The sequence below is a fragment of the Sturnira hondurensis genome, unplaced genomic scaffold (genome assembly GCF_014824575.4).
Source record: "Sturnira hondurensis isolate 20B ecotype Veracruz unplaced genomic scaffold, ASM1482457v3 Scaffold0015596, whole genome shotgun sequence".
Taxonomy (NCBI): Eukaryota; Metazoa; Chordata; class Mammalia; order Chiroptera; family Phyllostomidae; genus Sturnira; species Sturnira hondurensis.
This window is the reverse complement of record NW_028088227.1, coordinates 25,169,177-25,446,932: the sequence shown is the minus strand read 5'-3', so window position 1 is coordinate 25,446,932 and position 277,756 is coordinate 25,169,177. Positions and strand designations below refer to the sequence as shown.

The 277,756-nt window shown below is 54.9% G+C and overlaps 6 protein-coding genes, 6 long non-coding RNA genes and 1 pseudogene across 19 annotated transcripts; 5 read left to right on the top strand and 8 right to left on the bottom strand.

The window, feature by feature from the left end:
- Nucleotides 1-31,598: 31,598 nt before the first annotated feature.
- On the bottom strand, nucleotides 31,599-31,685 carry LOC119000381 (uncharacterized; annotated as a pseudogene).
- Nucleotides 31,686-39,175: 7,490 nt separating this feature from the next.
- On the top strand, nucleotides 39,176-39,823 carry EPCIP (exosomal polycystin 1 interacting protein). Its single transcript, XM_037064844.1, is given in 5 exon segments — nucleotides 39,176-39,269; nucleotides 39,272-39,356; nucleotides 39,358-39,488; nucleotides 39,491-39,599; nucleotides 39,601-39,823. Coding segments are annotated over 5 exon segments (642 nt in total).
- A 10,240-nt stretch (nucleotides 39,824-50,063) lies between these two features.
- On the top strand, nucleotides 50,064-79,724 carry PAXBP1 (PAX3 and PAX7 binding protein 1). The gene is made up of 18 exons (XM_037065276.1): nucleotides 50,064-50,554; nucleotides 51,829-51,957; nucleotides 55,766-55,942; nucleotides 57,307-57,528; nucleotides 58,045-58,148; nucleotides 60,521-60,738; nucleotides 61,224-61,413; nucleotides 64,874-64,997; nucleotides 68,479-68,578; nucleotides 68,663-68,778; nucleotides 70,734-70,933; nucleotides 71,535-71,679; nucleotides 72,260-72,381; nucleotides 73,147-73,223; nucleotides 73,812-73,878; nucleotides 74,434-74,580; nucleotides 76,633-76,787; nucleotides 78,596-79,724. The coding sequence occupies exons 1-18, from the start codon at nucleotides 50,203-50,205 to the stop codon at nucleotides 78,711-78,713; spliced, it is 2,763 nt and encodes a 920-aa protein (XP_036921171.1). The 5' UTR covers nucleotides 50,064-50,202; the 3' UTR covers nucleotides 78,714-79,724.
- Nucleotides 79,725-83,255: 3,531 nt separating this feature from the next.
- On the top strand, nucleotides 83,256-160,862 carry SYNJ1 (synaptojanin 1). Its single transcript, XM_037065275.1, has 31 exons — nucleotides 83,256-84,134; nucleotides 84,882-85,023; nucleotides 103,468-103,554; nucleotides 104,999-105,266; nucleotides 108,411-108,636; nucleotides 109,545-109,628; nucleotides 114,516-114,577; nucleotides 115,495-115,591; nucleotides 116,650-116,819; nucleotides 117,582-117,663; nucleotides 120,182-120,334; nucleotides 122,553-122,718; nucleotides 127,210-127,401; nucleotides 129,118-129,202; nucleotides 133,632-133,772; nucleotides 134,042-134,234; nucleotides 134,496-134,654; nucleotides 135,730-135,886; nucleotides 137,303-137,420; nucleotides 137,519-137,734; nucleotides 140,585-140,663; nucleotides 143,270-143,432; nucleotides 145,124-145,333; nucleotides 146,254-146,397; nucleotides 146,958-146,996; nucleotides 148,398-148,445; nucleotides 149,574-149,612; nucleotides 149,735-149,805; nucleotides 151,678-151,786; nucleotides 151,909-152,123; nucleotides 157,977-160,862. Exons 2-31 carry the CDS (start codon nucleotides 84,900-84,902, stop codon nucleotides 158,760-158,762), a joined length of 4,683 nt encoding a protein of 1,560 aa, XP_036921170.1. The 5' UTR covers nucleotides 83,256-84,134; nucleotides 84,882-84,899; the 3' UTR covers nucleotides 158,763-160,862.
- A 1,790-nt stretch (nucleotides 160,863-162,652) lies between these two features.
- On the bottom strand, nucleotides 162,653-163,034 carry LOC119000280 (uncharacterized). The gene is made up of 2 exons (XR_005069279.1): nucleotides 162,991-163,034; nucleotides 162,653-162,787 (listed from the first exon to the last, which is right to left on the bottom strand). It is a non-coding gene; the product is annotated as an uncharacterized LOC119000280 (long non-coding RNA).
- On the top strand, nucleotides 162,997-169,481 carry CFAP298 (cilia and flagella associated protein 298). The gene is made up of 7 exons (XM_037065274.1): nucleotides 162,997-163,350; nucleotides 165,223-165,390; nucleotides 166,780-166,847; nucleotides 167,268-167,426; nucleotides 168,114-168,245; nucleotides 168,897-168,992; nucleotides 169,214-169,481. The coding sequence occupies exons 1-7, from the start codon at nucleotides 163,212-163,214 to the stop codon at nucleotides 169,322-169,324; spliced, it is 873 nt and encodes a 290-aa protein (XP_036921169.1). The 5' UTR covers nucleotides 162,997-163,211; the 3' UTR covers nucleotides 169,325-169,481.
- A 15,122-nt stretch (nucleotides 169,482-184,603) lies between these two features.
- Nucleotides 184,604-231,985, bottom strand: EVA1C (eva-1 homolog C). 7 transcript variants are annotated; one of them, XM_037065268.1, is made up of 9 exons: nucleotides 231,406-231,981; nucleotides 209,404-209,600; nucleotides 206,885-207,008; nucleotides 201,486-201,635; nucleotides 193,616-193,759; nucleotides 190,920-191,000; nucleotides 190,390-190,493; nucleotides 189,693-189,784; nucleotides 185,188-185,575 (listed from the first exon to the last, which is right to left on the bottom strand). In XM_037065268.1, exons 1-9 carry the CDS (start codon nucleotides 231,605-231,607, stop codon nucleotides 185,284-185,286), a joined length of 1,386 nt encoding a protein of 461 aa, XP_036921163.1. In that variant the 5' UTR covers nucleotides 231,608-231,981; the 3' UTR covers nucleotides 185,188-185,283. The 7 variants fall into 7 exon arrangements, with proteins under 7 accessions (XP_036921164.1, XP_036921166.1, XP_036921163.1 ...); XM_037065267.1 differs by having other exon boundaries at nucleotides 201,486-201,638; nucleotides 206,885-207,005; nucleotides 231,406-231,976; XM_037065266.1 differs by having other exon boundaries at nucleotides 201,486-201,638; nucleotides 231,406-231,975.
- Nucleotides 231,986-243,102: 11,117 nt separating this feature from the next.
- Nucleotides 243,103-276,528, top strand: URB1 (URB1 ribosome biogenesis factor). The gene is made up of 25 exons (XM_037065264.1): nucleotides 243,103-243,419; nucleotides 245,620-245,759; nucleotides 246,499-246,650; nucleotides 247,432-247,564; nucleotides 251,425-251,521; nucleotides 252,932-253,017; nucleotides 254,825-254,950; nucleotides 255,903-256,027; nucleotides 258,534-258,729; nucleotides 259,718-259,855; nucleotides 261,990-262,163; nucleotides 262,750-262,879; nucleotides 263,445-263,561; nucleotides 264,509-264,621; nucleotides 266,495-266,614; nucleotides 267,825-267,941; nucleotides 268,350-268,488; nucleotides 269,051-269,221; nucleotides 270,033-270,226; nucleotides 270,815-271,033; nucleotides 271,546-271,725; nucleotides 272,954-273,809; nucleotides 274,689-274,890; nucleotides 275,399-275,585; nucleotides 276,463-276,528. Exons 1-25 carry the CDS (start codon nucleotides 243,269-243,271, stop codon nucleotides 276,523-276,525), a joined length of 4,326 nt encoding a protein of 1,441 aa, XP_036921159.1. The 5' UTR covers nucleotides 243,103-243,268; the 3' UTR covers nucleotides 276,526-276,528.
- Nucleotides 260,141-261,996, bottom strand: LOC119000273 (uncharacterized). The gene is made up of 2 exons (XR_005069273.1): nucleotides 261,864-261,996; nucleotides 260,141-261,754 (listed from the first exon to the last, which is right to left on the bottom strand). It is a non-coding gene; the product is annotated as an uncharacterized LOC119000273 (long non-coding RNA).
- On the bottom strand, nucleotides 262,981-264,924 carry LOC119000275 (uncharacterized). Its single transcript, XR_005069275.1, has 2 exons — nucleotides 263,825-264,924; nucleotides 262,981-263,636 (listed from the first exon to the last, which is right to left on the bottom strand). It is a non-coding gene; the product is annotated as an uncharacterized LOC119000275 (long non-coding RNA).
- On the bottom strand, nucleotides 265,036-266,395 carry LOC119000276 (uncharacterized). Of its 2 annotated transcripts, none has more exons than XR_005069277.1 (3): nucleotides 266,305-266,395; nucleotides 265,839-265,995; nucleotides 265,036-265,074 (listed from the first exon to the last, which is right to left on the bottom strand). It is a non-coding gene; the product is annotated as an uncharacterized LOC119000276 (long non-coding RNA). The 2 variants fall into 2 exon arrangements; XR_005069276.1 differs by having other exon boundaries at nucleotides 265,839-266,045; nucleotides 266,305-266,387.
- On the bottom strand, nucleotides 266,523-267,945 carry LOC119000274 (uncharacterized). Its single transcript, XR_005069274.1, has 3 exons — nucleotides 267,857-267,945; nucleotides 267,474-267,637; nucleotides 266,523-266,855 (listed from the first exon to the last, which is right to left on the bottom strand). It is a non-coding gene; the product is annotated as an uncharacterized LOC119000274 (long non-coding RNA).
- LOC119000277 (uncharacterized) lies at nucleotides 275,459-276,528 on the bottom strand. Its single transcript, XR_005069278.1, has 3 exons — nucleotides 276,386-276,528; nucleotides 276,067-276,126; nucleotides 275,459-275,541 (listed from the first exon to the last, which is right to left on the bottom strand). It is a non-coding gene; the product is annotated as an uncharacterized LOC119000277 (long non-coding RNA).
- Nucleotides 276,529-277,756: the final 1,228 nt, after the last annotated feature.

Below are 277,756 nucleotides of genomic sequence, written 5' to 3'. Positions count from 1 at the left end.
TCGTTAGGTGTGGGACGCCCGGGGGACGCCCTGTCTCCCCTGGTTTGGACTGTTCCCCGGTCACTTTCATTCAGAGCGCACATCAGTTAGCTGCCTGATGCGGCCACGAGACTGAGGGAGGAAAGGGAGAGAAGCCGGGCGGGAGGGGCACCCCGCGTCCATCCCCACGGATGGTGCCATGCGACAGCCGTGCCGTGAGATCGCGCACTGATTCCTCAAGGCCTGCGTTCCCAGATGCTTGGGCAAACTTTCCATTTCGAACCGTCTCCTCTGTCGCAGGCAGAAATTCTGTGTCATGGGCCACGACACAGGCTCAGGCCTGGCAGGGCCTTTGGAGGTTCTGGGGGCGGGGGCCAGGGGATGGACGAGGAAAGGGGGCGTGAGGCAGTGTCAGCCACCGAGCTGCAGCAGCTTGAAAAGTGCGGGAAAGAAGAGGGATTTGCATCCCTGCTACAGTGAACGATTCAAAGCGTGGCTAGATTCCTGCGTTATTCCTTTTATTCCAAATATTCGCCTCGGCTGGAGCAGGTGCTGCTAAGGATTCAGCAGTGAGCCCGCCGGGCAGAAACCTACCCTTCTGAGGAGTTTGCGTTGCAGGGATTGAAGACCATTAAATTCCTGACTCTCTTTCCATCCAGAGGCTGTTACGGCAACAATTCTCAGCAACCACCTAATTAGAACGAATCAAAGAGGCTCAACAAAGTCTCCACTACCGTAACTTGGTGAGTGCAGGAATTACAAGTATGAGTCAACTCTCTGATCACAGAGAGAAAGGGAAACAGCGGGTGTGTAATTTGTTTGGAGGAGAGAAAGGAAACCTCGTGAAGAAAACACTGTTCCAACCTGACGTCCAGATTCAGCAGCCGCGTCTCCTAGAACAGAGAGCAAGATGCAGACATCTGAGAAAGCAAACCAAGCGCTTTTCCGGGCTCCGCGTGCGAGGTGCGGGGAGCGGGGGTGGCCACCCCGAGCCCTGGGCTGGCCCGGGGCCTGGCCGCTGGCACAGCAAACGCGATGGCGGCCTGCAGGGCTCAGTCCACAGCCCCGGCCACCCAAAGCGTGAAACTGCACAAAAGGAAGGACCCGGGCACACACATCCAGGACGCCAACCTGCAGGGGACACCCCGCATTGAAGTGGCCCCTCCCTGGGGCTCAGGAGGGGCGGGGAGAGGAGGCCCCAGACCACGTGGAAGACCCACCCATCTGGATGCACAACCGCTGCGTGCGCCCTTCCGCGCCATAGCGAGCAATGCCTCCAAACGCTCGGAAAGCTGTTTTCATCGACGCGGGGAGCCTGCCACTGTTTTGGGTACGTCATCTTACTCCGCGATGACGTCACGGCCACGCAGGCCGCTTTTGTCTTTTTAACCAAATCTTATTTCCTGCACCAGGAGAGCTAGTTTGATTCTTTTAAAGCCAAAAGTAATCCTATTTCATAAAGAAATGACATTGCGGATTTTGAGGCCCGCGCGTTCCGGACGTGGGGAGAGGCCTGCAGTTCTCGGTGGAAGCAGAACCGCCACGGTGTAGCCGCCAGAAGTGGCCACGTCCCCAACGGAGCGAACTTGGCACCGCTTTCCAGAGGACAGCGCAAAGATGATGTTCCGATTTTGAGAAGTGGTTCCGTGTTTTCTTTTCCTACCTTTCAGCTTTTGTGGAATTGGCCCGTGTTGGTTTTATGGTCGTAATGAGTTTTTACTAGAAACAGAGTGACTGCTGCGGCTGGCGTGAGAGGCAGGCGCTGGGCCCGTCCTCTCGGATAAAACGACAAAGGCAGGTGACAACGCCAAACTAAGCCGTGGAGGGATAACCCACTCAGTCATGGAACACGTAAAATACAAGGTTTAGAATTTTCCTCTTCCCTCACGGGTGTGCATATTCAAATCGCTCAAGAGGCTTCTGCAAGCGATAGGAGATTGGTGGCTCCCTAGACACCACATGCTATTTGAGCAAGAAAAGGAAAGCGAAGGCTGTGCAGCCGCCTGTCCCTCACTCTGATGAGAACCCGGGGGCACACGGGACAAGCCGGAGCCCCCGGCGGGAAGCCGTGCTGCGCGGGGTGGGTGAACCTGCAATCCAGCCCCCGCCCGTGGGCGCCTTCCCTGCAGTCAGCTGGGGGGAGTCGTACCGCGGAATAAATTCCCAGGGGACGTCTGACTGCACAGAAAAATGTCTGTCCTTGGGCGCAGTAATTCCGCTTTTAAGTGTTTAAGAGTTACCGTAGTTTGCCATGTATAATGCGCACTTTCTGTGCCCAAATTTTGAGGGAAAAATAAGGATGTTCATCATACGTGAATAGTACTAATTCCTTCTCTATAGAAATGCTTTTAATTCTTTTATTTATGCTTCTATGTTAAAAGTGAAACTCTGGAAAGCAACAATGCTAACCGTATGCAAAATAATACCCTGGAACATGATCATTGGTTTTGTTTCTAAGTATACACAGATAATTGAATTAAAAACTTAAAACAAAAGATTTTTTTCCTGAAAGTTCGGGCCAAACATGTGGGTATGCAGCATACACAAGAGCGCATTATACTCGGCAAAATACAGTAGCTAGAGAAGTACACTAAAAGGTTTGTGCAAAGATGCTCGCGTCAGCATTCTTTATGATAGGAAATGAACAGTCGTGCCCGGAACCACCACCGAAAGGGCTTAGAGGAGCAGGGAGCGTACCCAGTGCGCTCTTAGGCTGCCTTTAAAAAGCAGCATGCAGACCGGGAGTCAGTGATCCGAGAAACGTCTCCAGGGTGCACTGTGGCACAGAGGCACGCCCTGTGTGAAATGGCGCGGACGGTTAATGAAAAGCGCCCTTTTTATTAGCAGGGTGGGGCTGGCCCCCAGTCTGTCTGCAGTGGGTGCCTGCAGGTGGACAGCTCAGGGAAACTTGCTCTGCTTTCCTCACTCTGTCCTGCCTGCTGGGACCTTCTGCCGGAGCAGGTGCGGATGCTGCCCCGGGACTGGAAGCAGGCGGCTGGGAGGCCTCCAGGGCGGCGCTGCAGAGCCACTGGGAAGTCCTGGAACACCCCAGCACCAGCGAGGATCCGGGGAGGCCCGTGGGCACATCGGGGGAGCAGAAAGGCCTAGATGATGTGGAAGCAAAGCGGGGGCCAGACCGGTTTCTGGCAAGAGAAACGCCTGTGACAAAGCCGAATTTCTGGGTGGTTGGACCAAACCCTCCCCGAGGCTGCCCAGGACCCTGTGGTCCATGACCATTCGTGGAATGTCTACGGCCCAGTCCGCAGACCTCAGGGGCCGTGCTCGCTTCCTGGCTCAGTGGGGTGTTTTTGGTTAGCCTGAGGCCGGGGCCAGGAGCACAGAGACCACGCTGACTTTCACGAGAAATACCAGCGTTTGGAGACGGGGAAGAAGTTGGCCCTTGGGTCGTGTCAATTCATCAAGGTCCACGGGGTGGCTGGAACTATCGTGATGGGAGGCTGTCTTCGGGACACATAGGACACATATAGGACATGGTGGGTTTTCCTTCCCTGAAAAGGGGGAAATAAGGTGTCTGCAACCAGAATCTATCAATGAAGATCCAGTATCCCTGGAACTATGATATTTCGTTGTGAAATCCTCATCAACCAGAGTGGTGAGTAGTTAACTACTAGAAAGTATGGTAGCTCTCCTGGTCCAATACTTTCCAAGTGAGAAGCATTGGGGGCTAGTCACCAGTTTGATTAAATAATCTTTATAGAGTAGGCAGAGCTACAGATAGAAATTAAAAGTACTAACTTTTTAAAGAATGTCCAACATTTCAGTATTTTCCATTATCTAAATGCAAAAAAAATATTATAAAATAGAGCCAAAGCGCTCATTAAAAGGAAAATATGTTCAAAATTATTACACCAAGGAGTTTGTATTTAAAGGTCTGAGAAAGCGACACCCTCGTTTCTCAGGGGGTTTTCTCTTTGATTATTTTCAAACTTAGCAGTCAAAAAAAAGGTGAAAAGTGAAACCGTGAAGCAAAACCAAACTGCAACAAAGAATCCGCGGACCTTCGGGGCTGTTGGAACGTTAGAACGTGCGTCTCCGCGGAAACAGCATCACCCGGTTCAGACCCGGGCAGCGCAGGGCCGGAGTGACGCCGCGGACTTCCTCTCCTGCGCCGCGCAACGCAACGCCCAGATGCAGCCCAGCGCGGTCAGCAGGGCTTCTCCCACCGGGGATTCTTAACACGTGAGAAATGTAGCTGCCCATTTAGTTGATTTGAATTAACAGCCATGTTCACATAGGACATTATCAAGAGCAATTTATTCTAGGACCGTCCGCTGCTTGCAACTTTCTCATTCAGCAGAATCTATACATCGCTAAAAGCGAGAAGGGGGTTTTTTGGTGACAAAAAAAAAAAAAGAAAAAAGGTATTTGATTGTGTAATCCGCAAAGTGTTTAATTTGTATTAAAGCTAGATCCAGAGGCTCTGAGACCTCGGGGGCTCTCGAGGTGGATTTTTTGTTCTGGTTCACACACCTTGAGACAAAGGCTCCTAGTCAAGATGGGGGGAAAAAGGCGTTTTTGTGTGTGCGAGATGCCGGGCAGATTTACTCCGGAGGCGGCCTGAAGCGGGCTTCAGAAAACGGAGAGGGTCTCTCCTGGAAGAAAGGCCCTAAGTAAACTCGATGCCATTCAAAAGATTTGCTCGACACTTCACAAGTGCTGAGGGAAGAAAGGGAAATCTGTTGTCAGGTTTGGGGTGTTTACCGGCCCCCCTCGAGACACTTGACCTAATGCTGTCGCCCCCTAATCCGCTGATCTGCATGCGGTGGCCTCCAGCCGCAGCCGCAGCCGCCGGCGGGCTCGCCTGCACCACTCGTCCCAGCCCCCTGATCCCCGGGACATTGTGCGCCGCTCACCTACGCCCCTCCCCCCCGCCCGCCCCCTCCCGCGGCTCGGCCGAGATTGAATTCTGCTCACAAATTGTGAACTAAGTTGTTTGGGCTGGATTTGCCCGGAGAATTGTGCCTCTAATGGAACAGTCTGTTCATTATACAGCGGCTGGGCCGAGGCTGGGCGCTCCCAGACCCCGGCGCGGGCAGGTTGGCGGCGCAGCCTGACAGTTGACAAAGGAATGAATAGCTCTCCGCTGTCAAACCGGGCTTACAAACAGCTTGGCACGCACACAGTGACCGCGCTGCCCGCGGATTTAGGGTCCCCGCCCGCTAATGCCCCAGATTTGTAAGTACAAATCGCTTAGTCTTCAAACTGTTTGCGAAAGGAATAAAATGACCAAAAATTAGTTTGTTTTAGCCCTCTCCCCCAACCCTGCCCCGCGCCAGCCTCCCGCCAGCGAAACATTAATAAAAAAGAAAAGGACAAAATAGTGTGCCGTGGTCTCACGGGATATGGCTGGGATTTCCGGGGAGGCCTCGAAGTCGGCAAGAGCATTGTTGGGGAGACGTTCCGTCCTGCTGGGGCGCCCCGCTTCCTTCAGAAAGCAGCTGAAAATCTAACGGCATTAATTTAGGATGGGTGACTTTAAAAGATGGGGGCGTCGAAACTTTGATTTCTCTTCATGTGACTATCTGTTGCTTAAGGCTCAGTACAACCCCTCCCCTCCCTTAATCTGCGTCCGTCTTTTAAAATGGGTCAGGTAGATTTCTGAACATTTTCATTGGCAGTTATGAACAAATTAGATAAAATCTGTTTCAATTTTCTATGATTGTTCCCACTGTTTCGTGAATAAATTAATGTAAAGTCATTGAGCCAGAAAGCTTTATAGGAAATAAGATGAATATTTTCACTACGTGATTTAGCATTAGTTTGGCAATAATTTTTAGTGTGGATTGGGTTAAAGAACTCTTTGGCTTATTATGACCACAGCAGAATAGTAAACAAAAGTTATATCCTATATTACTATCACTTTATAGGAGAAACAAAAAAAAGTAGTCACGGACTAAAATGTTTTCAAACTCAAGCTTGATCTAACATCTTTGCATTAAGGGCTCTTTCCTTCTCGGTCAGGTGATCGGGGCTGCCAAGGTCCCTGTAGTGCGAGGCGTCACCGTTGCATTTCTGTGAGTTCATTGTCCTGTTTCCATGTACGTGAAAGGCAGTCTGTGAGCGTGAGACTTTTGGAAACTCTGTAAGCAGAGGTACGGTTTGATTCACACTCGTCAAACCCCTTCCCCTGTCAGGGTGTGACCTTCCACGAACAGGTCGCAGGTTTAAGGGTTTCAAACAGGAAGTACAGTGTTAACTCAAGGTCGGTGGCAGTCGGCTGCTGGAAACCTGAGGGAAGCAAAAGGGTTGGGCACTGGAGAGGATGGTGGAAAAGGGTTAGACGCTGGGGGGGGGGGGCAGCCCGCCCCCCAGATGTGGCTGAGTCATCTGCACGAAGTTGTACAAACCCACAGACTACAGTGTCCTCATAGGCTGTAGTTGGTGGGGAGACAGGGGCGGGAGGGACAGTTAAGGACAAGGCAGCAACCACAAGCTCCCCCCATGGCTGAGCGCAGAAGGGGGCCCTGCGGCCGCTGCCCGTCCACTGCCCACCGCTCCCAGCACTTGCAGACGTTTTCCCGAGGCACCCATCCCTTTTCTGTCAGACCTAAGACTTTTCCCTATGTAGCCGTGACATTTTAGGGCATTTGAAAGGCAGAGGCCGTGAATTCGGTAGAAATTTGGACTAAGAACGTGTCCATTTGAGCAAAATGTTACTTTAGAGAGAACTATGTTCAGAGAAATAGCATTTCCTGTGAACGCCAGCGCGCACTGACCACTTGGCAATGGCGAGGGATCAGAAAATGCAGGAAGGTCGGTCCTCGGTCAGCTGCTCCGGGAAGGCTTCTCCTCACCATCCGCCAAGATGTAAAAGACCCCGGGGGAGCATGGTCCAGAGCTGACCCAGGATCCACGCAAAGATGGAAGAAAATGCATACATATTTAGGGATGCTCCTGATGAGAAACAAACGCTGCTGGCAGGAGTGCTGAACCGCGGGTGCTGGGCCGGAAGACACAGCCTTGCAGCGCTTAACGAAGCGGCCTCGGCCGCAGGGAGGGGCGCACGCTGGGGTGGGTGTCTGCGGAGGAAGTGCCGTCGCCCTCTGCGTGCACCTGCCCGGGCGGTGCAGTGGGCCCTCGAACAGCCCTCCTGCCCTGACTACAAAATGGGCAGTGATTGATGTGTAGCACAGTGCGGGGTCGCCTGGTCCAGCCATCAAAATATACATTCTGCATCTAATGTAGCCATATCCGTGTGTAATGTATCTACATTCGGTGTGAGGATGTGAGCGCCCCCAACCGGCTGAAGTAGGAAAGCACTGCACTAGAGTCTTAGGAGGCATCCGGAAGGGCCAATAGGAAGCAGAGGGCCATGGCCGCAGCTTAATAAACAAACCTGATTGGCCAGCCTCACTCTGCCGGATGTTGCCAGGTGACACCTAATTAATCAACTGTCATATCTGGATGTCTCCCTCCCTCATTTCACAAATGAGGAAACTGAGGTTCAAATCTCCGTAAGATTAAAACTCAGGCCTCCCTCCCCCCTCCCGGCAGCTGAATAATGTTCTTCGTCTTCATCTCAGTCATTCGCTGCAAATGCAATGACCCAAATTTTCTTCTTGACACATAATTCCAATGCCATGTGTGTAATATGGGGGGTCTGGGCGAGTTCAGTGACCTTTCTGAAGCGGTGGCGACTTTTGGCTTTTAGTTATGTTTTTGGATGCATGGGAGCTGTTTTTAGATGTTAATTACAGTGTCTACGTTTTCCCCACTTACATGCTGACATGGCCGTTGATCTTTTGTAACTTGTGAAGTCCAGTAAACAAACAAAACCAAACCGATCTACTTTTCACATAAAACAGTATTGATTTGAACAAACCATGCATAACCCGTGGCCCAAGGGAAAAATGAACAGGAAGGCCCATGAGAAATGGGTATGTGAGAAATGTACTTGCTTTGCCTTACACAGCTTTTGGGGGTCCCCCAAACCCCAGAACCTCGAGCAGGTGTTTGTTCCCTCGTTTGCAGCTCCTGTGTGGGGCGGATGCTCGACCAGCTTCACAAGGTGTCAGCTCAGCAGGAAGGGTCGCGGGCAACATGCAGACACCACGCAGGCCCAGATTAGGCTGTGAGTGGCTTGTTGCATGGGCCACATGTTGTCTGGATTCAACATGCTCCAGAAATTCTAGTTAGATCAGATGGACAGAGGTTGTCTTTTAGGGAAAGGGATGACGAAATCAAAAGGTAAAGCTCCCAACAGGAATTTCATAAGCTCGTCCAGTACTGGCCCTCGCATGGAAGATGGGGCCAGGGGCCTAGATCCTGTGTCAGAGGAAAAGAGTGCAAGGGCTCAAAGCCAAAATCAAAACTAAAACACAAACAAAATCCCAAGTCAGCTGTGCAGTCTGAGGGCTTGGCTTTGAACTTCAGTTCAGCTTCATATAAGCTATGCGTCCTTGGTTAATTAAGCCGGTCTGCCTGGATGTGCGTTGGCTTCTCATCTGTGAGGTGGGGGAGGTAATGATTTCTCCCTCATGGGGTTGAAAATAAGGATGAAATAAATGAGCACACACAGAAAGTGCTTCTCTGGCAGAGTCTGTGGTCAACAACTGTTGGCTGTTATTGTCGGGTGTTCCCGACATCCTCTAGTGCCTGCTCCTCCCAAAGCGGTCCTCGAGCCAGCCGTCCCCACCGGTGCACTGCAGGGCATGGGTGTCTCAGCCTGGTCCCGGGCTTGCTGAGTCAGAGCTGAGTTTGGTGAGTCATCACACATTAAAGTTGGAGGTGCGCTGGCCTGGGACAACCTGGGTCTGCATGCCAACCTCCTCCCCGAGGCTTTGGCTGGATGGTGTGTAAGCACCGGGCATGCTAGAGGCTTGGCCAGAGTATGACCCAGAACGGGGGGCATCAGACTGGTTATTTAATGAGTTTTATGATACAGTAAATCTTCCAGACCTCATGGCACTTGGGCCATTAAAGAAATAACTGTTTTTAAGGTAGCCCAAAACAAGGCAACCCAAGCGAATAACGGGATTAGCGAGCTGAGACGGGAATCCGGGTTGTGGCGCGTGCGTCCTCCTCCATCAGCCACGACTGCTGTCCTCGAGGCGGTTTGTGGCACTTTGTTTTCCCGAATTAAACACCAAAGGGATGTCATAACAGCAGCATGCGGTCCCCTTGCTGGCAGTGGTCTCACCGTGAGGCTCTCTTGAAACCAAAACAACGACTCCTGAGAGTGGCCAGGACATGAGGTGTGAGGTGGGGATGCCACCGGTTGGGGGTGGGATCAACTGTGTGTCTCTCCCTGCCCCCCCACCCCACCCCATCCCACCCCTGCCCCAGCAGTGGCAGTGGCGGTCACCAGACCACAGACACCTGTGCCAGTCCTGGTGCCCTGGGGGTGCTGTGCTCTCAGAGATCTGCTCTTTGTCCTCTCTTGCTTTTTAAAAGCTTTTGTTCATTTATTTTATTCATTAGATTCTACATATAAGTGAAGTTATATGGTATTTGTCTTTCTCTGACTGGCTTATTTCACTTAGCATAATGCTCTCCAGGTCCCTCCATGCTGTCACAGAAGGTAAGAGCTCCTTCTTTATTATGGCCGAGTAGTGTTCCGTTGTGTGAATGGACCACAGGTTTTTGATCCACTCATCTACCGTTGGGCACTTGGGCTGCTTCCAAATCTAGATTATTTTAAACAAGGATGCAATGAACATAAGGGTGCATATATTCTTTCAAATCAGTGTTTTGGGTTTCTTTGAATACATTCTCAGAAGTGGAATTGCTGGGTCACCAGGCAGTTTTATTTTTTATCTTTTGAGGTAACTCCACACTGCTTCCCACAGGGGCTGCACCAGTCTGCATTCCCACCAGCAGTGCACGAGGGCCCCCTTTCCCCACATCCTCGCCAGCACTTGCTGTTTGTTGATTTATTGATGATGGGCATCCTGACAGGGGGGAGGCGATACCTCATTGTGGTTTTAGTTGGTATCTCTCTGATGATTAGTGACACTGAGCAACTCTTCATGTGTCTTTGTCCCCTCTCTTAAGAAGAACGTGAGGGAGATGGGTTTTAGAATTGAGATGGGAATAGTTACATGGGGTTAAGTGGCTTGCTGAAAAGATTTTCTCTAACAACCAGGGGACAGGGAGGATTCTTTGGGACGCACCAGCCAGCCCAAGTGCCAGAGGACCCGCAGAACCTTCCGGTTTGTAGAAGTGGTGGAGATGCCACTGAAGGCAGAGACCAGCCCAGGGCGGGACTTCCAGAGAAAAGCCATTAGGCAGGGTTAGGGGCAGTGTGGGCCGCTACTCAGCCTTTATGTGGCCGGCCTTTCTTCCAAGGAGGGCGAGCGCTCCCCGAGGCATCATTAGCTGAGAGAAGGCTTCACCAAGCCCCCGGGATTGTGGTGGGCCACTGCATTGCAGGCGGACAGCCCGCCACCATCCTCTCTTCCAACTGCCACTGTCTCTCCTACTGTCCCCCCACATTGACCCCATAATGGAAGGGTTTCACCAACACTGCGTGGAGGTTACATGAAATTGCCATGGGCCACTGCTTATCCTCTGGTCTGTGTGTGCCCTTTGTCACCTCTGTTTCCATAGCTGCCCCCACCCCTAGGGGGCAGCCCTGAGGCTGGGGCCTCTTCGGTTCTGCTCAGAGACAAAGACAATCAAAGAGGTAGGGGATCTTGAATTGTAGTCTGAAAAAAGCATTTTCTCTCTCTCTCTCTCAGTGCCCCACTCTCTCCTTTTGTTGATATTATTGAAAAGTCAAATACAATTATTTTATAGTTTTTTTTCCAGAAAATTCTGGGGAGGGTAAAATAAAAAGTGAAAGCCTCTTTAGCTGCCCCCTCTGACCACTGCTATGCCCTGTCCCAGGGGATGTGCTGTTGCTGGGGTGTCGGGTACCCCAAAGGGGTCTCACACGCTGCCCCACTGGTTCCCCAGTGCACACTGGAATCACTTCCACAGTGCTGAGAGTGAGGCAAAATGCTCCTGTAACTTCCCCCTGGTGAGGGCATCTCACAAAAACATAGTGTTTACCCTGGAAGTTAGGAGACTCTGGCTTCGTCCTGACTTCCTCACGTTTAACTCCGATGGGTGCATGCAGTGTCCTGGGGTTGCTACTTTACCCTTCATTCCGCACACGACCCTGCTAAAACTCACCAGCTTCCTGCTGGGGGCAACAGCCTTCGATGCCTAGGGTCCCGGGACCACGAAATCCAGGGGGGTGCCACGGTTAGTGACCTCAGAACCCCAAGTTATTTTCCTGAACCAAATTAAAGTCTAAAGCTTCCAGTGTGCAGAAGTTGCATTAACAACTGTCAAGGCCATTATCTGCTGAAGAAACAGCTTACAAAGTGACGGGGAGACTTCATAAGCAACAGAACTCGTCGCCAGCCTGGGTAAGAAAACGAGGAGGTCACCGTGGATGTGAAAGAGGCATCGTGGTCCCACTGGGAAGGCGTCTCGCAGGGGAAAGTGGCCCCTCCGTGGCAAGTTTCGAACCTAAGACGAACCTACATCCCCAGGGAGGCAGGGGCCAGACCTGGTGACCCGGCAGCCCCTGCCCACAGGCTGGAGTATGGGACCAGTGCCATCACTCGGCAGAAATCGTGGACCCACCAAACCAATTTAAACGGCCTTAATGAACTCATCGCCCTGGTGTTGGGGCCGCTGTGGGACCTGCCGTAGCTGTGGGGAGCAAACAACCGGCCTGCTGGGGGAAGTGCAACTGCAAACACACCTGTAATGAGTTGTTGTTTTTTTTGTATCAATTTAAAACCCAAACACTGATGCAATTTGGGCCTCTTTAGAGTGGGGCCTCATCAGCCACGCTCCCCAGTAATTAGCGCCGCAGTAAGATGTTGCTAATAGCTACACATCTTGTAAACATGTTGAGCGGGCCGTGCCCCTGAAGGCCGGCCCGGGTAAGTGATATCTCAGCTGCGGCTGGCAGAGCCCTGTCCCCACTGGGGACCCACCCTGAGGTGTGCAGCCTCTGCCTAGAATCAAAACAGCTCCCTTTGCTGTCCCCACGCAGGCGACTGCCTTTTGGTTGTGACAATAATGACAATAGAAGGAAATAACAGTAAGGAGGAGGAGGAAGAGGAACAGGCCAAGATGCTGGCGTTCCCACTCCCTTGGGACGGTCCCTGACAGGGCCAGGCCACAGAGTGGGGCAGACACGGCTGGCCTGGCAGAGACTCGAAGTCTGCGCCGTCCCCATGTCTGCCGAGCTGCCTGGCTGGCAGCCCCCAAACTGCAGCAGCAGGTGATTCAAAACAGGTTTGTGCAACTGCCTGTGTTCAGGGTGAGCTCCCGGTTTGCCCCGACCCTCCGGGTCAGCCCCAGGCAGACCAGGACGGCCAGCCACTCCACCTGGAGTCCCAGAATGCACAGCTGAGAGACCTGAGGACCATCTGGTCCTACTCTCTCGTCTTCTCACCTTACATACAGGGAAACTGAGGCCCAGAGGGGTCCATGAGTTGGCACAGCACGGGGCTCAGGCCTTCTTCCTGAATGGCGAGCACAGCTACTGTTCCACCATGTGGAGAAATCACCAAATCACTGACGCAGCCATGGGGCAGGACCCAAGACTGGCCCAGAGTGTGGTGACGTGGGTTCTAATCCTGGCTCTCCCATTAACCCGACCCTGTGAGGAAAGACTGATGCGCCCCTGGACCAGGGAAAGACTGAGACATAGGAATCGAAGGCGGGCTCCTGGGACATCGAGGCCAATGCTCTTCCTGGTGGGAGGCGGGCTGCTGGGGTGCACCAGCCTTTTCCTGCGCAGCACGACTCTGGGCCACCGGCAGTGGGAAAGGGCTTTCTCTGTCCTTTCTGTTTCTGGGCCCCTGGTGGTGAGGGCGGTCACAGCACCATTGGAGAATGCCCAGAGGGCCGATGGTCGAGGGCCAGGACGGGCCTGCTGCCCAGGAGGACACAGAGCAGCCGCCCACAGGCGCCAACCTGAGCGCTCTTGTCTTTGTTTTCTTTATGAAAAAGTCAGCACCCGAGAGACTGGGAACGTTTTCTAAAAGTCACCAGTTCCCTGTCCCCACCACCACCAGAATGTGAGCTCCTCGGGGACGCCGCGCTGGTCGCCTCTATGACCCAGGGCGTATGCACCTGGCATGCAGGGGACTTCAGTTCACATGTGTTGAAAAAATGAATGGAAGAAACTCAAAATGTAACATAGGCATGCTAAGTGCTTTTAGTATATGCATATTTTTTGTCCCCTGTTTCAAAGTTGACCACAGACCTGACGGAGGAGGTGGAGGCAGAAATTAGGGAAGCAAGGATGTATCTGCCAGAAAATTTTTAACCAAAGACATTGGATGGACTCTCGAATAGGTGTACGTATTTTCAACTTTTCTAAATTGGACACTTTTAGCTGTACTAAAGGAGCTTGTCTTCGAAGGAACTGTTGTGGCTCCTGCAATGAACGATCCTTTTAGAAAGAGGCTAATGACTCTAAGTCAATGCTCCTAAGAAATGTTGAGGTTTACACCGATGCACCTTCTGTGAAGGGCTTTTTAGGGTTGAGCTGGGTCTTATTCCCCTGGAAGTACACACGGAACGGGGTTATAATCTATCATTATTTTGCCTCTTACACGTTGACCAAGTGTCTCATGTCAAAATAATACTAAATAATCAGGATTCTGCAAGCTGATTTTAAAAATAAATCTTTAGGGCTTTCCGAGATGATCGGCATTTTAAAACTGAACTTTTGTACAAACACAGGTGAGCGCCTCTGGTTTTTCCGCAGAGACGTAATCTGCAGGCTCTTCGGATGCAGGGGCAGGGCGCACGTGGCGTTAGGGGCTGGGGATTTACGGGCGGGCTTGGCGCCCTTTGCCACCTTCCAGGGTCCCTGGCTAGTGAGCACTTGAAAATGGTGACATGTGTTTGACAAATGCATATTTGACCGCAGGGAGTAAGTAAGAATAACTGACAGAGCTTCCGGAATGTTGCGGAAAGTGCCCCAGCCTGGAGAACACAATTCGGAGGGAAAGCAAACTGCAGCTGGAGCTCGCCCGGGACAGCGACACAGGCGAACTCAGGCCCGACAGCGGGAGACCGGCAAGGGAGCCGTCCTTGGCATTTGGGGTGTATGTGTAAATTTAAGGGCCCGAGAAATAGCTTCCTGTCGGGTTTGACTGCCACTCCACGTTACCCTAGCCAGACAGTGATGGACCATCTTCTTTCTCCTGGGCACGAGAGGTCCAGCACCACAGAAGATCCATCGACTCTGACTGTCTCCAGGCAAACAGTGCGTGAAATGCCCGAACCTCAGGGAAGCATGTCTGAGTCTGGGTAGCAGGTGCCTGAAGCCCTGTGAACTCTGCTGCTTTGGGCTTGGCTTTTCTGTCTCCCTAGAATAGGGCTGACCCCTTTATTCCCACGGCTCCAAAGAGCCGACATAACTGCTGGGACATGGCACACGTTTAACGGGCGAACAGCGTTCCTGCCAGCAGGGAACCAGGAGAGACCAAAAGCTGTGTCTTGATGAAGGACCAGGCAAGGCAGCACTGGGGCTCGCCCTGCAGAAATGCTCGCTGTCCCAGCCCCCCCGCCGCCCCCCCCCGGGCTGGTGGCAGGCCCACCTCGCAGAGGTGGCCGTCGCACCGAAAGTGATGGTCCCCTCCCGCTGCGTTGCTGACCAGAAACCTGTCAGTGTGTGTGCAGCCGGCTCTGTAACCCAGCCTCTGTTCCGTTCCCTTGCTCTTCGATGAATTCGTATGGATTTTGGAGGTATCAAATAATATCTTCTGCAAGTAATTCATTCCCCATGTTTATATCTTTCTGGTTTCTCTTGTCTAATTGCACTGCCTAGCACTTCCATAATAATATTAAATAACAGTTCCCATAGTGGTCAGTATTGTCTTGTTTTGGGTAATGGAAAAAATGCTTTAACCATTTACCATTAAGCATTGTCACTGTCTTTCAATTAATATACATATATTATTTGTATGTGAACTTATTGTGTCCAGGGTCTATTCCTAATTAAAACTTTTAAAATAAAAAAAAAGGCTATTAAATTTTGATAAAAAGCTCTTTTGGCTGCCAAAACTATAATTATTAGGTTTTTATCCTAATGACCTAAATGATACCAGATATCAGATTTCATAACATCAAGCTGTCCTTGCATTCCTGTGATTTTTGCATTTTAATAAATTCCTGAATTCAATGCGCCAGCATTTTCTGTCAGAAGTATACCTAAGGGTGTGCAATGTGAAGAAATACTCAGAATTATCTCCCTCCATCCTAGTGTTCCTATTCCCTTTCACACTCTGGGAAGGGAGATACGGTTAATATTACCTCTAGAATTTATTTGCTAAACTAAGTAATAGTAATAATCGTAGTGCACTTGTATAGCACATATTCTGACAGACGGTGACCTAACAGCTTTGCATATAGTAACGCTTTCAAGCCTCAGAACAGCCCTGTGAGAAAAGTACTGTCATCGTCACATCATCCTCATCATCTCCGAGGAGATGAAGGTCACACGGGTAGTGAGTGACAGCATCCAGGCCATTGGGCATGGGAATTCATGCCTCAATTCCCCAAGTCACTCATTTAGTCAACCTGCCACATGGATGTACTTAATGCCTCCTATTTTGAAAGCACTAAGCAAAAATGCTCTCTTAAAACAGCAAATTAAAGGAAAAGAAAGACACAGGAACATTTCGGTGGACACCAATGCCTGGGTCACGGGTTTGCAAAGCCGAGCCTTGGCCGCCTGCCCACCAGGCTCTGCCCCCGCCTCTCAGCAGTCCTGTCAGGGACCCAGTCGTCGGGCCGAGGGACCCTTACGTTCACCCCAAGCCCTCGCTCAGTCTGATGGCGGCCCAGGGGGTCCCACGTGGATGCTCCCAAAAGGGCACGCCCTTCGTGCGAGAGAAATCAACACCCATGTCAGTTCCATGACGGAGCTGCCAACAATGCCGCCAAACACAGCAGATCAGGGAAAGTAGAAAACTAGCCAGACTGAGCCGTCGGCAAGACCCGGTGAGCTCAGCCTGCAGCAGGGTAAACTCCCCTGCCCATCCATCCACCCATCAGCTCTGAGAGAGGACTTCGTGCCAGCCACAGGCGGGGCGAGAGCGGACCAGGCCACCAGGGAGGTGGCCTTCGCGCCGTAGGCCTTTGCCCCCGGTTGCCCCTGCGGCCTCCTGTTACCTGTCTTTAATTAACCTCCTGATGTCCCTTTGTCTGGGTGGCCATGTCCGTGGTGATGGTGATGAATGGAAGGCACCCCGTGGACATGTTTCGGAAGGAGCCCTGGGAATGGGGCTGACGGGCGGGAGAGGGTGGACAGAATGTCCCCTCTCTAATCCGGCACTTAACCCTGGGCTGCGACAATGGCAGTGCCTCCGGCCCCCCCGCCCGAGCCCCCTGGGGAGCCCGGCCCTCTGCTGTCCGCCTGGGAGGCACCCCTTCCCATGCGTGCACAAGGCTCGCTTCACAAGTGTCCCTGATATGAGACGGCCAGGACATGGGACTTTCAACTGCCACCAGCCCCTGCCACTGGCACCCGCCCCAGCCTTTGTCGCCCTGTGGACCCATAATTCCAAGGAAAGGCTTGTTTTGTTTTGTTTTGTTTTTCCCCCAGGCATTTTAATATTTAGAGTGTTCCCAGGAAGTACAGCCTGTGGGACTACTTTATACAGATTATTTTTCCTAAAACATTATGATTCCACTAAAGAGCGAAAAGGTGCCACACAGCTCCTAGCAACAGGGAGTTCTAAACCCAGCGATGCTAAAATAAAAGAAACGCCCGCCACGACTTGACCTGCGCCCCTTTCCAGTCCAGCCCTAAACTGCTGCGACGGCAAAGTTCTCTGTGCTGATCACGGCAAAGGCAGGACTTTTGGACTTTGCCGGCCTACGTGTTTGTAATATCACTATATTGCTCACAATTATTTTCATGGCTGTGTATTTATTTCACCACAGAGTTCATCTTTCCCCCACTGCTGGACCCTCAGCCGGTGGGCTCTGGCTGCCCCCCCCCCCCAGGTCTGCCCGGCGTTGGTGTGCCTTCACCACTGCGAGTGCTTGTCTCTCCACCGCGGGAGGGACTGCGATGACCCCTGCCTTCTGGAGCCGTGAAAAGCCAAAGGATGTGACCTATGGGTGTTGAAGCTGTCTTTGAACTACGGCACCCACGCAAGGGGCCGTTCCTCTTAGCTCATTTTCAAATGTCCCAAACTACAAATAACGGTTGTTTCAAACACGTTCCAACACAGTGCTCGACTCCTTTTGAATCCATTGCCGGAGCGACGTTCCCAGAAGTCTGATTCCTGGGTCATAACCACAAGCAGCTCTATGAGGTGGCACCGATTTACCACCTGATTTTCAGAGGTCGAACCAGTTTACGTTCTGACTGGCAGTCGACACAGCCTTGTGCTGAAGCCTCACTGCCCAGTGAGGTTTCGTTTTAAGCTATGTTGCCAATTTACCACCGTTTGGGTTGTGGGGCCACTGATGAAGTGTGAGTGTTTCCACGTGCTCACTTACGGAAAATGAATCCCCTTGTGCGTGACTGCTTACCCAGTTGTCGCTAGGTGAGCTCTCAGACAGTGTGAAGACCATTTTTAAAAGGATGCAAATTTGCCCAGGGAGGGAGAAAGGGACCGTATCATGCAGAGAGACCACTCTGAGCTGTGGGACATCACTTACGTCCCAGAGTGTTTGCAGGGCTCCGCAGTCCACAAGCTCTCAGACCCACGAATTCAGGTTTCTTCCCCCTCCCTGAAATGCATCTGCCCACAAGGGCTCCGCCCGGTCCAGAGCCTGGCCCGCGGTCCTTCTCCGAAGTGTCACTGTGGCCTCGTGGAGGAGACAAGTGACAGACTCAGGGCCCTGCATTCTGCCTGCGAGGCATTGAGGCCTGGGACTGTGCTTCGGCAGATGCATTAGTTTACTAGGCGTCATTCCGTGTTCCCGAGCATGTCCTAAAACGTGGTTGCTACTCTGAAGGGTATCAGTGTGCCTGAAGAGTCGAGAACAGGAAACCGTCCTGGAACATGGGGCGTACTTGGGAGTCTGGAGGTGCTGCCCCACCTGGGCCGGGGACACCAGCAAATGGGGCAAGCCGGGAAGTCCCGGGAGAGACACCACGCACTGTCCTGCCTCGGGTCAATGGCGGCAGCAGGCAGACGGGCAGAGCTGGTCCCCCTGGGGCAGCTGGGGGCGGCCGCTGTGCTCGCCGGCACCCGTCTGTGAGGACTGTCAGTCCTGGTGGTAGGAGACCGATGTGCACAGGCGGAGGGATGACCACGACGAGGCACTGATGACGGTGTTGTAAGTACAACGTTCGGGTATTCGTATGGCAGCACGATGCCTGAGTGTGGTGTTGTAACTGCAATGTTTGAGCACTGGTATTTGCATACGGCATTGTAATTGTAACATGTGACTGCTGGTGCCATAACATCGGTGTCTGAGGACAATTGTAATCCCAACGTTAGGGCTGCACCCCAGCTTTGCGACTTCACCTAATGTACCTGGGCCTCAGTATCTTCATTTGTGTTCACAGGGTGACATAAGACGCGTGTGTTGGGGGGACAATTTGTGGAGTGCCATACCACTTACGAAGCACATTCCTGGTTCCCATCCTGAGGGGCTCGTCTCACAGACAGAAGCCCTGAGGTTTGGAGAAGTCATCAGGTGTCCCGGAGGTCACAGGAGCCAGGCTGAGCCCCTGGGAGCCCAGAGGTCTATGCACTGTGGCGCTTCGTTCTGCATCTACCGGGCGAGGAGCCTTGCGCCAGCCCTTTACGGGGGTTGCCTCGGGCAGCGCTCCAGCCTCTCCCAGGAGGTCATGTTCTGTAGCCCTGCTCTGTGAAGTGACACCGAGGTGCAGGAGCCGTGACCACCCCGAAGCTGATGGCAGCGTGGGTCGAGCTCAGGTCTGAATCCAGCGCCAGGGCTCTTCCCATGACACAGCCAGCTTCCCAGGGGGCTGGAAGGAGGCGGGATGGTGGAGATGACCAGGTAACAGGGGCCTGCGGGACCCCCCGAGGGGGTCTCGGTAGCTCTCTGCAGGGACACCGGGTGGGCAGGGGGGCAGAGAGGCCAACGGCGTCCAGCTGGGGCTGGTTCCAGCCACAGTGTGGTTGTGAGTGGGTGCCCGCAGCTGTGCCGCACACCTACGAAAATCAGCTGAAACCCTGCTCCGCGCACTTCTCTTGGACAGGCGAGGAAGGTGAGTCGCGACCTAAAATTTTTTGCCATTTGAACTAGTTAGTGAAAATAGATCATCATCCGCTGCATTTCCTAAAGCTGGAAACCCACACAACACTCGCTACTAGCTAGCTGGTAAAAAGGTTTAATGCCAGTTTTAGTCTGTTTGTTTACATTCTGACTACAGTGCACTTTGGGACACTCTCACAAGGCAAAGTAACAATTAACCAAGAAAAAAGTTTTCAGGTGAAAATTAAAATGCTCTCACCATGTTTAATTAGAGAAAATTTATGCTTCAGGTTTAGGATTTTGCTTTTAAAAAACGAATAAAGACTTTTGTGCTCTCATATAATTCCACACAAATTTGTATTTCTTCCTCTCTTGGGTGATGTAATCACATTATAATCGTATTAATTATCTGAATTAAATATAACATGCTTTGCTATTGACTTTCGTTTCATTCTTTAGCACCCAGTGTAATTTTGGAGTGGCTTGGGTTATGATCATTTCAAATGACTCTAGGCAAATATTTAATATTTTAAAAACTCAGTTTTTTCATAAGTTACCTCTTTAAAAAATATATTACAATTAAACCACTAGTCCTCCTATATCAAATAGATGTGGTTAAAATGTAATTTTTAGTTACAAAAGGAAATAGAAATTATTTCAAGTTAATTTGAAATATATTGATGTTTTCTATTTTCATTCTTTGGGGTTTTTCAAATTATGCTGTTTCTCCATGTCTTTCATTACTTAAGTCTTATGCAAAAACAAACAAATAAATAAAAACATGTCTGTTACAAGCAGAGATGACTCTGAAATGACTAAAGCAACAATTTATTTCATTAATTGCTCGTTACTGGAGAAAGTTACGAAACGCATTTGAACGCTAATCTGTGGGCGATTAGCCAGCCCCTGCTGACTGTGGAGGGCGCAACCAAAAAAGGGAGTTTGTCTGGGGAGAGACACTTTCCTGCATTTGCCGCCACCTGCTGGTGAGGGTGTGCAGGGACGGCGGGGTGTTTGGGGGGGGTGGGGTGCACAGGGGTGGGGGTGCACAGGGCCAACAGAGGGTGGGCCAGGGCCCCTGGCACTGTAGACGGGTTGTTGTGAGCTCGGTGGGTACCCCAGCAAGTTCAATGGACGCGCACAGAAATACTGTGAATAATTTAAACAATTGATGTTGGGTTTCAGAAAATTTCCCTCATATTTCAACAGCCAGCAAATCTCATGAAAAGTAAGAACAATAAAAATATCCTGTAAGGAAGCGTGGTTTTTGTCTGGGCACATTTTTAAATTTTGTGGTGTTCATCGGTTGATCTCAGTTCACGGAGGGGGAGGGTGGCTGGTGACCGAGGTTGGAAGGAAGCCGTGGAAGTGAGTAATCACTGGTGAGCTTTTGCTGCCTGTGACCATATGGGCAGCATCGGAGCAGTATCCCAGGTCAGCGCCAGAGTCAGGACTAGAAGGGCTGAAAGACCTCGTGCGACGGGCCTGCGAGGGTCAGCACCTGACGACAGCTGTGCGTTCTCGGGGAGGCTCGTCTGCCTCTCCCGAGCACCTGTGACCTCCTCTTTTCTCATCCTTTGCACCCCTCCTTTTCGGCAATGCACAGAGAAAAATATTGCCACCAAAATGTTAAGGTGATTACCTCTAGGGATGAATTTGGTGACATTACAATGTTTTCCCTTATATTTATATTTTTATAATAAACACAGATTACCTCAATGGGAAAGGAAAATGATAATATGAGAAGGGATATTATGGGTTTAATTCAGAAAACTAACTGCCATGTAAAACACTTTAATTAGAAAACGCACTTTGAATTCCAAAACTTTGAATGTCGCAACACCTTGCTAGGCAGGTGGCTGGTTGTGCCATTTCTGATGCCCTCACCTGGCCAAACGGCAGCCCGAGAGTGCTTCTGAGTGCTAGCACAGTTCTTCTGAACATGGAGTTATCCCCCTAAAAATCTATTGGTGAAAAGCAGTAATACTAAAAGAAATGGTCTGGAAAGAAACATGTTAAAATAGGAGGCGGATGACAGAGCAAAGCAAGCACCTTGCCAGGTGACGTGGCCCCCAGCTGAGTCTCGTGGAGACGGAAAGCCACCCTGCCTGGCCCTCGGCCCCAGTCCCCGCGATGGAGGCAGAGTCCGAATATGGACCCTCGTAAGAAGAACAGAGCGCCGCTCTCCATCCTGAGCCAGGCCTGGCGCTACCTGCTCTCTCTCCACCATCCTCGCCTTTCCCGGGCGCAGACTGCGTCGCAGGCAGAGGCAGGCGGCATCGGCTTCTCCCACTGCAAACCGGAGCCAGTCGGGCCTCCCAGGTGGCTTCAGAAGTCGGGAAGCTCCGGGAAGGCTCCGCCCCTCCCGGGACGCGGGTCTGGCTTTCGGGGAAATGCGCCACCTAGTGCGGGATGCGGCAGCCCTTGGCCAAGGCTGTCCCTGCGCACGGAAGCCACAGCGCCACCTCCCTTTCAGGCCGGGTCACAATGAAACTTCCCCGGGAGAAGTCTCGTCTTCTGTCCTCACTGTCGCACTTCGGAGACTTGAAGAAAACGTAACTGAGCACGGCTTTCCTGCGGAAATGTCCCGGAACCCGAGCTAGAGAGGAACGGAGGGAGCCCGGTGTAGCTCGTGATCCGTTTGCCGCTGCCCTCATCGCCGGGGCGCTTCGTTCTGCTGTGATGCTTCGGTCAGAAGCCTCACCATCGCCAGCCCCGGGGCTCAGCTTCCTTAGGCCTCGCATCCGCCAGCCTTCCTGGTGGGGCTCTGGTTGGTGGGGCGGCCGCGGGCGGCGCTCGGCTTGGAAATGGGCTGCCAGGAAGGCCCTGTCCAAACAGAGGCGCACTGAGGACTCGCCCTCCAGAGAGAAGGGTTCCCCTGTGTGACGGTCACATTGTGACACAGCCAGCTATGCCCACAGGTGTGGCAGAGCTCACCCTGGAAAGCTGGGGATGAAAACAGAAGAGGCAATTGGGATAAAAAAAAATCCCTTGTGGAGCAAAACAATAAAAACAAATTTTTAACATGCTAATACTAATGTTAACATGTATGTGTCAAAGTCTCACATTAAAACAGATTGGGCTAAAAACTTAGCCACACTATTGACAAAACATAAATCCGAAACACGTGGATAAGGAAATACTCAAAGGAAAACGATGGATTAAAGACACACCGGAAAAATATATAAACCAAAAAAATCTAGAATAGCCATATTACTCACAGGCAAAACAACAGTAAAGAGGGTGAGTAACATTCTGGTATAAAATGCAACTCACTAAGAAAACAGAGCAATCCTAAACTTGAAGGTGTCACTCGAAAGCACATCAAAATACAAAAAGCAATCACTGAAAAACAGGACACACTAAAATCTCGATAAAAACGAGCTGGGACCTGACTGTGGAGACCTCCAAGGAGGGTGGGTGGGGCACTGGGACAGTACGGTGCCGGCTCGGGAGTCCGACCGAGGACCCAACACGACAGAGGGTGACCAGGGAAGATGCCCATGTGTCCACCCTCGTCCGGTTCGTGAAAAGCCGACACCGACCGAGCTGAATGGAAGAAAGCTCCCCCCGGCCTCCCACCGAGTGTGGAGACTGGTTCCAGACTGACGGTGGGTTCAGTGTGCCAGTACTAACCTTCTGTGTTGTAATTGGAACACCGATCATTTCACATGAAGGAGCCCAGGAAAACAATAGAGCTTTTGGAATAAAATGGAGGAGAATAGTTCCACAATACTGACGTAGGTAAAGATTTAGTTAAGTTGACACATAAACTGTGAAGATAGTAAGGGAAAAAATAAGTAAGCTGGCACCCCTGCTAATTAAGAAGTTTTGTTCATCATGAGACACAATTTAGAATGACGAGATAAGCCGCCCAGTGGGAGAATATTTGAAATACATCCATCAGTGAAGGACTCGTCGCTAGATTATATAAAGATCTCTGCCGCGGTCCGGCCGCAGCAGGGTCCAGGGGTCCCTAAGGTGAAGATAGGCATAGGCGCTACACAGGCAACTACACAGCTCAAAGGCAGGTGAAGCACTGTTCTGTCTATTGCAAGTACAAGCAGGTTTTTATATTTTCATTTCTGGTAGTGATTAACATTACAGGTGCATAGCATGATCAGTTAAGCAGAAAAAATCAACACAAAGGTAACCAGGAAAAGTACAAAAGTTCCCATAGTGTCAGTTATATTAAACAAAAGTTATTTTGACCAGGAGAACCATTAATCAGACAATTTGAAATAGCTCTATGTACAGAGTTTGAATGTCTTATTATTTATTAAAGTTCTCAGAGTTTGTCACGGACAACAGGTACGCTAGACCGAGCAGAGGTTAGGAAATTCATTATAAGCCTTTGTAATGTCTAACTTAGCTATCTATCTTTCTGTCTAAAATATTTCTCTGTGTACTATTAACTCTGTCTCCCTGGTAACTGTTTTCTACATGCTTAACAGCTAACTAGCTTCTCCTGTTTCTTTGCCTGTCTAATTCTAACAGATATATATCCCTATTCTAGGTAAAGGAGGGGCTGTTATTCCAACAACTTTAGACATTCAGGGGCTGTTTCATCAGAGGGGATCTGCCTCGGGACTTACTTAAGGGGGCTGCCTTGGGTGTTCCAGGCCCCCTACTGGCTGATATCATCATATCCTACAGCTGCTTAATCCGGTCAGGGAAGGAGGGGTTATTTCCCCTGAATTCACTGGACATCATGGGCCCTTTCTCCTTTGGGGCCTCAGAGGAGGTGTTATTCTGGGGAAAGGCCAAGGTGATGTTGTTCTCAGCCTGACCTAGTTGCTGTTCAGCTCTGAGAATGGTCAGCATTTCTAGGAGATTCCAAATTATCAGAAAGGTAGAGGTTAGAACAACAAGAGACAGCAAGATTAAGATCAACACCACATGCGCTTCTGTGAAGCCGCCCTCCCCACGCTCGGACTTCGTCAGACAGCATGGTGGGCGGAGCTGGACCTGGCAGGTCTCCTTCAAAGTGATGTTTTAAAAAGCCAGACAACCCAACAGAAAAATAGGCAAAATTATCGGCAATTTGGTTGTTTCACAGAGAAGGTCTCCATCAAATAGTTACCAAGAGAACGTCAGCTCAGACCCCAGCTCTGTGCCGTCACATACCCACCGGAATGACTGAAATGAATGAGACACTCCCGAGTGCGACAAGGATGGGCAGAAACCCCAAACTTCACAACCTCCCGGTGGGAGGGTAAAACCGTGTCAGGAAACGGTCCATCGAGATCCACTAAAGCTGAAGCAGGCGGGTCCCCTGTCCCCAGGAGCTGCACTCCCCGGCGTGTGCTCTACAGAAGTGTGCACGCGTGTTCACCAAGGACATGCGTAACAATGTTCCTGGCCTCACACTTTGTAATGACCCCAAACTAAATACAGCCCGGGCCAGGTGCTCAGTGGGTTGCAGCACTGTCCCGTACACCAAAGCGTTGTGGGTTTGACTCCCTAGTCGGGGCACCCGTCCAGGTTGCGGGTCCGACCCCCAGTGGGGGCGTGCAAGGGAGAAAACTGGTCTCTGTCTGTCTCTCTCTCTTTCTCAAAAAAAATACATATGTGTGTATATATATCCCCTAGTGAAGATTAATTAAGAACAACTGGATAGAACCCAAATGCCCACCAAGAGCAGCATGGATAAATAAAAGGTGAAATAATATACAGCAGTTAGTGAGAATGTGTCATCTATAACTATTTAAATGAATGGGTCTTACCACTAGCTGGACCATAAGAAGCAGAAAGAATTTTTTAAAAAGTTTCCCTACCTGTAAAGTCCCCAAACTGGCAGAACTGACCAGGGTGTTAACTGCCAGAATGGTGACGGTCAGAGGGAGGGCACAGACCGGAGGGGACTCTGTGGCCGGGGGTCAGCTCTGGCCCTGGCTGAAGGCCAGTCACGAAAGCACGCTCATCCTGGGAACTCACGGAGCTCGCACACAGTCAAGGCGTGAGGACTCTGTTGCCAGGACGTCTTCCTTCCACGAAACTTTGCTTAATCAGGCTAACAAAAGATGTGCAAGACCATTACATAACATTTTCTCAATGTCTGTTGAAAGACATTAAGGAATATTCAAGTAACAGAGGTACATTCCTTATTCACAGACAGAAAAAGTTGCTATTGCAAGACACAAATGCTCTCCAAATTTTTCTACAGAGTTATTGCAAACCTGATTTTTAAAAAAGTCCTCACGGGGTTTCTGGGAGATGGAAACGCTGAACCTAAAGTCTTTGGAGAAGAACTCGGATCTGGAGTAACTGGAACGAGGAACGAGTGGGAGTACACTTACCGAGGTTCGGACCAGTGCAGGCGCGCTGGTCCCAGCCCAGGGCGGGCTCACTGCCAGGGGAGTCTGATAGAAAGCAGAAATGATCTCACACGTACACAAAAATTGTACACGCATATATCAGTACATAGAACGTAGTTACATAGAATGGATACCTAAAGTATATCATGCTTAAAATTAAGTACAGACTAAAAACTCAGATGTGAACCATCAAACTTGAAGTTGTTCTGAAGAAAATATTTTAAAACGTCTTTATAACTTCAGATGGGGGCAGGGTTCTGGCCCCGGCTGCAGGGCTCACCAGCTGCAGGAACACAGACAAGTCACTCCCTGCTCTGCAGTTCCCACTTCTGAAAAGCAGGGGCAGGAGCAGCGTCTGCCCCGGGGCCGCTGAGAGGACCGCAGGGGCCGTGGTGGGCTTGCAGTGTTCGCAAGGCCGCCTAACACTTACTAAGCCTTATTAGCTTGTTCTTGTTATCAATACAAGTTGCACAAGGAAACGGCATTCCCGACTTGTCGGGTCCATGCCTAACACCATTCAGAAATTTGAACAGTGAAGAAAAAAACCAGGATATTCAATACTGAAGGGTAACAGAAGAAGAAAAACAACGAGGACAAATTAAAAGTTCACGATCCCGCTAGCTGTGCGGCCTGCGTGGGGAGCGCGCCCCCTGGTGGCCGCCGCTCTGACCAGCCCAGACCGGCAGGGCGGCCGCTCGGAGGCCGGGTTGGACGTGTGGAACCACTAACCAGGCTCGGTGGAGAGAAAAGGCCTTGGCGCAGGCAGCGGGAGGGTCGAAGCGGCCCGTCGAGGTACTGAAACCACGGACGGTGCAGAGCTACGCAAGGCGGAGCCGCTTGCGCAGGAGAACGGGGAGGAAGACAGCGCCCCAGACGGACCTTCGGAACCCCAACCAAGGGGTCCAGGAGGGGCCGGCGAAGCCGCAGCATGAGCTCTCCCCTCCGACGCGCATGCCTGAGCACCAGGCCCTCCCCTCCTCCCCGTACTCTTAGAGGGCTCGCTGCTTTCTTTCCACTAGAAAACAAAAACCCAGAACCTGTTACCGTGCCCTTTGCAGGAGTTCCCTTCCTTTCCCAGTAAGTCTGAGTCGGGACCCTTCTGCCTTGCAGCACGGCCGTCTAGTGGGCTAGTGGGCAGGCTGATCTCGGGGCTGACCGCGGCGGGTGGGTAAGCAGAGACGTAGGGGGCGGTGTGTCCGGCAATGCTCCGAGGGGGAGACTTCCTAGAGAGCCGGGGAGGACCCACAGCAGAGCGGGTCACTGCGCGCATGACCCGCGTGCAAGGCCAGTGCGGCTGCAGGTGCCCAGGAAGTTCCTGACCTGCGAGGTTTGTCGGCTAAGGAGGTTTGTTTGCGGGTGCGAGCAGCCGGTAAGGACCCTGGCTCCTCCTGGGAAGCAGCAAGGCCCTCTCACGGGAAGGGGGACGCGGTGGGGGGAGAGAGCGCTCCAGAGCAGGGGAGAGGCGGCAGAGGCGGCCAGCAGGGGTGGTGGGTCATGGCTGGGGTCGTGGCCGGGGTCGTGGCCGGGGTCGTGGCCGGCGTCCTCATGAGCCGAGCATTGTGGACGATCGGCGTTTTGCATTTTCTTCACAAGGGCCCGCGCCTTAGGGTGGGAGCTGAGCAGGCAGACGGTGGGCTCACGTCCAGGACGGACAGAGGGAGCAGAGGTGTTTCTGCGAGCGCAGCAGGCGGGAAACCTCGGCCGCTGGAGGTGGGGCGGACCCCGTTGCTGCCCACACGCTGCTCCGGGGCACAGAGCTACCAGGGAAGCCGGGGCTGTGTGGGTCCTGCAGCGACCAGAGAGGGACACGGTGTTGCTCTTGTCTCGGAAGGAGCTGGCAAGAAAAGGGGGCACCGGGGTGGTCCCCGAGTCGCCCAGGTTGAAGAGCTGGTGTCAGAGGCCCTGGTACGGATTTGGAGGCAGTGGGTCCTAGCAGAGTTCAGAGGATACTACGCAGGGAAAGGCTGCTGCGAGCGGTGGGGGTGGGGCCCTCCTTGTAAGAGTTTAGGAAGCCCGCCTGTCAATTACCGACCAAAGCGGCCGAGAAGTTGAGAGACAAGGCAAGCGCGCCCCCCTGTGGCCGTGCGTCAACATTACTTGTGCAGGCCGCATTGGAGAGGTAAGTGGAGATTTTTCAGTTACTAAAACACTGGAACTACTTGAATGCGCTATCAGGAGCCTCGGTGGCTCTTGTGATTAAAAAGAAGAGAGAAAACAAAGCTATCAAGGGAAGCTGGAACTCGAGCCCTCAGTGAACAAACGCCTGCCCACGCCCCTGGAGCGGAACCAAACCGGAGGCCGAGGTGTGGTTCTGCGAGTCCGCCCAGCTCCTTTTTTCCTAAGCCAATGAGACTACGGGAGCCAGTTCACGCAGCGCAAACGGAAGTTTGACATGCCACACGCGGAGACTTGGCTGTTTGTGTGACCTTCAAGCTTCCAGAAGGAATGTGCTGCCACACCCCCTGCCATTGTCCCAGGGCCCCGGGCAGCTGGACATCTGGTGAGGCACTGACGTCATTAACCAAAATGGGGCAAAGAGTCGTAATTACAGGAGCTACCATTATCATATGCCCCCTCTGTGCACGGGTGACCTTCTCTTGGTTAAATTTGTTGTTAACCAGCTGGGCAGGGGATGCTGTGTGGGCTTCAGCAGTGTCCTCGGGGCCCCAAGCTCCGTCCCAGTCCTGCTCTGCTCCTTAGTGATGGGGAGGCTCCTCCGGCCTGTGTCTGAGCTTGAGCAGGAAGAAGCAAGCTCCCCCTCCCCTTGTCTCGGCCTGGACGAGTCACTGACTCGTCATTGAGGGTTCTTGTGGGTTACAGACCAGGAGTCCACTCCAGCTGGTCTAACAGCAAGGGGTTTTTAGGAGGTGCAGAGGGTTCATGGGTCATCGGGAGGGCCAGGCAGACTCTTGTGGGTCTCAGAAAGTCACCAGAGACTTGGGCCTTCAAGGGAGCTGCCACCTCTTCCACAATCAGGAAGTTGCTGCATAAGAGGCCGCTTCCCCCAACAGTAAGCTGGGGTGCCACTGCCGCCGGCATTAGCTCTGTACCCTGGCACAGCCGATACCACCAGGGAGCAAGCCCGTGAGAAAGCCATTGCCACCGAGGGCGCTCCCAGACTGGGCCCACTCGGCAGAGACCCAGGCTCTCTCTGCAGGGTTGCTGTCAGCGAGGACGCCGGGCTCTCCTCTGCTCCCCACCGCGCGCAGCTCCCAAACAAAGCTCCTGGTCCTCTCTGCAGGTGACCCAGGTCTGAACCGCAGGGACGTGGCCAGTGAGACATAAATCCTGCCCAGAGCCCCTGCTGTGGGGGCAGCTGAGGACTCTGCAAGGCGGGAGCTCCAGCTCCCCGAGCTCGTTGCAGAGGCAGGTGAGAGCAAAAGGCGTTGGAGCGGACGTGGAGCGAGCCACGCTGCGGAGGAGCCGCCCACGCTGCAAAGTCGGGAGAGCGGCTTGGCTCCGCCCTCGGGCCTGCTGCGCACACAGGTCGTCTCCCCCACCCTCCCTTCCTTCCCGTGGGGTGTCCTCGCTCTCTCCACTGCACAACAAGGAAACTGCCGCTCAGAAAGTCTGACTACGGTTCCGGAAGGAGGCTGTGCGAATCGCGAGTTCAGCCACGTCCTGCCCCACGGTTCTCGTCTGTCTGGTAGGACTTCTGTCTGCTTTTGCTGAAGCCAGGCAACACCAGCGGGGTCTCCTGGACGCCAGTCCCCTCGCCCCCGACTGTGACTCGCTGGCTTCCAAAGAGCAGCGCAGGCCTGTCCCCTCGCCCGACTTCCTCTGCTCCAGCAGTTGTCTCAGTTCACACGTGGCAAACACAAAGCCTGTGGGCCGAGTCCGGCCCTCCGCCACGTTTCAACTGTCCGGCCGGGCACCTTGTTTTTACCCGAGGCTCTCGCTTAACTGTTAAGAAGTGGTTACATTTATACAGTCCTAACCTTACATCTGGCCCTTTGAAGGCAACCACCAGGCTTATTTGCTCCCCCACCCCCGGTTAAAATGAGTTTGACATCCCTGTCTTAATTGCTTTGAGGTGCTTGACCCCTTGAACAACCTGAGAAGCCAGGTGACTGGAGCATGCGGGCCATGCTCCGTGGGCCGTGTCACTGGGCAGTGTCACCCAGCTCGGCACTGCCTTCCCCTGGAGGCGCTGGCTCCAGTCCCGGCCAGCCTCTGAGGCCCAAATCAAACTGCCTCTCCACAAAGGCCCGTCTCCCCATCCCGGTGGCCCTACCTTCCGGGCAACTCCCACACACTCACCCCCTTCAGAGCCCCCCCCGCCCCCGCAAAACCGCCCCTTCGGAGCTGTGACAGCCTGAAGACCACGCAGCGGCAGTGACCCGCTGTCCCTGAGAGCTCCTGGCACAGTGTGGGGGGCGGTGGGGGGGTGGTCTCACTGGAGAAGAGTAGATAAGTGAGTGATTTCCCGGACAGGTGCTCTCCTCTCTCAAATACTGGAAACCCCTCAAAGCAGTCACCCCCATGTCCTGCTGCTTGTAGTCAGCGAGACCTCCCCCGTCATTTCGTGGCCCTCGTTCCTTCATGTATACACAACATACATTTTCCCTATGTACTTGCTTTGTGACTTTTAACACTGAAAAAAGTGAATTAAATAAAAGAGGGAGAGACCAGGACCACAGCTCTGGAGTGACGGTGAGCTCGTTTTCTCTCAGGTACGACCTCAGCAGGACGATGTTCACACTCGTCCAGGCATCTGCAGTCAGCGACGGTCACCAGGCCAGAGTGAGCGGAAGGGACCCCGAAAGCAGAGGTGTGCAGGAGCCCCCACCCCCACCCGTGACCCACGCTCCCACCCAAACCGCTCAGTTTGGGGCTCCAGGCGGCCGCAGGCCTCCGGGGTCCCAGCAGAAACTCAGCACCTTAGCACCCCAGCAGCGCGGCCAGGCGGCCTTCCCCACGGTCCGCCGCCCCCAGGCTTCGGGGCCTCCCAGTGACTCCCGACTGAGCGCCTCCGCCTTCTGTGCCCAAACCAAGGATGAAAGGACCGGTCCGGTCGCCTGCCCCCTTCGGCTTTAGGCTCCAGCCGTGCTGCCCAGTTGCACCCCCACCCCCAGGAGCTGTAGTAACAGCTCCATAAATCACACGCGTGTCGTCTCTCTCCCGAGCTGTGATCACGGACAAGACTAGGAACTCTTGGGACGGCCGCTGACCCCGTTTCTTCGCTCCGTGTTTATCCACCGTTGTTACTGTCCTGCTTATTTATACACAACGCATTAGAAAACGGGTGGGTAAGAAGGAAGGAAGCTTGGGATCAACCATTAACATTTGAATTGGTTAACTTTTTAAACAATGAGCCCTTTTATTGAAAAGTGAAAATAACCACGATAAATACTTTAGTGATAGCAGGAGAATGTTTTAGTAAAAGTCAATAGTCCTCACACGGTCCCGCGAGTACTTCCTTGCTTAGTGACCACGGTTTTGAACAGAAAGCGGCAGTGAGTGTGTCGGTGTGAACCGAGGGGAGGACGTGTTCCACACGGAGTGTGCGTGATGATGTTTACGTGATGTTTACATGTGCGTGACGATGTTTTAAACTCGTCTTTAAAAACTGCCCCTAATCCCAGGCCTCATTCGTTTACATTTCTTTTAATGAAAAGAGTGATTTGGGGGAAGTTTTTGACTTTTATTTCTACACCAAATAATGCAATAAGTTTGAAAAAATTAATTTATTTAACAGAAATTAGGCATTTTCTGAAAAAAAGTTTCAATAATTTATGGAAGAGCGCTTTTCAACAGCTGGCTTGGATTTCCCAGGTTTCTTTCCCACATCAATATTTTCACTGCTTAAAGCTGGTTAACCGTTAGTTTTTAAAACTCAGGGCCAGTGGAGAGAGCAGACGGATGGTGCCTGTGTGGTCAAGGGGCGGCTGAGCCGGGCGGGGGTGTGAGCCCCGATGCCAGGACCCTCCCAGCACACACCAAAGGGAAGCGAGGCCCACACGGCCGGCCCGTGAAAGGTGCCCACGCTGCAGGCTCCCGGGGCCGCCCAGTGGCTGACACTGAGGTTAGCCTTTGTCCCACTGTCCCACATTCCGTGCGTCGGTTAGCAAAGTGGCAGTCAGCTCTGCTGTGCTTTATTTTTTCTCTCTCTCTTTTCCTTTTTCTTTTTTCTTCCCATGTGTCCAAGACATGAACCGGGCACAGGCACAGACCAAAAGCCAAACTGGGATAAACAAGGAGCTACGTTGTCCCTGGCTGACATGCTGTCCTTCTTTTTAAACCTCGTTTATAAGCGTTCCTTCTTTCAAAATTGTTTCTGAAATGTTTGCGTGTGATGTTAGAAGGCGTCCAGTTCCTGTTGTCGCCTGTTCACACAGCATGAGCTTCCTGTACTCGCTTCGGTACCAGGCGCAGCGTCCAGCCCTGGCAGGCGAGGCCGAGACATCACTGGAGTGAGAACGTGGCCCTGGCGTGGGAAAGGGCGCCGTTATTGTCGACGTGACTCCCCACCACAGTATGTTTGACTGTCCAGGCTCAAAACTTGGCTGCTTCCTGCTGGCTCTGTGACCTTGAGCAGGCCACTTGACCTCTCTGTGTCTCCACTGGCTGATACGGAAGCGAGGTCACAACCCCTGCCTTTAGGGTTCTTTCACAGACCACGTGGTGGGAAACGCGGACGGGGCAGGCGCAGAAGCGGCGTGCGTTAGGTGTTATCTTTAATTAACAACAGGCAAGCCTTGTGTTGCTGCGCCCTGGCCACTGAGCTTCACAGACACTGTGTGTGTTTTCACGCATCGAAGGCAAGACCCCCCCCCTCACCAGTGGGAAGATTGGGACTTGGATCCTCATTGCTGGGGGTCACCTCTCGGTGGGGGGAGGGGTGCAGGTCTTGCCTTCAGTTCGTGAAAACACAGCGTCTGTGGCGCCCAGTGAAGGGGGCAGAACAAAACCAGGTGTGCCTGGGCCCCTGACCCCAGTTGGTTGTGGGCACACCGGGTGCCTGCCCCCCTCTCTTAGCTGAAAGGCCACTGGCCCTCTGCGATGCGCGTTTTCTGTGTGTAGCCAGTGTGGCCTTGGGAGCGCGGGGCGGAGGGCAGTGCGTGCTGAGGCAGTGGCTCCTGTGCACCACCCAGTGTCTGGCCCATCCTGGGAACCGAGTGGTGTATTGGGCGGGTCAGGTCCAGGTGCGCATGAGACACTCGGGCAGGGCTGTTGGGTGAGATGCTGGATCTGCGAGCGCAGAGCTCAGGGTCAATAGCGGAACCTGGGGTTAGCACGCAGTCCCCAGGGGACTGGGTGGAACCTGGAGAAGAGAGCCAGGCCCCGGGCGGGGACCCTGGGACAGGGAAAGGAAGAACAGGAGAAGCTCCGAGAAACCGGGCAGAGCAGCAGTCGCTGCAGCAGGAAAGCCAGGGGCGCCCGGCACCTCCAAAGGGCAGGGGGCCTTCGCTGGGGAAGGAGGAGTGGGCAGCGAGACAGATGCCGGGAGAGGCCAAGGGGAGCCAGACCAGGAAATTGCCCCCCTCCCCATTGGCACAGTGTGGGTGGGAGTCGCTGGGGACCCAAGCTGGTGTTTCTGGGGAGCTGGTGGGCTGAGTAGCTTGAAGCCGAACGCAGACAGGCCCTGGGCTCGCTGCGTGGCACAGACTCGCTTAGAGAAGCTCGTTTCTGGTTTTTCTTACGGCTCACGTGGCCCCGTGGAAAACGGCTTGCAGCAGGCAGGAACTGGGGTCCAGCCCTGGCTGGTGTGGCTCAGTGGGTTGAGGTGTGGTCCCTTAACCCAGGGGCTGTGGGCTCGATCCTCGGTCCCGGGGCGTCTGGGGTGGAGGGCAACCGATGGATGTTTCTCTCTCTCCCCTTTCCTCTCTCCCTGAAAGCAATGACAGAATGTCCTCGGGTGAGAGTAAAAAAGTCTTTTTAAAGGGCTGTTGTCTGTGCCCCCAGTCTGTCAGAGCTCTGGGAAAGAGGTGGGGCTTGAAGACCCTGTAAGACATGAAGGTAGTTTCCCAGAAAATGAGAAGTAGAAAACACCCCTAGACACAGGGTGGGGGGACACCACACACAGAGAAGACCACACACACAACACACAATGCTCACGGAAGACAGCACCCCTCACCCCAGGACTCACCCCCACACCATCCCCTGTGCCTCTCCTTTGCAGCTCCCATACCTTTCGCACTCCTGTCTCTGAACGCCGGTTCAGAGGTCAGGGGTCATCAAGGTCACCGGCCAAGACAGCCAGATTCCTCTCTGTGGCCATGAGGCCTAAAGGACTCACGTAAAGTTGGAGTGGGACAGCGTCTCACGGTGCTCACTCAGCCCAAGCTGTGGTGCCCGCTTCCCCACGGAAGCCACGCTGTGACTGCAGAGTCACGGGCTGGAAGGCTTCGTGCTTCAGGGAGTTTCAGACTCTGAGACAGACCGGGCACTAGCCCCGAGCTCCATGCACCCCGCACCCTGCTCCTGTCTGTTACAGACATCTCACAGAGGGCAGTGCCTCCGACCCGGCCACGACCACGGACCCGCTGGGTGCACTGTCGTGGCCTAAAGCCCGTGGCCTCCTCAGACTCTGCCTGACGCCTTCTCTCTGTTGCAGGATCCCAGCCAGCATCTCACACCCCCTGCGTCGTAAGGTGCCTCGTCCCAGGAGGCCCTGAACATTCCGTCAAGGAAACAACAAGGTTCCAATTACCTTTGGTTGCAACATGTGTAACTAAAATCCGTAAAGAAAAATTTAATCCTTACTTTTCTAAAGTCTAATCATTGGGAGAGTTGAATGCAGATGAAAGGAAAAACCATAAGGCTCACATCTTCAGAAAATAGTTCAAGGTCCTTTTGGGGCTGTAACAGTGGACCACTGTAAGTAATAACGTGAATCCCTTTTGTTGTTCTGGAAGCAAGTAATCGGGATAGTAAAGGCCTGCCAGCCTTCCTGTCTGTTTTGCTCGAGTCTCATCTCCCAGCAGAGGGACTTCTCTGACTCATTCACTGGCATGCTCACACTCGGAACGCTGGCCCGGCGGTGAGCGCGGCTCCGGGGGGAGGCTGGTCCTGCAGGACCGTGTTCCTTGGTGCTGGGTGTGGGCGGGTTGCAGGGGGCTGCCCCCCCTCGCCCCCGCCCCCAGAGAGCGATCTGGGCAGCGGCTTGTGATGCTCACGCATGCCTGTGTGATCGACACGCACTAGCTCCGCTCACACGTCCCTCAGGGGGACCGGGGCAGGGACTGGGGCTCTCACTGGGGGCTCTCGGTCCGTCCCCATTCCAAGTGACTGTGTTTCACGTGTGCCCCGCGACGGTCGCAGGGACGTCCCGAGTGAGCGACAGACCTAGACTAGGCTCACTGGTAGCATCCCAGGAGGCTGACGTGCCCCCGGGACTTTTGCCGGATGTCACCCAGGGGCTCCTGTGGAGACTCCCCGGCAAGGCACGGGATGCTGAGTGCAGACCCCCGTGCTCTCTCCCCCACACGGAACCTCACAGCGCTTCCTCTGTCATGGGTGGGCCGTGCACTGGGAGTCTTGCTGAAGAGGACGGTGAATTTTGCTTGCTCATTTGACAGCACGATGAACTCCACAGTTCTAGGAGGGGAAATACGAGAGGAGGTAAAGGGCCGCTGATGTGCATCTTGGCTTTGCTAAGGTGGGGATTCATTTGGACAATGGAAATATTTACGGGGTGCTTCCATGGGAAAGGCGTGTGCTAGGGACTGGGGAAACTGTGGCCCCGTCGGAAACCTGACTCATGTGGCACCCCACCAGCATGGGGGCCAGCGCCCGGTTAGCAAGTTAGGGGGTGGAGTCAACCCCCAGCTGAGGTTGGTGCCTTCAAAATTCAGTATGTCTGCTGTTGTGTGGGTTCCCAGTCCACACGCGTGGGAGCACTTCAGTCCATTCCTATTATTGACCTCAAAGCGGCAAAGCAATCCAATGGAGACTTTAAAGGGTAAAGGGACCGGGAAGCACACACTGGTAGTTACAGAGCAGCCCCGAGGATGTGCGCATGCAGAATACAGTCAGTCGTATCGTGACGACAACGTCTGCCGCCGGTGGGTGCCAGACTTAGCGTCTGTAGGTTCTGCAGGTGCTGAAGCTCCTCAAGGCCCACGGCACCCGCCCCTCCAGCCTCCACCCAGTGCCTCCATGGGCATCGCGCTCGGGGTGCAGGGCAGCCGCCGCCTCCTCCGGGGCCAGGGCGGGACGGGGGGTGGGGGGGTGATGCACAGCCGTGGGCAGGTGGCTGTGCCTTCCGGGCCCTTCCCACACCCTCCCTGTTCCCTTTAATCCTCGCTGTCCCTCTAACGGGGGACAGGGTAGAGGGAGGGCTTACGGTGCAAATAGCCTTGGGGGAGAATGTTTCTTTCTATCTGTACGAAGGTTTAACCAAATGATATTAGAGCCCCTGATGCGAGTGGGTTTTTAGCCCCAGGCATCTAAAACAGGGGACGAGAAGGTGACCACAGAATTAAAAGAAAGCACAGCAAGGGGCCCTGTGGACAGCACGAAGCTGTCCCGACCTCGGGATCTCGCCCATGACTAGCCTCCTTAGCGGCGGGTTCTGCTGCCAGTGTCGCGAACCCGGCAGGAGGCCCGTGGCTCTGAGCGCATGTCCCTCCCCTCCCGCAGGCGGGCAGGCCTAGCGGAGGCCCTCGGGAGAGGAGCCCCGCGAGGTGTGCTGGGGGGCTAGGCATGGGGCTACGGCCGCGTTCCAGGGTGGCCCATGTGGGGTCCCCTGCTCCCTCCACCACTGGCCCCTCCCGGGGCTCAGGCAGGTGTCCAGCTGCAGGTCCTCAGCCCCAGCCCCGAAATCCTGCTGTTGGGTCTCCTGCGCCCCTCGGGGCTTCCTGACTTGGAAACAGATGCATCTGGAGAGCTTGCAGTTACACCGTCCGCCAACAGAGGGAGCGAGGGCTCACCGTCCTCCCAGGCTGCTCCCCTCGGTGACCTTCCTCAAGGGCAGACGTGAGAGATGGCCCTGCTGGCGCACCAGCCGCACCTCGTTTGACCCTTTTCAGGGGTCCCCGGGGGCGCGCTCACATCGGAGGGAGCGCGCGAGGCCAGCCGGGGCGGGGGGCGGGGGGGGGGTGCTGGAAACTCTCAAATGTCCGGTTCCGTTTTTCACCTCAAACTTTAACATTCTACAGTTTGTGTATTGTTTGCAGTGCAAATAATATATGTGTATGGTACATATAGTAATGCCATTATCAATAAAAGGTTACATCTATCAGGGAGGGTTTTTACATTTTTATTTACTGATTTTTTAGAGAGAAAGAAATGTTGATTTGTTGTTCCACTTATTGATGGATCCATCGGTTAATTATTTTTTAAACTTTATTTATTGATCTTTAGAGAGGGAAAAGTAGGGAGAAAATGAGGGAAAGAAACATCAGTGTGTGGCTGTCTCTCAGGTGCCCCCCACTGGGGATCTGGCCCACAACCCAGGCTTGTGCCCTGACTGGGAATCGAACTGGTGACCCTTTGGTTCACAAGCCAGCACTCAGTCCACTGAGCCACATCAGCCAGGGCCTTTCTTGATTTTTTAAAATATGTGAACCAAGTGTTGTTTGTTAGTTTTACTCAAGAGAGCCTGAATTAGATTCCTGTAACAAGCAGTTAAAAGACATTACTATGCTGATATTTGATCAACTATGGTTTTTTCCCCATTCATTCAGTAAATATTTGTGGAGTCCTCACTGTGTACTGGAAACTGAGGACATCAGGCCAGTTAGAGCTCCCTCCAGGGATCACACCCCAGGGGAAGAGACGCTCAGAGCCGTAGCCACAGCGCCGAGTGACGGTCACTGTGATGCCAGTTTGTACCAGAGGCTAAGTCTGCACCTAACACCCCCTGAGAGTGGAAGGTGTGCGATAAACTTCGTGGGGGAGGCAGTAGCTGAGCGGGGTAATGTTTCCTGAGTGGGAAAAAGAAATGGACACTTACCTGTGTAGTTAGCCGAGGGTGGCCAGAGTTTGGAAAATCCGAACGTGGATGGAGGTTGGCGGGCTGTGGCTCTGGGGGGGGAGGGGTTGAGGGCCCTGTGCACCGGCGCCCACTGACCCGCCTGGACATGCTGTTTCCTCAGCAGGCCAGCTTTTGTGTGCTCTGTCATTGAGACCTGCCTCCTCTGTCCCCTCCCTACACCAGGCAGGGACACAGCAAAGGGCAGGGGTGAAAGTGGGGTGTCCGCGGTCTGTGCTCAGCAAAACCACTGGCAGAAATCCATGGTGACACTGAAGGAGAGGAATGTCCACCACTGTCCACAGTGGTCACCAGAGCTGTCTGCCCTATGTTGAACCCTCCATGAGGCTTCCTGTCTCTGGCCTCCAGCTCTGGCCTTGGGCTTCCCAATGTCCAGGATGCAGTGTGACCCTAATAGTCAGGGACCTTGACTATTGGGAATTTGCTCACAAATTCCTTTAGGGGCTTCCAGCTCCACTCCCACAGGAAATCAATGTCCTTGCCCCCTTCCCACCCCCTTGCTTCATCCATGTGTGTCCCCGAATGGTGTTAGCACCTGCAAGAATGGGGCTCTGGGGCGGTAGTCCGGGTCTCGTCGCCTCCTTCCCTTCAAGGCAAATGGCGCTGACAGCAGCACCCAGCTCTGGATGACAGGGTTACTGGGACGCGCAGTCCTGGAAACCTGCAGAGGAATCGGGGACAGCTGATCACCTGACATCGTCTTGTAATTAATCCACTGTCCACCGTGCCTCACTAAGTGGGACAGTCCCACTGCGTCGCGAAACCGTTTAACACTTTGCAGCCTCTGGTTCGGGGAGGATCTTGGTCCACACATTTCTCTCAAAGCCTCTCTCTTATCATGAAGTGAACAATGAATAAATCCTTTGAGAAAATCTTGTGCCAACTTCAAAATGTGCACAAAACACAAGGGAGCTCCTTATCTCCTCTTCCAAACGGACTCGACCGCTCCGCTGTGCTCCCGCACTGTCCCTTCTTCCAGACGGACTCGATCGCCCCGCTGTGCTCCTGTAACTGTACGCACGTTCGGTAGGGCCTCTCTCAGTTCGTCTTCCTCGTTTGCACATGGGCCTTGGGGGGGCCGGGTTCAGGCGGTGTTTACCTTTGCTCCTTCTGCTCGTCCTTGGCCCATGGCCTGTGCTGAGCCCCGCTGCCTGCCGCCTCTGCCTCCCTCCGCTGCGACCGCCCTCCCCGGGCTCTGGGAGCGGAACCAGGTCCCTCAGAGCACCCACCCAGTAGGCTCCTTGTCGCACTCTGGGCTGCATGCCTGGGGCCAGCAAGGGGCCAGCCAGCCAGTAAACGCCCAGCAAGCGTTTGTTGAGTGACTAAACGATGGTATGATTGCTGTGAGCACCGGCATCGCGCCTTCTGTTCCAATTTTCTTGGCTGAGCTTATTTCCAACCCTCTGCATTGGAGCCTCTCTGTCTACTGGACGGCATTCTTTGCTCGGCCCCTCCGTTTCTCGTTGCCTTGCCACCTCCCGGGTTCACCTTGTACCATCAGCGTTGCCTGTCTGCCTGGCCCTTTTCCTCCTGTCACCGTCCTCATGGACCTGCGTTTAGCTCCCCAGACTCCACTCCCAGCTCTGCCCCCACCCTCCCTGCAGGGCCCAGTCGCTAGCTCTGGACTGTCTGGTCAGAGGTTTCAGCCCGAGTCCCCCGAGTGCCTTCCCACGTGCAGTGCCTCTCGAACAGCAGTGACAAAGCTGCACACTGCCTTCCAGGTGCGTCCCCGTGAGCTGGCGGATGTGAGAACGCTGGCCCTGCTGGGATAGGAATGGCTCCAGCTTCCAGGCACAGCCTCCTGCTGCTGCTCAGCACCCTGGGCATCCTCGCACTTGGCCTCTGGGCACGGGGCCAGTGGAATGGCACGCCAAGGAGAACAGCATTCGGAAATGCAGCTGCCCCGCAGACATCTGGGACTGTGACTACAGCCTGGCCAGCCTGCGGTGCAGCTGCCCTGCCCTCAGTCGAGGTGCCGGCCAGCGACAGTGGCCATCTGACTGACTGGCTCACCGAGTCCCCCGCCCTGGGCCTCCAGCTGAACTTCATGCTGGTCCGGGACCTGAGGCTGTCTCTGTGCAGCGCGAACGTCTCCCCACAGACTACCCGGCCATCTGTGGTCTGACGAGGCTTCGAGTCAGCACGGAGGCTGAGCACCACTCCTCCGAAGTGAGCCCCGGGGAAGCCCACCGCACACGGGTGCACATCCGCAGCGGTCTTGGGCACGGCCCTTTTCAGCAGGCCGTCATCCCTGGAGTCGTACAGCATCCAGAGTGTGGCCAGCATTGCTGACAACATCCCCTACTTTTCTGACTCTAAACCTCCCCCATTCCGAGCAACAACAGCTACGTGTCACATTCATTTACTGACCTGGTCACCCTGGCCGACCACCGGGAGCTTTGGCCCACGGGGGGTGATTTGAAGACCGGGCCTGGGAATAAGGTCATGGGCGCCCCTGCCCATAGTGTCCCCTCCCTGAAGCCCCTCCCAGCAGAGCCACACAGGCAAGCGACCAGCCCGCCCCGCCCCGCTCCCTGCCCGACTGTGGCAGCTGTTCTGGAAAACAAAACTAAAGGAAACCAAAACCCACTCGGCTCCGTCCAGACAGTCATCCCGAGGGCCAGCTAGAGGCCCCGTCCTTGCTGCCCCCGCAGGCTGCGGAGTCCAGAGGCGGAAACGGCGCGAGCGGCGCCCACCAGGGGTGCAGCGGAGCTTGGCCTTGGGGGACGGCCCCCAGGAAAGGTGTCTCCCTTCAGAACGCAGCCTTCATTGCGTCCTGCTGCATTTTGTGACAGGCCTGGGATGTTCTCCTAAGCAGAGGATGACAGGTTCCCGAGGTCTCGGGACTGTGAGCTCCACAAAACTGTGAGGTTCTCTCCGTCTCGTGTTTTCCAAACACCTCGCTAAGAGCAGGTGTCCTGAGAAAAGGGAGTTTTGTGAGCACATTTGAGAGGGGCTCTGGATAAGGTGGGAACTTAGGACCAAATGAAGGCACTAGAGTTCAAGGGGGGAATGGAGTGAACACTGGGGGTACAAGACCGATCGCACATGCCTCCAGATTTTCCTGGGCCCTGGGAGCCTTCTCCTCATCTAGCCCCCCTCTTTCGTTTCCTTCTGTCTCTTTGCCTCCTCCTGCCATCGGCCCCATGGCCACTCTCTCCCTGTGGTCACTCCCCGCCTCCCTCTCCCCCTGCCCCGGAACCGGAACTTAGGTGAGTGCTGCCGGAGCCACGTTTCACCACCCCGGGGCCGAGACATCCTGGGCATCATCACCCCTTGGCTGAAGTGTTTGTCTGAGCGACAGATAATGAAAGGATCTGGGGGACGCAGTCCACTTGGAAGTTCACACGTGGGAAGGTAAGACACGTCCTATGACACGGTCAGCACAAAGTGGTTTGGGTTTGTGGGTACAAGGGACCGAGGCAACATTTAAAGACTATTTTATCTTTTATTTTAGAGAGAGGGGAAGGGAGGGAGAAAGAGAGGGTGAGAAATATCGACGTGAGAGAGGAACATCGACCTGCTGCCTCTTGCACGCACCCTGAACCAGGGACCAAACCTGCGACCCAGGCATGTGCCCTGAGCAGGGGTCGAACCAGCGACCTTTGGTTCATGGGGTGATGCCCATCCCACTGAGCCACACCGGCCTGGGGCCGAGGCAGTATTTTTAAAATGAAACTGACTCATCACTGTACAAAGAAATGCTTTCCCCCCAGAGGCCTGACTTACCATTACAATGTAAAGAACCCATGGCAACTACGGTAGAAAGGTCTAAACTCAGAGTGCAAGGAAATCAAACAGCGCTGCATTCAGGCAGCATAATGAGAAGAAATCGTTTCATGAGGAAATAGGAGGGTGTCTTGGGGTCGATGCCTTTCGCTCACGTCCCTCACGGTGCAACTGGAAGATGCTGAAATGTCTACGTCCGCTTCGTCGGCAGGGGGCTGGCCGTCCGGGCTAATTAGCACGAGTCCATAATGTCAGTGTTTAAATTAGGCCACAGCAAAGACCGGAGTGTGAATTTTGATAGAAAAACATGACGACCTCATTACTGGCATGACACCGAGGGGGAGGATTCAAGTCACAGAAAAAGACACGGAGGGACACAGCAAAGGGAGGCAAGAAGGACATAACTTGAAAGATTAATGACAAATCTACTTACTGTCATTTGTTATGAAAGTGGGAGACATTGGGTTTGAATGGATTTTTACTAAGGAAGTATAAAATTAAATGATGTTAGAAATTCTGAACATCTGAATGTGCGTCTCTTCCATTTGGTGGCTTTCATAGTTTCAAAGTCCTTTCACGTGGGATTTAAGCGATTCTCGTGAGAAATAATTGGGGGTCAGTGGGGTGTAGATCAATTAAAAAGGGGAGTCAGTGTGGTTAGAAACCAAGCCTGGGGTCTCGGGCTCTCTGGGCTAGAGGTGTGGTTCAGGTTGCCGTGACCGAGGGTGAATCGGGAGTGAGAAAACCCACAGTGCACGCATGGGGCGGTGGCGTTTGGTGCCCGGCTGTGGGCCTGGGGGACACCAGGGAGCTTGGGGGCGGCAGCAGTCTGAAAGGGCCACAGAGCGCAGCTCCCGCTGGTGTCTCCATGAGAGAATACAACGAGGACAGACGGGTCCTTAGAGAGAATTGGGGGTTCTGGGTTTTTACGTGGAATCTCACAATTTGTCAACGTGGGCCTCCTATTCGGCCTTTTTGTTGGTTTCTTGCTGTCAGTGACACTGTGTAGGTCGAACCGTGAAGCCTGGGGCTAGCTGTTTGTCATCTCTGTGAGTGGTGCGTTGGTAAAGTTTAACCAGCAGCTCGCCAAAGAAAAAAGGCACACGCGTTTATATAGATTTTACTGATATAAAAGATGTCTAGCATACCCCTTACAAATAATAAAATGTATAATAGTGTTCATTGTACACTGCACATACACAGTTAATTCTCCACAGAGCCTCAGCTGATTTTGGCCAAACTCTGTACCCGGAGCCAGCCTGGGGTGAGACTGAGGAGCTCGCGCCCTCCTGGCAGGAACGCTCGCTGCCCTTTTCATTTCCCTGAGGAGTCAGAGGAAACCAAACAGCAGAGGCGCATGTGGGAACGCCGCCTGTTAGTCAGTGATGTGGGCCACTTTGTTGCTGAGTCAAATACCAGTTTTCCTTGTCCTGCTCTTCCCAAGCCCCTGGCCCTTTCCCCAGCCTTGCACGCTTCAGGTTCCAAAACCGAATGAAACCGTAGAGAAATGATGGCAATGGTTGTGTCTTCGGTTCACCCACGATGCATCATACCTGGATGCATTTAGGCTAATTCCTGATCCACGAAAACACATGCATTCCACACTGTAGCTGCCCAAGGCTGTTCTCGCAGGGGCCCCAGCCCGGGACGCGGTGACCCAGCCCCAACACGGGTGACTGCTCAGGAGTCCGTCAGACTGGCTCTGCCCAGGCACCCGGCCGGCCGGCCTGCTGGGAGGGTTTCCCTGCGCTCACTCATGCTCCTGCTGCCAGGCCGGCCCACGGGGGAGCCCACTTCCAGGTGTGGCCAGCGCATCGTGAACTGTGTGTGAGCTGGACTGGAATGTTTTCTCCCCTAACCCATTGGTCCTAGGGAATTCTTCGGGGGCTGTAGGTGTGGCTCAAGGGGCAGGTAGAGGAAGGTGTGACAAAGCACAGAGAGCCGGTGCTCTGGGACATGCAGTGCCCGGTCCCGTCTGTTCTGCTCCCCCTCACTTGTGGAGGGCTGTTGCCCGCCCAGCTCTGTGTCTTAGTAGATCGGATAACTCAGTCCATTTGGGGTGGCTGAGGTCACGCAGGCACTTGGGGTCTGTCCCACAGTTAGGCATTCAGTCTCTTTCAGGCCTTGGTGTGAGCCAATTTCTTGAAAGGAAACGACTTATTTGCCACTTGGTTGAATTCAATCTTCTACTTCATTGAATTCCCCTTCAGATTGCCACCTGATGCCTGTGGTCACAGGCCCGAGATCATTCTTCTGAGAGTCTTTAAAGCTCCGGAATGCCTGTGGCTGACACCGAACACCCAACAGTGAGGAGAGAGCCCCAGGTGAAACAATGGGGCGCTTGGACACACAGGGACCATTTAGAAGAGGTCCTGAAAGGGCTGACAAGGTCAGAAGGAGGGGTGACGAGAGCCTGGGTGTTTGGGGGCAGCGGTGTTCTGGTAAATAACCAGCTCTCTGGGGGAAAGAAAAGATCTGATGGAAGGTGTTTGCCCATTTCTATGGTGTCAATACCCCTACCATGGCCAACTGCAAGTTACAATGTGGCATCACTGAACTTGAAGTTGAGAAGAGCGGGTCATGAGCTGCAGGAGGCCTGAGTGAGCCAGTTTCCACATACCAGGAAGGGGACAGTGTTTCAGGCTGGGTCATAGTCACAGACCAGGAACGGAGAAGTGTCCTCTGGGTTTGCAAGGGATAAGTCATGGTGACCTCGGTAAGACGAGGGTCCACAGAGTGGCTGGGACAGAAGCGAGGTTTCAGGAGAGGCTTTAGGGAGGAGTGGGGTGAATGCTGTGGCGGAAAGAGCTGACGGAGCAGGAGACAGGAGGGACAAGAGAGGGAGGGGGACACTGGGCACTTGTGGACGGACTCCTTGTTGGTGGGAAGGCTGCTGTTTTCATTTCAGGAGGGAGGCAAGGAGACGTGCAGCTGCAGACAGGCTGGTAGATGAGGTTCCTCTGACAGTTAGTTACGGAGTTATTGGCTGGGTAGAGCAGGAACGGTTTGGAGAAGAGGTGAGCGTGGAGAGCAGGACCAATAAAATGGCGCTGGTCTGACCAAGACAGCATAAAGTGTACAAAACAGAGTGGAGTTATTCCTGTCAACCAGGACAGCTGCCAGTCGGCCGTGACACTTTGGTTCAAGAGGGAAACTACCTAAGTCAGAGCAGACACGTCTGACAAGGGGACACACCCCAGATATCTGCGTGTGTCCCAGGAGTACGTGGTCAGAATAGCTGTGTCTGCAGAGCGGGACCCCCCCACAGACAGGCTCCTGGGGAGAGTCCCCACTGGGCATCAGGGGCACCAAGACATTTATCGGAAAGACCCGGAAGGGTGGTGTCCACCCTTTCCAGGTACAACTGAGGCAGCTCCACACCCCAGAGGGCTGCCCCACGCCGCGCTGACCTCCCTTGGCCTCGGCCACCGAGGCTCTGCCTGCTGGACGGAGGACTTCACCTGCCCTGCTGCCCCCTGGCTCCGGAGACCCTTCCTCACAAGACGCCGACGACTCCCTGCCCTCCGTGCTGTCTCCGGGACCTGCAGACCGAGACTCTGGGGCTCGGGGTCACTGTCCCCCACGGATTGCTCTGAGTGTGTGTGTGTGTGTGTGTGTGTGTGAGATATTCCCTTAGATGGTGAGAGTGTGAGTAGGATAGTAAGTGTGCCGATGCTCCGCTCTGAGTGGACCTGCGCGCAGTCGCAGCCGAGTGAACAGCGTGGTGACCGTGTGTGACTCCTGTCTGTCCCTCGGTGCTGGGCTGCTCCGAAGGCCGCTCACCGAACAGTTGCCCAGTCAACTTACAGGGAAGACTGTGTCACGGACATACCCTCATGACAGTGATATAATAATCTCATGTACAGGAAAGAAAACTTACCAAGGAAACATTAAAAATACGGGGTAGATAAACTTGTTGAAGTTCCTAAAGGAGACATCTGGAGCTGTTTCTTGTAATCACCCTGCAGGAAAATGTTTCGCCTCGATCCCAGAAATCTTTACACATTTACTAATGATGAAGATACTTAATGGCCACTGGCAGATGGGAAAACATCAATCAAATTGTAACGTCTATCATTTTCATGTCCACACCTGTGGTTCCTGAGACAGAGCATCCAACTGATTTCTTCGTAATAGTGACTGCAGTCTTTGTTTGCTCACTGATTTGGTCTCCAGCACCTGACCGCAGACTTGGGAGAAAGGCCCCCTGCCCCGTTCACCATTGCGTCTGCTGCTCAGAACACCCCGGAAGCCCAATAAACCTTGTCGAGCGAGTAGGTTACAGACCTGCCTATTCTAAGGAGCAGGCGCATTCCAATACTACTGAGTAAGCTCAATATTCCCACGCCAGGAAATAAGACATTGTTCACCTTTATTACTGCACTCTAAGTTCAGATGAAGAGTAAATAAAAATCCCCTTTCTTTTTGTTGAAGAAACTGTCATTTCAGAAAACGAAGGAATGACCACTCAGGGGAAACTGGCAGCGCACTCGTGAACGCCAACTGGTTCTGCACTGGGGCTACCATGGCAACAGACGAACTCACTTTGGAGAAACGGAATCTCTTAAATCTGGATTCCATTACTAGCAACGGTTTTATAGAAAAGATCACCTTCCTGCGTTAGATACAGTGGCTCCATTTCAGTGGAGTTTGAAAGTACTTAGAAAGTTTCTGACATGTATGATGAGACCGTCCGCATGCTCTGGATGAAGGTGTTCTCCCTCATTACTTGAATGACGACCCGCTCGCAAAAAAGACCTTTCCTCACCCCTACCCACTGCTGAAACGCCGGCGAGCGTATCTGCATGGCTATATTTAAAAAGTAAGAGAAATAAAGAAAAGCTCCTCTCTCAACAAAAGCTGTAGCTGAAGAGTTATTACATAATAAACTTAAAAACAATCATGTAATTCATACAGATAAAATGAACATTACAGTAAATTGAACTAACTCTTGGTTATTCTGCGAGAGTCTTTGGTCCTAGTGTTCTCTGGGTCTCACACACACAAACCCGAAGCCCTTTGAGCAAAAAAAGCAGCAACAACACGATGAAGAAACGGACCCCGTGGGACCTGGGGCGCCCCACACAGGTGAGGGAGGGCACAGCAGCCCCGCCCTGACTCGTGAGCAAGAACAGGGGAGGCAGGAGGGGCCCAAGCCCGTTTACTCTCTGTCCTCTTCTGCTCTGTTCTCTCTTGCTAGGACGTGCGCCAGGTTTCTCAGCTCTGGATGGAGCAGCCATGGTCATTCACGGCTTTCCTTCTGCTTTTGTGTCCATCGCAGTTCCGGCCACCAGTGGGGACTCTATTGACTCTACTTCCAGGGGAACCTCCTGGGAGACTGTGATCGGCCCACCTCGGGTCAGGAGCCCTTGCTCTGCTGAATCTGTGCGGGTGGAGAGGCTCCCAGCCTCCTCCTCACTCCATTAAGGCAGCAGTTCCCCGAGGCGGAGGGGATCTGTTAACCATGTGAAAACGAATCTACCCAGGGATTTATAACAAATGTTCTGTGATCCTGTTTGGGGAATAAGGGGATGTGAGCTGCAGGAAAATGTTAACTTGTATCAACATAGGATAAAAGTCACTAATTGAACAAACATCCCGTCCAGCACCCTCCAGTCAACAAACAGCCATTGCCTCCTGCAGGTCAGGCCCTACTGGAAATGCAGGGAAAACGGCACTGAACGAAGTGTGAAGTCTCTGCCTCACCAAGTGCGTATTTTATCTTGAGTTAATCGGAACCACCTTCAGCAAGGCAAGGTTTAACATTTTTAACTAAATTTATTGTTTTTTCCTCTCAGAATGGCATTGCATTATAGTTTTAGAAAGAAAATTCCTAGATCAGGGATTCCTAGACCATCAGATTCTACCTGCCAAATACAAATTTGGATAAAGTAAAAAATTGGGGAAGACTCAATAGCTCATTCTCTACTTCCTAGTTTGCTAGGTAAGGGTGTAAACGCACGCACACACACACACACGACCATCATTATTTTGTGCAAGGAGAGAGATTTCAGCATCTTCACACGGGAAGAAAAGGACAATCTCAGAGCACAGGACTACTTCCTCCCCTAGTGAGGACATCTGGCTGCTCTCCCTGGACACACTGTTCTGCCCTGTCACTTGGCAGCTGGCTGGGGAGAAGTCCCCATGGGCTCACAGACCTGCATCAGGTAACCGCCATTCCAGACTGTGGAGCCTAGCACCAAATCAGCAAACAGACAAAACTGACTTGCCTATTTTGTGTGAATTTATGGGTCAATTATTCCATGTAAAGTCCCAGTTTGGTGAAAAAAACTAATCAGAATTACTGCTTCGAAAGGTGACTGTTAAAAACTAACTGAACTTATTGACCCCAACAAAATGGGCGATGCGCAGTTCTGTGCGGGCGGTACTTGTCTTCCCAGGGCACCAGAGACACTCCAGGACCAGGTGGTGGTGACATGCTGTATTCAGTGACCTGGTCAGTCCGTTTAGCACTCACAGAACAGAGGATTTTATAAAGTAACTACGTTCTGCTAATACACTGCTGACAGGCAGTTAAAGCAGCCACTCAGTTTCAGGGGTTCAATTCCCACAAGGTCTGTAACCTCCAGAAGGACCTCTGACCTGCCTGGGCTGCAAGGTAACTTTTAAGTGTTTAACTTTACCCTTTAATTATTGAACAGGTAGACAGTCAAAGTTACAAGTATCTGTGGGGTTGTCTTTTCACATCGTGGCTCACTTTAAAACGCAAGCGTGCTCCCCTCTAGCCATATTCCCGAGCGGACGATCTTTTTAAAGTTTTAGGACAGGATGTCAACATAGGTAACACTCTGGGCTGTACCACTGTCGCCTCTGCGGCCATCATGCCACTGCTCCCCGTCTCTTGGCTCAGGTGTCTGGAGGCTGACCGGGCACAACTGGAATCTTTTGTGATGGGAACTGGAGCTCAATTTCCCTGACGAGACGTCACTGGAATCAGAACTGAAATCGATGAACAGCCGGAACACGAGAACTTAGAGAAATCAGAATGGAATGGAAGCCGGTTGCTATTAACTTTTCCTATGAACTGGAAGAGAATGTTGGAGGGTGCTCGTAGCCTCGAGCAGTGATTTTCCACCTTTTTCATCTCATGGCACACATAAACTAATTACTAAAATTCTTCGGCACACCAAAATATACGTGTCTCTGTGTGTATTTTTTTTCCATTCTGACCGAAAACAGTATCATTTTGATTCACTCACACCAGGCAGCTATTCTTATGTTTGGCTGTTGTCTTTTTATTTGACAGTCTAAGGGAAGAACGGCCAGCGCCCTTGACTAAAGAGTCAGATACTGCACTTTTAAAAAGTTCTTGCCGTGGCTGGTGTGGCTCAGTGGATTGAGCACTGACCTGTGAACCAACCAACAGGTCACGGGTTCGATTCCCAGTCAGGGCACATGCCTGGGTTTCAGGCCAGGTTCCTGGATGGAGGCCAGTGAGAGGCAACCAACTCATGTTTCTTTCTCTCCCTCTTTTCCCCTCTCCCTTTCCATCTCTCTAAAAATAAATATAAATGAAATCTTAAAAAATTAACAATTCTTGTGGCACACCTACTGAAAATCGCTGGCCCACATCATCTTGCCAATTTCCAAAAGTGAGTCCCGGTGGGCAGATTTCAAATCCAACCAAAGAAAACCAGTGAAAAGAGGCAGATACGTATGGTGTAGAAATTCTCAGTGGGCTTCAGATGGTCTGCTTCAGCTTGGAGCTTAAATCTGAAGTGAAATTCTGACAGGCGGCATAGGCAAATAGGCACTCTCACATTTGCTGGCAGCGGCACAAACTGGCACAGCTTCTATAAAGAGCAATTGACACCCACTTGGATCTAGCAATTCCAACTCTAGTTCACCCTACAGATGGGACCTTTTTTTTTTTGAAGCTTTTATTCCAGTGTCAATTTATGATACCAAGATTGGAAACAAACTATCAGTCGTTATGGGGCAGGTTACATAAATTACAGTGCATTCCCTCAGTGCATCACTCTGTAGCTGGTAAGAGAGACGACGCTTTTTTTTTAGACTAAATGTGCACTGTGTGTACACCGTGTGAAAAAGGCAACTCATAAAAATAGACACACCTGCTTCTAGGTCCGTGGAGTATCTGTGGGGGGTAAAACTGTTAACGTTGCAATGAACCGGACAGCTTCTAGAGCCCGGTGGGCTTTTTTCAGTATACGGCTGCCCCCTGCGAAGGAAAAGCCCTAAGTTTGGGAACAGAACAGGGAAGCCTGGGAGGTCAACCTCAAGGGCTAGGCCCAGCTCCGGCCTCACCAGTTAGGACTGTCACCTCTGTGAGTCCACGCAAGTCCCAAAGGTGACATAACCACCCCTTCAATTCAAGTTGATTTCCCCTCCGTTTGTTTCTGAAAGTGGCCGGTTCAAGAACTGCTGGCAAACCTAACGTTCTTTTGACCAGCAACACAATTTGCTTTCCTTGTAATGGGAAAACGGGAGCTACGCTACCGGACCACGGAGCATCTATCACAAGTGAAATTCAATGGTTGGGAACGTGCTCTGCCGGTCGCCATAGTTAATGATGACGTATTCGTTACTGACGACCATCATTTCCCAGCCGCAGCGCAGGTCCCCAGCACATCCCCAACCACGTGCCCGCGCCGAGCCGGGTTCCTCCCGGGGCTCCTCCCCGGGCCCGCCCCCTCCTCCGGCGGCCCCAGAGCTCGACCGGCGATCTCCTGGCGCAACTGCTCCGCAGAGGCGCGGAGGACGCACTGCAGCACCGTAGGCGGAGCTCACTCTGGCCTGCGGTCTCTATGATCCTCTTTATGACCCGTCGAGTAGCTCCAGCCCCGGAGTTCTGCGCCGAGAGTCCTCCGAGCCGACAGGGGACAGTGCGAGACGTTCTCGCGAGAGGCGCGGAGTTCGTTCGCGCGGTGCGAGCGCGAGCGCATGCGCGCCGGGTGGTGCGCGGTAGCGCGAGGGAAGACAGCTCCGGGCCGGGGCTGGGGAGTGCGCGCGTGCGCCGTCGCGAGCTCGGCAGTGCCGGGGCCGCCGTGGGGGAGCGAGGGCGAGACCGCCGTGCGGGCCGCGGGGATGTTCCGAAAGGCCCGGCGAGTGAACGTGCGCAAGCGGAACGACTCGGAGGAGGAGGAGCGAGAGCGCGATGAAGAGCAGGAGCCGCCACCGTTGCTGCCGCCTCCCGGCACTGGCGAAGAGCCGGGCCCCGGCGGCGGCGGCGGAGGCGACCGGGCCCCCGGGGGGGAGGGGCTGCTGGGCCCGGGGCTGCCGCCGCCGTCTGCGCTGACCCCCGGCCCCGGGCCCGAGGCCGGGGGCTGCTTCCCGGGCGGCGCTGAGCCGGGCAACGGGCTGAAGCCGCGCAAGAAGCCGCGCGAGAACAAAGAGGCGCCCCGGGCCAGCCTGCTGAGCTTCCAGGACGAGGAGGAAGGTAACTGCCGCGCGGGGTCCCGCACCCGGCGTCGCCGCCCACCCCACCCCTGCCCCGGGGCCCCGCACCCGGGACGGAGCCCCTTCCCGCCGGCCCTCTGCACATCCTCCCCGCCTCCGGGCCTTGTGCTGCGGCCGGGGACGCGTTCCCGCGCCGCCGCCAACCTGCTCTCTACGCCTCCTCCTCCCCAGTCGCCCGTGCATTTTCCACTCCGAGGGCCCAAGCTCGATCAGCGGAGCTTTTCCGGGGGGAACCCGGGGCCCCTGGCCTGCCTCTCCCCTGGCGGCATGTTTCAGGGACCACTTGAGTGCGGCCCCTTGGCTGGTCGGGGCTCGAACCCCGAGCGCTGTGCGGTCACCACGCCTCTGGGGTGCTCCGTCCCGGCACCCTTGACTCGGAGGCTGGGGCTGCAGCAGCCGGAGTTCTGGGTCTGGGAACAGAAGCCCGGAGTAGACGCTCTGCTTCCAAGTGACCTTGGACTAGACCCTTGGAATCGCCGAGCCTTGGTTTTTCCAAGGCTGCAGTGCGTTTAGACGTCCGATCATAAATGAGACTTAAATATTAATACTTTTTGTTTATATAGCCCTTTAAGTCAATGTTATAAGAAGTTAAGATTTTTGGAAATTTCCCTTGCATCTTGATGTGAGGTGCTTCCGTGTTTTCCAGTGAGGCAGGCCGTTCCTCTTCGGCCTTTGTGTTTTCTTACTTTAAGAGGAGGACGGATTGTTGTTTTTGCAAGCACTGTCTGGTGGTGTTTGTGTTTGACTTTAAATTTTTCAAATCGGAGGTGAGAGACACATCATCAGAACTTTGGAAAAGTGTTTTGTTCTCGGCTTAGTCTCGAAAGAACCTAATGTCGTTTGGCCATGGACTTGGTGTTACTCAGACTTGACAGCCCTGTCAAGCAGCACCTTTTGATTTGGGGCATTTTGTTTCAGATACTGTAATGGTTTGGGGATTAAGTGCTTTCTTGGTGATTACTTTTTTTCCCTCCTGAAATGGGTGGTCTGAGGTAGACAGTAGGACTTTGGAAGATCTTCTGCACTTTGCTGTTTTATGCCTTTTTAAAAGTCTCAATTTTGCATTACTCTGGATTAGTTTATGAAATTGACTTCAGTTGTTGAGGGCCTATGACATTTGAAATAACTTCAAATTATATAATCACTTGGGGTGGATGAGTACATATTTGAAAGAATGTGAAAATCACACAAAAGCTAGAAGGGAAGAATGTCTGGAAGTGGTTGCTACAGCCTTCATTTAATTTCTCTTTTAAGAAAATGAAGAAGTTTTCAAAGTGAAGAAATCAAGTTATAGCAAAAAAATAGTGAAATTACTTAAGAAAGAATATAAAGAAGATCTTGAAAAATCGAAAATTAAGACAGAAGTCAACTCATCAGCCGACAGTAAGTACCAAACTAAGACTATTCTTTTGACATGTCAAACAAGGTTCTTTCATGTTCTAATCGGGTGGATTTGCTGTATGTGTCAGGCACTTATCCAGTGTCCGCCATCGTGGTCAAGGGTCCAAACTGAGTGGCCATACGGCTCTGCTATTTCTAACAATTGCAACGTAAGCACGTTTTTAAACGGACAAAATCCTGGCCCCTGGGATGTTTCCACGCAGTTACTGACCCTCCCCCACGACTGCCCTTGAGCAGACGAAGGCTCCCACTTAGTCCTGAGACACATGGTTATTCTTCTTGGAGGGATACCGTGCGCATTTCTGAGTTTATATTTTGTAGAGACGGGTTTTCTATTTCTTGATGGTATTTCTGCAGTGGGTTTAATTCTTAGAGAACTTTTAGGACTGCCCTGAGTGTCCTGTGGCCCCCACCCCGTGCCCCCCCACAGCCCTCCACACATGAAGACTCCTCAGTGTGAGGCCCCGCCTGCCCTGCACACGTGTCTCGTGTTCTCTCTCAGCCGCCGTTCAGCCTTTAGGCAGTTGTTTGTCTGTAGGAAAGTGGATCTGTTGTGGGGGGGGGGGGGCGGGTATCAAAGATCGAAGTGACCAAGGCCCTTTTGCAAAAGAGCGAGTGCCCCTAACCGGCCAACACGGATGATTCATGGAGGGAGCTGTGTCTTAGGATGGAAAGGCGTGCTGTTGACAGATTGTGTCGGGTGTTGAGTGTCCAGTGTGGGGTTGCTGTGTTCGCCGCTTTGCCAGGATGGGGACGTGACAAATGCCTTCGGAGCCTCCTCCTGGCAGGAGCCTGCAGCACGGGCCGGCGCCAGCAGAGAGGGGCGGCTGGGGCCCGTGAGGCTCCAGGGTCAGCTGTGACCGAAGATTGGTGGGTCCAGACATCTTTTCCTGTCTCTCTGGGGAACTGGGGATGAGTTACAAACGTTTGCTGTGGGTGCAGGAGGAGAAATGGAAAGCAAGGAGACTCTTGGAGGAACATTCTAGCAGGAGGGTTGGCGGCTTGATGTCGGGTTTGGAAGAAGCGGTCAGATTTTGTGCTTCTGTGCCAGGGTGACTGAGAGGGTGATTGCGTATTTCACGCAGAAAGGGGGAAAGCAGGTGGGAGGAGGAGTGTTTTAGGGAACCACTTGTCTTGGAGTCGAGGAAACTGCTTCCTTTTCCCCAAATCTCTTGAGAATCCACTGTGATGAAGTAACACAAGAAAGGTCAGGAGCAGTGAGACCGGAGAGGAGCTGCTGTGTGTGACATCCTCTGTCTCCCCACCGTCACGTAAGGCTCGCCCGGTGACTCAGGTCACGGCCTCCCCAAGGGTGGGCGCCGTCGAGGACTGTCCTCGCGTCCACAGCAGGGCTCTTCCCTTAGTCACCTCGCCCTCCTGCCCCCTCCTGCCCCCTCCTGCCCCGCCCTCCTTCAGTCGGCAGAGGTGCCTTGTCTTCAAAACAGAGGTGGTAGCAACTTGGAGGCCTCTTCTTGTGATATTTTTAAAATAATGAGGTCACTTTCTTAAGATTTTATTTATTTGTCTTTGGACAGAGGGGAAGGGGAGAGAGAAAGAGGAGGAAACATCAGTGGGAGAGAGGAAGTCAGTTGCCTCTCCTTTGTAGCCTAGGGGAGTGAACCTGCAACCTAGGCTTGTGCCCTGACCCGGAATTGAACCGGCAAACTTTCACTCTGTGTGATGACGACGCTCAACCAGCCGAGCCACACCCGTCAGAACATGAGTTCACTGTCCAGCCAAGTTTCAGTGCAACAGCCAGTGAACAGCTGGAGATGAAGGTTTAGGTTCGGTGCTTATGGAGATAATGAGAGGGTTTGCGAAAGTGATGCAAAAGCCTGGGAAAGAGAAGGCAAGGCAGTTTCACGATGGTGATGGTCAGTGGTAGGGATTAATACCAGAAAGCTCACGAGAAGGAAGGGCTGAGGAAGGACTGCCGGCAGGGTCACGGTGGTGGTTTTCTGGGAGGGGGCATCTGGCAGGGGACAGTCCACCAGCCACCGTCGGTGCCCTCTGGAGGGAAGGGCTGCTGGGCTGCGTTTCTCCACAGTCCTGTGCAAAGCAGTGTGGCTGCAGCCGGTCTCTTGCTGGGAAACTGGGTCAGAAAGTGGGGACAGGGGCCGTTCCGTTCCCCAGGGCTGGGGTGCAGGGGTTGGTGAGGAAGCGAAGTGGAGGCAGCAGGGCCCTCTGCTTCTCTGGGGAGTCCGGCAGAGGGCGCAGCGGAAAGTAGCAGCTGAGACGGGGTCAGAATGCTATGCCTGTTTGCAGACTGAGGAAGACGGAGAGCCCGATGGAGTTCAAGGCAGCAGCAGCGTGTGTGAGCAAGTCTCCTGAAGTGGCACTGGTGGGGGGCGGGGGGTGCAGGGGAGGGGGAGTGCGGGAGAGTACCTGGCCCCTCCACAGATTCCGCTGTCACAGTGTTGGGCCAGTGCTTGCTCGGCCACACATGTACCTGTGACCGTAACGAAACTGAGTTCCGTAACTTCTGCAGGAAGCACTCTCCGTGCCTGCCTGGTCTGGGTGGCCGTTCTTAGTTCTGTCTTGTCTGTTGAAAGCCATGATGTAGTGTGGGTTGAGAGCTGAAGGAAATGGGAAAATTTTTATTCCTAACTGCATACCAGTACATCTAGTAAAGTGAGTTTTAAATCTCGTAACCTCAGAATGCACTTCAGAATGAAGCTGTGGCTGGTGAGGTAGGGTGGTAACTGGAGAAAAATTGAAGAGCCTGAAACAGAATGATCTAACAGATCGAAACTTGGAAACTTGGAGCACTGGCTAGGGTGGTTCAGTGGACTGAGTGCTGTGGCCTGCGGACCAACAGATCGCTGGTTCGATTCCCAGTCAGGGCACACACCTGGGCTGTGGGCGGCCCCCAGTGGAGGCGTGTGGAAGGCATGCAGCTGATGTTTCTCTCGCACAATCATTTTTCTGTCCCTCTCTTTCTCCCTCCTTTCCCCCTCTTTAAAAATAAAATATTTAAAAACAAAAAACTTGAAAACAGTGTCCAGGAGAGGAATGACAGTAAATTAAGGCATATTTACATGAAGGGACATTACAAAGTTACTAAAATAACAATTTGACAAGTTAAGAGTCTGACTCTTCTCCATGAGGTCAGGGGGTAGGGGAGGGAATATTGTCCCCAGGACTCTTATTTAGGGGAGAGAAGAATACAAATCATTTGAAGCAGTTTTGGGGAAGGGAACGTGCTAGAGAAACAACAGAGGGTATCTTTCATATTTAGAATAAACATTTGTTTTACTCTTTCTTTATATCCTGGAGCCTGTTGTGTGCATGGCCAGGTTCAAGTGCTTCGAGATGGAAAACGTTTTGATCTTCTTGATTTTTCCTGGGACAGAGGGTGTGGTAGGACGGTTCGGTTACAAGTGAGCCACTTGGCGTGGAGCGAACCACGATGGGCCCTCGGAACCCAGCGGCAGGAGAGCAGCCTTGAAAGTGGCCTTGGGGGTGGTGGGTGCATCAGCAGTGAGAAGGGCAGCCCTCTCTCCTCCTCTCCTCTCCACGCAGTGGCGTGCGGCCACTCCCCAGCTCCCTTCCTGGGCCCACGTGGCTGGTCCCTGTCCCCGTTCTGGAGTCCCAGATTACGTTGTCCCCTGTATTCTTTTTACCTCCCAGGCGTGTCCCTTGTTGTGATACTTTGTATACGTTTGTGGTTTCAGATTTTTGTTAATAAATTAGTTCAAGCTTGAATGAATCAAGTCCATAATCAGATTAAAAACCTCTCCTTAACTTAGGGATTTTGCTTTAAAATCACTTTAATTTTTCAAAAATGCAGATGAGCCACCTTTGGACAAAGCAGGACATGCTAAGGACACCGGTCTGGAGGACGGGGTTGTGCTTGGCGAGCGCGGCGAAGACGAGATGGACGTGGAAAGCGAGAAGGAGGAGGGGAAGCCCAAGGCGGGCGGGGCCTTCGCGGATGCTCTGTCGTCTTTGAACGTCCTCCGTCCAGGTGCGGGCTCCCTCCGGCAGTGGGTGTCCGTGGAGACCGCTGAGAAGCTCGGAGTCAGCCCAGCCGTGTCCCGAGGACGTCCTTGTTGGGAGCCAGGGCGCTTCCTTTTGCGAGGAGGGAAGGGAGTCAGAAACTTGCAGCTTTACACATCCTTGTCAGACCTTGTCACAGTCCATGTGCCATCTGGGCAGGTGTGGGGCTTCCAGGGGACGGCAGAGGGCGCTGCCGCGGTCAGTCTGTTCTTTCTGTCGTCAGACGGCGATTTCTCTTGAAGCTGATTCTAAAAGCAGAACCAACTGCTGTTTTCTGTCCACCCTGTCTTCATTTTTTGTTTCTCCATGAAATGGTTTGCAGATCCCTTCACTGGTTAATGAGCGTTTGAATAATTAATCACTTCAGCCAAATTTAAGTTATGAAAAGGGATCATTTACCTCCTAACATCTGTAAAATTTAAAAATGCTTACTCTGGCCTGCTAGCATTGAGAAAATTACATACACGGACTAGTACCATTAGTCCTTACGCTGTTTGTCAGGGATCTCAGGTGCTCTTGACCCTGTAACTCTGTATCGAGGTATTTATCGCAGGGAAACGATGTTTTCGTCACAGCATTATTAGCGCTGAGCGAAACGTGGAAACAGCGTCTAGCCCGAGAGGAATGGCTTAGTAAGTTAAGATGCATTTACATGCAAGGATGTCACATAGCTGTTAAAATATGGTTTGACGAGTAGCAAGGCACTCTTTTTTACTGTAGGTAAATGTCAACTAACTGTAGTGGGTGATGCTTTATGTGTCAAGAAGTTGTTAAGTCATTAAAATTATACTTATGCAAAACAACGTGAAGAAAAGCTTATGTTTGAACAAGAAAAGCTAGGTACAGGTTTGTGTAGTCAACATGCGTACAGGTGAACTGAAGACGCTTTGCGAGAGAAATGTACTGCACATCTGATAATGTCTTTGGGGTCATGAGGCACGGGCACCTTTTTAATTTTTATGGTTTTCCAGTTTAGTAATATGATTTGATTACTTTCTTTTTACTTGAAGGTGAAGAAAATGCAATTAAAACTTCTCTTACTGGATCCCCACGCACACACGTACGCACACACTCTCTCAGGTCGCCATTAGGGGTCCATTTCAGTTTTCATTTTGGCTGTCAGTCCCCCTTACACTGAGTTGGAGAGAACACGGTGGGTTGCAGGCCCAGTCTGGGAAGGGTGCCGGCCGCCGGCACCAGAGCGTCATCATACAACAGGGTGTCTCCGTGAGATCGTTTCACCCGCGTATTTTCAGGAAAGTGGAGCGTGCGTCCCTGACCCGTCCCTGACCCGTCCCTGACCCGTCTCTGACCCTTGCCCTTGGTCTCCAGGGGAAATCCCAGACGCGGCTTTCATACACGCCGCCAGGAAGAAGCGCCAGATGGCCCGGGAACTGGGAGACTTCACTCCGCACGAAAGCGAGCCCGGTAAAGGCCGCCTCGTTCGAGAAGACGAGAACGATGCCAGTGATGACGAAGATGATGACGAGAAACGCCGGATAGTGTTTTCTGTGAAAGAAAAATCACAAAGACAAAAAATCGCTGAGGAAATAGGTAACTTGATTGAATGGGATAATAAGCCCATTCGTCACAGTGCTATTAAAACCCACAGATACAAAATTGATTTGACATTTTCTGAAAACTGTTTCACGTTAGAGGATGGTTCTTGTTGGGTACGAGCGTCTTGCTGGAGCTTTTTGAAAACTTGAGCCTGAGTCACACTAACACTTCCGCACGGGGGCCCGTGGGGGCCCGAGCACCTGGCATGCAGAAATTTGTGTCGCCAGCCGGCACTCTTAGGGGGCACTAGGTTGTGTTCAGCTCACAGAGATGAGGAAACCCAGCTAAGGTTTTAGTGGTTACGTTGGTGCTGCCTTTCGCTCCAGGGCACACTGTATCCTGAAGACGAGTGAAGTCAGGGGCGTGGAATGAGAGGCTGGGGCTTGTGGGGGGTCACGGTAAGGTCGAGTCAGCACTGGCAGTTCTGCCTAGTTTTTGTGACAGCAGGGGCATCTCCTCCTTCCTGCCTTCCCGGTGGTCCTCACTTGTCCTGGCTGCTCGTGGCTGCAGGTATTGAGGGGAGTGACGACGACGCTTTAGTGGCCGGAGAGCAGGACGAAGAGCTCAGCCGGTGGGAGCAGGAGCAGATCAGAAAAGGGATCAACATCCCACAGGTGAGAACTGCAGAGGTTACGGGGTGCAGTTAAAAATGTAAATATGAAACTTCTCCTGCCTGTTTTGTTAAAGCAGAAGTTAAAATATATTGAATAGTGAATTGAATCTTTGTCGTTGGCTCAAGTCCCATAATTAAGAAAGTTACCCTTATTGGATAAAGTTGTGTATCCAATAAGCTTTTATTTTTAAATATATGTTATTGATTATGCTATTATAGTTGCCCCACTTTTTTTCTCCCTTTTATTCCCCTCCACCCCGCACCCCTCTCCCACCAGCATTTCCCTACCTTAGTTCTCCCTGGACATTCCCCCAGGTCCATGGGTCGTACAGATAAGATCTTTAGCTTCTCCATTTTCCATACTATTCTTAACCTCCCCCTGTCGATTTTGTACTGACCGCTTATGCTTCTTATTCCCTGTACCTTCTCCCTCCCTTCCCCACTGATAACCCTCCGTTTGATCTCCATTTCTGTGAATCTGTTCCTGTTCCAGTTGTTTGCTTAATTTTTGTTTTTGGTTTTTTTATTTTAGGTTCAGTTGTTGATAGTTGTGAGTTTGTTGTCATTTTACTGTTCATATTTTTTATCTTTTTCTTATATAAGTCCCTTTAACATTTCATATAATAAGGGCTTGGTGATGATGAACTCCTTGAACTTGACCTTTTCTGGGAATCACTTTATCTGCCCTTCCATTCTAAATGAAAGCTTTGGTGGATAGAGTAATTTTGGATGTAGGTCCTTACCTTTCATGGCTTAGAATAGTTCTTTCCAGCCCCTTCTTGCTTGCAAGGTTTCTTTTGAGAAATCAGGTGATAGTCTTGTGGGAACTCCTTTGTAGGTAACTGTCTCCTTTCCTCTTGCTGCTTTTAAGATTCTCTCCCTATCTTTAATCTTGGCTAATGTAATTATGATGTGCCTTGGTGTGTGCTTCCTTGGGTCCAACTTTTGGCGGACAGGTTTTTACAGTCCAAGGTTTTGAGTCTTTATCTCCCCACACTGGAACCCTGGGCTGTGCAGTCTGTCTTGCTCCCCAGTCGTTCTTCCCAGTTTATCCGCACGCAAATGTGGGACCACCTGGTCCACCAGCTGCTGCCTCGCCCTGGTCCTCTCTGCCCCGGCTACCCGTCTCCTGCCGTCCTACCGTCTGGGTGAATGTTTCTTCTTTAACTCCTTGGTTGTTGGACTTCCACACAGTTCGATTTTCTGACACTTCTGGTTACTTTTTGTTTTTAAATTTGTTTCCTTCTTTTGGTTGTGCGAGGAGGTAAAGGGTATCTACCTACGCCTCTGTCTTGGCCAGAAGTCCTCCAATAAACTTTAAGAAGAAACTATTACATTTTGTCCCTTATAGTCAAATGATGGGAGAATTCCAAGTCTCTTAGATCAGTGCATCTCAGAGTGGTTCCTTAACTAGCAGCACCGAACATCATCTGAGGGCTTGTGTGACATGCGGACTCCCACTCCCCTGGACCTGGACAGTGAGAGGTTGGGGTGGCGTCCACCTGGCTCAGGAGCCCTCATGGCGGTTCTGAAGCCCCAGAAACACTGTATCAGTAAAGTGTTTTTTCCCTGGTATGGCTTATGTTCTCTAACTTTAGAAGTTACTTTGTAGCAGATGAGTTTCTCTTCCTGTTGGTGAAAAATACCTTTCTAAATAGCTACAGCATTTCTTTTATGGAAGGGCGCAGTGACCGGAAACGGTGCATGCAATGTAACCCTCATGTTACCAGTGGTGCAATGTAACCCTCATGTTACCACTGGTGTACAGTGGGGGAACCTGGGGGTAGGTGTGAGGGGTCTGCGATGCCCGTCCCCCATCCTGGCTTCTCTGTTTGTCCTGTGGGCATGGCTAGCAATTTGTCTTCTTCCACTGATGAAGTGGTGGCCTGGGGTTATTTTTAATGTCCCTTCCAACTCTTCTCTCTCTTTTTTTTTTCAAAGATTTTATTTGTTGTTGGAGAGGGGAGGGGAGGGAGGGAGAGAGGGAGAGAAACAACAATGTGTGTTTGACTCTTGCATGCCCCCTACTGGGAACCTGGCCTGCAACCCAGGCATGAGCTCTGATTGGGAATTGAACCAGCGACCCTTTTGGTTGTCGGTACTCAGTCTGCTGAACCATACCAGCTAGGGCCCATCTCAACTTCCTTTTCTGAAAATTATTGGAAATGAATCCTATAATCCCAGAAGAGGACAAGAACATTTTATCTAGCACTACTTTTACTTAATTTTGAGGAATTCTAACTATTTTTAATTGCATATTGTTTAGAAAATGGTTTGATTTTTGCCATTAGGTTTTTCTAACCTTAAAGGCGCATGTTGTTTTTGGCGTGGTTTCAGCTACCAGCTTTCACACGTATCCCGTTTCTTCTCTAGGTTCAAGCAAGTCAGCCCACCGAAGTGAATATGTATTACCAGAACACCTACCCGACCATGCCTTACGGCTCCTCCTACGGCATTCCTTATAGCTACACAGCCTATGGATCAGCTGATGGCAAATCTCAAAAAACAGATAGTACAGCCCCTTTCAAAACTCCCAGTAATGAGATGACTCCCGTTACTATTGATCTGGTAAAGAAACAGCTTAAAGACAGGTAGGGCAGACCAGCTTCCTAAAGACCCATCCTCCCGCTCTGTGCTCCTCAGGCGTCGTGTGGTCCGGGGCGGGCGCGGTGTGGCGGCCAAGGAGACGCCTGCCCGCCCTGGAGCCCAGCAGAGGGCGGCTCCCGTCTCTGCTCCGGCCCCCGTTGGATGACCTCTGTGGAACCCTCACCCCTGACCTTGTTGACGGCAGCTCTGAGCTGGGGCTTCTCGGACTCCAACACAGTGCAGTCCGGCCACAGGGGGCACAGCAGTGCGTCCTGGGCAGCCCCCACCTGGCTTCACGGGGAGTCTGTAAACTGCTGCCATTTTTTTTTATTTGATTTTGAGAGAGAGCAAAGCAGTACAGATGAAAAGATGCCACTCGGAGTATGTGTGTTCTAATAGTGGAACTAAGTGCACTGTGATGTTGCGAGAGTCCTCCACGCACGGACCCTGGGGAGTAAGAGTGTTCCATCTGCCGTTCTGTGTCCCTCAGGTTGGACGCCATGAAAGAGGCGCACAAAGCCAACCAGCAGCAGCGTGAGAAGCACCTGCAAAGCCGCGTGGACTCCACCCGGGCGATTGAAAGACTGGAAGGGTCCTCGGGGGGTACTGGTGAACGGTATAAGTTTTTGCAAGAAATGCGAGGGTATGTCCAAGACTTGCTTGAGTGTTTCAGTGAAAAGGTAAGAATGCAAAGATACTACTCTCTTTGATAAGGCAAAGCTAGGGAGGTCTAGGTGGCGTTTTGTGGGTTGTTTCTGTAGCCCCCAGAGAGCGCCCACTGAGCCCGGCCTGAGAAGTGGCGAGCAGTCGCCCTTCCTCCCCTTCACTTCCAGGGTGGCGTTGCGTCTGGGCAGACGTGCTGCCTCCGCGGAAGACGGGGAGAGCTGACCCAGCCCGTTTACACGTGGCCTGGCCCGTCCCACCTGAACAGGGGCAGGCGTGGGGCTGCCCTGGGTCAGTAGGCTGGGGGTTTCCTCGGATGGAAGCTTGCTTTTTATGGTTTGTGTCAAAAGGTACTTTTGAACCATGTGTACAAGTAATTCCGAGTGTGCATAAAGATGCACAGTTCTGCTCGTTTTTAGTTTCTTCCCGAGATGAAGTTGGTCCCCAGGGCCGCCAGTAGCTTTTGCCTGAGTAAGCCTGCGCTGCTTCCATCCGAAAACCGTGCACTGGCCATCATTTCTTTTAAGGTCTCATTTCTTCCACGTTCTTTTTTCAGTGTGATAGTTAGGTTTTTAGTGTGGAGTTTAGCGTTTTTAGTATGATATGTGCTATTAAATTAGCTGCACAGAGAAACCCCTTTTTCTCAAATGACCTCTGAATTGGTTTTTCTTCTTTAAGATAAGTATTACTGTTTGATGAATTGGTTTATAAGCATTCGCGGATTTTGCACCCTTAGGTTTAAGAAAGTTGTGGTGGTGGTGCTTTGTGCATCCTGTCTCTAAACTTGCAGGTGATGCAGGGTCAGAAGTCGCGTCTTCGCTCACTCTTGGCTCTGTGGGTTGGTGCAGAGTGTGCTGGCACACGAGTGTTCACACGTGTGTTGTAACTTGTTACTGTCCCTGCTGATCACTTCAGTGCCCTAAAGCCACAGGCTGGCAGAGAGCCCTGCGGACTGTGTCTTCCTTGCGGGCTTTCCTGGTTCCGGCCGGCTGTGGTCAGGCCCGGGCAGGGGCAACACTCAGCGGGCCCTCTGCAGGGTTTACCGTGATCTTGTCTCTTCCACCTGGTTTCTGGGGGAGCAGCTGCAGCTGCGCTGTGACGTGTCCCTTGTGGCAGACCCATGGCTGAGGGTCCACAGCACCGGGTGGGAGGGAGACACAGGCGGTGGAGGGTAGTGTGGCTGGCGGTTGTGTCTCTCCTGCCTGTACTGCCCTTGGATCTCAGCGGGCAAGGCGGGGGCTAGCCTTTTGTGATTAGAGAAAGGACCTTTGTCTTAAACCACACTTGTAGGTGGCGTTTGTCCCTGGGAGCTGTCCCTAGGCATTTGGCCTTTGCTTCGGAAGGCACGTCAGTACACTTGTCACGTGCTCCTGGTTGAAAACTGAGCTCTTCAGAAATGGCGACGGCCACAGGGTCCACTAGGTTTGCAGATGTTGCATTACAGAGGTGACGAGGGTGTCCAGGTCATGCAGCTTCTAACGTACTCGTTTCACAATCGGCTGTATCAGCGGTCAGCAGCGCACTCAGTCTCCGTGCGGCTGCTCTGGCCCCGGCGGGGTCTGCCTGGCCGCACTGCTGGTGTTTCGGTGGCTCGGGTCACTGGTTTGGGAGGAGGTCTCAAACCTCAGATAACACGCAGAGGTTGCGTTTTAATTAGAAGAGGTGGGTAAATCCGAGTTTCAGATGGGCATTTTACTGCATTTTGTCTTTGTCACAAACACTCAATTTTAAGAGAGGCTTGCTCAGTGAGTAATGTCATAAATTGTCATCCGGGAAATAGGAATAATTGGGTAGATTTGAATATTCATTCTAGTTCTATAAAAATGCTGTTTCAGGGTAAGACCATAAAAAGATAAACATTTCTTAGATTTTCATCCTTTACAGAAGTTTTCAGTAGTTTTGAACTTAGAGTTTTAACTCTTTGCAGGTCATCATGCGTCTCCACTGTTTTGTTCCCTGCAGTCGCCTCTGTCTTGTGTCCTCTCCTCGAGTTTGGCCGTAATGAGAGTCAGTAATCACAGCTTTGAGTCTGGAGAGGGTAAAGAAATTATTCGTGATGCATCCTCTTGAGATAAGTCAGTATTGTTGAGAAACACAAGTGAGAGCTGAAAGTGTGTTTAGGGCTTTTAACCTCAGTAGAATGTTCTCTGGGCTTTTGTTAGGCATTCTGGTCACCTACGCAGGCAAATCACATCACAGACGGTGTGACCAAATGGAGAGAGTGAATTCTGCGGGTGCGGCCCAGCGAGAGCAGCAGTGCTGTCTCCAGGGCCGGTGGCGCTGCTTGTCTTCAGCCCTGCGTGGTGCAGAACACAGGGCGCGGCGGGAGGACTGCGTAACACACAGACTGTCGTGAACTTCAGAGACAGTCATGGGCTCAGCTGTCGGGGATGATCAGTGCAGGTTTGGGGACGCGCTGCCCGTGGGGCGGCACTTTGGGAGTGAAGTGACCTCAGTGCGTGGACCTCCTGTGAACATCCGCAGTGGGTCCCTCAGGTGCTGCGGCTGCTTTTGTTACAGACTCCGTGGCACCTCGCCTGCCCGCCCTGTTTGCGCTCACAGTCTGTTCATTCGGGAAGGTGCTGCAGCGCTCGCTGCGGTGCTCTGCCTAGCGGGCTTCTGGCCTTCTGGCTTCCTCGGTGTGTGGGGTGGTTGCTGGTGTGCGTGAAGTTCCCTAGCATTTGGTTATAGCATAAGGTTAGAAACAGCGTTTCCTGCTTTTTTTCTCTCAAGTTGGGCCTTGTTCTGTGAGCTTTGGTTTTCAGGTGAGCCACGGGGACGCTGAGTCACGGGCAGCAAGCAACCTGGAAAACTTGCTGGCTTCGTAAAGTGGTCATTGGCGTGAAGAATGTGATTTTCTCAGGAAATAGGGAAACATTTCAACATCTGATGAGAAGAGCTTTGTGAGGTTGCTGCCAGATGAGTTAGTGAGAGCAAGACACTTTATCTGCCTCATCTGTGAACGAGTGCAGTCTGCAGTTAAAACATGGGATGAAGCTGCAGAGCCCCAAGGGGGCACGCTGGCGACAGAGCCGGGGGCGCCTGGGGCCAGGCAGTCAGCAGCCCCGAGCTCGCCTGCTCGCAGAGCCAGCGCTTCTGCTGGGTGCCGTGGCGCCGGTGGTTCGCTGTGAGCTGGGAAGACTGCGAGGCGGACTGGAAGGGGCTGGCACGTGCTTCCCCTAAAAGAAAAGCAGTCAGACTCTTGCCGTTCCTTTACTGGTACAGACGTGTGAAGTTTCCTAACTGAGCTTTTGCTCCAGTACCTGGGTGCCGGGCATTACAGCTCCATGTGTGGGTTAGAAGAAGTGATGTTTCCTAAACATCCAAAAAGCGAATTGCTGTTCGTGTCCCTTTGGGAATGCACGGTTATCCTGTCCTTAGAGGGTACTTTTTCAGAGATCTGGAAATAGTATGGAACCCTCAAATGAGTGCGCAGCCGAGGAGTTGGGTGTTACGGAGTGTGTTATATTTTCACAGGTGCCACTGATTAATGAACTTGAATCAGCAATTCATCAGCTGTACAAACAGCGAGCTTCCCGCCTTGTCCAAAGACGACAAGATGATATTAAAGATGAATCTTCGGAGTTTTCAAGCCATTCAAGTCAGTCCATCTTGAAGGTTTTTATTATTCATTAAACAACCTTGTTTACTTAGTGCAGCCAGACTGAACATTAGAGCTCTCGGAGCATCTTGTTTTTTTAAATAGAGGGATTCCCCTGCTTTTGTACTAAGTGGATCTGAAAATGGCAGCCCGGGTTGTGTTTGAGAAGGCAGAGCTCCGACGGGCCAGAAACCTGGGTCCCCATGCTGTCGGTCCTCCTCCTGGCCCGTGTTTTTATCTCCAGCATTAGAAAAGACTGCAGTGTTTACCGTAAAACCACTGTCTGTTTGGCTCTGACTGGTTTCTGTCCCCTTGCCCGTCCCGCTGGCGACGCCAACGCCACACTGGGTGGCCGCGGGGAGATTCCAAGTTTAGGGACCAGGGAGGTTCCAGGGGGCAGAGCGGTTTTCTGCTACACGACAGATGAGCTTTGAGCTTTGCCTTTTAGATAAAAGCAAAAATTGCTTGCATTTTGCAGTTTGTCTTACAAACAATACTAGGTTTTCTAGTAAGTCAGCTGATGCCTGCATTTCCTGAAACGTTAGTGTAAAAATTTAGAAATCAAATTTATATTCCTTTCACTACGATGTGTGTTACGGAAAACCACAGTTAACTGGACCCCTCTTAGTGAATAGTTTAGCTGAGCTCATTTAACCAAGTGTCCTCGGGTCTCCATTCTGTTCCTCCGTTGCCTGCCGTGCTGCAGGCACTGTAACGGCGACTCCTGGCACGGCCTTTGCTGCCTGTGCCGGCAGTGCTCAAGCGCACGTGTGAGGCCGAGCTACCGCGGTGGCCATTTCCACTGCAGGTTCCTGGTCCTTTCCCCAGAGAGTCTTCCCAGGTCTCGGGTGGCGTCACGTCACCTGCACACCCACCGAACAGCCACCTCAGGTCGTCCGAGTGCCAGGCCAGGGCCTTGGTGTTAGGCTTCCCGAAAACAGTGCTTTGTCACGTAGGGTCCTGGAGAACGTGCCCTTGCCTGGTGGGGCAGGGCGGCACAGCGAGTCGGACTTGGGAGCCCTGCGGCAGCTAGGGCCTCGGTGCTGACCCTGAGTTTAGACGGAGGGTTGCTGCACTGGGCACCTGACAAGTGAGTGCGTCCCTCCAGGCTTGCGTCTGGCCCAGAAGCAGGTTTCTGGGGCAGGCTGCAGGTGACTGTCACACCGATGAAGGGACATAGTTTCCTTTTCAGTCCGAGGGGCCACTTGAGCTGTGCCTTTCATCAGATGCCTCCTCCTCCTTGTAGTCCATTTTTTTTTTTAAGATTTTATTTATTTAGAGAGGAAGGGAAGGAGAGAAATATCAATGTATGGTTGCCTCTCATGAGTCCCCTGCTGGGAACTGGCCTGCAACCCAGGCATGTGCCCTGACTGGGAATCGAACCGCGATCCTCTGGTTCGCAGGCCCGCACTCAATCCACTGAGCTACACCAGCCAGGGCTATAGTCCATTCTTTATAATTTGGAGCTATTTACATACCTGGAATTGGAAGTAAGAGTTGAATGGTGCGATATTCATTAATTAGGTTGAGAGTTGGAAAAGAAATCGAAAAGTAACGAGAGAGTGAGAAATACTGCCCTCGAGGAAGTATTCATTTACTGCCCAGGACTTCAGGGAAATTACATGGGGCGCTGAAGTGCCGACTCCATTTCTGATGTTTTTATAAAGAAACGAGGAAGGCAGGAATTCATCTCTTAAGACTTGTAAGCCCTAATCACAGCTCCTACACAGAGTTCTCACAGAGGAAGGGGCCGTTCCCCGTCCGATCTCCCTCAGTATTGATTTTTAAAAATTCGTAAGCGTGCCAGCACCTTAAATATTTATTGTAGTGATGCATATTCTTTAAAACATTTCTTTAGTGAAGGATGCCTCTTAAAGACACAGGGATTGTTTCTGTAGTTTGGGGCTTTTTAACGAATTCATCATGGCGCGCCGTGAATGCGCATTTGAGGTAACGTGGGGCATCTTACGTACGAATCTTTCCTTGTGATTCGTGAACACTGGAGCGTCCTTCCTAGTTTCCGAGCTGTTTTGGTTCACGGGTGAGTCAGTCAGCACGGAAGTCAGCTTTGAAAACGGCAGGGCCTGGGGCCGTCGGATGTCCGCGTGCAGAGGGCTGCTGCCGGCTTTCTCTGTTGCTGCCTGGCCGCGTGTCCGGGGGAAATGCGTGGGGAAGCCCTTCTTCGGCCTTGCCTGCGGCTTCCCCTGCTGCCCCTCGGCGGTTCACTTCCCGCCACTGCCCATGCGCAGCAGACCCTCACGTAATCAGCCTGCGGTGAGGTGGGTCTCCTCGGGCCTCGTTCCGCCTGCAGTCCCAGAGCCAGCGGGCAGAGTTGGTGAGGCCCCAGTCAGTGTATGGCAGAGTCGCCTTCCTGGTGTGGCACTGCCACAGGGAAGTGAGGGAGGCTTGCGGACGGGAGGACAGACGTTCCCTCGCAGCTCCTACCACTGTAGGCAAGAGGTGAGCGGACTCTTTCCTGGAGAAAGAGGGGCTTCCGAGAGAAGGCCAGGGGCACAAACAGCCTTGGGGCCCCCAGCAAAGAGCTGACTGTCGACCCAGCGATGTGAGGGACAGGGCTCGGGGAGGCAGCCCCCTGCTTTGTCCACAGCCCCCCATCCCCATCTGCAGGCCGGCCAGGCCTTTGTACAGGAGGGAGGTGACCGTGGCCTGAGAGTGCAGCCCAGGCTGTAGAGCCGCCAGGACGGACGGCCCAGGGACAGTGCAGGAGGCAGCTCAGACCAGTGGAGGGCGCTGTTGGGAAGGGATGTCCTCAGAACAGGAATCCCCTTTTGGAAACTGAAAATAGGGCTACCAAATGTAAATTTAAATAGGCAGGTTGGAAGCTAAGGCCTAAAAATTGCCCTAGGAAGTTAAAAAAAAGATGCAAAATAGGTAAAAAAGAAATGGGGAATTGCACTTTCAAAGAGCGGCGTCTGAGACAGCGTGAGTTGGTGCTGTTCAGATGCAGCGTTCAGTCTGCACGCAGAGTCTGCCCTTGTTCCCGAGCCAGGAATGGGGAGTGGTCGCTGCAGAGCAGTCAGAGGCAGAGGGTGATGCGTCCAGTGCCTGCCACGAGGCCCTTTGCTCACCCCGTCTGGGTTTCTTTCCTGTCATTTCGTACCATTCAACATGTGGTGCTTCAGTGCCTTCTGAAGAGTAACGGTCGTGCTCCCTCTGCCCAGGGAGTGTGGCTTTTTAACTCTCTTGACCGTCACGGTGGCGTCGGCTTCTCTCCTCAGATGTAAAAAGAGGGGTGCTGTCCGGTTGCATCTCCAGGGGGCTCTCACTGGCTTTTCCTCTCCTCCGGGGGGCCCACCTGGTGACGCCGAGACTCGCTCTGAACTAGGTGGTGGGGCGGCCAGCAGCGGCCGGGCCCTGCGCTGGGGGTAGGGTAGCAAGGAGTCTATGGTGTGGCTTGATCTGTGCAGACTCTTTCCTGGAGATGGGGGCGGCTTTTAACTGGGCCGGTGTTGTCTTGCAGATAAAGCTCTGATGGCACCAAACCTCGACTCCTTCGGGCGAGACCGGGCCCTGTGTCAGGAGCACGCAAAGCGCCGGATCGCAGAGCGGGAGGCCAGGAGGTGGGTCTGGGTGGGGCCGCTGCTGGTGGGGCCAGGTGGCGGCGGTGCAGGGCCCAGATTGGGAGCTCGGTGTCTGTCCTCTAGGACTCGCCGGCGACAGGCCAGAGAGCAGACTGGTAAGATGGCAGATCACCTTGAAGGCCTTTCCAGTGACGACGAAGAAACGTCCACAGACATCACCAACTTCAATCTGGAAAAGGGTGAGGCGTGCATTTGGAAACAAGGTTGTTGTCATGTGGCCTCTGCTGGGGCAGTGGGGTTTTTACTGGAAACGTGGTGTGTGGCTTGTGGCCCCCGTGTGGGGACCAGTACCCATTGCCTCATCCTGGAGACCTGTGCTGGCTTTCACTCCAAACACCACAACAAGCTCTCTCAAAGAGCGTGAACCCCTTGCCACAGGGGGTTAGAACTTGTATCCTAGCAGACACTGCTCTGCGGAGTCATGGAGTCGTAAGTGACTGAAGTCTGTCAGGTCCCAGGGGCCGCTGTCTGGCCTGGAAAGGCAGCTGGTGGGGACCGTGACCCAGGGAGACTCCTGATTCGGGGCCCTGAGTAACGTCAGCCAGGAAGAGTAGGCAGTATGCTCTGTGCGTTTCCAGAAGAATCCCCAAATGGAAGCCTTCATTTTGTACCTTGGCTACAATTATTTAGAGTTATGTTGGCTGCAATCCTTTTGGAACTCAGTTGGAGGAACTTACTTTTCTTCCCCTTGTTTATAGTGAGCAATGCTAGACATACAGAACACTTGGCAGAGTAACGTGGTGATCCCCCGCGTGCCGGTCACGCAGACTTGGCTCGTAGCACCGTCTGGCAGAGGCAGCCGGAACTCTCCGCACGTGGATGTGTGTGTTTGCTGACCCTGTGAAGGAGCTTCAGCACGCCATGGGACTCACCTCTGGAGATTTCCGTGTGTCTTCTAGAAACAAGGATCTCTTTCGGCCTAATCACAACACCATTGTTGCATCCAAGAAAATTAATCAAAAAAATTTTTAAATTTTCTTTAAAAGTTAAAAAACACTTTTTCAATTCACTGATTTTAGAAAGAGAGATGAAGGAAGAAACATCAGGTGGTTGTTCCACTTATCGATGTCTTCAGGGGTTGCCGCTGGTGTGTGCCCTGACTGGGGGCGGGGCCCGCAACCTTGGTGCGTTGCAACGCTCTGACCGCCTGGGCCTTGTGGCCAGGGCCCAACTGAAATTCCTTACGTCACGTCTGCATTCAGTGATGTCAGCGGCAGCCGCCCAAGAATACTTCGATGCCCATTGTGTGGGTAGTTCTGTGTTTCCCAAACCACAAGGTCCTGCCCTGTGTTTGATTCTTACACCTTTTTATAGAGAATTAACGCGTGTTTAGAAGCATGTTACACACACACCCCTGTTACTTAGTATTTGTTTAAGATGCTGACTTTTCGGTGAGACCAGGCCACTTGTGCAGGACGGCCTCTGTTTCAGATTTGTCTGTTTCCTCACGCTGTCAGCTTGTTCTTCCTTGGGACTGGAATTTAGGTCTGGAACCTTGATTAGATTGAGGTTGACTCTTTTTTGGCAAGAATACTGTATACAAGGTGCTGTTAATTCCTGCATGGTAACATGACACGTCAGCCCCACTGTTAGCAACGTGAAGGTTGATTTTGAGATGTTGCCCCCAACTAGGTCTCTCCATTGTAAAGATCATCCCTCCCCAAGTCACCCAGGGCACCACGTCCCCTCCCGCTCCCCTCGAACGCTGCTTGCTGATTCCTGTGGCAGCCGCTGCAGTCAGCAGGGGACTAGGAGAGGAGAGACATTGGTCGCGGTTGTGATGCGGTTGTGATGCGCGTGTGCTGCTGACCCAGTGATCGGCGGGGGGAGGAGCCGGTGGGGGAGCTGGCACTTGGCGCCATTCCAGCGGACAGGCCGCGGCAGCTGAAATTTGAACCGAGCTGTTGGGGACGGTGTTCGTGAACTAAGCCGTGCAACAGCAAGCCGTGCCTGCGGGGGCCATTCAGAAGAAAGTGCTGCTGCTCTTGGTCAGAACCTGCACTTACCTGTTCATCCTCTTTTAAACTGTGGTTAACGGTTGTTACTTTGTTAGCGAGCCTGTCTCTTTGGTGCTCCAGCCGCAGAGGACGCACTGGGACACTGAGCTCTGGGTCTCTGGGCTTTGTTGTTCTAGAGCGCATCTCCAAAGAGTCCAGCCGCGTTTTTGAGGACGTCCTGGAGAGCTTCTGTTCGATCGACTGTATTAAGTCACAGTTCGAAGCCTGGCGTTCAAAGTACTACACGTCCTACAAGGATGCTTACATCGGCCTGTGTTTGCCGAAGCTGTTCAACCCCCTCATAAGGCTGCAGCTTCTCACCTGGACTCCTCTCGAGGTGGGTGGCTTCTGTCGCTGCGAGAAAGCCGTGTGGCGCGCTGCCTGGGTGGTTGTATTCTCCAAGGTAGGGTGGTGAGCCTCAGCGAGGTGTGTCTCAGGAGTACAGGGCGCAGGATTGTGGTGGACACTGATGGGGGCTGGCTGCAGTCTGGAGTCTGTGTTCTCCGAGAGTTCGGGAGCCAGCCGTCGCTCTTCGATTTATGTGCAGTGCCCTTCTCAGTCACCAAAATTATTTATGGTGACACTGGACTGTGACCCTGAATGAGCAGGAAGAACTTGGTCCTTAGGTCCTAGAACCTAGAGTCGCATGAAATAAGGGCCTGCATTACCAGTACCAAGGTGGGGGCAGCGGGAAGCAAGACTCTCCCTGCCCCACCCTCCTGGTGTTGGCCCCCGCACTCCTCTCCCCTCCCTTCTTTCAAGGGTCACAGTCCTGTTCTGCCTTTGCTGCGTGGTCTGGAAACGGGTCCTCCTGGGTTCCGGCCACTTCTGTCTTGTTTGTGGCCAGAGTCGGGCCCAGGTCCGCTCTCGTAATAGCGGCGGCGGCGGCGGTAGCTGCTGTCTGCATGTGTTGGGGTGGCCTCTGGCGTCTGTTGCAGGCCGAGTGCCGGGACTTCGAGAGCATGCTGTGGTTCGAGTCGCTGCTCTTCTACGGCTGCGAGGAGCGGGAGCAGGAGCGGGGCGACGTGGACGCCGCGCTGCTGCCCACAGTCGTGGAGAAGGTGCTCCTCCCCAAGCTGGCAGGTGGGTTCCAAGCTACGCACCCGGGCACCGGGGGCCGTGGCCACCGTGTGTTTTCCCACAGCAGGTGCATCGAGAGGGGTGCCGTTGCCACCCGGCCCAGAGGCAGCTCATGGACGGATATGTGTCTCTCTGCCCAGGCCTCACGGAGCGCTCTGGGGGGGCCCGGGGTTGCTGTCGGTGCTGATGCACAGGTGGACGTGGGCCCCCATGCGCTTTTCTGGGGAGGAGTTTCTCGTTACTGTCATCGGTTTCTCACAAGATTAGGAGTCGTGGGTACAGGAACCGACTTAAAGTAGTAAAAACAGGTTTTGAGGTTCAGGTAGAAATTCTTGGTGTGGGACAGTATTTGTTAGGGTACTGAAAGTTTTTTCCCCGTTTTTATTTTTATTGATCAGCAGAAAAGAGAGGAGTCTGTCTTCTCTCCACATTTGCCTAATCTTCAGCATTCCCACAGTTAGTTGGACGAAGGCTCATAGTGTGAAGGGCGGGGGGAACCAGCATTTGTAAGTTGAAGACTGCTCGGCCTCAGATGTAGCCGGTTTTAACTGTGTCTCCGCACGGTCTGCCTTCTTCCTGACAGTGATGGCGGAAAACGTGTGGGACCCTTTTTCTACAACACAGACTTCACGAATGGTCGGGATCACATTAAAACTAGTCGATGGATACCCTTCAGCAGTGAACGCAGAAAACAGAAACACACAGGTAACCCAGTTAGTGCCTGGGAACGGTCTTCGTCTCCCTGGCCTTTTGGAAGTGAGCAGGAGCGGAGGAGATGCACGGTTGTGTCCTCAGTCAACGGGAAAATCTGATTGGCCTGCTTGGGCCACCTGGGTCCTGGATAAAGCCAGAAATGCACACAGTGTGAGGTGGCAGTTTTCCGTTTCACAGTGTGTGCGCCTCCCAGTTTCACTCCCTGTAACGCTCGGCCGGCCTGGCCAAGTGGCTGTGTAAGAGTTGTATGTTTTAGGAAAAAGGAAAATATAAAACTATTAGAATGGGTAACTGTTGATGACTTAAGTGCTAAAACATTTAAATAGCATATAAAACCACCATTTCTTTTTATCACTAGTTTCCAAGTTTCAAATTGCCGTCATCCCTCATTGGACATTCTTAAGAGCTGTTCAGATGTAGAAAAGTGCTCTTTACCATCACTACGTTTTCGGTGGCGTAATTTTGAGCAGAACCAGCTTGTGTCTGATCACAAACCTTTACAGAGTAGATGGCGGGGAGAGAGGTTTCTCAGTGGCTTCACGGCTTGGCAGTTGTTGGGAACCAGGGGGCAGTGGGCATCAGAGACCTCGGGCTTTCAACGAGGAAAGTGAGAAACTTGATGAGCGCGCTTACTCCAAACCAAGCACTTAGTTCTGTGATTCGGGATACGGCCTTTTGTTACTTGTGTTTTTTGTTTTTATTTTTTTTCATCTGCCCCAGCTCTTAGTAGAGTGTGTGGTCTGTTTTTGTCTTCAGTTGTACCTGAAGGCGCTCTTGCTGAGAATGAGGAGAACTTTAGACGATGATGTGTTCATGCCCTTGTACCCCAAAAAGTGAGTAAACCCCAAGAACGGCTCCGATGGTAGCCTTCTCCATCACTTTCCTGAGGAGGCTATCTTTCTGGAAAAACTGATGGTCACTTGAACCATGAACTTCACCTCCGTAGTACGGACTGAAAGCCCGAACGGACTAGCGTGATGGGAGAGGGCCTCCTCGGGCAGAGTCAAGTGAATAATGCTCTTGGTTCTTCCTTGGTGGCTCAGAGTCAATTTCCACTTTTTAAACTTCCTATCTTCTGGATTATAGTTGTTTAAAAAAAATTATTAAAGACTTTATTCATTTATCTCTAGAGGGGAAGGGAAGGAGAGAGGGAGAGAAGTATCAATGTATGGTTGCCTCTCGTGAGTCCCCTGCTGGGAACTGGCCTGCAACCCAGGCATGTGCCCTGACTGGGAATCGAACTGTGATCATGTGGTTCACAGGCTGGTGCTCAATCCACTGAGCTACACCAGCCAGGGCTTAAAATTTTTTTTAATTAGTTAATTCTTTTGCTACCCATTTTACTTGTAGAAACATTCTCTTCTAGGAAGCATATGGTACTTCTATGTAAAATATTTGAACATGGTGTGTTTCTCTTCTAGTGTCTTAGAAAATAAAAACTCCGGGCCTTACTTGTTTTTCCAACGGCAGTTTTGGTCTTCGGTCAAGGTACGTGTGTGGGGGCTATCTAAAGGACTTCAGATTGGCTGACATGATATATAATATTTCAAAAAGCATTTTTGTATTTAATTCCATAGGCTTAGATATATGTATAGAGAGTCTCCATTCTGCAAAATCATTTTTCCCCAGAGTTTATTCAGGTTTGATGTTTCCGCAGGGGAAAGGAACTCTGAGTTCCACAGTCAGGTCCAGGGGGTCAGCATGGCGCCTTGCTGCCAGGTCGTCCGAACAGCAGCGTGCCCAGCACGCTTCGGGGTCTGGGGGATTAAGCCCTGGGCAAGATTGGGGCGGAGGCTCTGCCGCCTTTGTGACCCTGCTGAGTTGGCAGACAGGGAGCCAATGGCCTCGGGGTAGGGAGAAATTCAAGGCCGTGGGGAGCAGTTGGCAAGGGGCACAGAGACCCTGACCAGTGAGCCACCGAAGGTCCCCTTTGTCCCTGAGGAAGTGACACTGGGGAGACAGGGGAAGCAGGGCCGCTGGGATTAGGCAGGATGAGCCGGGAGCCCCTGGGTCAAGGCCGCTCACCGTTTGCTTCTCTCCCAGCTGCTGGGGAATTTCCTTCAGTGGAGCGGCATCTTCTCGAACAAGACCCTTCAGGAGCTGGCCATAGACGGCTTGTTAAACAGATACATCCTCATGGCCTTTCAGAACTCGGAATGCGGAGACGACAGCATCAAGAAAGCCCAAAGTGTGAGTTAAATGGTACACACTAGAGGTTTTCAAGGCACGTAAGTTAGAGTGGGGTGTTTTGTTTGTGTGCAGGGAATTTCGAGGTTTCACAGAAACGCCTTTGCTTACTGGGCTTAGTGTGAGGTTGGCCGTCACCGTGACCACCGGGTGGGTCCAACCCTCGCGGCTCTTTTATCTTTTCATTTTTAGAGAGGGGGGTAAGGGTGGGAGAAAGAGAGGGAGAGAAACATCAGTGTGTGGTTGCCTCTCATGTGCCCCCCGCTGGGGACCTGGCCTGTAACCCAGGCATGTGCCCTGACTGGGAATTGAACCAACGACCCTTTGGTTCGTAGGCTGGCACTCAGTCCGCTGAGCCACACCAGCCAGGGCACCCACAGCCTTCTTTACATAAAGGTCTGTCCTGTTGTGTGTGTGCATTTCCATCCATATGTCAGTCTACCTGTGTCAGCATTTTTATAGCTATTCGTAAGAGTTTTAATTTAAGAATAATTTTAAACAAGTGAGTAAGTGCTTTTTTTTCAGTGTCACTAAAGAAATAGTTTTTTTCTCATTTAAGAAATGATAAGAAATTTTTCTTCTTTTATTGATTCCAGACAGAGAGAGAAGGGAGGGAGAAGAGAGGGAGAGAAACAGTTGTGCTGCCTCCTGCACATGCCCCGACCCGGGGTCGAACCCCAAACCCAGGAATGCGCCCCGACAGGGAATTGAATCCATGACCTTTCAGTTTGTGGGAAAACGCCCAACCCATTGAGCTATGCCGGCTGAGAAATGATTTTTTTTAATACTGTTTTTTTCTACTTCATGTATGAGTTCCATAATTCAGTCTTTTTAAAAAATACTTTTTGAAACAATCACAAAATTAAAACAAATTTGCAAGCACAGTGCAGTTTTTCCAGAGGGTGTTAGGGTCTCTCTGACAGGGCACCCTCCAGCCCTCCGACAGGAAGGCCCATGTTTACAGGACGCAGACAGCTCCGGCGGTGTCTGTCCCGTAAACACACGGGTACCCCTCTCCCTTACTCCGACCCAGCTGGCGGCCCCTGGAGGTGGCTGAGCTCCGTCATGACTGTTGGTAACGACGCCGATAGCCGTGTCGGTTGGCAGCAGGCTCCCGGGTCATCTCTCGCACCTAATTGTCTTGTCTCCTCCGTCTCTTTGCTCTGGAAGAGTCAGGTCCTCAGTCTTTTCTTGACCTTCATAACCTTGATATTTTTAAAGAGGATAGACCTGTTATTTTGTAGAGTGTCCCTCAGTTTAGGTGTGTCTGATAGTGTCAGTAGATTCAGATTCTGCATCTTTGGTAGATTTCCTCAGTGGCAGTCCCTTCACACTGACTTCTGAGACCTTGTAACATGTCCTATCATTTCCGGGGAGCACTGTCTTGCTTTCCGGCACGCCACGCCCGGACCCCGGGACCCCTGCTCAGCCCCGGTCCTGGACTCGGTCACTGCTCCAAGCCCCTGGGTGTTCTGCATGCTAGACGAATGCCCTTTTGTGGGCTGCCCTCCCCGTGGGGGGCCGGCCTCCCTGCTCGGGGGTCTGTCCTGCCACTGGGCCCTGCCACCTGCTTAGGCTCTTGTCTTTGCTGCCCCTCTAAGGTGAAGCTCTTCCCCGAGCTCTGGGCCCACCCTGCTGCATGGCCAGCACAGTGCCCGGGCCTGCGCACCCAGCCTGGGTGGCGTGGCCTGTGGTGGTTCAACTGCACGTGTTCTCAAGTCCAGCGCTGCCGACACAGGAGAACAGATTCATTTAGGGCTTTCAGGAAGGCTAAAGCAATTGGTTATCAGTATTATTTCCCTAATACATTCATAGATTGGACAAATTATTTGTCTTTTGCTTTGAGTACCTCTCGAGTGTGTTCAAGTAAAAAATCAGGTGTATGACGGAAAACTGTGTAGTTAGTGTGGGTTGAAAAGAACATCCCTTCAAAATGATTAGCGTGAAGCACAGTAGTGAGTCCTCTGGTTGAACAGGATCCCCACGGTCTAGAGGCAGCGAGTAGGCACTGCCGCCGCCTGCGGCTCAGCCCTTCCTTCCGCACCTTCCCCGCAGGTCATCAATTGTTTCCCCAAGCAGTGGTTCGCGAACCTGAGAGGAGAGAGGACCATTTCTCAGTTAGAAAACTTCTGTCGGTACCTTGTACACTTAGCAGATACGATTTATAGAAACAGCATCGGGTGCTCTGACGTGGAAAAAAGAAATGCAAGGTAATTATTGTGATTACTTAATGTGATTAAGTAATTTGTGGTTACTTAATGAGATGGTGACCTGGTCCTTAGTCGTTAGAGTTGGTAGTAGTATGGAAATGTTAAGTAGACATGTTTGTATTTTAGTTGAAACCCTACATTGACTTAGTAGTGGTAAACATACCAAAAATACACATTATTTTCTTTTTGTGGTTTAACCTAATCTTTTTCCATAGGATATTTTTGAAGGCATTAAGAAAAGACTGCTGATAAGGACCAGGCCTGAGGGGAATGAATGAGTCACAATTTTCCGTCTCCTCATTTGAGGAGTTGGGGGCATTTCAGGCTCTGAGAACGCCCTGGGCCTTGGTCTTGGGAGACTTGTGCGGATATAAGCCCTGGAAAAGCCTGTCAGTGGGACCCAGGTGCCCTGAGTGTCCCCCCACTCCCTGGCGTGTGCTCTGCGTGGAGGGCTCTATCTCCACATCAGAAACCACAAGTCCTTCTTTGGGGATTTGGGGAGCAGCTTGTATGTACTTTTTATCAAAGGCTGCAAGGAAGAATGAATTGCAGTTTCTTTTTATGGACATTGTTTTGGGTGTTATGTTCATTTGGGATAAATCTCTAGCATATAAAAGTAAATAATAAACTAGTACAATTTGAAAGAATTTTCTTTTTGAACACTGCATTTCATATAGCCTTCCTAATATAGTTTCATTTTCATTTAAATCACATTAATCTTACCCCTCTTCAGTGTAAAGGGACCTTCTTTTTCAAAGAGGAAATTTGTTATCTTTTATGATAAAAAATTAAAAACAAAGTAGGCAGTAAAAACTTGAGTGGTAAAATTCTGTGGCAGGTAACTGCTTTATTTTTTCACTTACTGTCACTAACATTTCTTCTCAAAGTGCTGTATTTTCCTAGATGAGTTTTGCTTGCTTTTCAGTACTGTCTTTGTTGGGAATTAAATGTGCACAGGTGGCATTTACTTGGGCACTGGCTGCATTCGAAGCCGGGAGAAGAGGCCCCCCCCGCTCCCCCCCGGGGGGGCTGCGGCCGTGTGGGTTGTAGCCTTTCCCTGAGAGGTGCTCCCCTCAGTCTCCTGGGGAAGGGACAGGCAGTTGGGTTGGGTGGCACTGTGCGCTGTTTGTCCCCGGCGGCTCCCAGTGCTGTTCTGGGCCAGCAGCACCTGCACCTCCTGGGAGCTTGGCTGAAGACGCAGGCGCTCAAGCCCTCCCCTCCCTCCCGAACTGGAATGCTGGGCTGGCCGTGACCCGTGTCAGAGCAGGGCCCTCTGTTCTGGCCTTCGCCACAATGGGAGGGTGTCTCAATGAGAGGAGAATGGTTCCGCCGGAAGTGGAGGAAAAGGTCAGGCTCCGCCGAGAGCCCTGAAGAGCCTTAGTGACGCTGGGCCTCTTGGGTGCCTGGAGGAGTTTGAATGCTGGACACAGCAGTCTCAGAGCGCCACCAGGACTCTGGTTTGGGGGCGATGGGAGAGCCCTGGAGTGGTTCGGAAGATCGCTTTCTTCCCTTTTCTGGGTCTTCATGAAAATAGCCTGTGGCAAGGACATTGTGAGCATTTTCGTTTTTGCCCAAAGTGTGTCCTCTGTCTCTGGGCTAGTCAGGTACACAAACTTGTTTTATGTGGAGATTTTATATATATATATCTAAGTACAGTGTAGCTCTCCTCTGTTTTCCTTCTTTAAAAATGTATGCTTGGAAAGATTGATTGCAAAACCTCAAAAATGGTCATAAAGTTAATAGCAAATTTTTCCTTTAGGGCTTTTGTACAAATTAATGAGATTCTGCTGCATTTCTTTCTCTTCTAGGGAAAACATAAAGCAGGTAGTGAAACTCCTGGCAAGTGTCCGAGCCCTGGACCACGCTATGGCTGTTGCCAGTGACCACAATGTGAAAGAATTTAAGTCTTTGATTGAAGGAAAATAGGTCTATGAGACTGAGAAGCCTGCTTGCTTTAATACCATTCCTAATGTGTAAATTTTGTATATATGTAAAGTTTCTTAAACTGTAAAATGGTGGTTGTTTTAATACAAAGAACATTACTATTCAACTCTGTGTCCTTAACTGCGATTTCTCCAGAACGAAGGGTTCAGAGTGTTTCTAGGAAGGTCGATGAGTGTTTTCCTTACTGCCTGTCCACCGCTGGCTGCAGAAGCATTTTCTCTGCCTGTTGCACTCAGCGTCCCGCTGGTTCTCTGCGCTGTCCCAGCGGCGGCGTCATGTATGCCTCTCTCTCTGCCGCCACGGAGGTCCTCTCACACTGGAAATCTGGTGTTTTTCTACGGAGCAAGTCTTTGAACAGCAGAGGATTACTCCATAGCAAATGTCTTAGGAACATCGCTCCGCTGTTGAACAAAGGGCTGGGCAATGACCCGGCGTCCCCCCTCCCAGTTAGCAGTCGCTGTCGCCTGCTGCCTCAACCCTGCGAGCACGTGGGCCACATCACTGTGCGCACGGCGCGCCTCCTCCCTGGGTCGGCATCCCAGCCCACTGTGGGTCTCCTGTGGAGTCCACTGCTGCGCACAGCACAGGTTTTTAAAAGCACGTGGAAGTTTCCGTTTTTGGAAATAATAGACCCATAGTTCAGCTGCAGGGTTTTGGGCTGACTGTCCCGTCTCGTTAATGATTTCCCTCCCTGGCCAGCTTACAAGTGCATGCATTTGAAGTTGGTGGTCTGTGCACTTGAACTCCCACACGCGTGCGTCACATATGCAATAAAGGATACGCCTTGCTGGTCCACCACACCCCCCGGCAATTCCATATCCAAGGTCTTTTACCATGTTTATGCCTCGCCGTAAGTATTCGGAGAACTTGTTTTAAAGTTTACGCCTTCTGATCTGTGATTTTCAAGAGAGGAACTTTTTGGAAATTAGGACTATTGTTTGATAATTATATGTAATGAAGCTTTAGCAAAGCATTAAATTAATTTTCAATTCGGTCCTTTGTTGTATTTGCTGGCGAGTAATCTTAGCGACAGCATCTCAGACGAGTCCAACGCAGTGAGCATCAGCGTGTGCGGGCCCAGTCCGCACAGCCAGTGTGTGGGGCCGCGCCGGGCACTCCGACCGCGCTCTTGGCCTCTCGTCTGGTAGGGGCACGGCTTGCACCCACGTGTTCATCTGGGTGGGCGCTCTGTCCCATGTCAGCGGCAGACTGAATTAAAACGAGGACACTTTCACCTTTAGTGGAATAAAACAGAAACATGCATATAGATGACAGGCACACCATTTCTGCCTTAACTTTGTGTTTCTAAACGGAGAGACTGGCCACTTTCCTCTCTGTGTGTTAAGGATTCTTGCAGGAAACTTGGGGATTTCTTATCCTGTGAAATGCACCAGGATCTCTCAGTGTCAGGCCTGGGTTTGCACATGACACCAGGACCTTGCTGGGAAGTGATTTTGGTGTAGAACAAGTGCTTCTCACGTCCCAGCCAGAAAGTTCCTGTTTCTGAAGTAGCCGGAGCATGTCCTTTCTTGGGAAGGGAATTGTCAAAAGATAAGTTCAGAGGGTGCCATTTGAACAAACCTGAAGTTCTGTCTTCAGTTTCTTTCTCGTGGAGCTTCTGATTTACCTTCAAAATAGGTGACGGAGGTTTTTGGAAAGGGAAGCTCCTGATCCAGCGTGAGGCACAGTCAGACTGGCCGCTGCCGCTGTGTGAGGTGGCAGCGCCCACCCACGTCCCTGACGAAGCCACGGCCTCCAGCAGCTGTGCCCGAGGGTTTGGCTCAGCCAGTGTGCCTGGCTGGGGTGTCCGCCAGCGAAGGTCCTGGGGACCAGCCCCAGCCAAAGCCAGGCAGGAGTGGAGGGGTAAATAGCCCAGTGTGTTTGTGCGGCCCTGGGTGGCAGTCTGAGATGCTGTTAGGTGTACAAAAGGTTTATGGGGTAAAGTCCTATTGAGGAAAAGGAGAGGGAGGGGGCTGGGCTGGCCTGAGGTGTGGGGTAAGTAAGGAGTGACCTGTGTGAGGTAGAGGGAAGGAATCCAAGATGGTCTCAGACGTGGGTGCAGATCTGAGAGTTGCATCTGGGCTGACGGAGCCCTCTGCCCAAAGGCCTGCTTCTGAGGGGTCCCGGGTCTCTGGAGCACCCCTCCTTCGGCATGCCCACCAGCCAGCCACTGCTGGAGCGCAGCTCCCAGGGCGCAGGGCCGGGTGCCACCGAGGGCTCTCACAGGACACCTGAGTGGCACGACTGCATGTGACCACACCACTTCCTGGTGTCAGGACAGGAACCCACAGGTCATCTCCCAGCAGCTAAAGTCAACGTGAGCAGCGTCCTGTGGGGACAGCCTCTTCACCCAGAGCTGGTCCGGACCGCATGAACTTGAGGCAGCCCCTTCCTCATGACAGTGGACCAGTCTGTGGCACTCCCTAACTTTTAGAGCCAGGCTTATTGAAGCGTAGCTTACAAACAGTAATGTTTAAGTTATGTGTAAGTTCAATGAGTTTTGACAAAGACCTAATTTTGTTTTAAAATCCAATTTTCCTTGAAATCATGAAACTCTCCTAAAAATAGTCAAATGTCAGAGAGCTGCAAAATACAGCATGAAAGTGGAAGTTGCTTATGGCAGTGGTTCTTCATGGTTATGAGGACTCTTCCTGTGTAACCCGGGGTGACCCAGGGTGACCCCGGGGGTCCAGGGACTGTTGCCATCCATTGGTGGGGACAAAGACCATCGTGGCCTTGATGTAGGTCATGAAAAGTAGGAAAGTCAGAATTTCTACATGGAATGAGAACAGTGAGGAATGTCTGAATCGAGAGGCCTCAAGCACCAAAAGGCCACCAATTTTGGAGGTCACCCTCCAGGACTAGAACTACCTGTGGGGATCGGGTGCACAGCTCCCAAGGATGGCCTCAGCTGCCCCGCAAAAGCAGGCAGACTAGAAATGACCCTGTGGGTTGCCACTGCGGGGCACCAGGTGGCATGCTCAGACCCCTGGGCCCAGTGGTTTGTCCTGGCCTTCCCCCCACACTCGCCCCAACTCCAGCACGGGCTTGGAGGTCACTTGTCCAGCCCAGGGAAGATGGCTAGTGCCACGTCTCTCGGGACACATGCTGTGGTCCAGTTACAAAGATCTGTAGGAAAATACACCTCTCATCTGGTACTTGAAGAGTAAAGCACGTGGTAAACCATAAAAGTTTGACCAACCCTGTAGAAGCCTTTGTAAGCTACCTTATGAGACACTGACTGCAAACGTCTAGGAGGCACCTGCTACCTGGGGACCCAGCACCGGCCTGAGGAGGGAACATCCCTTTCTGTGTACTCGCTAACGGGCCCCTGCCCCATCAGAACCCGATCTAACAGTTAGTTCCAGCCTGTGCAGCCTGAAAAAAGCTGTCCATGCTAATGGGATCAGACTTAGTCTCCAATTCACCAGACATGTTCTAGCATCTCACAATATTTAAGGAACACAGGCTGTGAGGAAAAGGCAGACATGGCAAACACCTCAAAACCCAGCCCTGTGACGCAGCACACTTTATGTCATGGGTTGGGACAGTCACTCATTTCTAAATTAGTAAATCCTTGCTGTAGTTTACTGGGGACATACTGAGAGTGGGCTACTTCTGACCTGCAGAAACGGCAATTTCATGTTTCAACCTGATAGAATTTGCCTATAGGAGAGAGGGAGAATTTGGTTAAAAGCCAACATGTGTAGCTCAGGGTGTTTGCTCTGAAGTCCTTGGGGCTCCTGCAGCTGTCATCTGCAACATCCACCTGGGGCTGTGTCAAGAGCCGAAAGAGCCGGCCTGTCTCTGGAAGCCCTCGGAGCTCACGCAGAAGCCTGTGTGCTCCTTGGCCTGCCCTGAAACCCTGTCCGGCTATTTTCAAGTGCAACGAACAAGCGAGTATAAATAGAAATGGTAACTACCAAAAAAAGGAACAGTATTTAAGTCAATAAAAGTGGCCCTTTCAAACCGTAAAGCTTGTGCTTATTTCATGAGAAAATGATCAATTTTGAAAGGATTTGGAAAAGCTGTGGCCTTCTGACAACTCTAGAAATGGGTCCTGCTTACCCTCCACCCATTTCCGTTTAATTGGAAGAAATAAGAAAATTCCATTCTCACCCACACCCATGTAGTTTTCTCTGTCCAATGCAAACTCCAATGGAAATAAACGGATTCTTCTAGAAAGAAAAATAAGCAGTCATGGACCAGAGGATTATCTTAATACGAGTTTAATACCGAGGCTGCTGTCAGTAACCACTACCAAGAGCAAACATTTTTTCTTGGGAGATACGGCTGAGTAAGAGAAACGCCCTGCAGTTCTCAGAACGGAACCCGCGAGTCTGCACACACCCTGGAAGAGAGGTGGCCTCTATTCGGATGGATGACGGCCTCTTTGGAATCCATCAGGGTGGGTCCAACTTCTCTAAACTGGACGAGGAACGGTTAATAAAGCCACATGACAGGGCCTGCAGGGGGAAATGATTTTGTGCACGACGCCAAATTCTGCTTCTGCTGTTACCATAAAAGCACTAAGGGGAAGAAGAAAAATAGGAAATGATTTCTCAGAGCGCTGGGTGCTTGAGGTTTTCCATTTCTGTTGAGTCGGCATTTGGCTTCATTTCCATGCTTAGGGCTACTAACAGTGAGAAGTCCGTGGGACCGCGCTACCGCAGGGAGATGCTGAGAAATGAGGACAAGATGAAGGGGCCCGGGTGCCTTAAGTCACTGGATTCCACAGCTGGCACAGGCTGTGGCCCTTACGTGAAACGACAGCCGCCTGGTCCTCGGACAGGTCCGGGGTTGGTGACTTCCTAGTCACTGCGTCCAAGTGAGCACACTTTTCTAGAGCGCCCCTGAGAGCGCCAGGACACCCCGGAAGAAGAGGCGACCACAGGGCTGTTCCAACGCAGGCACGAATTTTTCTTCCGGCCGCAGGCCCGGATGCTCAGGAGGACACCATGGACAGCTCTCCAGGCCCCGCCCTGCCCCTCGCCCGACTGGCCGCCGGGGGCGCCAGGGTCCTGACACCCCGCCCCATCTCACGGATCCTCGTCCGCCCGCCAAGCTCTTCCCCAGAGTCCTCCCTTAGCTCTGAGGGGCCCAGGCGCGCGGCCAGGGAGGACTCCCCTCCGTCTCCGGCACCTGCAGCGGCGGGACCTGCAGCTGCGGTCTGGAGACAGACCGCCCGCTGCGCTCCGAGCGGCCGGCACTCCACGGGTTTCAGTCCCGCAGGGCCCTCCGAGGGGGCGAAGGCGTCTCCTCCAACGCCCCGCCCCTTCCCGCGAGGGGCGGGCCTTCCGCCCCGGGCCGCGGTGCAATGCGGAAGAGATGGGCCTGCCGGAGCGGAAGTGACGCTCCCGACGGCGGCGGCTGCGGGAGGCGGAGGAGGAGCCCGAGGTAAAGGTGAGAGAGCCGGCGGGGGGCGGGCGCGGCCGCGGCCAGACCTACCGGCAGTCGAGCGAGCGGGCGGCCGCTTCCAGAGGTAGTGTCTGCGGCCTCAGCCGGGCGGAGCGGGGAGGGCGCCGCGGGCCGCCTGGAGCGCGGGCGGGCGGGCTGAAGAAGACGGTGGGGTGCGCCGCACCGCCGGGCGGCGGCTGTGGTGACAGCGGCTGTCAGCCGCCCGCGGGACTGGACCCTGGCGGTCCCAGCGTCGCGGACGCCCTGGGTTGCTCGGCGCCTCCGTCCGTCCCCTGGGGGAGCCGCTTTCCCAGGGGCCCCGGCCAGGCCCGGGTCCCGGGTCGTGACGCGGGTCAGGGCGGCGGGGGTCCTCTCCCTCCTCCCCACCCCGGCCTTTGCCCCCCGAAGGCCGCCTTCGGGTTCCCGAACGGGTTCCCTCTCCGCGCAGCGGCGACCCCGGGGAGGGGAGCGGGTGCACGCCTCCCTGCGAGATGCGCTCGGAGGTTCCGTGTGTAAGCACGCCGCGCCCGGGACGTGGAGCGGTCGATAAACCCCGTCTCGCTCGCCCGGGAGCCGGCAGCTCTGCCTCCCGCTCTCGGGGGAAACGAGGGGGCGACTGGCCTCCGGGAACGAACGGCTCGGCCCGCGAGCGCGGCTCCCCGCCCGCTCCCAGCCGCCGGGAGGCCCCGGACGCCGCGCGGCGCGGCAGCGGCGGGGTTCCCGGGGCCGCATCTGCTCTGCTCGCCCCCGCAGGGCCGCCCCCGCGCCAGGATGGCGTTCAGCAAGGGCTTCCGCGTCTACCACAAGCTGGACCCCCCGCCCTTCAGCGTCCTGGTGGAGACCCGGCACAAGGAGGAATGCCTGCTGTTCGAGTCCGGGGCCGTGGCCGTGCTCTGTGAGTCCCCGCCCCGCCCGGGGTCGCGCGCTTCTTTTCCTTCGATCAGCCCCGTTTTGTTTTCGACTTGCATCTTCTTTTCCTCTCGCTGTTGCAGGCTTTTGCCGGGGGTGGGGGTGCGGGGGGGGGCGGAGTTTGCTTTAATTAGTGGATCGTGCTGTTGCTTCTAAAAAAGTATTCTTTCAAAGAAATACTGCTGCCGTGTATATCACGTCCCATAGACGCATCAAATGGCCTGCTTCCCGTTTCTTCCCGTCGCGAACAGAATTTCGTGTAGGTCAGTCGTGGTAACGAGCTGTAAGACTGTTTAATCCTTTCGGAGCGTCGAGCGTCGTCTGGTGCGGACCTTGTGTTTTCCTTCAGAGGATTGTGAACCGTTGTTAAAATTTCAGGTGGAACGTGTGATTGGTTTCATAGCATTTAAAACTTATTTTCATAGTCTGTTTTAAAGAAAAGCACACTGCACCACAGACACACACACACACACACAAATAGTAGGTTAGTAATGGTTTGGGTTACTTTGTGGGGAAATACATGAAATTAAAAATAAAATGATGACTTGCAAGATTAAATTTTTTGTAATTGTAAGATGTCAGAGAAGTCCGATTTGGGGTTATTCGAAATGTGATTGTGTTTTTTAAAAGTGTTCTAGTGCTAACTGCTTTCTTTACTCTCTCCGTGTTTGCTGCTCTGGGCACACGGAGCAGCGGGGCTACGCGTGTTCTAGGAAACGAGTGTTCATAACGTGGGTGACACTCAGTGTGGACTTCCTCGCGCACATCGCTTTCTATACTTAAATAAACCAAAGTATGACATGCTATCAGTAATTTGCATAGCATATTTCTTCCAAATGACAAGTATAATTCTTAACTGATGAATTCTTAAAATATGCAGGGAAAATGTTTGATTTAGCATGTGAAATATTTTTCAGCTGCTTGTGTTTTTGCTGACATTACCCGATTTTCTTGTCTAAATTTTAAATGTTTCTGTAATTGTGGTTATTGGTAATGACAGGAAATCAGATTTTCAGCTACAAAGTATGCATTATGTATAGTTCTTAGGGTTTTGCTATACTTTACTCCGAGGTCAGGAAACCTAAGGGTAATAATACTTCCAAACCTCTAACAGACTTCTTTTATGCCAGAAAACATTTTTTTAAAAAATCCCTAAGCCATCCATTTTGGCATTAACATATATTTTAAGGAAAAAGAATATAAAACATACTTTCTTAACTATTCATTTATTTTACTTATTTCGTTAGATTTACACTATGTAATTAATTCTTTTTGGAGAAAAAAAGTTTGAGATTGCATCTCTCTAACGCTAGCATAAAAAGACGTGTAATCTCTCTGGAGTGCCGTCAGCTTTCCTGTTATAAACTTTACAGCAGCACTTAGAATATTAATGTTTAAGAGCTAAGAGACCTTTTTAAAGGTTGTTAGAGTCATAAAATTAATTGGCTGTTCCGTCTGGAATCGTGCCACGCCGGGCGCTGTACTGCGGAGTGTTCGTGTTCACAGCCTTGGTGAGTTTGAAGTGCCCGCCGTGTCCACGCGCCGTGCCTGGGTGGCGCCGAGCTGTCCTCCTGGTCTCCGGCAGTCCCAGCAGGAGGGACTCCTGTGTGGCTACCAGAAGGGACTCCTGACATGTTTTTGGTACTAAACGGAAGTATCACCCCAGTTCCCAGTAAGATTAAGTGCAAATCTCAGCTCTTCGTCAGGTAATTGGGCCTTGCCCTGTTGGCGCTAAGGGAGCTCTGCTGTTTCCTCACTGCTTCCTCGTTGCACCGTGCTTTTCCCGCCTTCACCATGCCGTTCCCTGTGACGCCCTCTTTCTGCAGGACGGCTAGAATGCTTCCTCAGGAGAACCTGCCCCACGCCCCACCCCCCGCCCACTCTTGGATCTTCCTGCCTTTCCTTTCTGTGGGACTTTGTCTGTCCCTGGCCCAACACTCTACATACTGGTCTTGTTGGTCTCCACATGCTTGTGTGCGGGTGTTTTTCTCGAAAGTCATTGGTGAAAGTGACCCTACCAGGCCTCGGGCTCTAGCTGCCCTGCTTTAACAAGTCAAAGTTTAAAAAATTAGACGTCTTGGACAGTGCCTATTGTTGAGGATTGGCAGTCACTGAATTATTTTGGCTTATGCCAGAAGTGCCATAAGATACCCAACATGAAGTCTTATCTTTTGTATTATTAGCACATATCAAAAAATGGGGTATAAGGGAAAAATACAATGAAGATAATCTCCGATCATGGATCCTCTTAGGACTGAGTGCCCATTCACACAGCCTCAGGACCATGTCTTTGGGTGGATGGGATCCTGTGCTTAAATCAGTCACGATGCTGTGACTTTATCATTATAATCACTGGGAAGGTTTTGTTTGTTTGTTTGTTTGTTTTTTACAAATACTGGGGCTGGGCTTCAGCCCCTGAGAGATTCCGATATAGTGAGGTTGGGATGATAATCTCTGAGCAAAGTATATAGGCCTTCCTATGGTAGGTAATGGGGCAATGTTAGCTCGCAGACGTTATTGGAAATAACCATGCTTCCAGAGTTACAATGCTGTTAGTGTTGTTATGGGGCCAGTAGTAAGTTTTCATGAACGCACAGCCTGATCCAGGTTTCGGCCCTCCCGCAGCCCTTGCCTGCAGCCCTTGTGTGGTGCTGCCATGCCCTGGGCCTGCGGGCAGGTGTCCATCTGGACACAGGCTCCTGCAGAAGAGGCCCTGCCGGGTCCTCTTCCATCCCTCCTGCCACTGCAGTGTTTCACTCACACTTGCGGGAGAAGTGGTTACGGAATAAGTGCACGGGGAAAGACTAACCTACACTAGACAACAGAGTTGACAACAATGCCCTGGCCTCTATCTGATTGGTTGCCTTTCGCAGGTACCCCGCTGAGGAACCTGGGTCGCAACCTGAGCATGCGCCCTGCGCAGGATTTGAACTTACGACTTGTTGGTTCACACGACAGTGCTCAGTCCACTGAGCCAACCAGCCAGGGCTGCACTGCCCTGTATTTGAAAGTAGATACCTTTTCTATAAAATTTATTTTCTATCTTTTTAAGAATTACTATTTGAGCTGCTGATAAAAAGGACATATATATTGTTTGGATTTATTTGTGAAAATACTAATGGAAATGGCTATAGCCACATCATGAAGGTCTTCCAATTAAAAGTGATGAGTGCTATTTATGTTTTGTATAAAAACTATTAACAATTCTAAAATTACTTTTAAGTAGAAAATAATTTTATTATTGATTTCTGTTACTGCATTTAGTTATTTAAAAACCCCTCTATTTTTATACTGTGCCCTTTTTTGGTGTTACTCCTTTAAAAAAATGATGAGTCCGTGTGGACCACAGACTCGATGCCTCCGCAGCAGGGTCAGCACGGCAGCAGCAGGTCGTCTGCACTGGATCTGCGCCTGGGTCAGCAACAGGTCGGCGAGTTTCGCGTGGCCTAGAGAAGACACTCACCAGGTTTCTGGGGGCTCCGCTGTTTTATCCACATACAGTTGTAGACAGGAAAAGGCCCGGTCACCAGTCAGACACAGGCATGCACTGAATTCACACGCAGTCTCACTTTTCAACCCATTTCCTGCCTTTTAATGATTAAATAATGAATAATTAAAGAGAAAGTCAGAACGCAGGAAATGGAAGATGATTTGGTTACTTATTTAAAGGACAAGGACGAAGGGCATGTAAGTTCCTCTTAAAACTGGAGCTTTTGCTCCCGAGGTGTCACGTGACAGGGATCACTTGCCTTTCTCTGGCAGGCGGTGAGATCATTTTCAGGCTTTCCAAGGACCGTGAGTTGAGTCAAATCCACACCCAAATTGTGCCCTTTAAGGCCACATCCCTTAACTCTAGCCCTGGGTTTTCTCTGGGTTGTTCATCTGAGTTTTTCTGCCCGGTTTTTCTTTTATTCTGGAAATATGAGCTGTGAAACTATAGGACAAGATTCTGGAGATCTTTGTCACAGAATCGTAAGTATCATCCTGCCTTTTCTGTGACACGACATACAGTAAAGGAGAAATAATAGTGAAATACTAGTGCCGTTTGCTGGCAGCCTTCCCTGCCAGTCACAGCCTTAAGCCAGGTTCCTAAGCTTCCCGGCCGCACAGGGTCTCCGGGGTCCACCGAGGTTTCTCACAGCGGCCTAGGCTGCAGCCCTGTGTATTACATAGGTCCAAACAGGAGACATTTCTGTCCTAGTACTTTAGTAGCTGTTGGAGAGATATGATGCAAAGGCAGTAAGTTGGACATAATCCGTTTCCTTTGCAAATAACCACAGTTATTTACTAATAGAATATGTGTGCCTGTTGAGGACAGCTTTTCAGCCTTGGAATCCTGTTGAACAGTGCCACCCTCATTTCCTGTTCCACGTCAATTTATCCCAGCAGCCACTGCAAACCCAGCCTCAGAAAAACCTTATGGCCCTGGCTGGCATAGCTCAGTGGATTGAGCACAGGCCTGCAAACCAGAGGATCGTGGTTTGATTCCCAGTCAGGGCACATGCCTGGGTTGGAGGCCAGTTCCCTGCAGGGGACTCACGAGAGGCAACCATACATTGATGTTTCTCTCCCTCTCTCCTTCCCCTCTAAAGGTAAATAAATAAATGAAATCTAAAAAAAAGAAAAAAAAAAGAAAGACCTTATGCCCACCAAGGGCTGCACTGCACTCTGATGTGGAGACTTGGAACACATCCGGCCCCTAGTTTGGACTGTGTCCAACACGTGTTGAGTGTCTCATGGTTCCTCCCATTTAAACACCCCACAGCTCTCCTGGGACTTTGTTGGCGTGTCCTGGAGCATCTCGGCGCACGGTGCAGGGGACGTGGCTCTAGCCCTGCTTTACTCCGTTTGATGCTGTGGTCACACGCGTGGCAGCTGAGGCTTGGAGAGATGAAGCAGCGGTTCCAACGGCAGTCTTACTGTTTGATTATCTCCGCTGTAATTGCTGTTTGTGCTGTTGTGAGGGTGGTGGTGGTGGTTTGGGGTGTGGGGCGTTGATGAACAGAAGGGGTGGCAGCGGGAGACCGAAGGTAAGAGTGGAGTCAACAGCACGTCCTGACGAGAGAGCTCCTAAACTTGCTGTGTTTTTGCCACGGCTCGGAAGGTGGTGGAGGGAGCCGCGGTTTGACTGGGGCCAAGTTAAAGGTCAGTTTCTAGAATTTGGGCCCACAGGTGTTGTGAGCGGTGGTAACAAGCAGTGTGCATAGTTGTTCCTTTTCATTTAATTGCCAAGTGCTGCCCATCCTGCCCATCGCCTTTAGATGAGTTGCAGTGTCCTATCACTTTTTAACCAGAATTTTCAAGTTGACAGATGTGACTTTATATAGTTGGCTTTTTCTGCACAGAAAAGATGAAATTTAGACTTGTATATCACTTTATGTGAGTGTCGCAAAAATTCATTTTGTTTTGTAAATAAAATTTGGAATGTTCATAATGAATAGAGATATCTTAAATGTCCACTTAAATGCCAACGCCCAGAAAGCAAACCCCCCCACCCCCCCAGTCGGAGGGACAGGACTGGCCTGAGAGAGCAGGCCAACCGGTGGTTCCCGGTGCTCTTGGTTTGACCACGGAACTTGGCTAGGAGGAAGTAAAGGTGAAGGCGAGATTTCTCCCACTGAACAGTGAAACTCCACTATGAGACTTTTTGTTACATGATTGAAGATCTGTCAGATCAGATGTTCTAAATTGTCCTATAAAATATTTTTTTTAAAAAATACAGCCCAGGACCATAACTGGATGTTTGCTTTTGACCATGACTGGTGTAACTGAATTTACCTTCCCACCTTAGAAGACAACAAACAAAATAGAGGAAAGTTTTCAGACGTGAAGCAATAGGCAGCCCGGGGATGAACCCAAGCGAAGCCTGGCAGTCTCCCAGAGTTGGGGACACAGAAGGGACCTTGGGGGAGCTCAGGCAGCTGGAACTCTCAAGGCACTGGAGAGGAGATAGCGGTGCAGAGAGCTGCAGAGATGTGTGGCGGGTTTTCCTGGAGACGTCGGCCAGGTGCTGACCAGCCCACGGTGTGTGGAAGCTGCCAGAGGCCGGGAGCGGACCACCAAAGGAGCCCGCAGCAAAATCCCCGGAGCTCACGAAGAGCAGGAAATACTTTGTGTCCTAACCACGCAGGATGATCGGTCTTGCAGCATTGGGGAACTGGGTTGACTGCTCAGAAGGGCACACGGGCTTCAGGGATGAGGCAGCGCAGCCCTCAACCAGGCGCTGCCCTCGTCCTGCCTGGCGTTGTAGAGCAAGACCCAGTGGCTCAAACTGTCTCCAGATAACTTCATCCAGCGCGAATGTAAGAATGTAAGAAAACTGAAGATACATGCGCACACGAGGTCTGTCGAGAAGTGTCCAGCCATGTAATACGAGAAACAGAACCATTAACTAAAGAAGATACAAGATACAAGAAACAGTGTACATGGGACAGTGACGCCTCAGCCCCTCCAAAGTAGGCCCCTGGGACCTCACACAGTCACCATCGGGTACCCTGTCATATTTTCCTGAATCTTATCGACAGTCTGAAACCTCTTCCCTTTCGAAGGTGATTTCAGTTTTCAGAAAAGCTGGAAGTCTCTGGGCATGAAATCTGGGCTGGAGGGGCCGGGCCACCTGGGTGATTTGATGTTTCGCCAGAAACCTCTGCATGGGACACAATGCACGAGCAGGCATGTTGTTAGGAAGAAGCTGCCAATCACCAGTTGCCCATAGCTACAGCCTTCTGAATCATCCAGGTAGTTCCCATGGATGAATGTCCGAGCTTAATGTAAAATTGGATGCAGATTCATTGCTTTACTTGCTCAGTCATTTTGAATGCAATGGCCACGGTTCACATGCTCACTCAGGGGCATCTACCACCCCCACTGACTAGTACTCCTTGGCTGCCAGGTTGCATTGATGTCATGCAAACTGTTTTCCTTATATTAGCAGTGGCTGGACTCTTGCTGGACAGACCTCATGTGTATCCAGTATTCAGCTCTGTAACATTCACAGTGTCTGGCATTCAGTTAGACATTACCATGCATGCCCTGGTTCAGTAGCTCAGTTGGTGAGGGCAGGGCTCCCCAACCGCCAGGCCATGGTTCGTGGGAGGGGCGGGTGAGCTTGCATTACCATCTGAGTTCCACCTGCTGTCTCCACCGCCCCCACCATGCCCCCTGTCCGTGGAAAAACTGTCTTCTAGGAAACTAGTCCCTGGTGCAAAAAAGGTGGGGGACCACCGGTAAGTACCGCCCTGATACACCAGGGTTGTGGGTTCCATCCTTAGGGCACATGCAGAAACCAATGTGAATGCCTAACCAGGTGGAATAGCAAATCAGTGATATTCTCTCTCTCTCTGAAATCAGTAAGTGAAAAGGTAGGCGACCATGCACGGCACGCAAAGAAGCAGGAAAATGCCACCACCAGCTGGGGGGAGGGGCTGCTTTTCCATCCAACCAGGAGCTCTCCCCCTTTGTCACAGAGGCGTGGAGAGAGCCCGTTTCTTCAGCCAGGTACCTGTCACGCCTGGCAGAGCATGCCTAGCGAGTGTGGACGCTCGTTTTGTTGAGGATTGCTGTCTTGCGTCATCAAGGCTGACAACAAAATTCAACTCATACTCGAGTTGTCTCAGTCAGACTCCACGTGCTCATGACCTTTAAAATGGGTTTTAACTGACTACAGTTTAAAGTCTTTTTATCAGCACCGTGTAATTTCTATTGCCCCTTCCCTTGCTCCTCTTTTCTTTCTATTTTAAATCACAAGATAACATGAGTTAAATACTGAGACAGGATTTGTCATAGCTTCAGTGAGGAACAGTGTATCTGAGTCTTTCCTCTTCTCTGCACTGAATGGATTCAGAGTTACGGGTCCTTTTGGGATGAAGGGGAAAGCCTCACAAGCTGCAGTTCGAGAAGACTGTGTGCTGATGGGGCCTCGAGGAGCCACGGGCAGGCTGTGGGCAGAGCTCCTGCTAACGTGCGTCCTTGCCCTGTCGGTGCTGACAGTCGCAGGAGCGCCGTGCAGCAGTGTCTCGTGTGCTCTGACGCCTGGACCGCAGTCAGGACGGTTGTCCCACCCGCCCAGAGTTACTGTGCACACAGAGAAGCAGGAAAAGACACCCTGACTGAGGAGGAAATTCACTCTGTAGAAACAGATGCTAAAGTTGGTACAGAGACATGACCACAGCTAGTATGAGTGTGCTCCATGTGTTCAAGTAGAGGGAAGAATAAGCGTGTTAGGGAGAGGCATGAAAAAACTGGAAAGACCCAAATTAAACTTGTACAGATGATAAGAACAATATCTGTAGTGCAAAAAAACACTGGTGGGGTCAGTAGAATAGATGCTGCAGAACACAGGATTGGTGACTTCGGAGACATACGGTAGAAACACAAAAACTCTGAAGCAAACAGTATCTGTGGATTGGGGACAAGTTCACGTGGCCCCATGTATACGAGTCATTTGGATACTCGAAGGAGGTGGTGGCGCAGGAAAATATTAGAAGAAGTAACAGCTGTCAATCTTCCAAATTCGATGAAGACTATGAACCCACAGATCCAAGAAGCCGAATGAGCCCAAGCAGAGGAAACATGAAGTGAACTACAAATACCCAAATACATAATCAAGTTGCTTCAAACCAGTGATACAGAAAAAACCTTAAAAACAGCCCAAGAAGTAAAAGATGTATGTAGAGAAGAAAGAACATGCAAATGAGGTAGACTTTTCTTCAGAAATGGTCCAAGCCAGGGGACATGCGGCAACACCCTGAAGTTCTGAAAGGAAGGAAAAAGAACTATCCATTTGGATTCTCTACTAGCCTCAGATGGAGACACTGTAAAGACTTTCTCAGTTATTCAAAAGCTGAAAAAATACGAGCCAGTTGTAATGGTTTCCAGTTTAAATAGTATTGCTTCTCTTGGTTTCTAGTGCCAACACTTGTTGGAGAGCGTGGCCTCTTCCTGGTCAGTCGGACATGTTAATTACTCCTTCAGTTCCGGTGGAAAGAATTTATGTGCGGTTTAAATTCCTGGCTGATTTTGAGATAAGTCAGAGAAAAGAAGCGATAGAAAACAAAATTGTTCTTACTACGTTATTGGCTTAAACATTAAGTATTTTTATATATTTTATGCTTATCAAAATGGCCTCTTCAATTTTTTATCATCTTCATAATACAACTTTTAATATATAAAGTATGTTTGCTTATATAAATTAGCTCTTAGCAGGAAATATTTATTATGGGTTGTGTTTTATTCTTTTCACTAGTAGACCACAGGATTGCTGCAGTCTGTTGGATACCTCGCTAAAGTACATTCAGACACAGCCTGCTAATATGCTGTGGAGCACACATGAGTGCAGGCAGGACGCATCTCCCAGTCACGTAAATGCTTGGATGGTTGTGCGTTAGTGCCCGTTAGCGGTCTGTCCTTGGTCAGCACCAGTCGTGTCCTTGGCCTATCGTTTAACAATTTCCCCGTTTTCTTGGAGAACAGGGTAGAAAGTCTAGTTATCAGATTGGTGGTGGCTCTTGCAGAGGTGTGTAGGACTGATTTAGAGCTGGGTAGAATAGCTATTTATTTTGGATGGCACAGTCCTGCTGTTTTTCAAACTGAGGTATGGGGTGAGAACCCACCAAATGTACAATTTGATGACCTGTTACAGTGAACATACCCACGCTCCCACTGCCAGGTTGAGACATAGAGCGTTACCGTGAGCCGTCCTGCAGATTTTCTCTGGTCCTCCGTGGCTGTCTCCACTGCGACCCACCAAGGTAATCACTGTTCTGACTGCTTTCTTCACAGATGAGTCCTATCCGGTTTTGAACTTGACTGAGGGGGAGTCATTCAGTCTGTGCCCTGCTGTGTCCTGCTGCTTCCACTCGGTGTCTGTGTGGAGGCTGTCCGTGGTGTGGCAGGTGGCAGTAGCTCACCCAGTGTCCGTGCTGCGTAGTGTTCCTTCGCAGGGCTATGCCAGGGTCTGCTCTGCTGACATTGGCTTTCTTTCCCGTGTTTCCTACTATGAGCGACACTGGCAGGAACATACTTGGACGCAAACGCCAGTGCGCATGTGTGCACATTTCTGTTGGGTGTATTTATAAGTCTGTTGCCTGGAACTTTCTTACCTTCGTTTTTCCTTTGGCTTACTTCCTGTTAATTCTTCAGGTTTTAGCTCACAAGTCACTTCTGCAGAAAAAATTTTAAAGGATTTTATTTATTTATTTTTAGACTGAGGGGAAGGGAGAAAGAGAGGGAAACGCCAGTGTGTGGTTGCCTCTCGTGCGCCCCCTACTGGGGACCTGGTCTACAACCCAGGCGTGTGCCCTGATTGGGAATCAAACCAGTGGCTTTTCAGTTCACAGGTTGGCACTCAGTCCATTGAGCGTACCGGCCAGGGCAAGACATTTTAATTTAGGTTGTTGCCGTCTATGGGCTGCTGTCACAGTCCTACCGCAAGCCCTCATTTTGCATTAGTGTGAGTGTAGCCTGTCTCCCTAACAAGGTATTGGGGCACTAACTTCTCATTGCTGTGTCCAGGTACATAGCAGGCATTCAGCAAATAAACACTTGTTACATGAATGAGTGAAGGGTTATTTTTGTTTTGACTTGTCACCAGGATTGAAATGTGTAGTTTAAGTGGGACATTACTTTGGATAGCTTAATTTCCTTCAGCTGGAATTTTAATTACTTAATTATACAAAGAAAACCTTTTCCTTGTTAAATAATTCTCCCCTTTGTTAATGATGAAATGGAAAGCGGCTTTCCTGCCGGCTAGTTCTGCAGTCTTGGGTGAGTCACTCACGCTCCAGCCTTTCCTTCTGAGTAGCTTGCACTGCTGGGTGGCTGGGCCCCTCCGCCCTAGGCTCTGGGCGTGCCCGAGGGCTGCTGGCAGGCAAACCCGCTGAGCACCAACTACGCATGTGTAACCACAGGCAAATTGTGAGTCCAGGACGCTGGAGCTCGGCTGTGAGTTGTTTCCGTATTCTCATTAACTTTCTCTTCTGCTTCAGCTGAAGAAAGACAGCCTGTTCCCCATCTGGAGGGTCTGAGTCACAGCAGACTTTGGACATTGGTTAGCAGGCTCTTCGCTGCGTAGCTTATCATTTAGTTTGAATTGCAATTCGTCAGAAGTTTGAGAAGTTTACATTTGAATTTCATAGTCAAAATACCATTTAAGTTAAAAACAAATGGCTTTTAAGTTATCTGATGGTCTTAGGTAGACAGTTAATTTTGTTCCCTCCTGTTCAAGTGGGGTGCGTGATGCAGGTGTGGCCACCACGTGCCAGTTACTGTGTGTTTCGGGAGCTTCCATGTTGGAGACAGAACTCATGACCATCAGGAAGCAGTGTGACTCTGTTCTCACCTGGATTTCTGTAGTCCGGTCCTAGGCCTCCCTACTCACCTTACGTTCTCACGTGAGAAGGACGGTGTAACGCAGCAGTGCTGAGTCACGCCGATTGTGTCATGTGACGGAGAGCTAGAGCAGTAGCCACTGCAGCGAACGTGGCGTCTGCCGCTCCAGTAGGTGACGGTATAGGATGTTCAACCTCAATCAAGAGCAACCGATGTGCTTATCCTCTTGAGTGTTTTCTGTTGTCTGTGAATAGATCATCTCTGTAGCCTCTATTTTCATTACTACCCTGTAGCCAAAATAGGAAGCAGAGGCTAGGCCTGCCTTCAATCATGAATTAGTTTAATTAAAATAAGTTGAGCCCTGGCTGGCGTAGCTCAGTGGATTGAGCGCGGGCCTGCGAACCAGACAATCGCAGTTCGATTCTCGGTCAGGGCACATGCCTGGGTTGCAGGCCGGTTCCTTGCAGGCTAACTACCAGCAGGGGATGCACAAAAGAAAACCATACATTGATGTTTCTCTCCCTCTCTCCTTCCCCTCTAAAGATAAATAAATAAATAGAATCTTAAAAAATAAAATAAAATAACTTGGAGCCCTGGCTGGTGTAGCTCAGTCAATTGAACACAGGCCTGCGAACCAGAAGATTGAGGTTCGATTCCCTGTCAGGGCGCATGCCTGGGTAGCAGGCCAGTTTCCAGCAGGGGATGCACCAAAACCAACCATACGTTGATATTTCTTTCCTTCTCTCCTTTCCTTCCCTTCTAAAGATACATAAATAAAAATTTTAAAAAATAACTTGGAAAGCATGCGCCATGCTAGACTGATGAATGAGTTAAGTTACCAGAAGTAAACTGTAGGATATCCCTACCTCATGGCTTTAGGTAGGTATAAATATTTCTTAATCTCTCCTGTGATGAGCAGAGGAGCTTATTTTTTTCCAAGGATAGTTTCAGCTTAGTAGATATTAAAGCTAAGTAATTGAGGATGAGTGTAAGGAAAAGGTTTACGACAGAGTACAGCAATATTGCCCCTTTCTGGGTCTCCGCTCTGGAGCTGCTGAGTCTCCCCATCCCCAGTCTATTCTGTCTGCAGGATTCCATGGCCGTATGATAATCCGGAGCAGGGCAGGCCATGGGGCTCTGCCATCCTGAGGCTCCGCCCCCCATGCTGCTCGCTTCCTGTTGTGGACCCACAAATGCTCATTGCGCTTTAGTTTGAAGTTTCACTCTGCGACCCTGCTCATATTTGTGCGGAGTAGGCAGAGGGCCTTCAGACGGCCTGCTCTGATGATGCAAGGACATGGTTAAAAACACAGCTGTACGTGTAGGTTTGGTATGTGAGACAGTTCTGTGTTCTCAGGAACTGCGTGTTCCAGTGGAGACTAAGGGAAGATTAAGGCCTGAGTGAAAGATGGTGTTGACATGGGAAGAAGACTTTTCCCCTGAAAGTAAGCTGTGGGGGGACTCAGGTCTGTTGGTCCCTGAGGTGTCCCTTCAGAATAGGGTTGTGCCTTCTTGGCAGACGCGTCTAATGGGAGCAAAGGTCCAGACCTCCTCGCCTTCACTGAGTGGCTGGTGGTCTTGATCCGCTCAGAGTTACTCCTGAGACCGAGTCTCCTTGTGCGTTCCTACCTACTTGTCCTTAGCAATCAGTGAGGAGTAAAAGGAAGGTTGCTTTTTCCTGGTGTCGTGTTTAACAACAGCAGTGTGAACAGGCGGAAAGAAGTGCAGCCATCCTTACAAAAAGCACTCTGTTCCCATCACTGGAAGCCAGCAGACGCCTTGAGAGGCGGCACTGGCAGGACTGTGGCCTGGGCGTCCTGGCTGTCACCACATATCGGGCCCCTGTTTCTGCTCCTCCTTTCACTGCGTCCCCCTGAGCTCGCCGCACACCCTGCCACAGGGTTAGAACTCACAGGGCTTGTTCACTGCACCACCACCCGCCTCCCCGAGAGCATCACCACGAGGGTCCCTGAGTCCCAGCAACAAGTGCATTCAGAGACTGCCCATGCTGAGGCCGAATGCCCCTCTTTGTGTTTTGTTTTAAAACAAACAATGTTTTTGCTGCACCTCTCAGTTTGGTTCTGTGTCAGATGAGTGCTGAGCAGCTGCACTGGGGCGCATTTCTGTGTGAGCCTGGTGCTGAGATGCGAAGGAAGGAGACGTAGTCACTAGGGCTGTGAGTACAGCAGGCCTGCGGTGCAACCGGAGAGGGCAGAGAGAGGGCCTTCCAGCCGGAGTGCCCGGGGACTGCAGGGAGGAAGTGGCATCTGCGTTGGGCATTGAAGGACTGGTAGGTTTGGAAAGGCAGCTGACGGGTGTTCCGGAGGTAGAGAACATGGCACGAAGGAGCCACGGGAAGGAGTGTGGGGTGGCCTGAGTGGACTCCCCACAAACGCTGCGTTTTCTCCGAAGGCAGTTAGTGAACTCGGTGACCTCTCTACTCCTGGTCCCTCACACCAGGTGCGAATAGCAGTCACCTGGCTCCCGAGGTTGCTGGGAACATTGAGTCCTGTATGGAAAAGACCTAACCCCGTGTCCGTTGCTGTCATCATCACCCCAGAAAGAATGTGCGGGTCCTTCCTCATTGATCACAGTAAAAATGACACACTGTTTTGAGCGGGAAGTCTCTGGCAGGGAAAATGGCATCTCACGTGTGCGTGGTTTGCCCCTCCCCCTTTCCATGAGCATGCAGAGTCTAAGAGCATGCACTTTATGTTGTGTGCTTTCCGTACGTGCCCTCCTGCTCCCGAGTCTCAGAGGTGACTCAGAGATGTAGATAGCCAGGCAGCGTGGCACTGGTTGGCCTGTTTATGTCTGGGGACAGTCTGAAAAACAGGTCCTTGGGTCCGAGAGGCGTGACCTAGTCACACCTTTGGAGCGCGATTAATGCAAAGGTAATTACTATGCATTATTAGAAGAAAGAACATATTTTGTTGTATGGTAATGTAAGTTACAGAGTAACTTTTTTGTTTTCTAAGGAAAGGTGGCAATTTAATATTAAAGATATTTGTATTTTTAGCTCTTGTACTAGCTGCTAGCATTTGAACCCAGCTGTCAATCGTTGCTGGAACTGACACAGCTAGTGGTATCAGCAGTGCTGCGTGAGTGACGGCGTCCGCTCACGCCCTGCATGCGCTCTGTCAGACTTGAGGATGGCCCTTGCTCTGGGAGGCTTGTTTTCTGTCGTCAGAGCTGTAATGTGTCTCCTAACATTTTAGGGGTGGACAACCCTTTATAAAAAAAATTTATGTTGTGATGTTTTATGTTCTTGTGGCTTGTCATTGAACTTAGGAGTGACAGTTCTATGAACGTACGGAATAATAATAATAAAAGAACTCTAGGAATGCAAAATGAAGTATACATCCCCATAGCCAATGGCCCAGTGAAAAGTTCCCCACGCCCTAATCTCACACAGTGTGGCTTCAGGAAGGTAAAGGCCTGCTCTTGGGGCCAAATGGTCCAGGGAATTGAGGAGGTATCAGCTAACAGAGCCGCTAAGTGGGTCATTCAGTCTCGGCCTGGGCTACCAACTAGCAGAGCACAGCGCATTGGGATGCAGGAGTGAGGTGGCTGGGCAGGAGGTATAAGGGTCGATGGTCTGAGAAGGTGAAACAGTCAGGGGAAGAGACGACCTGCAGACTGAGCAGAGCTTGGGGGCAAAGAAAACGCTCTCCGCAGCAGAGGACCGAGGAGTGGAGGCAGAGCAGTAGGCTGAGAAGAGGCACTCCTGTGGGAGGTCAAGGTGGGCAGGAAGTGGGCAGACCGCAAGGGAGTTCTCTGTGCTGTGTCCTGTGGACCGCAGCCAAGCACACTCCTCTGCCTATGCAGATGAGTGAGGATGGGAAGGAGCGAGGAGGGGCCCAGTCAGCAGGAAGGCGTTTGGGGTGGAACGGGCAATGGGGGCAGTGGAGAAGGAACGAACTGGGATGGGGAAGGGCAGAGTGAGCAACAGGACCGTACCTTTGTGGGTTCGTAGACTCTAGAGGGTATCATTTGTAATTATCTGTTGAGATACTGGCTGTGGTGTATTTTCTTTGGTTCTTTGTCAAATTTTTAGTGAGTGTATTTGCTAAGAACTAGGAAGATTTTTTGTTTAGAGTTTCAGAATTTGTGTTTTTTAAAAATGTATTTTATTGATTATGCTATTGCAGTTGTCCCATTCCCCCCCTTCATTCTCCTCCACCCTGCACACCCCTCCGACCCACATTCCCCCCTTAGTTCATGTCTATGTGTCTTGAGTTTTTTAGTGTTTACATTTCCCATACTATTCTCACCTTCCCCGTTTTCTACCTACCATCTGTGCTACTTATTCTCTGTACCCTTTCCCCCCTCTCTCCTCCTCCCACTGCCCCGTTGCTAACCCTCCATGTGATCTCCATTTCTGTGGTTCTGTTCCTGTTCTAGTTGTTTGCTTAGTTGGTTTTTGTTTTTGTTTTAGATGTGGTTGTTAATAATTGTGAGTTTGCTGTCATTGTACTATACGTGTTTTTTATCTTCTATTTCTTAGATGAGTCCCTTTAACATTTTATATAATAAGGGCTTGGTGATGATGAACTCCTTGAACTTGACCTTATCTGGGAAGCACTTTATCTGCCCTTCCATTCTAAATGAAAGTTTTGCTGGATAGAGCAATCTTGGATGTAGGTCCTTGCCTTTCATGACTTGGAATACTTCTTTCTAGCCCCTTCTTGCCTGTAAGGTCTCTTTTGAGAAATCAGCTGACAGTCTGATGGGAAGTCCTTTGTAAGTAATTGTCTCCTTATCTCTTGCTGCTTCTAGGATTCTCTCCTTTATTTTAATCCTTTGTAATGTAATTATGATGTGCCTTGGTGTGTTCCTCCTAGGGTCCAACTTCTTTGGGACTCTCTGAGCTTCCTGGACTTCCTGGACTTCCTGGAAGTCTATTTCCTTTGCCAGATTGGGGAAGTTGTCCTTTATTATTTGTTCAAATAACTTTTTCACTTGTTGCTCTTCCCCTCCCCCTCTGGTACCCCTATAATTCGGATGTTGGAACATTTAAAGATGTCCTGGAGGTTCCTAAGCCTCTTCTCATTTTTTTTTAAATTCTTGTTTCTTCATTCTTTTCTGTTTGGTTGTTTCTTCCTTCTGGTCCACTCTATTGATTTGAGTCCCAGTTTCTTTCCCATCACTATAGGTTCCCTGTGCATTTTCCTTCATTTCAGTTAGCGTAGCCTTCATTTTTTCATCTACTTTGCAACCAAATTCAACCAATTCTGTGAGCATCATGATCACCAGTGCTTTGAACTGTGCATCTGATAGGTTGGCTGTCTCTTGGTCACTTAGTTGTATTATTTCTGGAGCTTTGATTCTTCTGTTTTGGCCATTTTCTTGTCTTGGTGTGCCTGTTACATACTGAAGGGTGGAGCTATAGATGTTCACCAGGGTGGGACCACTCGGTGGTTGGGTTGTGACGCTGTATGTGGGGGCGGGGTCCGAGAGGGAACAATGGCGCCTGCTCTGCTCTCTCGGATTTCAGTCCCTTCTGTTGCTTCCCACAAGCAAACTGGGCCCTTCTGGGCTGGTTCCCCTGGTGGGTGGGTTTGTGTACATTCTAGGGCCCTGTGAGTCTCTCCAACGAACTCTTCTGTGAGGCTGGGAGTCTCTCCCTGCACATCAGTCCCCCACAGGTGTTTTCAATGGGTGTTTGGAGGCTTCATTTCCCAGTGCTGGGACCCTGGCTTACGCAGTCTATCTTGCTCCCCAGTTATATGCGTGTGAATGTGGGACCGCCGCTTGGTCAGCCAGCTGCCTTGCACACAGTGCTTCGCTTCACACTCACCCCCTCACTAGGTCTACCCATTGCCACCCCACACCCAGGGTCTTCTAACCACTGCCTGGGCGCCCAGGGTCTGCCCGCTTCTGTCTCGCACGCCCGGGGTGCCTTGTGCGCCTGGTGTCACCGCTTCTTATGCCACGACCCCTGTCTGCTTGGCCACCTGACTCCGCCCTGCCTGCTGGTCAGAATGAATGTGTTTATTTCAGCTGCTTGGCTGCCTGACTTCCATACAGTTCAATTTTCTGTCAATTCCGGTTGTTATTTTGTTTCTAAATTTTTGTTGTCCTCATTTTGGTTGTGCAAGGCGACACAATGTGTCTACCTATGCTTCTATCTTGGTCGGAAGTCTGTGTTTTTTATTTCTTAATAAAACCACCTCAACAGGGTACCCTAGGGAAATTACTCTGTGGGTTATATTTATTAGAAAGATAAACATTAATATTACTGCGGAAGAAATAAGTCAAGATTTCCTGTTTCTGCGGTAAACCTGTGTAGTCACTAGCTTTTACTCTTTAAGCATCTGGTCAGTCTTCTGTGTGTCAGGCCCTAGCCTAAGTGTTGGGAACGCAAGGGCAACTGGGATGGGGGTTCTGCCTTCCAGGGGCAGGCTGGCTGATGGGAAAGACAGGTGACAAGACATAGAAACATTTCGCTAATGTGAAGAGGGAGCTCTGTGAAAGAACTGCACTGGGGAAGTAAAGGGAGCCTTCTAGAAAGTAACCTTCTGTCTGTGCTTTTATCAAGTGAATAGAATTGTGTCAAGGGGCAAAGGTGGGGCAGAGCCTCACAGGCTGAAGGCTAGGTTTCTGTGCAGGGTGCAGAGACTTAAAAGCGAGTGTTTGGGCAACAGTGAGTTTGTGTGACTGCAGTCCAGGATACAAGGGGTTGCAGGGGGCTGGGTGGGGTGATGAAAAACAAAACAGAAAGAGTATGCTGAGGCCAGATTCTGAGATTCCTTGTTAAGGCCTTGATGCCAGCCTATGAGAGAGATCATAGCAGAGTGGGCCTGGCAGTGAGAACAGTCCAACAGATCAGTGGGAGAGAATGCAACTTCAAAAACAACCCTCCAAAACATGAATAAAATTAAAGGTAGTAGCGCTTCATACCAGCTGGATTTGTAGACAGTGGTGGAGCATTGGTTAGCTCTTTGGGAAGAACAATTAAGTGACTAGTTTGAGAAAGCATGCATTACATGTGTTAATAACATCAGATTTAGATTTAGGAATTTTTGGTTAAAACTCTGGCTTATAGCTTAATAGAATTTGATTTTTCAGGTCATATTTCTTACCCTAAAACTTTTTGTAGCTGCTGCAGAAAAAGAGGCGATCAAGGGCACCTACTCCAAAGTGCTGGATGCGTACGGACTCCTGGGTGTCCTGCGGTTGAATCTTGGTGAGTTTATTATGCGACGTTATTTACGTGTTTGTATTTCCGTATCGTAATTCTAAGGATTTGAAAGAGACTATACATAATGCCGCACTCCATGTCTGAGCTGGAAGTGTGGTGGCATGTTTAAGCCCCGAGTAAGCTAATCTTGGGACGATGTCCCTAGACCAAAAAGGTGTGCCTCACGCTCCCGCTCTTGCGGTCATGAGCTCCTGAGGCTGTGGCCCGCGGGAGCTCTGAGCTCAGCGCAGCCCCGGCAGGGCGGCACGGGCACCCGCCTGTCCTTCGCCCCTTTGCCTCAGTGCCTTTGGGAAACAACGTCTGGAGAAGCACGTGATTTTCCTGGTTTGTAGTGGGAAGGACGTCTGGTTTGCATTTGGAAGGGAGCAGTTTGAGTCTGTCTCTGCCACTTAGTGTCACCATGGGCAGCAGAGGGACCTCTGGATTACCAGTTGGATTGCTGGAGTGTGGCCCAAGGACCGGCGCCGCCCCGTGAACGGCTCTGTTACTGGCCTGTGATGAGGGGGAGCCCACACTGCCCAGCCAGCTGGCACGTGGCTTCCTTCGCCGATAAAGTCGGGCTGTGGGGAAGGTCAGCGAAACTGAACAGTGACTGTGGTGAGGTGGTGGTTTCCGTTCTGGAAGAGGCACCTTATCTCGTCGTGAGCCCTGACAGCCTGGGGACCCTCCCCTGCGGAGCACAGGTCCATGAAGTGGGATTTGCCACTTGCCGAGAATCTGCCACGTGCTGAGGTGCTGGCCTAATGTGGTCGTAGGCGGTCCTCCTGGCCCAGGGACACTTGCCCGTGCTCCATGGCACAGGAGTGTCTCTCTTGGGGGTTGTGTAACCACATGGTGTTGTGGGGCCATGCCTCGGGGCCACACCTGACTCCAGCAAAGCCTGCATTCACACACGCCGCTGCCGTCTTCCACCTCGTGCTGATTTCATGGGATCTTGTAGAAAATGTCTGTGACAGTTTTCGTAGGCGAAGTTGCTTTATAAATTGTTACCAGGGACTCTTTGCCCTTATATCAGCAGCAGCTCACATTTTATAGTATTTTTCAACCTGACCGGTGGCCGAGAACCCCCACATTCTCGACCTTATCTGAACTTCCAGCCGATCATAGCGGTGAGGCAGGGGAGGGAGCACAGGTCTTTACTGGGTAACTTCGTATGCCCTTGGGTTATGTAGGGGGAACAGGTTCAGAAATATGAGATCGTTCTGTTAATGTTTAAATGCTTCGTTACTCTAAGTGCATTTAAACAGGGGTTTCTTCTACTTTTGCCAAAATCTAGTTGCGAACATAAACACGACGTGGTAAGTGTAAAATAACCAGGACGTCAGATTTAAAATGCCAGAGACGAGAGAAGACAGCTGGAGGAAACTCTGAGTAGCTTGAGAAACACTGGAACGTTTCGTCCACGTAACTAAATCTTTGGCTTTTGCAGGTGATACCATGTTGCACTATCTGGTCCTGGTCACTGGGTGTATGTCTGTTGGAAAAATTCAAGAGTCTGAAGTTTTCCGAGTTACTTCCACTGAATTTTTATCACTACGAATTGACTCTTCAGATGAGGATCGCATTTCAGAAGTGCGGAAAGTTTTGAATTCAGGCAACTTTTACTTCGCGTGGTCTGCGTCTGGAGTCAGTTTGGACCTGAGTCTCTGTGCGCACCGCAGCATGCAGGAGCGCGCCACCGACAACAGGTTTTTCTGGTGAGTCCCAGCGGCGCACTTCCCTTGGCGTCGCGGCGCGGCGGACTGGGACACGGTGCGTCCGGCAGTTATTTCCAGAGAGAGCAGGGCGTGGCGGTTGAGCACGCCGACGCTCTTCCCTGCCCGGGCCTCAGCGGAGCAGAGCAGGCGTCCGCCGGTCACTTTATGGAGTCGTCGTGTGACATGAAACCCATTTGCTCTGCTTGACCTCAGCTGACCTTCTGTTTCAGAAATATACTTAAAATCTTTATTTTAAAATTAGCAGTGGGTTAGTTGTAACAGAATTGCTACTCACATGTCCTCCTCTTAGCCGTGAGATCTGTCTCTGACAGCATTGCCTTTCTAAGCCAACTTCCCCTGATTATTTTTAATGTCAGTTCTAAGCAGATGATCTTGGTTCAGCAGCCTGTGCTGGAACAGTGTGCTGGGCTGCAGATTCGCACTGTCCGAAAGGAGGCTTAGGCCCTGGCTGGTGCAGCTCAGTGGGTTGAGCACGGGCCTGTGAAGTAAGGGGTCGCTGGTTTGGTCCCCAGTCAGGGCACATGCCTGGGTTGCGGGCCGGGTCCCCAGTGGGGGACACATGAGAGGCAGCCGCAATGGATGTTTCTCTCCCTCTCTTTCTCTTCCCCTTCCCCCTCTCTAAAAATAAATAAATAAATATTAAAAAAGAAAGAAATTAGACTTAGGTGGTAGCACTGCACTGTAGCCCCTGATTACACACAGCAGGCTGGGTATCAGCACCCATGCACACAGCAGACAGGCCACACCCGGCCCATGCCCTGTAGTTAGACCGGCCTCACCGGAGCAGGCCCACTCTGCGGTGCAGTGTTCCTCTCCCCCACAGGCGGCACCAGTGCCGTCGTCTTCCTCCCAGCAGCATGCACGAGGCCTTCTCCTTCTGGCTCTGTGCATTGTCCGGCCAACATCCAGGACTCTGCTCTGGGCCTCCTCAGCAGTTCTGACCAGAGGGCTTCCTTCCTGCACGGGCCGTTCCCTGCATTCCCACCGCTGCCTGGCGGGTCCTCGGTAACACACTCGGGTTGGACCCTTTTGCCCTGGGTGTCAGAGGCTCAAAGTCAGCCACCACCCCGGGAGAGAAGCTAGCTTCAGAGCAGCAGCCGGGTCCCCTTGTCGCCCACGTGGAAGTGTCTTGGCGCAGAGCAGTGCCACAGGGGGTGAAGGAGGGCAGGGTGGAGGCAGAGACTCGGAGCCCACCCAGCCAAGGCAGAGGTGGTGGGGGGGTCAGAGGAGGGGAAGAGTCCTGGTGCTCTGGCCAGCCCTGCGTTTCTCCCGCCAACTGGACGTTGAAGCCCCGAAGGAGGTGGAGAAAGGGGTTGCAGCTGGGCTGGGGCGGCTGTCCTTCCTCCCCCGCTCACCCTCCCCCGGCCTCCTCAGAGGGATACGGAAGACTTTTTTACCCTCACCCAAGGTCATGCTCACTGATGTTAGAGGGGAAGGGGGAAAAACACCGATACGAGAGACATCTATGGGTCGCCTCTTTGTACACACCCCAACCAGGGACCGAACCTGCAACCTAATCATGTTCCGTGACCGGGGACGAACCCAAGACGTTTTGCTAATGTGGAATGATGCCCAACCCACTGGGCCACACAGGCCAGAGCTGAGACAGAAAACTTCCTTCCATGACTACAAGTCCACGCAGGTGCGGGTGCATTGATCAGCAATCAAGCACATTTGTTAGGCTTAATCAGTAGGAATAATTCACTTACCTTTTCACTCAGTGAAGGGTAACTTAGAGCACAGAGTGAAGGGACTCACCCCCCAGAGACCGGGCGAACAAAGGGAAGCATAAACACCAAGGTGAGTTTGCTCATCTTACACTTCGTACAGTGTTGCTGAGGGTTGGCATTCTCGAGCTTCACTTTGCGTAGAAAGACAAAAGCCTTAGGAATTCATGTTTGTCACACAGACCCTCGCAGCTCAATAGCAGTTATTTTCCAGGATGCAGCCAGGGCAGTTTTGTAGCCAGAGATCGACACCTCCCTGTCATAAAAGCCAGGTCGTGTCACTCTGCTGGGGAGCGTAAGCTGCTGCTTTCTCAGTTGTTTCCAAGTTTAAACAGAGTTAAACCAGCAACACGTTCACTGCAGAGAGAACCGAAAACTGACGGTGGAGGGAGAGACTGCCTGAGGGAATGCGGAGGGCCCCACACTCTGCCCCAGTGGGCACAGCAGGTCTCTTCTTCCCCTGCTGTGAAGTGGTCCTCCTTGGGCTGTCTGGGTACATGGAGTCACACTCACCCTGAGCTTTGCCTTGGCCAGTGTAGGTGACAGTAAAGCAGGAACTTTGCATCACATTCTAAAAATAGGTAATGGTCATCAGAGGTGCAGTTTATTCTAGTGGATTCCACACTAATTCACACCCAGGGCGCGCTTACAAGGTGGCGAGGAGGGCGGTGTGGCAGGTGCACCGGAGCCGCACTCGGCCAGCGCCTGCATTGTCGCCCTGCAGCACGAGCCCCGGGGAGGGAGAGCTGGGCCCTGGGGCCCGAGCGGAACTGCTAGGTGTTCTTGACCATGATGACCCTGAGCTTCAGGGGGGTGGGTAAGATCCCAGGTCTGGACACATACAGGAGGTGACCAATTGCTGTTTCTCTCTCTCTCTCTCTCTAAAAGCAATGGGGAAAAGATAGTGTGCTTAGGTGGGGATAAAAAAGCAACAACAATAGCAAAAAACCAGTAGTCTCTAGCCTGCCTGGCTGTTTAAATTTAAATGAATTAAAATAGAGCCTTATTTTTTTTAAAAAATAGAGCCTTATGAAAGTCAGGCCTTGGAAGTAGAGCTTTGTAAGGTAGGATGGGGATATATGTATGAAACCCTTTTTGGAAAAGCCAGGTTGTAAACACACTGTCTAAAAAGGCGAGAGCGATGGCGCATGGATACTGACAACACGAAAATGTGCTGCTTCTCTATGGCCCGCGGGTCCCGTGCACAGGGGTCTCGGCTCACAGCCTGACCTCCTGATGCCTCCCCCAGCGCAGACCGACGAATCGACTTCATGCCGGTACCTTTCAATGTGACAGCATGAACCTAGTGTTCTCACAGCGCGCAGCACCGTTTCAAAGCTTGCGCGACGCTGTCTGAGACTCAGTGAGCTAATGCAGCTCCTTCTTTTGCTGTTAGGAATCAGTCTTTGCACTTGCACCTCAAGCACTACGGTGTGAGCTGCGCAGACTGGCTGCTGCGCCTCATGTGTGGGGGAGTGGAGATCCGGACCATCTATGCCGCCCACAAGCAGGCCAAGGCCTGCCTCATCTCCAGGCTGAGCTGCGAGCGGGCCGGGACCAGGTTCAATGTCCGCGGGACCAATGATGATGGTCACGTTGCCAACTTTGTGGAGACAGAGCAGGTGCGTAGTGTTTTATTTTGCTGAATTCAAGCATGGGATGCGAGGTGCAGAAAGTGATGGAGTAATAGGCTTTGAATTGATTCTGAGGTCATTTTTGACAGGCGTATGGTCATTTTCTGTTTTTTCCCAGCTACATGTTGGCGTTCAGAAGGGCCACGATAAAACAAACTAATTAGGTCTGGCTCTTCCAATAAGAAGGGGGATTTTCACTCATCACCGTGGCATGGGAGTGCCTATGTTTCAGTATGGAGTTAAAAATTCTCATTTATAGAGTAGACAACTTAGGAAAAGTTGTTTTCTGTGAAGTCAATCCTAACTCTTACGTGTAGCTATATGTACCACCTAAAAATAAAAGTTGTGATAGTTTTGGCTGTGAAACTATATAACTGTAAATGTAATCTGTGCCTCCAGCCCAACTCCAATTTTCAAATTAATTCTAAAAATATAAAAAAAACTTAATAAAAATTATGTGGAAATTGGAAGGTATGTGTATAAAATTTTGAAATTTAAAAGGAACTCTTTTTTAAACATTGTGATTCTTACGTTATTTTTTAAATGTTTTCCTGGTTAATACAGGGTGAGGCAAAAGTAGGTTCGTAGTTGTGAGATGCAAGAGTTTGTTCTTGTATTATTATTTACTATTTATTATATTACTTTCCACATAGGTTTCCACGTAAACCTAAGTTTGCCACACCTTGTACGTATAGGAGAGTTGTCACTGACTGAAAGAATCACACTCAGTCAGTAGCCTGTCTTGGGTATTTTGTTAGGATGATGTGTGTGCGAGGGCTGGGTCCTAAGACGTCACGGAGCACACCGTGTGTTGGTGGGTCCGCCCTCCGGCGCAGACGAGCAGCGCGGCTGTGGGAGCCCTTCTCCCCACACTGTGTGTGTCCTTCTCCCCACAGGTTGTGTACCTGGATGACTCCGTCTCTTCCTTCATACAAATCCGGGGCTCCGTCCCCTTGTTCTGGGAGCAGCCAGGGCTGCAGGTAGGTGCCTGATACTGTCTTTGTTTCCTCCTGAAAATTTCCATTTGTTCTACGTTTTCAGGATTGTTCTTAGTTCGCCAGATAGTTCTATTGCTCAGCACAATAGTATTAGCTAGATTCATAAATGAGTAGCTAAGTACAGAATTCCTAGGATTTATCTTGGATATTTTTTCCTGCAACTTTCTTGTTCTTTTAAATACCTATAGAAATTCGGCTGCTGTGTTTAGTATTAAAGTTTTGGTGTTTGCATAGTACATTGCTTTTCAGAGTGCTTCCATATTCGCTATCTCTGTATCTAACCGCTTTGTTTCTGTAGGCGGAAAAGCATAGTGGTTACAACAAAGCTTTTGAAATCAGACTTCTCAGTTTGGATTCTCACTCTGCTACTGCTGCTGTGTGGTCTCGGCAAGCGATTTAACTTTTCGGGTTCTGAGCCTTCTCCCTGCAAAGGGAGTAGTCGTGGTGGTGGTGCCTGCTTCTTGGGGCTGCTGCGGGCATGTGGTGGGAAGTCCAAAGCCTGGCGCACGGGCTCAGCGTGGCGTGCAAGTTCGCCAGTGTGGCGTGCAAGTTCGCTGCCGCGGCTGTCAGTGATGGATCTGCTGACGTCTCACTTCGTAGTTTGTAGGGATCTGTCATCCTGAGTATGTTCTCTGGCTTGCTCTCTGGGTTTTTAAAGCTTTCCGTTGTTGATGTAAATGTCGAAGTACAAGATTTTTTTTATATCCTCACCTGAAGATATTTTTTCATTGCTTTTAGAGAGAGAGGAAGGGGGAGAGAGAGAGGGAAACATCAATGTGAGAGAGAAACATTGGTTGCCTTCTAATATGTACCCCAACTGGGTATCAGACCCACAACCTGTGTATGTGCCCAGACCAGGAATCGAACCCGTGACCTTTCAGTCTGTGGGATGCCATTCCAACTCACTGAGCCACAGTGACCAGTGCATAAGATTTTTAATGTAACATCATAATATTGGATTGTCCATAATAGTGCAATTTTGCATTTTATTTTTATTAAAAAAAAACTTTGGTCCCTAAAGTGTAAGTCACACTCATTTTCGGCATCTAATATATACTCTTTGGTAACTTCTGTGCCTCAGTCTGTAGTGTTCATAAAATGTGTGGGCAGAGGCCTTGCTGGGTCTCTCTTCCTCTCTTCCATTCCAGGGTGGGTGTCATGTGGACAATGTAGTTTACCCCAGACAGGCTGAGGGGAGCCAGCATGTCACTTTCAGTAGCTGTGTGTCTCCCCGGTCTCTCTGGGGAAGACTCCCATCCCCATGCTTTTGGGACCAGAGGAGGGTGTTCAGGATGTGGGCCTTAAGCATTCCTGGAGCCCTGCTATAATGCCAGGCTCACACTGTTGCCGTGGCGGCAGGCTGGTGTGCGGAAGGCTGGCAACCCGCTCGTACTGCTTTCTGGGCCATGCACCACGCAGGTCAGAATTGCAGTGGCTGGTGTTTCAGCAGTGTTGGGTCCTGGGTGGTTACACGGAGGGACCCTCTGTGGGTGGGGCTTCCCTCTCTCTTCCTTCTATGTTCTGGCCGGCCACACAGAGTCTGGCTGCCTCCTGTCATATGACTAGGGGCTGAATACCACAGATTTTTTCACCATGCCTGTTTTGATAGAGAGTAATTGAGACATGGAGACAGTGCAGCAGTTCCGCTTAGTGGTCCCTGAGCCGGCCTGTGGCCGTGGATCGGGGTCAGGGGTCCCCCATTAGTCAGCCCAGCAGTTTTGAAAGTCAGCCCTTCTTTGAGCAGGAGCAGGTTAGTTTCCTGAGGACCTTTCCTCATTTCCCCACTACTCTGAAAGAGTAGGTAAAACAGGGGTGAAATACATAATCGGTTTTAAAACCTGAAAGGCAGAGATACTCCTCTTTAAAAATGAAAATACCCAAGTTCAAAAATTAATTTTCTCCCAGAAGACAGACAGGGACTTCTGACCGAGAGCAGCTGTAAACGGTGATTCAGTGTCCTGTGTGTTCTCAGGACTGGAGCTGGACTTTTCAGGGGGTTCTTCAGGTCAGGGTCGCCCCATCAGCAGCCCTGTGTAGGAGCCCCTGGGGCGCCCTCTTGCCTCCCCTCTCCCCTGTCATTGAGTCCTCTGCGGTTTTTAATGAAAAGGTGATAAAGGGATCCTCTTACATGATTTTTTTAAGAGAGGGAGAGAAACATGATATGCAAGAGAAAGAGCAGTTGGTTGCCTCGCGCACGCCCCCTACTGGGAACCTGGCCCACAGCCCAGGCACGTGTGTGCCCTGACTGGGAATTGAACCAGTAACTTTTGGTCCACAGCCGGTCCTCCATCCACGGAGCCACACCAGCCAGGGCTCATCTTACATGATTTTAAAATGCTGATTTATGGCCTCAACGTTCCATCAGCTGAGACAGAATCTCTTAGAATTGGGCCAGGAGTCTGCATTTCGACCACGTTCTCTTCCAGTCAAATTGAGAACTTCTGTTGTACAGGCTCCTGCTCCAGTGGCCTGGAAGCAGCTGGTCCTGAGCAGGTGAAGGCCCCCTGGGACGCCTGGCCCAGCCTCCCCGGGCTGCCCCGTTCTTCCTCCCTGCTGAGCGCCCAGTGAAGGCCATGCTAGTGTCTGCTTGCCCTGAAGACTCCCCCAGGTTTTCTCCCAGCTCCGCAGTTCTTTTCCGTTTCCTTTTCTCCCCACTTTCGATACACTGTGCCCGACTGGTCTGGGCAGCCGTTGTGTCCTCACGTGGCTTCCCCCGCCAGTCCCACCCCACGCCCCACTCTCCTCCAGCAGGAGCCCTCTGCTCCCCAAGTTCAGGTCTGCTGTCCCTCGGAATCCCCTCGGGGGCCCCTTCTGGTTGTGCTGAGTGGGCTCCAGTCCCCCCCGCGCTGAGCTCATCATTAAATGTGGGGTCCCTCCAGCGCGTACTCTTCTGCACGAGGTGTGTGGCCTTGTGCCGAGAGAAGCTCCAAGACTGGCAGTGCTCCCGGTAAAGGCTGGCAGCCCGACTGGGTGGTCCGGCCTTTTGCGGAGCAGGCAAATGCCCACTCGCGCCAGTGTGAGGCGCGTGAGGCTCCTCGAGGGAGTAGCAGCGCCCTAGTTTCGCTCGCTCTGAAGCTGCGTAGTGTTCACGATGTGTAGTGTTGCTCTGAGGCATCGTGGTGTTACACTCCGGCTTGTGTTCATCGTCAGAGACGGTCAGTCATGCGCTCTATGCCTAGTGTGGTGTCGCACACTGAGTTTTCCGTCAAACTTCAGAGATACGTGAGCGTGAAACCGTGATGGTGGAAAAGGACGTTTCACAGCGCCCAGTTCAGTCGTGTCCTAACAATGTCGTTGGTGTACCTTTGTTCTAGTTGGGTAAATTTGTGGTTACGTAAAGCCTACGGCTTTCTGGAGTGCTGCTTTTATCACAGTGGACAAAACAGTTTTTATTGCAAAATTGGTTTCTTTAACACTGAGTAATGAAATACCGTCTAGCTCAACCACTATATGGTTGTAAGAGTGATGAAACTCATCGTGTGTGGGATGGGCAGAGTGGTGGGAATGCCCACAGTTGTTACCCGAAGAACCAGGAGTCCGTATTTTGTACCCTGACAGGTGGGAGGGCTGTGCAAGATAATATTAATAAACAAAATGCTCAATCTTGCACTTTCATCCAATTATAGGCAATTGCCTGAGATCACCCCAAAGAAAAAGTATTGACTTCTGCTGAATTGTGCTGAATGCTCCATGTCCCAGGGCACACCCCTCTCCAAGTCTGAGGTCTTATACGGACTCTTAGGCAGTGTACCGCGACACCGTGGATGTGACCACGACACTGACTGTGGATGTGACAGGAGTCGGTTGGTTTCTACTGAAAAGCACTGAAGAGAAGCCACTGCTTATCAGGGCGGAGTCAGTGGATTGTCCTGCTTAGGGCACAGAGGAGGTGCGGAATGGGTGGCAGTACCATCACCCGAGGTCGGACTTGGGTGAGCGGGTGGGGCCCATTTCTGGGGTTATTTGCGCAGCTGCACAATGGCTTTGGCTGCTCTCCTTCCGTGCCCCCTCCAAAGTCACTTTGCTCGCAGGTTAGCAAGAGTAAATGCCGGGGCCCCAGAGTCTTGGAGGGAAATGTTGCAAAATGAAGTTCAGGGAAATAATCCGATCTTGCTTCTCTGTTTCTTTTTGGCATCCGCTACAGCCTTCTCAGTTCTGCCTCGGCTCTGCCACTCTAACTGTAAACAGCAACAAAGCGCAGTGGTTCGGTATCTCCATCTGGTTTCACTGTCCTGACCCAAATTTCTGATTCTGCAGAATACACTGTTATTCTAGTTTGTGTGACTGTGAGACTGACTTTGGAAAGTCTCTTTTCCCTGGAATGGCATGTTTAATTTGTCGGGTCTTTGGGTCAGGGAGGAGAGAGCAGAGTGTCGGGCGTCACAGAGAGAAAACAGGCAGACAGTACACTTGCAGACGGCTCTGAAGGGGAGGGTTTAAGGAGGCTGTTTCGGAATTAGCGATGTGGACCCACGGGGACAAGTGATCTCACTTGGCTGCGTTTGGTTTTTATCTCCCAAAGGGCAGTAATGTCTGTTGACTTACACAGGGTGCAGTTTGAGTGTAAAACAGGTAATGTATATGAAAGCACTCTTAAAAATATCTTCACAAATAAAGTTTTCTTTTAGTTTACAAGTATTTCATAATGATCTAACTTCTAGCTCTTTTTTTAATGAGGTTGTATTTTAAAAAGTAAAATCGAGGAGACACTTCTAGAACTTGTTTGTTAAGAGAATGTTGTGAACAACAATTATCTGACTTACTACTGCACATTCAGCTCAGCAAGTGGGCTATTGCCGATTGTAAACAATGATTTCTCTTCACCTCCCTGTGAGCTTTCGGTGTGACCAAACACTCTTCTTGTCCTAGGTGGGGTCTCATCGTGTCCGTATGTCAAGGGGATTTGAAGCCAATGCACCTGCTTTTGACAGGTGAGGCTCTCGTTTTTACCTGGTGCCCCAAGTGTTGACATTGCCAAGCAGTGAGTCTAGACATGATGGTATTTGCTGATTCATTTCGCCTTTCGGCTCCAAGTGGCATTTCCAAGACCTAGTCTAAGTGGGACACAGGGACTCCTACCTAGTGCCACGACTTCCACTGGCGGCAGCCCTGGGCGTGTGGGCCTCAGTCTCAGCCTCACGCCCCTCCCGGAGGGCGTCCAGCTGAGCAGCTGAGTGCTGGAAACCGACTGGTCCAACAGGGGATGTGCCCTAAGGGTGAAATGCAGGGTCCGGCGGAAGTAAGGCCTGCTTGAGTGTGGTTGGTAGGGTAATAACATGGCGTGGTAATCAGTAGTTTTAATTTGCACATTGCACCTAAAATGTCACACGGTGTGCTTGAGTGTGATGCTGTTCCATTACAGAATGGCATGCTGATGATTTTGTCGTGAAAGAGGGACATTATTGGTGCCAGACCCTGGAAACATTTGCTTTCAAATAGTACAAAAAAACAAAGTGAATATTTCCTTATTGATATTTCTTTCCTATGCTGGGTGACATTGCAGCTGTGCTGGGTTAAATGCTCACAGGGGTGTGATGGACACACGTGCAAGCCCTTGGCCGCAGCCCTGGCTGCCCGCCCACCAGGGCTGGCGCTCTGTGCCCCCGGAGAGGAGAGGATGTTGGCAGACCCCCACAGCCCCGGCACGGGGGGCTCAGCGCTGGTGGGCAGAGAGGCACTTGCAGCCACTGAACTTGCATCGGTTTGGAGTTGGAGACCACGCAGAATGGGTTGTCCTCAGTTTGAGGTTCTGTCATGTAGGTTCTGATCAGTCATGGATTCCTGCTTATTGGAAAAAAAGGTTAGCTTATCACTTGATGTTTGCTTATTTTCTTTCTTTCTTTAATAGGCATTTTAGAACACTTAAGAATTTATATGGCAAACAAATAATAATAAATTTGCTTGGATCTAAGGAAGGTGAACATATGCTAAGTAAGGCCTTCCAGGTAAGAATGGTGTTTAAAAAATAATATGCTAGAATGATCAAATTCTTCCAGGGGGTGAATTACTTCCTAGAAAAGGGTTGGAAACAGTGTAGGGTAATTGCTGCACTGAGAGCTTTCGAGGTGATCGGCACTAGCATCTTCCAAAATGAGCTTATTTGTGTTGTGGAGACCCAGAAGATGCCCCCCCCCAAAAAAAAACACTTCTCTGTCACCGGTGGGAAGACTGCAGGCCGCTTCCTCCTTCAGTGTATCTTGCCCGCTGCCCGGGAGCCAGTGCCTGACCCCAACCCGTGAGAGGGCGAGAGGGCGCTGGGCCGCGGGCAGGAGCGCCCCTTGTCAAGATGAGAGACACATTTGAGAGTTCCACGGAGAAATACCCCAAACAGAGGCCTGACTTCTGAAGAAAAATATTCTCCATAAACAATTACTGGATCAGTAATCAGTATAAATTATAATGTTGCATAGAATTATAAGTGTGGACAAAATGGTGAGAAAACGTTTTCTTAAATTCAGTCTAATGAACTTAAGAATTATTTGGCTATTTTGTTGTAACCTTGTGAAATAAATATTTGTAATGCATACATTATACTTTAGAGAATGACTTTTTATGGTAAACTTCTAAGACATTTATATATTGAACTAAGATATAAAAAATGAATTTTATAACTTATAGGCTTTGTCTTAAAAGTAAGTTACTTTAATTTGAGACTCTGTGACAGATACAAACCATTATTAAATTTGGATTGTAACACATGAAATGCTAGTGGTGGTGAGCACTTTCATCTTCTAAGCCAGGTGAGAATGTTACTGGAGTTCCCTGGCCGTCCACACCAAACCTCTCGGGGAGAGGACGGCGGTTTTAGGGACAGTGTGCCCTTAGCCGTCATAGGCGAGGACGTTTCCTCTCACCGCTAGTGTTGACAAGAGCGCTGTGAGGTCACTGAGGGCCCCGGGCCTGGGCTGAGGCCCGAGTCTAGAATGCCGGGGTCCGTTTCAGCCGATGACGGTGGAGCCGTGTTTGGTCGGCATCGTGATGAGCGTTTGCCTTCTGACTCCAGGGGCACCTGAAAGCATCCGAACACGCCGCTGATGTCCAGATGGTGAATTTCGACTACCACCAAATGGTGAAAGGAGGAAAAGCAGAGAAGTTGCATAGTGTTCTTAAACCTCAAGTCCAGAAGTTTCTAGATTATGGATTTTTTTATTTTGATGGAAGTGAAGTTCAAAGGTTTGACTGCTCTGTTTCTCATTTCTTTAAATTGGAACTTTGCTACTATTTTAAAGCTATTCTTAACATGGAACTCTAAAATTTCCTTTTTTAAAGTCCAAAGTATCTTTACTTAGTATACTCAATCTGAGGCTTTTTTCCTTTCTGTGGAATTCAACAAGTCATAGTCATAGCTTACATTGCTGAGTGTACGTCGTGGGCCGAGCAGGGTCCTTAGTTCCTCCATGTGTCAGCGACAGCACTTGTGGGGCCAGGCTCTGCTCTCCCCTTGCCTCGCCCCAGGACAGGCAGGCGCTGCTGTGAGGCCGGCCCCAGGCCAGCGACTGGGACGTGCTGGGGCTGGGTTCTTCCCTGCCGTGGCCCAGGGGCCTGTCCCAGCTCCCCTGTGACACGGAGGTTCTCCTGTTTCCAGACCTCCAAGGACCACCGAATGTAAATGGAAGTGAGAGGCATTGCTTACTGTCCGCTTTCATATAACTTAAACCTTCAGTCTTTGCATATGAAGTAGAGGAGAAAAGTATTGAAAAGTTGAAATTAAGAATATAGGTTGAGGTAAACTTTAGCGCACAGAGCTCAAGTTTTTCGTTTTTCCGTGTACAATGTCTAGTATCAAGGCTGTAGAAACTTCCTGGGACAGGCAGTAGAGATAGCAGGTTTTCAGGGCTTTAAAATTTATTCCTTAAGTACTTGGTATCTTTTATGTGCAGAGAACTGCATTTCTGTTGTGCCAGCCGCCTGACCGGGCGCGTCTGTCTGTTGCAGGGAACAGAGCGGCACCGTGCGCACCAACTGCTTGGACTGCCTGGACAGGACCAACAGCGCGCAGGCCTTCCTGGGCCTGGAGGTAACGCGGACCCGGGCCTTCCGTGGTGCTTGGGACTGTGCAGAGCGAGGGCAGGTTTCCTTAAAGGCATTCTTCTCCTCCAGTCTTTTTTTTTTTTTTTTGGCCCAAATCCTTGCCATTTAAACATCTCCTCTATCTGTTCTGAATTCTCTCCTATGTAGCTGTCTGTTTTCCTCTATTATTTCTTAACTTTCCCTTGAAAAGAACCCTTGCTCTTTGCACTATTCCAATAATCGCCTCTTTTGCTTGTCTTTTAGAAGAAGTGTGTGGAGGAGGTGGCCAAAAAGTTCACTTGGTTTCCCTCATAAGCTGGCTCTAGTAGTGCTTAATTGTCTTTAACTTCATTTGAAACCATTTTGTTAGGTTGTATTGTGACAGCCGTCACATTAATGTGCACTTAAAAATGCTTATCCAAATTGGTGAATCTTTGTGTAGTCATTTAATATTGAAGATGGAAGAAAATATGCAACATTTTCAGCATTTTATGCTTTCTTATTTCAAGAAAGGTGAAAATGCAACTGAAACACACACACAAAATGTGTGCAGTGTGTGGAGAAGGTGCTGTGACTGATCAAACGTGTCAGAAGTGGTTTGCAAGGTTGGAGGTTTCAGCTGGATGATGCTCCCAGGCCGGCAGACAGACCAGCTGGGGTTCACAGCGGTCAAGTCGAGGCAGTAACTGAGGGTGATCCACGCTGTGCCCTGCAGGAGACAGCTGACGTACTCAAAGTATCCGAATCAATGCAGCTGTTGGTGACAGTGAAAGACGTGTCTTTTATTTTCCGGAGAAACTAAAGGGGCATTTTGGCCAACCCAGCAGCATGTCCTTCTCTCCTCTGGTTGGTGATGGTCTTATGTCTGACCAGAGTATTGCAGAGTCAGGTCTGTAGCTGGGGGTGTGCTGTCTCCGAAATGAAGCTGCAGTGTGCAGATTCTCTGCTGCAGAAACGTCTTATCGAGTAACTAAGTATATTTTACTGTTTTGCCTGGACTGAAATCTGCCCTAGATCTTTTACTATCATTTGTTTAGAACACGTTCCCCAGGTGCTGAGAGTGAGCTGACCGAGGTGTTTGAAAGTCCTCACTGAGAGTCTAACAGACAGGCTTAGCTTTCCGAGTTGGCTTAGCCAGCCATCCACTGCTGGGAGCTGGGTATGCGAACACTGCCTGTGTAGACACTGGTTAAATGGTCACCGCATTTACTGGTTAGAGTAGGCAAAACCACACTGGCAACGGCAACGAGTTTCACCCGACTTCTCGGAGACAGAGGTGCGTTTGTGGTGAAGGGGTCCTAGGGCCTGTTTGTTTTACTCTCGGTGCCGGCAGACGGCCGCTCTGGTGCCAGGCCCGCGCAGGGTTTGCATATGACCTCAGTCTCTGATCCCACAGGAATGGTGGGTTATCCCCGTATGGACAGGTACGGCCAGAGAACGCCCTAGTAGGAAGGAGTTCAGTGAAATTCAAGGCACGTGGTGTGACTGGATTCCCAATAGGAGAATAGGTTGGAAAAGAAAGGGTTGTGCATTTCTTCAGCTCTGCCCAGTTTCAAGGCTAAAATTCATTCTGAGTCAAGAGCAGTAACTTTTCTAAACACTTTTCTCGTTACCTGGATGTTATTGTGGGGCCCGGCCAGCCGTGCCCCACGTAGTTGTCTTTTACGCAGGTCACCAGTGGTGGTTTTTATTTGATGACAATTCAAGAGCAGCTCTGTTTTCCCTATACCCTCTTGACCTCATCACCCAAGCTGAGAGAGCCGCATACAAAAGCTACAGAAACTTAGCTATTCTACACATACACAAATATATTTACATAAATATATTATTTAAATATTTAAATTAATATACACAAATATATTTAAATTAAATATTTTTCTTCTCTGCTGCATGCTGTTGAGTAATAGTTCTTTCAGGTCAATAAGGTAATGGAGTATGGTTTATAGATATATAGATATTTATTTTTTAAAGAGAGGGAGAGAAACATCACTCTGTGGTTGTCTCTCACATGCCCCCACTGGGGACCTGGCCCACGACCCAGGCATGTGCCCTGACTGGGAACTGAACTGGTGACCCTTTTCATTCACAGGCCAGCGCTCAATCCACTGAGCCACACAAGCCAGGACTATAGGGGTATTTTAATAAGATTAATCTTATTGTGTAACCAAAAGATGTTCTCGTTATAACATGAGAATATCAAGTTGCTTGTAAGTCTCACTGATGCGGTCTTTACTTTAAATATAGAAATGGTGGGGAACAACACAGTTAGCCTGGTAAACTGTTCTATCAGAATCCAGTCCCACATAGTCCTGTAAGTACAGATTTTTGGTTTACTTCCGGTAGTCCTCAAAAGTCACGTCACACACGGACAACAGTGCAGTGCTTGGAGGGTGGGCAGGGTGGAGGAGAAAGAGGGTATGGGGGGTTCTAATGGTGATGGGGAAAAACACAACAAAAATAAAAAAGACTCACATCACAGTGAAGGTGTTCATGTAGTTGTAAGAGTTTCTCTTTCATTGTTTTAGATGCTGACTAAACAGTTGGAAGCTCTTGGCTTAGCCGAGAAGCCTCAGTTGGTGACCCGCTTTCAAGAAGTGTTCCGGTCCATGTGGTCCGTGAACGGAGACTCGATCAGTAAGATCTATGCCGGCACGGGAGCTCTGGAAGGGAAGGCCAAGGTGGGTTCCGATCCATCAGACGGAAACATCCTGCCTGTCTGCCTGGGGGAGCTTGGGAGAGGGTCTCTTTTTTTAATTCTAGGACCTGTCTCCCCATGCTTTGATTCCTCTGTAACTCTCCCCCTGCCGCGGTGTGCTGAGTGAATGGAAGGCAGGTGCTCCTGGGGGGGGGGGGCGGTGGGGGGCCATGTGGTCAGTCACTGTGAGAGTCCAGGAGGCCTGGGGTCTGCACTGCTTCCACTTTTTCATGGCTTTCCCTTGTATCTTTGTTTTACTTTTTATATTATGTATTTGATTATAAATGTGGTTTTTTAAAACCACAGTCTTTCTGACAAAGGGCCCTGTTCTGTTTGGCTGGGTCCCAGCACTTAACCCGGTGCCCACTGTGGAACTGCCAGGTGGCAGGTGCTGGGTGGGCGGCACATCAGCAGGCAGTTCCTGCGACACCCGCTGTGAGCCCAGCAGGGTCAGGGCTTCGTGGGTCTGTGTTTGTTCTTTTCCCAACCTCCCCTTGAGAAGGAGACCCTCAGCATGTCAGACGTGGACCCGGTTGAAGTTCTCTGCCTCGTTAGTGCCTTTTCCCTGGTGCTGCTGTCTGGGGACTGTCTTCCACACCAGTATTCGGCCCCTTACTGAGGGGCTTTGGAAGCGTGCTCCGGGTATTTTTTATTCTTTTATACGCAGCATTGACTTTTTGAGGCTCCTAGCCTCGGCTGCCTCGACAGTTCCCAGATGACTTCAGGATGGAAAGGAGGCGTGTGCCGCTTTCACGGCCCTCACTCAGCCTCCTCGGTGGGGTGGGTGAGACTCCTCGGAGCCCACGCGTCGCCTGAAGGCCCCGTCCCCCCGGGGCCGCCGCCTCTGCTGGGTCTCGCTCAGGCCATGCTGCGTCCAGCACTGTTGGCCTTACTTGCCAGAGTTCCTTTTGTTTGATTCGATACAGAAATAACGTGTATTAACATCTACAGCGTTTTCTCTTAAGTGATCCCTGTTTTTAAAAACCTGAGTCATTAAATTTTCACTTATTTCTTTTACATAAAGAACATTATTTTTGCTATTATAACCTGATTCTCTACAACTGTTGCTTAAGATCTTATGTTTCTTACCTTTTTGTTTCTGCAGCGACTAAGACAGTAGAGAGGTTACCTAAGTTGTGAGTCTTTTACCTCTAACCTGATAGCTTTGGACTTTTACATGTGAACATGCTGGTCTGTGCTGAGCTGAAACCTAACATCTGAACTGTTCTTTCTTTCCTTTTCTCTGGGTTCCTTTTGACTAATTGCCCGATAATGTGGACGGTGAGTGTCTTTTCAAGTAATGTCCTCTGTTTATGGGATCATGTGGAAGAGAATAACATTTTAAGCCTCAAAACTGTTATCTCTTTATAAGAAATAAAAATTATGTACTAAAAACTATTTTCCTAAAAGGTAAAAGTTGGGTTTTTTATAAAACAACTATCAAAGTCTGTAAGAGCAAAATAAATCCTTATGGTAACTAATGTGCCTGAGTGAAGTATGTGTTCATTAAAAGTTAAGTAAACTCTACTATTCTAAGAATTAGCATAAGCTTATCATTTTTATTATTTATATGTACATAAGCAATAAAATATGCAGACTAAAATATACAGAATATAGTTAAGTGTAAACGATATTTATGTAATATTACATAACATTACCTATTATGTATCTATTATATGTAATATGTATTTATGAACTGTAATTATGAATTTCATTTTAGACTAGACCTTCATTCTTACGTCCAGTTATAACCGTGACCAGTGAAGTTATTGGGAACAACTTCGGTTCCATTTTCTATCATTAAAGCCCTTTGCAGCTCCTCTCAGAGTGTGGGAGTGCCGCCTGGCCTCCTCAGTCTCTCCTGCTTCCCTCCCCCTCCCCCGAATCTGGACGTCAGGGGTAGGGGTGACCTCCTTGTTTCACGTGTAGTCAGTTTACTTTCCACAGAGCCCAAGCTCTGCACGGCGTGGGTGGACGGGGTGGCACTGAGCTTCCTCCTCGTCCGCACGGAGCTGTCGTGCAGATGAGGAGAGGCGCAGTGGCACCTGGGCCCATTTTGCTGAGATGATTTGACGTGCAGAATAGAGTGATTAGTGTCCTTTATGACAGCGAGGTGATGTAAAGCTTAAAGTTTCAAAATGCCTCCCGAGGAAAAAGAACAGAACTTAGAATGAAAGTCGGTGCTCCTTTCTCCCCAACAGGCCGGAAAGTTAAAAGATGGTGCTCGTTCTGTTACTAGAACGATTCAAAATAACTTCTTTGACAGCTCCAAGCAAGAGGCCATTGATGTTTTGCTCCTGGGAAATACTCTAAATAGTGATTTAGCTGACAAAGCTCGAGCACTTTTAACTACTGGAAGTTTGCGTGGTATGCGTACTTTTATTTTACTTTATGCTATTTGTATATTTCTTCTAAAAGCCCAAGAAGTAAATGTAAACTTATTAACATAAATAACTTTTAGGTTCAGTTGATTAAAATAGATTTGGAAGGATACTGAATTCTACCGATATGATTTTTAAAAATTGCATTCTCCAGAGGAAGTTTGTCTCTTACAGAGTGTTGGTATCATCTGCGGTGCTAGCAGCTGTGAGCTGAGGGCTGAGTGGGGGCGAGTGTGGCTAACCTCAGGTGAGGCGGGGTTTCGCAGGCGTGGAGCTCGCAGAGCTCGCAGAGCACGCAGGCGCTTGATCACGTGGCAAACATGCGTCACTGCACAGGCCAGTGCCTGTCTCGGTGGTTTTGCTCATCATCACCCCAGACGTTTCTACAACTTGTTCTTACCTTTTCATTGCTGTTGCGTGAACAAATATTGTCGTTCTAATAATTTAAAATATTACTTCCTATTGGATACTACTATACCCAATTTTAACATTGGACGTAACTATCTGAGTTTCAGGGTAGCTTTTGTCTTCTGTGTCTTTTATTAAAATCAAAAGAATTTGCGCTCATATCAGTGAACATGTATTAAGTAGAATAGTGGGAAAACTCAACATTCATCTTAAAACTTAATAAATTAGACTTCCTTTCTTCATACTTTTTCTATTTCAACCTCTCAGCACTCTAAACATTTTTATTTCTTCAGTTATCTCCAAGCCACACCTTTGAGTTTTTTCTGTCCGAGTAGGAGAAATCGCTCCTCTTCAAGCCCTGTGCTCTCAGACGGCTCCTTGGGCAGATGGGTGCACAGGGGTCTCTCCAAACATCTCGCCGGTTGCGGGCAGCAGTCCGGCCAGCCCCCGGGGGTTGGAAGCTCTGGGAACAAAACCTGCCCCCTGGCGGGCACTGTCCACTGCGGGCTCCGGCCTCCCAGCCCTGACCTGCCTTTGTCACCTCCTTGCACCTGTCCCTCCCCTGACAGAGAGGCATTACTCAGGGCCATTCAAAGTAAGCCACTGCAGGAAAGAAGAGGAAAAGCAAGGACCTAAAACGTTCCCAAACTTGACCATCCGTTTCGTAGTTTCCTGCACCTTTTCCTACACATGAAGTACAGCCGGTTCTGCTGTGACCCTCACTCTAGGGGTGGGAGTTGTTCCGGCAGGGATGGTGCCTCAGGGGACACTCTGGGCACAGTGCCACTTCCGAGTTAGCTCCTACACAGTTCTTCGGGCAGTGACACCAGTGGACACAGACAGCTGCCCTGTAGAACAGAGGTGAGTGGGAGTGCACAGCATGTGTGCACACTTGTGCACACACCTCAGATGTGCCGCTGCTCCCCCCGCCCAATGCTGCAGGTGCACCCGGGGAGCATTCACACTCCTCCTCACTGGCTACCACGCGCGGAGCTGGGCTGGCCTTGCGAGTGAGCTCCTGTCTTTTTTTGGTGTGTCACTGCTGAAGTGGCCGTTCTGCCCCAACCCACGTTTCCCGTGAGCCCTGAGACTGTGTGACGGACATGGCAGCGCCTTCCCAGTATGGCCGTGTTTTTGGCACGTGGTTTGTGGTAACGGCATTGGTGGCGCTCGCCTATCCGTGAGTCCCAGGAGGAGTTATTCCAAAAGGCACGCATCAGGGCAGTGCCATCCATGTGTCCAGTGTCCTCCGGCCTCTTAGGTTCTGTGCATCGTCTCTTCCACACGCATGTGCACATGTGCACACACTCACACCATGCATGGGAGCAGCCTGGGAAGCAGACCTGGGACCTGCTGACATTGCCGAGTCCCCACAGGGTTTTTGAGGATACAGAGGCTTGTGTCAGCTGTTGTCATTTATGTTTAATTTTTGGTGTCATGTCGCCATCAGATGGACTTGAAAGAAATGAAGCCACCTTAGAATGCTGTCGTAAGCCTGGATTCTAACCGCCACTTGCTGTTTTACTAACGACTCTTTGTTTTCTTCTTCATGCATCCGTAGTTTCTGAGCAGACTTTACAGTCAGGTACAGTATGGAAAATCAGTCTGTGTAAAAGCAACGTTTTCTCTATTTCTCTAAGGTTGATATTGTAAACAAACAAAACCATGTAAATGTCAACTTCCTCTTTATTTTTCCCTTAGACCCTAGCAGCACGAATGGATACCTTGTTTCAACCTGAGGGAAAAAAGTTTAGGTTTGAGAAAGCTACTTAGACGGAAATATGCAAAGGTCTTTGTCATCCTGTAGCAAATGTTTAGTTCCAATTAAAGAGCTCTCCAGCTGTAATTTCACTTTGATAATTTACTGGACAGACCTGTGTTTGGCCGGCATGCGTGTGGAGGAGCTCAGGCGTGACCGTTGCGGGGTGACGGCAGAGCATACCTGTGAGCCTGTGCCCCAGCAGCGGCTCTCACACACGGCCTTGGCGCCTCGCCGTCCCACCACGTGGGCGAGACACGCTCTGTGACCGTGCTGACATCTGTTAGGAGGTGTCAGGGCTGCTGACGAAGTTGGGAGAGTTAAGCGTGTAAGACGGAAAGGGGGTTCTTGCCTTTCCTGTTCCCAGGGATGTTGTGCCTTTATTTTCTGGACAAAGTTTGTGATCTCCAAACGTGAGTCTGTGGCGAAAGGAACAAAAGTTGAACTCTTGCCAGAAACCGAGTGGAAAAAACATCTTTGTTTCCCTTCATTTCAGATGTGATTTGCTTAGTTGTTGCTCTGCTGTTTTGAGAAACTGGCTAGTTTTAGGAGGGGGGCAAGGAACACAGCACTTCCTCTGCCTGTGAGTCACGCGGCGAGACCCGTGCTCTGAAAGGCAGCATGGTGTTGGGCACGCCTCCGTCGAGCAGAGGCTGGCCTCCCTCTGCGTGTCACCGTGCCGGGCAGCTGAGGAGACAGGACGTTTAAACTCTGTTCCATGCACCCACTGACTTTGTCAGTGCACTCCATTCGGTACTTGTCTTGCTGAGTAGTTTAAGCTGTTGGATCATTCTGAAACTTGTGTTTGCATTGAGAAAGGACTGCAGAAGCCGGTTTCATAGTCGTGACCATGATAGTGACTTCAGTGACAAAGACCAGTGGTGATGTAGGGACAGCCAGCTCCCAGTTGGCCGTGCGAGTGGCCAGAGCAGAGCGCCTGCCCTAATGGCCCCGCGCCCCCGTGTGGGGGTCCCGCGGACGGTGAGGGGTGAGGAGTCTGCCTGTCGGCCCTGGTGTCACAGATAGACAACAGGGGGAAAGAACACTGTGTGATGAGAGTAAGTGTCCCTTGGACGTTCCTTCCCTTCGACCAGGTGCCTGCCAGTTACGTGCACAGTCTCTGTTTTAGTGAAGGCTCTCTTAAGGTTCTATGCACCATAAGTGCTGAGACTCGATGAACTTGACCCGATGAAGCGGGGTTTAGAAGGCAGAAGAACCAGTGGCGGTCAGACAACGTGCAGGAAAAGAGACAGAGGACTTAGAGTGGGTGGCAGCCTCTCTCAGCTAACAGTTATTTACCGGGCACTTGCTGCGTCGGGCACTCCTGGTCACCAAGGTAGCACGGTGACCAAAGACCAGTGCTCCTGCCCTCCCCGAGCCATCAGTCTTGTGAAGGCAGACAGGTAGCCCGGGAGAAACAAGTAAAAGACACAAGTCGGTAAATGGTGATAAAATATGTGGGGAAGATGAAAGCAAGGAGGAGGTCTGCGAGGTCGGGGACAGAGTGCAGGTTTAATGAGCTGGTCAGGGAACGTGTCCCTGGAGAGGACGCCCTGCAGGCAGCGAGGGGGGAGCACTGCAGCCCCGGCACAGCCAGTGCAAAGCCCCGGGGGAGCAGGCCTGGCGTCCTTTTGAAAGGACTGGGAGTCCCGTGGCTGGGCGGGGAGTGGGAAGCAGGGGAGTACAGAAAGGCAAGCCAGCACATCTAGGGTGTTCCAGACCCCACAGTTACGGAATTTGCTTCTCCTCCGAGTGAGGCGCGCAGCGAGTACCGGTGGCTTTGTTCTGCAGCATCTCAGTAACATCCATAACTCGTGTTTCCATCAGGGGGCTGTAGTTCATCCAACCACCCGTCCTTAGCAAGAATCTTAAACGTGAATGTTCTCAAATGCTTTTGTTTGGGGAGAAGTAAAATTTATATTTTTATCAGCCTTTGAGTGAAAGTTACACGAAAGTTGATTGCTTTATTTCTAAAACTGCAGTGTCCCTAATTTTGTACCTTATAAAACAATGTAGCATTTCACTGAAACAGAACTGTTTGTTCTGCATGAAAAGCTATAATTTCATAATAGCTTTTCTTACTTTAGTTATTGTATGTATGTGGTTGGTATTTTTTAAATTGTGTTTAGTTAATTGCATTGTGTTGGGCTCTGTGTCCAAGGCTGACCCCCTTCCCAGCCTCTGCAGTGGCTTGCAATTGTTTGTGCTCACTGTGATCATTGTGCCTTCCAGACTTCGTTTCTCAGTTGCAAAAATCAATTTTAACAATTGTAATGCAGTTAAAATTCTATTGTGTTTTGTTTTTATCAGCCTCCTCTAAAGTACTGAAGAGCATGTGCGAGAATTTCTACAAGTATTCCAAGCCCAGGAAAATCCGAGTGTGTGTGGGAACCTGGAACGTGAACGGGGGGAAGCAGTTCCGCAGCATTGCGTTTAGGAACCAGACGCTCACCGACTGGCTCCTAGATGCGCCCAAGTTGGCTGGCATCCAGGAGTTTCAAGGTTGGCTTTTCTTTTATAAGATTTTATTTATTTTTATTTTCAGAGAGGGGAAGGGAGGGAGAAAGAGAAATACCAGTGTGTGGTTGCCTCTCACATGGCCCCCACTGCGAACCTGGCCCGCAACCCAGGCACGTGCCCTAACTGGGACTCGAACCAGCGATCCTTTGGTTTGCAGTCCTCGCTCAGTGCACTGAGCTACACCACCCAGGGCTCAAGGTTGGCTTTTTACAGTATGGATTTAATTAGTAAATCCTGATGGGCTTATTATGATCTAGAAACATGTGGCAATTCGCAACACACGCTACTTTATCAAAAAAGCTTGGGTTTTCCATTGGAAGGCCAACATTTTTGTAGATCAAATCTATTGAAAGCTTACATCCTTTTTATTCTTATATTTTTATTTTCTACTTCATAAAAAAAAGAATGATAAAATAAAATACATTTTCCTTTGGTAATTTGATTTCTCAGGAAATAGGATCCCCACATAAATAAGTACCTTAATTTAAAGGAAACCACACATTTTTATCTTTTTTAGTCATCTTTCATCGTCACATCTTAAACCCTGGGGTTTTCCCCACATTTTTATTAAAATGCCCCTTTTCACGTTTGACCGTGAACCTAACTTGCAATAGCAGTAATAATTGTAATAGAAATGAAATGACAGCTAACACTACAATTCTTAGTACTTCACACCTGTTCACTTAACCCTCGAGCGGTAGCACCGTCGGTGTGGTCTGGCTTCACAGGTGAGGGAGGCGACCTTGCCATGGGCACACGGCTGGTGGCGGCATCGCCCTGGAGCCCTGGCAGCCTGGGTCCCGAGTCCTTGGGCTTCCTTGGGCGGCACCGCGTCTTGGGCGGGACCTCGGCCGGTGCCTTCCCCTCCACAGCCTCCCTTTCCTGTCTGTAAATAAAAGGCAAAAGTAATCTCACTCTGCAGTATTTGTGTGATAATTAAATGCAATGACGGACGTATGAGCCTTGCACATAATAGCAGTCAATAAATATTTGTATTTTTTGTTTCTCAGTATTAGTTCATAGTATTTGTGGGCTCTTCCCAGCCACTATTGGTGCTCATTTCCAAACTAGTACTTGGGCTGCCCAAGTGCCCCGGCTGTTTGTGTGAGGCGGCCCCTGTTCTTCAGTTCGGGTCGACGCCGAGAGAGCTGCTGGCCAGACCCGAGGGCGGCGTCCCCGCCACGGCGTGTCTCCTGGTTTCCTGGGCTGCGTTCGCCCGGGAAACGGTGAACAGAGTCAAACCTGTGGTTCCTGAATACAACTGGGAAACCCCTCCCAGCGACTCTCTCTCTTTGTGGCTGGTTTCCGAACCCCTTCCTCATCTGAGTCGTTTCTGAACGTCCACACTCCCTCCCAGCGCAGATCTGCGTCAGTCCTGGTGGGGTGGCTCGTCTCTGGCCGCCTGTGGTGCAGATTCTTTAGCAAGAACCTTTCAAAATGGTTTCTGAAAGGACTTAAGGGTCTTCCAGAACAGCAGTCTTCAGCAATTTCAGGACGCCTGAATAGAAAGCCAGTTTAAAGTAATTTTGTCCCACTTGTGGGTTTTTGCCTTCAGCTTCAGCTCGGTCAGACTTAAAACACGGAAAACGGATTTCTGTGAGAGCTGATGCTGGTCTCAGCTGTGCTGCGTGGGCTGCAGGCAGGGTGCCACTCGACCGCAGCTGCATTTTAACGTCTGTCTTGGGTGCCTGATTGCAGATAAAAGAAGTAAGCCGACCGACATATTTGCGATTGGTTTCGAAGAAATGGTCGAGCTGAATGCCGGGAACATCGTGAACGCAAGGTAAGCCAGCGAGGTGGTGCACAGAGGTCCTCCGGGGATGGGGCAGGCCACAGGTAGTGCTCACGGGGACGGACGGGGGTGGTGCCCAGGAAGGTCCTCTGGGCTGTGGAGTAGCAGTTCCCAAACTCTGGTATCAGGGTCTTTTCTACTCCCTTAAAACTATGGAAAATCTTAAAGAACGTTGGTTTATATGGCTTATCTCTCTTGATATTTATCACTTTAGATATTAAAAGTGAAAAATTTAAAACACTTACTTCATTATGAAATAATAATAAACCCACTATGTGTTAACATAAAGAACACATTTTTTTCCTAAACAAAAATGTCCTGACCCTGGCTGGACAGTTGATTGAGCTCAGGCCTGCGAACCAAATAACCGCGGTTCGATTCCCAGTCAGGGCGCATGCCTGGGTTGCAGGCCAGTTCCCAGCAGGGACGCATGAGAGGCAACCATATATTGATATTTCTCTCCCTCTCTCCTTCCCTTCCCCTCTAAAGATAAATAAATAAAATCTTTTTAAAAAATGTCCAGAGAAGGAGGGCATTGTTCGTAGTTTTCTGGGTCTCTGACATCTAGCCAGAGAGCTGGCTTCTTACCCTTGCTTTCATTGGGAGGTGTAACACGCTGCTTTGGCTGCAGCGTGTGCAGAGAATGTGAACGTATGTAGGTGGAAGTGGAACTACTGTAATAGGCTTTCGGGCAGTTTCTTCCCTGAGACCACAGCAGAACTCAACTCGTGGGGGCGCTTCTTAAGCCCCGTTGCAGTATGGACTCTCAGCCCACAGCAGGGAGCTGTTCGCGCAAACACCGCTTTGCCTTGCTCCACTGACACACACTGTCCGTCTGGAAGCCGTCAGTACCGGAGCTGTGCCGGTCATCCCAGCGGTGACACGTCTCATTACACGACACCACAGCGGCAACTGGTTGCTGTCATCACTGGTCTTATCAGCAAATTCTAAGTATTTGGAAGCTGTTACGATCATAGCATATGCTAGCTTTCCAAAATTCTCACTTTTGCTTGAAAACTGAAATTTTTTTACCATTGGAAGTAAATACTATCATGTGTTTCCCTTGAAAAGGTAGGATTGGTCAAAAAAGTGTTTGCTGAGTAACCTAAGTCTGAATATTAATTCTGTCTGTGATTTGTTCTTACAAGTAAATAATTGTTTTCTGTGGAAAAAGTGGCAATTCATCTCAACTCAAACTGTCGAGTGCTTTAACAGGAAACAGGTGCCACATTTGAGGGCGCAGCAGAGGGCTTTGTGGGCCCCCGTTCATCACACAGTGTTAGAGGTGACTCAGGGTTGGACTCTGGCAAAGTCGCCATTTGCTGCTCCGTCGAGGCTGTCCCTGAGTGAGGTGGCGTGTTTCGGGGGTGGGTGTGTGGCCGGGAGCACTGTGGTGAGCCCCAGCACAGTCTGGTGCCTCCTCCTTGTCACTTTAATGCTGGGACATGGCTTCAGTCCACGTGGCGAGACGGGCCGACGCTGTCTTAGCAGGGCCGTGGAGATGGCTTTGGGCTCCTGGGCGGCGCCCCCCCTCCCCCGGTGCGCCCAGAGCGTGCTCGAAGAGGTGCGGGTGGGAAGCCCTGTGTCCAACACCAGTGGCTGGCGTGGGGCCTACAGCCTCCGCACTTCGCATTGACCATGCGTGCCTTCTTTCAAAGTCGAGCAGCTGCTCTCCTTTTATGGCATTTTTAAAGATTTTCAGAATAAAATCATGAGCTGAAATAGTATGGTATCAATCTCGCAAATGCCATTTTCTCTCTTCACCAAAGTGAACAGCAGCAGCTCATACCAGAAAGTAGAAAAGAAGTCCAACTTCATTTTGCTGTTTGAAAAAATACATGGACCACACAGTGAATGCTCGAGTGTGCTCTGGAGGTCCCCCCACTTTGGTGCCCAGCCGGAGCACTGGCTCTTCCTCCTCGTGGGAAGGACCAGGTACCCCCTAAGTGTGCGCAGAAGTCCGATCGCGATGAAGGAAAACAAAGACTGGTGTCTTAGGGCATCCTTTTAGGTCCCTGCTACCAGATGCCTTAATTGTTTTCTAAATACAGTTTAACCAAATTGTTCTTTAGTAAGTTGATTTTTCATTCATTTGACCCAGGGGTCTCCAACCCCCAGGCCACAGATCGGTACCGGTCCATGGCCTGCTGGAACTAGGCCAGGGAAAAATTGTCCTCCATGAAAGTGATCCCTGGTACCAAAAAGGCCGGGGAGCACTGATTTAACCAATATCTGTTGAGCGCCTACTTGAGGTGCTAAAGGTACATCAGTAAATAAAACCCACAAAAACCCCTCCCTCCGTGGACCTTCGGTTCTTGTGGGAAGAGACAGACAGGAACTGCAGTAAGTGAACTCCATGGCACATCAGGGGACAGGAAGTGCCATTCGGGGCAAGCAGACCTGTGGAGGGGAAGGTCAGGCCTGTGGAGGAGGGGGTGCAGTTCTGGGTGGGTTGAGGGGAGGGCTTCTTGACAGGAGGGCTTGAGGAGGGAGCGGATGAAGGTGATGGAGGCCACCATTCTCGGGGACTGTGGTGGGTCTCTAGGAGCCTCTGTCTCCTGGATTTGTGTTTGGGGATTGGGTACAGCCTAGCATTGGGTGGATTTGACAGGTGGAAGTGAGGCCATCAATGGGGTTCACCAATTCTGTGACCTGGAACAAGGAGGAAAACCGTTTTCCTTTCCTCCCCGTTAATGGGAGGTTCTTGGGCACAAACTCACCGCTCCGAGAGTTTATAAAGACTGAAGCATTTGCCCTGCCTTCTTGTGTGAGCTGTGTTTCCGGGTGACTGTAAAGTTAAGAGTTCTTCATAGAAGAATTCCAACTTACTATAAATGCCTGTGAAGTGCTGGAATTACAAAGTCAACATTTTGCAGCCCCTGATGAAATAATAATCTAGGCAGTGGTCATCAGCAGATGCTAAAACCTTAGGAGGGAGAAGGATTAAAGGGGGAACTTTCTGTTATAGGGATTTGGATCGTTACCCCCCCGAACAGCCCATCAGGGATGACGTCACAGAGATTGTGTACCTCCTGCAGTGAGGCAGAGGTGACTGTCCCACCCATGAGGTGGTTTTGCCAAAACAGTAGAAGTGCATGCTTGCGGAGCTCCAACACTGACCAGTTTAAACCTGATGTGCAGAGGGACGGGTCAGGGTCCCTGAGGACATGTCAGCCAGCCCCAGACTTAAGTATTTTACGGACCGGTGACACAGCATCTTAAAATTCCATAGGCGTGAGGAGGTTTGAAAGACAGAGATGAAGACAGAGTCAGGAAACATGATAACCAAGTGCAATGTGTGGGCTTTGTTTGGACCCTGTTCTGAAGAAACCAACCGTAAGAAGACATGTTTTGGAAAACGGGGAAATTAAATGTGAGCTGATTGTCTGCTCACGTGAAGGCACTGTTGTGAGTGATGTGCGTGTGGGACTGTGTGAAGACGAACACGCCCTCCTACGTTAGAGATGTGTCCTGAAGTCCGCACGGGGGGTGGCCTGTGTCTCAGATCTGCTTAAAAATATTCCGGTGTGCCCCTACCCCGAAGAAAAGACGGTGGCGGGACAGAGGGGAAAAGACTGGCAAATGCCGATCGTTGTTGAAGCCAGGAAGTAGGTGTGAATGGTGGTTTACTTTATGGTGGTCTCTTCTGCGTATATTTAAATTTCTCTATAAAAAGTTTTTTAAAGTATTATAATCCAGAAAAATAGGGAAAGGGCAGAAATGTGTCTGGGAGCATGTACTTCTGTTACCCTAATGAACACCAAAGGAAAAAGGAGGGTGTACAGCATGCCATTACTCACATGGTGAACTCGGGTTTAAAAATGAGTCAGCTTGAAGTTCTTTGTGCAGAACTAGTAGGCGGGTTTCTGAAAAGGGTGTTCCTCGGGCCAGACTTTGGGTTTTCCTTTTTAAAGGAAACAAGAAACCAACTTGCACAAAGATTTCCCTGTTGGTGTAGATTTCACGACTGTCGGCAGGCTTATTGAATTTGAGTGTGTAACTGTACAGGTGACACGTGTCCCACAAAATGGGCTCTCTTGTCCCTGTCTTTCCCATGCGTCCTGGCAGCACGACGAATCAGAAGCTCTGGGCGGTGGAGCTGCAGAAGACCATCTCCCGGGACAACAAGTACGTGCTGCTGGCCTCGGAGCAGCNCGATTTTTTTTTTTAATTTTTTAATTTAATTATTTTTCAAGTACAGTTTTCTGTCTATTACTCCCATCCCGTCCCACCCCCCATCCTCCCCCTGGGCTTTCCTTTTTAAAGGAAACAAGAAACCAACCTGCACAAAGATTTCCCTGTTGGTGTAGATTTCACGACTGTCGGCAGGCTTATTGAATTTGAGTGTGTAACTGTACAGGTGACACATGTCCCACAAAATGGGCTCTCTTGTCCCTGTCTTTCCCATGCGTCCTGGCAGCACGACGAATCAGAAGCTCTGGGCGGTGGAGCTGCAGAAGACCATCTCCCGGGACAACAAGTACGTGCTGCTGGCCTCGGAGCAGCTGGTGGGTGTCTGCCTGTTCGTGTTCATCCGGCCACAGCACGCGCCTTTCATCAGGTCAGCATCTGTGCGCCGCGGCCACCCCCTGCCCCTACCCACCGGCAAGGCCCAGAGGGTTTGCTGCTCCGGAGACGCGCTTATCTGTGGGTCTTGTTTTTCAGGGTATTTTGATTCAAGAGTCGCTAATGGACATTGTGAAAATTGCAGTTTCACAGCTTGCCCACCAGTGGCCACATTGTGCATAGTTCTAGAATCCCGTAACATACAGTCCTGATGTCTTGCACACAGGGAGGAGCCTACTGAAATCTCAGGTCTTTGTGTTCCAGGGACGTGGCGGTCGACACCGTGAAGACGGGCATGGGAGGCGCGACCGGAAACAAGGGCGCGGTGGCCATCCGCATGCTGCTGCACACGACCAGCCTGTGCTTCGTCTGCAGCCACTTTGCCGCGGGGCAGTCCCAGGTCAGGGAGAGGAACGAGGACTTTGCAGAGATAGTCCGGAAACTGAGCTTTCCCATGGTGAGTCCCTGCTGAGCGGTCTCTGGGCTGAAGCTTTGAGACGCCGTAGTGTCCCCCAGACTCGCTGTGACTGCTTGCAGCTCCGGGGTAGTTGTTCCTAGAAACGTCCCCAGCACTCACCTGAATGGATACTGCGTGCGTTTTTACTACAGGGCTGAATAAACCGCTGGGGGAGGGAAGCACATCTGGGGCCAGGAAGAAGTTGTAAACCTTCGTAAAGTGGACCGATTGGGACTTAAAATCCCACGTCCTTCCTTCTAGGGCAGGATGCTGTTCTCCCACGATTACGTGTTTTGGTGTGGGGACTTCAACTACCGGATCGACCTCCCAAACGAGGAGGTCAAGGAGCTGATTCGGCAGCAGGACTGGGACTCCCTCACAGCGGGGGACCAGCTGACCAACCAGAAAAACGCTGGGCAGGTAGGGGCTCGCTGAGGGGTGCTTGCATTGGGAACGGCGGGGTGGTGCTGGCTATGCAACCTGCTTTTTTAAAATCAGTGTTGCTTTCACCCTGGCTGGTGTGGCTCAATGGCTTGAGCACCAGCCTGTGAACCAATGGGCCGCTAGTTCGATCCCCAGTCGGGGCACATGCCTGGGTTGCAGGCCAGGTCCCCTGTAGGGGGCACGTGACAGGCAACCACACACTGATGTTTCTCTCTCGCTCTTTTTCTCTCCCTTCCCATCTCTCTATAAAAAAATAAATAAAATCTTTTTTAAAAAAATCACAGTGTTACTTTTTTTCAATCTTTTGAGAGTCTCTTCGTGCTCAATAAATATATATCTATAATTTAACAGGTATAGAATTACTGTGCCTTTAAAAAAAGGGAAAGGAAATGAAAACCCACATTAATTCCCAGGAGGAAAAATATATTATGTCCTCATAAGATTAACGTTCAAGTAGAAGAAGAAACTTTTTCTCCAGTAGTAGTGACTTTAGTCTCTTTGTCTTCATGTCTACTGATTTTTTACCTGAAGACCCTGTGTAATATGCTTTATTTTTTCTTCTCTCATTTCTCACACCATCTGCCTTTTTGAAACTTAATTTTTAAAATGTGTGGCCACAGAATTTTGGAAGAATCCATGTAAGTTCGTTCAGAGTGGAGGTGATTGTGGCTGCTCAGCACAGTGCTTCGGGGCCCCGGCCTCACACTCCAGCCGGAGGCACCACGGCCTCTGCGGCCCCGGGGCCTCGTGTGAGGCATCAGCCACAGTGCTTTCCAGGGCACCCGGGTCTGCCTCCCAGTGCCATGGCCGGGTGGTCTTGTGCTTTGTTGGTTCGAAGGTCCAACGAGTGGCTCGGGGAGGGCCCTGTGTCCGGTTACTGTCCTTGGGCTCTGCCCACTGGGCCTGGAGTGTCCATCAGATGCACACGCGCTCCATGGGAGCGCCTCCCGCGCGTCGTGAACATTGCAGGATGGCGGCCTGGATGGAGACAGAGCTTTTTGCTTTTCGGGTGACGTGTGCAAATCGTAACCTCTGTGTCTGTTTATTGTAGATTTTTAGAGGATTTTTAGAAGGAAAAGTAACCTTTGCTCCGACATACAAATACGACCTCTTCTCTGAAGACTATGACACCAGCGAGAAGTGCCGCACGCCTGCGTGGACAGACCGGGTCCTGTGGCGGAGGAGGAAGTGGCCTTTCGACAGATCAGGTGCGGGGGCTTCCTCGTTTCAGCGGGTCAGTGCACACTCGGGGGCAGTGGGGGGCTGGGGGCGCCAAGTGGGGAGGACTTCCTGTTGATTTGAGTTTGCAATTCTCATTCGGTTGTGCTCATTGTGTTTAAGTGAGTTTATCGGGGTGACAGTGGCTAATAAGATCAGATGGAATAGATCACACCGGCCGGTGGCTCGGTTGGCTGGAGTGTCGTCCCACGCACCAGAAGGTGGCGAGCTCCATCCCGGGTCGGGCGCGTGCAGGAGGCAGCCGATCCATGTTTCTCTCTCACATCAATGTTTCTCTCTTGCTCTCTGCCTTCCTCCCTCTCTGGGATCACTAACAAGCAAAACAGAGACAGACTCGTAGGTAGAGAGCAGGCTGACAGCTTGTGTGGGTTGAGGGGTGGAGGGATGGACACGGACAACAGTGCTGATTGTGGAGGGGAGAGGCGTGGGTGGAGGTGGGAGAGGCCATATGGGGAATAAGTGGTAATGCAAAAGTACAAGAAAATAAACTATTAAAAATAAAAATAAAAATTTAAGAAATATTGAAATCAATAAAAAACATATCTCAGGTTAGGATTTTTTTAAAAGACCATATAAGTTTCAAGTGTACAATTCTATGACACATCACCTGTTATTGCATTGTGTGCCCACCACCCAAAGTCAAGTCTTCCTTCACCATATATGTACCCCCCTTTACTAATTTTTAACAAAGGTTATCTAAGATAGAATAAATAAATTTAAATATAAAACAGATTTTTTAAAATATTCTCCAACTTGCTTTTTTTAAAAGATTTTATTGGTTTAATTTTAGACAGAGGTGAAGGGAGGAAGAAAGAGAGAAAAACATCAGTGTGTGATTGCCTCTTGAGCGCCCCCTACTGGGGACCTGCCCTGCAACTCAGGCTTGTGCCCTGACTGGGAATCGAACCAACAACCTTTTGGTTCGCAGGCCGGCCTCAATCCACTGAACCACACCAGCCAGGGCCAACTTGCTCTTAATTATTTAACTTTTCAACGTAAAACAGTCTATTTTCTTTCAATGATATTATTTCACATAAAGAGAAACAAGAAAACATTTCATGAAATTTTCAACTGAATACTAGTGAAGGGTTTAACATGAATCAAGTGGTGTGCACATGTTAGGAGCTGCTGCTTCTCCGTTGAATTACTTACCAAGTACGAATTGGTCACAGGCCCTTAAGTATTTTCAGAAGTAAAGCCTCCTTCATTTTTGTTAAGTAAAGCATAAAACAATAACTTCCCTGAGAAAGCCTGCCGTGAAGGCAGGCAGCCCTCCTGCCTGTTGGCATGCGCACGTGGCAGCCTGGCCTCCTGCAGCCGACGCAGAGCGAGGGGGGGGGCCGTGCTCCCGCGGCTCCTCACGTGCTCTCTTACCGCCACTGCAGCTGAAGATTTGGATCTTCTCAACGCAAGTTTTCAGGACGGAAGCAAAATCCTGTACACGTGGACCCCTGGCACCCTGCTGCACTACGGGAGAGCCGAGCTGAAGACTTCCGACCACAGGTTTCGAGTCTCAGTGTTCCTGCCGGTGCTTGACACGTGTTTCCCCGCGCGTGTTTGCTGACGTGCGCTAACGTGCCTCGCTTCCTTTACACCCAAAGGCCCGTGGTCGCGCTGCTCGACGTAGACATATTTGAGGTCGACGCCGAGGAGAGGCAGAGCGTTTACAAAGACGTGGTCGCCGCCCAGGGCCCTCCAGACGGCACCGTGCTGGTCTCAGTGAGCAGCTGTGCGCCCGAGCTCGGCTTTTTCGATGACGCTCTGATTGATGAGCTTCTGCAGCAGTTTACAAATTTTGGTGAAGTGATTCTCATAAGGTAAGTAAATATTTGTTACTCAAGAGCAGCTCATGGTTCACGAATCATATTTTCTATACTAGAAATTACCTTATGTAGTGTTTCAGTAGTCTATGAAGATTTTTATTTCCAAACTGTGGGAAAATCATACTACAGAAATGTTATTCAAAGAGCTCATAGGTTTGAACTGAATTCTCTGCCGAGAAAATGTGCAGGTGGGGAGCAAAACTTTACATGGACAACTGAGACCAGAACACACACGTTCAGATGTGCTCTCTCAAGAGGGCTGTGCAGCATAACGCGTGAGCCGTGACAAATTGCAGGTGTACTGACTATGATATTTTTAAAGGAAAGTAAGGGCCAAGTGGAGTGGTTTCCCTTTCCTCAGTTCAAGAAAGGCTACGTTTTGAGTGATTTTAACTCATAAGCCAACTAACCTCACTGGCCAACGAACACGGGGAGCCATCCACTTGAGCCTTGGTCTCCTCTGCCACCTTGGCCACCTGCCTTCTGCGGAGCCGGGTGCCTTTCCCGTTGTTTGGAAAAGGGTCCTCATCCAAGAGGACAGCAGTTCTGAGAGATGGAGGCACGAGTGTGAGCTCCGCAGGGAGGGGGCGCCACCAGGCCCCTCTCTGGTCTGCGCGTCTGCTGGTCTGGGTTTGCCCCGAAGCCGTTTGGTTCGGTGCTGGAAGAGCGGAGGCGGGGTGGGAAGCTCGGTTCCTGGCTGACCTGTTAGGGAAGATGGGCGTGTGTGTGGCGAGGCCCTGCCTGGACCTGCGCACTCCGCTCCCGGGGCAGGGGGGCTGTCGCAGAGTGAGGGGCCGGCCTGAGAAAGCCGGAGCCTTTCAGAGTGTGAATGAGCGAATGCAAAGGACATTGTATTTCGGCTTCCCTCAAATCTTGTGACAAGATCTTACCCTAAAGCCTTACAATGAAACAAAAAAATCTCTAAAAATCTTCAGGCTTTAGGAAGTACACAGAGACACCTCCCAGTTGACAGATGACAGTGGCTTTGCCAAGTAGAGAAATGCCAGCCACCAGGGGCATCACGCGCCTGTGTGCGTGGGCAGCAAAGTACAGAGAAGTGTCCTTGTGAGCCAATGTAACATGTTGCACTGAGCTAGAAGAACACAGGGTGTACAGGGGGAGGGGAGGCTGGTGCAGGAAAAGGACTCATCTGTCCCCGAAGACCGTGGCGCTGACTTGGAGCCAGAAGCTTTCCCTTCAGTGCTTGTCATCCTTAGAGAAAGTATTGGTGACCAGACAAGGCATCACCCCAACGTAAAACAGTGGGGTGCCCCCCACCAGGGATGTGCTGGGTGCCCCTCCTGCAGACGGCCGAGTTGGTGGAGGAGCAAAGGCGGACAGCGAAAGTGCACAAGGAGAGGGCTCGGGGCACTGTAGCACTCACCGGACCATCACCTCTTGGTGTGGGACAGGACAGCCACCAAGGGGTGGCCGAAGTGGACACTCCCTGCTGGTAAGGGAGAAGCTCCCTGGAGATGTCGGGGCGTGAAGTTAGATGCATGGAGACGCTTATCTTAATGCCGGAAGGCAGGGGACTCTGGAAGCGTCTGCCCTAATGAGTGGAAAGGGGAAGCAAGTACAACTTCTGAAAGGACCTCTGGAGAGCCATGGGTAGTGACCCCAGAACTGATGACGGATGAGTCTTCGGCCCTGCCCTGTGAAGGATGAGTCTTCGGCCCTGCCCTGTGACCGCAGAGGATGCAGAGTCCTGGGCAGCGATGGGGGGGGGGCGGGGGGCTGTGCAGCCTCGCGCTCAGAGAGAGACCCCTCCGCCATCCACAGGCGGGGCCGGAACAGGCCTCCTCTGGAGTGTGGGGGTGGGGATGATGTCTGTCTGCCTTGGAAAGCACAGCGTCCGTCCTGCAGCTTCCAGGATCGGTCCCAGGCCTCGGCTTACACTGGATGAAGCGTTTGTGCACGCTTTTGTTCTCAGCCTTTCCTCTTCATGTCCGCAGCTCGTACTTTGGAAGCCTTGGTTAACAGTCAGTGTGTGTTCGTACACCCATACTTGTGTGTGTGTTCTCTTTGAAAAATCTGCAGGTTTCTGCCCTTGATCTACACAGTTGGGAGTATTTTGGCTGATGAAATGGTTTCTGTAGACAAGACTGATAATGTCGTTTTCGTCTTTCATGTGGTGACATCATTGCACATCAGTGACTGTCGTCCTCAGAGTTTATCCTGATGTCCTTGTTATTTTCTATGCCTGGGATTTCTTCTTCCAAAACTGCAGACTCAGAATCATAGCAAAGGCCACTGCAGTCCCAAGACAGGGAATGGCTGTCTGTGAACCAGGACCCGGACCCGGACCCAGGGCCTCCCGGGGCGGGGGGGTTGAGGGGGAGGCAGGGAAGGTCTGGATTGGTGGGCTCAAAGGAGCCCCCATCTTCTTTCTTGGTCAGAGGAAGTGGCTCCAGGGGCGTGGCTGCGACGGCAGAGCTGCGACGGCAGAGCTGCACGGCGCTGGGCAGCGGGTTCGGGAGACTTGGGTCCCAGTCCTGTAACTCATTTGCCTTGTAAGGTCACTTCGAACAAGCCATTTAAGCTCTGGCCTTTTTTTGTCCCCTTGTCAGTGACATGTAGGGCTGGACGTGCAGGGATTATAAACGGAAACCCACCCGCAGGCCCCTGTCTGCTGGGTTAGCATGGTGCTTCCTGGAAGGACATGGAGTCGGAAGCTTCGGGAAGGGCGCCCTCTCTAGGCCACCCCCTGCTCTGCTGCTCTCGAGTTGTTTTCTTCTGGCCTCCATGGGCCCTTGTTAATCAAAATCACTGGACTCATCTGGGCTGAGGGAGTCTAAGGTGTGAACTATGTTCCGTGACTGTTTGTTGTTCTCTCTCTGGAAGGTTTGTAGAAGATAAAATGTGGGTCACGTTTTTGGAGGGAAGCTCCGCCTTGAATGTTCTAAGCCTGAATGGTAAAGAGGTGAGTAGCTTTTATTGACTCTAAATTCTCCTCTAATTAAGTGTCTGAGGGTTATGTTTTCGTAACCACGCAGCCAGACCGTCTGTATGTACTTCCCGTTCCAGAGGACGGGAGGCTTGTGGAGAACTGTAGTGTTCATCATTTAGGTTTCCGACCAACTCAGGGTCCTTTTGGTCCCTTCCTAAAGGTATCAACAACCATTGATACAGGTTAAGAAGAAAGCGTGTTTACCACCTAATTTGATTTTATTCATTTTTATGTAAAAAGTTTACATCCACAACTGGGATAGATCTGGCCCATCTATATAGTAGATGAGTTGTATCAAATGGAGAAATGCTTTGTGGTCCAAGATACTGTAATGGCTGCATCTGGTGTCCAGTGGGTGCAGGACTCCCCTGGGGGCCGCTTTGTAAGGCATTTGTGTGTCCAATCACTGTGTGGTGCACCTGGGACCACCATAACAGAATATTGAGTGACAGCTATCATTGAGATGAGAAATTAAAATGGATAATTCCCATAGGTAATAAAGCCATGCCATTGAAGCACTTCAGAAATCACTGGTTAGTAGAGCTGTTCCTGACCTGTGATTTGAAATGTCATTGGTGGGGGACATTTGTGTCAGTGGGACTGTGTACTTCTGTGAAGTGCTCTGTCTCAGTTTCTTCTGCATGCTTTTGGACAGATCCTAACGTCCGAGCACACGGCCACTCGACAGGGCGGGCGAGCACCCGGCCCGATTCCTCCAGTGGTGCCAGCCCTGCGAGGCTCGCCTCGCTTCCTCTCAGCCGCGTTGCTTCCACTTCTTGGAGGGAGAATTCCCACACACTGTTTGCTTTTGAAATAGGCTTTGTAGTGTCTCGTTTGTTTTTCACGAATGTAATCATAATATACTCATGCAACAATGATTTGAGAAATACAGGAAAGTGTAAGGAAGGAAATAATAAGGACCACTTGTGAACTTACCATTTCAAATGATTTTTCTCAGCCTTCATCTATACACTATATATTTCTATTAGAAAAAGTAGTATTCCATATACACATATTAACACAAATGAAACACTTGCACACATATACACACGCCCATACATGCATGGGCTCATGTTGTGCACGCCGTTTCTCATGGTCTCTTTTACTTGAGACTATCATGGACATCTTTCTAGGTGAACAAATATGCCATCATTAATGGCTGCTTTAGTTATGTGGGTAAATATATAAATTTATTTAACCCAACTCCTACTAATAAATTGTTTCCAACTTTTTGTTTAGATTTTATTTATTGGCTTTAGACAGAAGAGAAGGGAGGGAGAAAGAGAGGGAGAGACACATCAGTGTGTGGTTGCCTCCTGCACACCCCCTACTGGGAACTGGCCTGCAACCCGGACATGTGCCCTGACTGGGAATCCAACCGGCAACCCTTTGGTTCACAGGCCAGCACTCAGTCCACTGAGCCACGCCAGCTGGAGCACAATGTCTCCAACTTTTAATTACGAAAGCCAGCATGCTAGGGAAGGCACGTGTGCACTGGAAGCTGGATCCCTGTCCCGTTGTTCCTCGGGTGGCATCCTCGGTGCAGACGTGCCGTGTCAGGGGCTCAGTAAGTGGGGGGCCCCGTCGTTGGATTGAGTTGGATTCTTCAGAAAGCATGTGTCTGGTTTTACATTATGCCTCGGGCCACCTACGACCAACACCCTACTCGGTCCCGTTGGACTTGGATACAGTCTGAAAACCCAGAGGCAGCGCGTCACTTCTGTGTAGGGGGTGCGAGTGCCGGCTTCTCTCTTTAATTTCTGGCACCGCCCCTCTCTGATGAGCTGCTGGTGTCTTCAGTCATTTTCCCACTGGGGCTCATCCTTGGAAGCCCGTTTGGCGTGAAAGGTGCTCCTCCTTTTCCGTGTGTGCTGCAGAGACGCGTCCCAGCGTGCCGTGTGACTGTCATGTCATCACTGTCATGTGGAAGTGACCAGTTTGTCAGCCTCACTCCAGCTTTTGTCTCCTGCAAGGCCCTTCCTGACCCCCGCTGAGGGCTCAGAGCCGCTCCTAGGGCAGCGTTTCTGGCCAGCTTTGATTCCCTTTCTCGGTTTCTGGTTTATCTTTCCCTGGTAATTTAATTTCCCCTCGTTTTATGCTATTTTACTGTATTTTCTCCATTACCATGTGTCCCCGGTGCCCGCTCCCACCTCCACCCACCACCCTCTCCCCTCAGTCACCACAATTGGTGCTGCGCCCACAGTTCTTTTTCCCCCTTTTTCTTGATCCCTCCGCCCCTCCCCCTCCCAAAGCCTCCAACCCCTCCCCCGCCAAGCTGTCAGTCTGCTAATTTTCCTTGTTTTGTTTTTCCTTTTGTTTTCAGTGCTGTCCCTCACCCTCAAGTCTGTGTCCTCATCACACTCCTGAAAAGTGTCTGCATTGGGCCCCTCAGAGGGTTTTTGGAGTCTGTGACATTGTGTTTGTGGGGGGCACACGGAGCGCGCGCTGCCCTTTCGAAGCAGTTGTGTTGGGTGGAGTCTGGCTGCACAAAGCCCCCGTGACCAAGGTGGTCAGTTTACTCCAGATAGTTAATTTTCACACTGATGCGTCTTCATCCTCTATCTCTTGTATTCAACTAGTTACTGGGCCGGACTGTAAGCATCACTTTAAAAAGTCCCGACTGGATCAAAACTCTGGAAGAAGAAATGAGTTTGGAGAAAACCAGCGTCCCGCTGCCATCGTCCACCAGCTCCACCCTGCTGGGCGAGGACGCGGAGGTCGCGGCCGACTTCGACATGGAAGGTGTGCCGCCAGACTTGCGTGCTCGTGTCCTCCCCCCCCCGTCTCCAGGGTCACCCTGGTCTCTGCCTGTCACACGCGTAGCAGCGTTCGATTTGGGTTTGCGTTGTACCTAGACTTCAGATGTATTAGCCACTCTGCCGTCCGAAGGTTAAGACCCTTACCAGTGTTAGTTTATGTCGGTAGGTGAGGAGAGAACAGGGCGCAACTGTCCTTTGAATTAAATAGCGTGAAAGGAGGCGGCTGGTGACATTCACAAGAACCACTCGGCAGAGCAAGGGAGCCAGATGGCCGTAGATTGAGGTGCGGATGGAGGTGCAGAAGCCGGGCGAGTCTGTCGACAACTTTAAAGAAGTTTGTCCCAGACGCGGGCGGCACAGAACCCATCTGTCCCACCCTCGGGAGTGGGAATGCCAGCCGCAAGGTCGAACCGCAGCTGGGGGCAGGCTGCGGCAGGGGTGCCACCTGAAGACTGGTCTCTCCTCCAGGAGTGGTGCGAGCCAGGGCATCTGCAGGAACGGGCCAGCCACGGTCTCTGAGGGGTCGAGAGGTTCGAGAGACCGCTCGGGGCGGGGGTGGCCCGGTGCTCTTGGAGCCCTGCTGCAGCTGGGAACCGCAGGTGGCATGGGACCACCGTCAGTGAGTCATGTGGTTTCTCTAGCATCGCCTCCCCGCAGCCCTCAAGCAGTTGGGAGAGCTGAGATGGTGGCCTTGACACAGAGTGATGCAGGGTGATGGGAGAGGAGCGCAGCACAGGCGTGGGGAGGGGGCAGGACCAGGACTCTGAGGATAGGTGCGGAGAGGCAGACTGGACCGGAGCATCGTTCAGGAGTCACAGGCCTGGGTCCCAGTGAAGTCACAAGGAGAGAGAGCCAGGGAGACTGGAGCTGGGAGGTGGCAGCCGGCTGGAAGGGAGGGTGGGCGCTTGTCATCTCAGAGGGAGTGTGGGCCGGGGCAGGGTTGGAGATCCAGGTGCTCCGGCTATTGGAGAGTGGCACCTGTGGCTCTGGTGTCGCCCAGAAAGACACCACTCACTGTCTTGCTCTCTGGCTTGTCCTCGGTGAGTGGGCTCAGTTTGGGGCAAGGATGGAGGTTGGAGCATACAGCATCAGGGTGACATGGTGGGTGTTAAGTGAATTCCTGATGGCATAGCCCCAAAGCAATAGGCCTTATGTCCGTGAAGGTTCGTGTTCTGGAATTCAAATTAGGTTCCAAGAGGACAGGCACCCTGGCCCCACCTTCCAGCCTTGAGGTCCAAGGTCCAGAGAGGTGAGGAGACCTCAGGGAGAGTCAGCGCTCAGAGCAGAGACGCCGTGGTGGGCGGGGTGGGGCCCAGGGTGGGGAGCCAGGAGGGTTTGGGAGGGTGTGTGGGTGCAGTGCCCCAGAGTGACAGGAGGCAGCCAGCTGCCCAGCGGAGTGCAGAGCGCCCTGTGTCCCCTGGGTGGGCTGTCACCGAGGCCTCCTGCTGCCCTGGGTGAGAGAGGGTCTTCAATCACGTTTCCTCGGCAGTGGGGGCTCTACCCCGAGGTCTCTGCACAGGCGTCTGTCTGTGCCGCCTGCTCAGCCTGGGTGTGTTCTCAGAGCCATAGCAGGACCGTCTGTGTTTCGTGTGTCAGCCCTTCAACCCGGATTGGTGGGAAACCCTCTGAGAAAGGGATGAAGGTGGTAACCCATGTCACCTTGCATCTCCTCAGGCGACGTCGATGACTACAGCACCGAAGTTGAGGAGCTTCTGCCCCAGCACCTCCAGCCAGCCTCGGGGCCTGGCTTCGGCACATCCCCCAGCTCTTCGCCACGCACCAGCCCCTGCCAGTCGCCCACAATAGCAGAGGGCCCTGTCCCCTCGCTTCCCATACGACCGAGTCGGGCAGCGTCCAGGGCTCCCGGGCAGCCGCCTTCCCAGGGTGCGTATGGTATTGGAGGTGTGTGTGCCTTCCCTCTGTGTGATGTCCAGCGGTCAGGCCTCTGTGCTTTTGGAGGCCCGTGAAGGGCCGCCTCGGGCCAACTTTCGTTCCCACGTGCCAGAGTGGGCTGCAGGCTTGTGCGTGTGGAACAGGGAGCTACGCAGCGGGTGAGCCCTCCTCGGAAACGAACTCACCCCACTTCCCTGCCTCGGCCTTCCCTTCGCCCATTCCTGTGTGGTCAGGCGCGTCCCTTCCAGTCACCGCTGATTCCCTACTGCCACAGTAGGGAGCCGCGCCATTTGGGCTCAGCTTTAATCCATGTGTTACCGCTGTTATCGTAGGAAGCAAGGAGAGACCAGCAAATTTTTAAATTGGAATTCTAAGTCATTACTCCCCACATTGGAAGAATTGTCATCAGAAGCTGTTTCGGTCACATGAATAAGTCACTGTTCCATGCTAACCAACATCTTCAGAAATACCTTCCATTTCATAAATGTCTCAGGCTCACCCATACCACTCTTAGAGGGTGCCTGCATGGCGAGAATTTGAGATAAGCAGAGGTACAGAGATAAGTAGATTCCTCTCTCTATTTTCTCTTTGTGGGTCTGCAAACTGCATACAAAGAACATGAACGATACCTTGTGCCCTCTTCACAGGGCCCCTCAGTGAGTCGCCTTCAGCCCCTGGAGCCTAGGGGGCCAGTCCACACTCAGCCAGCACTGTTGCCTGCAGGGACCAAAGGGCCACGTATTGGCAGGACTGTCTGTGTCACTGACACTAAAAATGCGTGTCACTCTGCTGCAGTACAGATTGAGAAAGCCAGCAGAACAGAGGCTTGATCATACATGTGCAGAAAGCACCGTCCCTCTGCGGGCTCACCCACGGGGGGCCGCTCTTCTCACCCCCAAGGGCTTTTCCAGGTTCCCCGGTCGAGGCTCAGCCAGCCGCACAGTCACAGCAGAAGGACGCTCCGCAGGTCTTGGAGCCCAAGCGGCCGCCTCCGCCCCGCCCCACGGCGCCTCCTGCACGGCCCGCGCCCCCCCAGAGACCGCCTCCACCGTCAGGTAGGTCGTGGGCTGTTCTGCCCACCTCCCCTCCCAAGAGCCCCCCTCCACACGGCAACGAGTGCTTTGCATGCTCCGCATCTCCAGCTTCTAGATTTTACTGTCTTTCTATCATTGCTACTTCCTCAGCTTTTCTCTGCAGAACACGGTGGGCGCAGCCGCAGGTAAGGAGTGTTTTCCACTAGCTTTCTGTGCTCTTTTCCCTGCTCTGCCTCCTGACACGCGTGCTCGACGTGTTGTGTTGCTGCTGCTGACTTGGTGTCGCCGTCCTGACTTCTGTTGAATGTCTACTGAGGCCTAGAGAACATACTGTACTTACTGTGAAACACGTTTGTTTAAATGGCCTTTAAATAAGTGTGTGTTGTTACTTCATTATTAGAAGCATGCAGCTCTCACTTCACTGGTAGATTCGATGGTGGCTTTCTTGTAGTAACACCGGGAAGGAGACTCCTCCAGAGTCCCTGCCTGGTAGCCGACATCCGTGATGGCTGCTGGGTGACTCTGTGGCATTTCTCTCTTGTCGCTTCCTCTCTGCTGCAAATGTTCTTGTGGACTCGCAGGCTCCAGGAGTCCCGCACCTGCTAGGAAAGAACTTGGAGGTAACCGTTTACATTTGTTACGACACGCGCATCCTTGTTCCGTGATGTTGTGCAGTTTGGTCCCTATAACTGAAAGGCATGTTACGTTTATTTTACATAAGTCACAGTGAATGGCATGTATGTTTCTAATAGCTCCAACCTTCCTCAGTAAAAGCCTGGAGTTTGCTTTTACTGGCGAGCGGAACAAGCAAAGACCCTCGGTTCCCTGGCAGTCTTGGTTGGGTCGCATGTCCAGACCTGACCTGCTTTTCGTACCAGATGGAGTCAGCTTGGCTGCAAAGACTTAATCCTCCAAAGCATATTGATTTGGAAGGGGCTCCGGCGACTGTCCCAAGTACTTGCTGTGTGGTGCTCGGTCCAGGAGCGCGGCACATCGGAGGCGGATTGGCAGGCTTTCCTGGGGTGCTGCTCACAGTGGCAGTAACGGTCGGTCCAAATGGCATCTGGTCGCAGAGCCTCATTTTCCTAAATATGAGAGCAATTTTGTGGCTTTAATTCGGAAATGTTTTCATTAACAATGAATCGCTTGTTGAAAGTGTGGTGCATTGGATTCCTGTGAAATCCCAGGAAGTTCCGTGCAGGTGCAGATTCGGTAGCTCCATGGTCTCTGCAAACAGCCCCTGCAAACACCGCTCGATGGAGCTCTGTCCCTGGCCTTACGGGAGATGTCGCTTTTTTCTGTTTCAGACCCTACTTTTGTTTCTGTGTTCTTGGTAATTCTCTTTCTCTTGTCCTTTAAGTAGGAAAACAACTAGTAGAAAATAAAATTTTTAATGAATTCGTGAAAAGGTATATCACATTAGTAACTCTGTGACTTACTTAGAAATCTGATTTAATCTTTAAAAATTGCCTGTCTTCGTAATTCTTTTCTAGGTAGTATCTGAAGTGTGTTTGTTTTTTTTACCCTGTGAACCAATAACTCCTTTAAGGCAATAAGCTTTGAGAAACTCATTATAGTGCCTTTTGAGATTTTTAAAAAAGAATGCAGCAAAACTAACTTCTGAGAGACTAATACAGTCTCATAGAAATTTAAAATGAAACCCAAACTATGATTACTTTCCTCTTGGCTGTCAAGTGTCAGAGCTCTTACTAGAGATGTAACTCTGGACATCAGGAGTGCCCAGCCCCCAAAGGCGAGGCTGTCATCAGACTGGTCCCCTGTTCTCGCTCTCCTCTCCGTGGTGGAAGGGCAGGGCCACCTCTTCCTGCCCCTCCCTTTGGGAGGGGGGTGGACTAGGTGGCTAAAGTCACATTGGCTTGTACTGATACATTTGAAGAAACAAAGCAGACTAAGAACCTTTTGGCAAAAGTGAGTTTAATGTGGAAATGGTTGCGGTGCCTGCCTGGCACTCCGTGCTGCAGGCCCCGAACACTGTGCAGCTTCTGTTCTTTCTCCAAAAGGTGCTGGAGCCCCTCCCAGCCCCAGGGCGGCTAGGCGGGAGATGGAAGGTAGCAGCCTGTGCGCCGTCGCCCTGGTGTGCAGAGGTCCAGCCGTGCACTGCCCTCCCCTCCCGCATGCACCCGTAACCTTGTCTTCTCTCCCCTCGAGTTTGCGTCGTGGGTGTCCATTCACGTTCTCTGCAAGTCTTACGTCATTTTATGCTGTTTTGTACATAGTTAATGTATATTAGCATCTGAAATGACTGTACAATTGTTACTTTAAGAAAAATAGCTTCAAAACTCTCTTCCGAATAAGTCAAATATTTAGAAATGTACCGTACTAACTCTGAAGCTTTACTAATTACAAATAAGCCCTATTAACTCAGATCGTAGAATTATCAGTGAATGATCTCAGAGACCGTAAACATCTCCGTACGTGGTAACGCTGAACTGAGTTTGCTTCAAGGACCGTTAAGACCGGAAGCCACGCGCTGAGATGGTAGTCGTTACAGGCTCGTGTATTCCACGTGGCACTTGCACTTGAGTTGCCTTCCAAGAAGAGCAAATCTGAGAAGCTGCATTTGCCAGTCCCCTATTCCTTCCTTTCGTCCTTCGCCCCCTTTCTAAGGCGTGTGGCCCGCACGACGCTGTCTTCCTTCAGGCAGGTGTTTAGCGATCAGCCACGCCAGCCTTCTCCTGCGGCCTGGGACTTTGTGACAAGAGTCCCAAAGAGCTCATCCCAGGGTCCCTTCCTCCCCTGAGGTGGGCAAAGCTGAGCCTCAGAGCCGTGTGGTCAGGGTCCTCTGCTTGACCTGGAAAGCGCCACACGCGGGTTCGGGGCAGCTGGTCCGCTGAGCTCTGAGGGGCAGGCGGGCCCCGTCTGTGGGCGTCCCCATGAGCTGGCGATTTGTTCTCAGGGCTCACAGGGGAAGCTCTTATTGGGAAAGTCAGCTTTAGAACGACCTGTGGGGGACATGTTGGGCTGGGGGCCAGCTTGTCTCCACCAGTATCCCTCTCAGTGTCCAGAGTCTCCTCTCTCTGGGGTGTCTCACTCAGGACTGAGACTCCCCTTGACCACCACCCAAAGCAAAGTCCCTTGCTACCGTCCTGGGCTCCATTTGTGCTGCTAAAGAGACATTGTACAATGTTGCTGTATCGTTCACTTGTGACCAGTTATTTTTCCTTCCTGCTTCAAAGCTCCCAAAAGCCCGGGAATGACACGGAGAGATAACATAGGTAAAAACATTTGCATGGAGCTTCTCACCTTGGCTCTGGCCCGTAACTAGCTAGACACTTGGGACGGGATCACGGCCTCTTATTTGCATACCCTGAGTGCCTGCTTCGGGTCTCTCTTCCAGGACACAGCCAGCCTTCGCCTCCCGCAGGACTTGCAGGCCCCGCGCCTGCTGGACTCGGCGCCACCAGACCGGTAGGCAGCCCCGGCCTGGGAGCAGCAGGCCTGGGGTCGAGGGCCCAGCTCACTGCCAGTCAGATTGTTACCCGGAGAAAGCAAGGGGCTGTCAGGGCCTCTACGTCTGTGAGGGGAGAAGGACTTGGGCAGCTTTTTATCCTATTTTTTCAGTAGCTAATGAGGACACGCAGCCCTCCTTCAATAAGAAGAATTTTTAAATGAGACTTCCGGAGGAAGGTGTACGAGAGAGCGGTTCCTGAACCTGGTCTCACAGTGTCGGAGGGTGGAGTGCAGAGGGGCGCAGGGGTGTCCCTGCGTGTTCGTCCTGTGCTCTCTCACACGCACTGAGCAGTGTTCCCCAGGTGGAAGTGGCCCCAGGGGTGTGAGTCCTTTAGAAAAAACACAGGGGCCGCCTGGGATCCAGTCCTTAGTGACTCCGGCCAGTCTGGTGGCCCTGCGACCGCCAGAGGCCTCAGCTGAAGGGCAGGAGCCAGGCCCTGTTACCATCGTAGAAATGAGCAAACTGCGTCTCCCAGAACTACTTCCAAAGTCTAGCGAGTCGTTCTCATAAAATTTCCAAGGTAGAAATGCTTGCTCTCTCTCTTGGAGCTCCATTTAACGACGCCCAAAGGGCCTTTGCTGTGCGCAGCATCACACTAGTGTCTGTGGGGCGTTCCTGAGGCTCTCTGCTCCCCACTCCAGCTTTCAGAAGGACGGCCATTGCCGCTCACTGACTCCGCCTCACTGCCCACGGTGCTTCTCTAGACGCCACCACTCTGGGGCCAGGGAAGGGAAGGCAGGGCCTACGTGACGGCACTCGTCACGTGTGCGTGACGCGAGGGCTGCTGGGGCTTCAGAGCCCTCAGTGGACATGTGAAAGCGGACAGTGTGGTTTTCCGCAGCACGCCTTCCAGTGTCTGTAGTTTACCAGGCTGAATTAGTCATCTGAGAGTCCGTACTTCTGTGTCAGAAACACAGCCCACATGTGGACTTTGTGACCCTCTTAGCTGCTCGGTGTCCTGTGTCTGCGGCGAGCATGGCCACCCAGCCTGAGGTGGCAGGAGGGCCCTGCGGCCCATCATGCCTGCGTTGGGCCCGCGCCGTGCGGCCTGGAGAGGCCGTCCCGTGCCTCTGTCTCAGTGCAGATGGAGACGGTAAAATCACAGTGGCTCAGAGGAACGGCTTGGAGACGGAATGCCTGCACAGCAGGCCAACTGACACAGTGCCTGGCACACAATACCCAGGGAAGAGTACAAAGGAAGGTTCTAGAACTTACGGATAGTTAGATGTAGGAAGCAGTCGGCATGACAGGCTGGGAAAACAGCAGAGCGCGGTGGGATGAGACGCAGGGGTGAAGCTCGTCACAGACCCTTCCTCGCTGAGAGTGAGTGGCCGTCTGAGGGCGGGCTTCCTTCCCTCACAGGTCATCCCACCCCGCGCCGGAGTGATCAGCGCCCCACAGAGCCACGCCCGGGCCGCTGCCGGGAGGCCGGCTCCCGAGAGTCNCCACCCAGCCTGAGGTGGCAGGAGGGCCCTGCGGCCCATCATGCCTGCGTTGGGCCCACGCCGTGCGGCCTGGAGAGGCCGTCCCGTGCCTCTGTCTCAGTGCAGATGGAGACGGTAAAATCACAGTGGCTCAGAGGAACGGCTTGGAGACGGAATGCCTGCACAGCAGGCCAACTGACACAGTGCCTGGCACACAATACCCAGGGAAGAGTACAAAGGAAGGTTCTAGAACTTATGGATAGTTAGATGTAGGAAGCAGTCGGCATGACAGGCTGGGAAAACAGCAGAGCGCGGTGGGATGAGACGCGGGGGTGAACCTTGTCACAGACCCTTCCTCGCTGAGAGTGAGTGGCCGTCTGAGGGGCGGGCTTCCTTCCCTCGCAGGTGATCCCACCCCGCGCCGGAGTGATCAGCGCCCCACAGAGCCACGCCCGGGCCGCTGCCGGGAGGCCGGCTCCCGAGAGTCAGGGCAGACCTTCAGAGGGCCTGAGAGGTAGGCTCCACGCAGGAAACGCTGGCGCGAGACCCCGAGCCTCCTGGCAGCCCTCTAAAGGTGGGGGGGGGGTCCAAACACGGTTTCCCAGAAAAACCTGACATCTGAAAATGACTTTCCAGGTCCAGCTCTTCCTGAACCACTGAGGCCCCAGGCCGCCCCGCCTGCGCAGCCCTCTCTGCCCGCGCCTGTTCCGAAGATGCAGGAGCCCCTCGTCCCCATGGCCGCGCCTCTGCCGCAGGCTGCGCCCCAGCCCGGCTTGGAGACCCCTCCGCAGCCGCCGCCCCGGAGCAGGTCCTCCCACGGCTTGCCCTCGGACCCCCCACCCCAGCTGCAGGCGAGTCCTTTGAAGTCATTAGCTTTCACAAGACAGGAACAGATACTCAACTTAATTTTTTGTGTGTGTTTGCCTTTTGGTGGTAGCATTATAAGATAGGACTTCAGCAGTGCGCGTCATTTGACGTGTCAGACTAGGCATGTAACAAACATACTTTTGAGGGTTTGGCTTCTTTTTTAAGAGCAGGGGTCCTCAGAGAAGGAGCCCACGTGAGGGTGGTTCTGGGCGTTTCCGAGTGGCTCTCTGACTCGAAGTCTTCGTGTGGGCTCTGAGTGTGTTGGGGGAACCGCGGTGGTTGGTTTCTCCTCCTGCTCTTGCTCACAGCTAAGAACTGGGTTCAGGCTTTCACTGCCTGGAGAGAGGCAGTCCGATCACTCCTGACTGTTAGCCATGCGGCCTGCTTCCAGAAGAGCAGGTAACCCCTGTCACCCCTCCTGATGGGAGCACAGTCCTTCCCTGTGGTGGCGGGGCAACTCCAGGCTCCCCAGGGGTCTCAGACGACCTGTCACTGTGGGGGGCTTGGGGGGTGGCTGTAGGCTCAGTCTGCACAGCACAGACCACCCAGGTGCTGCCACCGTTTGGTGCCACACAGAAAGCCACGCCAGTGCTGGGTCGTCCGGGGGCAGGGGCCACAAGGTCACAGGGACTGCTGTCCTGCCGCAGTGCTCTCCCCTGGGAGGGGCCCTGAAGTGGGGCTGCGGGGCCATTCCCGCACAGAAGTGACCGTGTGAGCCAAACTGTTCTAACTTTTCTTACGTCCTTTACAACAAAGTCACCAAAACACACATTTTATTTAGTAAGTACATTTTTTGTCATCTGGCCTTACATTTTATTTTATCCTAAAGTTTTAACTTGAAGCTACTACCATCAAGGCCAAAGAAGAGTGTAAAGTTTTGAGAGTGCCTTTAAGTGTGGGAAGATCTGAAGTGCAGAGATAGGGCGTGTTGGCGACGCCCCTGAGACACGCCCGTGCGTCGACGGCACAGGTGCCAGAGCACGTCCAGCTGGCAGGGTTGTGCTTCTGCGCGGTGAGAAGGTGTTGATCATGGCTCTTAACACGGTGTGAATGTGTGAGCGTCAGCATTTACTCAGCCTGTTGGCCACATGTGTAAAAGCTGAAGAAGGATACATAATCAGGAAAAATAATACGTTCTCTTACGCTAATTAATACAAAAAGTATTCTACATTTTTCAGAAAGTTGAGGATCCTAAAGATACGTAATTGTCTACTCTTCTCTCCGAGACTTTTAGTGAGTCATGAATTTTTCTCTCATTTTCTTCTAAGGTGTACAGTGGTATTTTTTTAAATGTAATTGGAGGGCAAACCTCTCCAACTAGCCATCATCGCAGAGCTTCCTGTCACTGTTTCGGGGCGGAGGGGGCGCACTCCTTCCAGAAGGAGTTGCGGGCTCGGCCCCTAGAGCCCCATCGCGGCTGTGTGCTGAGACTGGTGCGGCAGCAGGCGGGGCCCACGCAGGTCCCAGAGCAGCGTTCGCCCGCCCTGGCGGTGAGGCGGGGTCGTGGCCACCGCTCCTGGTGGGGCCCGTGCGCCTCTGGTGAAAGGGGATCTGCCAGCGCCCCGGCGTGGCTCCAAGTCGCGGCCCTCCCCGTGGGCCCTGTGGGGTGAAGCTGCAGCTGGTGGTAGAACCGTGACAAGGGTGAGGAGGCGTGTTGTAGCGACTGCTGCGTGCCGTTTTCTTGGGTCCTTTCCCTGGTTTTGATTTCCGAATTTCGGTGGGACCGTGTGGTGACCTCGTGGCAGGCAGCACAGGCCGCATGTGTGGCCTGGTGGGTCAGGCTCTGAATCTTGTAGTCAGTTCGTTAAGGCTAGCAAAGATGTTTGCTTTAAATTCTCAATATTCTTTCTGCCTCGGCCTTTGAAACCAAAGACCTCTGAACGTTGTATCTAGACACACTCTCCTTTTCGGGGGTAGGGTCTTGTCGTGCGCAGACCGAAGGCTGCGAAAGGCTGCGGGCTCTTCCTGGGGGGGGGGCTCTTCCTTTTCATGCCCCGGAATTTGAACCGCGAGAGTCGTGCCTCCCCCCAAAAACAATAAACTTTTAAAATTTTATAAATCTTCTGTGGTGGCAATAAGTTTAAAAGGGTAAAATTTTAAAATGTGACGTGCTTGATATTTTGGTAATAATATGAAATAGTCTTAGAAGGGAACATTTAATAATTTTTACACGTCTTTCCTAATTCTGCCCAAAATATGAAAGGTATTTGAAACAAAAAAACATACATGACCCAGCTTTACTTTCTATTACTGTTGACGTGTTTTTGACTCTGTAGTTCTGTACAGAAAAGACTTGGTGATCATATAACCTGCTTTGTGTCCCGGATGAACCGCAAACATGCCCCCCACGTGTCTGCCTGACGCAGTCGGCATCGGCCATCTGACGTCCGCTGAGAGCCGGAGTCAGGGCTGCTGACGCACCAGCTGACTCAGGTGACGCTGGCAGGCCGCATCCAGGCGGCACCGCCTCTGGGTCTTAGCGTAACCCGTTCCCACTCGTGTGGGCGCCACTCGGAGGCGCGGGGCCCTGAGGGCCTCCAGAGGGCGCTGGCGGATGCCCAGGAGTCTGTGTGCAGTGGGCAGGGGAGTCTTGTAGCTCTTAGAGCTACGAGCTACTTAATGGTGTCTCTCCAAGTCGTCAGAATGAGTTTCGGCATTTTAAGGTAAGGTAAGCGTTAGATATTGGGGAAGATTTGCTCAAAACCGTTTCTTGAAAATACTGTGTTGAAAGTACTGCTTTATTATAGAGAGACTATGATGTCACTTGTTCAAAACGGCAAATGTAGGGTCCAGTTTTCCACCATATTTTCCCCCTTCCAGCTGACCCACTAGGAGGTGAGGTATGACGTGGCGCCCTTCAGAAAACCCGAGTGCCATGGAGTCAGCAGTAGCGGAGTGGAGACTGACCCTCTGCTAGACCAGACTCTGGTCTGACTGTTTGCACAGTGAGGGTGCTCTGCGCCTTTTCCCCAGGGTGCTAAGCCCACAGGCTCTGCCCAGGCTGCGGCCTCCTCTTTTCGGCTTCAAGAGGAAGTTTGTCTTTTCACTGTTCGAGGCTGCAAGGCCAAGATCAGGGTACCGGGGGTGGGCTCACAACTGCTGTCCCCCTGCCTGGCGGGTGGGCCTCCTGCTGTGGCCTGTCCTTGGTGCCAACAAGACGGCAAGCCCTCAGGGTGTCTTCTCCCAGGGTGGGAGGTCCCTCGTAAGGGCCCCACCCTTGTGACCCCATTCAACCCCAACCTCTCCCGAAGACCCTGCCCCCGAATGCCCCAGCCCCCAGGACTGGTTAGGGCTTCAACCTGGGAACTGGGGAGGGACACAAACCAGGCACTTCATGTGTCCTAGAGCCTCGGACACCCATCTAGATTCCCGTCTTGGAAACGACAGCCCTGTGGAGCCGTTGGTCAGTAATCGGCCTCAGACAGAGTTCAGCTCTGAGCCCCCACTCCACAGCACGCTTGCCGTCCACTGACGGAAGACACTGGAACCGTGGCTTGGACCGGGGCTGGGACCTGCGGGCCTCACCGCCCTCAGATCGTGTGTGGTCGGGGCTGCGAGTGGGGGGGCTGCGGGGTCAGGGTTGCTGGCTGGTCTCAGCCGCCTTCTAACACTGTCCTTTGATGTCTGTGTCCCTTTCTCCGAGCAGGAGCAGCCGCCAGGTCACAGGTACTGGACTGTCTCTCAGTCTTCTCCATGCTTCTCGTCTGTCTCAGCACGTGGGATGTATGGGTGTCTTGTGTCATACATCCCAGGTCCCAGCCATTCTCCAGACCACCTGTCCGCGTTCATGAATTCTGTTATCATGCCATAAACCTGCTTTTCCTTTTTCTTAGTATTCTGAATTTTTAGGAACCATTTTAGTTGTTCTTGCTAATGCTTTACCATATTTTGCTTCGTTTTATTTTTTCATGAAAATTAACAGAACTAAAAGTTATAACTTCAGTAAGGTGAGCTTTATGTATGTGAAAGTCTATTTTGCAAAACTGATTCTTGGAGTAATTAATTTTTTTCTTAGGTTTCTTTTAGAAAAAAATTTTTTCAAACAATTTTAGTTGCAAGATTCTTCTGGTGAGGAAAAAACCTATGACTTGGGAAGACAACAGCTAATATTACGGCAGGGTGATTTAAAGCTTCTCCCATGTGAAAAGACAGGTGTTTAAATAGCCAGCACTTGTTTGGCAAGGGCCTGCCGCTGTGAGCTGTGCAAAGCACGACCTCCCCCTTTCCCAGAGCGTCTGTGTCGTGGCCTCTTCTCTCGGCCAGGGCAGGGTGACCAGGGCAGGGTGACCAGGGCGGGGCGAGCTTCCAGACCTGTGGGCACTTCTGCTGCGCCACACCAGCCCTGGGTCATCCAGGGCAGCTGCGCGGTGTCTCTGATAGACTTGTTGCGGAGGAGGGTTCCCGCTGATAGCTCTGCTTCCTTTGATCTACTCGAGATAAGTTTGGAGGCCGGGACCTTTGTACTCTTTAATTTTGAACGAATGTATTGTCCCATTAAACTTGTTTGAAGAACGATGTACTCCTTTATTCAACTATGACGTATGTTGTAGGACGATTAAATAAACACTCATCCACGTGAAAGTGACGCACCTAGGCTGTCCTTCCCCAGTGTCCTTCTGTAGACGCACGGCCCCCGCCCTCCTGCCCGAGCCGCTGCCTAGGGGACCGGCTGCACTTTGTGGGGCTGCTGCCCTTCTTTCCCGTGTGCTCCCCACGCGTGGTTACTTTGCTTCGACAACTAAACCCATTCGAGGCTCCATTGGGTCAGGTCACGAGTCTTGAGCTAGAATCCTCCCTCTCCTGTTCTTTTCAACCCAGAGGTGTGCTTTTTAATTTTTAACTTTGGCATTAACAGTTAAGTCACCCGCCTAGTTTCGGAGTTAAAGGGCCGCACCTGTGAGCTATTTGGTTCCCGCAGCCAGGACCACAGAAGTGTCCCGTGAGAAAGGGGGGCGGTGCTCCACTCCAGCTGCCGTCCCGGTGACCGCGGCTGCAGACTCGGTCACTGGCCCTCGTGGCAGCGGTCACAGGCGGCTCAGCCTCCGCACCAGCACTGGGCACCACCCTGGGCACAGCTGCGTTTGGTTTTGGAATGAATATACCAAATAGAAAATGGGATTTTTTCAATAATGGGTTTTAAATAATCATCGATTCTGGCCACAAATAAGCACAGCTAGATGTTTTGGGACATTTCACAAGATGAGGCGGGTCAACTAAGAAACATCATTCCATTATCCACAGACTTTATTCTACAAAGAACTTACTTTAAAAGGCAAAGAATGCTTCAAACATTAATTTTTCCAAGTAGAAAAGGAAAAGAGGCATCATCTTCAGCTTAAAGATGTACTAATAAAATTAATTTTCATCCGTAAAGTTGGATTTCCATAATGACATTGACTTTAAATGACAATGTATTTAAAAAAGAAGAACTAAACCATCCCAATCACAGACGGGCGTTGGAACTTCATACAGGTGCAGTGGGGCTTCCAAGTGCGGCTTCTCCAGCGTGCTGGCACCTGGCGGGGCCGGGCGTGCGCAAGGGCACCGCCGCGTCTGAGCATGCCCTGCCCACCAGAGCCGCGCCTGTGTGAACCCAGTGAGCTCTGTTTACTAAGTGCATTTATCGGGTGGGGAGTTTGTCCAGCATAAGATTCAGTTCATTTCTCCTACTTAGTCCACTAGAGCGACAAGACCCTCTTTACTTTCTAAATTTGTGTGCTTACCCCTCAAATCAGGAATAACAGACAGAAAGCAAGCCTAGGGAGTATTAAAAGTGGAATAAATATATTACTTCAAAAGTATTTTTTTGATTATTCAGTGCTCTCTTTGTTTTCCAGGTAAAAACCAATGGCATCTCCACAGTCAGAACGGACTTGGCATTAAAGAGTGACCCATTTGAAGACCTGTCATTGAATCTGCTCGCTGTCTCAAAGGCTCAGTCCCCTGTCCACATGTCACCCGTTCCCAGCCCAGGCGCCCAGGGCTGGGTGCCATTGCCTCCTGCAACACAGAGTGGCGCCAGTGCGTGGAGCTCCGTAAGCCGCATGCCCACGCTGCCCCCAGTTCCAGCCCGGAGTCAGCCCCAGGAAAACGCGCGGCGTTCTCCCAACCCATTTACCACGAGCGTGGCCAGCGCCAACCCTTTCACCGACAGGACTGCCGCTCCCTGGAACCCATTTAGGGTCCAGTCTCAACAAGCAGGCACGACTCCGTGGTTCTCCCAGGAAGAGCCTGCTGCCAGCTGTCCCTTCCCTCCTCGGAAGCCTTCATCTTCACCCCATGGCTTCGAGGACAGTTCTGATGTGCAGGGCCAGTCTGCAGGAAAAACGAGCCACCCAATAGGATGGGTGACCTTTGAAGAAGAGGACTTTGCTGTGAAAGCAAAGTCAAGGTCACCTTGCCTGGACCTCCTGGGCAGTCAGCCGGGTTCCTCCCCTGGCTCCAGTGTGACCTTTGATAGTGACTGGAGTAAAGGCACAAGTGTTTCCTCCTGTGCGGTGCCGTCCCGGAGGCCACCCCCGCCTCCTGTCCCTGTGCCTCCAACGGGCCCCGCCCCTCCAGGGCTCCCCCCCACAGCTCGGGCCCCTCAGGCAGCACCCACACTGGACTTCACAGAGAGATGAGGCTCTCCGTGGAAGGCGGCCGTGCCGGCCTTGGCGAGTGAGCCGGCAGCAGGCATTTGTCACTCGTCATGTGCACTGAGGTCGTCGGGAGACACCACCGTTCAGCGTGGGCAGAGTTGGGATGTGTGGGGGGCACGAGGGGACAGTCCTCTTCCTTCACTAGCCTTTCGGTGTGTTTCTGTCTGGGTGGCTAGGAGAGAGGAGTAGCCGTAAGTGCTCGGAACCACCTTAGAAAACGGTCCTCCAGGAACGCTTTCCTAGTCGTGGTGAGTCTCAAAAAGCCCAAGCAGCTTCCCGCTGGCCCTGCTGCCTGTGCTCCTCCCTCCCCCCCGCCCCGTCCTCGGTCACAACTGGCGTTTCTAAGGGTTTACCAAAGAGCTTGTCACAGTGACACTGAAACAGAAGTTTCAAAGGCAGTGCTTTAAAAAAAAGTGTATAGACACACGCACACTCCCCGCATACATACACACGTGAAACTCATCATTTAAATTCTGGGATATAATTCAGATTTTTACCTAAGAATTCTAGCAGAGTTCTCTGTTCACATCATTGTCAAAGGGCTGGGTGTGAATGAAATTTGGATATTACTTTTCTTTCCAAACTACAATAATCCTCACTCCAGACCCAGAATTTTCTCCCCTTACCCTCCAGGTGCGCGTGCACACACACACACACACACACCCCACATTCTTGTTGCTCTCCACTCCAGCATCCCATGTGCTTCCCTCCAGGAGTAGCCACTGTCCTGTGGGTGGGCACTCCTGTCCTTTCAAAAGAGCACGGTGGCTTTTTGTCGCTCGGGGAGAAACACTAATGCTAAGTGCCCCTCTGTCCGGGAAGGTGTGCCCCGCCTACCTCTCCCACACGCTTCCGTCTGTGCTCCGGCCCGCACTTTCTGAACAGGGAAGGCAGCCCCGGCTGGGCTCTGCATGGGGTCTACGTAGTGGATGCTGTCTCCCCTAAAGAGTTCGCAGAGCACACCTGCTACGCTGATCCAGGTTCTTGGAGGCCGCCCTCCAGGTACCTGTTCGCTGTTTCCCCTGTGCTGCCAACAGCCAGCCTGTCCTGCTCTCATTAGGGTTATGATTAAGTACAGAGCTTTTACAGAAGGCTGCGTTTCGACGTGGTTGACCCTGACCCAAGACCTCCTCGAGCAGTTGTCTCGCTGTGAGTTTAAGCTGCAGCCATCTTTGGCCATTGAGTCATGCACTGGGGTTCCTTTTTAGTAGCGCTGTGTCTGCCCACCGGAATTCCGATGTCTGCATTTGACCTTCAGAGGGGTGCACTGGGGGGAGAGCTGAAACCAGAGGTCCATGGGTAAGACTGTGTGTCCAGTGGAAAAAGCACAGCGAACTGCATTGCACTTAACCACATAAAGCAGGTCTGTTAGCAAGACATACTTTTCTAAATGCTTAAATATTACCAAAATATTTATAGAAGTCCTCTCTCTGTTCACAGCCAGGATTTGCTGTTAGAAGTAGCTCTTGTGAGTTTTATATTGTGCTTTCTGGGTTTCTGATCACTGCTGCAGTGGTGTACTCTGAACAGCAGTATTACTGTCGGCGCTGTGCTTCCAAACGTGAACTAACTGGTGGGGACCGTGGCTCTAACATCGCTGTGACTAGTGTGTCTGGTGTCTGCTCTGCTTTGGCAGAATAATCCACTCTGAGTGTCACTGGTGCAGTTGCAGTTCTGTGAGCACCGTCTCCTGCTGCAGACAAACGCCTGTCCAGGTACACACGCCAGGCAGCAGCTCCACCTTCACCGGGAACACCGTGTCTGGCAAGCTGCCTAATGTGCACAAAGCTATGAAAGGCAAAGGTATACTGCCAATAACTAGCCATCCTTCTGTGTATTATTGAAATATTTACCAGTTCTATTAAAAGCAGAGCAAAAATTAGACACTAAGGATCTCTTTGTGAATTATTTGTTCTCTATAGTAGATTGCTGTTTTTATGTAAGAGTTTTATTGCTTATGTGGCATACAGTATTTATAACTACATACTTTATAGAAGTGTATATTAAAGTCACAGTGTACATTCTGTACATACCCTGTGAAATGTGCTGTCATGTGAAATAAATAGACCTGGCTTTACCATAGCGACTGTTTTGCTCAAAAGGGAAGAATCTTTCTCAGTCACCTTTCTTGAACTTTGCGCATACAAGTTAGTGACATTTGGAGATTAACTCATTGTTGAATCAGGTATTTTAACTCAAGATCTTATTTTCACTCATTTTACTTCGCCACATAATAATACTCTAAAAGAAAAAGCATTAAAATTCGTGGTCATTAAGAGGCCTTCACTCAAAGTCTAGTTTGGCTTGAAAATAACGTACGAAGAGTCATTTTCTAGTGACAGCAGAGAGACACTGGTGGGGTGGCACAGAGGGAGAGCAGGCACACAGATGGCCAGACGAAAGAAGAGGCTGGCGGAAAAGACACAGGTCAGAGGCCACAGCCTGTGGTTTCTGTGAGCACTGACTTTTTCCCAGCCTTATGTGATTGCTATTTCAACAAAAACAACCTTGGCTCATAAACTGAGTTTCATGTTAATTAACCTCTGACGGAGAAGCTACAGGTACAGAATAATAGGCTTTAATATTTGAAATTTTAAGGTAATTTTAGGTTTATGTGCAGCTTTCTGAAATAGATACCATGCACCCTTTACCCAATTGCCCCTCATGGTTGCACTTTGCAGAACAGACGCAGTGCCACAACCAGGGCGTCAACAGGATGCAGAACGTTGCCACCCTGCAAGGTCCTGCCTCTGCTCCCTTTCCCACCACCCTGCCATCCCATCTCCCTTTTCCCTTGTCCTTAACTTCTGGTGACTGTTGGCCTATTCTCCGTTTCTATGATTTTGCCATTTCAACAAAGTTACAGAAATGAAACCATATGGTATATAACCTTTTGGAGACGGCTTTTTTTTAAAGCATATTCAGATACTCAGACTGTGCATCCAGTTCGTTTCTTTTTCCTGCTAAGAAGTATTCCTGGTATGGCTGTACCACTGCTGGTTTAACTGGCACCCCGTCACCCTGCCCCCGCCCCCGCCCCGTCAGTGGACAGCTGGGCTCTTCCCAGTTTCGAGGGAGACGTTTGCTAATATTAATAGCAGCGCGCACGTTCCTGCGTCTGAGTAACCCTGCCCCGGCCTTCCTGGAGGGCCTGGACTGGCCTGGGGCGCTCCCGGACTTACCGTCACCCCGCCCCACTCAGCCCCGGGAACCAACCCCAGGAATAAGAACACAGCGTAGCTGGTTCCTGTAATATTCCAATCAGTTCAGAGGTGAAGGCCTTTCCAAGGAGATAACCGGAGTGGTGCCTTGGTGTCAAGGACTCTCCAAACGTCACCCACCCTTAGCGTTCCTTGACGGCCCAGTCTAAAAAGCCAGCTCCCTGTTTTCTTTGAACCTCTTATTTGAATTTACTTTGTCCATTTATTTTTGTGTTGTCTTTGTCATTTATGGGACAAGCTCCATGACAGCAGTGACTCGGGATCTGCCCGGGTCACCGGCGCCTGAGAGAATTTGGGGGAGGGGCGCTGGGCAGCAGTCGCGTGAGCTGCCGCGACGTGCGGTGCGGACACGTCCCCCGCCCCAGCTGCGCGAAACCAGCGCGTCCCGACGCGCGAGACCACTGCGATCAGAGCCTGCCTCGGAAAGGTCCACACCGAAAGCAGGGGGGCGTTTCCAGAGGTAGTGTTTGTTGGTAGCGGAAAGTTCTCCGCGACCGAGGGGCGGGGCCAGCCCCCAGGCGTGCTCGGCGCCCCGCCCACTCCGGCCAGCCAGCCCGCGCCCGGCCCGCCTGTCTTCCCGGTGGACATCGGGCCCTGGCGAGGGGACTGAGAGGTCCGCGCTGCCCTCTGGTGGCCCGGTCTGTTGGGAGGGTTGCTCGGACAACAGCTACTTCCGGGGGCGGGGCGAACCTCCGGCAGGTGTGCGGGTCGTTGCAGGGTGGCACCTGTTCCGGAGTGGATTGCCGACTCTCCGCGCCCGCAGCTTTCCCACCCCAGGATTTGGACCTTGAGAGGTGGTCCCCAGACTCCGTTTTCTTTGTTGCTCCTGGCAACAGCCACTTCCAGGGCAGGCGGGCGAACCCCGCCAGCTGGTGCCTATCGGACCAGCAGCGCGTTTGGAGTGTGCGGGCCGTTGCTGGGCGGCGCCTGCTCCGGGAGTGGATTGCCGACTCTCCGTGCTCGCAGTTTTCCCATCCCAGGATTTGGACTTTGAGCAGGTGGCCGTGCCCCCGGACTGTTTTCTTTGTTGCTCCTGGCAACAGCCACTTCCGGGAGCGCGTGCCGTTACCCCCCCACACCGGAACCCGCGAGTCTTGGGTTCCGGCCTGGAGAGGCGGTTAGTTGGTGGGGTCCGCTGTACACTCGAGCCACCGCGAGCCGCGCACCCGGACCTCCACGCCGCCTCGGCGAGGAGGCCGGCGCAGCCGCCATGGTTCTGCTGCACGTGAAGCGGGGCGACGAGAGCCAGTTCCTGCTGCAGGCGTCGGGGAGCACGGAGCTGGAGGAGCTCACGGTGCAGGTGACCCGGGTCTACAACGCGCGGCTCAAGGTGCAGCGCATCTGCTCAGGTGGGTTGGCGGCGCAGGAGGCTGTGGGCGGGCGGCGGGTCCGGGGCCGTCGGGGACGGAGGAGGTTGCGCGGGACCCACACGTCTGTCTCGGGCAGGCTGCGGGCGAGGGTCCAGTTTGTGAGCGGCCGCCAGGCTTGAAACGGAACACGAAGACCACCAGCGATGCCCAGCGAGTCGGGGCCGCGTGGAGGCACGCCCTGTCTCGGAGCCGGTGTGGGGCTCTGGGAGGACGCACTGGAGCGGGCGGGTGGAGAGGGAAGAGCCCCAGGAGGGACCCCAGAGACCGGGCTGAGGAGCAGGTGTGAGACTGGGAACGAGCGCTGGGCGCTTGAAAAAGGCGAATTCAGGGTTTTGAGACCCCTGAACTGGAGCAGTTTCCGGTGTGAACTCTCATCCCGGGTGAGAAGCCAGGGCGAGCTCTACTGTATCAGTCCCCTTCTCAAGACATGGCTTGTACCCCACCCCCCGCACCATGGAGTCGCCCCTGCTCCACTCTCAGCACTGCCTGAGGCAGTCCCAGCAGGTGTCCACCAGCCACAGTGGCTGCCCAGCCCTGGACATGCAGCTCGTGCAACCCAGGAACCGGTTTAATTTTTTATTTCATTTTAACCCCATCTCAATAGTCAACCGCACCTAGTAGCTACCTCCGTAGATGGCACAGAGTGTGACATGATGCTACTCCAGGTGTGGCCCAGCATGCCTAGTGTTTTTATAACCCGAGCACGTGATTTCGGACCACAGAGAGTTCGGCAGGGGTCCTCCTGGCTTCTGTCCTTACGTTTGTAGGCAGAGTTTGTTTGTAAAGTGTCCTGATTCCAAAACAAGCTCAGTGGTCAGTGTTACTTTAAAATGAAACGGGGGATGAGGAAGGAAGGGGACTCAGTTTATATTTATAAAACTATCCATTGAAAAGGAGGTGCTGAATGTTAAGTCATGTTAGTGCCCTTGGAACCCCCATTTATTCTACAGCCCCCATTGTCCGCTGGGACTCAGGCCCCGAGGTTGTGCTAGAGAAAACCAGCAGGAGGGAGGCCACTGCTGGGCCCCAGGGGCTCAGAGTCTGGTGGGGCGAGACGGTGAGCACCCATTTCAGGGCCCCGCTCGTTCTCCAGTATGGTGCTCACAGACCACGTGCACTCTTCCCGGTGTTGCAGAAACCCGGTCCCCTGTCAGCCTTTCCAGTGGGGACGACAGGGAGGGAGGAAGGAAACAAACTTTGTAAGGCTGAAATGTGAAATGGTTTGGGAGTGGGCACTATGGTGCAGGAAAATACAGAGCTGTCCTTTGAGTGGTGAACACGACTTTGGAAAACCAAGGCCTTGCCCCGTCTCTGCCTCTGCTGAGGGATGAGTTGCCGTAGGCACTCCCCACTGGTCGGCTTGACATGGAGTTGTTTATGAAGTACTTACCTGAAGTTTTGTATAAGGTGGTCCTGACCCGAGCCTGCTTCAGATGCCACAGCTGTAGGTAGGGAAGATGGGCGTGCGGACAGTCCTGCCGGCCTCACGAGGCGGAATGGAGTGAGATGACCTCTGTGTCCACCCTTGGGAAGCCGGCAGCACTCTGGGGAGGTGTGTGCAGACCGTGGACGAGTTTTAATGTGCCCCTGGGTGCTAGGAGGCACAGCAACGGCGAGTGGGAGAGCTCAGGGTCTGCAGCCTGGTGGCCGTGGGTGAGCTCCTCGGCCCTCCGTGCTTCCATCAGCCTGGGGCAGACAAGGTGCAGGGTGGTCTGGCACACATCTGGGGGAGCTGGGAGTTTGTCAAATAAGATCCTGAGTCGGCGGGCATGCCCCGACCTCTGAAGAGTGTGCTTTCCAGTGGGGTGCAAGGCGATGACTGGTGCATGCTGTCTGTCTCTTATTTTTAAGAAATGGAAGAGTTAGCAGAGCATGGCGTGTTCCTCCCCCCTAACATGCAAGGGCTGACAGATGACCAGATCGAAGAGCTGAAATTGAGGGACGAGTGGGGTGAAAAGTGCGTGCCCAGTGGCGGAGCCGTGTTCAAGAAGGATGACATCGGACGCAGGAACGGGCTCGGTAATCCAGCGTCCCTCCGTCAGCCTGGGGACCCGGCCGCCCAGGGCCTGGGGACCCGTCTGTGGGCTGAAGGCTAACCTCGGTTCTTCCAGGCAGAGGCGGGGCGCTGCGCCCAGTGCCGCCTCGAGGTGAAATGCCGGTCCAGGGCGGAGTCGGCAGATGAGGAGAGTCTGTCTCTTCGCTCCTGGTGGCAGCCAGCTTTATATGTTTCAGATGAGCTGCATGAAATTGCCATTTTTATAGGCCACAAATGTTGGAAATTGGCGATATCATGTGGTGCGACCTAGTAGTTTTGCGGGGATAACCCCTGAAAGTGTACTGAAGGCTGTGTCGTGTTAGGGTGTGCAGGGACGGGGGTTCACAGACTCTGTGACAGGAGGAAGTGGATGTTGGCCCAGGCTCTCCACCGGAGCAGAGGATGTGCCCCTCTGTGGTGCAAAGCCCCTCAGTGCACATCGCCACCGGACACAACCTCGTTAGGGTCTGATTGGTCCATCCATGACTGAAGGGGACAAGGGTGGTAGCTCGCTTGGATGGCTGTCCCTTTTGACCTGCACAGAAAGCTCCGTTTCAGGGACTGTAATCGATCATTCAGCAAATAACTAAGGACCTACTATGTGCCCCCCAAACACTGTCAGAAGCAAGAGAGACACACAGCCCGCCTGTGTGGCCCTGGCGCGTTGCCTGTGTGAGTGTTTCTGGCCCCGCTGACTTGGTGCCCAGAGGGGTGGGCTGTCCTTCCGCCTCGCTCTCCATTTGGAGAGAGCCTGCATTTTAGAATGAGTTGCACCAATGGAAAAAAGTCTTGTAAGTTAGGGTTTTATATTTCTAGTAGTTTCACTGTCTGATTAATACTGTTCTTAAGAATGTTAGGGTTGCACTCACTCCATCTCCCTTAGATCTGGTCCCTTCCACACTTTCAGGTTCTGATTTTTTTCCTTGCTGGGGTACGGGCACCCCTGGGCCGTGGGACCAGTCCCGCCAGCACCTGTTTTGTGAATCAAGTTGTATCGGAATGCGGCCACCCCATTCATTTAAGCGTTTTCAGTGGCTTTCCTGCCGCCATGACGCTGAGCAGCTGCAGGGGACCCTGTGTTACCTGCCCGGCCTGGAACACTCAGCCCCTGGCCCTTCCCAGGAGACACGTGCCCCTCCCCCCGCCCTGCCATGTGCAGAGCCGGTCATCCTGTTCTCTGGACCTTCGCCACTTTGCAGAAAGCACGGGCCAAGCCTCTGCTCTCCAGGAGCCTTTACCCAGGCCCCTCGCGTCCCCGCCAAGTCCCACACGGGTGCACTTCGTACATCCCGACGCAGACCGAAGGGCTTGGGTATTTGAGGAGAGCCTTACAGATGCTCTGTCTCTCCCCCTTCCCTTTTTTGTTTTTATAGCTCCAAATGAAAAAATGAAGCAAGTTTTAAAGAAGACTGTAGAAGAAGCCAAAGCAATCATATCTAAGGTTAGCTTTTTAAATGATGCTCTAAAGCGTGTCTTTGGAGCTGTGAACTCCAGCACCGGCTTCCAGAGTTGCCTGCCCGGCAGCCTTTTCTGACGTCTGGTTCTGCCTCGCAGAGGCGAGCGAGTGAGCGAGCCTGTTGGGTGGGCCCTGGCTTTTCCTTTCCTCGTCGAGCCCTTCGTCCCGCATCAGCTCAGCCCCACAGGCCGGAGGGACAGCACTGGTGGAGGTGGCCCCCATGTCCTAATGGGGACCAAGCACTGAGCACTTGGGATTCTGTTTCCTGGGCTTTGGGGACCTTTTTGAAGAACTTCAGAAAGTAAAAGGCCCCAAGGTGTCTGTAGGCACTGGGGTGCGGGAGCTCAGTCCAGAGCTGTTGACCAGATGGGCTGCCACGTGGGTAACCATGTGTGTCCGCCGCAGAAACACGTGGAGGCTGGTGTCTGCGTCACCATGGAGATGGTGAAGGACGCCCTGGACCAGCTCCGCGGGGCGACGATGATCGTGTACCCCATGGGCCTACCGCCGTACGACCCCATCCGGATGGAGCTGGAAGATAAAGAGGACTTGTCAGGCACTCAGGTCCGTGGCTCGTTGCTTTCTGTGAGGTGGGCTCAACCCCTCAAAGAGGGGAAGCCCCCCACATTGAACCCCCCTCCTCTTCTGGGCACAGATTTTGCTTCAGACACTGCTTTCCACTTCCCTGTGCTGAGCTTCAGAACAGGGATCTGAGCTGGAGGCGGGGGGGGACCGAGAGAGCAGGGCACCCACACGGGCCAGAGAGAGGGGTGGGGGCTGCCCATCAGAAGGAGTTGACAACACTGCCCCTTGGGGGCCACCGGAAAGCCGGGGACCTGGTTTGAGCCTGTTTCTACCCAGACAGACGGGCCCCTCGCACGGAGCCTCGTGCTTCCTGTCGTAGGCCCCACCTCTCGCTTCGTGTTGCCGACTGCTACCTGGGCGCTTCTCCTTTTCTCGCTCCTGTCCTGTCCCACAGCACCCGTGTCTCCGCTCCATCTGCTCTAGACCCAGGGGCCTCCGGTGTCTCCCCAGCCGCGCCCTCACCTGCACCTCGCGGGGACCTTCTGCTGAGGGTGGGGGTCAGCGGGATCGGAAGCCCCACCTCCCAGGGCAGGCAGTTCCTAATGGGGAGGGGGCTGGAATGAGCGAGGGTGCGGGGGAGGGTTGCAGGGCTGGGAGGGTGGGTGCCCGTCTCACCACCCTGGCTCCACACCTGGTGGGACCACACCCGTGTCCTGGGGCCCGCAGGCGGCGCTCAGCGTCATCGCAGAGTCCGAAGCGCAGCTGTGGTGGGCGGCCAAGGAGCTGCGGAGGACGAAGAAGCTGTTGGACTACGTGGGCAGAAACGAGAAAACCAAGATCATTGTTAAGATCCAGCAAGTGAGTGCTTCACCGCCTGTTCCCCCTCACACGAGCGGATGGGAGAACAAATGTTTCGGTGAACCTGAGGTTTACGCCCCCGTCCAAATGCTTGACTCCCATTGGTCTGGATTCAGAGAAAACCTTTGCCCTGCACCAACCCAGACTGGAAGAAAACGGAGAGCAGTGAGGACATGGGGGGCTTGATGGGGGGTGCCATGGTTATTTTAATAAAAAGTAGACCTGTGGGTACGAATGGGTCTCACAGTGGGAACTCCAGCCCACGCTGCCAAGGTCAAGTCCCCGAAGCTGCTAGTCAGCGGGTCAGCGGCCGTGGGGCCTGATGGGAGCCAAGTCCGCTCAGGTGTGCGCTCTCCTAAACTATTTTCCCTAATGTGGGGAGAAGGGTCCCCACAATGACCTGTCCCTTCCCTGTTGGACCTGCAGTGACCGACTGCGGTGCAGCCTCTGGTTTCTGGCCACCAGGAAGGCGGGCCAGAGCAGGGGCTGCCGAGGACCGGGCCCCCCAGTGGCCCACTCGGGCGTCGGAAGTGGACCACCTGTTACCCACGGCAGTTGGCAGAGGGCGGTGCTGTAACACTGTCACTGCCGCTTGCAGGGATGTCCCGAGAAGAATGCCAGGTCCACAGTGTGCCCTCCCTGTCTTTGCAGAGGGGACAGGGGGCTCCAGCCCGGGAGCCTGTCATCAGCAGCGAGGAGCAGAAGCAGCTGATGCTGTATTACCACCGGCGGCAGGAGGAGCTCAAGGTACCGGGGCCATGCGCTGTCCGTGGAGCCGGCGCCTGGCATTCACCCCACACCTCACCCCAGGGTCCGGGCGGTCCTGTGGGACTGGGGGGCTCTCTAGGGCATCAGCTCGGAAGGCTCCTCGTTCTGGGGGGCGGGGGGTCACGGGCTCATTGTTCAGCCCCTGTATGTTGCACAGCAGTTCCCCGAAATGCCTTCCTGAGAAAAACGTGTCCTTGCAGAGACTAGAGGAAGAGGACGACGACGCCTGTTTGAACTCCCCGTGGGCAGACAGCAGCGCACTGAAGAGACACTTCCACGGCGTGAAGGACATCAGGTGGAGGCCGCGGTGACTGCCGGGATGCCGGCCCGGCGCTCTGGGCGAATAGCAGCAGCGCAACAACCGGAAAGAGAAGAGTATGCACAGCCTCCGTGAAAGATGGGGCATTCCTGGTTTTCCTGCTCTTTGAGTTTGAATGTTTACAATAAAGTTACGTAGGTTGTAAGAAATACGCCTTCGAAAAGGTCTGCCTACGATATGATTTCAGGGCCGTTGCACTGGAGGCCCTTCTTTGACAAAACTCTGAGGATGTTCTTACTCTCGAGCTCGTTGTCCCTCCTGCTCTCTCTGCCCTGCTCTCGCGCGGCTGCTGAAGGAAACCGGAGGCGTTTCCTCCGTGTTCAGCCCCTGGCGTGAAACCGCCGGTGGCCACTGGAGGTCACCCACCCCTTGTCCAGGGTCCCCCAGCTGCAGGGGCAAAGCTCATGGCCCGCTGGTGCCTGGCTGGCCCTGTTCCAATAGAGGCTCCACCTGCGTGCAGGTCTCCCCTGGACCTCGGTCAAGTTTGCAGGGGGCGTCTGGGCTTCCCCAGAAGCCCTGGGGTGCAACTTGAGCGCTCAGGGCCAGATTCCCACGGAGGCTGGTGACTGTCTGCTAGGGGCCTGCTTTTCTGTGCCACCTGTGGGTTTAAGTCCCCAGCCACCTCCCTCACACCCTGCAACTCCAGTCTGTCCCTGACTGTGCAGCCAGCAGTGGCCTGGCGTGGTCTGTGGGCCAAGGCCCCCGTTGGAGAGAATACACCTTCCCTGAGAGGCGAAGTGACAGGACTGTCCCCATGCTGTCCAGCGCCCACTGCTCCTGTCCCCAAGCCTTCCCAACCGTCATAGACATGCTGCTGGTGTGGCCCGTGGTGGCCATGTGGGTGCATTTTCCCCTGCTGACAGGTGGCCTTTCCCTGGGGGACAGGGGCAGCACCACTGCTGGGACCCCACCAGAGCTGAAGGAAGGAGAAGCCGGCGCTGTCAGGCAGCCGGGGAGGGCGGGCCCCGGAAGGTCGGTTTGCTCAAGGGGAGGCCCTCAACCCCTGCTTGCCCAGAGTCTGTCCTTCGCTCCATGGGAGCTTCCGCCCGCACCTAACTTGGCGCCCACCCACTCCTCCTGCTGGTGGACCGAGTGACGTCAGGGAGCTCACACCTGTCGGGCCCACCCAAGCACACCCACCGGGCAATGGCCTGTCCACGCACCGCGAACCCGCCTGCGGCCTGTGTGGGCTGGCGGGCAGCTGCTGATGACCGGAGCATGTGAAGCCCACAGAGCTGGACAGGGGCCCGTGGCGGCTTTGGTCCACCAACGCCTGTGAGGGGCGAGGACACAGAGCCCGCCCTTGGGCTGCCTTAACAAGTGGACACTTGGCTCAACCCTGGGAGCCAGTGTCCCAAGTGATAAAAGAGAGTCTGGGGGCGTGTCCTGGCCAGAGGGGAGGCCCGCCAGCGCATGCAGGCCGCAGGCGGGTTCACAGTGTGTGGACAGGCCATTGCCCGCCGGTTAAGCCCTGGTTTCACGTTACTTGGCACAGATTCCATCCTACACCCGTAGACCAAACCGGCAGTGGCCTCAGCTGTGGCTCGGTTGTAGCAATGAGGCTTTGTGTGCCAGCACCACGCCGAGGTGCCGACTGTGGAGCCCCAACCCTCCTCCTCCGGGCCGCCCCCCCCCCCCCCCCCCAACTGCAGCTGNGGCCCCCCCCCCCCCCCCCCCGTCCCAACTGCAGCTGGTTACTGCCGCCCTGACTGTCCTGAGTGCGCCTGGCATGTCCACCCAGGTCCCACCCACGTTTCCAGGTTGTTCCTTGGTGCTTCCAGAGCGGTCGCTGTGCCCTGGGTCCGCCGAGCCAGGCCAGGCCTGCAGGGGCATGGGCGGCCCGAGCCCTCGTCCTGCCCCTTCCTAGTCAGCATGTGGAACAAGACGAGGGCCTGAGTGGGGGTGACCATGGCGTGATAATGTCCACACCCCTCTTTTCCCCTCTCCACCCTGGACAGGCAGACACAGCAGCAGCGTTATCCTGGGACCCTGTTCCAGCCTCGTCACTGCAGACTCAGAGCAACTGTGTCTCACTCGGTAGGTGAGCAAAGCACGCAGCGCACTTGGCGTTCCTGCTACCGGTTTCTGCGTTAGCACGAAGTCACCTATGATTGGGACATGACAGAGATGGAAACCAGGGCACCGGTGGCAAATCACAGCCCACAAACTGAGCTGCTCTGGGTTTAACTCAGAGACCTGCGCTCAGCTCACCTGCCCTCAGCTCACCGCCCTCAGCTCACCAGGACAGATGTCCACCCTTTCACCCAGCTGTTTCCAGGCCTGCACACGCCTGGCATTTTGAGGGAATTTACAGGGAACTGGTGAGTTTCCGATAGCATTGCTCTTGACTTTTCCTCCCGCAGTGAAAGTGATCGAAGTCACTGAGATACACGTCTAGTAGCTGCGGGGCTGCACACACCGTTGGTGAGTGAGTGTAGGAGTGAAGGTCACAGGTGGACCTCTAGCGAGCGAGCTTCCATCTGCAGTCTGACCGATGCAGCATCTCAGGCGCCACGGGAAGGTGTGCCCTGCTCGGGGCCTCGGGTGAGCCGTCCGTCTGCCCAGGCGGAGGGGACGCTTCTGTCCCGGAGACAGACGCACAGGGGTGCCAGCGCCTGCTGCTGCGCCCGACCGCACTCCCTGTAGAGGCACCGCCCTGTCGGGTCACGCCAGCCCGAGGCTGGGGTGCACTGACTGGTGACCAGCAGGCTCGCCTCTAGGCCGTGGGTCAGAGCCCATATTTGGGGAACTGAGAGATTCTAAGTTTAGAATCTCAAGAAAGGCCCCCGGCCTGGGAACCCAGATGCGTTCTGGGCTGTGTCGGGGACAGGAAGTTTGCACAAAGCTGTGGGAAACGGAGCGCTTCCTTGGGTGCAATGCAGCCCGGTCACACATCAGTCACTCGATCTCGTCATTGTGAGAACGTCTCGGTAGCTGGAGAGGAGGAAGACCGGGTGACGGGGGGCGGTGCGGGCAGCAGCAGGCTGAGACAGGGCCTCCTGTTCCCAGGCCTGGTTCCCTCCCACACCCTCAGAACCCTGCCTCGGGCCCTTCGAAGCCCCCCGGGGTCCTCGTGCAGTTCTTTTCAATGCCCCTTCACTGCCCCCAATGTTGGGACCCCCTTAGAGACCTCGGGCACCAGGAAGCCACCCCATGCGCCTGCCACCCCCAGCCCCTCTTCATTGGGTGATCCACCTGGCAGAGCCCCAGCTGGTATGGCAGAGAGAACCCCACAATGGTGGTCATGGGGAGGGAACCCCAAAACCCCCAGTCTTTGGACCCCCATCAACACCGCCCTGCATGCCTGCCCTCTCCAACTAGCCATCCCCTGCTGCTCCCGAACTCACCGGGCGGACAGAAGCCCCAGCAGAGAGACAGTCCCCATCCTCCTCACTCACTGCCCCCACCCCTGGCATCTGTCCCTCATTTTAGTGGACAAGCCATGCAGACTCCGGCAAAGGCCACCTCAGACCTCGTTCCCAGGGTTCCGTCCTCTACAAAGACACAGTTCTGGGGCTTCTTCCTCCCTCCTCACTTTCCTACAGCGTCACCCCAACAATCTGCAGACACGCGGCGAGGACAGCTGCCTCACGACGAATTCTCTCTGTTCACATGGCGAACCTGGTTGTCAGAGGGTGTCTTCCATTTCTGTGCTGTGATCGAGTTTTAAAGTTAACAAGTCGTGTTTAAAGAATTCCCCAGTCAGGCAGTCATGGGGGCTGGACGGGATGTGGAGCCAAGGGGACCCCCATTCCCTGCGGGGTGGGGGAGTGCAGACTGGCGCCGCCTCTGCGGGAAACAGAGTGGGGGCCGTCCTCAGAAAAGGCAGGCGGGAGCTGCCACACGGCCCAGCTCCCCTTCTCCTGGGCGTCGGCCTGAAACCTCCAACACATGGATTGGCGAAGATACATGAGGGGGAACCCAAATACCCCAGAATTATCTTCTGCAGGGTGGACCCCTTGTAGAGCAGGCTTCCCCCGCTGGTGAGTGTTCTAGGAACCTACCTGTATCAGTGTACCAGCTGGCGTTGTTGTGAGAGGCTGCGTTTGGCTTCAGAGAATTTTTTTGAACACTCTTTCAATGCATTTGCCCATTTCACGATGAGTGATTTATGAGAGCACCTGCCCACACTGCACCGAGTGTTCAGCAGTTTCTGACCCAAAACAGCATGATCCCCACGCCCCACCCTCTCTCCTCACCCGATCTTTCCCCAAGAGACTTTTTTTATGTTTCCAGATGAAAAAGTCCTCAAAGGGAAATGTTTTGCTGAGGTGGGAGAGGTGCAACGAAACACGGCGGAAGCACCAAAAGGTGTCAGAATCGACGAGTCCAAACACTGTTCTGAGCCGTGGGGAAAATTCGCAGCAGGTGTACTGCGGCCCGTGCAGAGGGCTTGGAAGGTGACTGAAGTTCGAACGTGTGAGAGCACCTGTTTATTAGGGTCTCCCCTCCCGCGCACCACTGTGTCCACTGCAGCATATCCACGGTGGCCAAGACGCGGAGACAGCCACCGTGCCCTCCGGCAGAGGACTGGACAGAGGGGACGTGGTGCATAACATACACAGTGGGCGCCATCAGCCATGAGAAAAGATGAAGTGCTGCCATTTGCCACGATATGGACGGACCTTGGGAGTAAGTATCGTGCTACACGATTCCACGCACATGTGGGACATCGAACGGAAGTTCACAGACGCAGAGAGGTGGCATGAGGTGGTGACCAGGAGGGTGGGTGGAGGGGTAATAAAGGCTAAAGGGGCCAAGTACATGGTCGCGGGAGGTGGTTTGACTTGGGGCGGCGGGCGGCACACGGTGCGACACGTGATGAGGCGCCCTAGAAACGTGCCCCCGAGACCGACTTGACCGGCCGAGCTACCCGACTGAATTAAAAAGAAGGGTCCCCCAGTTGGTGATTTGTTCAATTATTTTTGCACTCAACAGCACATTTAAAAATAGCGTATCCAAGAGCACCTGGATTTTAGGGACGCGGGGCTGCTTCTACCGTAGGAAACATTAACGTGACATACTGCTTTCATAGGTCAAAAGAGAAATATCTTATGTCATTTCCATAAATGCCGTGAAGATATTTGATGAATTGATCCCCATTTGATAAATCAATAAAATAAAGCAAAGGCCAGCTCTGAGGGGCCTGTCTCACGAAGGGCACTGTGTCCACACGGCAAAGGACAAAGGACACCCAGCACCACACTTACCACAGGCNCGACTGAATTAAAAAGAAGGGTCCCCCAGTTGGTGATTTGTTCAATTATTTTTGCACTCAACAGCACATTTAAAAATAGCGTATCCAAGAGCACCTGGATTTTAGGGACGCGGGGCTGCTTCTACCGTAGGAAACATTAACGTGACATACTGCTTTCATAGGTCAAAAGAGAAATATCTTATGTCATTTCCATAAATGCCGTGAAGATATTTGATGAATTGATCCCCATTTGATAAATCAATAAAATAAAGCAAAGGCCAGCTCTAAGGGGCCCGTCTCACGAAGGGCACTGTGTCCACACGGCAAAGGACAAAGGACACCCAGCACCACACTTGCCGCAGGCACGGGCGAGCGACTCTGCCCGAGGGCCCTCCGACACGCACACCTGCGGCTTCATATACAAAGCGTCCCGGCGCTTGAGTAGGGGGGGTGCGGCGAGGGCTGAATGGGCTCTGCTGCCATAGAACTAACCCATGTCCTTTGACCTCACAGGTCCCCGCAGCACCCTGACCCCCAGGCGCAGTCCCCAACGTGGGCAGGTTGGCGTTTTGAGGACACCTAGTGTATCAGAATCCCGTGGCCACTGCAAGTTGTTCCCACAGACATGGCTTAAACGGGAGAAGTTCATCCACCTGGCGCAGAGGCCAGAGTCTAGTTAGCATCCCTGGGCCTAACCCAAGGGGCCGGCGGGCCGGGCTCCCTCGGGAGGCACTGGGGAGACTCCCTCCTGCCTCTTCCAGCCCTGGGGGCCGCCAGCATCCAGTGTCCCCCCACCTTCCATCACCCCTCTGGGGGCCTCCCTTGCTCCCTGCACCCCTGTCCCCTGCATCTCCACGGACACTTGCAACTGCACCCAGATCTTCTCACCCAGGGGTCCTGGCATGACCACGTCTCCCCTTATAAAGTGACACGTCCTAGCTCCAGGAATCTGGACCCGATGCTTTCGGGGCCACCATTCGGTGTGCAACACTGAGAACACCGTGGTAGCACACAGTCGGAAACCTCTGGACCACCCGTCAGAAAGAGGCGCAGGAATGCGTCACTGCACACCACGTGACGGAGGTGCAGTGTGCCATGCGGAGGACGCCCTGAGGCCCAGGGGAAGCGAGGCCACGCAGCCACTTGTTCAGAGAGAGAAATAAAGACACCTGCGTACATACGTGCCAGGGCCTGGGAGTAGTGACCACTGTGGCAGCCCCCCTGTGCCCTCTGCACTGTGTGAGGTTCCCAGGTGCCCTGACACCTGGCCTGGGCGAGCGCTGAGCACTGCTGGCCACGGTGAGTGTTGGCAGCGGCCCCCCGCCGTGGTGCAGCTGTGGCCGCATTCTCCAGAAGAGAAAATGTAGAACAAGGGGCCAAAGGAGCCACTCAAGGCCGTGCAGCCACCAAGGGGCAGGATTTGAACCCAGATCAGCTGGAGCCAGCACCCGCTTACAGACGTCCTGCTGGCAGCGTCTGCTCAAATGTCCACAACCACCTGGCCATGGGGACAGTGCCGCAGGTGATGGCCACATCACAGTAGGTTTTCAGGACTGGGGGATACACATGCACACTAGTGCACATCTGCCAGCCCATGCTTGCACACACATGNAGAAGAGAAAATGTAGAACAAGGGGCCAAAGGAGCCACTCAAGGCCGTGCAGCCACCAAGGGGCAGGATTTGAACCCAGATCAGCTGGAGCCAGCACCCGCTTACAGACGTCCTGCTGGCAGCGTCTGCTCAAATGTCCACAACCACCTGGCCATGGGGACAGTGCCACAGGTGATGGCCACATCACAGTAGGTTTTCAGGACTGGGGGATACGCATGCACACTAGTGCACATCTGCCAGCCCATGCTTGCACACACATGCCCACACAGCACACGGCCATGCACATATGCACATAGATGTATGTGCAACACACAAGCACATGTGTACATGCACACCCATGCACAGGCACACAGCTGCAAGCCCATCTGTGTGCACATGTGGGCACACACGGAGATGCACATGCACAGACACATGTGTCCTGCTGGGCCTTCCACAGCTGACGATGTGTCAGGGAAGGAAATGAACACATGGCGAGTGAGAGCAGAGCGCCCCCTCCCATGGCTCTAGCTCAGGGCCGTCTGGGGAGCGGAGGACTCGGACAGTGTCAGATGTGGCTGGAATTTGGAGGTGCTGATGGATTCTCCACCCCGCCCCCAAGGCACCTTGTGTGAGAGCCAGACACACCCTCCTGCCCCAGTCAGGGCGCACGGGACCGCTGTGCTATGAAGGGGAATGTGACCGGGGCCCCCTTCCCCCACCAGAGGGAAGAGCCGCAGGGAACGAGACGGGACCACACGGGGCGGGGCCAACCACAGAACCCTCTCAGCTCTGCCCAGGTGCCCCCACACCCTGCACCCCGCACCCAGGGGCTGTCCCATGAGCCCGGGTGTGCTCTCTTTCCTCCCGTGGCCACATTCCAGGGGGCACGGGAGGTGTCACCTGACGTGTCCCAGCTCCGACATCCAAGGGCATGAGTCGAGGCTGGAGAGGCGTGTTTTCTGTTCGCCCACTTGACTTTCGGGACCCCAAGTGAACTCCGCTGAAACCAATATTCCCCTCTGGGTTTGGGCCAAGTCTGTGAAGTGTTCGGCCGGGCGCCCTCTGTCTCTCTTTTTAGAAGAATATTAGAAGTGACTGAAAAGAAGGATTTAGAGATGAATGGCCGTTTTTCAGCATGTCTTATACAAGGAAAAGGAGCAGATGCTATCGTATGTCCAGAGACGCGGCTTTAAGGAAGATGAGAGGGAGGCCTGGTTCCTGGGACCCCACCCTCCTCCCCTGGTGCCTCGGGTGCAGCCAGGGAGGCGAAGGTCAGGGCGACCGCCCGTCCCACTGCCCGCGACCACACGCTGGTTTGGGCACTGAGGGTCCTATATGCCCAGCATACAAGGATGGATGGCAGCCCACCCTAGCCAAGATCACTGTGGATGCAGTAAGTGTCCCCAAATCCCCATTCAACCAGCCCAGGTGACCCAATGTCCTGTCGATTCAGCTTCAGAGAGCATTACACTAAGAGTCTCACCAGGTGCCCTGGGTGGGGCTCTAGAGAGATGGAGAAATGGCTCCTGATGGGCCAGCCCGGCTCTCCATCAGCAGGGAGCCACCTGCTGCCTCCAGCACTGATAAAGTGGAGAATGGAGGCCAGGGCTTCGGCTCCCGGCCCTAGGGGTTAGAGAACCCCGAATGGGCCACGGGCAGCCACGGGCAGCCACGGACAAGCGCGGGCTGTGCACCACATTGGAAACCTCTGGAGGATGAGGACATGGCTGTTTTTGTGTCCACATCCCCGGTGCCGGCTCACGTCCTGGCACGGGGCCTCTGTGCTGGAGAGAACTGTCATGGTGTGTACATGCCTGTGCATGTGTGTGCGTGGGCGTGTGCAGGTGTGAGTGAGCACGTGCATCCCAGAGAGATGTGAGCAGGTGAAGCTGGGATTCAGCGTAAGTAGCCTGCACCGTGCCCACCCCCATCCGGCCCATCTGCAGGAGCTCCGGGTGCCTCTGTGGGACCCGTTCCCAGCACGGAGCTGGAGCAGGTGAATGCTGACTGCCACCAGCTGTCACCCTGTGGCTGGCCTTCAGTGTCCTCCCCTGAGGCCCTCTTCCAAGTGTAAGCTCCTGCCCCCATGTCAGTCCCAGGGACGTGCACATCAGCAGGTGGCCCGAGAGACCACAGACCAGGTAGATGTGGCCAGGAGGAGCCAACGCCACCTGAAGGGGGCTCCCCTTCATGCCCCCCAAAACTCCAGACCCTATGGCCCATCCTGAAGCTCACATTTTGCTCCTGCCCCTTTTTCTCCTCCACTCTCTCAGGCTTGGGAGGACGTGCTGACCTGGGGGTGTAGCTTTGGGTGCCCGGCGACAGCGTTGGTAAGGAGCTTGGTGAGTGTGGGCAGAGGCTGCAGAGGACAGAAAGGGCCCACCGTAGACGCCACTCCAAGTGGCAGTGAGCAGCAGTGTTGAGGGGCCACCAGGACCCTGCCCGTCTCTGTCCCCAGCCAGCCTCCCCTTCACTGCCCAGGGCCAACCAGGCTTGCCCTGGGCAGCCTTCCACACCCCCTATAATTAATTCACCACCTGGGCTTGCAGCACACGTACATGCAATGTTTTCACTGCGGAAACACAAAGGGTACGGGTGGGAATGAAGTTATACTGCAGGAAGGAAGACCGCAGCTTGGGCCCCTAAGAAGAAATAAAGCCCAAGATGAGAATCAATGTTTAAAGACGAGATGAATATATCTGGGCTGCTTCTGTGGGCTTCTGTCACAGACATGACAGCATGTGAAGTTGTGACTCCCGCAGGGTGCAGTGGGTTTGTAGTTAATCACATGGGCGACCGCAGACCACGGCACCTCGGAGGAAGGGGGGCGGGAAGCGGGCTCTGACTGGTGAAGGCGTGAACTACAGGGGAGCCAGACGCACACGCAGGGCAACGCCCTCAGAAACCACGGCTCCGTTTGTTAAAGCCATGGAAGCCGCACCCCAGGAAACCCCCACTCAGGACCGAAGGAGGCAGAGAAGAAATGGAAAACAAAGTCACCGCGAGTGGTCTGGGGGCTGGAAGGCAACACAGCAGGTGCGCGTCCAGCACCAGGGACAGTGAGACTGAGGACAGACCGGCTCCGCCAAAGGCGGAGGCAGACAGGCCGGACAGAAACCGAGGACCTGGCCGTGTGCGGTGAACGGGGACGCGCTGTGCCCTCAAAGACACAAGTAGGTGGAAAGTGAAAGGTGAAGGGACAAACTGTGACAACCGCAGGCGGGGCTGTGGGCTGTCACCGTGCTGATGTCCGACAGAGTCACCTTCGGCACGGAAACTGCTCCTGGAGAGAAAGGGGGGAAGTTTATAGAAATAGAAGGAGCGGTCGGGCAGAAAGGTAGAACAATGACCCCACATACGCACCCAACACAGGGTCTCAAAGGACAGGGAGCAGAATGAGACAGAGCTGAGGGGAGAGACAGACACCCACACTGAAAGGCAACAATGACGGTCGGCACGGCCACCCTCCCCCCCACCTGCGCAGAGCATGACCAGGCAAAACCCACGTGTCTTGGGAAGGCGTGGAAAACACAGTGGACCAACCAGACTTAACACACGCCTGTTGCACACGTCACCCCACACAGCAGAACACACGTTCTCTCAAGTGTGCGTGGGATGTTGTCTGTCGGACTCAATTTCCTGCAGCCGGAGTGAAAGGGGACATTACTGCTCCTCGTGAGGGAATTTTAGAAGTTGTAAGAGAAGACCACAGACAATTAATTATATGCTAACGGATTAGGTCACTTAGATGCAATGAACAAATTCCTCAAAGACCCACACACTACTGAACCTGACGAAAAAATGCGAAAGGACCCGGAACAAGTAAAACACTGAAGGAGCGACCGTAAAACCCCACACGGAAAGGCCCGGCCCCGAGTGCAGCACCGCTGGGGGCGCCAAGCCGGTGCCCCACGAGGACTGAGCCGTGACAAAGGCACTTTCCCACCACGGGCTTTCCGAACCCTTCCCTTGCTTGTGTCTGCCAACCCGGCGTGTGTGGGCTCCCCGAGGGCGAGGGACAGGGCGTATTCTCTGAACCCCGTGCCCCACGAAGTGGCCGACCTTCACCTTGGGGGGGGCAGAGGGAAGACAGCGTCAGCATTCAAAGGGGAATCTAGAAAGCTCAGGGAGAAGTGGTGACCCTACAGGGCCTCTGGGGCTGCTGGGAAGGTGTGTGGCAGTGGAGAAGGGGACGTCCCGGCTCCCAGGGGCAGGACATCCAGGACAACTGCAAGGAAGAGGAGTCTTTCAAATGTCTCAGCCCCGAACCCCCTCTGCGTTCCTTCTGTGGGCGAGAAAGCTCCCACGTAAAACCTTTTCCCTAATTCTCTCCTCCTCTCGTTCCGACCCACTTCCCTCTGTCTCCCCGGGACCCCTCCCCACGGCCCTGAGAGCCGTGTGCCATTATTGCCTCCATCCTTCAGATGGGGGGCTGCGGGCAGAGGGCAGCAGCCCAGGTTCACAGGCGGCCAGTGAGGGAGGAGGAAGCTGGGCATTTGGGGGAGCAGCTGGGGAAGTGTCTGCTGGAGGCCCAGATCCAGCTCTGCCCCACGTACCCCCATCCTCGGAGAAAGTATGAGCGATGGGCTCGTGAAGACAAACATTTAAAAACATCCTGACACCGGCCAGGAAGGCAATCACTCAGCTGTCCAGCACACGACCAAGACCCGGGCCCACCCGGCCACCTCCCGGCGTCTGTCCCTAAGGCTGGCAGGCATGTCCCTGGCCCTGCACTATGTCGAAGGGGTAGGAGCTGTTTGGGGGTTCGGGGGTGGGCATGGGCACTTGGTCCGTGTCGTCCCCCACACACATGCAGAAGCTGGGCCCCTCACACAAGGGGACAGAGGCAGGCGAGGAGCAAGAGGTGGGCCCGAGCCCGGGGCTGAAGCTGCTGTCTCCACGCAGCCACGTCCTGGCCCCAGACCCTGCAGAGCCTGAGGGTTTTAAGTTTGAACCTGGTCTTCAAGGTCGTTATCAAGGCGCATTGGTTTCGATAGGAAAGAACATACTTGAAGTTTGTATTTGGCTGGATGCGTAGGTCGCGTGGTCTCTGAGACCCCACTGCACAGGCCTGCGAGTGTTGGGGGCAAATGTCCAAGCCGAAACTAGCGGTGCCTGCTGCACGAGCGGTGCCATCGCCCACGTACCAGTCTGCTGTGGCCGCGTCCCACTGAACAGCAGGACTGGGTTGTTCTACCACGGTCAGAAGCACTACACAGACGTCTCCACTGCTATTTTCCAGGACAGCCGGGGTTTCTCCCCAGATGTCCTCAAGGAGAAAGTTGCTCTTGTGCACGAACGGAGTGATGTGGGCTTGACCCACTCAACAGAAAACCCTGCTTGGTGGCCCTCGGGTCTGCATCTGCAGACTGCCCGCGCTGCACCGTCCCTGGGCCCCGCTGTCCCAGCACCCGTGGCTTTGCAGGCCAAGGTCAGGGTCTCAGGAAGGAAGTCCAGCAGCTCCCAGCCGAGAGGCAACTCCCTGGGTTGGCAAATTCTTTGTAGGTTAGTAACACATGCTTCTGCTGTCTCACTGTAGCAAGCAGGGACCATTGTCCTTTCTCTCCGTTAAGGGAGACCACGTCATGCTTTGACACTGGCCTCTGGGTGCCGCCCCTCCCTTCCTCGGACTTGGAGCAGGCGTTTTCCAGGTCAGCCTGGCGTCCAGTCACCGGGAGTCCCTCCCTCCCGCCCCAGTCTGTGCCGGGCTGGACTTGGCCTAGGAAACAAGAGGAAATGACAAGACCTATTTTTCTTCTCTCAGAAGGACTGCATCCATGGAGTCACGCATTGGAACGGAGAAAGTGCCAGGAGTTAAAACATGTCCCCATCGGAAGTGACCAGCTTTCCTCTCTTTGTCCACGAGCCCCGCCGCCCAAGCTCACAATCCCGTGGGCAGCCGGCCGCGGCAGGAAGGCATATTTCCACCTCGAGGTGGACTCCCAGCGGGTTTCCTGCTGGCTCCATCCAAAAAAAAATGCAGTCAGGCTGAGTAATCGTCAAGCGAAAATCCGGAACCTTCCGAAGAAGTGCTCTGCTAGAAAGAAATGGTCGGGCCCTTGACAGACAGACATCTGCTTTGCCCACGCTGATCGCATCTTGAAGCATCCACGGGAGTCGTGAGCCGTGGGAGCACGATTTCTACTTCTCCAACAGAACGTACCTGTAATTTGGTTATTTCTAAGATATTAAGACTCACTGGGTGGAGCTCAGCAAGCTAACATCTATTGCAGGAGTCAGAGGCAGAGGTGAGAGGCCAGGCCCCGCCTAGGACAGGGGGGGCAGGCTGAGCCCCCGAGTTCCCTCTCGAAGGGGAGGTTGCCGCTCTGGGGCACGTGCACCCACACACTGCAGGAGGACTGACCTCGGGCCTTGGAGACCGGGGACACGTGGGGCCACCACCAGGAGGTGAGCCGCAGAGGGGCAGGTGGTCCTGGGGCTGCCTGTCTGACTGCACCTGGGTGGGTGAGGCCCAGGGAGACCACCCTCCACTTCATCACGGTGGGGGGCCCATGTCTCCGAGGCAGATTCCACACACTGGCTCAGCACCGCCCAGTGGGGCAGCTGCCCGAGGCAGGCACCGATGGCAGGGGGTGCTGAGCGCTGGAAATGTGACCCAGGAGGTGGGGGAGCCGGCCTCTGCGCTGTGTTACCGCTGACCCTGGGGCTGCACGGGGACTAGGGGCACTGGCCTCTCATACTGTTAAAAATCTACCTATAACTTTTCACTCCCCAACAGCTTAGCAACCGACAGGCCACCGTTGACGGGAAGCCTTACTGGCGGGCACGAGCACTGGAACCACACGTTTCATATGTTATCGGTGTCACATACCGTGTTTTTCACAACGAAGTAAGCCCGAGAAGGAGAAATGGTACTAAGGAAATCATAAGGGTCCTGGCCGTGTCGCTCAGTGGGTCGGACCACCGTCCCACAGACCAGAGGGTTGTGGGTTCAAACCCTGGTCAGGGGGCATATAGGAGGCAGCTGACCGATGTTTCTCTCTCTCTCTCACAGCAATGGAAAAAAGTGTTCTTGAGCGAGGACTGAAAAAGAGCAACAACAAAGAAAACCATAAGGAAGAAAAAGTGCATTCGCAGCACTTGTGGAAGACTTTGTGAGTGGACTCACAAAGAGCAAGCCCGTGTGGCCTGAGGGTCCCCGAGAGGGTGTCACACAGACAAGCAGGCGTGGCCTGCTGGTCCCTGGACCTGCTTCTCTCTGTTCGAGAAGGGAGCAAAGCCTGGCATCTGTGGGGCAGTCGCAGCCCCAAAGGGGCTCACGTTGGTGCACAGCAAGTCACTGAGGGGCTGATGTGGGCGAGCCTCCCCCCAGAGGGCTGGCCTCTCAGCACAGGGCTCCCAGGACCCACGTGCAGAAGCAGCAGGGTGTCTGCCACCCAGGGAAGCCTGGTGCCGGGGGCCGTGCCCTGGGCAGAACCCAAGCTCGATCTGCAGCCCGTCCTCCAACCCTGGCAGGAGCTCTCCCTCCCGGGCGAGGCCGGTGGAGTCCTGGTGCCAAAGTGATGGCAGTGGCCCGTGGGTCCTTCGAGAGGTGAGCAGGTCATGAACTGCTGCCCCCACGGACGGGATTAGCCCCCTTACCAGAGAAACCCCCACCCCTGAGCTCCCCCAACTCCAGCAAGACGATGGCTGCAGGCGAACACGGACACCAGGCCCCACCAGACGCTAAACTTCCCAGCCCCTGGAGCTGGACTTCCCGCCTCCAGAACCGGAGATTTACAAGCACCAAGTGCACAGGATTCTGTCACAGCAGCTCCCGCGAGCTCAGACAAACTGAATACCGCCCACAAAACTGTAGCACCCCCCCCCCCCCACTGCCCAGTCCAGGCATCTGGGCCTGCTGCTGAGATACAAGAGTCCAACCCCACACCTGGCCTCCTCTGCCTCCCCCCCCAGCCCTGGGGGCTCAGAGAGGAACCCCTTCTCCATCTCCCTCCTCACTCGGTCCTGGAGGAGGTGGCTGGTTCTTCCCTTCCTGTGACCGGGGCCCAGTACCTGACCCACCAGCCTCCCCTCCTCATCCACACACCCCTGTGTACGGGTGGACCTGGTGACAAGGACGATCAGGCTGGGGGAGCTGTCCGACCGGGCACAGGACGCGACCCTCTGAGCCCCCAGCCATAGGCCTGCTGTCCACAGCGGGGAGGCGGGGGGAGGGAGCTGGCTGTCCCACCAGGAGCCTCAGGTTTGTCACCTCAACTCCTTTTGCTCCTGCTCCCCTCTCCCGCTCCCACCCCCCTCTATGGGGCAGGACCCCATGTCTGCGACGACCAGGGGGTAACTCCGCCAGCCCCACATGCACAGAACTGCTCCAGAACCCGGTCAACGACCCCTTTTCCCTCCGGAAGCCCCGCGGTTGTGACCTCCAAAGTAGGAGTCGGCAGACTTTCTCTGTAAAGGGCAGGACAGGAAGTATTTGAGGCTGAAAGAGGAATAACACGCGTGTGAAATGAATTCAGAAGTCAATGTGTATAAATAAAGTTTTATTGGGACACAGTCAGGTCCCTTCATTCCTGATGCGCTGGGGCTGCCTTTGAGGCCCGGGCAGAGTAGAGGGGCCACGGCCCACGCAGACCCCTGAAATCCGTGTCTTCTCTCCATCCAAGAAGCCTGTGGCTGCCCCGCGCCCAGCGTCGGGAGGACCGCCCACCAGGTGGCCCTGCAGCAGGGCAGCGCGCCTGCACCCCAGGCCGTTGCGGTTTCACCGCGGGGATGTGGGGACTCCCTGCCTGCGCCTCGGTGGAGTGGGAGGCAGGCCCTGTCTGGGAAGGCTGTGCGGGGAGGAACTCCTGCGAGCCGGTGAGGCAGCGCCCGGGGCGCGAACTGCGAGTGTGTGGGTGTGCAGACACCACCGGGAGTGGACGCAGCCGACAGCGCCGCCCTCCCGCAGAGTTCGTTTGGAAATGTGCTGTAAACCGTTTGAAAGGCCCCTTTCTGGCTTCGACAGGTGTCGACGACGACAAAGGCTCCTTCACAGAAGGTACAGGTGAGGCAGAACCGGGGGCACCGGGGCGCCCCCGCGCTGCGAGGGGCAAGGCCGCCGGGCGCGTCCCGTGCTCAGCAGAAGGCCCCCGCGTTCCGAGGCAGCGACGCGTCCAAGCCGCTGTTCATCCAGATTTCCTGCAGAATCTGTTCCCGGCGCTCAATCCTCTCCGCCAGCTCCGCCGCCTCGACGGACGCGGAGGCGGGGTGTGGAGTCCTGCCCAACCCCGGCAGCACCCCGGGGAAATCCGAGTCGGAAGAGTCCTGCTCGCGGTCTGCGTCCTCGCTGTCCTCCGAGGCCTCGTCGCCGCCCGGCACCAGGCGCTCCCGCGCCAGCTGCAGCTCCCGCCAGTCCTTGGCGCAGGGCACCCTGAGGACCAAGGCGCACAGCGCGAGGGCCAGGCCGATGCAGACGCTGGACACGAACAGCAGGGCGGCTCTCTCGGGGTGGGCTGCGGGGGCGAGAGGACAGGTCAGTCAGCGGCCGGGGACCACCCCCACCGCGCCCACCCGGACCCCACTGATGAGAAAAGCCGTGCAGCGTGTGTGGTCAGTCCGTGCGTGTGTGTGCGTGTGTGTGTGCGTGTGTGTGTCTGTGTGTGTGCATACGAAGGACACAGAGCAGAGGGACGTGGAGGGCGGACCCCTGAGTTCAGACTCAGGTCGCCACTCCTCGCTGTGCGACTTCCAGCGAGTCACATGACCTCTCCGCCACACAGTCTCCTCCTCCGTGAAATGGGGCTAAGGGCTCCCTCTTCTCACAGGGAAGGGATTCCTTCCCAAAAAGCAATCACAACACCCAGCCACACAGAGAAAATGCTCAGTAAACTGTCAACTATTTGTAGTAGTAAACTACGAAAAATCAATATAAATGTAAAATTTAAATGTGGATGTAAGCACCAAGGTTAAGTAGATGCAAGCAGAGCTTCATTTCTTCTGGGTTAAACAGTAAATATAAATAAAAGTTCTGGTGTTTCTTTTCCATCCAAATGAGGACACAGCAAATAGAAATAACGCTAATTTTTGCCACGCACCCTAGTCTGAATCCTCTCGTGGTCTGAGCCTTCCATTAACCTCGTGCGGAGAGGACTGTGGCTCTCCCCGTTTCTCAGCTGCGTGCCCCCCTGTGGTGTCAGCACCCCCACCTTGGGAAGCAGCGACGCAGCGAACCCCCCAACACCGGTCAGGAGCCAGCCGAGGTTCCCTGGGAGGGGCATTGGGAGCGTGTGGGCACTGGGGGCCCTGCACTCCGCGCTGCAGCGACTCAGCCCGGAGGCTGTGGTGGAGAGCGAGGACAGGTGCTCTGTGTTCTGATCACGCGTCAGGACGCGTGGGCCACGGGCGTGGTTAGCTGGCCCAGGTGCACAGGTCGAAGCTGCAGCCCAGGCAGGAAGCCGCCTGGAGGTCAGCTGGCCTCAGGGGGAGCCAGGCCCGGAGCTGGGAGCTGCCGGTGGCCCTGCGTCTGGGACACCGACGTTTGCTCCGCTCAGTGCAGCTGCGTGGACCTGTTCCACTCCCCCTGGATGGCAAAGGCCCCGGAGATCCAGGCCACAGTCTGAGTGCCGGAGGGCCATCGGCTTTCCTGCCCAGTCCAAGGTCCAGTGGCTGCGGCCCAACACAAAGGACCTGCGTGGGACACGGAATCTTCCTGAAACTCAGAACCTCCCCACTCAGCTTCCTCATTCGTGGCTCAAGTGGCCACGCCGGCCCCCACCGTCTGTTCGCCCTCCTCAGGACGCCGGAGGCTTGGCCCAAATGCGGCGCCCACTGCGCTGTTCACCACAGCAGATTCTCCCCTCCTGTCTGGAGATTTGGTCACAGGGAGACATGGATCGTCTGTGAAAGGCCTGGGAGTGAGGGCCTGACCACACCCGCATCCAGCCTGGGCCTCTCCTCCTCCCTGAGCAGGGCCTCTGCACCAAGGTAACAACCCCCTGAATCCATCCATGGTCATTACCACCCTGCTCACCTTTGAATCTAGTTCATTGCATCACTATGTGTCTCTAACCCCTTGCGGTGGTGGTGGTTGGTTTTCACTTAATGTGGCACTGCTGTGTTCTCCTTCATCGTCTTGGCCAGGGGTCCCCAGCCCCCAGGGCCACACGCCAGTACCTGTCTGTGGCCGGCTAGAACCCGGACGTAAAAGGTTGGGGGCTGCTCGTCTTGACTGCAGTGTGTTCAATTCCCTCGCCTCTGCCGGGGCATCTGAGCTGGTGCCCAGTTTCTGTCTCGTGGGCTCTGCAGCCGCCCTTTCTTGCAAAGTGCCCCTGGTGCACCTGAGCAAGCATTTCTCTCGGGAACCAGCCCGGGGGGCACTCGGATGAAGTTGTCAGGTGGTGAATTCTAGGGAACGGCCCCAGCGGCTTCCAAAGCGGCTGGTACGTGTGAGGGGCTGCGACCCCTCCTCTCCCCGACACCCGGCTTGGGGGACCTGACCTTCCTTTGGAGTCACAGGACAGGACGGTGTCTTACTATGTGGCCTTGACCTGCATCTCCCTGATCCCAAGTCCCCTCACCCCCGCGCCTCTCTTCAGACGGCCGTCTTCCCTCTTCCTAAAACACCGCTCAGGCCGCGTGCTCACGCTCTCCTCTGCTGGGTCTCGGTGCCCTTTCTCGCACATGTAAGATGGGTGTGTTCTGTGCTGCTGACAGCGACGGCCTGCGAACCCGCCTGCTGTGACTGCCTGTCTCCTGGGGAGCAGCTGTCAGGGGCCGCTGCTGATTCGGGAATTTTCTGAAAAGCTGGTGCGATGCCACCTGTCCTCCATGACCCCCAGCGCTACCCCCCCACACACTGCCACCTCCCTCCCCTGTGCTCTTTAAAAGCGCAGCCAGCTCCCCTCACTGTCCTGCCGCCTGGCCCCACCCCCTCCCCAGGGTCCACCCGCTGGACCCCCTGCTCTCCCTCCCTCTGCACTGGCCCCTCCCCACTCTCCACAGGGGCCAGAGGCTTTGGGCCTTGGGGCTTCCGCACATGCTGGTGTCTGCCTGGGACGTTCTTTCCTCCCTCCTCATCCAGCCTTCTGTGTCGCTCCACCCCAGGCTGGGTCGGGCCTCCTCGTCTGGTAGCGCCTTAGACTGTGAATCGTGGATGAATCGCAGAGCATGTCCGTCCTTTCTCACCATAGGATGCCGGTGTCAAGAGAGAGGCCAACAGATCCCTAGGGCCCGGGGCCCAAAAAGGCCCACAAGGTGCCCTGGAGTGTGTGAAGGGGGGCCAGGGGCTCAATCACTCAGGGTAGGGGTGCCCTATGGATAGCACCCTGTAACATGAGTTGCCTGCCATCCTCTCTCCCTCTTCTCCTGGGAGGTAAGTGTCTGGATTCTATTGGGAGGAGAGCAGCTCACTCATGGGATCCCTGGTGCCTCTTGGATCAGGTGTGGCTGCGGCCGAACAGTCACCCTCTGGCCCATCCAGGCTGAGCCCTCTGAGATCCAGTGGCCCAGGGCCCAAGGGGGACCCTGGGCCAGCCCTTTGGAATGAGGCTTCTAGGCACCTGGCTGCCATCACAGAGTCACCAGCTATCAGAGGGGACAACACAGGTGGGCAGGCCCAGCCTCCCGTGGTCCTAAGCCACCCTGTGGCCGGGCCCGGAGCTCAGGCCCTGGCTCCCACAAGAGCACCAGCCTTTACACCAATGGCACGGTTTTAGAAGCCGTTGGACCACTCCCAGCTGTTGTGACCCCTTTTCCGAGTCCACATCCGGGAAGAACCCAGGTCTTAACTCCAGCAGTTACTGGGCAACGTCCAGGAGGTGGGCGTGGGAGAGTGCGTGGGGAGGAGGCGTGGTCTCACTGAGAGCGGCCACCTCAGGAGGGGCGGGGCGGAAGGGGAGGCTCCTGCATCTGTGTTGTGACGTCTCTGCACACCTTCGTCTGCACCAGACGGCGTCCTCAAACGGCCTGGCTCTGGGACGCTGTGACGCTGCCACCGCAGTGCATCCTGTCAGTGTGGGCTTCACAAAGGCCCCGGGGGTCTGGCTCCTGGGACAGAGTGGGGTGGGCTCTGCCACAAGTCACAGAGTCACAGCCAGGCCCCGGCCTGAGCTCGAGGGCACACGGGTGGGAGGGCCACTCCACGCCAGAGTTCGCGCCGGCCTCTGCGGTTACACAGGGCTGCGTCCGTGGGCTCCGGGGGACAAACCAAGCGCAGCCTTGGCAGCCAGGAGAAGCGGCAGCGTGACTCGGAGAGGGACTCTGTCTTCACAGGGCGCGGCCTGTTTTGTTTACTCAGTGATCTTTTGGCTCAATTTTCGTGCAGCCCCAGGTGGAATTCGCTAACCCCAGGCCCTTCCCACGTGTTTGCACTGGAAGCACGTCCCTCCAGTTCCTACTTTTCAGAGCAGAAAATGCCCGTGGCTCCGCCCCTCCCCGCTGTGGCTCTCCCCGACTGCTCCCCCGCCCCCCCAGTTTCCCTCCCACTGGCAGCCGGCTGGAAGGTGCCTCGGCCAGGCCCTGCATCCGCAGACTTCAGGATGCCAGCCGCCATGTCTAACTCACGGTCGCTTTCCCTGAACCGTCGGAGCTCAGGGACCAAACAGCGTCCCCTGATGCCGATCCCCCACCTACCTCTGATGTAAGCAAACGCTGCCAGAGAGCTGCTGACGATGGCCCCGTCGTTCCTTGGAACCCTCGACTCGCTGGGGTCGGCCTTCACACCTGCGGCGGGAGCAGAGGGGAGGCCGTCAGGCACAGCGGTTCCCAGGGCACCACCACGACACACACTCGGCCACAGTGGCCAGACAAGACGGAGCGCAGGGAGTGTTCAGGGAGTGTCCCCAGCATGTGGAATGGTGACAGGGACTGAGACCTTCCCGAACCAGCCAGCTGCAGCTCAGGGGCCGCTCACCCACCCCCCTGCCGTGGGGAACACGTGGATTTCCCGTCCCTCGGGCGACAGCATTTGCACGTGTAGTGACGTCTTACTCAGCCACAGAGCCGCCATCCACCCTGCTGGGCACAGGGAGGGCCAGCCTCTCGTCACGGAGGTGGCTGTGCTGGATGACTGTTTTTGGACATGACACGTGCAGGGCAGCTCCGTTTCGGGTGACTGGTTAGACTCCATGACAGTGTGGAAGCTGCCGTTGGGGCAGCCATGGGGCTGGGGGACCCTGGGGGTGTCAGGCCGAAGCCTCTGAGGAAGTGCAGCGCAGGGCTGTGGCTGCTGCGGCGGGACCCAGGTGTCCCTGGGATTAGAGCGCAGCCCGGCAGGGTGGGGGGACGCAGGGCGAGGGACAAAGCCTCGGGACACCGAGGGCAGTGTCGTCTGAGCCCTGAGTGAGTCCAGGCAAGATTTCCGTTTCCTGGTGCCTCCCCACGTGTCCCCACGCCAGGCACACTTTTTATATTTAGGTGGGACAGACGCCATGTCTGCGATAAAAGTAACACAAAACTTCTACCGCCCAAAGCCCAAATTCTTAACAGGTGCTTGGTGGTTTCTCTCAGGAGCCCCAAGGGCCGGGACTCCATTCTGGCTTTGACCAGAGACCCAAATCCCACCCACTGTGGCCGAGTCCGAGAGCCCCTGAGGGGGAAGGTGGCACCGGGTGCCCCACGGTCACCCTCCCAACGAGCTCACCGTGGAGCCCCCACAGCAATTGGATCTTTCTTTCAGGAACTAAGAGGGGAATGGGTGGGGGACTTATTCCACATATAGTTCAAAGATCAAGATGCAATGTCAGCCATTAAATACAGCTGTTCGCCACAGTGAACCCCTCGTTCGATCCCCAGTGCACTGAGCACGTGTGCTGTCCCCTCACATAGCAAGGGGCATTGGCCATGAGCCGTGAACGTTACCGTGGTCACTGTCTTCCTGCTTCACAGAAGGTTTCGGATTGGCCACGGCTGGATCAATCGCTGTGAGTATGTGCTTGGGAACTAGAAACCGAAAAAAAAGGTTTTAAAGATGTTGCTCAGTTAGTCTATACTTCAAATGCAACCTGTACAGAGAAGATTAAACACTCAGTTGGCACATCGGCGTGTTAACCGCTCTGCTCATCAGAGGCACGCATGCACAGCAGGGGCACCTGCGTGACCCTCAGATCCCCCAGACGGGGGTCCAGGCCTGTCCTGCAGTATTTAAAATAACAGCCTGGAGAATAAATGAACAAAATGTGGAATGTCTACCCACTAGAACTCAACGTACACTGCAACATGGACAGACGAGCCTGGAAAACACGACTCGGAGGCCCTGTACCATCTGAGCCTGTTAACATGCAATAGTTGGAAACGGTCACGTTGTCCAGCCAGGAAGCACGTTCATGGTTCCCTAGGACGGGGGGCGGGGGGTGGGGGGATGTTGGGGGCTGGGGGCATGGGCATGAGGAGCTTTTGGGAGTCACAGAAATGTTTTAAAATTGCAGCATGGTGAGAGCCACACAGTTCTGGGTGTGGGTTAGAAATCAGTACATTTTTTGCTTTAAGTGGGTGGATTTAAGGTGTGTAAACTGTACATCAGTGACGCTGTTAGCTCTGCACGTGTACATCCCTGAGATGCAGTGACACAGGATGACTGTGACAGCGCAGAGCCCCCTGCTGACCTCCCCCAGGCCCCCTCTGCCTTCACCCACGGCCTGCGAACCCCCTGCCCGTCATCAGCCTGACAGGACTCCTGAGGCCCCACACAGGAGCGGCCCTCCGAGGGCGATGAATCGGGAGCACAGGAAGATGAGGAGGGCAGCGTGACAGCCTTTGGGGGAAGGCAGGTAAAGATTCGGCCAAAGAGGCCCTGAGAACAGACCTCGCGGGTCTCAGGACCTGGTCCTGGATATCGAAGGCCACGCCTACGGTCTTCCCCCTCACCAGCAGCTCCGCTCAGCCCCCCCACGTCCCATAGCTGCCTGTTCCAGGCCCGCCCTCCCCACGACGCTGCAAGCCCCGCGCACAGGGAGGCCGCACACGCCGCCACAGGCCGACGCAGGACCCCGGGAGCCATGACTTCCCCCACAGGGCCCTGCTGTCCCCCAAAACAGCGTCTACCCCAAGAGGCCGCCGCAGACTCACCTGGTGGTTGGTTTGATGTCCGTTTCTCCCCCACCCGATAACCCCATGACACGAGGACCATGCCTTCTGTAAATTACTGCACCCTTAGCTCCCGCAGAGCATGTGCCCCACATGACCGAATGAACGCAGACGTTCGCACGGACCCCCAGGCACCCAAACCCACCTTCTCTTCACTCAGACACACGGCAGCCCTGGAACCCGCCCCCGCCTCGTGCCAGGAGGCACAGGACGTGTGCCTCGTCTGTGGCTCTCGCCCTGCCCTGCCCTGCCCATCCCCTACGCTTGGCAGGAGGGCCCGAAGCACTAGAACCTGGGGGTGACCCCTGGGGCTGCCTGGGGAGCCTGGGCCAGGACGGCCACCGTGCTGCCCACTGCTGCCGCGCACAGAAGGGCCCAGGATGGGCGGGTGGGCGGGCAGTGCTGTGACCGGAAATACGTCGGTGCGGTCACTTCGCTGCAACTAACATTACAGCTGGGACGTTGCCGAGGACAATGGCGTTAGCTTGGGATAGAAAAGGCTGGGGAGGCAACAGGATCACCAGGTCGTAAAAAGGAATGAAGTTCTGACACGTGCCCAGTGGGGGCGCCAGTCGCAAAGAACCCCATGTGGCGTGACTCCCTGAAAACTGATAACCTTCAAAGATCTGCAGGGACAGAACTAGGTTAGGGGGTGCCCGGGGTGGAGGCGGGAGGACCAGGAGGGGACGGCTTAAGGGGACAGGGCTTCCTTCTGTGACCCTGAACCCTAAACCCAACACTTGGTGTACTTTGTGGCTGGTGAGCGGCGCCACCTGCAAGTTATACCTCCATGAACCCGGGACGCAAAGTCTCGGGAAGCCCAGCAGCAGAAGGGGTTTCTGTGAGCCCAGGTGTCAGGTCCTTCCTTCGTCACAGTGCCTTTTGTCACCCTTCCCTTTCACGTTCGTTACAAAGCAGAACAAAACAAGGAGTGCCCGTCTGGATTACAAACCGGAAACCCACCTCGGAGAGCAATGAGCTGCTGGGCTCCGTGTAGGCAGCTTTACCAAACTGGAATCGCATGGACCCGGCATTTCATTGTCTTATCTCAGGCACCCAAACAGCGTCAAGTCGTGTGTCACTGGTTATGGCCAGCACCATGGCGACCTGGGGCGGGGCCTGCTGCACAGAGAGCTCCTGACTGAGCAGGGCCGGAGGGACGACTGTGCCTCTGTGACCTCCAGTGACTCACCCACGCGTTCCAGAGCCTCCCAGGGCACAGACAAGAGTCCCTTCGCACAGGCACATCCAGTGACCCGCTGTTGCTGCGTTCCCACCCTCCCTGTCTGCTGCCCCCGCTGACGCTAGAAGGGCTGGGAAACCCATCTGGACTGAAGGCCATGAACCACAGAGAAGGACAGGAAAGGGGGCTCTGGCCTGGGGGGCGTGGCCGCTGCTGGAGTCACGGCGCTGGGCTGGCCAGCACGGTCTCGGCCTCCAGGGCAGCAGCTCTGGCCGCGGCGCAAGCTTACCGCAGGCGTAGGTGACAGCGAGGCGCTGCCTCACTCCCGGCAGACAGGGGCTCCCGAAGTGCTGGTTGTTGACGAGGACCTTGCACCGCTGCCGCCCGTAGCACCTCTGGGACAGCACGTGCACCGCCGAGTAGGACAGGCAGTCTGAAAGGACACGGCGACCGGGCTTTAGGGCACACCCGCCTCAGCCTGCACTCCGCATGCGCCACTCCGGAATGGACACACCGAGCTGCCTTCCAGAGGCCAGTGCTGCCGCACCGCAGGGTTTGCCCCCCGCCCCCCAACCCACACTGTGTGCCGCCCAAGGCAGCAGGCCGTCTCTGTGAAGAGTAAGAGTGGGACAAGGAGCAGTGGGCGCCCTCAGGGTCCCAGCAGGCCACCGGGGCTCACGGTGGGCGGTGGCACGGGGGCTCCAGAGAGACAGTTTACGAGGGTGTGCGTGGGTGTGCAACATCCCAGAGGAGGAACAGGACCCCAGGGCTGGCCGAGGAGTGTGCCCCACCCCAGGCCTGAAGGGTCAAGGGCAATGGCCTCCGGGGCCCAGAGGGGGCTCTCTGGGGGCTGCGATCCTGCAGGCTGCCGCGCCCCCACGGTGTGCTGCATTCTGTCAGTGTCCACCACCTGCAGGAGGACTGCACACGCCCTGAGGGGCAAGGGCCATGCACCCTTCCCTGCTGTCAGCCCAGGCTCTGGGGCAGTGCCCTTCCATCTCACAGGACTGGCCCTCCTGTGTCCCGCAGAGACTGCCCTTCCCTGTCCCTCTGGGAGGCTCCCGCCGGGCACAGGGGAAGGTGGCTGTCCCTGTTGTTCACTCCCAGCCTGAGTGGGAGTCGCTTGGTTGAGCTTCTGGAAGACACTCTGCCTGTGGCCAAGGTTGTGACCTTGGGCCCTCTTGCTAAGCCTGTGTCCTCACATCCAGGAGCTGACTCGTGGGCTGGTGTGACTAGTACACAAAGTGTCGTGTTTAGCGTGTCCCACGCCGGCACCCGATGCCCCCTTTTCAGCCCCGGGCCACCTCACGTTAGATGGTGGGGCAGTCGGTAGGACTTGGGCAGCTTGCAGCCTAAATTCAGTGCCATCCTTGGACCTGGCATGGTCAGAACTAAGAGCTAAAGCCCTGGACGTGGATATGGGGCAGAAGGATCGAAGGGAGACCTGCCCGGCCGTAGCAAGGGCTGTGTGCGCTGACCGGAAGAGGCTTTTCCCCGATCGATTTAAGACGCTACCCCAGTTTGCAAGTTTGCATTGCTTTGACAAAAAGGGGCACAAAATGGACCTTTTTGAAACATGAAACAAAACCCACATCTGTATAGAAGACAGTTTTTGAATATGAGGGTCACCAAGGCAGTTTTTTAGAAATGTAAAACTTTACGAATGTAATAGTGAACTATTCTTTAGTATAACTCGATTTGCCCCAGGAGCTGAGAGAGGTTTAACTGGGAATGAAGATATATTCTTTGAACTCTCCTCCAGTTTATTTTTATATTGTGTTGTAGGTGGTGGATACTTTCGCCGTCTTCACAAGCCTCATTATTAACTGGGGTCTTAGCTGGGAACAGTTATCAGTTGAAAAACCTGTTAAATCTCAAGAGAACTTATAATGGGAGGTCTGATTTCTGTATGAACTACCTGCACTGGGAAGAGGGAACAGTCTGAATGATAAAATTAGTTGTAAAAGCCTGACGCTTTGAAACACAACTGTGATTGTTGTTTGTGTTACACAATAAGTACGTGTTTGTAGTCGAAAAGCTGAAAAGCCAGAGAAGCCAAAACTAGGAAAACAAAACTCCCAGGAAATCCCACCATCAAGAAGAAACTGTTAACCTTCAAAAAGCACCCTTCCGGTCACTCGTGCGTCCTTCCCCTCCGTGGGGCCCACATGTATGTCTCCATACACTGCCTTTCTCTGTTTATTGGCGCATTTGTGAGCACTTTAACAGAAACCTCATTTTAAAGGGACCAGCTCTATGTACGAGACCCAACGGGTAGACGTCTGAGCGACTTTCGTGTGTTCACTGAGCTGAGTTTTGCACACGCGCATGATACTGTCCACAAGAGCTCCAGGCCACCGATCATTTTGTCAAAGGGCAAAATATGAAGGCTCTGGAACCACAGTGCTGAACTGACACTCAGAAAAGTCCTACCTACCCCCCTTCCTGCCAGAACTGCATCGGTACCCCAGAAACAGTCTCCATCCCGAGAGTGTGCGTGCGTCCGGCCACGTTGCTCAAGGCTGACAGGGGAAGAGAAAGGAAACCGATCAGACCCCAGGCCCTGCCTCCCGGTGGGCTGTGGCCAGCGTGACCCTCGGGAGCACGCAGGGCACTCTCGTGACCCTGGATGCGGACGACTTGGTCCAGGTGACAGGGTATTTCCAGGAAGAGGCCGAGGTCACTGAGGTCAGACCGGGTCTGACTCGGCTCTGACCATCCCAGGGGTCACTGCTGAGCTCTGACCGTTTGCTGGGCTTCCGTACAGGGTCCCGCATAAGCGATGCCCCGGTTCTCCTGACAAAACCATCACAAGCATGTCATTCTGTAATGTGACAGTATCACAGTCAAGCACACCCTAGGGCATTTTAGGTGAAATGGCCGAATTAAGACTGTAAACCCTCATGCCCGTGGGGTGACCCTGCCAACCAGGCTCACGAGGGTGATGCTCCTGCCGGACCCTGCACTCGCAAAAGCGGCTATTCCCCTCCGGCTTGACTTTGTTCGCACTCTGTCTTCCCAGCCAACTGCCTTCCGCCCCAGCGCGTGTGATAACAAGATGTTCAAGCACTTGATTTTCGGTTTTTTGGCTACCGTTTAGCACGGGAACTGAAGCTGATGGCTCCTCGGAACCTGTGTTTACCTAGATAATTGGTCTGGCCGTGCTTCAACAGCAGTTCTGGCAGTGGGAGGCCCTGGCACCTTGATCTTCGGCTGGAAAGTCCAGGCCTGCCCACACTTGGCCTTGGGGCGGCCTTAGCTCTGCCTTGGAGGCCCAGGGGGCGGCTTTCTCATCCTCTCATTAAGGAGCCGGCAGAACCCCAGGAGTCCGGCCAGAAAACGAGCAGCAGCAGGAAAGGGTGTGGCCCAGTGGGCGCCCGGGCAGGGGCCCCATTTCTGAAGCCCTGCTTTCCTTTCCAGGGGTCACGCCAGGTCTGCGGGAAGGTTCGCGCCCTCCGGGGTTGGATGCCGCCCCGCCGGCCTCCGCTCGGGACGGACGGTGACCAGTCACTCTCACGCCTTCCTTTGAGTTTCTCTTCCACCAGCGGGCGTCTCGGTTCTCAGGGCTCTGACTTGCTGGCTCTTCCAGAAATGTCTCTGGGCCAGCACCCTCACAGTAAGACACAAGGCCCACCTTTGCCTGGACCTGCACACTGTGCGAGGTCACCTTTTGGAGACAGGGTCCGGCTGGCTGGGTCACGGGTCTCGTGCGTCTTCCCCGTCCTGTCATGGCTGTGGGGTCCGGCGTTGAGTGTGTCTGCTGGGCTGCTGTACAGGCACCGCTCACCTCCCCTCTGTTCTGCGGCAAGTCCAAGGGGTCTGCAGATTGGCCTCAAGCCTGCGCCTGCCATGGCCGCGCCCCGCCTGTGCCCTCACACGGTCTGCGTCTGTGTGTGGCTGTGTCCTCGTCTCCTGGTCTAATAAGGGTCCCGGTCCCCCTGGGTCAGCGCCCACAGGGCATCGGTCTAACCGAGCCTCCTCTTTCACGACTCTCTCTTCCGATACGGTCGCCTTCTGAGGCCTGGGGGCGAGGACTCAGCCATGGGACTCTCAGAGGGATATGGTCCAGCCCACAGCAGCCACCAAGTTGGCCACAAGTGGTCCTACCTCCCGAATCCACACGGGGTCACCTCCTCCTGCAGGGAGTCAGAGCTGGTCTGTGATCTGCCCACCGTGGTGGAGGTGGTGGTGTGTGGCTTCTCTGGTATCACTTGTTTTGGGAGGAGCCAGTGGCCAGGTCCCGAGGACCCTCAGGAGACCCCTGTGGGGAGAACCAAGGCCTGGCCAGCAGCATCCCGCCCCCCACACCAGTGGGCCACGTGCCTTCTGCTGACCCCAACCTGGCCGATGTCATAACAGTCGTGGAAATCACCACCTCTCATGGACGACTGGCACGGCGTGTCCTCAGTTTAAGAGCCACGCGGCTTTCTCAGCCCCGAGGCCCAGCCGCCTCCGCCCCGTGCACTCCCAGGAGCCGCCTGGGCTCTGAGACCCATGGGCTGCACCAGCCTTCAGCATCATGCAGGAAGAGAAGCACCCGTGACCTTTGTGCGGCCCGGGTGACTCCCCACCACTAGGCCCTTGGGCAGTCATCCTGCAAGGTCATGCTTTTGGGCCCGGACCCGACGGCCCTTCCCCTTCCTCCAGACCAGGGCCGAGCTGCAGCGGTCACAGAACCCAGAGCAGAGATCGAGGACGGCAGCCCGGGGCCCGGATGTGGCCTACAGGCGTGTTTGGTTTGGCTGGCCAGTGTTTACAAAGTTGGGAACATCTCACACTGAAAGACAGCAAAAGTGGATTCCCAGAACCTCCTGACAGGCTGGGCGCCGCGACGACTCCAGGCCCACATTCCGGGCAGCAACCACCCGCCGCGGAGCCCAGGTGGCGCCTCGCTCGGGAGGGGCCCATCCACTCACGCGTCCCCACACTCATTCCCCAGCTGCCAGGAGGTCGGAGGTCAGAGACAGACACCGTTACCACAAGGCTCACTGTTGCCTGGGAGCTGAGCCATCCGCACAGAGATGAGACCGTCCACGTTGTGAAGGCCATCAAACAGGGGACAGCTCGAGGGGCCGTGGGCTGGAGGTGCCATGACGGCAGGGGGACCTGGGAAACTTTCCTGAGACCACATCTGGGTCGGTGCCCAAGTGAAGAGACGGAGGGACGGAGCCGGCCGTGCACAGAGGTGTGGAGAGAACATTCCAGGCCAGAAGGAGAGCTCGTGCGAAGGCCCTGGGGTGTGCATGAGGGCGGACGCTCCAGGGGCGTGAGGAAGGAGAGGAAGGCCAGGCCACAGCTGGGAGAGTGGGTTGGTTTTCACTCCAGAGGGCAAAGCGGAGAGCTGTAAGCAGGGGTTCAAGTGATCAGATTTAATTTAAACAAAATCTCCCTGGCTGGTAGGCGGAACCATCACTAAGGGTGGGGAGGAAACCGGGGACAGGGAAGATCTGAGACAGGCCAGGAGGTGGCCTGGGTGGTCCCAGTGAGAGAGGCCCGAGTCCCGAGTGGGCTGGGAGCAGAGGGGCAGAGCCCAGTGGGCTTGCAGAGGTGAGGATGGGCAGCCGGCGGGAGACGGGGGTCCAAAGAGCACGCTTTCTGAGGAGAGAGATACCAAAATGTGTCCACACAGGAAGAATAAGCTGGTGGTTTTGCGGGGCAAGCAGGCCAGCCACAGTCCACAGTCTTCACGCACCGTCGTCTGGGCCAAGGAGTGATCAGTTTCGGATTCAGTTACACCGGGACAAGGCACCAGCCCGGGCAGCCGGTGGTTCGCATTTTCGTACACGCACCCTGTTTGGCCCTTCAGCTCACCCGCAGGAGAGACCAGAGGGGTGACTTCCACGTGGAGTAAACTGGGCAGGGGGTGGGTGGTGACGGCCCCCTCAAGCCTGGCCACGCCCCCTTTGAGCCTCTCCACCATGCAGCCCGGGCCTGGCCTGGGGCAGTGGCTCGAGACTGGACCTCGGTGAAGAGCTCATCCCAAACCTCAAAGTACTCCAGCGTGACGGACAGGAGCACTGGACTGTGAAGGGAGGGGGCGGGGCCTGGCGGGGAGAGAAGGAGGAGAGCAGGTGTTCCCCGCCCCCCAGGCTCCGCCAGGGCTCAGGCTGTACAAGCCCAGCAGCTAAGTCTTGTCAGCCTCGGTGTCTGCTAGCGCAGTCTCTAGCTGGCTGCCCCTCCTTCGAAACCAAATCCCGCTGGCCACGCAAGTGACCAAATCCCTCCGCTCAGAGGAAGAGCCGAAATGCACGTCTCTAGTCCCCGCCCGCCTCTATTAGCGTCAGCGGGCCTAGGACCCGGTGCCTCGTTCCCATGTTAAGGAACTGAACCCCTTTTTGCAGGAAGAGGTCAGATCACAAGGGCGCTCTATCCAGCTGGGGAGACCAGGTGATTGGGTGGGGGGGCAGGCCCTGCAGGATGTTCAGGAGGGTTGTGTGCCACCAGCCACCCTGTGTCCCACCCTGGGGACAAAGGCACGCCTGGGCGCAGGCAGGCTCCCGAGATGACAAGGTCATTGTCCCCCGGCCAAACTCCGTAGCAGGAACAAGGGAGAGGGCTGCAGACATTCTGAACACGCGTGTTACAGGGAGAAGGGACTTCAGGACTCACATGGCACTTGCTGGGGCCTGGCTGGTGCCATTGACCAGCAAGGGCTTCTCTGCCCCACCTGGCCGCTGAGCCTGCGGAGACGGAGCCCTGTCCCCAATCCGAGCAGCGTGGCTGCAGGCCCTCTTGGCCTGCCTTTGTGTGTGCTCTGCCTCCAAAAGACCCCTGTGACCATGACAGAAGGCCTTCTCTCCAGAACACGGGCTGAGGGTCACACACACATGCCTTCTGACCTGTTTGCTGTTCTCTCCTGGGTCTCTCACAGGAGTCTGTCATAGTGGGGAGGTCATTCTGTGTTTTTTTCAGACCCAAGATGTTACTTCCACGTGAATTTCTTTTTAAACTTGTTTCATGTCACTTGTGGTCCATGAGTAAACTGTAGCGATTCACTCCTGAAGAAGCTCTTGAGACTTTGGGGGGCGAAGTGCTGGCCTTGGGCTGCTTCCCCGTAGGGTCTCTTCTCTCCGGTGAGAGGCAGGGAGCAATCACCTGTCTCAGCGCCGTGGAGCGTGCGTGTGAGGGTTCACTCCGTGTGCCGATTCACTGAGGCTGTCGCGCCCGGTCGCCTGCTCAAACACTGGCCCCAGGGTGGCTGCGAGGGTATTTTTCAGACATGAAAACATTTAAATGGTAGACTGAGTAGGAGCAGATTCCCCTCCGTCACATGGCGGGCCTCGACCAATCAGTTGAAGGCCTTAATTGCAAAGATGGAGGTTTTCCAAAAAAGGGATTTTCTCCAGGCTGCACTCGGAAATTCTGTCTGGGGCTTCCAGCTTGCTTCGCCGCCGAGTTCGGGCTCAAACTGAACGCCAGCTCTTACCTGGGTCCCCAGCCTGTCAGCCCAGCCCGTAGATCTCGGGCCAGCAGCCCCACCACCACCCGAGCCGGTTCTATACGGCCGATCTCTCTGTCCACATCTCCTGTCTGTGGTCTCTCCCCGAGACCCTAACTAATAATAACACTTGGGGCGTCTGTGGTGGGTGGAGCTTTCGCCTCCTAGCTCAGAGCTGCAGACAGCTAAGGAGGAGGACTCTCGGAGTTCTCTCCCCAGCACTGAACCCAGCCCCAGGGCCCTCCCGGGCACTGCTCTCTACCTGCACACCTGCCCCAGGTATCTGTCTGCAGGTTCTCCTTGGCTGTCCACCACCACTCTGTAACCTGCACCTCTCTGCAGCCCGTCCCCCCGACTCCCTTCCCCACGTGCCGTTCCCCTGAGTGCTCACGTGCCCCTGAAATATGACACATTAGCCCATGTAACATCTGTCCTCTCACTGTGTCCTCGTCCGCTGCTGGGAGGTCAGCTCCTCGTGGACTCTGTGGTCACTGACTACGCCCCGTGCCCAGAACGGGGCCTTGCGTTCAGCGGGCATTCGATCGCTGCTCGGTGTGGAATGACTGGACAAGGGACAGATGCAGGAGTGTGGGGCGGCAGGCAGCCCTCAGGGGAGCCAGGTCCTCCTTCCCCGTGACTTTCCCTCAAACCCAGTACAGGCCACGGCGAGCGTCCCTTCCGGGGAGCCAGCCCCCGCAGACAGCCACGTGAAGACACCTACCGAAGGGGGGCAGCCGCTGAGCCCCCGAGGTGCACAGGTCCCAGTCCCGGGCCCTGCGGCCGTAGGTGGCAGAGTAGATGTTGAGGAACTTGGACTCGTGGCAGTGAAGCTTCAGCTCCTGGTCCTCACACACAGTCTTGTTTTTCAGCTCATCTGGAGCAGAGACAAAATCGGCGGCACCATCAGCTTCCCTCGGACGGGCCGGGCAAGTGCTGCCCGGGCCTCTGCGGGCGCTCCCGGGGCCCCGACACACCTCAGAGCAAAGCTACACGAGTCTCGCCCGTGACCGAGCTGTGAAGCCAACTCAGGGTGTTGGGACCAGCGATTTCAAACCACAAAGAAGAGCTCAGAGAGCATCGATGTGCATCGCAGAAGGTAAGCACTGTTTTAACAACCTAATCGGGGTTTTTTTCCCACTTATGTGAGTGTTTTATTGGGCTGAAATGTAGAATGCTTTCTTTACTCTGGGTTGCAAGCAAACCAATTTGAAAGCTGCCCCCCCACACCCACCCCAAAGCACAAGCGGCCAACAGTGGGGCCGCAGTGGCCGGTGGGACTGGAATTGATGAAGCTTAAGCCCCTAACTGAAGACATGAAAGAAAATAGTCTCCATATAGCAATTCCACCTTTCTAGAACTTGTGAGTTCCCTTGCCTTTCTCCCCAAAACAGAGAGGGAGCAGTGAGGCCAAACTTCTGGGTAACTGTGGGGCTCGGGTTACCATTGGCTCTGGGGCCTGGGCCTTGCTCTCTAATGCGGGACCATGGGAACCCCAGACTGATGGGGGTGCGGGGCAGAAAGCAGGCTGCCAGTGCTCAGGGCCCCTCCTCACTGGCCTTTGCCGGGACCCCAGGAGCCAGCAGAGGTCACTGACCAAACGCCAAGAATGCCCCTTACCCCGGGACTGGGATCGTAAAGGAACAGGTTAAACTTAGAGCCAAGAAAAGTTTTGTTTTCTTTTTCTAAATAAGAAGAACGCTGAGCCTGACCCCGCCTGGGAGGGCTGAGCCGGGTGAGTCACGTCCGCCCCGGTAGCAGCTCCACAGTGCTTTGAGAAGCGTGCAATCCCAGCAACTCCGGAAGGAGGGCTGACCTCAAAGGCCAGGGCAGAACAGCGGCCCCCCGCTGCGGAGCACCGGGCCTGGGCAGACCCGGGGGGACGGGCAACAGAGCTCATGCGTGCCTGCCCGGGGAGCACCCCAAAATGTCAAGAATGCCTCTGGGCAGAGACGCCCAAGTTGAGGCCAGGAGCAGGCGGCAGGGAACGCTGGAAACTTTCTCACAGGGCTGCCTGCCGGCTTGCTTTCTTTTTCTTCCTCCGTCCTCTCTCAGGAGTTTCTAAATTATAAGAGTTTCCTTTTTCTAAGGCCTGTTGTGAAAGACACTGATCAGCCACCATCTCTGTGCGGCCTTAAAAAGCTGGTTCACTAAAGGTGGCCGGACGCCAGCCACACCCACATGCGGAGTCTCGGGTGATTGTCCTCTCCTGGAACTGAGAGGCTGCAAGTGTCACATTATGGGCTCAGGGTTACTGTCGCGTGTTCCGTGGAGTCCCTTGGTTCCTTGGGAATGTGCCATTCACTGTCCCCTGACAGTGACATTTCTGGAGTCTGAAACGACTGGACCCCGAAAGACCTGATGCTTTTCTTAGGGAAAAGGAACTTGTTTCAGAGCTGGGTTGGAGCGCTCAGTGAGTGGTCCCTGATTAGAAGGGAAAGCAACCGGGGCCTGCAGGAGGCGGAGCCACGACTCTGCTTAAAGGACAACAGCAACGAATCCCCGCCCCCCCCATTCCACCAATCAGAGGGCGGGGTCATGATCCATCATGCAATAACACAGCGGAGCATGCGTCACCTGCCATGGGGGGATTCCTTATCGAGGGCCTCGTTCACAACCACCCGTGCTTGGCAACACTAACACACAGACAGATGATCAGTCACTTTTTAGCGTTTTTAAATTCTCTCCAGATAATGCACCCTGCTGCTACCTGCACCCAGGACAGACCATTTCCCACCCTCCCAATCATCAGTGTGTCACTGCCTTTCAGTCACTCACGTTTTAGTTTTAGCAAGAGTTCCTTTAATCTGCCTGCTGGAATAATAGCTACCAGTGAGTGAGCCCCACTCCATGACGGGCCCAGTGCTAAGCCTCTCCCCCCCAGCACTGTGTTTTCGGCCTTCACAGCAACCCTAAGGCAGGAGGGGCACAACCGTCAGCTCACCCTTGAGCTGTGGAGCTCGAGGAAGTTTCTCTCTACTGTCCAAGTCACGCAGCCGCCACCCAGCAGACAGGGCTGTGAACCCAGAGCCTCGAGGTGCCCAAAATTCTCTGAAGGGGTGAGATTCGGGGGGAGGTGAAGCATGGGGCGCGCTTGGGGGAAAGAAGGTTCTCGTGAGGATTGCTGGTAAAACAGCCCTCCACGAAACAAGCACACACACAGCCCTGGGAGCAGCCCTCGCCAGTTCCCAGGCCCTCCCAGCACAGGGGGAGATGCGCAGCGCTGGCTCTCGGGACAAGAGCCACCTCCATGCACCCTGGGGAGGCGCACCGGGGAGCTTTGGACAGGCCGAGTGTCACACAGGCTGGATCTGGGAGAACGGGAAGGAAAAGGGGCGGGAAAGTGTGGGGACGAGCTTTGTAGCAGCAGTAGGAGCTGTCACTCAAACTTCAGTGCCCCAGGTGGACGATGTCCAGGTACACAGGGTGCTTGTGTGTCCCCCTGAAATTCACATGTTGAGATCTTGGTGCCCAAGGTGACAGGGTCAGGAGGCGGGTCTCTGGGAGGGGATGAGGTCTCCGGGGTGGGGCCTCCTGACAGGCGTCCGAGCCCTGGGCCCTTCCACCCTTTGATGTCAGAGCAAAACCACAGCCCCCCACCACAGGGGACACTGGACCTGTGGTACCTTGACCCTGAACTTCTCAGCCTCCAGAGCTGAGAGAAATAAGTGAGCGTGGTTGAGAAGCCGCCCAGGTGACAGTGTTTTCTTACAGCAGGGAGAATGGACTGGGCCACAGGCCCTGGCCTCTGGTCTGTCACTCGTGGGGCAGCTGGTATGGGGAGGGGCAGCCACATCTGAGCACCCCCCCTGGGGACATGCACTCAGGGCCTTGGTCCGGCCCCGGGTCCCGCCCCAGCTGGCTCCCTCCAGCTCCTGCACCCTGGCCACCGGCTTCTGTGAAGGCTGATCTCTCTGTGCCACACCAACCTCAGCCCTGCTGGTCTCGGCTCCATCATCGCCTGCCAGGACAGCTGTCCCCAAGGCCCTCCTCTGTCCCCGCTGCCTGCGCAGTGCCAGAGGAGTGCCCCCAGAACCCTGCCCTACTGGGCATCGTGCACAGAACTGCACGATCCCACTGTGAGTGCCGGGCCCCACTAGATGGCAAGGTGTAGCCACTGAGGATGGGCGGTCCCCAGCCCGGTAGGTGGACTCTGCTCCGTCAATACAGCCTGTGCACAGGTGCAGGAGTCCTGACAGGTGTGTGTGCACACAGGTGTGTGAGCCATACAGGAGTCACAGAGAAACCAGGTAAACCCACGTGGGGGTGATGCTGCTTGACCAGAATTAAGGAGGCTGCAGGCTGCGGAGGAGAGAGGGCGGGGCTGGGGCCAGGGGTCTTATGGAGATTTGTTTTGGAGTGGAGACCATCCATCTAGAGGAAAGTGATGCGGGGCCTGGAACCTGGACAAAGGAGCAGCTGGCTAACCGAGATCTCAGCTAACACTGGCTGGTTGTGGGGACCCTGGAAACCGCCCAGGGAAACCTCGGCGAGTAGGGAGCCCTCTTCATATCCACCTGGGCCAGCGCCCCGCCCCCTGCACACGGCAGGTGCTCAGCAAGGGCTTGCAGACCGAAACCTGCGGGCAGCCCGGGCTGCACACCCCTGCAGCAGGGTCCTGGCCCCAGCACGCACTGGCCCTGCACACTGCCCATTTCGCTGGGGCCTCTCTGTCTGCACTAGAGGCCGGAGCCTGCCACCGTTGATCACGAAAAGTTTACCGCATACAGATCCTTCGAGGCAGTGTCACCGCCAATGGTCACACTCCCACCCCCAGATAAGATGTGGAGCAGGGGTGGATTCCGAACGACCCTTCTGAACCACGCACCGGAGGAGAGAGGGAGAGCAAGAGAAGGGGACTCCGACGCAGCACAGTGAGGGCGTGGGCATGGCCGAGGGCGTGGCCGAGGCGTGGTCAGTTTTGAGACTCCGCAGCAGAGGAAGGCACTGGAGAACAGGGAGGGTTAGAAGGGGTTTTCCTGAGTCTCCTCAGCAGGGCCGGGCAGAGCAGATGAGACCCCCTGGGAGGGTGAGGCTGCTGTGCAAAGTCCCGAGCTGCTGGGGGGTGTTCGCGACCCTGTGTATGCGAAAGCGTGTATGTGTGTGTACTCACAATGGGATGTATGGGTGCGAGTGTCTACAGGTGTGCACCGAGTGTGCCATCTGTGTGTACAGACGCATGTGTGTGTGTTGAACGCACACTGTGGAGACAGAGCCACGGGAGCCTCGGGACCCTCTTGAGGTGTCCCAGCCTGGCAGGGAGCGGTCTGGCTTGGAGCCTGGACACTGGCCCAGAGGAGGCCGGGCTGCTGCTGCTGCAGATGCGCACTGGAGCGCTGGAGGCCGTGTCGCACGTAGCTGCCCAGCGCCCTCCCCTCCCAGGCCGCTGTGTCCTGGGAGACGCTGGGCTCCGGAGGCGGAGGGCCGCAGAGAACAAAAGGCAGAAAGCAAAACGACCGTGTGGGCGGCAGTGCAGTGCAGGGCCGGCGGGCAATCACTCCTCACATTCTGGTTAGACGCGGCCACCTCCCGCGGAGCGATACCTGGGGCCTCCCCCAGGCTGGCCCTCCAGGGAGGAGGGACCTACTGGCTGAAGAGCAGTTGGAGGAGCTGAACTGAGGTGCATGAAATGGCGACAGGAAATGGGGGGAAGTGCAGGAATCAGAGAAGGTGTGTAGCCACTCCTCCCTGTAGGAACAGACCCCCGTCAGCAGCCCTGCTGCACGTGGGGGGGGAAGCGCTAGTCCCCCGAGTCTGGAACCCAGGCAAGGGCGGCAGCCGTGTCCCTGGGCTCACTCCCCAGCAAGGCTTCCTCACCAGGGCAGTGGCCCTGGATTCTGCCCCTGGTCCCATCGGCCTCCAGATGGCTGGGTTTGACATAGAAGGAGGGTTTGTGCAACTCAGGCACCTGTATGAATGTACATGGACGCACGTGTGTGTAAACATACGCGCACACACACAAGCCAATCCACACAAACTGAGCAGCGGGAGGGGTGGGGCCCCACATTCCTGTGTACAAGTGTTTCAAAGTCAGACCCAAGCCCGGCAGAGAGCTTCCCCAGGGGGCGTGCGCGACAGCGGAGCCGGCACCCCAGACACACAGTCCCCGCAGCGGGTACTTACTAGGTTGGCATTTAAAGGAGACCAGGAGGTATTTACTGCTTCCTGGACAAAGGTCAGGTCCAAAAACTCGGCTGTTCACCAGGAGGTGGCAGGCCCGCTGGTTCTGGCATTCGTCTAGCACCTTCTAGAAGGAGGGCAGAGAGGGGACAGGCTGGTGAAGCACGCCGGTGGCCGCGGGACCCCACCCCTGGGCTGTGGTGGGCTCAGAGGGGACAGCAACCAGAGGGGGAGCCTGACGGGGCCACGCACGACCGTTGCATCCCCAGGGCCGTGGTTCGCAGTCCCAGCCAAGGTGGCGAACTTTGGAGGCCCTCGATGAGGTGAGCGAGACCGGAGCGCAGCCTGGAGGGACTGGGAGGTCCGCTTCAGGAGCTGTCCCTTTGAGAGCCCTGGGGACCAGGAATCCCAGGCACAGTTCCTCATCCTTAGAGACAAGGACTGAGAGCTCGACGTTGAGGGGCCTGAGACACAAACCCAAACCCAGGCCAAGAGCTAAGAAAGCGGATCCCCCACTGGCCCGCCTCGAGGGCCCGGAGCCCAGGGGACTCGGGTGCTCTGCCGAGCGCACGGCTGGGCCCCTTCCTTCAACTCTCTCTCCGGGTTTCTCTGGGCAACTCCCTCCTGTGAGGGCCCGCTGGGTGGACCCCGAGCCAGGCCCCCAAATGTCTAGCGTCCCACCGCCGGTCTCCCCTTCCCAGCCCAGGCCCTGCCCACGACAAAAGCGCACCTAGCACCGTTCCTGAGACTCCACCTGTTGCTGTTGGGCTGCATGGGGCTCAGGTTCACGAGCACCGTGTTCTCACGGCAGCTCCGTGAAGGAGGCGGCCCCACACGTGTGTGTGGAACCAGGAGAAATGCTCGGCGAGTCTCCACACGTCATCATGGCCAAGGGCCACGGGTACACGGCTCTGCGCTCAGCGCAGGACCAAGGACAGGACCCTTTCCAGCTGCGTCACAGCTGGAAGGAGCAGAAGGACTTCCTGTGGGCACCGAGTCCCGGCAGGGTCAGCTCGGGGGCTCCAGCACAGATGTTGGCCTGGGCCCTCCCCGTGCGAGGCCGCCTGCCTCTGAGGAAGCAGCGAGCCTCGGCTCCCACGTGCGGTTTGGGGCATGAAGTCGAGGGTCTCTGGATGAAGGGGTGGGGCACAGGGGGTGTCCCGCAGACACACCCCTTACAACACCAGAAGTGTGTGTGCACACGCTCGCCTGGCCTGCTTCAGAGTGTTCATGTCGTCCTCAGGTGGGGGGTGGGGGGCTGTGCCTCAGAGCTCAGGGAACTGGGGGGTCTCTACTTTGACACACCAGGCTTGCTCCCTGCCCTGTTGGCATGGGCCACAGCCCTTAGTTTGTACCCAGGACGGCTGCAGACAGCCAGGACCAGCCACCCACCCGCGTGGCAGGGCCTCGGAGCAGGGTTTCTGGGCAAGGGACGGGGCCAGCCCGAGGGAGGGCTGAGGCAGGCAGGGCATTTGGGGAGGGAGCGCTCTCCTGAGGAAGCGACATGGGAACCACGTCCATGTGACTCATGCAAACACGTCTTTTGACGGCTCAGTGGCGTGTTTAGCCATCACGTGGCTACACCCACACCATGGTGCTCAGAATAGGAGCAGTGGAGGGAGGGAGGAACGGGGAAGTCCTCACGGTACCGAGGTGTGTGAGCCCCTCCGCCTGGGCCTTGGGCAAAGCTGCCTCCACTCCCGTTGCTCCCTGGTCCCGCTGGAAAAGGCGTCTCCGCCCTGTTTCCTATCACTCATGACATCAAACTGACATCTGATCCCCAGCTACTCTACCACCCTGACCACACCAGCTGCCCACGGAACTCCGGGGGCGTGGGCACCCTCCAAGGCCATGGTGCCACACAGGCACGGGGGCCCGCGGAGCAGGCCTTCCTCGGAGGGTTGGAAGTCATGAGAAGTCTAAAACCGGCCCTGAAGTTTTAGTTTGACTTCTTCCTGAACCGAACCTTCCCCTAATGCCACGAAAAGGACAGCTCAGCAGGCCCGCCCCACCGCCCCCAAACTCCCGGAGAAGGGCAGACCCGCAGAGGCTGCCCAAAGTCCCCGCTCCAAACGAGAACGACACAGTTATCTCCGACCATCCAAAACAAGGGATGCTCACAGCATCCCCCTTCCCTGGGAGCCTCACAGAGGTCCTCCGGTGTCCCCTGGAGCACGCAGACTTCCCTGTCCCCGGGGCACTGAGGGGCACACCAGCCTGGAGTCCGAGGCCCAGCGTGACTGTCCTTGGCCGTCCTGCACGAGCAGCCCGCCTGGGCCGCGGATCCGATCGCAGCATGAGTGTGTCAAGGGCGCTCTCCAGGGACTAGGAATCCTCCTCAGACGTTTCGGTAAAGAATCCTTCTGAGGGCTCACCCACACCTTCGGTGGCGGTTTGTGCGGACCGGGCGCTGTGGGTCAGGCAGCTTTGCGAGAACTACATCGTCACCACAAGTGCGTCTACAGAGAGACAGCGAGCGAGACCCCCATCCCATTGTCCTCAAGCGTCTTCGAGCACAGTACCTGCAAGGTGGTGGGAGCCACGCAGGCTGAGTGGTCTTCCCCCCGGGCAGTGGGCTGCTGGGCACTGCACGCTCGGTAGTTGTGCCCATAGAACGCCGACTGGACGCTGATGGTGGAGTGCCGCGGGCACTGGAGGTCCAGGCGGTCCCCGTCGCAGGCGTAGGCGGTGTGGTTCTGCAGGAGTTTGGTTAGGTAACCTGGAAAACAGTCAGCCGGGTGACCAGAGGCCCAGGGACCACCGCTCCCTCCCCGGTTCAGAGCGGGTGGACCTTGGTCCCCAGGGAGCGGCTGGTTGGTCAGGAAGACGTGGCTGAGGACACGAGACACCAGACCTGAACTGGAGCAGGGCTCCGGGAGCCGGTGCCCCTGGTCCTGTCTGGGTCAGACACCTGCTCTGTGATGGCCCATTGGCAGGCTAAAGGCCCGAAGCCAAGGCGTCTGGAAGCGCGTCTGGGAGCAGGGTGAGCTCCGAGCAGGTGCCCCGGGAACAGGCAGCCTCCTGTCTGGAGGAGACCACTCATGTGCACTGGCTGGGCCGGCCCCCCGCAGCGAGGGGGTGCCAGTGTATCTTAGGGACCCGTCCTGGGCCTGCCTGAGCCCTGGGAAGGGGACAAGCAGGGCCCCAGCCCGAGGTGAGGGCCTGCTCTGAACGGAGGGCACAGGAACGATGCGGGCTCGGTTGTGCATCAAGGAGTGTCCACTGAAACCCATGATCACCAGTGACCTCAGAACGTGCCCTTAGTTGGCAATGGGGCCACTGCGGGTGCAGTTAGCCGAGCGATGTCACCCTCGGGTAGGGTGGGCCTGCGACGCAACGTGACCGATGTGCTTCTAAGAGGAAAAGAGACGCGGAAGCAGGACAGCGCGTGAGGACCGAGCGATGCAGCCACAAGCCGGGGAACGCCAGGCTGGCACGCAGCCCAGAGAGCTGGACAACGCCCGCAGGACCCTTCCCTGGAGCACTGGGGCCCTCGCGGCCCTGCTGGCACCTTCATTCCAGGCTGCCAGCCCAGCACCCTGCCCCGCCGGCTGCTCCTCCGCAAGTGGGAGGGCAGGGCAGGCGGGGGGCCGGCGGGGGCGGCCGGGCTGTTTCTCAGAAGGAAGGAAGGAAGGTCCAGCCGGAACGTGGATTCCTTTCCTCCTCCTCACACCTCAGGAGGTCGGCGGCCAGGCAGCCTGGAGGGCAGCCAGGGGCTTTCTGCTGCTGAGGTGAGTGTGGGAGGCAGTTGGCAGCCCTCGGCCCGAGGGGGTGAGTGGGGTGTGGCAACAGCCTCGGAACTGCCCGCTCCCCACGCAGGCGGCTGTGCGTGCGTGGCTCAGCGGGATCTCAGGCCCTCTCAGCACCGCAGGTCTCGGCAAAGGCGCCCAGTCCAGCCAGCACCTGGCTTTCCCTAGAGGTCGGGGTCAAAGGGCCCGAGCCCATCTGGTGTGGGCTAGTCCCACGGGCAGCCCAGAGCACCCTGAAGGTGCGACAGGACACGCTCACTGGCCACACACACGAGGGCCATAGTCAGACGGCCAAGACACCAGCCACCCACCCGCGTTAGGTCCACACAGAGAAGCAAGGTCCCCTTAAATGACGCCAGGCAGCAGACATGTGAGTCGGAGTCCTGCTCGGAGCGACCACATCCTCATGGTCTGGTCCCCTGCCAGGCTCCGGGAGGGGCCAGGCCCAGGCCGAGACCCCAGGTGGCCTTGGGCAGATGGTCATTGCTGTCCAGCAGGGGACACAGGCGGGTCCTGGTAGAGCTGTGACCTGGGAGAGCTCCAATGTCCTTTGTGGGACCCCAGGACCGTGCCCCAGCCACACCAGGAGCACGGGGTCCCTCTGAGGCTGCCCCCGGGCCAGCACCCCGGGCTGGTACTCCCCTACTCAGATTGCTTCAAACTCGAAGTCCGAACGGTCTCGCCCATCACCCACCCCCACCAGCACACGCTGGTGGGCTGGCAGACCAAATAGTAAACTCATCCTGGGAGCGTGACATCGGTGTCCTGTCTGTGGTGTGGCCGTGCACTCCAGCCAGACAGACTCAGGGACGGGGCCGCAGGGTGGTGGAGCCATGGACCAGTCAGGGCGAGAAGGAACTTCCACTGAATGGGGCCACCACCTTCCTTCTCTCTGTGTCAGGCCGTCTGTCCCCAGGGGCCAGGGCTTGGCCTCCACGGGGCCATTTACTCCAGGCGGGTGGCCCTGCCACTCTGCCGCAGTCGTATTGTGACAGAGACACCCAGGAGGCAGAAGCTCAAGGCAAGTATGCAGCAACCTGAGACAGGGCTCCCCCTTTTTGCACTCTGTCTCAGGCGTCCGTCCTCACACGAGGCAGATTTTCCAGCAGTAAATGCGTTCGCGGCTCAGCCCAAGTCTCTCTTCACAAACCCACGCTGTGTCCGCACAACGAAACACATTCAGCACGACAGAGAAGGGGGCCCCGAAGTCCCCAAAGACACAAAAGAACCTTCGGTGCCCGTGACTAAGTGGGAGACGCCAGTGTGATGAGGCTGCACACAGAGCGATTCCGGCCATAGGACCTTCTGGACAAGACAACGCTGTGGAGACGTGGAAAGGGCAGTGGCTGCGGGGTCTGGGGGGCTGGGGGGCGCGGCTGCAGCCCCGGGGGTTGGAGGGCAGAGCAGGTGCCCAGTGGGACACTGCCATTACCTGTTTGTCCAAACCCACAGGACTCGTGGCACCGAGAGTGGGCCCCACGTCGGCCACGGACTCCAGGTGACGATGGTGATGTACTGATGCAGGTTCATCGATCGTAACGAATGAGCCACTCTGGGGACAGCAGGGGAGGCTGCGCGCTGGGGCGGGGACAGGGGTGTATGAGAAATCTTTGAACTTTCTGCTCAGTTTGACTATGAACCTAAAACTGCTCTTAAAAAGCAAGTCCATTTAGAAGGACCAAAGTTAAAAAGACACCTGGGCCGCCCCGGGCCAGCGGGACCTTTGGGAGGAGAGGGCACACACGCTCCTGCTAGCTGCAGGGGCAGGCGGCACCTCGGGCCACTTGGGGGTGAGGACCTTGCAGATGACGGACACACGTGCCAGGGGTGGCCACAGCAGCAGGGGAGGGGCGGGGGAGGGGGCTACTGGACACGTGTCAGGGCCGAGAAGACAACCTCTGCATGGGGCGTCTCCTGGGATGAAGGTACAGCTGGCTGCCCAGCTCGACCTTGAACAAGGGGCCAACAACGGCTGACCACTCCCAGGTGGACGCTGTCCGGCCTTCCCACGAGCACAGGCGCTCTTCCCAACCTGCAGGCGCCGTGGCTGAATTCTCTTGTGTCTGTGACCCTTTGGTCTGCCGTCACAGAAGACCACAGACCCGATGAACAACTGAGATTCAGTCCTCACCGTCCTGGAGGCAGGAAGCCCAAGGTCGAGGCACCAGCAAGGTCAGGTACAGGTCTGGCCCCTGGAGCTGGCGGCTTCCTGCTCAGCTTCCTCCTCACCCAGTGGAGGAGCCTGGGCGCGCTGGGTGGGGAAGGGCCTCTCCCTCGGGACACTGATGCGATGAGTACACCTCATTCGTGGGGGCTCCGCCCCCAGGGCCTCAGCACATCCCAAAGGCCTCACTGGCTAACCATCACCCTCGGGGGGTACGACTTCACAACCCGAATTTGGGTGGGGGGCACACACATTCGGACCCCAGTCCTCAGCTCCCCAGCACGGAGGATTCTTGGCCAGTTCAGATGAGACCCTTCATAAAGATTGACTCCATAAAGGCGACCTTTTGTGGGCGGTGCTCTGTGGACGGTGTCCCATCAGGCTGGGTTAGTGAAAGTGCCTTGTTTCTCCACGCTCTCAGCCCGAGTTCTCACATGTGCTCCGTGTGCGGGCAAATATCTGCTGCCCGGGGAGAATCCGAGGTGCACTCAGTTCAGAGATCAGCCCTTGAACGTGGGCGCGGTGGCCTGGACATGTGCTGGTCTTACACTCCGTGTTACACTCCGGGGGGCATGGGAAGATGTAGACCCGTCCTCAGCTCCACGGCTCAGGGCCTGGATACGGCTTGCATTTACCTCCAAGATACCTTCTTTCCTGGCAGATTCCTCCACTACATGTTCGCACAATTCGGGGTTGTGGGGGGGCTGGTAAATCTCGAAGACACGAACTCACCCAGATCCATCACCAGAGCCGGGAGCGAGTGCCAGCCCCCACCAGCCCTGGCTGCCCTGAACATCGGGCTTCGCTGGCTCGTGAGATGGTCCGCACGGGGACAAGCGCCTGGCCCACAGCCGCCCCTCAGCCCAGAAACATCCCTGCTGGGACTGGAGACCAAGGGAATCTCTTCCCCCTCCCCCTCCCTCCCTCCCACCCTTCCTCACCTTTCTCTCACTCTTCTATTCAGTTAAGGTTTAAAAAGTTACTAGGTTCAGAAGAGGCTGAAACTCTCCCTGTCTTCCTCTTCCGAGGCCAAAGCCCCCCACTCCCCGCCTGCCACGCGGGTGTCCCGGGTTCCCAAGCTGACTCCGCCTGAGTCACTCCGCACATTGGATGCAGCACAGCAGCCGAGCTAAAGTCCCCTTGTCACCAGGGGCCGGTTTCACAACCCTGCTTCTGGGAAGAGAATGGAATTCAATTCTATTGTCCCTGCCTGCCTCCCCTTTAAAAAAAAAATAAAGTGCCCCCCCCATGAATACGCAGATAAGAGACTGCACCCTTTTATTCACAAATACTCAAAGGTGTTGCTACATGTTTAAAGTTCTTTTCCAGAAAAGGGTGTTTTTTCTTTTGTGTTTGCCCAGTGTGCTGAGAGTATTGGCAAGGGCCTGGGGCAGCCTGAGGGTGACGATGGTGAGTCAGCGTGGCTGGCACAGGGCAGGCCTCCGAGCGGATGGAGGGCTCATGGGGGGCACCCCATACCCAGGAGCATTAAGATCAGAAAGAGAGTTTGGACCATGGCTGCAGCCCTTTCTCTGGTCCCTCCCGGGTTCGGCCCGAAAATGTGAACCAGAAGGCTGAGTATGAAGAGAGTGATGGCCACCGGCCTGTTTCTGAGATTCCCGAGGGGAGTCCCGTGGAAGGGACAACTGAGGGTCACTATTAGCACTCCTACGCGATGAGCTCAGATTCTGGTTCCAAAACCACCTCAAGGAAGACAGAGGTGACCCGAACGTCTCTCTGGGGCAGGGACAACACATGGTCTCCCGGAACCCAAGGGAGGGGCACACTCTTCAGTCCACCGCAATTTGGCGGCTGGTGGAAGGAGGGCAGGAGTGATGTCAGCCACCTGCAGGCCTCCCGTTCTCGCCCTGAGCGATGCTCCACTCCCTCTCTGTCTCTGTCTGTTGCCCCATGTGGAAGACATGAGGGACAAGGACAGACTCTGGGGACACAGAGAGTGACAGAGGCGTGTGAGGGAAGGAACTGCACAGAACACAGACTCCTGTCTTCCAATGATGCTGGACCACGGCCTGAGCAAGAGGCTGCCCTCTGTTCTGTTCTGCCACCGAAACTGGGTGCTGCTGGTGTCAGCGGCAGGCGACCTGGCCACCACGGTGGAGTGCGTGAGAATAAGGTGACAGGGAGCCCCAACTTTGGGAAGTTGGGGGCAGGGACAAGGAGCCCCCAAATGCCCCCTACCCACCCCACCCTGATTTGGCCTCAGGACAAAGACCCCTGGGGAGACAACAGGTGAAGTTCGCTTTCGTGTTGTCGTTTGCCCAGGTCTGTGGGCGCCAGGGCCGCGCTTTCACAGACGTGCGTGGGGCGCCGCCCAGTAGGCCTCCCCTGGGCCACCTCCAGGCCATTCGGAGAGCAGCTCCAAGACCCCACAAAGAGACTTGCTCCGTCACTCACAGCACACATGAAAATACACAGACCCAGAGAGAGAGAGAGAGGTCCATGGGGCGGAAATGCTCTGGCCCCAGTGGGCAGGGCCTCGTCCTGCAAACCAAGAGGTCCCAGGCTCAATTCCCAGATGGGGTACAGGCCAGGTCCCCACCCCGGGAGTACACAGGAGAGGCAACCGGTCAGTGTCTCTCACATCAATGTCTCTCTCCCTCTCTTTCTCCCTCCCTTCCCCTCTCTCTAAAAATAAGTAAATAAACATTGAAAACACTTCTTGGAACACGCTGTGTTGGACCAAATCACCATCCTGTGATCACACTCGCTGTTTCATTTTGGACACACCTGTCTGGTGGGAGCACCTTCAATCGAAGGTTTCAAATCCCATCACTGTGCACCAACGCCTCAGTCAGTAGCCGGGTGCCAAGCCCAGAAAGCTACTCCGTCCGTGAGGCCTGTCTGGATGGGGTCCGTTTAAAAGTAACTGGGTCACCCCCACTCACCCTGAGCGCCCACATGATCACTGTTTCTTTTCTTTGGGATGCAGAGTGACCCCCAAACCTCAGGGCCACCGGGCGAAAGAGGTATGCGTGCGGTGCATTTGATAACTTAATGCAACTTTTTACTGGCACTTAAAATGCAGATATGAAATCTACACTCGATCTTTCCCACTTGGCATTGACTGGGCTGGTGGCTCCATCCGCACCCCAACAAAAGACTTTCAGAAGCACCTGCGGGGGCTGACCAACCAGAGGGCCCGGCCCGCAGGTGTGGGGGCGGGCAGGTGCCTTTGGGCTCCGGGCTGCTGGGTGCCGTCTGCCCACTCCTGAGATGTGTGGGCCGATCAAGGGCCGCGGGACACGTTCCTGGCAGGAAGGAAGACTTCAGGGCACGCATTGGGGCTTTAGTCAGTTAATTGGAAAATTACGCAGGGTTTCACCGCTCACGGTAACGAAACTGTTTCTGACTCCAGGGTCGGAGTTGGGAGAGTAGCTCGGGGAACCTCGGACAGCTGTTTAGTGTCGTCCCGATGGCTGGACTTGGGGCCAGCGGGCTTTGCTCCCCTGAGGGGCGATGGGTACAGCCATTCCCAAGGCAGTTAGTTATCAGAGCCTTGAAACAGGTGTGAACAGGGGATCCCAAGGCTGTGCCCCTCCACGGGGGCTCAGGGGAGCATTCTGGACAGGTCTGTGCACGAACCCCTTCTTCGGTTTTGCCTTAAGTTAAGGAAACCGCCAGCATTTTCCTCCCCTTGTCCTTCACAGGATCAGGGAGGCGGGAGTGAAGACCACGGCTGGTCTAGCCCGGTGCTCACGCTCGTCCGAACCAGAGGCCCCAGCACACTGCGCACCGGCCTAGGGCTGGCCAACCAGCCCAGCAGGCTCAGCAGGCAAGTGGCCCCAGGGGCCCATGCCCCTCATTCTCCAGGGCCCTCATTTACTCTCCCAGCTCCCTGCCCCCTCTGCACGGGGCACCTTGGTCTGCCCTCACCTCACCCTGTCAGTCTCATCCATTGTCCTATCTCAGAGACATCACCACCGTGACGTTTGAGTAGTCACACCTGTTACCACGAGCCTGTGACACCTACTTTGCTCACTGCCTTCCAGGGCCTTTTCTCTCACTCTGGGCTCTCAGGCTTCTTTGGGGTGGTGCAGTCGGGAAAAACCTGACTCGGGTGTGTCGTGGGTGGGTAGAGGCGAACCCCATGATTCCCAGATTCCGTACTTGCAAATTCTCTAACACATATTCACAAGCCTCAAAACCGATGTGTGCAGAGCTCTCCTGGCCACCCCTGAACGTGCACCAGGCGGGGAACACCTGAGGTGCCGAGTGCGCCCCGGCCCCCCTGGGGGAACGAGGCATCACTCTGCCCTCTGGTCTCAGCTCCTGCAGCCAAGGGTCCTTCTCGTGCTCGATTTCACGTTTTTGTGAAATATAAAATAAAGCAGAAAAACATGCATTTGCTTCTACACGAAGGTAGTGACACTAACACATCTCGGGACGGCGGGCAGGAGTGGGGATCGAATGGCTCCTGGACACGAAGCAGCTGGAACTCAGCTCTGCTCACTCCTGCAGCTGCTGTGACGGGCACCTCGGCCCGGCGGCGCACGGCAACAGCAGCGCACGGCCTCACTGTCTGAGCCCAGGAGCCCCAAACTGGGGTGTCCGCGGGGCCACGCCCAGGCCCCCCGCCCCCCTGAGCACCGAGGGCCCCGGGAGGGTCTGTCCCAGGTCTCCCAGAGGCTCTGGCGGTTCCTTAGCTCGTGGTGCCAGAACTCTGGTCTCACACAAGTTCCCCCGTGCGCACCTGCGTGCAAATTTCCCCTCCTCACAGGGACGAGGTCATTGGGGTGGGGCCTCCTCCATCATTGTTACCTCCGTCTGTCAGCGGCCGGTTCGACCGAAGGTGGGAGGAGCGGACAGACCACCCAGCGACAGTGTGAGTCTGGGGAGCTTCAGCGTGCTGCGGCCACAGTCTGCTCAACAGTGAGGCATCTCTCCCGGAGCCCAGGGGAAGGAAAACACGTGAGGTCAGGGAGGGAACACAAGACAGAAAGTGACACGTCCTGAGAATGAGCCAAAGACAACCATGGGCAGAAAGCGGGCGGCAGAGACAGCGGAAACCTCTCCCAGCCCAGCCACTGCTCAGGGGCGCAGGACGCCCAGCACGGCGGGCGGGCAGACGGGGGGCAGAAACACCGCCCCCGGGCCCTGCCCAGCACCCTGCTCCCCATGCAGAGAGGGAAGGAGAACCGAGCCTTAATGACTAATGAGAACGGGGCACAGGTTTGACCTGTGGGGTCAAACGGCCTTCTGAGCCAGCAGCAAGGGGAAGAAGGTCTAGTGTCTCTGAAATGACAAGAATCACTTCTGACCCAGAGGTAATGACAGGTGACCAACAGCTGAGTGACAGCAAGTGTCAGCCTGGGCTTCTCTTTAACTGACAGAGTCCCCAGGGCTGAAGTGGGCGTCAGCCATACCCTCCCGCCATCACTGAGAAAGGCAGACACAGGGCGGCCGGGAGGGCACAGCTCGGAAGGAGAGGGTGGTCCCTTCTAGGAGGAACACTGAAGGCTCCCCCACCCCCATCCCCGTGCCACCCTGACCCGCAGCCCCTTCAGCCCAACACTCCCCGTCACTTCACCCCAATTCCAGGCGCAGCGCTGGCGGCACCCTCTGTGGACCAGGTCCCCGGCTGAAGCTCCAGGTTCCGGAACCCGCCCCCCCTTCCCCTCTCCTCTCCCAATTTGACTGCTGTTCCTGGTCAAGTCAGAGCGGACTCGGGCTTGCGTTTTGGAGTGAAGGACGTCTTGGCTGCAACTCAGAAAAATTAAGTGGAGGCGAGAAAATGGAAAGGTTTGGGGAACCCAAGTGAGGGTGCAAAAGAAGTCCTCGTAGATTCTCGCAAATTGTCTGTGTCTGGAAAAGTGTCCAGGTGATGGTAGTAAGCATCCCATAAACAGGTAGAGAGATTTCCAGGTGTGCCATTTGCCCGGCAGGCCCCAGCCTGGCCCCAGTGGAACAGCCCCAGTGGATTTCCAAGCACCAGAGCCCAGGCCCAGCCCAGAGCCCCAGATTCAATCAGCCCGGGAGGAGCTGCTGCCGACTGTCCATCTGAAAGGTGTCCCCACGGAGAGTCCAGGGTGAGCCCAGAGGAGTCCCGAGTGGCCAGCCCAGCCCTGGCTTTGTCGGGTGAAGGAAGGTTCTGGGCTGGGGTCTTTCTAGGCCCTCCATATCCTCCTCTTGAGAGCTGATCCCAGGGTAGCACAAGGACTTGAACCAGGACCACGGTTCTGGGCCTGATCTTGGTCCCATCACTAGTAAGCTGGGGACATCCTGGCCAGCCCCTCCCTGTGCCCAGCTGAGGCAGAAGGAGGCAGACACGGGGCTCATCGACCCCTCGGCGGCCCCTGGGCCCCACAGTGGGTCTGCATAGGGCAAACCTGCAGTCCACACAACGCCCCAGTGGCAGGTTCTGTCCAGTTGGGGTGACCCCCTGCAGCCCCCTCCAGTCACAAGGACTGAAGTCGGGGAGGGTTCTAGGCACAGGGGCTGGAGGGGACAGGAGGACCCCAGTCCAAGCGGCAGGGAGACCAGCTGGGGAGGCCACACTCCCAAGAGGCAAGGGAGGCGCCTGCTGCTGGTCCCTCCCCAGGACAGGCCTGGCCGGTGCCAAGAGGTGGGGCCTGAGGCCCCGCCCACCCTGGCCTGTGACCTTGGCCTCTGCCCAGCTGTAGAATTCTGGACCCCCATTGGCCTCCTGAAACCGCTTCTCAGCCTGGAGGCCCAGCCCCACGTGGCCGCTGGGCACCGAGCTGCACCGTGCATGTCACACCCGCACTGGACTCCCCGTCTGTGTGAGCCAGAAAGAGCACACGCCTCCTCACCATCGTTGTCACACGTGTCGGTCGACGCTGATGGTGACGCTTCGGGTGCATTGGGGTGGATACAACGTGCCGTGGAGACGCACGTTTCACCTCTTCTTTTGCTGAGGCATCCACCAGAACATTTAACATCCCCTGCATGGATCGCACCCTATTTCTGTCCTAAAGTCTACACAGTGTCCCTCGCGCCTTGTTTCCCCGGTGATGCTGTGCGACAGTCCAGTGGAGGAAGGTTCCGGGTGCCGGCAACCAGAGCCGCTTGGCCGGCTCCTGGGGCCCCGGCTCCTGGGGCCCCGGCTCCTGTGATGCCAGCGAATGTCCCCCTTGCAGCTCGCAGAAGCACGGGCGCTCCTGGGAAACGCCCGTGCCTCGAGGCTGGCCTGAGTACCGGCAGTTACACCCATTTCCACCCTCACTCCCGGTTCTGAGAGTGAGGCTCTCGGTCAACACCCCCAGACACCACATATGCCACCTAGTTATTCCCCTTCCCCCAGAAAGAGGACGCAGGCTATGGAGTGGACAGATGGCGCACAGAGGACGCTCACTGGAGGCCTCACAGCAGTGGGTGAGGGGCCACGTTCCAGAACGTTCCCCACTGTGCCACGGGAGTCTGCAGTCCCGGTTTGGTCTGCACATCTCCGTCAGACTGCCCTCTGAGGATGAGAGGCCCCTCGGCATGTGTGCACATGTGTGCATGTATGTACACGTGTGTGTCCGCTACACACGGCAGAGCGATCAGTGAGCTTCTGCGTCCCCTTCAGCCAGGCCTTCCTCGCGGTGACAACCTGGGGCCATGGGGGGGTCACGTGTGCTCCATTTCCAGGGCGGACCCTTTTGTTCGAGGTCCAGCTTAGCTTGGACCCAGGCCGGTGGGACCTGAGTTGCATGTGGGGTCTCCATGCTGCATTTCCCACCATGAAGAAAACCCTTAGCTCCAGGGACTGTCCAGGCCTTTAAGGGAATGTTCTGGAAAGCAGGAAGGAGGAAGTAAAGGTCGTTTTGTGGAGGACCGGTGGCCCTGGGCGTAGGACCCGGACGACTGGCTTGGCTAAAAGCCGGGCCCTCAATGTGGGCTGGCGCTGGGCAGCGTGTGAGGAACCTCCCGGCGTTCACAGGCCGGGAGTCCGGGGCTGGCTACAGTGCCGTGGGTTTTTTTTAAAGATCTTTAACCCGCAGTGCAGCCTGTGTTGATGAGAGCAGGCGGAAGCACGGAGGGAAAGCCAATAAAACGACCATGTGATGAGAAAAGCTGGCGTTCGCCGCCCGGGAAGGAGCCCCTGGGAGGGACTGTCTCACTGAAGGGCTTTCCCGCTCCGTCATCAAGGCGTCTGCTCCCGGGAGGAAAGGCACTCGGGACGGTCACTGCTGTCCTGCAGTATCACAGCTGTGCTGACAAAAAGAGAAGCTCTTGCCCTGAGTGGTGTGGCTCAGTGGACTGAGCGCTGGCCTGAGAACCAAAGGGTCGCTGGTTTGATGCCTAGTCAGGGCACAAGCCTGGGTTGTGGGCCGGGTCCCCAGTAGGGGGCGCATGAGAGGCAGCCACACACTGATGTTTCCCTCCCTCTCCTCCCTTCCCTTCCCCTCTCTCTAAATGTAAAAAGGGAAGCTCTTGCAAGAGGACGCCCTCATTACATGGGTCTGTTACATACATACACAGAAAGAGATGGATGGACAGTCAAATGTGTGATGTGTGTATGTGTGTGTGCTGTGTGTTTCTGTATAAGGAAGATACATTGTCAAGGACATTCTCATTCTAACGCAGGAAGCCACGGTCATGTCAAAGACATAATGGCCTTTGCTTAGGAACACGGTGCCTTGTGGGAAGGGTGTGAAGGGATGGCGCTGTGATTTGTTGATGTGAGCAGAGTCTGCAGACCCACGTTCTCCCGGCCGCCGTGGGAGGGCGTGAGGAGCAGAGCAGCGCCCCCCGGGGCGCGCTTGCGGCGCCCACTTCAGCATTAAATCTGAACCGGTTCTGACCGGTGTGGGTTACATGGGCGTCAAGAGCCACACGGTAGAGGTGTGGGTTTTTTGAACAAAACTGTTAAAGTGCCCAGATTCAGACGGACTGAGTCACGAGCCTCTGCAAGCGCACTCATTCCTGCCGGTGCCGCTCGCTCTTCTGGAAACAACGCTGGATCTCCTCTGCGTTTGGCAGAGAAAAATATTTTGATTAGAGTAGCGACCTGTGTGAAGGTGGGGGGCTGGGGACGGCAGGCTCTGGCAGTGGGGGGCTGGCCTGGGGCTGGCCGCCTCGGAGCAGGGCGTAGGGGCACTTCACAGGGACCTTCCGTCGGCGCTCAGCCCGCCCTGATTGGTGTGTGACACCTGGCACAGAGTGGGGACGACGGCCACACGGAGGTGTCACGGGGCGGACTCCCCCGCACAGTGAGCACGCTGTGAGGGAACACGTCTCTGCGGACAGCATCACATGTGGCACGGAGGGGAGCACAACCCTTCGCACGAATGTCAGCTTGTGCGGGTGCGTGCCCGTGCGAGTGCGCACCTGCTTGCCTGTGTGCTGGTGTGCCTGCGTGTGCAGAGTCGGTGTGGCCGCACTAGGCCAGCTGGCCTGAGGCGAGCACCGTGGGGACATCTCCAGGTTTGCCAAACTCGACTCTGGTGTTTAAAAAAGCTGCCCCCTTCCTCAGGCTCCAAATGTGTAGAAAGCAAAACGAGGCAAGCTGGCTGGCCTGGCCGAGCTCCCCAGCCCCAGCTCAAGGGCCAGCACGCTGTGTGGTGCCTGTTCCGCCCAGGGCAGCGCGTTGGGCAGCATCTCTGCGCTCCGTCCCCTGGGGCAGCGACGATAAAACTGCCTCCAGACATTGCCAAACATCCTGGGGGGTGAGAGGCGCAAAATCTCCCTGGACCGAAAGCCAGCGCTTCAGACTAAACGTTGGACGAGCTCACTTTTCCCAGAGCAAAGAGCCACGCTATCGGGACCACCTGGCACTTTTGGGGAAGGTCCGCCCCCTTCCCCTGCCTGGAACAGCTGGAGAGAAACAGACGTCTGAGACAGACAGGCAGACCTTCTGCTTCAGAATGTGGGTTCATGGCTTTCGGGAGCCATAAAACAATATATTTTAAAATCCCCCTGGAAAAAATCCTGGAGTACCTAGCTCCAAGGAAAGAAAGGTAAATCAGAAAAGAGAGGCCTTCACACTTGAACTTGGGGTTTAAAGAGGCAAACAGACCACAAGGCCTGCTCTGCAACACCAGGCACAGTGCACTGTGATCCACCCAGGCAGTGTCCTGCAGCCTACGGCCTGCAGTCTCAGGCCCTGCTCACGCCCAGGCCATGGGGCCCGCGGACCTGCCCTCACCTCGGCCTCGTCGGCGCTGGCAGGTGTGTTCAAGCCTTCCAGCCTCAGAGTTCCAGCCTGAACTTGGATCCCAGCACGCCTATTTTTAATACAAGAGGGCCGATAGAACCATGTGCACTCCTTAAGCGCAGCCTCCCAGGGCTGTAGAAACTGGCCTCCAGGTTCAAGGCCGCTCTCCCGTTTCCACCTGTCTCCCATCGGACGGGCGGAGAGGGGAGGGCTGGTGGCCACGTCTGCTTGTGCCGAACCATGCGGTGCACTGATTTACATGATTCCTGAGCCTGAGAACTTCAGGAGCCGCTTCCCACGAAAAGAGTGAAAACCTAAATCGAGAGAAAGAAAGACGGGCGGTGGGGGGGAGCATGCTCTTCTCAGACCCCGACCCCAGCCCTGCAGGCTGTGGGGGGCAGGCCCGGTGCAGGCCCTCGCAGGCGGAAAGGGCTGTTTCACCCCGAGTCCGCCCCCACATGGCAGGGGGAGAGAGGCTCATTCGCAATCATCAGAGGAACGCTGACAGACCCGAAGCAGGATTACATTCTATTATACCCGTCTGAGTTAAAGATCCTTTTCGGAGATTTCCTTCGTTTTCTTCCTCCCTGCCCCTCCAGCTCCAAATGAGGCGATTTGTATTCATGGGACACCTCAGGCAGACGTGAAATCAGACAGTTTGCAAACACACACTTCAGATCCAGGGGCCTGTGTTTGGCATTTGACCGTTGCCTGGCTCTGTGTGGGGACAGCTCCGCCCACGGCTTGAGGCGTGCCTGAGGCACCGGTTCCTCCCCATGCTGCCCTGCTGGGCGCGCTCAGGGGCCGCCTCCCGAGCGAGCCTAGGACACGGCTGTGCTGAAACGTAGGTGCGGGGGGGCGGGGCTGCAGACGCACCCCTAAGCCCTGGCTTCTGAGCTCTGCGTTTGGAGCCACGTGGAGAATTCGACCTGCCATGCCAGTTAGTCGTCCTGCAACTCCGGTGATGTGCGGCCGGGAGCCCACTGACGACACACTGAGACGGGCGTTTCCCATACCCAAGTAGCCTGGGGCCCCACGGAGCACAGCCTCTGGCATCAAAAAGACTGGACACTTCCTGTTCTTTCACACGGAACCCCCATCGGGCAGTCCCCTGGGGAGGGGTCTCGGGTCCCCCCGGCTGGAGCTGAGCCAACGACAGGGTGAGGTGTTGCAGAGGCGCCTCTCTCAGGGTGACGGGGAGGGACGGCCCACTCTCAGGAGAGAGACAGCAGGGTGTGGGTGAGGGGCACGAGACATTGCTCCGAACCTTTGCTCACCACTTCCTTCCTTCATATCTCGGTCTTTCCTCCTGACTTGGTATCCTTCTCCACGAAGCCCATCCTTTAGAAGCTCTCGCAGTGAGGGTTCATCGCAGTGAACACAGCCACCCGCTCTCAGAGATAGTTTAGCTAGGTATACAGTTCTGCATTGATAGCTGCTTCCCCCCCCCTCAGAAACTGGAAAATATTTGATTGGCTTCCAGCTCTCACTGTTGTTGCAAACTTTATACATAATGTTTCTCTCTCTTTGATTATTTTAATTCTATCACATTGTTTTTCGTATTTTATGGTTTTAATAAAATAGGCATCAATTTATTTTCATTTCACTTGCTTAGAATGCTGAATCTAAATTTTTCACTAATTCTTAAAAACGGACTCCCAGATGGTATGGCTTTGAGGGTTGCCTCCCCTTCCCTTTCCCGGCCTCTCTTTCTAGAACGCTGATAATTGCTCAGCCTTCGCTCTCTCCTCCGTGACGCATAAACCTCTTTCTCTGTGTACTGTTTTCAGTCTTTCCCTCTTCTGCTGCATTCTGGGTCATTTCTCCAGCTTTACTTCAGTTCACGGTTTCTCTCTTCCGAGGAGTCTACTCTGTCCATCCAGCTCTTGATTTCGTGACCGCAGTTGCCATTACCACAGCAGTGCTAGTACGGTCAGTGGACACACTTGCTAATTTTCCAAAAATGCCCACTCCTCCTTTGCAGCCGTCCATTCCTCCTTCGTGTTTCAGATTCCCTCTTTCACTTATTTATTTTTGTTTTAAATTCCCTCCATTATTTTTACTGCCATTTTTACTGCTGACGGCTGCTCACACACAGCAGTTTTGGACCGAGTGTTCCTAGCAGCAGGATTTCACCTCTAAGAACCTTGCGGGGTTTGTGTTGGTGACGTCTCTATGCAGAGGGTATTTGTGTGTCTGGTTTTGCCAAGGGCCCTGGGGCACACCCAACCTGGGACAACCCGGCCAGCTTCTCAGCTTGGATTTCCTGGTACGGGTAATGTGAATTCAAAACCCAGGCCGCTAAAAAGGCAGGCCTGCGGTGACGTATTCTCGGGGAGGGGGGTGTTGTTTTTTTCTGCAGCCCTGAGCCCAGGCTGAGACAAGTTTCCTTGCATCTTTCTGGGCAAGAAGGCCGATCTGTTTCTCCCCCACCATTTTATGAGTGTTTTGTCCTGCCCAGGTCCTGGCTTTCCATAGGAATCCTCATTCCAAGGCCCCCTGCACGTTGGTCTGAAGCCTGGTCTCTCGCCCTCGTGGTGCTGTCAAATCCTGGTTGTAAAGGCCATCGAAAGGCCCCCGTGTAACCACAGGGTCGGTGCCCGCTGGCCTCTCCAGTGCTCAGCCTGGAGTCCCCTTCATTTTTGTTCCTCGGGCAGGCCTTGGATTTGGTTACTCGTTCCTGCGTTTAGAGAGTGTCTGTTGCCTGTCACTCAGCAGCCGTCGGTGTTCTGTTGGAGACGTGACTTCAGAATGCCCGTTTCACCGAGTGACCAGAACGGGCTGCAGGTTCTACCCGGTCGTCAGTTCCTGGGGGCTGCCCGGTGCTGCTTCGGACAGGGTGTGGGGCGGACGACACCGGTAAGTCGGGGGGGGAGGGGGCTCGTAGATGAAAAGATCAGCATCGCAGAGTTGGCATCGCTCTAAATTACTCGTAACTTACTCGTTTTAGTACGAGTCAGTCTGCCTGGGTTCAAAGCCTCCAAAATTACTCAGCCTCTCTTTGCCTCCGTTTCTCCAACGTATTGTAATAGTAGCCCCTTCGTAGGGCTGTGAGGGTTTGAGTGAGTCAGTAAACAAAGTTCTCAGGCCTGTGCCTGGTGCAGCATGGGTCTGTGGGCTTGATACCCTGAGTGTTTTTAACCCACCCACTTCTCTTCCTTGTGCGGAGGGGAGCCGAGTAAAGAAGTCACCGTCTACGCCGGGCCAGAGTTTTAACTGAGATGGTGCGGACGGAGGGGCTGGCGAAGGGCTGGCAGAACTAGGGGCCGCCCCCTTCGGGGGAAGGAGAAGCTCAGAGAGAACAGACTAGTCCCATGGCCGGCCACCCCTCCCATCTCAGGTTCTCCTTCCAGGACTAAGATCTCAGTGTGTCTCGGTTTACATTATTAAGGAAGGCTATTTCCTTCCAGAAAGCCACAAACACACCAGCATCATTAAAATAGTGACCTGGTATCACACAACTTCAGAGCTGGTTTGGCCCTGTCTCCCAGGGTCATTACTTAGCTTGAATGATAAGGGTACAGATCTGTGAAACCAGACGGGTGCTGGGTTCGAGTCCTGCCTCTAAATTCCCCTAGCAGTTGTGGGAGGGTAGTCGGGGCAAGGTAGGGGGCAGGTGGTTACCAGAGAACAGAAGTGGTCCCACAGGCATCACCCCAAAGGGGCGCCTTTTCAAGAACTTTGAAGGTGTTGACCGCGTGACTTGAGGGAGTCCACTGGCCTCTAAATCTTTAAAATGATGAACCCATCAGTAAGAACATTTTGAGAACACATCTCTAACATAGGTACATTTACTTATAAATTATGTACTGTTATACTGTCAATTTATATGTTAATCATAAGAAAAACAGCTCCTTTTAAGATGGAAAAGAAAAGAGAAAAGAACAGAAGTTGAAGCCCATCCCTCCTGCACCCACGGGGTGGCCATGGGCAGGCCTCCTCTCTGCAGAGAGAGAGACAAAGATGCCGAAGGGAGGAACCGGAAAAGGTCAAGGTCAGTCCGCTCCGTGCGCAGCTGAAACGTGCTGGACATCCCAGGAGCTCACAGACGGTGCCCAGATGTGCACCCATGCCACCTCGGGAGGTCAGGTCACCACTCTGAGGCCGGGACTCATGCTAACCTGTGCCTCACGCTCAGCCCCGCAGGTTCCTGGGGGGGGCACCACGCTACGCGATGCTCACTTTCCCCCTCACCTCCCTCCCCCAAACCCTCGCCAGCCTGCCCTTCCCAGGAGCCGTTGCCAGTGGGACCACTCGCCTGCCCGACTGCTCTCTGCCACAGGTCACTGTCCCAACGTGGTTCCTTCCCCCAGGAACAGCCTGGCAGGGTCAGGCGCGTGGTCCTCCCCTGTCCTCTGTGGTGGCCGGACAACACCTCCCAATGTCCGATCTGTTAGTCTTTGGTTCAAGCTGGCTTTTCACACCATAAAGGCTTTGAAAGTGAAGACAGTCCCTGAATGAAGGGACGAGGTGACATGTGTGTGCACATGTGTGATGGGGTGCAGTGACAAGTGCACAGCTGGGACGGTGCCACCCTGGTCTCCCTGGTGGTGAGTGCAGGGGAGAAGCGAAGGGACACCGGTCACACCCACGTGCCCATGGCTGAGCTGATGCTCCTGAGAGCCGGATTCTCCACTCTGGCTGGCACCGGCAGGGCCCGGGGGGCCTTTCAAATAGAGGCCAGCGCCTGCCCCTCCCCAGACCGGGGGAGTCCCAGGCTCTGGGGGTGTTGAGCTGCCCCCACTGGTTTAGACACGGGGGTCGCTCTGGCAGGCAGCCAGGGCTGGGGCCTGCTGCTTAACAGACCGGGGAGGTTCACTGCCCCTTCGGTGGGCAATTCTGACCCCCTACAGGGACCTAGTCCCCACCCTCACCCGAGATCAACTGAAATGCCATCTTTCTACATTCTGAAGTTCTAGGTTGGAAGCCTGAGGAGCCAGCTTTATTTGCCGGACTGCGGAGGTCTGCTAACAAGAGCCCCCCTCATTGCGGCTGCCTCGGGCAGGGACGAGGGCACCAGCCACCGTGCAGTCACCTTGGTTTGAGGTCTGGGGACATTCGGGACAGGGGAGGTTTTGACGGCCACCTGCTCTCCTTGGTCCTCATCTCCTCGCCTCCGCTTCCCACATCCTTGGCCATGCCCCACGTGTAAACACACGCTCACCACTTCCATGGAGTGGGAATGGGAACTGTTTCCCACACTTTCCTCCCCCACCCCCACCCACTCCGAAGCCCATCCATCACTTGGGCCTTCTGTGGGACGAGAGAAAAGGAATAGGAGAGAGAGAATAAGAAGCAGGGAGAGAAGACCCTGCCTGTCCTCACCAGAGAGAAAACAGAGATTAAAACCACCACCAAAAAAAAACCCCACCAAAAACCTGAACAACAACAGAGAGATGGCAAGCTCAGTGCAGGGACACAGCAAAGCATCACTCTCGGAGGCCAGGCCAAAGGTGGAGAGAGGGCCCCTGCCTCTGACGGCCAGAACCAAACGGAACCCCTTCCTCCTCTCGCCCGAGCCCCTGCCTTGTGTCTGGGCAAAGGCAATGCTGATGCTATAGTTCTTTTCCTTCTCCTTCTTTTCAATCTGTGATCAATTTTGACCTCTCAAGCCAAATCCCCAATGTGGGAATGCAGTCCAAAGCAGAGAGCCCACGCCCAGAGGGAAAGGGGACGGACGCCCAGGTCCCTAACTCTGCCCGCCTGAGAGCAGAGTTAGGGACCTGAGGCCCTGATTCCATGTGAACTGCCAAGGCCTCCCTGGGATGTGTTTTTAATGCAGTGACGGTGGGTGGCTTTGGGTGGCTTTCCAGCGGCCCTGGCAGCACCTCAGTGTCTTCAGGGAGGAGGGAGGAGGGGTGTGGGGAGGCTGTCTCCCAGCAAGCTTAGAGGCCATCAGCGCAGGTCACGAGCACATCGGGGCAGGGGCACCCTGTAGCCTTGGAATGAATCCCCAGGGCAAAAAAAAAAAATCAGTGACCCAGGCGGAGGCCCCAGCAGAGCCCCAAAGACTGAAGTGACTTCCCCAGACTCTGCGTTGCAAACCTCCTGTGCCGCGCAGACAACCCCAGGCCCTCAACACCCAGCACTCTCTCTTTTTTTTAAAGATTTTATTTATTTATTTTTAGAGGGGAAGGGAAGGAGAGAGAGAGAGAAATATCAATGTATGGTTGCCTCTCGTGGGTCCCCTGCTGGGAACTGGCCTGCAACCTAGGCATGTGCCCTGACTGGGAATCGAACCTCAGTTATTTGGTCCACAGGCCCGCACTCAATCCACTGAGCTACACCAGCCAGGGTCCCAGCACTCTCTCTTAAGTGGATGAGCCGTCCTGCCTCCACCCCCTCCTCTCAAGGTGAAAGGGGTCCCAAGCTTGCCCAGCCTCCCCCAGTTTCGGTGTCTGACAACATCCCCTTGTTTGTAAGAACAGATGTCTTCGTTGCCCACGCTGCTCTCCCGCGTGGATTTACAGCTGTAAGTCTCCTCGGGGGCAGAGGCCACAGCCACACTCACATGTCCAAGTTCACAGGAAGGAACAGGGCAGCCTGTCCCCAGGGGAGCAGGCACCGGGCTTGAAGGCCCCTGGAGGGGGTGGGGGTGGGGTGGAGTCAGGTGACCCAGACCCACTGCCTGAGCTAAATGACTCTACTGGACACTCAGCCTGTGGTCCCTGGAGCTTAGGGGTTTTGCTCAAGGCTGCGCTTCACGTGGTGAGAAGGCCCCTAAAGGTTCGTTAAGTTTCAGGTCAAATTAATCAGCTTTGAGAGGCTGCATTTCCCCCCAAGCCTTTTCTAGCATTTCGTGATGCCACGCAACATAGGATTTAGACTCCAACTTGAGTGTGTCTAGGGTTCCAGAGGACGTTGGTTTTCCCCCCCTCCCCTCCCCCCCCCAGGCCCCCTGACGCTCCGCAGCCTGCAGGTCTCTGGAGAGCGAGGGCGTTGGATGAATCCAGCAATACCGCCCCCTACCGCCGGCCGGGAGTTTTAAATCCTGCGCTGGAGGTTCCCACCGAAAGCTGGAGGAGATTCCTTTTCCCATGTATGTCATTTAGGAAACTGGCATCAAAGCATTCATTTCCCTGGGGCACGCCTCCCCATTCCACAGCTCAAGTTCACCCTCTGTAACAGTCGCTACATGTGGACACTTCCAAGCTGGGGTGGTAACCCCAGACGCCACAAGTGCCCGTAATCTGTGCAAACAATCAAACGGCTACAGAGCAGTTCACCTAAAGCAATATTTGTTCAGTTGCAACAGTGTCGCCGAAAGGGCCTGAGGCTCTCGGTTCCTCCCTCACTGCGTGCAGAGCCTGAGGAGGCTGGATTCAGAACTGCTCTCCATGGCTCAGGTCAGCAAATAGAGACCTTTTCTAGCAGCCAAGAAAGTTCTATTACAGAAAAAAAAAGTCAATAGCACTGGAAAAGCATTTCCCTAGCACATTCACCCCGGCGCTCCGACCCTGTGGTGTTCAATTCTAAAGGCGACGGTTTGCTTGCCAAATAGGCATATCTTGGCTTCCTTTGCTCAGTAGAAACTCTGCCTTGATATTAAATATTCAGAGAAAGGAACCTCTGACCTAAGAGCTCTCGGCTAACAATGACATTCTCTGTAAGTGAACTAGAAACCCAACTCAGCCTCTGGTTTGCCAGTGCTCTCTGCTACATACTGGTCAGTCTACTGCACAGAAGGGCTGGGGGCTGGCTCCCGTCCCCACACTTTCAATGCAAAAGACCCTGCAGGCAGGGCCCCCCAGGAACGTGCAAAGCCTGGACTCGCAGAAGATGCTGGAACTTGGGAGATGGGGCACAGCACAGCCCCCTGAGCTGGCAAAGGGTGAAGGCTGGCCAGAGGGAGACCACGGCGGTCACAGCTGCGAGGATGTTCGGTTCGCTAGGCAAGGGCAGCGGGGGACACGGAAGGCAGCTCCGGTAGCTGTCATCTGCCCAGAAAGTGCTCATGTCACCTGAGTCTCGGCTCTGTTCTCTAAGCTGCTGCTCACCTCTCCACCCGACCTTCCATCCCTCGGCTTTCCTCGGGCCAGGTGGCACAGACTTCAGGTCAGGTGAACCCTGGGCTTGTCTCCCTGTGTGGGTGCCTAGAGACTGGCCAGGGTGCAGGGGACTGTGTGGGCGGCACCCCCAGTGCTCCCTTCCGACCACAGCACGTGTATCTCCCAGTGCTGGGCAGCTGGAGGCTGAGCTCAGGGCCTCCAGCCTACAGGCATCCATCAGAGTCGAGCGGCTGATGCTGGGAGGTCGCGGTCAACAGCACGGGGACAAACTCCAAGTCCATTACCCACCCTTCCATCTGGGGGTGGAGAATGTGCCTCCACAGGCAGGTAGAGCCACCGGAGCGCCCCTGCCACCACCCCACACGCAGCCACCTATGCGCTAAGGGCTGGCAACAGGCAAGAAAACTGGCTATGAGCGCACCCCAACTTTAATCCAACTCTGGCGAGCCCCGTCGGGCGACTGCCCCTGGCCCGGGGCTCACCTGGGCGCGCCAAGGCGCATCGCGACGGAGGACGCTTCTTACCGGAGAAGTCCGAGAGCGCCGTGATCTCTCTGGAGCAGACCAGGACGGTGCAGCAGAGGAGGCGCAGGAGCCGCCCGGGTGGCTCTACCTGCCTGCGGAGGCCGGGATGCTGCGCCGGCTGGGGAGCGGGCGGTGGGCGCGCGGGTCCGGGCAGGAGCATGTTGCGCGGCGCGGCGGGGCGCGGCAGCGGGCCCAGGACGCGCCGGGGTTTACTGGGCTGAGGGTTGCGTCACATGGCCGGGCGAGTTGGTGGCCGGTGGCTCCGCGGCCCCCCGCCACTTCCCCGGCTCTGCCCGCACCGGCTCCCCAGCGAAGGGGAGGGGGCGGAGAACTGGGGCGGGGCGAGGAGCCCAGGGAAGGATCCGCGTAGTTTCCCCGAGAGGAAATCTCCGCTACGGCCGCCGCGCGGGAGGAAACGAGGGGGGCCGAAGGGAAAGTGTAGCTCCTTGCGCCCCGCGGCTGCGGGGGGCTGGTCCCTGGCACGATGCCCGCCGTGGAGGGTGCCCCCAACAGCGCTCCGAGGACTGCGCAACTAGAGCGCCTTTCACTCCGGGTCCCCGCCCCTGAGCCGGCCTGGCACCCCTGGCCCGGCCCGCGCTGGCTTGGTGCCAGCCTCGCCCTGGCCGCGGGAGCAGGGCGGCCGGTGCCCGTGACGCACTTTGGAGCCAGCGCCGCGCGGTGAGCTTGGGCGCCCCGGGGCGGGGCCGAGGCCCGGGCGGGGGCTGCCGGAAGGTGGGGTCCTAGAGGTGAGACATGGACATCCCTGCGACCCTTGCAGAATCACCAAGCACGTAGTCACCCCCATTTCACGGAGGAGGAGACTGAGACCCCGATCGCTGTCCAAGTTTACGCAGTAGGACGGGAATGAGCCGCGACGGGGGCGGCGGCGCGGGGGGGGGGGCGCCGGAGAGAGGATGGGCGTGTCAAAGCGTGTCAGATGGCTCCGGAGCCGGTCTCCCAGGGCCCCGGCTGACTGCACACTTCCTCTGGGCACTGGCTCTGCGCAGCTCTTAGAGGACCTGACACCGGACCGACATCAACGGCCGCCGTTGGGCTAATAATCGGGCTTTGTTTTAAAATAGGCCACAGCATCTCCCTGAACTTCTTGATTACGCGAAATGTGCCCCCCGAGTGGACACTCAGTCCGTGGGCGAGGTGCGCACTGAGCTACCGGGCTGGGCAGGGAGGGGGACGGAGGACAGAGCACGGAGGCTTCGTGGCCCCGCCGGCTGCGGCTCCCTGGGCCGCAGCTCCCCAAACCCCGCGGACGGCGCGGGGTGTCCGAGCGGGGTGGGGGGTGCCGACAGGAGGGAGGAAGGCTGGGCCCGGGCGCTCGGCACAAAGTGTCCCCGAACACCGCGAGGAGGCCTGCCAAGTTCGCGGCGGGCCTGACGCAGAAACGTAGCTAATGAGGTCCAAGGGTGGGACCAGGCACGCTGCCCCAGCCACCAGCTGCGAAGGCTCTGCGAAGGCTGCGCAGTGGGGCAGGGAGGCCTCCCAGGAGAAGACAAGGCGCGCCCNCGTGGCCCCGCCGGCTGCGGCTCCCTGGGCCGCAGCTCCCCAAACCCCGCGGACGGCGCGGGGTGTCCGAGCGGGGTGGGGGGTGCCGACAGGAGGGAGGAAGGCTGGGCCCGGGCGCTCGGCACAAAGTGTCCCCGAACACCGGGAGGAGGCCTGCCAAGTTCGCGGCGGGCCTGACGCAGAAACGTAGCTAATGAGGCCCAAGGGTGGGACCAGGCACGCTGCCCCAGCCACCGGCTGCGAAGGCTCTGCGAAGGCTGCGCAGTGGGGCAGGGAGGCCTCCCAGGAGAAGACAAGGCGCGCCCCGCCACCTGTGGGACCCTCTTAGAGGTGGCGGCAGGGGTCCCAGAGAGTTGGGTGACCCTGGGTCCCACACGGGGCTCCAGCAGAGGCTGTCTGGCGGAACTGGGCTCCGGGTCCAACAGCTTTTGTTGAGTAGCACCTCGTCTGCGAGGCCCAATGATTTTTAAAGTCCTTAGCCTTCTCAATAACCCAGAGACATTACGGGTGTGTGCTTTCCGGGTTGAGGAAACTGGGGCGGGGAGGAGGGGGCGGGGGTGAGGACGCCTAGCACTCAGGAGCCACTCAGTGAGAAACCCTGGCCTGAACTCAGGCGGTTCTGGGGCTTGCTTCGCATCCATCCGCCCCCATCCAGCTTAGATACCACCCCTCCCCTGTGGGGCAGAGCCCGGGTCGAGGATGTGGCACAGGGCCAGCTGTGGTCCCTCGGGCCTGGGCTCTGCCACCGCTGCCCTCCAGGTGTGTGCAGTAGGCACTGTGACCAGTGGGCCGGCCTCGCTTATCTGAAGTCCACAGGCTGTCCGTCTTGAGGCTTGAATGACCCGATGTGGGTGATGGGAGTAGGACCTCCCGGAGCCAGTATGCACTCAGTACATCAGTCATGGGCGCAAGGAGGAAGACAGCTGTGGACCACAGGGCCCCACAGAGGCAAAGAGGGAAGGCAGGAGGAGGTGGGGACCCTTTTAGGGCAAAAGGGGCGGGAAAGATGGGAAGTGCGGGCCGATCAAAAGCCAGGTGTTTGGAAGGGCGGCCACGTGAGGAAAAGTGGCCAGCATGTGTGGAATCCAAGAGAAGCACAGCTCCGGAGAAGCACGAGTCAAGTCAGGGGCGGGTGGGATGGAGAGCAAGGGAAGGCCCAGGGCAGGGCAGGGCAGGGCGCCAGCCCCAGCTCAGGGGCCCTCCGTTACCTCAGGCAGCAAGGAAGTGTGAGCAGACGAGGGCCACACCGGGCGTGTGTCCAGGAGAGGGCCCTAGCTGCCGGTGCGCCTGGACCAGAGGGGCTCAGAGGTCCCACACCCCAAAGAACCAAAAGCAGGGGCTGCGACAGGTACTGGGCTGGTCCTCCCATGCCCGTGGCCGCCCTGGCCACAACCGCCAAAAGGCAGGAGCAACCGGGGGCCCATCGACGAACGATGGGCAAGCGCATCGTGGAAGAGTGTTCAGGTACGAGAAGGAGCGATCCTCCAGCACACGCTACCACACGGNAGGGCCCTAGCTGCCGGTGCGCCTGGACCAGAGGGGCTCAGAGGTCCCACACCCCAAAGAACCAAAAGCAGGGGCTGCGACAGGTACTGGGCTGGTCCTCCCATGCCCGTGGCCGCCCTGGCCACAACCGCCAAAAGGCAGGAGCAACCGGGGGCCCATCGACGAACGATGGGCAAGCGCATCGTGGAAGAGTGTTCAGGTACGAGAAGGAACGATCCTCCAGCACACGCTACCACACAGGTGAACCCGGGACACGCTGTGCTGGGCACCATGAGCCAGACACAAAGTGATCCGTGTTGTACGATCCCATTTACGAGAACCCTGTACCATCCACAAATTCAGAAAGTAGATTAGACACCAAGAGCTGGCAGAAAGGGTCAGAGTTTCTGTCCCCAGTTTCTGTTTGAGGTGATGAGAAAGCTCTGCAAACAGTGGTGACGGTGGCACAGTAGCGTGACTTCACCGACACTCTGAGTGGCACACCTGCCCTGGCCAACGGGGTGCTGCAGGTACTTGCCACAACCCCAAAGTGTGAAGGACACGGCACACCAAACCCCACTGACCTGTAGACTCTAAAGGGGCAAGTTGTGTGGTGTGTGAGTTATGTCTCCATAAAGACATAATTTAAAAAGAATCAAGCGATAACAATGACACAGAGGTCCAGGGGGGTGACCTTGGGGCTGTGCGTGGGTGGCACCGGGCCGAGTGGGCCTAGAGAGGAGGGAAGGTGGGCGGTGGGGGAGGCCTTTGGGAGGGGGAGCCTCGCAGTGTGGCCAGAACGCTGTGGCGCAGGGAGGTTTCCCCCCTTCACCCCTCAGCCGCTCCCTGTTCGGTCAGATTTTAGTTTTCCTCTGATCTCTTTAAGAATTTTGAAATCATGCAGGAAAGTGAAGTAGCTCCATTTATCTTCCTCTCTGGAGCCCTTTGTGCCCCGACCACCTGGACACCTGCCCATTTCTCTGCCTCCAATTATTATACAATCAAATACCCACCCTTGGGGCACCATAAAAACCTGCAGGACAGGAACTTGNATAAAGACATAATTTAAAAAGAATCAAGCGATAACAATGACACAGAGGTCCAGGGGGGTGACCTTGGGGCTGTGCGTGGGTGGCACCGGGCCGAGTGGGCCTAGAGAGGAGGGAAGGTGGGCGGGGGGGGGGGAGGCCTTTGGGAGGGGGAGCCTCGCAGTGTGGCCAGAACACTGTGGCGCAGGGAGGTTTCCCCCCTTCACCCCTCAGCTGCTCCCTGTTCAGTCAGATTTTAGTTTTCCTCTGATCTCTTTAAGAATTTTGAAATCATGCAGGAAAGTGAAGTAGCTCCATTTATCTTCCTCTCTGGAGCCCTTTGTGCCCCAACCATCTGGACACCTGCCCATTTCTCTGCCTCCAATTATTATACAATCAAATACCCACCCTTGGAGCACCATAAAAACCTGCAGGACAGGAACTTGGGGCAGGTGAGCGGCCCTTCAAAGGAGGGGAAAGCCTCGTAAAAGCAACCTGGGGCAGGAAGAGCTGGCGTCTTCCCCACCAAGGCGCTTCCCCTTTCCCGACGGGACTGAAAACACCAGAAGCAGGCGCAGCCCCTGGCTGTTCAGCAGTTTCAGGGGCTGGGATCAGAGTCCGATGGAGGGTGGGCCAAACACTGACGCGCTCCCAAAATGCTAATACTCACAGCAACGCTTAGACGTGGGCCGACCAGGACCAGCCCCGCAACTCACTGCAAAAGAAACACGTGGAGGCCTGAGTTCGAGAACGACCCAGGACTTCAGGACGGCAATGGGAGCATCGTTACCTCCTGCAGGGGCTCCCAGAGCACGGCATCTCTAGCCCCGCCCAGGGCACTGGTTCCAACGTGAAACCCACGGAGACGGCAGAAACGCCGGCACTGGGGAGGGACACCCAGAGGCAGTCCCGTGAGAGGTTCCTCTGCTGGGTGAGGCCCCAACTGGGCGATCAGGCTCCTTCCTGCTGACGGGCCCTGTATCCACATCGTCCGTTCTGTGGGGGAGAGGCGTCCTTGCCCGACATTGCAAGTACACTCGTAACCCTTAGGTGGAGTTTCGCTTTCCACGGTTTCCGTTAACTGCGATTGACCGCAGTCTGAAAATAGGACATGGGAAATTCTAGAAACATTCACAAGCTTTACACTGTGTGCCAATCCAAGCAGTGCTGTGATGAAATCTCACGCCGTCTGCTCCCTCCCCTGGCTGGGAATGAGTCTTCGCGTGCGTGGCCCAGCGTCTCCACGCAGCGTGGAGACACGGAGAGAGAGACCACGTTCACAGGCCCTTTGTCACAGCACAGTGTCACAGGCATTCTAACTCACTGCTGGTTTTTGTTGTTGCCCTTACTGTGCATAACTGACATGTTGACTGTCACTGCCGGTGAGAGGAAGGGTCTGCAAAGCGTTGGGGGGGCTGCCTGCGGTTTCAGGCCCCCCACTGGGGATTCGAGAATGAGTCCCCACAGATAAAGGGAGGTGACGGTAGGTGTCTTATTTTCATGTCTTCATTCCTGCCATTTTTTTTCTTTCAAAGCGACCCTGTCCCACCTTCCCAGCCCAGTCCCACCCCCGTCCCCCTGTCCCTCCTTGGGAAGATGCCCCTGTGCTGCGTGTCCGGCCCCGGCCCTTGCGCCTCTCCTCTCACCTGCGCCGCCCAGGTACGAAGACTTCGGGCTGTCCACAAAGAAGGGCAGAAGCCCTTCTGGGAAGATATAAACCACCTTTTGTCAGCCACAAAGAAGCCACCCTGTCAGCTCAGGAGCAAGGCCAACTTCGGTCCGGAGCTAAAAAGGCTTATTTTTAGAGCCCCACAAACAGCGGTTTGTCTGTAGGGCTGGCCCCAAAGAGCGGCCTCCGCGGAGGGAGCCTGCTCACTGGAGTGCGAGGCTCCGCGACTAGAAAGGCCGATTTCAAAAGTTCACAGGAGGGGGCCTTTAAGAATACGGAGCAGAGCTGGAGTCTGTCTGCAGCACAGCCCATCCAAGGTCAAAGGCAGCGAGTGCAGGAGTCTCTACTCTGCCACCAATGGCCACCCACCCAGAGGCATTCGACCTCCCTGCCTCCCACAATTTCACTTCTGCAAAATGAAAAGGTCGACCTGAAAGGCCATTTGGGCTCTAAAAGCCCGTAGCCTATTTAGATTAGATGTAGGTTTTGGAAAATCGTTTAAATCTGCCCTGGCTGGCGTAGCTCAGTGGATTGGGTGCTGGCCTGAAAATTAAAGGGTCACGGGTTCAATTCCCAGTCAGGGCACGTTGCTGGGGTGCAGGCCAGGTCCCTTGCTGGGTGTGCCCAAGAGGCAACCACACGTTAATGTTTCTCTCTTTCTCCCTCTCTTCCTCTCTCTCTAAAAACAAATGGGTAAACTATTTTTAAAAAAGAAAGAAAGTTGGTTAAAACTGTGCTAATTCCTTGCCACTCCTTGAGCTTTCCTTAAATACATCTTTTCCAGTTTTTTTTGTCCATGCTATTGGTTTTTCTATGATATTCATATTTTTCTCTTTGCAAAAGAAGAAAGCAGCGCACACAAATTTGCGGGGTTCGTGGAGCACTGCGGGTGATTCAGCTCTGGTCCACGGAAGCGTCCAGTGAGACGTGGCCCTGGTGACCCCTCTCCCTCTCAGCCTGCCCACCTGGCGCCCTCACAGAAGGGGAAGCTGCAGGCTCTGTCCTTCGGTGCCGACTTCCCTCCTTCGCCCCACAGCCCTCCAGGCTCACTGCTGCGTCAGGACTCTCCTCCTTCTGAAGGGCAAGTGATTCGGGCCCTGCAGGTCCCTGCAGTGCTGGTCTCACCCAGAATTAGGGAAAGGGGAGGGGGGTCGTGTCTGTGTCCAGCTGGTTTCTGCTTGTTCAACACAGGTAAACACCCTCCGTTGGGAGCCTCTGAAGCAGGGGGGGGGAGGCCCCGTGACTGCACAGGCTCTGGGGGAGGGGGAGCCGGGTGCTCCTGCAGCCACCGACGGCGCCCTCTGTGGGTGAGAGTCCTAGTTTGTGTCCTCCCAAGGCACAGGGCCCACAAAATGCCCCCAATTTTTTAACGTGGTAGAATATCCGTAACATGAAATTTACCACATTAGTCACTTCCAGCATCCAGTTTGGGGCATTAAGTGCCCTCAGGGCATTGTGTAACTGTCGTCACCGTCCCTCCGCGGGACTTCTCCGTCCGGCGTGGAGGGTGGGGGGAGACTCTTCATCCACCAAACCCTCGCTTCCAGTTCCCCCTCCCCCAGCCCCTGGGTCCCCCCAGCCCCTGGGGGCCACTATTCTTTCTGTCTTTGTAGCCTTGGCAGCTCTGTGGGCCTCATACAAGTGGAGTCATGCAGGGTTGGTCCTCTCGTAATAGGCTTTGTCACTCACTACAATGTCCTCCAGATTCATCCCCACCATGGCACATGTCTGGGTTTCCTTGCTCTTTAAGGCCAAACACACTCCACAGTGTGTGTAGACGTTGTTTGCCCGTTCACCTGCCGACGGACACTTGGGTTACTGCCATCTCTTGGCGGTTGTGAACAACCCAGCCAAGCTGCTGCTATGAGTGTGGGCGTACAAAAGCACTGTACATTCTTTAATGATAATTCCCAAGGGAAAGCTTATCAGAAAGAAAAGAAAACAAATCAAAGTCCATCAAAGGAATTCAGAATCCACAGGAGTGAGTTCGATCGAGGGCACAGAGCAGGGACCCCTGAACTGTCTCGGTTCCCGGCGTCCTTGGTGTCTCAGGGATTTTTCACAGCGCTCCTAGGCAGCGAGGCAACACCACACGCTCTCACTCATATGTGGGATCCGACACACAAAGGACACGACGAACAAAATAGAGACAGGTGTGGGCACATGGGGCAGACTGGCAGCTGTCGGAGGGGCGGGGCCACTGGATGAAAGACAGCAGAGGGAGCAGCCAAAGAACATACACACGTAAACCACGGCCACAGACCTCAGTGTGGTGACGGCCGGAGGGAAGTGGGGGCAAGGGTGGCAGGGAGGTGGGCAAAGGTGGAGGCAGAATGGGGACATCTGTAACAGAGTCGACAATAAAAATAAAGTAAAAAAAAGGAGACAATAAAACAAAACAAAAGCCTGAACTATTACACTCATTAAGTAGCTAGATCCAAACAACTTGATAAGTATTTACATTCTAACAACAGCTCTTTGAGATAAAATACACACAGAGAAAATATATTTTTATTTTATTCTTAAATCACTTAAACCGTTTACTAATGGGGTGTGTGCGTCGATGGTGCGCATTGCCATTTCTCGGCCCTGGAAACCGACGACGACGCCACCACCTGCATTTCCGCAGTAAGCTACCAACCACGCCGTTCGTTTCCTGTTGATTTGTGGTGCTACTCTATTTTCTTCCTCATTAAACTCTGTTTTAGTGGTTCTCAAAATTCTGCAACAGATTTTTGGTCAAGGTGTTTCCATTAAAAGTTTCTCGCTTTAAAAACGAGTAACTTGAAACTCACAGACACACAAATGAATGGTCCACAAAAGGGCTCCCTTCCTCCTGCCAGGATGAAACGCGCTATTGCCATTAGCCAGGTTCTACCACTCAACTCAAATGCCCATGCGAGACGTGCAGTTGAGACCGTTGTCCAACTGCTGATCAGCACTTTACTCCGTGTTCCATCCCAAGTCCTTCCTCGTTTCTCTGATGCTTTCCGAAGATTGCTTAGGTCTCCCCTGTCCCAGGCTCACAGGACTTTAAAAAACCCATCTTCTTATTACCAAGGACTAATCTGATTGCTCACTGACTGGAGGACGTGGTCTGTATGTTTTTTGGTGTTTTTTTTTTGGAATTTATTGCAGTGTCCTTTGTGGCCTAGAACATAGTCAATTTTTTAGTTATTTTTAAAGATTTTTTTATTTATTCCTCTTTAGAGGGGAAGGGAAGGAGAGAGGGAGAGAAATATCAATGTATGTTTGCCTCTCGTGCATCCCCTGCTGAGAACTGGCCTGCAACCAGGTATGTGCCCTGACTGGGAATCGAACCGCAATCCTTTGGTTCACAGGCCTGAGCTCAATCCAGTTAGCTACATCAGCCAGGGTGAACATAGTCAATTTTTATCGCTGTTCTGTGTTATTTAAAAAGTATGTGTATCCTGTCTGTGGGCATAATGGTCTCTCATTATTGATTAATAGAATACAGTGTTACTCAAATTCTCTGTATTTTCTTATGTTTCTAATGATTAAGATAGTCCAGTCTTAGCAATAGCTCTGAAATTTGTCATTGGTATCGTAATGTCTACATTGGGTACACTTTTGCCCTGTTTCGCTGTTTAAAGAATAAGGCTATCCTTCTTTGCGGTCTGGTCTGAGACGACCTGGTTTGAACCTGTTACGGTCGACTGGACGACGCGACGCGCATGGAAACACTGGCACTCTGTGGACTTACACCCTGCAGGGCACTCATCTTTTCCAGCCTGTGGACATTGTGTCCCTCAGTGGAGTCCATGTGACTGTCTTTGAAAGGACACTTCGTCCTCCTCACTGCTGAACAGGCAGAAAACGGAGCTGTTTTGACTTCGGTAAACATTTGCTACACAGAAACATTCACCACTAGAGAGATTAAAAGTGGCCCAGAACAGGGAAGGGAACTGCACACCTCTCTCCCCACAGTGTGACCGCATCAGCACGCACGGAGAAGAACGCGGCAAGAACCGCGAAGAGAGCCTCATCTTGTGTGACGCAATGCCTACTCCCCACGTTCTCAGGTCCACGATGGGTGACGTGCTTCAGCACGAACTTGACATGGGCTCTCACTGGGCTTCTCCTCTTATCTTTCCAGAACTTGCATTTGAACTTAGAAGACTGAGGTGGGAATAAGTCAACACCCACATGTAACACATGTGATGAGAAGCGCGGCCCCTGGAGATGAACTGGGTGTCCATTAGGGGGCACACCACCCTCGGCTGGTTACCCCAGTCCAGAGGCCAGTTCACAAGCTTGTAGACACAAATGCCTGCACCCCGAGGCTTCCCGATAGCATCGCAAAGGTCAGCCTACCTTTTTGGATAGGCTGACATTAACTGAGCTCAAGACCCAGGTCAGTGTGGTCATTTCTACTCAGATCTACGTAGACATTCATTCGGGCAACACTCGCAGAGCCCCCGAGGCCAGCCCTGTTCTAGGCGGTGAGAACGGAGCACTGAACTGTGTTGTGCCGTCACAGGTGCACGCTCAGCACAGGAGTTTGACGGACAAACATCTGACATCGCCAGCTGGTGAGAACAGCAATATGGGGAAGTAGGCGCAGGTAAGAAGATGCGGAGTGCGAGCCCAGGAAGAAGAGCCCATGTGAAGTGACTGCGAGTCCCCTGAGGTCCCGGCAGAGTTTCAGAGGGGACAGCACAGGGACTGGCCCTCAAGTGGGTGCCAACTTAGACTGTCCTGGCAGTGATGATGTCTACCCTCAGTAGGCCAGAACGCTCTGGGTCCCTTCGCCCCAGGCAGGTCTTTCCTGTAGACAGGCCTGTCCTTGTGCACATGTTGGTTGGTGAGCCTGCATCCGAACAAGAGGGTGGGTGAGCTGCAGCAAGCCCGAGGCCCGAGCACCCGTGGGCACTTCTGAGCCATAGCCCGTTGGCTCTGTACTTGCTCAGGCCAGAAAGGGCACTGACAACCTGCCTCTACATCGGGGTGAGGACCCCCTGGCTGAGCGCCTCCAGCACATAGCAGCTGCTCCCATGTGCAGAGCACAGGAAGGTGTGTCCTGAAAGTGGAGGAGAGCCTGAGAGAGGACTGCAGGAACTACCAGACTCCTCATCTAATGAGCTGGCTCATGGTCTACTGGAGCACAAAACCAAGCGTTGATGAAGCCATTAAGAAAACGCACCAGCCCAGTTTTTTTATTCATGTATACCTCCATGTTATTTCAGAGCATTTAATGCGGCTCTCAAGTCAACAACGTCTTGCAAAAACACCCAGTACTTTTCCCCCCAAGGTCAAAGCCGTTTTTCATACATTGCATGGCGTTATCAGCTCAGGGCTCCCCCGCGGTTAGGTAGGGCTGGCTTTGCGGTCCCCGTTTGAAGGACCGGACCTTAGACGTGGAGGCCGCCGCACTGTCCACCAGGAGCCGCGGCAGACATCAGGTCGCTTGTTCCTCGCCTCCCACCCTGCACGCCGAATGGGCTCACTCACGTCCTCCCATCAGTTTGGGGGCGGAGGTCGGTCTGGTTCTGAGTGTGAGATGCGCTGCCGGTCACGGTTAGGGGTGTGTGCACGACCCTCGGCCCCGGTGCAAGAACCTCCCGCATCAGCCCGCCCGGCACTTAGCGGGGCTCGGCCAACCTCCCCGCCAACGCGCAGTACCCCCAAGGGGCCAGGCATCCCGCTGCCGGCCACGCAAGTCCTCCCAGGGACACGGCTAATTGAGCCGGCGCTGCTGGTCCGGCGCGCCCGGCCTCGAGCCCTGCGGGAGCAAAGGATCCGGGTTCTTTCTGGCAAGGACTCGAGAGAGCCGCTGAGGCCGTAGGCTTAGTGCAGAATCCGCTGGTCGCAAGCGGCGACCGAACCAGCAGGGATGCGCCTGCAGCCCGACCCCTCGGCAAGCCCGCGAGTGCATTCCACAGGCCCCGCCCACACTTACGCCCCACAGACCCCGCCCCTTCCGCCGGTCCCCGACCTAGACCCGCCCCTTCCGTCAGCCATTCTTCCGGGGGGCCGCCTCTTCCGCCAGGCTCCGCCCCTTCCTGCGCACGTGTAGGCTGCAGTCCCCACCTGCGGCCAGTGAGTCCCCGCGCCAGGTCTGCAGGTGTGAAACCCTGCACGGCCCCGCCCTCTCGCCATGGGGGTCCCCAAGAGGAAGGCCTCGGACGGCCCGGACGGCCCGGACGGCCCGGCGTCTCCCGCGGGCGCAGCCAAGCGGGCCCGCACCGAAGAGCTCACGGGCGTGCGCTTCAAGACTCAGCTGAAGGACCCGCAAGCCGCGGGGCCGGGTGAGTGCGGGCGGGCCGCGGCTGGGGAGCACATACGTGGGAAGCGGCCCCCGAGCCGGGGTGTCCCAGACGCAGCCCCTCCTTTCTGCAGCTCTGGGGTTAGCCGCGGGCTAGGGCCTCCCCTCCCGATTTGCAGACGAGAAACCGAGGCCCCAGCGGTCAGGCGTTCGGGGCCCCAGGGCCGCTCGGGGACGGCGCGCGGCGCTCCCTTGCCTTGTGCGGTCCGCGACCCTGGAAGGCCGACTGGTGTGCTTGTGACAGCTCCACGTGGCCACAGGTCTCCCTTGCCGGGGCAGCACCCCTCGGCGAACTCTAAAGCCGTTTCCCTGCAGTTGTTAGGAAAGGAAACAAGTGTAGCGACTCACAACAACTAAGTATCGAGTCCCCACGGTGACGCAGGCCGCTCACTACCGCGGTCGGCACTGTTTGCAGTAGCGTTGGCCCCCCAACCTCACCCAAACTGGGGCTTCTACCCGGACATGTCAGCTGGCTGAAACTGGGCCGGTGACCGACGGGGAGCAGACGCTATGACTTCGCTTTTGGGAAAGTGCGATGCCCTTCACAGGGCCATTAGAAAGGCAAGTTGTGGGGGAAACAGTTGCACTGCCATTGTATGGAACGCTGGTGCTGTGTCAAAATGGACCGTGACTGGGTTTCTCCCCGGGTAAAGAAGTTGTTAAATAATGGCCAGAATAGCCTCGACGGATTTCCCGTTTGTGCTGCAGGGATTTTGTCTGTAAATTTTGCTGCCTGCCACTGCTAAGCAGTGCTGGGTTGATGAGGCCTGCTTTAGCAGAGGCATACACGTTTCATTCACTTGTTCATGTGTTCGTTATTTTTTAGGGGAGAGAGAAAATGGTGAGTAAAAATCAGACAGGGCCCTGGCCATTGTGAGTTCACACGAAGTCCAGTGGGGACAGCAGATGAATGCATAAAGTCACCTGGAAACCATCCTGATGTCCAGGGGCCTGTGTCTCATCTGGGGGGTGCAAGTAGGCTCCCTGAGGACGTGGCTTTTCAGCAGAGTTGCAGGATGGGGTGTGGGGACGGGGACAGGGACAGGGAACCAATGCCAGAAGAAAGCCACATACGTGTGGTTGTGCCCTGAGAATCTCCTGACACTCAGGTGCGCATCTGCATAGGTTTCCGTGGACACCGATAGGTTTCCATGGACACCGGCTGTGCGGTGCAGGTGAGAGGCCAGGGGCGTGTCTGGGCAACGGTGTTCATCTCCTGCGGGGCTGGGGGGGCTTGTGTGTGAATCTGGTCTCCAGCGTGCATTCTCCCTCCCTTTTGGTGTATTCCTGTCACTTCCTGTGGCAGCATGGCCTCCCCAGGAAGTGGACTTGGTAGATGTCAGGGGACTTTGTCTTCATCCAGGCGTTAGGGACGTGTTGTTTCTAGGTACATTAAAGCATTAGTGACATATGTGTGAGTTTACACGACGCGCTGATTTGATGCATGTGTATGTTGTGAAGTGATCACAGGAAGGTTGGTTAAGAAGGTCACTCCCTCACACAGTCACCTCTTTTGCGGTGCAAACATTTCAGACCTATCTCTTGTCACTTACAAGTACACAACACAATACGGTTAACTAGAGTCTCCACGCTGAACGCCAGACCCCCAGAACACACTCGCCTCACAGCTGGAGGTTTGCACCCTGTGACCTGCGTCTCCCCTTTTTCCCTCCACCACCCCCTCCCTGCCCTGGCAGCCTCCACTCTGTTTCTGTGGGGTCAGCTTTTTTCAATTCTCTGTCTGACTTATTTCACTAATGCCCTTACAGTCTGTACATGTTGCAAAGGGTGGGATTTCTTTTTTTAAGGCTGAGTGTGTGTGTAGATGCATAGGTAAGGGTATAGCACCTTTTCTGTGTTCGCTCTCTGATTGTGCCCCCCGCCCCCCGGTGTAGGGGTGGGGAGCAGACTGCTGCGCGCCAGGTGGGTGCAGACCCGGCGCTCAGGAGTGGACCCAGTCGGTACTGGGCAGGCTGCCTGGGTGGAGATGGCCCCTCCTGCTGCGTGTGAACTGGCACCAGGGCTCTGATCCCCCAACTGTGCATGGCAGCTGTGCTCCCCACCTCAGTTGGTCCAGTTGCCAGGGTGCTCCTGCCGGACGCCCCCCCCCCACAGTGTCCAGAGCAGCTGTGTGCGCCTCTGGGGAGACTGTCCTTGCTGACGTGTGGACACCACTGTTTCAGCCCTGGAAGCGTTCATCTGTGCGGCCAAGATGCTCCCACGGGAGGACGTGCATGATGTCGTGGAGGGCTACATCAAGATTTCCGTTGAGTGTGCAGAGGTGTTCCAGCTCCTGAACGGGGAGAAGCGGCCGGAAAGTGAGGTACGTTCCCTTCCCGCCCGACAGAGGGAAGGGAAGGAGCTCGTGTCGCCGCTGCACTGTACTGTGTGCAGTATGCTCCCACGTGCTGTGCGCACTGGACACGGGATTATCAAGTCCCTGGCGTGGAGCCATACATGGCACAGTGCGGCACATTTTCCAAACACCACCAGCTTTCTACAGGAGACAGTGCTTCGGCCGAGTGCTGTGGGCGCTCTCATTGGGACCTTCAAAAGCATTGCAGTGGGAAGGACTTTTTAGTGGCGGATGTGCCGTCAGCTAGGGTCACCAGTTCCTAATCCAAAGGCCCTGGCTTTCAGTGTCATTCCTTTTAACAACAGGGAAGTGGGCAAGAACTATGTCACAGATGCAGACACATACTGAGCTGACTTGTTTCCTGGTCCCAGAGAAGTTCAGAGCTGGGGCTGTTTAGGGGCCTGTTGACATCTCAGGGTCGCTGTGGGAAGGCTGCTGACCTGAGGATTCCCGAAGCAGGGAGGCCCAGGTGCAAACAGGTTTCTCTGGCCACTCGTTTGCTGTGGTCGTAAGCAAGCAATCCTCTGTGCAGCGTGACTGTGGGGACAAGAGGAATTCCGGCCGCCTCCCTGCCTTTGGCTCAAGATCTAGAGCCCCATCCTGCACGTTGGAGGTTTTCAACCTGCACGTGGCTGGCGAACGCAGGGGCAGGTCTGGGGTGGGGCAGGGATGAGAAGATTCACGGGCATTTCAACGGTCTCTGCAGATGCTGTTAATACTTCAAGTTTTCGAGGCCATATTGTTGCGGACAGCCAGCGACCTGTCCCACCTGCACACTGTGGGCACCAACATTGTGAAGAAGCTACTGAACAACCACATGAAGCTCATCTGTGCGTCCCTGTACGCCTCAGGCTATAGGTAGGTCACGCCTGTGCCCGGCAGTACAAGTGTCCGGCTGGCTCCGGGCAGCTCCCTGCGTGTGTGTCTGTGCTTTGCCCTCCTGGGGCATGGAGCCGAGCCCTGTCCGGGACTGGGGCTCGCGCGGACTCCACCACGGTCGCTGTCCCTCCCGCCCGGCTGCCCTCCTCGCTGTGCTGGGGTCGCTCTGAGCATTCTCGACATTGCTTGTCTTGCCCAGGGGCCCAGACAGCCCCTCCAGGACCTGCACGGCTCCCTTCCTCTCCGCCTTCAGGGAGGCCTTGGAGCCTCCTCCATCCGCTGTTGCTCTCTGCCCCTTTAGCCTGCAGAGGAAGACATACATTTGTACGTGTGTTTTCACTGCTCTGGTTCAAGGTCACAGCCACGTCAGCCTGCCGACTGTCTTCCTCCCTCCCCTGGGACGCAGGGTGCCGGTGGTCGGGGCCTTGACCATCTTCCCAGCACCTGACACAGCGCCCAGAGTGTGGGGGGTGCTGGGCCGACCGCGGGGTCGGGGCCCGCAGAGGGAAAGGCCTTCCCACAGATGGGACAACTGACTGGACAGAGGAGTGGCCATCTTTGTAGCTCGCATCCTGTATTCTTGGATCCTCCTCAGACTCGGGTTTTTTTTCTTTATTTGAAGCTTTTGTTAGGGCTTTTTAAAAAAGTATGCTCGCCTATCCCCTTCCCTCCCTCTTCTAATTTGGGGACAGTAGACTGCAGGTGGCTCTGTGCACCAGCTTGCCACAGCAGGCCTCACTTTCCCCCTTGTCCGGTGCAGGATGGCTCGGGCCTGCCTGAACCTCATGGCTGCCATGGTGACCCAGGGCCCCGAGGCCGCCAGGGACGTCTGCAGCCATTTCGATCTGAATAACAAGGCCTTACACACCCTGGTAACCAGAAGAGGCTTGAAGGTGAGCCCCCAGCGCCTCGGACTCCCCGCATGTTTCCCTGCCGGGGGCCACAGGCTCTTCTCTCTCCCTCCGGTTTTGGTCCCCACGTGCTGGGGACAGAGGCCTGTGTGGAGGGCCATGTGCCGTGGTGGCCCCTGTGTCCTTGGGGGAGGGAGGGCCTCACTCCCTGCTGACCTGGCCGAGCCCAAATGATGGGGGGACACCTGAGGCCTGCTGCTCAGGGGCTCAGCGTCACGGGGCCTCCCTGGCTTGTTGGTGAATGACAGGCCTCAGCTTGGTGGCCTCATGCGTGGAGCCTGGGGGATAGCCCAAGGCACCTGTTAACACTCTGTCCACTTTGGAGAAACCCCTTTGATGTCGAAGCCAGGACGTCGTCAGAGGGGACATTTCTGGCTCTGTAGCGGTTCCTGTGCCTCCCAGGCACGTCTCATACGAGGGGTGCTGGGTTGTCCGCAGGGACGGACATGTTGGCATTGGGGCTGTTAGAAACCGTCCCGGAGGCTCTGGCCGGGGAGGACGGCCCACCGAGGCACGGGCCAGGGCAGGTGGTCAGAGCTTGTTCTGCCTTCTGAGTGACGGCCGCACCCTTGCCTGCACGCCTGTGCCTCCGGCAGCAAGAGCCAGTCACCGCCCCATCCGCCCGGGTGGGGGCACGTTCACGTGATTGGCGTCTGCCCCCAGGTGTGCCCTTGTTCTCTGACTTCCTGGGACCCGAGTTCCTACAGCGCCAGGTGACACAGCCCAGAGGGTCATCACAGGAGCACCTGGTGACTTCTGGGAATCTGGGGGGTTGGCACAGTGACCAGGGTTCTCCTGGAATTGTGAGTAGGTGTTCTCCGAGGGACGGTGGCCCATTGGTGCTGTGCTCTGTTTGTGATTCGTGGGCTCTGTTCAGTGAGCGGGGCCCCGTCATCGCCGTGTTTCTAGGAAAGGAGTGTTCGCTCCAGGCTGGTCAGTGCAGCCATCACGATTGGGCCCACGTGCTGTCAGCAGGCCGTGGTCATCATCTAGGCCCTGCCCCTTTCCCACCTGGCTCTCTTGACCCTTGACCTCAGAGTCAGGCCAGTCCCCGGGGGGGCTTCGCTTTGTGCCCTGTTCCTCCCCCAAGTTTCTTCGGTGCCTGGTGGGTTGTGGGGATGGTCTCCGAATGTCGTCGGAGTCTGTCATGTGGGGAGTGTTGGGGACGCTCAGAGGGAAGCGGCCGCACGGTGAGCCCCCAGTGCCTGTCCCCAGCATCAGACACTGTCCCCCCACTTCCTGTCTGTCCTGGGCACCTGTCTCAGCCAGTCCCTCGTGGGCATCCGGTCTCACCCTAAATGCCGCACCACGCTTCTCTCACAGAAGACGACCCTGTGAGACACCAAACCTGCGTCCTGCCCCCCACACCGAGAAGGGTTCCTCGGTGTCATCCAGCACCTGACTGCGTCCTGTCTGTCCCCACCCGTCTCAGAGGTGCCGCGCCCTGCGTGGCTCAGATCAGGGTCCAGACCGGGACACACGTCCTCTGCATCTTTGGGGTTTTCTGTGCCTCCCCTCCCCCCAGTTTGTGGAGAGAATTACTGAGGTCCCATAAAGAGATTGGTGGTGGGTATTTTTCACGCAGCCAAAGAAGGCTCTGCTGAAAGCCCGTTCCAAAGGGCAGTGTGACCAGATACATTCTGGCCTATTTTAGACAGTGTTCTGGAACAAGCTGCTGAGTTCGGGACGCCTTCTTCCTGGGATAATGGCCTGTGAAGTCACAGGGTGGCGTGAGGGGAGGGCACCAGCATTTCTTGGAGTTGCTGGGAGGAGGGCAGTGGGTGAGTGGGAGGCGGGGCCACGGCAGGAGGAGGGGCAGGTGCGGCCTCGCAGGGCTGGCTCCTCCCCAGCGGCAGGAATCCGAGGTCTGGGTTCCATCGAAGTTCAGAACGCTCTGCCGGAGGGCCCTGTGGAGGGTCTGTGCTGGCTCTGCCGCGTCCACGCAGGATAGAAGCCTCTAGAAGGGCAGGGAACTGGGACCAGCATGCCAGGGCCCGAACTCCCAATACTTCAGTGGACAAAGGTAGAAATAAAACCCCCCAAACTGGGGGAACCTTCCCAACTAGCTGGGGAAGGACCCGCCCGCACCACCCTGTCCGCCCAGGTGGGGACACATTCAAGTGATTGGCGTCTGCCCCAGATGGGCCCTTGTTCTCTGACTCCCCGGGACCCGAGTTCCTACAGTGCCTGGTGACGCAGCCCAGAGGGTCACGTAGGAGCACCTGGTGAATTCCGGGGCTCCGGGAGGTTGGCGCGGGGTTGACCTCACGGGGGTTCACCGGGCAGGTTTAGCCTGTCACCAGCCTGCTTCTGGGACTGGCCTGTGTGCACCAAGGCGAGCCGCTGCTGCGCTGAGCCAAGTGTTTCTCAGGAAAGGAGCCATCTGGAGGTCGGGGACGGGGTGGGATCTCGGCTCCTCTGTGCCTCCCTCTGCCTGAAGTCATGGCACCTCGAATGTGGCTGCTGTCAGGTCAGTGCGGTGCTGGCGCGGGGCCATGCTCCAAGCAGGTGCCTCACATTCTCACATCTTCAGTTGTCACTCTCTTGCCTTCGGGTTGTGAAGAGGCCCCCGTGGGTCCGCGGAGGGGAGAGGAGAGCGCAGAGGTTTGTGGGTTTGCAGTGAGCCGGCTCTGCTCGGAGCAGGCCTTGCTGTGGTGGCCGGGGACGGCCGGAGACTCCGTCACCGCAGCGCCAGGCACCGCCCCTGCGCCCCTGTCCCCCCTGCTCCGGAAGCAGTGTGTGCCCCCAGAACAAGGCAGGATTGGCTCCCTGCTCACAGAGGCTTCAGGGGCCTTGATCTTTGCACAGGGAAGAGGGCACCTTGGAGGCCCCAAGAAGAAAGACCCAGTGTGGGCAGATGCGGGTTGAGCAGGAAGCCTATCCTCATGGCGTGGCCTCGGCCTGGGGTGACGTTTCCCCACCAGCTGGGCAAGGGGCCCTCTGCCTCCAGTGGCGTGAGTGGCAGTGCAGTGACAGCCAGCCACACCGGGCACGCTGTCCGGCACGTTGCCAGTGCTCAGGGAGGGGTGCTGGTCATCACCGTCCCTGCCCCCTCCCCTGCAGCCGCCACTCAGGGCCCGTCAGGCACCCAGGGCAGACCTCTCCAGGACTGGCAATTCCCCGCAGCAAATGCTGCACCTTTGGGGTAGCTTCGGGGGGGACAGGCTCCTGGTGTCAGTGGCCGGGGCAGCTGCTGGGCACCCTGTGACCGCCTGCCAGGTCCTTTGAGTGCAGCAGGGTTGATGAGACATGGGTTTGTCTCGACGGTCCTGGTAGAGCGTGCTGGTCAGCTGGCCCTGGCGGCTGCCCTGAGGCGTGGGCTGCGGGTCCTCAGTGTCCCCGGGCAGGGGCTCCCGCGGCCGTCCTGGGAGGCTGCACCGAGTTGTGGTAGGACGGCTCCTGTGCTTTGGTATCTGCCGTCAGTTTGTAAACTGCAAACCAGGCGCCGCTGCCTTGGAGCCTCAGCAGCCGCAGCAGCATTCTCTCCCCTTCTCCGGGCTTTCGAAAACCGGGCCGTGTCACTCAGTGGCCACTGAGAGTCGATGGTGCCGGCCACGCAGGGTCTTCTGCTGGAGGCCACATTGGTCCGAGGACTTGCAGCGTGGGTGTGGGTGCGGTGCCGTGGGCAGGGGACCTGCCACTTTGTCCTTCCTTCTGGTTCAGGAAGAGCTTGGAGGGGAAGGGCAAGAGGGGGCATGGGAGGTGGAGCGGGGAGCACAGAGGACACCCTTTGTTTGCACTGACAGCCGTCCAGGGGTCGCCGAGCCCAGGAGGCCTCTGGGACTTTGGGACAGGAGGGGCTTGTGTGGCTGCTCGTGTGACCCTGGTCTCCCCATCCCCAGGGCATGCACGACGTCCGACTGGCCTACATCCAGTTCGCCCTGGCCTTCCTGGTTGCCGGAGACGACAGCACCCTGCTGCAGGTGCTGGAGCTGAAAGGTGGGTGAGCCCGCGGTGACGGGAGCCGGGGTGGGGTTGGCCGGGGTGCCCGGGAGAGTCCCCACGCAGCGTTTCTCCAGGTAGGTGGAGGCAGTCTGCAGTGCTGCATGGGCGATAGTGGAGGGGCGGGGCTCCTGTGGTGGTGTGCGCACCCCGTGGTGCTGGCAGAGTCTCCACAGAGGACGGGTGCGGGTACAGAGACCCCACAGGCCTCCCTGGCTGCGGCTCTCCTGGGGGCTGGTGTGTGAGAAGGAAGTGGGGTCGCTGTGGCGCCCCCCTCATGTTACAGAGTGTGAGGGAGCGCGGCCGGGCCCCCGCTGTCTGCCTCCCTTGAGGCTGGTGCAGTGTCCTCAGCTGGCGCCTGCTCGAGTTTCATGGGGCCACTCAGTACCGTGTCTGGGGACAGCACCTGGACCCTGCACAGCACGGGCTGTCATCCAGCATGGTCCCCTGGGGTCAGGCCCCCATGTGTAGAGGCCTCTCCTTTCCCTGAGGGCTCCATGGGGCCTTGTCCACACGGCACCGGGGTTGGTGTCAGGCCCTGCGGACGGTGGTCACGCGCTCCCGCCAGCCCTTGTTGGGTCCTTCGTCTGAAGGAGGGAGTTGAGGATGGAGGTTTTGCTGAGGAGCCTCTTCTCCTGTTGGCTGGAAACGAGCTCACGGCCGGGGGTGGGGTGCAGCTGCCAGAAACGAGGCACAGGGGTGCTCACGGGCAACCTCATACGCAGTTGGACAGCTGTCGCATGTGAGCCCACCTCACTAGAAGTGGAACAGAGCACAGTGTGGCCACATCGAAGGCTAGCAGTCAGCCGGTGACCTAGCAGCCAGCAGTGTGGACCTTCCCCTGTGGGCTGTGGCATTTGGTCCCTTGGGTGTGCTGGGTATTTCCCAGTTTTTCTTCTGTGAGAGTCACAGCCTGCCCGTGCAGAAAGCATGTGCCCGGCGGCGTGTGTGGAGTGGGGCTGGACATGCCCTCGTGTCCCCGCCGCCGGTGTTCCCGGTCTGAGAGTGACGGTGCTGGTGCCCACAGGGACCCCGGACTCGCCCAGCAGTCAGGGAAATGGCCATCATCACAGAGCAGGGTGGGTGAAGACGGGTTTTAGAAAACTGTGACTGTAGCACATACCGTCTTTGTGACGGTCGGCATTTGGTTATTTTTACTGACAGCGATGTGATAAGTGGAAAAAGAACAGAACTAAAGGACTAGGAACTGAAGGCTCCGTCCTTGTCTCACCGGGAGGCGGTCGCTTTCCCGGGCCACCGGCGCGAGCACCTGCCTGTGCGGCCGAAAGGGCGGAGTTGCAGACGAAGGCAAAGGCCCGGTGTGCAGCCCCGTGTGAGGAGTTGCGTTCTGTCGTGTTGCTCACACCAAACTGTCCCGAGTCTGATGCTTCGCCCTTTCCCTTCCAGAGTTCATTCCGTGCATTTTCAGCTCAGGCGTAAAGGAGGACAGGATCTCTACCGTCAACCTCCTGTTGTCCACGCTGCAAACAAAGGTGCGTGTTTGCTCACCAGCGCCTCCCCGTCACCCCTCCCACGTCTCATGGGACCAACAGCCGTGCATTATGGCTCATGCAGGTTGTCGCTCGGGCGGGGCGGAAGGCTGATTCTAAAGCAGAAGCGCCGTGCTGCCCATGGGCCATCTTGGAGGTCAGCCGGGTGGCAGGTGCCCTGGCCGAGGTGGCCCGGAGGCATCTCGGCCACTGTGAGCTGTGAATGGGCATCTCGGCCACTGTGAGCTGTGAATGGCCAGCTGTCTTCCTTGGCCAGCCGTCTCTTGAGTTTTCTTTTACAAATATGTGATGGACCAGTAACCCTGCTGCAAGGATCCCTGTCTTTTTTTCATTTAAAGATTTTATTTGTTTATTTTTAGAGAGGGGAAGGGAGGGAGAAAGGAGAGAAACATCAGTGTGTGGCTGGCTCTCACGCGCCCCCTACTGGGGACCTGGCCCACAGCCCAGGCAGGTGCCCTGACTCGGAATTAGCCTGTGACCCTTTGGTTCTCAGGCTGGTGATCCGTCCCCTGAGCCGCAATAACTGGGGCAGGACCCCGTCTTCACTGAATGGCTCTCTAGCCCTCCTGACACAGACAGCTGTGCTGGGGGACGGGGAGTGGGGGAGGGCCCTGGACTGGTGGTCCACAGGGAAAGAGGCGCTCACCAGCAGCAGTGCCCCACGGCGGGGCGACTGTGCCCCTTACCCCGCAGGGCGACTGGCAGTGTCGGGGACCTTCCTGGTTGCCAGAACTGGGGAGGGCACCTGGTGTCTGGCAGGGAGAGACCAGGGATGCTGCCCGACATCCCATAGTCACGTGCACAGGACGGCCCCACAGCTGCCACCAGGCCCCTGGCTTCCGCACTGCTGAGGCTCGGAGCCTGGTTTAAAGTGACACAGGTTATGGTCCCTGACCTGTGTGGCTCAGTGGGCCGGCCCTCGTCCTGCAGACCGAAAAGACCTCGTGAGTTTGATTCTCGGTCAGTGCACATGGCTGGGCTCCGGGTTTGGTCCCTGGTCAGGCCACGTGGAGGAGGTAGCTGGTCGGTGTTTCTCTCCCTCTCTTTGTCCCTCCCTTCTCCTCTCTGAAATCAATAAAAGAAAAAGATTTAAATAAAGTGGGAGTGATTAGATGCAGTTTCTTTCATCTCCCATTTAGCACCTACTTGTTCTAGCAAAGATGCTCAGAGTGGGGCCTTCCTGGAAGAAGTGTCCAGCTCTCAGGAGGACAGGGGTCTGGCAGCATATGTCAGAGGTCTGCAGGCCGTGTGCAGGCCTGGGGCTGGGGTGGTGGGTGCCTCGGAGCCGCCCAGGAAACTTGCCAGCAGAACAGAAACCCCCAGAGGTTCAGAGGTTGCTGGGGGTGGACCAAGAGCGTGCGCTGTGCGGCTGTGCCAGGCTGCCCGTCGCAGCCTGGGTAGGGCCCAGCCTGACTGCGCCCTCCGGGCTCCCTCGGAGGAAGGAATGACACTTGGCCCAAATGGTGTTCGGGGGTTGTTTCCGGCTGTGGGGAAAGCTTGTGCCGTGCACACAGAAGCAGGTGCACAGCTGTCTGGGTAGACCCTCAAAGGCGCAGAAACCCCACCCCTCCTGGTGCTCGCACACGCGTGTTGTGTTGGGGGGGGGCAGAGGGACGAGTCCCAAAGTCCTAGGAGGGTGGGACTCTCGGTGACTTCAGTTTTGTCCTCACATAGTTGTCTTTCTTGGCCAAATATTTTGTCAAGCCTACGTTATTTTTATAATGGAAGAGGTCAGTGAACACTTTTTAAAATGGAATTCCTTGAACTTGATTTGTTTCACTGTTTGCAGGTGGTTCACAATAAAAACCTCTCCAAAACCCAGAAGGTGCGTTTCTTTACCGGCCAGTTGCTCACCCACATCGCATCTCTGTACGGCTGGAAGGGGGTCGTCGATGTGGACCTAGAAAATGCCAAGGTAGCGCCGCCCGCTGTCCGCCTCCCGCTGTCCGCCTCCCGCTGTCCGCCTCCCGCTGTCTGCCTCCCGCTGTCCGCCTCCCGCTGTCCACCAGTGGCAACGTGTGAGCTGCACGGCTGGAGACTGAGGACCTGCTTTCTTTTAAAGATTTTATTTATTTATTTAGAGAGGAGAGAGAGGGAGAAAGAGAGGGGGAGAAATCTTAGTGTGCAGTTGCCTCTCGAACGCCCCCTACTGAGGGCCTGGCCTGAAACCCAGGCATGTGTCCTGACTAGGAGTCGAACCGGTGACCCTTCCATTCACAGGCCCGTGCTCAGTCTACTGAGCCGCACCAGCCGGGTGCACCTGCCTTTACACTGTTGCCTCCCCTTAGCCTACGGCCGCCTGCTCTGAGCATGTTTCATGCATCTGTTACCAGCAAGCCTTGGGGGCTCAATAAAACCACTCCCCAGTGTGGGGTTTGTGGAAAAGAACAAGAGAAATCCAGTTTTTCTTAAGCTTATTTAAAAATACAGGTTTAAACTTGCCCCTTTTAGGGGTATTTTTTAATCTTGATTGGTGTTTCTGGGTGTTTTTTGTTTATTTTTTTGAAACGGTACCAAGAGCTGGATTGAAGGTACTTCCTTTTTTTTTTTTTTTTAAGATTTTATTTATTTATCTTAGAGGGGAAGGGAAGGGGAGAGAGAGAGAGAGAGATATCAATGGGTGGTTGCCTCTCATGTGTCCCCTGCCGGGAACCGGGAACTGGCCTGTAACCCAGGCATGTGCCCTGACTGGGAATCGAACCGCGTCGTGTGGTTCGCAGGCCTGCACTCAATCCACTGAGCTACACCAGCCAGGGCTGAAGGTGCTTTCTGAGCTGTCTCTGGGCTCGGGGAAGTGCCGTCTCCCTCCCAGGGCCATTACGGAGGTCTGTGGCCTCAGGACCCTCACTGCGGTCTTTATCCCCCAGGCCTCTGCCGAGGACGCAGGGAAGGCCGCGGTGAGGGAGCTGGTGCACAGCTTCCTGCTGGACCTTTGCTGCTCGCTCAAACACGGCATCAACTTCCACGACCCCTCTCTGGGCACCTCTGGCAGGTAAAGCGTGACGCCCCCCCCCTCCGTGGGAGGGGCGTGTCCTCAGGAGTCGAGACTGGGCGGTGAGACCGAAGGGGTGGGACTGGTGGTGAGAACCAGTGATGGAGACGCTCCCTGGTTTCGGGGAGGGGGTTGGAGACCAAAGGGCTTCTGGTCACGTGTGCCTGTGGGGAAAAGGTCTCAGGCAGCAGTTGGGTACCTGGGACAGAGGCAGGACACCGGGCACCTGAGGAGCTGCCATGCGCTCACTCGGAGGCCGGGCCCGAGACTAAGTCTGCATTCGTCTTCCCACAGCGGGCGGCCCTGACACAGGCCTCGGGGTCATCCCGGGGCGGGGGGGGGGAGGTGGTCGTTGTTACTCCAGGTTTACAGGGAGCACAGGCCACCCACGTAGGTCCGTGAACTGGCCTGTGGTCGAACGAGCATGTCCAGTCAGCCTGTGGCTGTGGGTCTGTCCACACAGCCTGGGGTTACTCACAGCTCTGAGGCCCTGGGCAAAACACAGGGGTTTGTGCCTCTGGGAGAGGAAGGGAGTTTTGCTTGTGGCGACATCCATGGAAAGCACGAGAAAGTTGAAATGTGTGTCCCCAACAGTCCGAAGCCTCACTCTGTCATTGCAGCAGGTCTCTGTGCTGATATCCCACCTCAGGGAGGCCTGGTGGCCCCTTCCGAACAGCTGGCCCTCTTTCCCTGTCCTGTTGCTGGGCTCTGCTTCTGGCTGTGACTGAGACACACATGCCTTGTCGCCTTGTGTGCTTCTTTATTTGCTTGGTGGGTGAAGAAGGGAACAGAGGCTGGTCTGCAGAGGCTGGCACACATTAGGTGCTTGATGAAAGCGAGGCATCACAGTGTGGACAAGGGTCAGTGGGCTGGTTCTCTGAAGGGCCCAGTCGTCAGTGTTTGAGGCTTGGCGGGCCTTACGGTCTCTCTGGGGACCCTCAGCTGTGCATTGTAGCACGTTCGGTGTGGACATAAACCGTGGTGTGACTGTGTGCTGTGCAGCCTGGTTTACAAAGGCAGACTGTGGGCCAGACTGATGAGCCTGCTGTGGTTAGGAGTGTGAGTAGGGTGTCTCTCGATTCTACCCCTCATCTATACAGTGGAAATAAAGTCCTCTGGCCTCTGCCTAGAGGAGGCTGGATCAGGGAGGGCCCTGTGCTCTAGAAAAGAAAGTGTTCTGTGTTGTTACATTGTTGCTGAGTGAAGTATATTTGCATAGTTACATTGTTGCTGAGTGAAATGCACTTGCATTACATTGTTGCTGAGTGAAGTGGCCTGTGTTGTTACATTGTTGCTGGGTGAAGTGATTGGTATTGTTACATTGTTGCTGGGTGAAGTGCACTGCATTGTCACATTGGTGACAAGTACACTGGTCAAGTGTTCCCCATCATTATGTTGTTGTTAATGAAGTGTCCTGTGTTGTTACATTGTTGCTGATTAAAGTAGCCACAGTATTTCTAACACTCATAAATTTAATGTTTCATTCATTTGACAGCACATTGCAAAGCATGTTTTGCCTATGAACTTTTCATATTAAGTAAGAATTTTAAGCTCATAAGAAGATGACTTTCTGATCCAAGTTTTCCTAATTTAATTTTTGAGAAATTTTGACTGTATGTGAAGCTTGTCATGTAGCATCTTAGATTTAGTCCATTCATACAGGGATACAAAACGGTGAGGTCGCAGAGGCCAGCAGCGTGGCATGCGTGCGGGGCACCTTCACAGGGTTTTCTGGAGCCCAGGGCTTTGCAGGGTCAAGCAGACATGAAAAGGCTTCTTTCCTTAAACGGCGCCGGGGGGTCAGCCCAGGGCCTCGCGGTCCCGGCTGCATACACCCTGGACTGGTGGCTCCCCTCCTGCAGGTTTTAATGCCTGTAGATTTTCTGGCTTCTTCTTTTTTGTCATCTTATACTTTTGAAAACCGCCTCACACCGGGACACATTTTGAAGATTTTCTTTCCTGTGTTAGCTTCTTTCAGCTGCCGAGTGGAGGCGTGGGATGAGAAGTGAGCTAGAAACAGGAAGCAGAAGCTCTCCTAGAGGGAATGCTGTTGGCGCTGCAGACTGGGGCAGTGCTGGGGCACTTTATGTGAACAAAACGATAGTTCCAACAGAAAGATGCATTTTCTCTTTGGCGTACTTGTGCACACGCCCACTTTTTCGTGGATGGGCAGAGGAGATGGCTCGGTGTGGTTGGGAGCAGGTCGTGCCCACCGATCTTGGGTCTGGCCCTTTCGTCACACCGGCCTGACTTCAGGCAGACAGGGAGGACTCAGGGTGGATGGACGCAGGGTCTCTCTCTATGCAAGTCAGATTGGAGGGGCGGGGGGACAAAGTGGAGGGGTGAAATTTAAGCCCCGCAGTGAGGGCCCTCCACAGGCCGTGAGAACACCCTACTTTACGCCGTGAGAGAGAAACTGACCAGAAATGGAATTACCCGTGGCTGGGGGCTTATCCTGAGCTCTGCGTGGTGGCGTCCCCTGCTGAGCCCTCTTCCCTCCACCCAGAGGAGGGAACCTGACGCTGCTGCACTTCCTGTTGGGTCTGAAGACGGCAGCTGACGACGAGCTGGTGGCTGAGCTGGTAGTGAGCATCCTCAGAGTGTGCCCGGACCTGCTGAACAGATACTTCAAGGAAGTCACGTTTTCCTTCCTCCCAAGAGCGAAGTCCACCTGGTCCAACAACATGAAGCTCCTAAGCAAGGTGAGGCCCTGGGCGGGCAGGGCGGGCGGGCAGAGCGGGGTGGCCTGGTGACGCACTGAGCGGGAAGACCTTTCGGCCCGACTTCTTCGGGGAGGGGGGTGGCACCGCAGGCCGCGTGACTCTGTGCCCTCTGCCTGTCTGTCCTGCTGTTCACCAAACTTGGCTGTGAGGGTTAGACCTTTTGAGTCGGTTGAGGCAGTTTCATCTTTTTCACCCCAATTTGCAGGCAGTGAGGTCATCTTGAGTCTCCAGAGTGAGACTGGCATTAGTGGGACGTCCTTATCATAGGCTGGTTTGTGAGGGTCGCTATGTCGACCAGTCAGAACAGCGGCAGGCGGGCTGTGGCACAGCGGCCTGCCACGTCGAATGGGTGTGAGGTCACTTCCTTCTGACCAGAGGTGTTGGCGTCCCCTTGCCTACCAGTGAGGTCTCTCTGTCTGTCTGTCTGTCTGTCTCTCTCCCGCACTCTCACTCGTTTCGGCCTGCCCACTGCTGAAATGCCTGGGACTGCTTTCTTCCGCCGTGCCCGGGGCCGGGCCCTGCCGTGGCTACCCTGGGAAGGGGGCAGGTGCGCAGCCTCTGCTGGCCCGGGTGTCAGCCCTCGCTTCTCTGCTCACTAGCCGTGTGCCCCGAGGGGAATATGTAACCTCCTGGGAGCCTGATTTTGCCGTCTATAAGCACGTTCTGTTTTCCCAGTGCCAGAAAGAGCCCCGTCTGCCAGGTGCCCGCCGAGCGCGGTGCCGGTCGGCTCTGGCAGTGACTGGTTGCCACCAGAGGCTCTAAGAGGTTCTAAGAGACTCCCGGGCCACAGGCTGAGCTCTGCTCTGAAGGTCACTGCCCGGGAACAGCCGGCTTTGTGACCGGCTTCTTTGGCCCTTGGATCTGTGGGCTGCTCTTCCAGGCCTGGGACTCCTGCCACTGTGGTCACGGTGCCCAGGCGTTGCACGTCGCCCCTGGCACCAGCTGCCCCGTGTTCTCCCGCTTGCAGATCTACGAGGCCCAGCCGGACGTTTCCCGGGCGTTTCAGACCAGGGAGTTCGTGCCTCTTCCCCGCCTCCTGGCCATGGTGATGGTGACCACGGTGCCCCCAGTGTGCAACAAGATCATGTTCACCCAGGCACTGAACGTAAGTGCTGGCTGCTTCTAGAACTTTCTTCTGCTCACCCTGGCAGGTGTTTCCGAGGGCAGCAATTTGCCCATAAGCCTCTGGGGCTTCCCCTGCACCCCCGACCAGGGCGGGGCACTCCCGCCCGGGGCGAGGTGGCAGCGGCCCTGCCCAGCCCGGCAGCAGCCTGGAGTCTCTCCACAAGGCAGGGCCTGAGGCCGTGTCGTGCCTCAGTCTCATAAGTCTGGGACCTCCAGAGTGCGTGGGATGGACGTCACTGGATGCCCCTTCCTTTTGTGGTTTAAGTGATGGCATTAAGACTTCTGGGAAACTTTTCCTTTTAGGACCAGCTGTTTCAGGCGTTCTTTGGAGGGGGCACTCGAGGAAAGAATGATGATTGAATTTCATCTCATCGTTTGTTGCGAAAGGCCCCCAGGTCCCATCAGAAGCCACATTCTGAGGGTCTCGTGTGCCCACCACACTGTGGCCTTAGGTGGACATCTTGGGTTGTTGGCACCCGTGGGCCCAGGCCCTACCTGCTCCTCCTGGACCCAGGTGGCCTCCACCTGGAGGGGTGCAGGGCCCGGGGGTCTGGGGCAGGTGGGTTCCCCCCTTCAGGGCAGGCTGGCTGGTCGCATGAGCACAGGGGGGTAGTGTCTGCCGTGGGTGTCACACAGCCTGAGTGCAGTGGCCTGATGTCGAGGGGCAGAGGCTCCTCAGACCATGGTGGGGGGTTAGGCATGTGTTGGTAGCTGGGCCCCCCCAAGGGTTTGTGCCAAGAGCAGGCAGTGGGGTGAGGAGCAAAGAGAAGGCGTGTGGGACTGGGGAGAAAGCATGTGTTCTGGACGCCAAATCATAACAAAACAGGTGCCCCAGTGCCCGCCTGCCTCCTGGGAGACACAGTGTCTCCCCTCAGTGGGCAGCGAGTGCCACCTCCAGGCATCCGGGGCCTGTCTGCCCTGCGAGCCCATGAGGCCTCCTGGGGCTCACAGGCCTGCTGCTCCCTCCCCTGGCGCCTGGTGTTGCTGTTGTGGGAGAGGCCACGCTGACCCCCAGGTAGCGCAACGGGGGGCGGCCGCCAGGTGGCCTGCAAGTGTGGGTCCCAATGTGAGTCCTGAGTGAGACAGTGCTGCGTGGGGCTCGAGACTGTTTTACATTTTTCTTTACAATATCACTTGACCATTTTCAGTAGCACATGTTTTAGGATCGGGAAGAGAAGAGTTAGCTTATTTTAGAAACAGGAAATGAGCTGTCGGAGGTGGGGTCTCGGGCTGCCCTGAGCTTTGTGCCACAGGCCATCGGGTATACCTGTGAACACCTGTCTGGGCCCCGCCCCTGCCGCTCGTGATTGGGGTGGGGCCACCACTGGTCTGGTGCTTCCTGTAGAGCAGCCTGAGGGTGTAGCGTGTGAGTAACGCGATCCCCTGCTCATCGGGCTGCTAGGGGTGGGCTGTCCCAGTCACTAAATTGGGAGTCCATCAGAAAACCTTCCCGTCTCTACCTGGCCGAGTCCCCGGGATGCACGCCGGTGCCCACACGGTCGGCTGTTCTCGGGCATCAGCCAGTGGTGGAGGTGGCTGGGCTGGGCCCGATATGGGGTGTGTTTCCCATGCCCAGGAAGTGCTGGGCACTCTGCGACCAGCCTCCACCGGCCCTTTTATGTTTGGCGATAAGTAGCACAGGTTCTGGAAAGTTCTTCAGCCTCTGCAGTGAGTGCGGACTGTGATGGTTCTCCTGTGGTTCCGAACATAGCAGAGCGTCAGGGTGTCGGTGGCCTGGGACCCGGGCTGCGCGTCCCCCAGCAGATCACCGGCTCTTCCTGCTGGCGCTCCTGCCACCCCAGCCTGTCATCTCTGCGGCCGACTCGAATGCTCGCACAGGGGCTGGCATCGGTCCAGTGCCATGTTGGCTGTCGGTGACCTGGGCCATCGTGTGAGCGGAGCGATTATCAGGGCAGACCCACCACAGATGACTAGACAGAAACAGAAAACCATACCCTTTTCCTCCATTCGTGACCACCTCCCCACACCTGCTGGGGGCGCCACCTCTCCTCCACGTCTCGTGTGGTTCCCCTGGGGGGCCCGAGCCCGGGGCATGGAGGTGCGCCCACAGTGTGGCCTGCAGGCACATGTGGGCTTCACGTGTGTCTCCCCAGCTGGACAGCAAGTCCGTGAAGCACACGGCCTTGTGCTTTCTCTCTGCCATCCTGAGGAGGGCTCTGAAGACCATTGAGCACTGCCTGAGTGGAGAGGCCTGGCTGGAGCCCGGCGTGTACACGGCCCCAGTGATGGAGGACTTCGTGCGCCTCTTCAGAGAAGCCTTGAGCAAGGTAGGCGTGGCAGCCAGGCCTGGCCTTCCTGCGGGACCATCCAGGCTTTCCGGAATGCCGGTCAGAAAGGGCACAGAGGTGGAGGGAAGGGGTCAGCTGGGGTGGTCCTGGGGCCTGAGGCCCATCAGGAGCTGGCGTAGCCGACCCTGCCCATGCTGCACGCAGGCCGGTAGGAGGGGCCGCTGGGAAGCCCCTCTTGCTCCCACAGATTATTCTGGTAAGTCAGGAAGGCCAGTCCTCTGCACACTAGCCAGCTGCCCTGAAAGAGCCAAGGTCACACCGGGCAGGCCCCCCGGAGAGTCGTAAGGGTGTGTCCCTTTGTTCCCAAGGCCTTGCTGAGGTGAATGGGTCTGAAGGGACATGTTTTAATTACCGGACTTGTTTTCACCAAAGCCTCACTGTGCTCAGTTCCAGGAATTGGACCTGAGAACAGGAGGCCGGGGGCCTGGTCCTGCCGTGTGTCCCCATGCACACCCAGCCCGGCCCCCCCGCCCCCACCCCTTTGGTGTTTCCTCTCGTCAGGGGGTTCTCCTTACTGGTTTCTCTTCCTCGTTTATGTGACTCAGTCTTCTCTTTTCCCATTTAGGTTCTACCAGACCTGAACACCATTGTGTGGGTCTGGCAGTCACTTAGCAAACAGGATGCAAAACAGGATGAGGAGAAAGGAAAGAAACAGGGCAGCCAGGCTCCTGCGGCCTGCGAGGTGCCCTCGTGTGGTGAGGGCTTACGGGGCAGCCTGCAGGGGGGAGCCACGGCGTGGGCTGTGAAGGAGCCCTGTGCTGAATGCTAACGTGTCACAGACTTGCCGGGCCTTTCTGGGTGGGGTGGGTGGGGCCCCCTCTCGGGCTGTGCAGGTGGAGGTGGCTGTGTGGTCTCCGGTAATCAGACTCGGTGACACAGACCTTGTTATTAGCTGGGTGGCAGGCTCTGTGTCTTATATCTGTATCCTGCCCACCACCCCTGCCCCCGTGGCCCAGTGCAGTGGGTACTGCCAGGCGTCCCATTGCTCAGGGGACACAAGCACAGAGACACAGTGGCCCTGACCTGCCCGAGGTCACACCACTGAAGTGGGGACTTGGACCGGGCCGTCTGCCCAGCCTTGACCTTTACTGTGTGGATTCAGGAATGGGGGAGGGGGTTTGTCCACAGCCTCCACTCAGCAGGCGGTTGGCGTGCTGGGTCACGGGTGCCCGATGGGTCACAGGTACCCGACCACAGGCCGCTGGCTGATGGGGGCGGGGCAGTGCGCCTCCTGACTGGAGCCGTTCCCCTCCTGCTCAGGCGATGCAGAGACCGTGCTTCTGCGAGCTGCCCTGCTCCAGGCTGTCTGCCTGTACCAGAAGGTGGTCCCGCACGTGGTCATGCAGTACAACTTCGACTTCAGCAAGCTCCTGAGAGGTGCGGTTCCCAGCATAAACCGGCCGCCAGCCCGCCGGGTCTGTGCAGACCAGAGTTGTCAAACAGCCTATCTCCCTGTGTGAACAGTAGGGGGCGCCCAGCCGCAGTGAGAGAGGGGACGAGAAGGCAGCCTGAGCTGCTGCCACGGGCGCCCAGCCATCTAGACCAGGGACGTTCCCCTTAAAGCCCCTTCCCAAGGGACGGGGAGGCCCAAGGAGGCAGTCTGTACTCACACGGGCGTCCGACACGGCCTCGCGTTTTACCCAGTGTGTCCTGTTCACACCGTGCCCTGTAGACGGAGCGCAGCCTGTCCGGTCGCGTTCCCTCCTTGGCAGTGAGCGTTTGTCCGGCAGAGCGGACTTTGTGGCAGGGCTGAGGAAGAAGCCTTGCAGCCCTGGGTGTGTCTGAGCTGTGGGGCGGCCCGGCAGGAGCTGCGCTTGGCTTTTTAGGTGGCAGGAGGGTGGCCACTCTTCGAGAGGAAAACAGGATGTTTACCCGAGTGGGTCTTTTGTGCGTAGCGGCTGTGTCCTTCCCAGGCAAAGAGAAACCTAGAAATCGGGCCCGAGGGCAGGGACCCTGTCTCAGGTGGCTGCCGTCTCCCCACGGTCTGGGGAGCCAGGCCTGTGCCCACACCGAGGGTGGTGTGAGCAAGAGATGGCAGGGTGGGCAGAGAGCAGCCCCAGACAGCGGCAGGGCGGGCGGGGGTGGCGTCGAGCTGTAGGAAGAGGCCTGTGGGCCGAGAGACAGGTGGGGTTCAGCTCTTCGTCCAGGGCTGGGCTGGGCCTCTGGGGGGAGGGGGCTGGGCAGAGGACTGGGCACAGCCTATGTGAGGGTGGCCCCAGGGCTGGGGGACGGAATCTGCGTTGGTCTGCCTTTCTGGGCGTGGCGCCCCTCGTTGGGCCTGGTGCCCGCCTCCCCATGACCTGACTCTCCTTTCCCCGCCACAGGCGTCATCTCCGAGCAGGGCCTTCGCGAGCAGGTGCCCCCCGTCCTGCAGCACCACATCCTGAGGGTGGCACTGGAGCTTCCCGCCAGCAAGTTTGCGTGGCTAAAGGCGCAGGTAGGGGGCAGCCCTCTGCCTTCTGTCCTTGCCCACTGGGTCAGGAAGGACCCTGGTGGGCTGGGGGCACCATGGCAGTAGTAAGGGTCCTTGTTTAGGGGGACATGTCCAGAGCTGAGGGCAGGTCCTGGCTTGTGAACCAGGAGGCCCGTGGCTCTGCTTTTCCAAAACAAGGCGCTGAAAACACAGCCTTGCTGGGTGCTGGTGGGTTTTGTGCTTCTTGTCTTGACTGTCTCACTTTTTTTTTTTTTCCATTTCAAAATCTTTTGGGCTCTGGCCCGTGTGGCTCAGTTGGTTGGAGCATTGTCCTGTAAACCAAAAGGTCGTGGGTTCCATGCCCAGTCAGGACACATGCTTGGATTGTGGGTTTGGTCCCTGATCAGGGCGTTTACAAGAGGCAGCCGATCGATGTTTCTTTCTCACATCGATGTTTCACTCCTTCCCTTTCTTTCTCTGAAATTAATGGGCACATCCTTGGGTGAGTATTTAAAAGAAAAAATTTTAAAAGTCTTTTTTCAAACCTTTAGGGAGATAGAGTAAAATGTGTTTCTCCCCTTTGTCCTCATTCTGGAAGAACTTGACACAGACAGGACTGGACCCCCAGACGGCGGCGGGTGAGGCTGGGGGACAGTCAGTGGACCACGGGCGCTGTTCTGGGTCTTCAGTGGCCTCTTGCAGGGCTTTCCGAAGAGCCCGGTGCTGACCCGGGAGGGGGACTCCAATGCACTGGGTGGAGGTCGGCCCCCAGGGCGGCGACTGGGCAGGAGGAGCGCCCCCTGCTGGGCTCTGTCAGCAGCCCCTGCTGGTTCCCTTTAGGGCCTCAGGTCTTGTTTACAGACCTGGGGGCGTGGAAGGGCACCTGACACCTGCACGTGTGGCGTTTCCAGAAAGGGGCAAGAATGCCGAGGCACTGGGTCATGTGTCCTCCCACCCCGTCCTCTCTCTGAGCGCAGCCTGCATCCTGGTGGAGAGCGCCCTGCGTGCCGGGCTCCGCACGCGTGCTCTGTGGCAGCTCTCACTTCACTCCCTGCTGGGGGGTCACAGCCACAGACCCACAGAGAAGCCAGGGCGGCCGGTGGTTAGTGTTCACCCCAGCCACACAGGCTGTGGAGTGCCGGGCACTCAGTTAGGAAGTGAGCAGAGGCCTTAGGCCTTGAAAGAGCTGGGATTAAAGTATCAACTTGTGTCCTGCACCCCACCTGCTGTTTATGAGGTACCTGGCTGGGCTGCAGGGGCCCCAGGGCCTCCTGGGTTCAGGGCGGCCCTCATTCCAGGGCTGCAGACTCCCTCCAGCGACACCAACACTGTGGGGTTCGGGCCAGGAAGCTGAGGCTCCGCACTCCTTTGGGACACACATTCCAAGCCCGAAATCCTCTGTTAGGGGCTCACGACGCACATGGAGTCGCTGCTGGGATCCCCGCCTTCTGTGGCAGCGAGCACAGACCACAATGGGCCAGCTAGCCCTGGGCCGCCCCCTCCCACACCCACAGGCCCCAGGCTTGACCCCCGCTTGGCCCCTGGACAGTGGCCACCCCCCCTGCCTCAGTGTGCACGTGAGCAGTGGGGGTCACAGCTGCCCCACCTCGGGGTGGCTGGGAGGGTACACTGAGGCAGTGTATGTGAAGGGCCCAGGATGGCACCAGCCCAAGAAGGCGCCCCCGCCCCCTTTACTATCTTTGTCACCACTGCCGCGCCGTGTGGGGTTGGGGTGCAGCTCTCTGGCTCCCAGGGGTCGCTGTACACACGTCCCCTGCAGTCGTCCTGAGCTGCAGCTGGCTGAGATGGAGCCACACCCTGGAGGCCGGTGGCCTGGCACACGTGTGCCCCGCACAGTGGCCTCCGTCATGAGGCTGCCGTTCTGCTCACGCTGCAGGAGGGCCCGGAGGCAGACATCGCTGGAGGGGAGCGGTCCGTGTTCTACCTGCTGATGAAGATGTTTGTGACCAGCACCCACCTGCAGCTGAAATTGTCCACCAAACATCTCATCGTCAAGGTGCGTCCCTGCCCCACCGCACTCTCACACCCCGAGGAGCACGGGCCGCCCTCTCCACCTGGTGAATTAGGGCTGCGATAACCTAGAAACACAAGGTTCTGGGGCAGCAGGTCGGTGGTGTCTCTGTGTGGTGGCTGGGCGGCGGTGTGGGGAAGCGTGAGCTGGAGTCCTGGCCCTGCGCGTCCTGGCTGCGCTGTGCCAGTCACAGTCTCGCTGGGAGTGTTTCTCCCCGTGGGTGGGCCTGGGGAGAGGTGCTGTGTGAGGACGCCCTGGCTGGGCTGTGCCTTTCTGGGCTCGGGAACTACAGGCGGCAGGCCTCCAGGGGGCCTGTTTAATCCTGCACCCTGACCTCGTGGTCCCGCCCGCTGCGCAGCACAGGTGTGGTCTGAGGGGCACAGGGAGGCCAACTCCGGCCCCATCCTTTGGGCCTGGCGTGTGTCCCCAGGCTCTGTCAGGTCTCCCTGTAGCGGGAGGACGCCTCATGGCTCGTTCGCACTCTGCAGCGAGCACTGGGGAGGCGGCAGAGTCATTTTAGGGTGTGGAGGTTTCCCTCCCTTTGAACAGCGTTAGCCCCTCTGCCCTTTAACTGAGCTGCCTGAGGGCGGGCGTGTCCAGGCCTTGACCTTTGTGCGTTTCACTTCCCTTTAGCTCCTGCAGTTGTGAACGTGACCCTGGCTGGGTGTCACGGTCACTGACCGATGGCGAGCACATGGGTCTGGTGTGGTCAGGCTTGTCGTGCCTTGGGGCGGCTGGGACCCCGAGTCTCTGTTGTCAGGCCCTTTGGGGGTTTCATTGACCAACCCCCACAGGTTCGTCCTGCCTCATAATCAATCCCACCTAGAAATGGGGTGCTCCTCACCCCAGGTCTGAGTCTCGAGGTGCCACACCGAGAGGCTGCGACATGGCTGGTCCACTGCCCTAGGGGTTCCCAGACGGGTTGAGGGTCAAGGTGTGCAGGTGTGCCTGGGCCTCCACGAATGTCGGGGAGAAGTGGGACTCCTGCGCCGCAGCTGGACTGTGTCCCTGTTCATTAGGGGGGTGGAAGCAGAGCAACGGGATGCGGGTCACGCCCTCTGCCAGAGCTGACGCCCTTCCGTGCACCTCACCGCGGCAGTGGCGGCAGGAGGGAGGAGCCTGTGGGGGGACACTGGGACCGTCGGCTCCCACAGGGGTGGGCTCCGGCTGAGCCAGGCCCCCTCTGCCCCGGCAGATCCTGCGGGACACGGGCGTGTTCGAGCACACCTGGAAGGAGCTGGGGCTGTGGCTGGAGCACCTGGAGGGCGCGGCGGACGATGGGCAGGAGGCCGTGATTCGCTTTCTGGAACGAGTGAGCGCACAACTCCCCTGGAGGGGGGCGCTACGGGAGGGTTCCTCCCTGGGTCCCCAGGGGCGAGTCAGGGCCGGGCCTCCCCCTGGTGGGTCTGCGGTTCCCGCCGGGTCCCGCCAGTTTCTGCCGACGGCCGAGCCTGTAAGAGGGGAGCCTGCTGCTGGGTGCCCCTGGTTTCCCACTGGGAACTGCGTGCACAGAGTGGCCTGTGCTAAGTGACGGGGACACTCGAAGGAGACAGCTTTTCAAGCTCTGCAGCGAAGGGCTTTCAAAACCCCGCGAAACAGGGATGCTCTTCCTGTTGAGAGCTGCTGCGTCTCAGTCCCTTTGTTCCTCCCGTGGCGTCGGGGGCGTGTGTCCTGCCTCGTGTGTGACTGCCTGTTGCCCACCCGGCCCCCGGACACCCAGGTCTTGCTGACACTGGTGGCAAACCCCTACGTGTACACGGACAGAGCCTCAGACTCCGTCCAGGAAGCCAGCACCCTGCAGGCCGCCGCTGCCGGGCAGGACGCCGACGACGCCAGCATCCCCGTCTCCCACATTGATGGTAGGCGCCCCTCGCCCCCTGTCCCAGCCCCTGGGGCTCTGAGGGTCAGCTGCAGTGGCAGGTTAGAGGTGGGTCACGCAGAGGGCTAACGTCCCCTCCCTTGGTTTCAAAGGCTGTGTTCTCTGTGTGCACCGTTCACTTGGTGCTGGTGCTGACCCCAGCCCTGTAGGGGCTGTGGGTGTGTCCCCTCCTCACCAACCCTCTGAGGGCACTGTTACTGTCGTCACTGTGTGCTGACAAGGCCGCCGGGCCACTCAGGCCAGGCTCTCCCATCTGCCTCGCCTGGCCAGCACTCGGCAAGGTCAGGGTCTGGGCCCCTCTGTGCTGCGGCTCCACTCTCGGCACCGCGGATGGGGCCGGTCTGCCCTCACGTGTGGGCAGGCCTCTTGGGGCTTCACTGCGCCTGCCAGGTGGCCGGCCATCCTAGGGACGCGTCCTCCCTGTTTGGACTTACACTGTGTCAGGCGTTGTCCCCCGAGAGCGGTTCAGTGCTCACCTTTCTGCCCGTGTTTTTTTGTCCTCCCTCCCTGTGGGGCTCTGCCCTGGCCAAACCCCGGCTCAGACGTGCTGGACATGGTGGACGTGCTGGCAGAGGGCAGCGAGGGCCTGGACGAGGAGGTCGGGTTCACGCTGAGTGAAGACCTGGCCCTGCTCACGTTCCCGTTCAGCGCCGTGGTCCCCGCAGCCCTGGAGGCCAGGAACAAGCTGCTGCTCGGGACAGAAGGCAAAGCAGGTACCCGCGGTGGGTGGGACGATGTGGCTGTTGTCAGCCATTTGGTTCTGTGTATGGGGGGGGTGGGGGGGCAGCGCCAGGGGCTCTGGAAAACCCGCCTCAGCGAGAACCCTGGGGCAGAGAGGCAGGCAGGACGCCTGGGGGTGAGCCGGGCGGCCGGGACAGGCCATGGAAGGTGAGCCTGAGATGGTGTGTCTGCTGCAGACACCGCTGGTCCTTTCAGTGTTTGACACCTTGATGCCAAGGTGTGACTTCTCAGGATTTGCTGGTCACCCAGGCATCTCAGACCTGAGGAAGTGCCCCTAAGCACAGTGTATGATTTGTCGGGGTGCTCAGGGTGCTGTGGTCACAACGAGGCCCCAGCACGTCAGCAGTTTAGGGACTAAGGGTCTATTTCTCAACCTCATGACAGCCCAGGTCACGTCTGGTACTCTGGGCAGCTGCCCTCCAGGAGGGGAAGCAGGGTGCTGGGGCCATGCTATGCGGGGGGGCAGGGGGGGCGTGCAGCCAGCAGGGCTGCTGTGGCTTGGCCTGGGGGGACCAGCGGTGTGGTCTCAGCTGAACTGCCAGGGGGTGGCCTGGTGGCCTTGCCCCACCTCTTCTACTCCTGGGCCTGCACTCTGGGCCGCAGGACGCGGACACTCTGCAGTCGTGAGACCTGCAGCAGTGGCATGGGCCACTAGTGGCTGTGGGACCCCTGGGGGCGTCAGCGTGCATCGCTCCGGGCTCAGACAGGTGAGCCAGCGTGTTGATGGGTCAGGGAAGGCCGGTCCCGTGAGCCCTGCCTTCCCTCGCCCCTCACCCTCCACAGGGGACAGCATCCTGGCATATCTGACGGCCGTGCTCACTGACATCCTACACAGCCAGCGGGACCCTCTGGTGCTGTGCCTCCTGCTTCAGGCGTATGACAGGTTCGAGCCTCCGGCCCCGCCCTGCTGCCCCCGTCTGTCCTGCTTCCGCAGGTACTACAGTGTCTGGATCCCAGAGCTTGCCCGCGGGGCCTCGGTGAGTGCGGCTGCAGGGCCATAGGGGTGTCATTGGTGGAGCGCCGTTCCCTGCCCTCGGTCCCCTGTGTCAGGAAGTGGGGTGGTGTCAGGCTGCTCAGCTGATGGGGTGAGACCCTGAGCTGCTGTGTCGCTGCCGCCGACTTCTGGCTTTGGGGCGGAGGTGCCCTTCCTTTTCCCCCGCCACGCTCAGCTCACTGCACAGGGCCGTTTTCCGTCACCCCTAGCAGGCCCCTGGGCTCCTGGTGCTCAGCTGTCAGACCGGCCTTGCCAGCACCCCTCCCCGCAGCCTGTTCTGCTGACCCCTGGGAGGGGGGAGGAGGCCACCTTCTGCCCCTAGGGTGCAGCCCACACTCCTCCCCGGTGCCCCTGTGCCTGCCTGGGAGCTGGCGGAGCGCTGCTGAGCAACAGTTCCTGTGGAGTGAGAGGTGTGGGCAGCACTAGGGGCTGGTGCTCGGGTACGAGAGCCCACCCCCAGTGGGGTCACGGGGCTGCTCACCCCTCGGGGCGCCACGCAGCCTCCGCCCAGCAAGCTCCCTGGCTGCGCACTTGCTTTGTCTGTGGTGACTTGGCGTTCCTCCTCCCCAAGCCGCTGCAGATGCCGGACAGCCTGGCCCCCCAGGGCCCCCTGGCCAGCTCCTTCGGCCCCCTGCTGCAGAGGGCCTTCCAGAGCGAGGGCGGGCTGCTGGACGAGGGGGCTCAGGCAGAGCTACGGGCTGCCATCTGCCGCCTCCCCATGCACCACATCCTGCGCTCGGTGACCCATGTGCTGCTGTACCTGCGGAGCACCGTGGAGCGCTTCAGGCAGGTGAGCTGCCCCCTGTGACTGGGCCCCACCCACCAACCGTGCCAATCAGTCCTGGGGCTGTGCACCGCCCTGTCCACACGACCACAGCCGAGCCACCACTTGAGGCCAGGGCAGCTTGTTTAGCAGCTGTGCCCAGCTGCCCGCTCTGCCCGGAGCAGGCCTGCAGGCGAGGTTACACACCCTTCCCTCCAGGCCTCACTTTGCAAACCCAGTGGACCCTCAGCAGCTGCTGGGGCCACCCACGTGCAGTTGCTGGTCAGGAGGGGCCTCTCTCGTCTCGTTCTCACTGGGCAGCTCCTGGTGAGCCTCCTGCACCGGGTGCACCTCGCAGAGTCTCAGGGCAGGTTGCATGCTAGGTCGGCACGGGCCGTTCTGCTCAGTCAGAACACAGGACGGACCACCCTCGCTGCGAAACAACGTGAGCAGTGGCCGTTCTCACCCGGGTCCTTGTCAGTGGTGCCGTCACACCTCCTGGCTCTGGTCTGAGGGGCGCATGGCTCTCGTTCCTGCAGCTGGGCCGGAGTGCGGGCCCCGCCGTCCTGCAGCTGCTGCTAGACCTGCTCCGGCGCCTGGTCCTGCACTGTGCGCAGCTGGATGCCCAGAACCGGCACAAGTGCAAGGCCGCGCAGGCCGAGTCCGAGCTCTTCCTGGACACGGAGTCTGTGGCCTCGCTGGAGCTAGCTGGAGACCAGGTACCACGCTCTCCTGCCTGCTGGCCTTTCCCTGGAAGTCTCGGGCCCCTGCTGTTCCCCGCTCCCGATCAGAGGCAGGTCGCAGCTGTTGTGGGGAACTTGGGAGGCAGTGAAGCCACCCCACCGTCCGTCCGGAGAAGCGCATGGTTTGCTCAGGCGTCCCTTCCCAGTCACCTCTGTGCGTGGCCACCACCCTGCCCCACAGTTTCCAGACACTGCGATGTGGGCACCCCGAGAAACCCAGCCCCTCCTGCAGCCTGCCTGAGGACAGGGTAGCCCCATGCAGGCGTCCTGATGGAGGGGGTGCCCGCTGTGCTGCCGGCAGCCAGGGCGGCGGTGGTCAAGGGGACCCCTGGGTCACGCACAGTTCACCGTTCAGCCTGTTCACTGGGGTCCTCACTTCAGAGTCTGATGTAGGCACCTTGGTCGCCCTCTGGGCAGGCGTTTGGGGCAGGTCTGTGGGCGCAGGACCTCCTGCACCCTGTCGGGCAGAGCAGCCTGAACGTGGGCCCGCGCTATGCTCTTCCCCACTGGAAGCTGTGGGAGACTTCCCTCCCCTCCCCTCCCCTCCCCTCCCCTCCCCAGTACATGAGGAGAGGAAAGTCGTCCCTGTCCCAGGGGACCAGTGTGGCTTCATTGACTGGGCATCATGCTTGGCAGGGCTGCAGCCCAGCCCAGCCCAGCGCACTCAGCTGCTTCCTGCTCACTGGCTGCAGCCGGGGGTCATGGGAGGCCTGGCCTTGTCGGGGAGCCGAGACAGGGTCACCTCCATTCCGGGTCGGGGACCTCACGGCACCGTAACCCGCGTGCCCTCCCTCCCCTCAGGACCTCTCTGAGCAGTGCTCACCGGCCCAGCCCTCGCCCCGGTTTCTCGGGAGTCCCGGGTGCTAGGGAGGCGTCAGTGAGCGGCCGTTGTCACTCACAGCGTCGCTGTGTGGCCGTCCGTGCAGTGGGGACTGCAGAGCCGTCGTGCCGTGCAGGCAGCGCCTCCGGCTCAAAGTCGTCAGATGCGTGTGGTCTGCTCTGGACCCTCACCAGGCCATGGCCCAGCCCCCATGGTCGAGCCAGGGTCACAGCTTTGCCTGGGCTCCTGAGAGGGGCATCAGAACTTGGCTCCAGGACCAGAGGGCCCCTCCTGCTCAACACAGTGGGGCTCACACTGCGGCCGTGGCCTGCCCTGCTGGTCCCAGGACGCCTGCGAGGCCAGTGCCTTGTCCCTGTCTTCCAGACCCTGGAGGAGGTGCTCGTGACCATCCTCAGACACCCCACGCTGGAGGGCTGGTTCCTGGCCCTGGAGCAGCAGGCCCTGCCCCCACACGCCCTCAGCCCCGTCCTGGTGAAGCTCCTGGCAGCCCACCTCAGCATGGGTGTTCTGCAGCTGCTGGTGGCAAGCGCCCCCATCCTGCAGAGCCTCGGCCGGCTGGACCTCCTGGCCCGGTACTCGGAGGCCGTGGTCCAGACCGTGCTGAAGGACCTGTGCAGCAGGAAGGCCGGCCCGACCTCGGCGCTGCCCAAGACCCTCCCGCAGCTGGAGGCCCTGCAGGGGCTGCGTGCGTACATGGAGGGTGCCCAGCTCCGAGAAGTCACCCTCGCCCTGCTGTGCCTGCCCGAGGCCCACCTGGTGGCCCACCCACCCACAGAGTCCCCTGGGGAGGAGAGACGCTTGAGCGCCCTGGGCAGGACTCTGGTCCAGCTGTTGACCAGCAGCCCACAGGGTCAGCTGCCGAGCAGCAAGCTCCTCTGTACCTCCGAGTACCTGAGAGGCCTGGGGGCTCTGCTCCCCACGTTGGCCGTGGATGAGCTGGATGCCACGTTCCTGCGGTCTCTGCAGGGGGCACCTGAGCTGGCCTCCACGGTCAGGGCCGACCTGCTCGACTACTGCCTGGCCCGGCGCACACAGGCCACCCTGGGCACCGCCACCCTGCTCGTGCTGCGGAGCTGGACCCACCTGCTGAGCTTCGAGCTGTGGTGCCAGCGGCCGGGTGCAGAGCTCCGCCTGCGGGGGGGCGTCGAGGACTTCCTCCCCCTCGTGCTCACCTACCTCCAGCGCCGGGCCCAGGGGTGCTACGCACACCCAGCAGGAGGTACGGGAAGACAGGGCTCCGGGCAGCTGGGGGTTTGAAGTCAGACGGGCTGGTGGTCCCTTTGTCAACCTGGAGCTCTGTGTCCTGGGGGTGGTGCAGCTTCCTTTCTCCTTCAGCGTCCACCCCACTCTGGAAATGCAGAAAGGTGAAAGGGCCTCCCTCGACACCCGCCCACCCCCACAACGATCTTGACCTTCTGTCTTGAGGTGTTGCCCCGCGTCACCACGTGAAGCTAGGGGAAGAGCGGGCAGTAGCTGGGACTGCCGAAGGGGCCACATGGCAGTGGGGTCTCACTAGGAGGCATTCGGGGTGATCGTCCCTGTCCCCTCCATCAGGAGAGAGGCGGCAGCACTGGGCCAGGGTGGTCTGGGCCCAGCTCTCCCGCCGCCTGCTGGGCATCAGAGGAGACACTTTTCGACCCCCCAGATTTAGTCCCTTCTGGCGGCACAAGTGGGCAGCTTCACCGCCGCTTCGCCTGTTTCAAGCAGCCGCGCACTGGTGACGGCAGGTGTCTGCGAAGACACAGGGCCCTGTCTGGTCAGCGGCCCTCCTGCCCATCCTGCGGCCCTTCGGAGCAGGCCCCTGGGGGGCCAGGCTCTGGTGTGCATGGTCTGCTCGCAGGCGTGGAGCTGAGCACCCAGGGCTGCCAGGCTGGAGATGGAGAGCCTTGTCAGGGGGCATCCGGCGTCCGGGCGAGGCTGGCATGCAGCAGCTGCAGTCCCCGAGGTCACCACTCCTGCCTCGGCCAGCCTCAGGCCACGTGTGACGTTGCCCAGGGATGGGATTGCTGGGGGTGAAACCATGAGCTCCTGGGAGCTGGTCTGTGCCAGCTTGGCGTCTCCTTGCGTGTGACAACCTCTCACTCTGTGTCTGCCACAGTGACCCCCGCCGTTGCCTCCGTCTTGAGGAAGGCCCTGTGGAGGCCGCTGCAGGCCAGGCTCCTCAGCGCCGATGGGCCGCAGGGGTTGGGGCTGCACCCTGAGGTCCTGGCCCAGCTGGTCCCGTTCGCAAGGGCCAAGGACCTCCGCATCCTCGCGGACCGCTTGCCCAGCTCACTTCAGATTCCTGGCAGCCACGCGAGGTACGAAGGCTGAGTCCCACTGCAGCTGCCTCAGCCTCGCTGTCCCTTGCAGCGTTTACGTGTGGGCAGGAGGTCACCACACTGCTGTTGTGCCCGCCCTGGTGCCGGTCTGGGTGACGACTGGGGGAGGCCGGCTCCTGACAATTCTCTCGGCCAGGGGGCTTGGGCCCCGGCGATGTCTGGCTCTTTCTGTGACAGCACGGGTGGGGTGATGCTACTGGACACCCTCGACTACGGGGGGGGGCCCACTCGTCCTGCTCGTCTCCCACGAAAAAGAAGGGACAATGCAACCTTTTCCTGGCCTGCCCACACTGCTCCCCCTAGTGGTAAAACTCCGGTCCTTCTTCCACGCGTGAGCGAGTGAGGGGCCATGGCAGCCTGTGATTCCTGTGCTGGGGTGGCGTGGGGATTGGGACTCGGGGCACACCGCCCCTTGTCACACTGGGCTCTCATTAGCACTGGGGGGGTTCGGGCGCCTCTGACACGGAGACCCTGTCCTGTGCTGCAGCTGGACCGTGGCCGACTCCATCACGGCCGCCCTGGAGGGCTCAGCAGAGCGGCTGCGTGCCTGGAGAGAGGCCCTGCTGCCGTCCTGTGTGAGGTGGCTGCTCGGGACCTTCCGCGTCCCTGCGCAGGACGGAGACGGTGCCCCTGGTGGAGAGAAGCAGATGCTGCTGAGGCTGAACCAGCTGCTGGTGAGTGTCACTCCTTTCCTTTGAGCCCTGGCTAGATGTTTAAGGGGCGGGCACAGGCCAGGGCTTACACTCTAAGCCGGGGGCACGCACAGGGCTGGTGAAGAGCGAGGGGCGTGTCTGGGAGGCCGAGTAGCAGGTGGGCGACCACCGGAGTGAGGAGCTGTCGGGAATGGACATCAGACTTCCTCGGACGTTGTCCGAGGAGAGACTCCAGTCTCTCCCCTTGTCTGCCCGGCCACATCAACACCGCACAAACCGTTCTCATTGTCGGAACAAGGCTGGACTCCCTCCTCACAGCGTGTGTTTTCATGTCGTGCAATGGAAGCTCTTGAGTGCGTAGTTCGGTGTTGGCGGTGCCCGTGCCCTGGTGACCACACCCCACCCAGGGTCCTCGTCCTCCCAGAACGTCCCCTGCCCTTTGCCCTAGGCGGTCCCCTTCCCTCCTCAGCAGCCTCCCCTCCACCTTAGCACCGTCTCGTACCTGGGGGTGGGCTCCCCGTCAGTGACCGTGACCCATGTGGGCTTCTTCCTTTTCCGCTGTCTGCTAAGGAAGGGGATGACAGTAACTGATCTTTGAGTGCTAAAACCCTCCTGGGCCCCGCCTGGTAGTCTTCCCCCAGGTCCATGTTGTCAGACACACTAACGCCCTGAGTGGGCTGTGAGGTGGCAGCCGCAGGGGCGGGCAGTGACCGCTGCGGGAAGGCTGGGGAAGCTTGTTCGGGGAGAGGCGCCCGTGCACGGCGGCTTCCAAACTGAGGATGAAGAAGTTCCTGTGGCTTGTGTGGGTGACCATTCCTCACCTATGGAGGGTCTCAACGCCAGGTCCCGCTCGCCGTGCGCCGCGGCTTCACAAGTGTTTCCCCCGCTCCACCTGCAGAGCTCACTTCAGGAAGTGGACCCTGGCGACTGGCAGAGATTCGTGAAGACCGGACTCAAGTAAGTTGACCCCCCTTCTTGGCGCGCCCGTTGCTGGCAGTGCAGAGCCCTGCACGTGGCTGAGCGTGTGCCAGTCCTGCCTGGGGAACACAGGACGCGCAGTGGGAGAGGGCACAGGCCTGCCACTGCCACTGTGCTGCTGGTGGAGCTGAGAAGCGTGGCCTCGGAGACAGGAGACGCTTTGTGACCTGCCTCAGTCCGGCCACAGCAGGGTCCAGGGGTCCCTAGGGTGAGGACAGGCGTTGGCGCTGGGTAACAGGCAACTACACAGCTCAAAGGCGGGTGAAGCACTGTTCTGTTTATTGCAAGTACAAGCAGGTTTTTATATTTTCATTTCTGGTAGTGATTAACATTACAGGTGCATAGCATGATCAGTTAAGCAGAAAAAATCAACACAAAGGTAACCAGGAAAAGTACAAAAGTTCCCATAGTGTCAGTTATGTTAAACAAGTTATTTTGACCAGGAGAACCATTAATCAGACAATTTGAAATAGCTCTCTGTACAAAGTTTGAATATCTTATTGTTTATTAAAGGTCTTAGAATTCGACATGGGGCAAAAGGATATGCTAGATTGAGCAGAGGTTAGGAAATTCATAAGCCTTTGTGATGTCTAACGTAGCTATCTTTCTGTCTAAAATATTTCTCTGTGTACTATAAACTCTATCTCTCTAGTAACTGTTTTCTATATGCTTAATAGCTAACTAGCTTCTCCTGTTTCGTTGCCTGTCTAATTCTAATAGATGTATATCCCTATTCAAGGTAAAGGAGGGGCTGTTATTCCAACAACTTTAGACATTCAGGGGTTATTTCATTAGAGGGGATTTGCCTCGGGACTTAAGGGGGCTGCCTTGGGTATTCCAGGCCCCCTACTAGCTGATATCATCTTATCCTACAATTGCTTAATCAGGTCAGGGAAGGAAGTGTTATTTTCCCTGAATTCACTGGACATCGTGGGCCCTTCCTCCTCTGGGGTCTCAGAGGAGGTGTTATTTTGGGGAAAGGCCAAGGTGGTATTGTCCTCAGCCTGACCCAGTTGCTGTTCAGCTCTGAGAATGGTCAGCATTTCTAGGAGATTCCAAATTATCAGAAAGGTAAAGGTTAGAACACCAAGAGACAGCAAGATTAAAATCAACACCACATATCTATTTATGCCCCGTCTGCCAGGCCGGAACACGCTTCTTTGAAGTCGTCCTCCCCATGCTCGGACTTTGTCAGACAGCATGGTTGGCGGAGC

What these genes read in the sequence shown, in the direction of transcription:
- URB1 (XM_037065264.1), top strand. Translation starts at nt 243,269, where the DNA reads ATGGGGGTCCCCAAGAGGAAGGCCTCGGACGGCCCGGACGGCCCGGAC. An exon ending in TAACCAGAAGAGGCTTGAAG is followed by an intron (nt 247,565 to 251,424) that starts GTGAGCCCCCAG and finishes CCCCATCCCCAG; the next exon opens with GGCATGCACGACGTCCGACT. An exon ending in TCAGAGAAGCCTTGAGCAAG is followed by an intron (nt 262,164 to 262,749) that starts GTAGGCGTGGCA and finishes TTTCCCATTTAG; the next exon opens with GTTCTACCAGACCTGAACAC.
- SYNJ1 (XM_037065275.1), top strand. Translation starts at nt 84,900, where the DNA reads ATGGCGTTCAGCAAGGGCTTCCGCGTCTACCACAAGCTGGACCCCCCG. An exon ending in AGGCCTTCCTGGGCCTGGAG is followed by an intron (nt 117,664 to 120,181) that starts GTAACGCGGACC and finishes TCATTGTTTTAG; the next exon opens with ATGCTGACTAAACAGTTGGA. An exon ending in GGCCGACTTCGACATGGAAG is followed by an intron (nt 143,433 to 145,123) that starts GTGTGCCGCCAG and finishes GCATCTCCTCAG; the next exon opens with GCGACGTCGATGACTACAGC.
- PAXBP1 (XM_037065276.1), top strand. Translation starts at nt 50,203, where the DNA reads ATGTTCCGAAAGGCCCGGCGAGTGAACGTGCGCAAGCGGAACGACTCG. An exon ending in AAGGGATCAACATCCCACAG is followed by an intron (nt 58,149 to 60,520) that starts GTGAGAACTGCA and finishes TTTCTTCTCTAG; the next exon opens with GTTCAAGCAAGTCAGCCCAC. An exon ending in CAGAAAACAGAAACACACAG is followed by an intron (nt 72,382 to 73,146) that starts GTAACCCAGTTA and finishes TTTTGTCTTCAG; the next exon opens with TTGTACCTGAAGGCGCTCTT.
- CFAP298 (XM_037065274.1), top strand. Translation starts at nt 163,212, where the DNA reads ATGGTTCTGCTGCACGTGAAGCGGGGCGACGAGAGCCAGTTCCTGCTG. An exon ending in CGGACGCAGGAACGGGCTCG is followed by an intron (nt 165,391 to 166,779) that starts GTAATCCAGCGT and finishes TTGTTTTTATAG; the next exon opens with CTCCAAATGAAAAAATGAAG. An exon ending in GGCGGCAGGAGGAGCTCAAG is followed by an intron (nt 168,993 to 169,213) that starts GTACCGGGGCCA and finishes GTGTCCTTGCAG; the next exon opens with AGACTAGAGGAAGAGGACGA.
- EVA1C (XM_037065266.1), bottom strand. Translation starts at nt 231,607, where the DNA reads ATGCTCCTGCCCGGACCCGCGCGCCCACCGCCCGCTCCCCAGCCGGCG. An exon ending in CGCTGTCACCTACGCCTGCG is followed by an intron (nt 191,001 to 193,615) that starts GTAAGCTTGCGC and finishes TTCGGTTTCTAG; the next exon opens with TTCCCAAGCACATACTCACA. An exon ending in AGCGTTTGCTTACATCAGAG is followed by an intron (nt 185,576 to 189,692) that starts GTAGGTGGGGGA and finishes TCGCCCCCGCAG; the next exon opens with CCCACCCCGAGAGAGCCGCC.